The sequence below is a fragment of the Pleurodeles waltl genome, chromosome 7, assembly GCF_031143425.1.
Source record: "Pleurodeles waltl isolate 20211129_DDA chromosome 7, aPleWal1.hap1.20221129, whole genome shotgun sequence".
NCBI classification, from domain to species: domain Eukaryota; kingdom Metazoa; phylum Chordata; class Amphibia; order Caudata; family Salamandridae; genus Pleurodeles; species Pleurodeles waltl.
The window spans coordinates 1,056,599,559-1,056,855,693 of NC_090446.1; the positions used below are offsets into that span (position 1 = coordinate 1,056,599,559).

At 45.2% G+C, this 256,135-nt stretch overlaps 1 protein-coding gene across 1 annotated transcript; it reads left to right on the forward strand.

The window, feature by feature from the left end:
- Positions 1–61,307: 61,307 nt before the first annotated feature.
- Positions 61,308–242,491, forward strand: C7H17orf75 (chromosome 7 C17orf75 homolog). The gene is made up of 10 exons (XM_069199950.1): positions 61,308–61,553; positions 85,256–85,336; positions 135,808–135,933; positions 158,107–158,247; positions 188,702–188,759; positions 212,018–212,137; positions 222,782–222,846; positions 223,486–223,622; positions 226,557–226,660; positions 236,071–242,491. Exons 1-10 carry the CDS (start codon positions 61,405–61,407, stop codon positions 236,290–236,292), a joined length of 1,203 nt encoding a protein of 400 aa, XP_069056051.1. The 5' UTR covers positions 61,308–61,404; the 3' UTR covers positions 236,293–242,491.
- Positions 242,492–256,135: the final 13,644 nt, after the last annotated feature.

The window sequence follows — 256,135 nt, forward strand, 5'->3', positions numbered from 1 at the left end:
ATACTCAAACAAATACAGAAGCTTCACGTTTCCTTCCCACCCTTTCCTGCCCCCAAGTTGCCATGCTCATTTGTCTGGTATACTGTTACATCCTGTCCATACTTTGTCAAATTCCTTAGGGCATCCTCTGTTGGTATAGATCACTTTCTCTTGTGTGCAGCATATGTATATCTCTTGTTCCAGGTGCTCCCCATTTTCATGCTATCTCTCGTTTCTCCAATAAGAATCTTACGTTTATAAGTATACGCTGCTCCAAGGTGGCTTCTGTGCTCGGCCAAAACTCCTAGTGGTGTTCTTTTCAAAATTATGTCTAGTGTAATGCATGTAACCCCTTCCAATTTGTGGTGGACTTTAACCTAAAATCTCATCACTTGAGGACAGCCTCACAGTGTATGGTACAGTGTTCCGTCTTGTACTATACTGTATAAAGGGGGAGAGAGGGCCCCCCACGTAACCTATCCACCCAAGAGGACAGGACACCGTATCAAACTGATTTAACAGTATAACCCCCTGGGAGAAACGTCATTATATACACCACACGTATCTCTTATCTTGCACTCATCCACTCCAATGATCAATCTTAATAAAGTAATAACAAAAATAGTATTTAATAAATAATCCCAAATAAAACTTAGATATGAAAAGGACACTAAAAAAAAGATCCAGCAGGCCCCACAAAGGACCTCCATGCAAATTCCAGCCTGACAAAAAATGGGAGACAATACACAAGACACCCCACTGGTCTATCGTCACTTGCTGTCCCAACTTAGGTATCCAATTGCCAATTGATAAGTGCATCACATTTCTCATCTATTCTTGGCCAGTTCCAGTAGGTCCAGCTATTCAGTTTGCGTTGACACATTTTGGTGGTCTCTCACAGTTCTTTCACCAGCTTCCTCAGGACGATTTTATAGTCTCCTGACACATTATTTCATGTCTATACAAGAATAAAAGAATGACCAGATAAAATACACACATTCCAAAGTACTACAACCTCCGTAACTGAAAAGCCTCTATAAAATCATAAAACTGTCACCTGTATCCCCCAAATATCAAATGGAGCTTCAGTTGGAACAAAATGCAGTTGCCCCCTCAAATTGCCTCCCTCATTCCTTTATTAAAACATTACATTGAAAATACCCTGTACAGTCAATCAATCAGTCAGTGCCAGCTCTCTCAAAAAGGACCAAACAATCATTCTAATCATCTTCATTCACCCACAACACTCACCTGCATCCATAGTCATACAAGCATCTAGATCCAATAGTAATCAAGTCGTATCCACATCCAGAGAATGTTTTTTACTTCTCTAGTGTCCAATATAAGGTCTCTTCTATTGGGCAGAATTAATAAATAATTAAAATCAATTTCCTGCTGGTCCTTAGTGACTTTTTCCACCAGTGGTTCACCAGCCACATGCAGGACCCACTTTTCAACCCCAGACAGCAATGTCACTGAGTGAATTTGCTAACATATGGTACTCAGGGGGAACCATCTAACGCCAAACCATCACCAGCTATTCTCCCCATCTGGAGGAAGCTGGCCTGGTGTGTGGTGGGTACTTAAGGTACTTAACCCTTATACCAGGTATCCCCTATTAGCGTAGTGTAGGCAGTGTCTAGAAGGCAGGCTCTCTAGAGGTAGCTGTGGATGAGCAGCCAAGGGTTATCTAGAAGACATGCAAAGCTCATGCAATACCACTGTAGTCACAAAGCACTTACACACATGAAAGAAAACACTCAGGTGGCCATTATGAACATGGCAGGAAAGACCGCACTGCCGGCGTTGGTGGTAACTACCGCCAACAGGCTGGCGGTCTGGACCGCCAAATAATGAAGCACATGAAAAACAGACAGCATAAATACCACTCACTACTTGCAGAGGAGTGCCAACATTGATGGAAGAGGCCGCCCACAAGCCGATGGAAAGGCCCCACCCGCCCAAAAAATAATGAATCCCAAGACCGCCATCAGTTCCGGGGCGGGAACCACCACCACGCAAAGCCTGGTGGAAACAAACTAAATAAAAGGAAACACTCGCTGGAGGCACACACAACATGCTGAAGCAGACAAGGAGAGAGAATTGGAAACCATGCCAGTGCTGCTCCTTGCCATATACCTTCACGACCGTGACCACAGACGAAGACGACGACAGTAAGTACCGCAACCTACTAAACAAGTAAAGAAAGGGCACAGTTACACTCCCACCCACCACACCCACCCTGCAACGCACCCCCTAACCCTCACACCATCATAAGCCATACACACCAGAACAAGAGGTACTTACCCGACACAAGGCCAATACAACCTGCCCAAAGCACACACATGTGCACACCACTCACTCACAATGAAACGGTGAACCACGTCTCCAGAGTGTTCCAACAGCAATACTGGGCACCCAAAATGTAATAAATCTTGAAAATTCAATGTTCAAATAAGGCCATTGGCCAGTCCAACATAAAAAGGCTGAAGGGCCCAAATAGGCCGAACTTTACTCCCACTTGTGCACATGGTACTCCCCCATAAAGGGACATCAATGGGTCAGCCAGGCACCTTAGGGAACAGGGGCAGTGGGGGGTGGGGTGGGGACTCATGTCTGGGATGGGGGGGCTTGGGCTTACGTTTGGGAGGTGGTGGGGGTTTGGGTTTAGCCTTGGAAGGTGGGGGAGCGGGCTTGGTCTGGGTGGTGACAAATAGACCAGGGCCAGCACAGGGCTTCTTGCTCACTGGGGAAGGGGCACAGGAAAGGGAAGGACAGACTGGGGCGGACTTAGATGTGGAAGGAGTGGCCAGGGAAAGGAGATGGACACGTTTAAGGACAAGACGGGATGGGCCAGTGGGTTCGAAAAGGTCAACACGGGACAGGAAAACATTTTTAGGGGCTGTTGGGGTGGACATGGAGGAAGGTGTGGGAGTGGAGGTAGAGGGAGTGTTTGTAACAGGTGTAGGTGTACTGGACATGGATGCTGGTGCCTGTACAGTATGCAGAGGTGTGGTGGATGGGTTTGGGTGGGTGTCTGGGAACATTTGAACGTTTTGGGAGGAGGGGAGGTGGACAGAGTGGGACAAAATAGGCTGACAGTGTACATGAATGTTGTCTGGGTGTCTGCAGGTCTGGTGAGTGTGCTGCATGTGTCAGTCAATGTCACTGTGGTGAGTGCAGGTGTGGTGTCTGGGGTGCATTATTGGATGTCTGATATTGTGGTGACTGCAAGAGTGGGGTCAGCAACAGTGAATGATGGTGCAGTGCTTGTGGGTGTGCATGTAGAGGTGACAGACAGGGAGGCGGGAGAGGTGGACACACTGGGGGAAGTGTATGCTGTTGTGTGTGCCTTTGTATGTTGGCTGTGTGTATGCCTGTGGTGGGAAGTGTGGTGCTTGTGTTTGTGTATGTTTTTTGTGTGCTTAGGTGTGTGCATGGCTGTCTGAACGTGTACTTGGGATGGGATAAGGGAGTGGGGTGCTGGAAGGGGTAGAGGTGGTCGGAGGGGAGATGGAAAGGCCAAGGACACTGGCTGCCGTCAAAGAGGAGGCCAGAGCCTGATAAGATCTCTGTAAGCCTGACATGGCACCATGAATGCCTTCCAGGTATGCATTGCACTGCTGCATCTGGGATGCTAGCCCCTGGACGGCATTCACAATGGTTGTCTGCCCTACAGAGATGGTCTTTAGGAGGTCAATAGCCTCCTCAGTGAGAGCAGCAGGGCCTATTGGGGCAGGGTATGAGGTGCCTGGGGTGAAGGAGACACCCACCCTTCTGGGTGAGCAGGCACAGGCAACTGGGTGGGGAGCAAATGGGAGGGCATGGATGGTATGGGGGTGGCGGAAGATGACACAGAATGGGTGGGCCCACTAACGTCCACCACCACCAGGGAGCTCCCATCAGAGGAGGTTTCAGAGTCACTTCCGCAGTGGTAGTATCCTCCCCTGTGGTACTCTCCTCGCCTTCCAACCCACTGGTCCCCTTGGCGTCGGTAAACTCTGCCTCCTTGGAACCGTGGGCCGCTGCATCCCCACTCGCCAGTGCCACTACTCCCTCGCCAGATGATGCTGATGTACACAGACAACACAAGAGTACAGGGGTGGTGAGACAAAACATGACAGATATATGTAAATACCTGAATGGATGTACACATGTGGTTCACTCATACTCCCACCCAGCTTATACACCAACACGCAGCACCTACAGCTATAGTAATGCCTATGCCCCTGACTAGTGACCACAACCCTCACATACAACTCTTCTCCCACATGACACAAGGACCCGATGAACTGCAGACCTGCCCCTAAACATCTCCGTGCCCATAGGGCCCGGATTGCTGTAAGACACCTGTCAGAGTACCTGGCACTAGACAGCATACATCCGACAGCACCATCAGACATCCATCAAAGAGGCATGATATGGTGTTGGTACTCACCCCCTTGTGGCTGCTGTGCAGCCAACAAGGACCCATCCAAGTCTGGATATGACACCGTCAGAATGCGGCGCATTAGAGGGGTCAGGGCCCGACAGGCACTCCTTCCTCGTTGGGAGGACTTCCCTAGCTGGGCCTCGCAGGTCTTCCCGGCCCAGTGCTGCAGGTCCTCGCACCGCTTCCTGCAGTGGGTTTTCTGCCAGTTGTAGACCCCCAGGGTCCGCACCTCCCTGGCATGGCCTGCCAAAGTGCCCTCTTCTGATGGGTGCTGACCTGTTGGGGACACACAGAAAAGAAACACAGAGTTCAGAAAATGGCCATGTGACTCCGCTGACTATACCTCCGCTACAGGACGGACACTTCACAACATCATTTCACCACCTCACTCACGGTACTTGCCACACATTCTACGCCTGTGCAGGTACATACCGACCACACATGCTTACTGGCATCCACCACCATCACACACATCCATGCATGTCAACCTCCTACTCACCTGCACCTCTGGTCGTCCATATAACTTGGTAGTACCCCGCCCCCTGTGACTTGTGCCATTTGAGTAACCAGAGTCAGGACAAAGCAGCACACTCAGTGGAGTACTTCCATGCACAGGATCCTGGAGTCAAGTGAACCTGGGGTACATGGCGTTCGCTCCGCGGCGGTGTACACTGTCACGCCAGCGGCGATCATGATAGGCCCAGATTCCCCATTGACAACCATGTTAACCAATGAATGGGTGCACTGCGGTGAACACTGCCTTACGCCATAACAACCACCACCAGCGGAATGAGGTCACTTACACAGCTACATATCTGGATGGCAGGGGGCTGCCATTTTGCTAGCACAACGCAGATATTTTATTGTCATGGGCCCTATGCAGGCCATAAGGACCCCATTCCTTAGTCGCATGCACACAACAGTCCAGAGGTAGCACCTCATACATGTCCCTACAGTTGTACATCATACATCGCCTGTGTGTAACCTACATATTGTACAGCAGTTATTCATACACAACATGTTGTGCATATGCATGTGTGTCCCTCACATGTGTTCTTTACTTCCCCTAGGCACAGACCCATGTGGTGAGGGCGGGCCCCATCTGCGTACAGACCTTTTGTTGATTTGGAAACCATGGTGGAACATCACATCATTATCAACTACAGACTCAATCGTGCTACAATCCATGAGCTATGTGCATTACTGGATCCAGTACTGAGACCTCCTAAATGGAATCAGCATGCCATCCCTACTGAAGTGCAAAGCTCTCTGTACTCCATTTTCTGGCCACAGGCTCATTTCAGGTGATAATGGGCATGGATGCAGGGTTCTCACAGACAATGGTTAGCCTTACCCTGTCCAAATTCCTGGATGCATTTGTACTACACCTGCAGACATCTGTGAACTTTCCCCAAATAGCTGATCTCCCTGCCATCAAGTCTGAATTTTATGCCTTTGCTAACATTCCCCATGTGATAGGTGCCATAGATGGCACCGACAAAGCTCTCATCCCCCCAAGAGTAAATGAACAGGTGTACATGAACAGGAAGAACTTCCACTCAATGAACATACAATTGGTGTGTACTACACACCAGTACATATCATGTGAATGCCATGTTTCCAGGATCAGTCCATGATTCATTTGTCCTGAGGAGCAGCAGTGTACTACACATGATGTATCAACTACAAGGGGACAGAGGATGGCTCATAGATGAGTGTGTATGACACTGGTTCTGTACATAGCTGACAGCCTGGCTGTCTGCACGTAATGGCAGTCTGTTACAGTCCTGTTTCAAAACACTTTTGCAGGTGATTCAGGCTATCCCAACAAGCACTGGCTCCTGACACCTGTGAGACATCCTAGGACAGATGCAGAGAGAAATTACAATGAGGCCCATGGACGTACTAGGAGGGTGACAGAGCACACTTCAGGGCTCCTGCAGGCTAGATTCCGTTGCCTCCATCTCTCTGGGGGTTCCCTGTGCTATGGCCCTGAGAAGGTGCGTAGAATAGTGGTGGCCTGCTGCATGCTGCACAACGTGGCTGTGAGGAATGCTATCCCCCTAATGGAGGAGGAGGGTGCTGTATATCCAGACCTGCATCATCTCAGAGGGGATGAGAATAATGGTGAGGATGAAGAGAGGGAAGATGTCCACTCCAGGAACCAGCTGATCCAACTATACTTCCAGTGATCATGAGGTACTGTACATTGATGATGTTGTCTGCAATGCACAATAACTGTCTGACCTATTCACTATTGGGATGTGTGGTCTGTAGTCATTGACAGTGTTACATGAATATAGAGGTGGCATGTGCCATCGAGACAAACATGCTGTACATTTCTGTTTTCTCCACACAATGTTGTGCGTGGGGTACCATTCCTACAACAAAAGTCTGATTATGGAACTGACTGGAAAATGCATTCACATTGACAATTGATTCCTCAATATGACAGGGGACATACGATTAGGTTTACATATGTTTTATTTGATATCCTTAATGCATTGGTGCGCTTTACAGAGGTAGGGAGTGGGCTAGTGGTGGAGGTCCATTATAGGTACATTGGCCGGGCGATTGGTGACAGAGGGCATAGGTCCATCTGTCCCTTGCAAGTTGTTATGTTGCTATTGGCAGGTGAGGAGGGTGGCACAGTGGCACACTTGGGAGACAGTCCATGTCCGAGTCACTTCTTGGTGGGGGGTCTTGGTCTTGGCAAGTGTTCCTGTGCCATATCTGGGTCTGAGGGACCATTTGCGGGTCTGGTGCTGGGCTGCACAGGTAGGGGTGCTGGTCTCCTATGTGTCCTTTGCCAGTGCCACCAGTCCAGTTGCTGCTGATGAAGTAGATGGCTGGTCTGTGTCCTGGTCGGTGGTAGGGACTTCCTGGTTTGTGGGGGTCTCGGGCTGGGTTAGGTGGTGGAGCTGCAGCACCCCTGCTGTGGTGGCCATAGTGGCATTCAGTTGTTTCCACTGCTCCGTGGTCTCTTGATGTTGGGCTATCTGAAACCTTTGACTCTATTCCAGATTGGCCAGGATCTGGCCCATCCTGACCTGGGTATGCTCCCAGGACCTCAGAGATCACCTCTTGGGCTGCAGCATCTATCCTTTGGCCTCCCCACTGGGCCACTGATGCCCTCCCACTGGGCCTAGCCCCCTGTGCCTGTGTCCCCTGCACAGGTCTGGCAATACCATTTGTACTGGGGCCATCGTCATCCTGCCTGTTAGTAGGTTGAGACTCTGGCCTCTGTACTTGTGTTCCAACAGTCGGTGACCTGGATACACTGGTGTGGGGTCGTTTGGCCAGAGCTGATGTTGGTGGCTGAGTGGTAGGGGTGTCAGTGGTGTTTTGGGTGAGGCTGCTGGAGGGTGATAGTCCAGGACTGTGTGATGGGCCAGGGTATTTCTCACTGTCCACACTTCCATCTCCAGTTTCCTGAGTGGGGCCTCTGTCTCCATGTGGGGCCCTGACACTCTTTGGCCTTTCCATCAGGGTGGCATGGGTGGTGGTGCCTGTGGGGGGGAATGGACATGTATGTTACATTTCCCTTAATCAGATGAGGATGCACAGCTCTGCCCTATTTTGTGCAGTTTATTCCCCTGTTGGGCCATGCAGGGCCCTTTTGTAGGGTTGCCATTAAATTTTGAATGAGATGTGGCGGTGCATTGTGGGTGGTGTTGTGCCACTGTGATTCCTTGCAGGGGTGGGTGACTATGCACAGGGGGAGGGATGTGGGCCTGTTAGTGGGTTTGTGGGCATGCAGGGTGACTGGATGTAGTGTTTGCGGCCTGGGTGGGCTAGTGGTCCTGGTAATAGTTGGAGTGGTGCATGCATTACAGGTGTGGTGGATATGGGGTAATTGTAGATTACTTACCCGAGTCCATTCCTCCAGTGAGGCCCTCAGGGTTCAGGAAGACCTGTACCTTTTCCTCCCAGTCGGTGTAGTCGGGTGTGTAGGTGGGGGTCCTCCCCCAGTCTTCTGTATCGCAATGTTGTACCTGGATGCCATGAACCTCACCTTCCCGTGCAGGTCGTTCTATCTCTTGCGGATGTCGTCCCTCGTGCATGGATGGTTTCCCACTGCATTGACCTTGTTCACTAATGTCTGCCATAAATCCATCTTCCTGGGGGAGGGTGTGTGCTAGACCTGTGCCCGGAAGATTTGTGGCTCGACTTTCAGTATTTTGTCTACCATTGTTCTTAGCTCCCTATCTGTGAAGGTTGGGGGCTTAGGGGGTGCCATGGTATGTGTTGTGGGTGGTGTATTGTGTGGATATTGGTGAGGGTGCTGTTGTGTGGTTCGGTGTGTGACTTGTGTGATGTTGCGTTCTGTGTATGCGTGTTGTCAGTCTCAGTTGTCCTATTGGCAATGCAAAGGATTGTGGGGTTTGACTGGGAGTGTTTTATAGTGTTGTGGATGTGTGTCAGGTGTGTGGGTTTCAAACTTGCCAATGTGTGCATTTCTTGCTGTTGTGTCTCACTGCTGGCCGTGGCGGTCTGTACTGCCAATGGTCGTTCGACATCCAGTATCCGCCGTGGTGATTTGTGCATCATTATTTGGAGTGCAGGGGATTTGTCTGCTTGGCTGTGGCGGGGTGTGCAGCCTTTCCGCCGACAAGGGCCCTGGCGGTGGCTGGAGGTAGCAGAATATTTGGCGGTTTCTGCTTTTGGCATCATTATATGGCGGGCTTCTGTTCACCGCCAATGTACATAATGAGGGCCTTAGTGTTACAAAAATAAAGGTACTTTATTTTAGAGACACAATACCAAAAACTACAAGATAGGCAATCCTCCAATAGAAGGTAAGTAACACACCAAATATATACACTAGTTACCAGAAATAGGCATAAAAAGTGAAAGAAAACAGTGCCAATGCCGTTAGACAATAGTGGCCCTAGGGGGAGCCCAAAACATATTCTAAAAAAATGGAATGCAAACACAGGACCCCCACCTAGGTAGGTGGAATGTGTAGAGGGGAGCTGGGGGTACTAGGAAACCCCAAAGGTAAGTACCACAGTGCCCCCTAGGGAGCAGGAGAAAAGGAATACGTTAGTGGATTTCCCCAAACCACCTAAAAGGAGGAAAATGAAGAAAATGCAACATCCAGACAAGACTGCAAGAAACCAGCTGTGGATTTCTGAAGAAAAGGACCTGAGGAAGAAGGGGACCAAGTGCAAAAGTCACAGAGGAATCCAGGAGTAGGAGCTACTACCCACCCAGCTGTGCATGCAGGTGTTAGTCGTCAGTGATGTAAAGTCGGTGAAGAGTCTCACGCTGGGAGAAGAATTGCAGTTGGGTGTTGGTGCAGGAAATCCACCAACAAGCCTTGGCAAAGGCAAACGTCGCAGCTGGCGAACAGTGGAGCTGCTGGGGACCAGCAAGGCCCAGGAGGACTCACCCCAAGAGCAGGAGTCAGAGGGGACCCTCAGTGACACAGAGAACCCACAGGAGCAAAGGTAGCACCCACAGGAGTCCCACAGGATGGAGACACAGAAGTTTCAGAAGAGACCAAGCAGCACAAGTGAAGAAGGGTCTCATGCCGCAGGAGAACCACGCAGAGAACTGTGCGTCGCAGGAAGGAGTGCTGGGGGCTGGAGTTACATGTAGCCTGAACATCCCTTGAAGGAGATGCAAACAAGCCTTAGCAGCTGCAAGAGAGGCGGTGCGCGGGGGTACTGTCCTGCGTTGGAAGGCAAGGGCTTACCTCCACCAAAATGGGACAGCTGGTAGAGAGGACCAAGAGGACTACTCGGACCATCACCCATGATGCAGGATCCACGCAGCTCAGGATGAGAGGAGATTCACACAGCCAGTCGTCGTTGCAGTAGGTGCCTGCACGTGCAGGGGAGTGGCTCCTTCACTCCAAGGGAGATTCCTTCTGCCTTTTCGTGCAAGCTGAATACTTGCCACCCTCAGAGGATGCACAGCCTAGGAAATATTGCAGAAGCTGTAAGGAGCTCCCTATCTGTGAAGGTTGGGGGCTTAGGGGGTGCCATGGTATGTGTTGTGGGTGGTGTATTGTGTGGATATTGGTGAGGGTGCTGTTGTGTGGTTCGGTGTGTGACTTGTGTGATGTTGCGTTCTGTGTATGCGTGTTGTCAGTCTCAGTTGTCCTATTGGCAATGCAAAGGATTGTGGGGTTTGACTGGGAGTGTTTTATAGTGTTGTGGATGTGTGTCAGGTGTGTGGGTTTCAAACTTGCCAATGTGTGCATTTCTTGCTGTTGTGTCTCACTGCTGGCCGTGGCGGTCTGTACTGCCAATGGTCGTTCGACATCCAGTATCCGCCGTGGTGATTTGTGCATCATTATTTGGAGTGCGGGGGATTTGTCTGCTTGGCTGTGGCGGGGTGTGCAGCCTTTCCGCCGACAAGGGCCCTGGCGGTGGCTGGAGGTAGCAGAATATTTGGCGGTTTCTGCTTTTGGCATCATTATATGGCGGGCTTCTGTTCACCGCCAATGTACATAATGAGGGCCTTAGTGTTACAAAAATAAAGGTACTTTATTTTAGTGACACAATACCAAAAACTACAAGATAGGCAATCCTCCAATAGAAGGTAAGTAACACACCAAATATATACACTAGTTACCAGAAATAGGCATAAAAAGTGAAAGAAAACAGTGCCAATGCCGTTAGACAATAGTGGCCCTAGGGGGAGCCCAAAACATATTCTAAAAAAATGGAATGCAAACACAGGACCCCCACCTAGGTAGGTGGAATGTGTAGAGGGGAGCTGGGGGTACTAGGAAACCCCAAAGGTAAGTACCACAGTGCCCCCTAGGGAGCAGGAGAAAAGGAATACGTTAGTGGATTTCCCCAAACCACCTAAAAGGAGGAAAATGAAGAAAATGCAACATCCAGACAAGACTGCAAGAAACCAGCGGTGGATTTCTGAAGAAAAGGACCTGAGGAAGAAGGGGACCAAGTGCAAAAGTCACAGAGGAATCCAGGAGTAGGAGCTACTACCCACCCAGCTGTGCATGCAGGTGTTAGTCGTCAGTGATGTAAAGTCGGTGAAGAGTCTCACGCTGGGAGAAGAATTGCAGTTGGGTGTTGGTGCAGGAAATCCACCAACAAGCCTTGGCAAAGGCAAACGTCGCAGCTGGCGAACAGTGGAGCTGCTGGGGACCAGCAAGGCCCAGGAGGACTCACCCCAAGAGCAGGAGTCAGAGGGGACCCTCAGTGACACAGAGAACCCACAGGAGCAAAGGTAGCACCCACAGGAGTCCCACAGGATGGAGACACAGAAGTTTCAGAAGAGACCAAGCAGCACAAGTGAAGAAGGGTCTCATGCCGCAGGAGAACCACGCAGAGAACTGTGCGTCGCAGGAAGGAGTGCTGGGGGCTGGAGTTACATGTAGCCTGAACATCCCTTGAAGGAGATGCAAACAAGCCTTAGCAGCTGCAAGAGAGGCGGTGCGCGGGGGTACTGTCCTGCGTTGGAAGGCAAGGGCTTACCTCCACCAAAATGGGACAGCTGGCAGAGAGGACCAAGAGGACTACTCGGACCATCACCCATGATGCAGGATCCACGCAGCTCAGGATGAGAGGAGATTCACACAGCCAGTCGTCGTTGCAGTAGGTGCCTGCACATGCAGGGGAGTGGCTCCTTCACTCCAAGGGAGATTCCTTCTGCCTTTTCGTGCAAGCTGAATACTTGCCACCCTCAGAGGATGCACAGCCTAGGAAGTATTGCAGAAGCTGTAAGGAGCCATGGAAACAATGTTGCAAGAAGAGTCTTCTTCATGGATGCAGATTGTCGGTTCCTGGAGGGTCCAGTTGCGGTTCCAGCGGCTACAAGTGAAAGTAAGGTTGCAGAGGAGTCCTGCTGGAATCGGAGGACCCACCCAAGAGAGAGACACTAAATAGCCCTGAAAGGGGGATTGGTCACCTAGCCAGGTGAGCACCTATCAGGAGGGGGCTCCGAATTCACCTGCCTGGCCTGGCCACGCATTTGCTCCCAGAGGTCCCTGCCACCCTTGGACTCAAGATGGCAGAACCCAGGGACCCTATGGAGGAGCTCTGAGCACCACCCTTGGGGTGGTAATGGACAAGGGAGTGGTCACTCCCCTTTCCATTGTACAGTTTTGTGCCAGAGTAGGGACTAGGGGTCCATGAACTGGTGTAGACTGGTTTATGCATGGAGGGAACCAAATGTGTTCGTCAAAGCATACCAGTAACTTGCAGAGGGTACCCCTCCAAAGCAATGTAACATCTATTTCCAAAGTGAGAGGGTATTACCCCACTCTCCCAAAGGAAATACTTTGTTCTGCCTTCCTGGGCTTGAGCGGTTCAATCAGCAGGAGGGCAGAAACCTGCCTGAGGGGTGGCAGCAACTTGCTGTGCCTGGAAAACTGTGGAAGACTGGTAGGAGCAATGCTGTGGGTCCTCTAGGGAGCCCTCTAAGAAGCCCCCAGAGTGCATGGAATCATACTTCCAATGCTGGCAACAGTATTGGGGACTGATTCCAACATGTTTGATATCAAACATGCCTAGGTTCGGAGTTACCATTACATAGCTGGATATAGGGAGTGACCTAAGTCCAGTACACGCATAAACTGGCGTCCCTGAAATCAAGAAGTCCAGGAAAATGGAACTGGAGAGCATAATCACTGGGGTCCTGGTTAGTAGGATCCCAGTGAAGACACTCAAACACACTGACAACAGGCAGAAAATGTAGGTAACCATGCCAAGAAAGAGGGTACTTTCCTACACCAAATCGTACCGTTTGTTCAGTTATATCCTCAAATTCATAGGAGTGTTAACCATGAGTACTGTGCCGCCGATTTGGCTCCCAGTCTCAAATCTATAGGCAAAAGATGAAATGAGACATATTTCTCTATCCTTGAAGACTACATTACTTTCAAGGTGTCCTTATCAGGAAATCTGTGTTCCTTTAATCAATATGGCTGACACCTTCTGGTTCCCAAACAGGGCTCAATTATCCCCTATACAGTCTACTCAATGCTTCAGCTCATTTAGCTTAGGACCCAAAATGTGAGTTTTACAGTGAAGCCACCACCTGAGTACCGAGTGCGTAAAGCACCTGTCATCTTAGATTTCCTTTATCAATCATGAAACCGGGTTACTGCCCTAGAGCCACCAAAAAGTCACAAACCTGATAAGGCTCATTCCTGTCCTCATAATAATTTTAAAAAAACAACACGTGAGTGTGCAAAGCACAACCTAAACTTTCTGCTTCCTGTATCCTGCAGACCGGACAGACTTCACATCCAAATTTTCCCACTAAAAATTTCTCCTTACCGCTTCAAAGGAGCAACGTTCCTGTCCTTTCCTTCTATAACAATCAATCAAGCCAGCTACACCTGGCTTACTTCCTTATATTCAAGACAGACGTTATTACGGCGGTAAAATCAGCCAATCCGTATTGTTCTAATCCTCACCTGGACCGTCCTCCTTACGTTATCACATTTCCTGAACTCCGTGTTCTCACGTCCTGTGTTGCTGAGACTGAGGTTTGTGCTCGGCTAACTCACACATTTAAGATCCTTCTTTGGGCACCATATTAAATTTTCCTCTTTTCCTAAAACCACTTCTCTAAACAAACCCATAAAGACTCAGGTTTCTGAATATTTACCTGCCCTGACGTCAATACCAATACACATCGTATATAGTACCCCAGACAAATGGACACCTTGGATACAATGGATCAATAAAGTCCTCCTCTATACCACCTTCCAAACCTAGTTCATTGATAATTTGAAATCCTTTCTTGGACGCCATCTTGGACTCCCCTCATTTTTAAGGAGACAATTTCTTAGAAAACGGTCACAAACCCAGGTTAAAAACACTTACCTCCCCTATATCGAACCCACTAAATTCATATATAATAGGACACTGAAATGATACTATCATGTCCCAGAGCATCGAAAATCCTACTCTATATATAGTTAGACATCCCAAAAGAGGTCTTGGGTACCTTGAAACAACAAAGTCCTCCTCTGTGCATCTTTTGAACCTAATTTATTTTGGAATTCCCTTCTTTTTAAGGACACCTTTTATTTGGTAAACCGACACGGAGCCAGATTGCACAGCACTATCCTACCCTATGTCAGACCTACTAGAATCATATATAATAGGCCACTGAAATAAATGACTCTTTATCCAAGAGCATCGGAAATCCTACTCTGTTTCACCACCAGCACTCTGTAAATCAATTATCTAAGAGACAATCCCCTTTCCCAGTTTTCCTTGCTATTTAGCCCTTTGCTTCACAGTCTCAAGTTTGATGATGTACCAAAGGTCTTTCCTCTTCCTTAGCATATCCCCATTACCACCTCTCTTCTTTGAGAGGATCTTCTACCCTATCCTGATGCCACTGAATTGACTCACAAATACTATCTTGTCCATATCCTTTTTCCTAGCCATAGTTTCAAACATACAGTGTTCCATCTTGGCTACACTGTTGCAGACAGAGCATGTTAGGGAGTCTCCTTATGACATTTAGTTGTGTTCTAGTGTAGTAGACTATATATAGTATTTTGAACTGTATCATTCTGTTCCTAGCTTTAATCGCAGCCTTTTTGGGGAATTGTAGTGCCTCTGCCCATTCATCATCTTCTATGTCGCCCAGGTCTTTCTGCCATCTATGCCTCAGTGCATCCAGGTCTTTCAGAATATTTCTCCCGAGTGTTTGATATGTTTCCGAGACCAGTTTCTCAGTGAGGGGGGCCTCAAACAGCCTATATTCTAACGGAGTGGACTCCATGGTTTCTTCCTCTGCTGTTGTCTGAACTTTTAACGCAAGTCTCAGTTAGAGGTATCTGTAGTAGTGTTAGGGGTGCATAGCTTATTCCGTTTGGGCGTGTGTTAATGGGGTCATTCCATTTGCATCCCAGACATCTGCTAGTGTGCTGAGTCCTATTAGGTCCCATTGTCTGAATCCCTCCAGTGCTATCACGCCTGGTAGTCTAATTCTCACCCATAAAGGGGGTGTGGCATCAGGCGACCCTTTCATCCCATTTCCATATGTAACCGGTGCCACAGGTCCACTGTTAACCTTGTGGCTGGAAGGGCATCCTTCCCTAATTTTCTCCCACATAGAACATATAGATAGCCTTTCAGCTCTGTCATCTCCCTATCCATTTGGAGCCCAGGGTGTGTCTGTGAGGTAAAGACCCATTCATTAATTATCAATAAGTGTGCAGCCTCATAATATCTACGTATATCAGGCAGTGCAATACCTGCCTCATATACTGAACGTTAGAGGTGGGGGAGTGCTATTCTCGGCTCCCCACTCTGCCATATTAATGTTCATAGCAGCGTGTCTACTTCTTTGGGGAAAAAAAACTGTTAGGAAGCCTATATGGTGTGTTCTGCAATACATAAAGGAACTTGGGGAGTGTTATCATTTTAAACAGTGCTGCTTTCCCCAATAATGATAGTGGCAGGTTCCCCCAATGTCTGACATCCTCTTTCAAGCCCCTGACTAGTGGTGTAATGCTGTCCTCCATGTGTAAGGCCGGTGAGTTAGACACCCACAATCCCAGGTATTTATAATGTATTCTTTCCACTCTAAGCAGCATGGGAAGCTCTGAATATGCCTTTCAATTACCCACTGGAAATATCAGGGATTTGTCCCAGTTTATTTGTAGTCCTGAATATTAGCCATGTATCGCAAATATTTCCCTAATGAGTTTCAGATAGTTATACGGTTCTGCCCACATGTGGGTCCTATGCTCACTGCACCACTGGATTCAAGCTAGCCTGGCTGATGAGGGGTGATGCCCCAAAGCCAGTCCCAGGATGCTTGTTTCGGGTCCAGGGAGGACCTGGCCTGGCTGTTCGGGTTGGACTGTTCCCATGGGGAAGAGGGACAAGACTGTTTTGCATGAGGCTGGATCTAAATTGGGATGGCATGGTGGCTAATAAAACAATGTTAAGCATTCTGTCGATCATCTGTCCTTTTTTTTGCCTTTCTCACCCTGAATGTGAAGGGCATGCCGCAATGTGGGTCCAATGCTGACTGCGCCACTGGATTCAAGCTAGCCTGGTTTATGAGTGGTGATACTTCAAAACTGGTTCCAGAATGCTTGCTTCCGGTCCATGGAGGACCTGGTCTGGCAGTTCATGCTGGACTGCTCCCATGGGAAATAGGGTCAAGACTGATTTGCATGTGGCTGTATCCAAACTGGGGTGGTATGGTGGGCAAAAAAAACAATGGATTAAGTTCAGACCTCTGTGACCGGGGGTGATGTTTTCATTGTTCAGCATTCCCTCCATCACAATTTTTTTTTTGCCTTTGTCGTACTAAGTTGAAAGGGTATGCCAGGGCCTGGGTCCCGTGCTCCCTGCCCCACTGGATTCAAGCTAGCCTGGCTGATGAGGGCTGATACCCTGAGACCAGTCCCAGGATGCTTGTTTTGGATCCAGGGGGGACCTCGTCTGGCAGTTCGGGCTGAACTGTTCTCATGCGGAAGAGGATCAAGACTTATTTGCATGTGGGTAGGTCCAAACTCGGATGGCATGGTGGGCAAAAGAACCCAGATCTCTGTGAAGAGGAGAGGAATGTTTGCATTGTTCGGCATTCCGTCCATCATCTGTTCTTTTTTCCTTTGCCGCCCTAAGTTAGAAGGGTATGCCCAGACATGGGTCCTGTGCTCTATGCATCACTGAATTCAAGCTAACCTGGCTGATGAGGGGGATACCCCGAAACCCGTCCCTGGATGCTTATTTCCGTGCCATGGAGGACCTGGCCTGGCAGTTCGGGCTGGACTGTTCGAATAGGGAACAGGGTCATAACTGATTTGGATGTGCCTGGGTCCAAACTGGGGGGGCCATAGTGGGCAAAAAAATAATAAATTAAAACAGGATCTCTGTGACTGGAGGTGAATGTTTGATTTGTCCAGAATTCTGTCCTTCTTCTGCTCTTTTTTGCCTTTGTCGCCCTAAATGGAAAGGGTATGCCCAGAAATGGGTCCCGTGCTCACTGTGGCACTGGATTCAAGCTAGCCTGGGCGATGAGGGGTGATACCTCAAAACAGGTCCCAGGATGCTTGTTTCTGGCCCAGGGAGGACCTGGCCGGGGAGCGAGGCCTGGACTGTTCCCATGGGGAACAGGGTCAAGACTGATTTTAATGTGGCTGGGTCCAAACTAGGGTGGCATGGTGGGCAAAGAAACGATGGTTTAAACCCAGAACTCTGTTACTAGTGGTGAATGATTGCATTGTTCAGCATTCCATTAATCATTTGTTCTTTTTTGCCTTCGTTTCCCTAAGTGGGAAGGGTATGCCCAAATGTTAGTCTCATGCTCAATGAGCCATGGATTCAAGCTAGCCTGGCTGCTAAGGCAGGATACCCTGAAACCTGCCCCAGGCTGCCTTTTCACAGTCCAGGAAGGGCCTGGTCTGGCAGTTCATGCTCAACTATTACCATGGAAAACAGGGTCAAGACTGATTTACATGTGGCTGGGTCCAAACTGGGGTGGCATAGTGGGCAAAAAACGATGGATTAAACCCAGATCTCTGTGACTGGGGGTGAATGTTTGCATTGTTCAGCATTACATTCATCGTGTGTTCTTTTTTGCCTTTGTCGCCCTAAGTGGGAAGGGGTTGCCCAGACATGGGTCCCGTACTCACTGCTCCCTCTGATTCAAGCTAGCCTGGCTGATGAGGTGGGATACCCCGAAACCAATCACAGGATGCTTGTTTCAGCTCTAGAAAGGACCTTGCTTGGCAGTTCAGGCTCAACTGGTCCCCTGGGGAACAGGGTCAAGACTGAGTTGCATGTGGCTGGGTCTACATTAGGGTGGCATGGTGGGAAAAAACAATGGATGAAACCCAGATCTCTGTGGGGGTGAATATTTGCATTGTTCAGTATTCCATCCATCATCTGTCCTTTTTTTGCCGTTGCCACCCTAAGTGGGAAGGGGATGCCGAGACGTGGATCCAGTGCTCACTGTGCCACTGGATTCAAGCTAGCCTGACTGATAAGGGGTGATTACCCGAAACTGGTCCCAGGATGCTTGTTCTGGTCCAGGGAGGACCTAGCGTGCCAGTTCGGGCTGGATTGTTCCCTGGGGGAACAGGGTCAAGACTGATTTGTATGTGGTGGGGTCCAAACTGGGGTGGCATTGTGGGCAAAAAAATAATGGATTCAACCTAGATCGTTGTGAAGGAGGTGAATGTTTGCATTGTTCAGCAATCCGTCAATTATCTGTTCCTTTTTGCCTTTGTCGCTCTAAGTGGGAAGGGTATTGTAGGAGGCTGGACTGGCTTGTAGTGAGTACCAAGGGGTACTTGCACCTTGCACCAGACCCAGTTATCCCTTATTAGTGTATAGGGTGTCTAGCAGCTTAGGCTGATAGATAATGGTAGCTTAGCAGAGCAGCTTAGGCTGAACTAGGAGACGTGTGAAGCTACTACAGTACCACTTAGTGTCATATGCACAATATCATAAGAAAACACAATACACAGTTATACTAAAAATAAAGGTACTTTATTTTTATGACAATATGCCAAAGTATCTTAGAGTGTACCCTCAGTGAGAGGATAGGAAATATACACAAGCTATATATACACAATAGCAAAAATATGCAGTATAGTCTTAGAAAACAGTGCAAACAATGTATAGTTACAATAGGATGCAATGAGGAAACATAGGGATAGGGGCAACACAAACCATATACTCCAAAAGTGGAATGCGAACCACGAATGGACCCCAAACCTATGTGACCTTGTAGAGGGTCACTGGGACTATTAGAAAATAGTGAGAGTTAGAAAAATAACCCTCCCCAAGACCCTGAAAAGTGAGTGCAAAGTGCACTAAAGTTCCCCTAAGGACAAAATAGTCGTGTTAGAGGAATAATGCAGGAAAGACACAAACCAGCAATGCAACAACTGTGGATTTCCAATCTAGGGTACCTGTGGAACAAGGGGACCAAGTCCAAAAGTCACAAGCAAGTCGGAGATGGGCAGATGCCCAGGAAATGCCAGCTGCGGGTGCAAAGAAGCTTCGACTGGACAGAAGAAGCTGAGGTTTCTGCAGGAACGAAAAGGGCTAGAAACTTCCCCTTTGGTGGACGGATCCCTCTCGCCTTGGAGAGTCGTGCAGAAGTGTTTTCCCGCCGGAAGGACGCCAACAAGCCTTGCTAGACGCAAAGCGTGCGTTTGGCGTTTTTGGACGCTGCTGGGGCCCAGGAGGGACCAGGAGGTCGCAAATTGGACCTGAAGAGAGAGGGGACGTCAAGCAAGACAAAGAGCTCTCACTAAAGCAGGTAGCACCCGGAGAAGTGCCAGAAACAGGCACTATGAGGATGCGTGAAACGGTGCTCGCCGAAGTTGCATAAAGGAGTCCCACGTCGCCGGAGACCAACTTAGAAAGTCGTGCAATGCAGGTTAGAGTGCCGTGGACCCAGGCTTGGCTGTGCACGAAGGATTTCCGCCGGAAGTGCACAGGGGCCGGAGTAGCTGCAAAGTCGCGGTTCCCAGCAATGCAGCCCAGCGAGGTGAGGCAAGGACTTACCTCCACCAAACTTGGGCTGAAGAGTCACTGGACTGTGGGGGTCACTTCGACAGAGTCGCTGGATTCGAGGGACCTCGCTCGTCGTGCTGAGAGGAGACCCAAGGGACCGGTGATGCAGCTTTTTGGTGCCTGCGGTTGCAGGGGGAAGATTCCGTCGACCCACGGGAGATTTCTTCGGAGCTTCTGGTGCAGAGAGGAGGCAGGCTACCCCCACAGCATGCACAAGCAGGAAAACAGTCGAGAAGGCGGCAGGATCAGCGTTACAGAGTTGCAGTAGTCGTCTTTGCTACTATGTTGCAGGTTTGCAGGCTTCCAGCGCGGTCAGCGGTCAGCGGTCGTTTCCTTATCAGAAGGTGAAGAGAGAGATGCAGAGGAACTCGGCTGAGCTCATGCATTCGTTATCTAAAGTTTACCCAGAGACAGAGACCCTAAATAGCCAGAAAAGAGGGTTTGGCTACCTAGGAGAGAGGATAGGCTACTAACACCTGAAGGAGCCTATCAGCAGGAGTCTCTGACGTCACCTGGTGGCACTGGCCACTCAGAGCAGTCCAGTGTGCCAGCAGCACCTCTGTTTCCAAGATGGCAGAGGTCTGGAGCACACTGGAGGAGCTCTGGACACCTCCCAGGGGAGGTGCAGGTCAGGGGAGTGGTCACTCCCCTTTCCTTTGTCCAGTTTCACACCAGAGCAGGGGCTAAGGGGTCCCTGAACCGGTGTAGACTGGCTTATGCAGAATTGGGCACATCTGTGCCCAAGAAAGCATTTCCAGAGGCTGGGGGAGGCTACTCCTCCCCTGCCTTCACACCATTTTCCAAAGGGAGAGGGTGTCACACCCTCTCTCAGAGGAAGTTCTTTGTTCTGCCATCCTGGGCCAGGCCTGGCTGGACCCCAGGAGGGCAGATGCCTGTCTGAGGGGTTGGCAGCAGCAGCAGCTGCAGTGAAACCCCAGGAAGGGCAGTTTGGCAGTACCAGGGTCTGTGCTACAGACCACTGGGATCATGGGATTGTGCCAACAATGCCAGGATGGCATAGAGGGGGCAATTCCATGATCATAGACATGTTACATGGCCATATTCGGAGTTACCATTGTGAAGCTACACATAGGTAGTGACCTATATGTAGTGCACCCGTGTAATGGTGTCCCCGCACTCACAAAGTTCAGGGAATTGGCTCTGAACAATGTGGGGGCACCTTGGCTAGTGCCAGGGTGCCCTCACACTAAGTAACTTTGCACCTAACCTTTACCAGGTAAAGGTTAGACATATAGGTGACTTATAAGTTACTTAAGTGCAGTGTAAAATGGCTGTGAAATAACGTGGACGTTATTTCACTCAGGCTGCAGTGGCAGGCCTGTGTAAGAATTGTCAGAGCTCCCTATGGGTGGCAAAAGAAATGCTGCAGCCCATAGGGATCTCCTGGAACCCCAATACCCTGGGTACCTCAGTACCATATACTAGGGAATTATAAGGGTGTTCCAGTAAGCCAATGTAAATTGGTAAAATTGGTCACTAGCCTGTTAGTGACAATTTGAAAGTAATGAGAGAGCATAACCACTGAGGTTCTGGTTAGCAGAGCCTCAGTGAGACAGTTAGGCACCACACAGGGAACATATACATGCACACCTATGAGCACTGGGGCCCTGTGTGACAGGGTCCCAGTGACACATACATATAGGCCACAAACCTATGAGCACTGGGGTCCTGACCAGCAGGATCCCAGTGACACATAACAACCATACTGAAAAATAGTGTTTTCACTATGAGCACTGAGGCCTGGCTATCAGGATCCCAGTGAGACAGTGAAAACAGTGACAAACACCCTGACATACACTCACAAACAGGCCAAAAGTGGGGGTAACAAGGCTAGAAAGAGGCTACCTTCTCACACAACCCCCCCCCCCCCAAACGAAGGACAATAAGGCTAACCTTGGCCAGTTGAGACTTTATTGTCTAAGTGGTGATAAGTAGAGAGTAGCGCTGCAATAGACTGGTTACTCCCTTTATCATCCACTATATGGTTACTTCCCTGTGGGGATGTAAACCACCCTGTTTGAAGTTTTTTAGCTAAGCAACAATGTGAAGATGTATTTTCAGAGTTTCTATCAGTAAGTTTTAGTTTAGAGCAGTGGGAATTGTCCACTGAACCTATTTGTAGTGATGGAAATGCCAGACAGGGATGCTGTCTCAGAAAAGCCATAGCTGGGCAAAAACCTTGTCCATCTGGCTGGAAGAGAGAACAGGGATGCTGTTTCTCTTGAGTTGGAGCAGGGCAGGGATGCTGTCCTATGAGCTCCACACTAGGGCAGGGATGCTGTCCTAAGTGTTGTGAGGTAGTGCAGGGTTTCTGCACTAAAGTTTCTCTGGGAGGGTTGGAGGGATGCTCCATGTTAACTAAAATGGTGCTGTTTTTCTCACCAATGTTAGTTATCCCACAGAGAGGTACTTCCACCTCAGGGAGTCCAGCTTTGCCAGCTGATGATTCCCTTGGAACAGGTGCCACCCCAGGAGAGGTTTCTCCCACCATAGGAATAGTATCCTGAATGGTAGGGTGGTTAGGGGATACTGTGATACCCTTTTTACCTGTTGATGGAGAGGGATCCTGAGTTTTCAGGTCTTCTCTCCTTTGCTTTTTCATTTCACTTGAAATGAGAGGGAACAATTCCTCGGGGATGCCCAGCATGGCTGCATGGGCATAAAACTCTACATCAGCCCAACCTGATGCCTCTAGGTCATTACCTAAGAGACAGTCTACAGGTAAGCTAGGTGATACCACCACCTGCTTAGGGCCAGTAACTCCACCCCAACTAAACTGAATTATAGCTAAGGGAAGAAACTTAGTGGAGTTATGGACATCAATAATTTTATACTGTTGTCCAATGATGTGTTGTTCAGGAGGCACTAGGTTTACAGTCACCAAAGTGAAACTGGCACCTGTGTCCCTGTAGGCCAAGGCCTCAACACCATTTATTGAAACTGTCTGCCTGTACTTATCCATTGTAAGGGGACAAGCAGCCAGTGTGGCAAGGCCAGTGCCACTAGGTGTGACAGAAACTGTCTTGGGAGTGACTACCCCAGTTTCTACTATGGACCCAAAAGTGAACCCAACTACACCCTTTGCTTGACTGTTGCCAGCAGTCCCACCACTAGTACCACTACTGCTAGGGGCACTAGAGCTTGATGTATTAGTGGTGGTAGGCTCAGGGGGTTTACCTGGACAGGACTTATCCCCTGGCCTATGGCCTCTATTTTTACACACAAAGCACCAAGGCTTTTTAATGTGTGCAGGTTGGGAAGAAGAATTTGTTTTATCCCCACCCTCTGAAGAGTGTTTAAGATTTGAAGTGGGATCTTTGGTTTTACCCTTATCCCCATGCTTATCTTGAGATTTTTCACCATCTTTCTTCTTATTGCCATCTTTGTCACCCCCTGTATGAACTTTTCTGTTCACCCTTGTTCTGACCCATTTGTCTGCCTTCTTTCCCAATTCTTGGGGAGAGGTCAGATCAGAGTCTACCAGGTACTGGTGCAACAAATCAGACACACAATTATTAAGTATATGCTCTCTCAGGATTGTGTTATACAGGCTTTCATAATCAGTAACTTTACTGCCATGTAACCACCCCTCCAAGGCCTTCACTGAATGGTCAATGAAATCAACCCAGTCTTGTGAAGACTCCTTTTTGGTCTCTCTGAACTTTATCCTGTACTGTTCAGTGGTTAAGCCATAACCATCCAGGAGTGCATTCTTAAGAACTTGGAAATTATTAGCATCATTTTCTTTCACAGTAAGGAGCCTATCCCTACCTTTTCCACTAAATGATAGCCATAGGATAGCAGCCCACTGCCTTTGAGGGACATCCTGTACAACACAGGCCCTCTCAAGTGCAGCAAACCACTTGTTAATGTCATCCCCCTCCTTATAAGGGGGGAACTATCTTGTGCAGATTCCTGGAATCATGCTCTTTTGCAGGATGACTATGGGGAATACTGCTGCTGCCACCATGGGTATCTAAACCCAACTTCTGTCTTTCCTTCTCTAATTCAAAAGACTGTCTATCCAAATCCAGCTGTTGCTTTTTAAGCTTCAGTCTGGTTTGTTCCACCCTCAACTTATTGAGTTCCCTCTCTAACATTCTGTCATCAGGGTTGGTGGGAGGGACATTTCTAGAAACAGAGCTATGATGGGAATGAACAGAAGGAGACCTGTCCCTTACAGAAGGCACCCTAACAGCTTGGTTTACAGAAACATTACTACCAGTATGGTGAGAATAAATGCTTTTGCTATGATGTGAGACAACACTATTTATTTGGTGTGGCTCATCATCATTACCATCTATGCTAGATTGTCTAGTAATGGGCAGGCTAGGAAGTTTCTTCCCTGAATCTTTTCCTGGGGGAGTCCCTGAATCAGATTGGGAACTATTAGGTACTTTTTCAACAGATGGGGCACCTATGGCCTTATCCTGTTCTCTAAGCATGTTAAGTAACAGTTCCAAGGAAGGATTCTTCCCTACACTCAAACCTCTCTCTATACAGAGACTCCTTGCTCTTTTCCAGCTAAGGTTGTCATATGCAAGTTTGGACAGATCAACACTTTGGCCTGTGCCAGACATTTTTTAGAGAGAGTTAAAGTGATTGAAAAAGAGAAAAAAGTTTTCAGAACTTTTTGGAAAGACAGAAAAAACTTTTAAAACTTTTAAGAACTTTTTGAAAGTTTAGAAGTACTTTTCAGCACTTAGAAAAGAGTAAAAAGAGGAAATGCAAAACTTTTTGGCTATGTGTATATACACTGACCTTGTTTTGTATATTTTTCTCTTATGAAAAGTACAATGACAAGAGTGGTAAGTAGTCTCAAGCACTTATCCCACCACTGCACAACCAATGTAGGAGGCTGGACTGGCTTGTAGTGAGTACCAAGGGGTACTTGCACCTTGCACCAGACCCAGTTATCCCTTATTAGTGTATAGGGTGTCTAGCAGCTTAGGCTGATAGATAATGGTAGCTTAGCAGAGCAGCTTAGGCTGAACTAGGAGACGTGTGAAGCTACTACAGTACCACTTAGTGTCATATGCACAATATCATAAGAAAACACAATACACAGTTATACTAAAAATAAAGGTACTTTATTTTTATGACAATATGCCAAAGTATCTTAGAGTGTACCCTCAGTGAGAGGATAGGAAATATACACAAGCTATATATACACAATAGCAAAAATATGCAGTATAGTCTTAGAAAACAGTGCAAACAATGTATAGTTACAATAGGATGCAATGGGGAAACATAGGGATAGGGGCAACACAAACCATATACTCCAAAAGTGGAATGCGAACCACGAATGGACCCCAAACCTATGTGACCTTGTAGAGGGTCGCTGGGACTATTAGAAAATAGTGAGAGTTAGAAAAATAACCCTCCCCAAGACCCTGAAAAGTGAGTGCAAAGTGCACTAAAGTTCCCCTAAGGACAAAATAGTCGTGTTAGAGGAATAATGCAGGAAAGACACAAACCAGCAATGCAACAACTGTGGATTTCCAATCTAGGGTACCTGTGGAACAAGGGGACCAAGTCCAAAAGTCACAAGCAAGTCGGAGATGGGCAGATGCCCAGGAAATGCCAGCTGCGGGTGCAAAGAAGCTTCAACTGGACAGAAGAAGCTGAGGTTTCTGCAGGAACGAAAAGGGCTAGAGACTTTCCCTTTGGTGGACGGATCCCTCTCGCCTTGGAGAGTCGTGCAGAAGTGTTTTCCTGCCGGAAGGATGCCAACAAGCCTTGCTAGATGCAAGGCGTGCGTTTGGCGTTTTTGGACGCTGCTGGGGCCCAGGAGGGACCAGGAGGTCGCAAATTGGACCTGAAGAGAGAGGGGACGTCGAGCAAGACAAAGAGCCCTCACTGAAGCAGGTAGCACCCGGAGAAGTGCCAGAAACAGGCACTACAAGGATGCGTGAAATGGTGCTCGCCGAAGTTGCACAAAGGAGTCCCATGTCGCCGGAGACCAACTTAGAAAGTCGTGCAATGCAGGTTAGAGTGCCGTGGACCCAGGCTTGGCTGTGCACGAAGGATTCCTGCCGGAAGTGCACAGGGGCCGGAGTAGCTGCAAAGTCGCGGTTCCCAGCAATGCAGCCCAGCGAGGTGAGGCAAGGACTTACCTCCACCAAACTTGGGCTGAAGAGTCACTGGACTGTGGGGGTCACTTGGACAGAGTCGCTGGATTCGAGGGACCTCGCTCGTCGTGCTGAGAGGAGACCCAAGGGACCGGTGATGCAGCTTTTTGGTGCCTGCGGTTGCAGGGGGAAGATTCCGTCGACCCACGGGAGATTTCTTCGGAGCTTCTGGTGCAGAGAGGAGGCAGGCTACCCCCACAGCATGCACAAGCAGGAAAACAATCGAGAAGGCGGCAGGATCAGCGTTACAGAGTTGCAGTAGTCGTCTTTGCTACTATGTTGCAGGTTTGCAGGCTTCCAGCGCGGTCAGCGGTCGTTTCCTTATCAGAAGGTGAAGAGAGAGATGCAGAGGAACTCGGCTGAGCTCATGCATTCGTTATCTAAAGTTTCCCCAGAGACAGAGACCCTAAATAGCCAGAAAAGAGGGTTTGGCTACCTAGGAGAGAGGATAGGCTACTAACACCTGAAGGAGCCTATCAGCAGGAGTCTCTGACGTCACCTGGTGGCACTGGCCACTCAGAGCAGTCCAGTGTGCCAGCAGCACCTCTGTTTCCAAGATGGCAGAGGTCTGGAGCACACTGGAGGAGCTCTGGACACCTCCCAGGGGAGGTGCAGGTCAGGGGAGTGGTCACTCCCCTTTCCTTTGTCCAGTTTCGCGCCAGAGCAGGGGCTAAGGGGTCCCTGAACCGGTGTAGACTGGCTTATGCAGAATTGGGCACATCTGTGCCCAAGAAAGCATTTCCAGAGGCTGGGGGAGGCTACTCCTCCCCTGCCTTCACACCATTTTCCAAAGGGAGAGGGTGTCACACCCTCTCTCAGAGGAAGTTCTTTGTTCTGCCATCCTGGGCCAGGCCTGGCTGGACCCCAGGAGGGCAGATGCCTGTCTGAGGGGTTGGCAGCAGCAGCAGCTGCAGTGAAACCCCAGGAAGGGCAGTTTGGCAGTACCAGGGTCTGTGCTACAGACCACTGGGATCATGGGATTGTGCCACCTATGCCAGGATGGCATAGTGGGGGCAATTCCATGATCATAGACATGTTACATGGCCATATTCGGAGTTACCATTGTGAAGCTACACATAGGTAGTGACCTATATGTAGTGCACGCGTGTAATGGTGTCCCCGCACTCACAAAGTTCAGGGAATTGGCTCTGAACAATGTGGGGGCACCTTGGCTAGTGCCAGGGTGCCCTCACACTAAGTAACTTTGCACCTAACCTTTACCAGGTAAAGGTTAGACATATAGGTGACTTATAAGTTACTTAAGTGCAGTGTAAAATGGCTGTGAAATAACGTGGACGTTATTTCACTCAGGCTGCAGTGGCAGGCCTGTGTAAGAATTGTCAGAGCTCCCTATGGGTGGCAAAAGAAATGCTGCAGCCCATAGGGATCTCCTGGAACCCCAATACCCTGGGTACCTCAGTACCATATACTAGGGAATTATAAGGGTGTTCCAGTAAGCCAATGTAAATTGGTAAAATTGGTCACTAGCCTGTTAGTGACAATTTGAAAGTAATGAGAGAGCATAACCACTGAGGTTCTGGTTAGCAGAGCCTCAGTGAGACAGTTAGGCACCACACAGGGAACATATACATGCACACCTATGAGCACTGGGGCCCTGTGTGACAGGGTCCCAGTGACACATACATATAGGCCACAAACCTATGAGCACTGGGGTCCTGACCAGCAGGATCCCAGTGACACATAACAACCATACTGAAAACATAGTGTTTTCACTATGAGCACTGAGGCCTGGCTATCAGGATCCCAGTGAGACAGTGAAAACAGTGACAAACACCCTGACATACACTCACAAACAGGCCAAAAGTGGGGGTAACAAGGCTAGAAAGAGGCTACCTTCTCACAGGTATGCCCAGATTTGTCTTGCAAGCTCACTGCATCACTGGATTCAAGCTAGTCTGGTGGATGAGGAGTGATACCCCGAAACCAGTCCCCGGATGCTTGCTTCCGGTCCAGGGATGACCTGGCTTGGCAGTTGGGGCTGGACTGTTCCTATGTGGAACAGGGTCAAGACTGATTTGCATGTGGCTTGGCCTAAACTTGGGTGGCATGGTGGCCAAAAAACTATGGATTAAACCCAAATCTTTGTGACTGGAGGTAAATGTTTGCATTGTTGAGCATTCCGTCCATCATCTGTCCTTTTTTGCCTTTGTCAAGTTAAGCAGACGTGGGTCCCGTGGTCACTGCACCTCTGGACTCAAGCTAGTCTGGCTGATGAGGGGGGATACCCCGAAACTGGTCCCAGCATGCTTATTTCTGGTCCATGTAGGATCTGGCCTGGCAGTTCGGGCTGGACTGTTCCCATGGGGAACAGGGTCAAGACTTATTTGCATGTGGCACGTTCCAAACTGTAGGGCCATGGTGGGCAAGAAAATGATGGATTAAAACAGAATCTCTGTGATTGGAGGTAAATGTTAGCATTTTTCAGCATTCTGTCCTTCATCTGCTCTTTTTTTTGCCTTTGTCGCCCTGAGTGGGAAGTTTATGCCCAGACATAGGTCGCATGCTCACTGTGGCATTGGATTCAAGGTAGCCATGGTGATGAGGGGTGATATTGCTAAACAGGTCCAAGGATGCTTGTTTCCAGGCCAGGGAGGACCTGGCCTGGCAGCAAGGGCTGGACTGGTTCCATGGGGAACTGGGTCAAAACTCATTTGGTTGTGGATGGGTCTAAACTGGGGTGGCATGGTGAGCAAACAAATGACAGATTAAACCCAGAACTCTGTGACTAGAGTTGAGTGATTGCATTGTTCAGCATTCCGTTCATGATCTGTTCTTTTTTGCCGTTGTCGCTCTACATGGGAAGCATATGCCAAGACATCAGTCTCGTGATCAATGCGCCACTGGATTCAAGCTAGGCTGGCTGATGAGGGGAGATACCTCGAAACTGGTCCCAGGCTGTCTGTTTCCGGTCCATGGAGGACCTGGCTTGGCAGTTCAGCTCGACTGCTCCCATGGGAAACAGGGTCAAGACTGATTTGCATATGGCTGGGTCCAAACTGGGATGGCATAGTGGGCAAAAATGACAATGGATTAAACCCAGATCTCTGTGAATGGGGGTGAATGTTTGCATTGCTCAGGATTTCGTCTATCACTTGTTCTTTTTTGCCTTTGTTGCCCTAAGTGGGAACGGCATGCCCAGATGTCGGTCAAGTGGTCACTCCTCCACTGGATTCAAGCTCGCCTGGTTGATGAGAGGGATACCCCGACACTGGTCCTAGCATGCTTGTTTCCGGTCCATGGAGGTCCTGGTCTGGCAGTTTGGCCTGGACTGTTCCCAAGGGGAACATGGTCAAGTCTTATTTGCATTTGACTGAGTGCAAACTAGCGGTCCATGGTGGGCCAAAAAATGATGGATTAAACCCAGATCTCTGTGACTGGGGGTGAATGTTTGCATTGTTCATTATTCCATCCATCATCTGTCCTTTTTTGCCGTTGTCACCCTAAGTAGGAAGGGGATGCCGAGACGTGGATCCAGTGCTCACTGCGCCACTAGATTCAAGCTAGCCTGACTGATAAGGGGTGATTACCCAAAACTTGTCCCAGGATGCTTGTTTCTGGTCCAGGGAGGACCTAGCGTGCCAGTTCAGGCTGGATTGTTCCCTGGGGGAACAGGGTCAAGACTGATTTGTATGTGGTGGGGTCCAAACTATGGTGGCATTGTGGGCAAAAAAATGATGGATTCAACCTAGATCTCTGTGAAGGAGGTGAATGTTTGCATTGTTCAGCAATCCGTCCATTATCTGTTCTTTTTTGCCTTCAACGCTCTAAGTGGGAAGGGTATGCCCAGATGTGTCTCGCATGCTCACTGCCTCACTGGATTCAAGCTAGTCTGGCGGATGAGGAGTGATACCCCAAAACCAGTCCCAGGATGCTTCCTTCCGGTCCAGGGATGACCTGGCTTGGCAGTTGGGGCTGGACTGTTCCTATGTAGAACAGAGTCAAGACTGATTTGCATGTGGCTTGGACTAAACTGGGATGGCATGGTGGCCAAAAAACGATGGATTAAACCCAAATCTTTGTGACTGAGGGTGAATGTTTGCATTGTTGAGCATTCCGTCCATCATCTGTGCTTTTTTGCCTTTGTCAAGTTAAGTCAGAAGGGCATACCCAGACGTGGGTCCCGTGGTCACTGTGCCTCTGGATTCAAGCAAGTCTGGCTGATGAGGAGGGATACCCCGAAACTGGTCCCAGCATGTTTATTTCTGGTCCATGTAGGATCTGGCCTGGCAGTTCGGGCTGGACTGTTCCCATGGGGAACATGGTCGAGACTTATTTGCATGTGGCAGGTTCCAAACTGGAGGGCCATGGTGGGCAAGTAAATGATGGATTAAAACAGAATCTCTGTGATTGGAGGTGAATGTTAGCATTTTTCAGCATTCTGTCCTTCATCTGCTCTTTTTTTGCCTTTGTCGCCCTGAGTGGGAAGGGTATGCCCAGACATAGGTCGCATGCTCACTGTGGCATTGGATTCAAGGTAGCCATGGTGATGAGGTGTGATATCTCTAAACAGGTCCCAAGATGCTTGTTTCCAGGCCAGGGAGGACCTGGCCTGGCAGCAAGGGCTGGACTGGTTCCATGGGGAACAGGGTCAAAACTGATTTGGTTGTGGATGGGTCTAAACTGGGGTGGCATGGTGAGCAAACAAATGACAGATTAAACCCAGAACCCTGTGACTAGAGGTGAATGATCGCAGTGTTCAGCATTCCGTTGATCATCTGTTCTTTTTTGCCGTTGTCGCCCTACATGGGAAGCATATGCCAAAACATCAGTCTTGTGATCAATGCGCAACTGGATTCAAGCTAGGCCGGCTGATGAGGGGAGATACCTCGAAACTGGTCCCAGGCTGCCTGTTTCCGGATAATGGAGGACCTGGCCTGGCAGTTCAGCTCGACTGCTCCCAAGGGAAACAGGGTGAAGACTGCTGTGCATGTGGCTTGGTCCTAACTGGGGTGGCATGGTGGGCAAAAAAACAATGGATTAAACCCTGATGTCTTTGACTGGGGGTGAATGTTTGCATTGTTCAGTATTCCGTGTATCATCTGTTCTTTTTTGCCTTTGTCACCCTAAGTGGGACGGGTATGCCCAGACGTGGGTCCCGTACTCACTGCACCACTAAATTCAGGCTAGCCTGGTTGATGAGGTGGTATACGCCGACACCGATCCCAGGATGCTTGTTTCAGCTATAGAAAGGACCTGGCTTGGCAGTTCCGGCTTGATTGTTCCCCTGGGGAACAGGGTCAAGACTGATTTGCATGTGGCTGGGTCTAAATTAGGGAGGCATGGTGGGGAAAAAACTATTGCTAAAACCCATATCTCCATGGGGGTGAATATTTGCATTGTTCAGTATTCCATCCATCATCTGTCCTTTTTTTGCCTTTGTCACCCTAAGTGGGAAGGGGATACCGAGATGTGGATCCAGTGCTCACTGCGCTACTGGATTCAAGCTAGCCTGACTGATAAGAGGGTGATTACCTGGAACTGGCCCCAGGATGCTTGTTTCTGGTCCAGGGAGGAGCTGGCATCCCAGTTCGGGCAGGATTCTTCCCATGGGGAACAGGGTAAAGACTGATTTGTATGTGGTGGAGTCCAAACTGGGGTGGAATTGTGGGCAAAAAAACAACGGATGCAACCTAGATCTCTGTGAAGGGGGGAATGTTTGCATTGCTCAGCAATCTGTCCATTATATGTTCTTTTGTGCCTTTGTTGCCCTAAGTGGGAAGGGTATGCCCAGATGTGGGTCGCATGCTCAGTGCGTCACTGGAATAAAGCTAGTCTGGTTGATGAAGGGTGATACCCCGAAACTGGTCCCAGGATGCTTGCTTCCGGTTCTGGGATGACCTGGCTTGGCAGTTGGGGCTGGACTGTTCCCATGGGGAACAGGGTCAAGACTGATTTGCATGTGGCGTGGTCCAAACTGGGGTGGCATGGTGGCCAACAAACTATGGATTGGACCCAGATCTCTTCGGCTGGGTGTGAATGTTTGCATTCTTAAGCATCCCATCCATCATCCGTTCTTTTTCTCCTTTGTCACCCTAAGTGGGAAGGGTATGGCAAGACGTGGGTCCCATGCTCACTGCACCACTGGATTCAAACTAGCCTGGCTGATGAGTGGTGATACCTCGAAACTGGTCCCAGCATGGTTGTTTCTGGTTCAGGGAGGACATTGCCTGATGGTTCAGGCTGGACTGTTTTCTTGGGGAACACGGTCAAGGCTGATCTGCATGTGTCTGGGTCCTAACTGGGCAAAACAAACTATGGATTAAACCCAAATCTCCATGACTGATAGTGAATGTTTGCATTGTTCAACATTCTGTTCATCATCTGCTCTTTTATGCCTTTGTTGCCCTAAGAGGAAAGGGTATGCCCAGATGTGGGTCCCATGGTCACTGCACCACTGGAGTCAAGCTAGCCGGGTTGGTGAGGGGTGAAACCCCCAAGACCGGTCATAGTATGCTTGGTTCCGGTCCATGGAGGATCTCATCTGGCAGTTTGGTCTGGACTGTTCCAAATGGGAACAGGGTGAAGACTGATGTGCATGTGGCTGGGTCAAAACTGGGGGCCATGGTGGGTAAAAAACGATGGATTAAATACAAATCTTTGTGACTGGGGGTGAATGTTTGCATTGTTGAGCATTCCGTCCATCATTTGTCCTTTTGTGCCTTTGTCACCTTAAGTGGGAAGGGCATGCCCAGACGTGGGTCCCATGCTCACTGCGCCACTGGACTCAAACTAGCATAGCTGATGAGGGGTGATACCCCGAAACAGATCCCAGGATGCTTGTTTCCGGTCCAGGAAGGACCTGGCCTTGCAGTTTGGGCTAGTGTGTTCTCATGGGGAATAGAGTGAAGACTGATTTGCATGTGGCTGGGTCCAAACTGGGGTGGGAGGTTGGTCAAAAAAAAGATAGATTAAACTCAGATCTCTGTGACTGGTGGTGAATGTCTGCACTGTTGAGCCTTTCTGTTAATCATCTGTTCTTTTTTGTCTTTGTCACCCTAAGTGGGAAGGGTATGCCCAGACGAGTGTCCCATGCTCACAGCGCCACTGGATTCAATCAAGCCTGTTTGGTGACGTTGGGATACCACGAAACCTGTCACAGGCTGCTTGTTTACAGCCCAAGGAGGACCTGGCATGGCAGTCCAGGATAGACTGTTCCCAAGGGGAACAGGTTGAAGAATGATTTGCAGTGGCTGGGCCCAGTCTGCTTTGGCGTGACGGGGAAAAAAACAATGGATTAAACCCAGATCTGTATGAAGAGGAGGTGAAGTGTGCATTATTCAGCATTCTGTCCATCTGTTTTTTTTCACCTTTGTATGGGCCCCGTGCTACTGGATTTAAGCTAGCCAGGTTGATGTGGGGGGATAGCCCGAAATTGGTCCCAGGATGCTTGTTTCTAGACCAAGGAGGACCTGGCCTGGCAGTTCTGGCAGTACTGTTCCCATGGGCAACAGGGTCAAGACTGATGCGCATGTGGCTGGGTCCAAACTGGGGTGGCACGGTGGGCAAAAAACGATGGATTAAACCCAGATCTCTGTGACTGGTGGTGAATGTTTGCACTGTTCAGCATTCCCTTTATCATCTGTTGTTTTTTGCCTATGTCATCCTAAGTGGGTAGAGTATGCCGAGATGTGGATCCATTGCTCACTGCGTCACTAGATTCGCCACTTGATCTTTTAGAGTTCCATAGGCATGAAGCATGTCGACCTACACATATGGATAGAAGATATTTTTTCTTTCCCCTTTTCTCTTTTCTGTTACAATGAGTGCAGGGACATTACTTCCTTTGACCCTCCTATTCCTGTTTTTAACCTTGACATAGACCCTCTAGGTACTCTAGGTATCTAATGAACACATAGGTTTGAGGGCCTATAGCCAATTTTAACATTCGCTCTTCAGTCCTTCACTCCCTTCACCCACAGGGCTAGTACAGCCGGGCACTCAATCAACAACATTGACCAAAACATCTCTGGCAAAGAGATGTTGGATATTGCAGCTCTGGTCCAAAGAGAAGCAGACCCAATGATGAAGCATGACACCCAATTGGGTGTGTGAGTGCCCTTGCTACTAATCATAGAAGTGCCTAGATTGACCTGTGTCCCATAGAGGGGTCTTAGTGGAACCTCCTTTCTCCGGAACTGTGTGCCTTGATGTATTGTGCATATTAGTTGGGGGACCGTACACTGGACAGGTGATTTGCACTGTCCCCCTCATTATTTGAAGTAAAAGACATTGACAACACCAGTAGCTCTCGGATTGCCGAGACCTATTGCCTGTCCTTGGGGTCCCTGCTAACTCGACAAAAGGCCTCTGTACAGTAAGAATTTCTATGATCATCCGCATTGTGTATTTAACCCCTAGTTTGTTGTGGACGTAACAGTTACGTCTTGGGCAGCACCACTCAGGTGCGAAGGACGTAACCGTTACGTCCAAATGGGGGCCCACGGCGCTCCCCCTGTGGGAAGGGGATACTGAGATGTGGATCCAGTGCTCACTGCGCTACTGGATTCAATCTAGCCTGACTGATAAGGGGGTGATTACCTGGAACTGGGCCCACGGGGCCAGACGGGGGCCCACGGCGCTCCCCCTGGGGGCCTGGCACCTCCCTCCCCTCTCCTGGACAGGGGTGGAAGGGGAATCACTTCCCCTGCCACCAGTGCCCTCCCCCTGACCCCCCAATGGCATCTGATGACGTCATCAGAGGCTGCCCCCACCGTGCTGGAAGCTCAGCTTCCAGCGGCGATCGGAGGAGAAATGCAAAAGCATTTCTCCCCCGATCACGTGGCGGGGCGAGAGAGAGGCCTTTCCTCTCCTTTCATGTCTCAGCATTTCTGCTGCCCGATCGCGATGCAATCGGGCAGCAGAAATGCCACTAGACACCATGGATGTTTTTTTGTTTATGGCATAGGGGGAGTGGCCCCTTGGGCAAGGGCCGCTCCCCAGGGGGGCAATTTATTTTTAGGCCATTTCTGCCCCCCGGGGGCAGATCGGCCTATAATAATTAAATCAATCGAAAGGGCTAGACAACAGGGATCATTTTTATTTTGTTTTATGTATGTGGGGAGCGACCCCTTAGGCAAGGGTCACTCCCCTGGGGAGCAAATTGTACTTATCCCATTTGTGCCCCCCTTGGGGGCAGATTGGCCTAGTTTTGTTAGGCCAGAAACCACTAGACACCAGGGATTTTATTTTTTTGTGTGAATTTCACGCAAGGGGGGGAGACCCCTTAGGCAAGGGTCGTTCACCTGGGGGGCAAATTTATTTTAGGCCAGCGGCCTATTTGTATTAGGCAGAAATGCCCGCAAGGAGGGCAGAAACCTCTAGACACCAGGGAGTTTTGTTTTTTATTTATGTTTATACATAAGGGGAGTGGCCCGATGGGCAAAGGCCGCTCCCCAGGGGGGCAAAATATTTTTAGGCCTTTTCTCCCCCCCCCCGAGGGCAGATCGGCCTATTATAATTAGGCCGATCTGCCCCCGGGGGGGCAGAAACCCCTAGACACCAGGGATATATATTTCTTTCTGTTTACTTTTTTTACTATATGGGGAGCGACCCCTTAGGCAAGGGTCGTTCCCCTGGGGGGGGGGAATTTATTTTAGACCATTTCTGCTCCCCTTGGGGGCAGATCGGCCTATTTCTATTAGGCCAATCTACCCCCGCAGGGGGCAGTAACCACTTAGGCATCAAGGATTAGTGTGTGTGTATGTGTGTGTTTTGTTGGGGGGGGCAGCCCCTTTGGCAAGGGTCACTCCCCATGGGGGGCACATTACTGTTGGCCATATCTTCCCCCACTGGGGGCAGATCAGCCTATTTTCGGAAGGCCCATCTGCCCCCAAGGGGGGAAGATAGCCCAGCAGAGACCAGGGAAGATTTTTTTTCCAAATAAGAGGGTGGAGGCAATTATCACAGACAACTCCCGGGGGCGGGGCGAGGAGTGTCAGAAAGCATACTAGATGCCCCTACCCCAACTAAAGGGGGTATCAGTCTTTCAGCTCTCCCTCCACACACTAAAACATCTTAACCCACGGCAAGCAAGAGGACATTTGATTATTTTGAGTTTTGGTTTTACATTTGGGTCATGGGAGCTGGGCTAACTCTCAAAATCATACCACTTGGAATGGTGAGGGCTGCACTTTCTGGACTTTGGGACACTGCCATGTAGAAAAATCCACAAGACCTAGACACATCTGAAAACTAAACATCTGGGTGATTCCAGGGTGGTGTGCTTCACATGCACCCCGTGCCATTTTCTTACCCACAATGCCCTTCAAACCTCCAACTTTGCTGGAAATCACAATTTTTTTCCACATTTTTGTGATGAAACCGACACTTTTCAACGTCTACATGGCACTGCTCGCCAAAATGGTCCGATCTCACAACCTCAACATCGTCTCTTATGCCGACAACACCCAGCTGATGCTCTCCCTCACCAAGGACCCTGCCACAGTCAAAACCAACTTCCACGAGGGAATGAAGGCCGTTGCCAACTTGATGAAGAACAGTCGACTAAAACTTAACTCAGATAAGACAGAGGTCCTCATCATCGGCCCCACCCTCTCTGCTTGGGACACCTACTGGTGGCCGCCCTCACTAGGAGCCACACCAACGCCCACCAATCATGCCTGCAACCTGGGTTTCATCCTTGACTCATTGCTCTCCATGACCCAACAAGTCAACGCTGCCTCGTCCTCCTGCTTCAACACCCTTTGCATGCTCTGCAAAATCTACAGATGGATCCCCACTGAAACCAGAAGAACAGCTATCCAGGCCCTCGTCAGCAGCAGACTGGACTACTGCAACGCTCTCTACACGGGAACCACGCAACTCTCCAGAAAAGACTGCAACGGATACAGAACGCCTCCGCACGTCTCATCCTCAACATCCTCCGCCACATCACAGCCCACCTGAGAAACCTACACTGGCTTCCCGTCAACAAAAGGGTCACATTCAAACTCCACGCACACTAAGCAGTCCACAACGCCGGACCAACATACCTCAACAATCGTCTCACCTTCTACACCGTCAGCTCTGCTCCGCCGAGCATGCCCTCGCCACCATCCCACACATCCACAGGACAACATCCGGCGGCAGATCCTTCTCCTACCTCGCGGCCAAAACCTGGACCACCCTCCCCATCCACCTACAGCAGACCAAGGACCTACCGACCTTCAGGAGACTCCTCAAGACCTGGCTGTTCGAGCAGTAGCGGCTCCCCCCCTCAAAGCGCCTTGAGACCCTCACAGGTGAGTAGCGCGCTCTACAAATACATTGATTGATTGATTCCGGAATCTGCAGGAATCCACAAAGTTCCTACCACCCAGCATTGTCTCATCTATACTGATATCTGCTGCACATGTCAGTCTAAAAATATGTTTTTTCCAAACTGCCCTTTTGGACCCGCTTTGGTTCCCCTCAATTTCAAAGCTTTTGGCTCTTCTCTGTTACAGGCACTTGGCCCACCTACACAAGTGAGGTATCATTTTTACCGGCAGACTGAGGGGAACGTTGGGTGGTAGGAAATTTGTCCCGGTGAGGTGACCCCCCACAGAAATGTGGGGAAAATTTGATTTTTTAGCTAAATTTGAGGTTGGCTGAGGATTCTGGGTGAGAAAACATTGGGAGATCCACGCAAGTCACAACTCCCTGGACTCCCTCGGGTGTCTAGTGTTCATAAATGCCTGGGTTTGGTAGGTTTCCCTAGATGGCTGCTGAGCCCAGGACCAAAGAACAGGTGCCTCCCACCTACCCCTGCAAAAACAGGTATTTGATAATTTTGATGTGTCAAGATAGTGTTTTGGGGCATTTCCTTTCGCAGGCACCAGGCCTACCCACACAAGTGAAGTACTATTTTTATCGGTAGACTTGGGGGAACGCTGGGTGGAAGGAAATGTGTGACGGCGCTCAGATTCTAGAACTTTGTGTCACTGAAATGTGAGGAAAAAGTGTTTTTTTTGCCAAATTTTGAGGTTTGCAAAGAATTGATGAGAGCCCCACAACTCACCCCATCTTGGATTCCCCTAGGTGTCTAGTTTTCAAATATGTGCAGGTTTGGTAGGTTTCCCTAGGTGCCGGCTAAGCTAGAGGCCAAAATCTACAGCTATGCACTTTGCAAAAAACAGGTCTGTTTTCTTTGGGAGAATGTGATGTGTCCACGTTGTGTTTTGGTGGCATTTCCTTTCGCGGGTGCTAGGCCTACCCACACAAGTGGGGTAACATTTTTAACGGGAGACTTGGTGGAACGCTGGGTGGAAGGAAATTTGTGGCTCTTCTCAGATTCCAGAACTATGTGTCACCAAAATGTGAGGAAAAAGTGTTTTTGAGGTTTGCAAAGGATTCTGGGTAACAGAACCTGGTGAGAGCCCCACAAGTCACCCCATCTTAGATTCCCCAAGGTGTCTACTTTTCAAAAATGCGCAGGTTTTGTAGGTTTTCCTAGGTGCCGGCTGAGCTAGAGGCCAAAATCTACAGCTAGGCACGTTGCAAAAAACACATCAGATTTCAATATAAAAATGTGATGTGTCCATGTTGTGTTTCCTGTCGCGAGCATTAGGCCTACTCACGCAAGCGAGGCACCATTTTTATTGGGAGACTTGGGGGAACACAGAATAGCAAAACAAGTGTTATTGCCCCTTGTCTTTCTCTACATTTTTTTCCTTTCAGAAGTAAGACATTGTATAAAAAGTATATTCAAGGAATGCCCTGTAATTCACATGCTAGTATGGGCACCCCGGAATTCAGAGATGTGCAAATAACCACTGCTTCTCAACACCTTATCTTGTGCCTATTTTGGAAATACAAAGGTTTTCTTGATACCTATTTTTCACTCTTTATATTTCAGCAAATTAATTGCTTTATAGCCGGTATAGAATGAAAACCCATTGCAAGGTACAGCTCATTTATTGGGTCTCGGTACCTAGGGTTCTTGGTGAACCTACAAGCCCTATATATCCCCGCAACCAGAAGAGCCCAGCAGACATAACAGTATATTGCTTTCAAAATTCTGACATTGCAGGAAAAAATTATAGAGTAAAACATTGAGAAAAAGGGCTGTGATCCAGCATAGGTTTCACACCCATGCCTGTCACTAACTGGAAGGAGGCTGAATGCACACAAAAATAGTAAAAATGGGGTATGCCCCATTAAAATGCCAAAATTGTGTTCAAAATTGGGTTTTCTGATTCAAGACCACCTGCTCCTGAAAGCTGGGAAGCTGGTGAATTTAGCACTGTAAACCCTTTGTTGATGTCATTTACAGGGGAAAAACCACAAGCCTTCTTCTGCAGCCCTTGTTTTCCTTTTTTTGTTTTTATCAAAATGTTCACTGTATTTTGGCTAATTTCTTGGTCTCCTTCAGGGGAACCCACAAAGTCTGGGTACCTATAGAATCCCTAGAATGGTGGAAAAAAAGGACACAAATTTTGTGTGGGTAGCTTATGTGGACCAATATTTATGAGTGCCTAAGCGCGAACTGCCCCAAATAGGTCAATAGGCCTGTGACCTGAGGGGAAAAGGCCTGGCAGCGAAGGGGTTAAGAGAAGAGGAGACTGATTTATATGTTGGTGGAGAGGGAACTCCATCGCAATTCCCTCCCCACCAACTCAGTGGTCCACCCACATGATTTATATGCGGGTAACCATAGGTTTGGCTAGGGAGGTGACCACTCTGTCACTGCTGTAGCCAAACTTCTCCACTGACCTGATGGAGTAAAGGCCGTTGGAGAATTAGCTACATGTCCGTCCACCCTGTTAGGACAGGTGGGCATATAGCCAGTTTTCACTGTCTGTCTGTCACTGGAAGGCAAACCCTGGCGGTAAAAGAAAGTAAAAACAAAAACCACAGGAGATGACTTTCATGGTGAGGGGGTATTATTTTTTTTATTTAAAAAAATCCAGCTTCAGTATTTTCTTTTTTTAAATAAAAAAGAAACCAGTTTGGTATAAGGCTCTGTAGTGTTCATGGAGCCCTGCACCGAACTGTGAAAAGCATTGACTAGAACCATCATGACAGCAGTTCCTGCCAATGCTTTAATAGTGACTGCCAGCTTGGAGAGGTCATTTATAAAGCAGGTGGGCGGCATCTCCGTCAGAACGACTGTGTCATTTTACTCCATTGCCCTGGTGGAGAAACAGGTCATCCGTCTACAACTGAATTGTGGCCAAAGATGTGTATTGTAGGCAAAATAGATATAGTACTCAGGGGTATTGTGCCATGTAGGGGGGCCCAAGTTAGGCTCCCCTATGGCGCTTTGCAAAAAAAAAAAAATACTTACCTGGGATGGGTCCCCCTATACTTAGGTGTCCTCCAGGTGTGGGTGCGGGTGGGTGGGGGTGTCCCTGGGGGCAGGAAATGGCCCATCGTGGAAAAGGGCCCACAGGTACCCTAACGCCTGCCCTGACCCAGGTGTTAAATAATGGTGCTAAGCAGGCTTAGCGCCGTTATTTAAGGCCCTCCTCCTCCCGTGAGTGATTTTTGTGCAGGAGGATAAAAAAGGGGCTAGTGTCACCCCGCGGTGGCCGCGGCGCGGCATTTAATGAATGCCGCAAGTCTGGTCAGGGGTCGCGGCACTCGCCGCGCCCCCTTCTTTCGTTTCTGCCGCAAGGGCAGACGCGGCAGGAATTGAGACCCCGAGTGGGTCTCAGACCTGCCGCGCATAGCGCATTTAGTGCGCTTTACATTCATACAAATTACATAACTTTCTGCTTCACCACTTACCAGTATTGACAGGCAAAAGCCGAATACCTGCACATGGTGGTGTTTTTATGCATGCCTTTTCCCTTTCCCAGCATATTGCCCACTTCCTCTCTTCCCAGCATGCATTGTTTCTCTCTGTTTGGACGCATGTTCTTTATTAAGTGTCATGCTCTCTTCCCCAATCCAAGATGGTGGTGTTTCCACTTCCTGTTTCCTACTTCCTGTATAGGGGTATATAAGGGGAATTCAGTGGCCTACTCATTGCGTTGCAACACTCCTTTGGTGGTAGTCACGCTCCGGCCGGTTTCCTCTTGTGGATCCAGTGATTCCTGACCTGTCTTCGTCTCCAGTTGTCCTGTACTCTCGGATCTTCAGTTCTAACGTCCTGGTGTTCTCCTTCTGTTTCAGGGAGTTCCTGTTGGAGATTTTTTACCCTTTTGGGGTTTTTCCTCTGGGACTCCTTCTGGCGGGCACGGACTGTAGTGGCTTGCTATTGTCAAACAGCACCGTGGCTACCGGAGGGGGTCGCCCCTACCTCGGCCAGAGCAGAACCTGCCGGAACCGGGGTCGTTCCCCAACCCTCATCAACTTCGACGGTAAGCCCAGTGAAAACCGTGACAGATTGCAACGCCCAAAAATCCAGTTGCAGTCCGGAACCATGGATAATCCAGTGGCAAATACGGAACCCACCAGCCAGACCCTGCTCATGACGATACAACAACAGGCTCAAGAACTCCAACAGCTACGTACTGAAAATACCGTCTATCGACAAGCCTTTGCATCCAGGACCACTGATGTCCCCTCAGTATCTGCCACTATACCTCGTTTCTCCGGGGATCCTAACAAATTGAGAGAATGCCTGGATGCCTTGACGGTTTACTTTGCCTTTCGCCCCTCGCAATTTGTGTAAGACAAGACCAAGGTAGGGTATTTGATTAGCGCCTTATCGGGGCCAGCCTTGGTTTGGGCCAAACCTTTAGTGACAAGAAATGATCCCTGCCTGTCTAATTATTCCACCTTTGTCACTACCTTTAAACAGATGTTTGAGCGCCCTGGACTCGAGGCTTCAGCAGAAGAAGCTCTTTGCGATATCCAACAAGGGAATCAAGATATATTACAATACATCACCCGTTTCAGACAATTAGCAGCAGAAACATCCTGGGTGGAACGTACCTTGATGACACTGTTCCGCAGAGGTCTCAGAGAGGACATAAAGGACGAATTGGTGCCCTCTGCTAGAATAGAGAACCTTAAAGGATTGATGGATCAGACTCTGACGATAGAATATTGGTTGAATGAACGAAGAATGGAGAAAAAGAAGAGTCGTTTGCCATCACACTCAGGGACATCTCGCACCTTCTCTCATCGTACCGAGGAAGTCCGTCCTGAACCTAGGGGGCTACCGAGGAAGAGCCAATGCAAATTGATACGGCTCGAGGACCTTTATCAGCTAGTGAAAGAGAACACAGACGAAGGAAGGGACTTTGTCTATATTGCGGTGCAGCTGGTCATCTAATTCGCACCTGCCCCATTCGTCCAACCAAGCCTTTGGGAAACGCCAACTCCCATCCTCAGTGAGAAGGGTGAGGACGGGATATCGTGAAATACCTTCGATTTGTTCTTCCAGGGAGGAAGGAACTGCTCTTTTTCTTTTACCAGTTATCCTTCACTTAACTGATGGCTGGGAAGAAAGAACCCTGGCTTTATTGGACTGCGGAGCCAGTGGCATCTATTTAGATGAAGCATGGGCCAAAGAACGACAGATAGCACAAATACCTAAGGAAGTACCAGAACAAGTACACACGGTGGATGGATCATTCTTGGCCTCAGGACCCGTACAATATACCACTCCTACTTTCTATCTACAGTTTGGGAAACACCAAGAAAACCTTTCGTTTGATTTAATTTCATCACCACACCACGTCATGATCCTGGGAATTCCATGGCTCACACAGCACAACCCTTACATCAGCTGGGAAACAAGAACTATTTCTTTATCCTCTCACTTTTGCCAGCACCACTGCTACCTAGCAGAGGATTATTGGTCCCCAAAAGGTCTTGTAGCCGCACCGCCTAAGGTGGGATGCTCTATTAACGTCCTACAGGGAGTTCCCAGGCAATATCAGGAATATGCTGACGTATTCCAGAAGCCAGAAAGACCTGAACTGCCACCCCATAGAGAATACGATTGCACCATTCCTTTAGAACCAAATACAGTGGTTCCTTTCGGGTGAATGTACTCTCTCACAGAACCTGAGAAGCAGATTCTTAAGAAATATCTTGATGAGAACCTACAGAGCGGGTTGATCGCTCCCTCCTCTTCACCTGCAGGGGCTCCTCTCTTCTTTGTTCCTAAAAAGACTAAAGATTTGCGTCCCTGCATTGATTTCAGAGGATTAAACAAGATCACTATTAAGGATCAGTACCCGTTACCCCTCATTAAGGACATCCTAGAAGCAGTCAGAGGGGCAAAAAGATTCACCAAGCTGGATCTCAGAGGAGCCTACCATCTTTTAAGAATTAAAGAAGGTGATGAGTTGAAGACCGCTTTTAGAACACCTTTTGGTCACTACGAATATCGAGTAATGCCGTTCGGACTCACCAATGCCCCTTCCATTTTTCAAAGGTTCATGGATTCTATCTTTTCCGATCTTTTTCAACAAACAGTAGTGGTTTATCTTGACAATATTTTAATCTTTTCTGTTCACCCAGAGGAACACTCTAAGCATGTTCGCCAAGTTCTAGAGCGACTCCGACAACACCATTTATTCTGCAAACCTGAAAAGTGTGAGTTTGACCAGACGGAAGTAAAATACTTGGGGTATTGCATTAATCAAACTGGAGTTGCCATGGATTCAGACAAGGTGCAAGCTATATTGAATTGGCCATCTCCTTCTTCCATCAAGGAGACTCAGGTGGTCATTCTGACCCTGGCGGTCTTTGACCGCCAGGGCGGAGGACCGCGGGAGCACCGCCGACAGGCCGGCGGTGCTACAATGGGGATTCCGACCGCGGCGGTAAAGCCGCGGTCGGACCGGCACCACTGGCGGGGTCCCGCCAGTGTACCGCGGCCCCATTGAATCCTCCGCGGCGGCGCAGCTTGCTGCACCGCCGCGGGGATTCCGACCCCCCCTACCGCCATCCAGATCCCGGCGGTCGGACCGCCGAGATCCGGATGGCGGTAGGGGGGGTCGCGGGGCCCCTGGGGGCCCCTGCAGTGCCCATGCCACTGGCATGGGCATTGCAGGGGCCCCCGTAAGAGGGCCCCTACATGTATTTCACTGTCTGCTGCGCAGACAGTGAAATACGCGACGGGTGCAACTGCACCCGCCCCACAGCTTCCACTCCGCCGGCTCGATTCCAAGCCGGCTTCATCGTGGAAGCCTCTTTCCCGCTGGGCTGGCTGGCGGTCTGAAGGCGACCGCCCGCCAGCCCAGCGGGAAAGTCAGAATTACCGCCGCGGTCTTTCGACCGCGGAACGGTAACCTGACGGCGGGACTTTGGCGGGCGGCCTCCGCCGCCCGCCAAGGTCAGAATGAGGCCCTCAGTGTTTTTTGGGATTAGCCAACTTCTATCGACAATTTATAGCAGACTTTGCCCAGAGAACCAGCTATATTACTCAAACCCTTAAAAAAGACCATCTAAAAAAGGGCTTTTGTTGGACACAAGACGCAGAGTTAGCCTTTCAAGACTTAAAGAAAGCATTTAGTCAAGCCCCCATTCTACGACACCCAGACACCAGCAAACAATTCATTGTGGTCGCAGACGCATCCGAAAGAGCCACTGGGGCTGCCTTACTGCAAAGACAAGACGATGATGATTTAGAGCACCCGGTATTCTACCTTTCCCACATTTTATCCGACTCAGAACGGAACTATTCCGTGCTAGAACGTGAAATACTCACCTTAAAGACCGCATGTACAGAATGGAGACACTTTCTGATGGGCTCGAAAGAACCCTTTGAAGCCCGGACAGACCACAGAAATCTACAGTGCTTAAGAAACTTTCAGTGTCAGAATAGCCGGCAGGCTCGATGGGCTTTCTTTTTCAGCCAATATGACTTTTATATCACATACATCCCTGGTTCTCAGAACATCCTGGCGGATGCCTTGTCCCGACGTTACCCTGAGTGCAGTGATTCTCCTGTTCAGAACCTATTGGACAACAACAAGATCATTGGTTTAGTACAGACTTTTTTAGACCAAGTCAGGTCCGAATATGCCCGCCTAGAAGACACAGAGCTGAATAAATTGCGTCCGCAACTTCATATAGATCAAGGGTATTACTATCATGATAAGGCCCTGTTCTTACCCACTAAACTAGTACAGACTGAAGCCTTACGTATGTGCCATGATTCCTCCATCGCAGGTCATCGAGGAAGGAAAGCTACTCAAGAACTTCTGCTTCGCTCCTTCTGGTGGCCAACCCTCAAGACAGATACGGAAGAATATGTATCATCCAGTCCTATATGTGCTCAAGCCAAGACACCCCGTACTAAACCAGTAGGATTACTTCGCCCACTACCAGTTCCCCCAGGTCCATGGCACACCGTCTCCACAGATTTCATGTGCTCATTACCCTCTTCAATGGGAAATCACGTAATAATGGTAACCGTGGACTCCTTCACTAAGATGGCTCACTTCACGGCCTTAAGAAAGTTGCCAACGGCAAAAGAATTAGGTCAAATCTTTACACAAGAAATCTTTCGACTTCATGGATTACCTCAGGTCATTATATCAGATAGGGGTCCTCAATATATCTCCCGATTCTGGAAACAATTCTGTAAGACCTTGGGAATCGAAGTGGCCTTATCATCAGGGTTCCATCCTCAAACTAACAGACAGACGGAACGACTCAATCAAGGCCCCGAACAATATTTACGTAGCTTCTGCAATGCTACGCAGAGTAATTGGGCTACCTATTTACCACTTGCAGAATTCTCCTACAACAACTGCATACACAGCGCCTCGAAGGTCTCCCCTTTCTGTGGCTCCTACGGTTTCCATCCTAAGGCCTTTCCAACTCCCCTGAAAGATACTTCCAATCTTCCTGCCATCTCCTACTATGTTCGACAACTAAGGGGTGTCCAACGTGTTCTCCATTCCAACCTTGTGGCCACTAAGTCTTGCATGAAAAAGATAGCTGATAAGAGACGTTGTGCGGCTCCTCACTATCAGGTCCATGATAAAGTTTGTCTCTCCTCTAGATTCCTACCTCTCCGACTTACTCAGAACAAATTCAAACCCTGTTTTTATAGTCCCTTCCTGATTCTCAAAAGGATTAACCCAGTGTCTGTGCGCCTTCGCCTGCCCCGGACTTGGAAGATACACCCTATATTCCATGTCTCTCAACTTAAACCTTACCTTCCTGATCCTTTTCACAGACAATTCTCCTGTCCTCCCCCTCTGTTGGTTGATAATGTGCCTGAGTACGAGGTCCAGGAAATCTGTGACTCTCGGTTTTTCCATGGACGCCTCCAATATCTTATTCATTGGAAAGGTTACCCTATGAGTGAGTGTTCCTGGGAGGATGCCCCTTCAGTTCATGCCCCTCTTTTGGTCCGTCGCTTTTTTCGACTCTTCCCTCACAAACCTGGGGCCTCGGGGGGGGGGACCTACTGTCATGCCGCAGCGGCCGCGGCGCGGCATTTAATGAAAGCCGCGTCATGCGTGCAAGCCGCGGGAGAAGCCGCGGCTTGCAGGCAGGCCGCAGGAGAAGCCGCGAGTCTGGTCAGGGGTCGCGGCACTCGCCGCGCCCCCTTCTTTCGTTTCTGCCACAAGGGCAGACGCGGCAGGAATTCAGACCCCGAGTGGGTCTCAGACCTGCCGCGCATAGCGCATTTAGTGCGCTTTACATTCATACAAATTACAGAACTTTCTGCTTCACCACTTACCAGTATTAACAGACAAAAGCCGAATACCTGCACATGGTGGTGTTTTTATGCATGCCTTTTCCCTTTCCCAGCATGCTGCCCACTTCCTCTCTTCCCAGCATGCATTGTTTCTCTCTGTTTGGACGCATGTTCTTTATTCACTGTCATGCTCTCTTCCCTAATCCAAGATGGTGGTGTTTCCACTTCCTGTTTCCTACTTCCTGTATAGGGGTATATAAGGGGAATTCAGTGGCCTACTCATTGCGTTGCAACACTCCTTTGGTGGTAGTCGCGCTCCGGCCGGTTTCCTCTTGTGGATCCAGTGATTCCTGACCTGTCTTCGTCTCCAGTTGTCCTGTACTCTCGGATCTTCAGTTCTAACGTCCTGGTGTCCTCCTTCTGTTTCAGGGAGTTCCTGTTGGAGTTTTTTTTACCCTTTTGAGGTTTTTCCTCTGGGACTCCTTCTGGAGGGCACGGACTGTAGTGGCTTGCTATTGTCAAACAGCACCGTGGCTACTGGAAGGGGTCGCCCCTACCTCGGCCAGAGCAGAACCTGCCGGAACCGGGGTCGTTCCCCAACCCTCATCAACTTCGATGGTAAGCCCAGTGAAAACCGTGACAGCTAGGGCCTTTGAGTCATTTTTGCCCAGGAACGCCTACCTTGCATCTCATAGACGCAAGGTAGTTTTCCGCAGGCAAAAAATGACTTTAACTCCAATATTTTGGCGCTAGACATGTCTAACGTCAAAATATAAATATGGAGTTAAGTTTGCGCCGGATTTGCGTAAAAACAAATTACGCAAATCTGGCGTAAACAGAGTATAAATATGCCCCTTGGTCCCTAGAGCCTCTAGCACTTCCGGCATATTTGGGTTTTAGTAAACTGGAAGTCAAAACTCATGTGCTGGGTTGACCTGCCGGGGGTCTTGCCATCTATGTAGCAGCAGAACTCAACACAAAAATAGAAATGATCAACATCGACCATCCTAACTTGCAAGCTGTAAAACTCTTGGAAAGCTTGCCCATGTATGCCCCTCCCCTGTTGAATATAAACGTTTACATCCACCCCCGCCTGCCAAGATACAAGAAACAATTCACATCCTATTGGCCTTCTTTACAACTCAAACTACTACAAACCCAACTCAGCTTATCTTAATGACTGGTGAGTTTACTATGAACTTACTCCAGTTCAGAACATGATATCATCTAGTAGAAATACATAATCAGCTCTGGCACATACTGTCAGTTCATCCAGTGCTGCAGAGAAAGGATGCCCGAGGGTGACTTTTTGTAAATAATGTGCAGCACTTGGGTCTGAGAGCATTGAACGGCTACGTTAATCCAGACATTCTGGCTCAGCCAACTCATCACTCTGTAAACTTTAATTCAATTATTGATTATAGTTTTGGTTCCCTTGCTCTATTTCATCTGGTTACTTACTGTGGCCTGTGAAGCAGACTGGAAAGTGACCATCAACCACAAATAATTTAATTAGACTTACATTGTTCAGTGCACACCCAGGCCCAGCCAGAACCAGGCACAGTTTCCACCACTAATTACAGAAGACAATACTGGCCAATGGGATCTATCGAGAAGGTGGAACGTACAACCAGGCACAATTGGGAGTTGGCATGTGAAACAATCTGCAATCCAGTGGACCAGTGGGCTCAGTTCTCAGTGCTACTTCTTGAAAATCAAGCTCACACAATGAAAGCTCTAGCTCCAGCACAAGCCCGGCCAGGGAGGGCTTCAGCCTGAATCATCATGGCTAAGAAGAAGCTGAACCACGCCTTGTAGCTACTTCAAAATAGCCCAAACCTGTCCTTACAGAGCGTTATTCTCCCCAAGCTGAGATCACTATACAAAAAAGCCACATGGGAGCCAGCAAAATCCGAGGCAGACCTGTACTGGTGCACAATACTATCGGCCTCAAAAAGAAATGATGCCAGAGAGTTCAGTCGATTGCTGAACCATACTACAGGCCTGGCGTTGCCCCCTCAACCTTCAATATCTTGTAAGCTGCCTGGAAGTTTTACCTCCAGAAAATGTATGGGGGGCCCAACGCCTCTACAGGGGTACCATGAAATAGGGCCTTTAAGCGGTATGTCCTGTGTGTCCTCTAAGTACTATCACTGCAGGAGAGGTGGAGAAAACAATCACTGCTGGCTGACATGACAGTGGCCCAGGCTCTAAAGGATTACCGCAAGCAATTTGTAAACAGAATTGCCGCTACTGGGCTAAACACCTATCCATCTTGTACTACTATGTTCTCTCCAACCAGGTTATCCCAGACAGGGATCCTGGCACAGATCTACAAAGCAGGAAAAAAAATGCTACCCTTGAACTACCAGTTGATTGCCATCCAGGATGGGAAGGCAAAATATTTTGCAAAACTCCTGCTTGCCAAACTGACAGTGTGGGCAGAAGCAAGTTCTTTAATTGCGGTGAACCAAACTAAGGTTAATAAGAAAACATGAGCAACCACAAACATCCTAATGCTTGCTCTGCTAATCGATCAAGCCGGGCACCACTCCTCAAGTCTCCAACTGTGTTACATGGACTTCCAGTCTGCTTTTGACACGGCACAGTGTAACATCTTGTGGTCTAAGTTGCAAAACTGGGGAATCCCTCCTCTTCGCCTAAGGGCCATTCAACTGTTGTACACCAACACATGGACAAGGGTAAGGCTTGGGCACAGGTGCTTCTATCTCGAAGAAAATGCCAACGAGTAATCGCGTAAAATAAGGATGTGTCTTAGCTCCGTTTCTCTTCAATCTGGATTTAGATGAGCTGTCAGCTGTCTGCAATAGCGTTAACTCACACTCGCCCATGATGTCTTGGTTTAGTGCTCTCACAAGCTGTATGCTGACAATGTTGTTTTGATTAGTTACATCAAGGTCGGCCTTCAGCGATTAATTAATTCAGCTGCCCAGTATGCTGCAAATCATGGGCTACAAGTCAATCTTAACAAGACAAAAAACTATGTTGGTGACAACAAAAAGATGCCTGCCACCAATTTTTCCCCTAGAAGGCTCAGCCCTGGAACCTGTGTCAGAGTATAAATATTATGGCATAATCTTTGACTCAATAGGTGCCTTCACCAAACAGTGCTGTGCGATATAAAGGAGAAATAACACTTTGACCTATGCCTTTTGCTGTTTACAAAACTCTTAAAAAGGAATGTCCTTCCAGCCTCTCCTTCAAGTTGGCTGCTAAGCATGTTCCATCTCTAACGTATGGAGCGGAGGCCTTGAGAGGAAGAGCTGACAAAATAATTGATAAAGCTATAAGAGGAGCATATTAAAGTGTGTTCAAACTCCCCTGCCATGCCTCTCTAGCTCAAATTCGACTTGAGTTTGTCTTAGGGAAACAGAACTTAAGCAGTATGGGAGAGTTCCTGAAATTTTATTACAAGATAAAAAGTGAATGGTGTTCCTCCTTAAATAGTATCATCTGGAAGGCCCTAAATGGTCCAAGAAACTCCCAGGCCCATGACTACTAAAACCTAGCTCTAACTACTTTTAAGGCAGAGGAGCTCTGGCCCTCAAGCTTCTCTCAGTCCGCCTGTAATAGAGTCATAAATTCAATTGGCACAAATATCTCATCCCTCAATGATAAAACTGTGCTGGATCAAAGATCTGATGCTTAGATGATAACAGCCATGTATGGCCTTTTAAAACCCCAATCATACTTAGGGGAACTGTTTGGGTTAAAAGCCAAGCTCAAACTGCTGAATCTCTGGCTAGGTGATCTATGTACATGCATTAACTCCCCCGTTTGTAAGAGATCCTCCACTGAAGCTACTTGTCGGCTTTACAATTACTCAAAGGAAGATATTCGCCACATTGTCTGTACTTGTCCAGCTTCAATGACAGAACGAAAAGGTCTGCTGAGACAGTTCCTCTTTAGCACCGGTATATGTACATTGACAATCGATTATAGCCTGTCTTCAAGGGAAGGACGGAATGTGCGTTGCAGACTCAAAACTAGCAAAGGTAGTAATATAAATGAACTTTTTTTAGATTATGATCAGGTTTCCTGCAAATTGTTTGAGATTCCAATTTAGAAAGTATGAAAGCTGAATTGATTACTAATAAATTTGCACGGACTAACTGTTAAGAATTTACATGATTTAGGATAACAGAGAAAATCGTGTATCTTGGAGAATGTGCCCACTGATGTGGCCACCATCAGAGGTACGACAATTAATAATGAATTCATATTTGAGGTTTAAATGATCTGCACATGTAGAATACAATGTATTAATGGATCACATTAATATATTGGTAATATGTATTTACTTAAATTATATTAACCATTGATTAATTACAAGGCTTGGGCCTAGCCGACAGGGCCTCTTGTTATGTGACATGGCATAAATAAATGTTCGTAAATGTTTTTTGAAAACAGAGAATTAATATTGTACATTGTTCACACAGTGCTGACCAAGCGATATGTAAAATGTCTTGTACTTTCTCATGAGAACTGCTCGTTAAAAATGTACTGCAATAGAAGTGGATACTTTGTAGATTTGATGCGTGAGAAGAGGCTGTTCGAAGGATTGAACAATGGCCGCACTGACTGCAGCTGGGATTGCAACTAAAACGTTACCTGACGATGGGAACAGGAGAAGAGGAGCCAATCAGGCATGTGAAAGACTGTTTAGTTATATTTTAGATTTATAGTTTAGAGACTATTGGTCCTACTGGGAACGTACGATTTCCTGACCAATGATGGCGTGAGAAGATACTTGATGGACTTTAACTTAGTCCGACTGCACTTAGGAATTATAGCTTACTTTCTGAGTTCATTCGATCTCACTCCCTACCCCCTTAGCAGGCCTGTTCGTGGAGCACAGCAGTTCCAGATGTTCCTTTCCTTATAGTTTTATCCTTAAAGAGAAATTGTGTTAATGCTGATTCTTTAGCTTAATGTCGCTAAGTTGGTACAGTTGACATACACCTTAACTGTCCCATTGCTGATGCTAACCAGACGGATGTCCAACTGATGAACAAATCGCAGCTTGCCGATCTACTGAGGAGAGGTATAACGAAATGCTAATTGTTTCAGTTGTAGATGATGTTCTTTTCTTTTAGGTACCAACCGCTATTTTGATAGAGCCCTAGTTAGATGTTTTCCAAATTAACTTTTGACTAAATTGTTTTGCATGAAGCCCAAACATGCTATTCTAATTGGAGGGTGAGTTAGTATGCCCAAATGTTGACAAATGTTATTAACAAAGAATCGATTTGTTCACTGTTGACTCTAAATGTATGCCATCTCTGTTGTTAAATTATTGATGTTATTAATTTGCACTGTAACTCTGGAATGTTTCATTATCAATGCTTTAGTTAAATTGAGATTCTTTAGACGCTTTGGTCAGCCGATGTTGTTTGTACATGCTTATCATTTGTTTAAGGAAATGCCTCCTTCGCATGGTTACCCCCTGACTTTTTGCCTTTTGTTGATGCCAGCTATGATTGCAAGTGTGCTGGGACCCTGCTAACCAGGCCCCAGCACAGGTGTTCTTTCCCTAAACTGTACCTTTGTTCACACAATTGGCACAACCCTGGCACACAGATAAGTCCCTTGTAAATGGTACCCCTGGTACCAAGGGGCCTGTTGCCAAGGAAGGTCTCTAAGGGCTGCAGCATGTCTTATGCCACCCTGGGGGCCCCTCACTCAGCACATGCACACTGTCTCACAGCTTGTGTGTGCTGGTGGGGATAAAATGACTAAGTCGACATGGCACTCCCCTCAGAGTGCCATGCCCACCTCACACTGCCTGTGGCATAGGTAAGTCACCCCTCTAACAGGCCTTACAGCCCTAAGGCAGGGTGCACTATACCACAGGTGAGGGCATATGTGCATGAGCACTATGCCCCTACAGTGTCTAAGCAAAACCTTAGACATTGTAAGTGCAGGGTAGGCATAAAGAGTATATGGTCTGGGAGTTTGTCAAACACAAACTCCACAGTTCCACAATGGCTACACTGAAATCTGGGAGGTTTGGTATCAAACTTAGCAGCACAATAAATGCACACTGATGCCAGTGTGGGATTTATTGTAAAGTGCACCCAGAGGGCATCTTAGAGATGCCCCTTAATACCAGTCCGACTCCTAGTGCTAGGCTGACCAGTTTCTGTCAGCCTGCCACAACCAGACAAGTTTCTGGCTACATGGGGAGAGTGCCTTTGTCACTCTGTGGCCAGGAACAAAGCCTGTACTGGCTGGAGGTGCTTCTCACCTCCCCCTGCATGAACTTGAACACCTGCGGTGAGCCTCAACGCCTCATGCGTTTTGTTACAGCGCCACAGGGCACCCCAGCTAGTGGAGATGCCCGCCCCTCCAGCCACTGCCCCCACTTTTAGCAGCAAGGTTGGAGGAGATAATGAGAAAAACAAGGAGGAGCCACCCACCACTCAGGACTGCCCCTAAGGTGCCCTGAGCTGAGGTGACCACTGCCTTTAGAAATCCTCCATCTTGAGATTGGAGAATTCCCCCAGTAGGATTAGGGATGTGCCCCCCTCCCCTCAGGGAGGAGGCACAAAGAGGGTGTAGCCACCCTCCAGGACAGTAGCCATTGGCTACTGCCCTCCTGACCTAAACACACCCCTAAAATTAGTATTTAGGGGCTACCCAGAACCCAGGAAATCAGATTCCTGCAACCTACAACAAAGAAGAAGGACTGCTGACCTGACAGCCCAGCACAGATGACGGAAATGACAAATGACTTGGCCCCAGCCCTACCGGCCTGTCTCCAGACTCAAAGAACCTGCACAGCGACGCATCCGACTGGGACCAGCGACGTGTGAGGACTCAGAGGAGTGCCCTGAACCGAAGGACCAAGAAACTCCAGAGAACAGCGGCACTGTTCACCAACAGGAAAAAAAATTGCAACTTTGAAACAACTTTTAAAGGACTCACTCTTCCCGCTGGAGGCGTGAGAATTCACCCTCTGCACCCGACGCCCCCAGCTCGAGCTTCAGAGAACCAACACTGCAGAGAGGACTGCCAGGCGGCTGTGACCTCGTGAGTAACCTGAGATTACCCCCCCTGCACTTTCACAGCGACACCTGCAGAGAGAATCCAGAGGCTCCCCCTAACTGCGACTGCCTGGAACAAAGAATCCGACGCCTGGACCAAGCACTGCACCCACAGCCCCCAGGACAAAAAGGAACCGAACACCAGTGCAGGAGTGACCATCAGGCGACCCTCTGCCTAGCCCAGTCGGTGGCTGGCCCAGGAAGCCCCCCTGTGCCCTGCCTGCATCGCTAGAGTGATCCCTGGGTCCCTTGATTGATTTCCACAGAAAACCTGATGCCTACTAAGCACACTGCACCCGGCTGCCCCTGTGCCGCTGAGGGTGTGTTTTGTGTGCCCGTTTGTGTCCCCCCAGTGCTCTACAAAACCCCCCTAGTCTGCCCTCCGAAGACTTACCTGTTGGCAGACTGGAACTGGTGCACCCCGGTTCTCTATAGGTGCCTATGTGTTATGGGCCCTCCTTTGACCTCTGCACCTGACAGGCCCTGTGTTGCTGGTGCGGTGACTTTGGGGTTGCCTTGAACCCCCAACAGTGGGCAGCCTATGCCCAGAAAACTGAACTTGTAAGTGTTTTACTTACCTCAGAAACGTAACCTTACTTACCTCCCCCAGGAACTGTTGATTTTTCCACAGTGTCCACTTTTAAAATAGCTTATTGCCATTTTAACCTATACTGTGTATGTTTCTGCTCAAAGTTCCTTACTTACCTGTGTGGAGTACCTTGTATTTTATGTATTTACTTCAACTCTTGAATCTTGTGGTTCTAAAATAACTTAAGAAAATATATTATTTTCTATATAAAAACTATTGGCCTGGAGTTAAGTCTTTGAGTGTGTGTTCCTCATTTATTGCCTGTGTGTGTACAACAAATGCTTAACACTACCCTCTGATAAGCCTACTGCTCGACAACACTACCACAAAATAGAGAATTAGAATTATCTAATTTTGCCACTATCAACCTCTAAGGGGAACCCTTGGACTCTGTGCTCACTATCTCTCACTTTGAGATAGCATATACAGAGGCAACTTCCTACAATTTGGTTTTCAGACTAATTTTTTGTGATATTAGCATTGTTAATATAGGGAAATAAAGATTCTAAATTTTACTAAAAGGTGTGGTTATTAATGGCTGAATGGGTCATGGTACGTAAAGATTATTGACTCCAAAAGATTGATGGTGTTTTAGTGATTATGTTGTTATATTGCTGTTGAAGTTATGAGCCATGGTGGAATCACTTTAAGCGTAGTCAAAAGGTCCATCGAACCTCTAACGTGTCCTCTTATAAATAAATTATAAAAGACCAAATAAGGCCAGACGCACTCACATAAGTATTGAAGTATTGTGCCAGGATTGAGCGGTCCTTCTCGGTAACCACCTAATTTATTGGGCACCAATCAGTCTAGGCAAAAGCAGTTTACACTTTTAAGCAAGACACTACGCATTTTCCCCAGAGCTATTACTCCTTTAAAGGTTTTATGGTACGTGCCTCGTTATGGTCATCTTGTGAATCAGTCTTTAAACTGACTGCTGAGGAAACTGACTCTAAATTCCCGTAGGGTGAAATGTAATCCTGTTAAGGCACTAGGCACTTTTTGGGAGTATTTGTAAGACGAAAAGAAAATCAGATCTATACAGTTGGCAGTGGTGCTTAGGACTGCTACAAGTTTATTTAAGTAATGATGGCCAGCAGCACATGGATTTCATCTTACGCTTTTTAAAAACTGTAATTTTATAATTGTAAGTTTCAATTAACTGAATAATAAAGATCATTAATTCATTCTACCTATTCATTCACTAACTTATTCAACCATACACGCACGCACTCGTCCACCCACTCATTCCTGCAGCCTCTCAATCATTCCATTAGCAATACACACAAGCATGACAATTTAAATCAAGAGTTAATTGAAAAATAAGCCAGACCTACTGGTTTTGTCAACGCTTGATGTTATATAACACACGCGAAGAAATGAATCAAGCACTACCCAAGAGGATTGCGTGTAGAAACTCCATGGCGTCAAATTCAGATTTTCCTAGCTTTAGTAAAGGAAAGTCTAGATTTTATTAAAGAAGCGGAGGCGAGTATTATACTTCCTTTTCTTGCTTTATTTTAAACAGCAGCCAAGATAATAAAGCAGAACTACACATCCCATGAAGCATAGCGAATGAAATAAATGATGAGGTCATAAAGAATAACCAATGAAAAACATTCAACCACAATAATTATCTTAACTGCGAACAACAAGCCCTCTTTTCTTGCAGGAGCAGATCAAAGTGGACGGAACAATGGAATAATAATCAAAATAATAGAGAAAGCCATTAATAGCGTGAAAAAGTCTTTGGCAAAGTCCAGGGAAGAAGGAGAAGACGACTTCAGGTGGATATCTCCACATCCGGAAGGCACTGTCCGCTGATCGTGGGAGCTAGCAGAAGAAAGATCTTTCAAAGGAAGGGTCTTTGACACAAAACCAGCATGTTCAAGTCGAAGCGGTTGGTGCAGTAGAAACCGGCACTGGAAAAGAAAAGGGGTGGGTTAATAAAAGAGGTGGGATAATACTCGCCTCCGCTTCTTTAATAAAATCTAGACTTTCCTTTACTAAAGCTAGGAAAATCTGAATTTTATTACAAGAACGGAGGCTCCTATTATGCTTGTTTAAAGCATATTAACAACAGAATCAGCCATTGAAGAAATAGGTTTACAATAAAACGTTTTAAAAGTGGAAACATTAGACCAATCTGCCGATCTAAGAATGTCCTCTAATCGAGCTCCAGCTAAAAGAGCTTTAGAAGCCATAGCACCTCTGGTCGAATGTGCTCCAAAAGAAGTAGTGTCAACACCAGCAAGGGCCATGACCCACCTAACCCAGCGAGCAAGGGTAGGAGAGGAAACAGGTTTATGAGGTTTAGAAAAAGATATTAGCAACTGGGAGAAAGAGGACATTCTTAAATCAGCAGTTCTAGCAATGTAAACTTTTAAACACCTAGCAACACAGAGTTTAGGATGTGAAGGGAAATATGGATAATGAACCACAGAAATGTTAGTCTTAGTTCTTCTATAAATCCTAAATGACACATTAGAAGGAGAAAACTGGACAGAGGAAACGTCCAAAGCTCTAACATCAGAAACACGTTTCAATGAAACTAAGCATAACAACATAGTTAGCTTTGCAGACAGATACTTCAAAGAAAGTAAATCATTATCCAGCCAAGAATTAAATAAATCTAAAACTAAATTCACATCCCATAAATACGTGTATTTAGAAGTCGGAGGATGAGAAAATCTTACTCCCTTCAAAAGTCGGCACACCAAAGGATGTTCCCCAACAGGTTTGCCATCTATTCGGATATGTTCGGCAGAAATGGCAGATCTATAAGTATTTACCGTTCTGTATGCTCTCCCCTGGGAGGCTAGAGAAGCTAAACAGTTAACGATTAGGGTCACATCGGCTGAAAAGGGATCTGAATTCCTGTCCAAACACCAGCCACACCAGACCAACCAGGCAGATCTGTAAACCTTAGATGTTCCTGGGGCCCAAGAATGGCGGATATACTGGGCAGCTTCTTCCGAAATTCCGGGGGTTCTCCAGGCTGACCCGAAATCTTCCAAGCCACAAGAGTTAGAGTTTGGTTGAGAACCATTTCGTGAGGATGACCCTCTGGATCGAGGAGGAGCTCCGGAAACGAAGGAATCAAAACCGGACAATCTATTGATAACTCCAGAACCGAAGGGAACCAAGGCTGTGTCTGCCAAAAGGGAGTCACTAATACCAAGGAGGCTCGTTGACGACGAACCTGGGCAAGGACTCTGGCTATCATCGCAAAAGGGGGAAAAGCATAGTTCAGAGTGGGAGACCAGTCCTGGAGAAAAGCGTCCGTAGCGAGAGCTTGAGGATCCGGTCTCCAACTGTAAAACTTTGGGAGGTGGCAGTTTAACCGAGAAGTGAACAGATCTATCGACATGATACCGAACTTTGAAGAAAGATTGTTGAATACTGAAGGATGAAGTTGCCAATCGCTGGAGTCTTTTAGATAGCGTGAACACCAATCTGCTATTGTGTTCATTTTTCCTGGAAGATATTGAGCCGTGACCGACAATTTCCGAGGGAGGCAAAACTCCCAAAAGCTTTTGGCTAGATCCGCAAGGGGCTTGGATCTCGTTCCTCCCAGATGATTGATATACTTTACTGCGGAAATGTTGTCCATCTTTAAAAGAATAGAGCAACTTACCTTGTCCTTTGCAAACGTTCTCAGAGCAAAGGAGCCTGCAAGCATCTCTAAACAATTTATGTGCAAGACAGACTCCCTCTCTGACCATACGCCTCCAGTCGAGACGTTGCCACATCTTGCGCCCCAACCTGTCCGACTTGCATCGGATTCTAATACTAGATCTGGGGCCGCAGAGAAAATAGCTCTTCCGTTCCAGGCTTCCAAATGATCGAGCCACCACCGTATCTCTGCACGAGAGTCTTGATCCAACGGGACTATATCTGAATACTGAAGACCTTTTTGAAGATGGCGAATCTTTAACCTTTGAAGAGCCCTGTAGTGTAACGGACCTGGAAATATGGCCTGAATGGAAGAGGCTAAAAGACCTACAATTCTTGCCAGAGACCGAAGAGAAACATGGGAGAGACTTAGAATCTGTTGTAATTCGCGTTTTATTCGCGTCACCTTCTGAAGCGGTAGAGATAGAGATGTAGTTTGAGAGTCTATGAGGAAACCTAGAAACTCTACTTGAGTGGAGGGAACTAGAGAAGACTTCTCCATGTTCACCAGAAACCCAAGGGACTGTAACAGGTGAAGGGAGACATGTAAATGTTGCAACAGGGTATCCTTGTTCTGAGCCATTATAAGAAAGTCGTCTAGATAGATGATTAATCTTATGCCCTGTGCCCTTAAAAAGGCTACCACCGGCTTCATTACCTTTGTGAAGCACCAAGGAGCCGAAGCGAGCCCGAATGGGAGAGCTTTGAACTGGAAAATTTAACCTTCCCATTGAAACTGAAGGAATTTCCTGTAAAAGGGATGGATTGGAATCGCAAAATAAGCGTCTTGAAGATCCAGACGTACAAACCAGTCGCCCTCTAACAGAATGTCCCTGAGATGGAGGATTGTCTCCATTTTGAAATGGTTGTAAACTACGTAATTGTTGAACAGTCTTAGATTTATAACTGGACGAAACTTTTTGTTTTTCTTTTGAACCAAAAATATGGTACTGAGAAAACCCGAGGGATGAAAACATGTCCGCTCTATCACATTTTTTGAAACCAAAGTTAAAATTTCCAAATTCATTAGACGGGATTGTTCCTGAGAAAATCTTAAAGGAGGAGGAGGGGGGGAAGTTTGGGAGGGAATCTGATAGAGATCTATGCAATACCCCTGAATAGTTTGAAGAACCCAAGGATCCGCGGTAATTCGAAGCCAATTTGACAGAAAATGGGCTAACCGACCTCCCACCGGAAGATGGCCAAAATTCAAAACTCTTACCTGAGACTTGTCCCCCTCTGTGACGGTAACTTATGGTCCTGAAACCTCTCCCTCTTTGGGGATAGAATTGAGGTTTGAACTCGGGGAAGTAGAAAGAGGAGCCTCTGAAGCTGCCACCACGGTAGGTGAAGCGGCCGGTAAAGCGGCTACTTCCTTCACCGGCCCTGCCAAAAACCCTAGAGTTGAAAATTTTCTTCATCGAGGTTTGGGCTTTATCCAGTGTTGTAAACGTAGAAACATATCTACTAAGTTCTTTGATGAACGAGTCCCCAAAAAGAAGACCGTTAGCCTGCAGTCCCTCTTCTCTGGACGCCAAACTGCCCAATTTAGGTTCAATTTTGAGCAATAGACTATTTCGCCTCTCCTGAGACATGGCAGTGTTCGCATTTCCTAATAAACAAATTGCCCGTTGGGCCCAGTTGGACAAAGCATCAGGATCAACCTGTGTACCCTCCAGCCTGGCATCTTCAGCTAAATCGAGGATTCTGGTTAAAGGACCGACCAAATCTAAAAGCTTGTCCTGACACACGGACCATGCACGATCAACTCCTTTTTTCGGATCTTTTCCAAATTTAGAGAAGAATAGAAGCATATTAGGATCTATCGCAGGAGTAGAAGTTATGCTGTGTGGGAGAGAGGGACGGGGGCATTCTGATTGCAATTTGTTTCTTGTGGTTTTGTCCAAAGATTGTCTTAAATGACACAAAACGTAATCTGCTACATGATCAGAAGGAAACCACTCGGTGGAATTTGGGTGGTGAATCAAAGTGGGATCAAACATTGGTTCTCCCAGAGCGTCGAGAACAGTAAAATCATAAACACGAGAAGAACTCGAATCAAATGGAGAAATTTTCTGCCTTTTCTCCGAAGGCCCTTGCCAGAGATCATCAGGATCCTGAACATCATCAAAATCCCCACCATTATAATCCATATCGTCATCAGTATCCCTCAACTGCGTTATTTCAACAGGGGAGGGATCCGTGTCCACCGTATTAATCTCCTTACAGGGGGAAGGACCAGCAATCTGGGGGAAGTCATTAGCGCTTGATTTCGTCTGTGCTTTTGTAAAAGAGCGTTTTTTGCCCCTGACAGATTCAGAAACGTCAGAATTTTGGGCGGACAATTTTTTAAAAGAGGATTCCAATTTTTTGGACATTTGTAACATAGACGTAGAAACCACCTGTTGGACAGTATCCTGAATAAAAGAATTCAAATCTGCCCGTAAATTATCCAAATCAACTTTACTGGAGCCATCCTCTCCTTTTTTAGCCATAGTTAGCTAAGAAAATAAATAACTAGTTAATAAATAAATAAAGAAGATGCCAGGTAGAAAATGCACAAATTGAAACTAATGCCAAAGAAATGCGGTGAAGAAAGGGTTAAGTTGAATGCCACCAAGAAAAAATGGGCGTGGAGAAGAGGAAACACCCTCAGAGGAAAGAGGCGTGTCCGGACTCGCAACCCGAGACGGAACGGACGTGAAAGACCAATTCCTCCAGGCGAACGAAGGGGAAGAACTCTCCGATAAGCGAGAGCCTCCCGCGAAGTCTTCAGGGCTGCCGAGCTACTCCGAGGTAAGCGCTGAAGAGAAAGACGCTTACCTCAGGAGCGCGAGGCGGGAGAGCCGAACGTTCTCAGAACGTTCGGCTCGACCGCGAAAGCGCGATGCGAGCGCTTAACAAACGACAATAAAACTGAATAAAGGCAACGGAAAGAATAATACATACATAAACAAAGGTATTATAAAAATGAAACGTAATTATTATTAAAAGACAAGAACTAAAATACGAGAATACATAACATGAAAATGTAAAATGAGGTAAAAGAACTTATCTTGACTGCGAGCAGCAAGAAAAGAGGGCTTGTTGATCGCAGTTAAGATAATTATTGTGGTTGAATGTTTTTCATTGGTTATTCTTTATGACCTCATCATTTATTTCATTCGCTATGCTTCATGGGATGTGTAGTTCTGCTTTATTATCTTGGCTGCTGTTTAAAATAAAGCAAGAAAAGGAAGCATAATAAGAGCCTCCGTTCTTGTAATAAAATTGAAATTCCGCTTCAGAAAATTTCTACTCCAAACCGTCTGCTTTTAACCATTAGCCTTCGTCACTGCTCATTGCGAGGCGGAACCTTTGTGCTCCGGAACCTTGCTTCCTCGGCGGCTGTTGAGGCCGGATCCGCAGGCGGCGGACATGTTTGTTTTGCTGTCAGCTGCCAGCTCACTCCATTAGCACACAATGCTGCTTCACACGCAGAGCTCCTTGCAAGAGTCTGTGGACGGGGATGAGAGGGAGCTGGAGAGCGAGGAGGCGACGGCGGAGGAGCGGCGGGCTGAGAAGCAGAGCTCCGCCACCTACTACTGCCTCTACCTATACCAGGCCAGCCGGTGAGAGGAAAGATTACCCAGCTGCACACCCGCTCCCACGCTTTCACTGTCGCCGCAAGCGAGCTCCCTGTGAAAGTGGACTATAAAGCCTAGCGCAATGGGAAAAAACATTCCCGTGCAGCCGGAGTATCCCGGTTGTGAAAAATACGAACAATGTCATTTTACTGATTTTAGTCCAAATTAACATTATTTGTATCTTGTAAAATGGGCAATTTTTAAATCGTTCTCGCTTAACACCTTTCAAGCTTCAGTGCAAGTTACACGGGGAATTGTTTCCCCCCGATTTCTCTACAGTTCCCTTCGTTACCAAATCTTGTCATGTGAAAATAATTGTTCCTTGCTACACACATTTGTTAAAACAGCAACGCGACCGCAGAATCATGGATACTGTTCCCTCGTAGAGGGGTAAAACTCCCATCTAACAGCTGCTAATGAGAGCAGGATTTCCGAACGGTGAGACAAACATTTCCCGTTAAACGACCTTTCAGAAACAGATCCTGCCCCTCCCTCAATGTTGGATTTGGAAATAAGTTACCTCAGAGCCTACAAATTCAGTATAGGGGGCCAGGGTGTGGCAGAAGAAAGGGGGTGGATTTGAAAATAAGAGTCTGAGGGTCTGCGTGTACATTTATTAAAAATATGCTGCAAAGAAATTGGCACCAAGGACATATATGACAGTAAATCTGTATTAGATTACTTAATCGGTCACAAAGAGGGCGTTTTTAAAATATTTTACATGGTTAAGAGTTCTGCTGCAGAGGTCGTTGCGTACCCAGCAATTTCCAGGGGATCATAATTATGGTAAAATAACTAGTGGTTAAAACACTTCTGGAAGGGTTATGTGTTTAGTCCAGCCACAGTTTTGCCTCATAAAGGGTAATGAGCCTGCTACAAAGCATATCGTGTGATATGCACATGCACAGAGTTGTGTTTTATATAGATAGTTAAGTGGATTACTGCTTTTGACTCCAAGATTATTTCATTACTCCCAGTTAATAAATTGCACACCTAATATAGCACAGTGATGTTTACTGGCTTCAAGGAGCTGCATTCTGATTGCAAGTCATGGGTTTAGATCCTTCTTGTTTTGTTCTCAATCTGTTGTTATTCTAACATTGCAAAGAAGGGTTCCTTTGTGAAGTAATACATTCTTAGTATAGACAACCTCTTTCACTGGATTACGTTCTAAATCCCGATTTTGTGTTTCTCCCCATTGTTTACTCTTAACATATAATGTCTACAACTATGGACAGGATGCCATTCCTACACCTTATAACCCTCATTGTCTTAAGTAACATTTCCTATCCATAGGTTTGCAATCTTGTATGATTTATTGTGTCTCTGTGTGTTATGTAAAGTGACCTAACACCCTACACTGGGACAAGTAGAGCTATGAAAGAATTACATTAAAAAAGAGGTTCCGGTGGGATCCTCCTACTTTTCAGCTCTGCCCGTTTCCAACCCAAGAACACATCTACATGGAAATAACGTATTTCTCAGAAGTCTGCCTGAGTATAGCTGTAGGTACGGATCCTTTACGTCTGAACAACGGACCATGAGCTGTTCAATGGAGATTGGGCTCCCTTCCTACTCCTCCACACCTCCTTATTGTGCCTCTCCCATAATATAAGAGAAGGAGAAAAGTATCTATGGCTACCCCACATTTTTACCCATTGCCCAGAACAAACCAATGGCATGTGGTGGAGACTGCAAAAGTGATATTCTGTGAGAGCTCTGATATCCAGAACTGTTGGGATAGATTACTCTGACCTGCTTCTAACAGCTCACTGAGCAGACAAACCTGAACTAGAGAAGCTCCACCTGAATAATAGGAACAAACTGTTTATGTAGTTATGCATATTTATATAGCGTGGTCATTACCCAAAGGTGTCAGTGTGCTTTACAAGAGAAAAAGTTTGTTACATGGACATTACAGATGGTTTAAAATAGACAAAACGGGTATACGCCATTACAAAGGTTGAAAATCCAACAAGGTAGACCATCACATAAAACAGAATGTACAAAGCCGTGAAAAGGTTGAGGTAGTTTACAGAGTCTAATAAGGTATATATGGCTACAGAAAGGTTGAGGAAATATACACCCATAAAAGGATGAGGTAGTATAGAGGTCTGTGCTAAGAGTTGATTAGTGTTTTAGCTAAAGTATTGTTGGAAGAGAAGGGCTTTGGGGTCAGTTTTGAAAGTTGTCAACAAAGTAGTTGTGCACAGATTTGGAGGTAGTGAATTCCAAATTCTGGTTGTTCTTCCCCAGAAGGATTGAGCCATTAATCATCCCCATTTAAAGGATGGTGGTTTAAGTAGCATGGTTTTGGTGTTTTGCAATGGTTTGGACCAGCTGAGTCCACACAGAAGACGTAGTTGATAGCAAGCATTTTTGTCCATGGAGCTGATTTGAGAATTTAGGTTGAGTCTTGTTAGACTTTTCGTCCTTGGCGTGGTCTCCCTTAACTTTTTGCCTCTGTTCCCCAGGTTGTTGATGTGTGCTGGACTCAGATTTTACTGTTTTTGTTACTCTGGGCACTTTACCACTGCTAACCAGTGCTAAAGTGCAAGTGCTCCTTTACAAAATGAAATGTGTATGTAATTGGCTTATCCATGATTGGCATATTTGATTTATTAGTAAGTCCCTAGTAGAGTGCACTAGAGGTGCCCAGGGCCTGTAAATCAAATGCTACTAGTGGGCCTGCAGCACTGGTTGTGCCACCCACAAATGTAGCTCTGTAATCATGTCTCAGACCTGCCACTGCAGTGTCTGTGGGTGCAGTTTTAACTGTAAATTCGACTTGGCAAGTGTACCCACTTGCCAGGCCTAAACCTTCCCCTTTCTTACATGTCACACACCCCTAAGGTAGGCCCTAGGTAGCCCCAAGGGCAGGGTGCAGTGTATGGTTAAGGTAGGACATATAGTAATGTGTTATATATGTCCTGACAGTGAAATATTGCTAAATTCGTTTTTCACTGTTGCAAGGCCTGTCCCTCTCATAGGTTAACATGGGGGCTACCTTTAAATCTGATTAAAGTGTAGATTCCCTTTGGGAGCAGATGGACATGTGGAGTTTGGGGTCTCTGAGCTCACAATTTAAAAATACATCTTTTTAGTAAAGTTGATTTTAAGTTTGTGTGTTTGAAAATGCCACTTTTAGAAAGTGAGCATTTTCTTGCTTATACCATTTCTGTGACTCTGCCTGTTTGTGGATTCCCTGTCTGGGTCAGTTTGACAGCTGGGCTGGTTGCACCTCACACTAGACAGTGACACAAAGGGAGCTGGGGTGTAGCCTGCATATCCTGATGAGCCATCTGTGCTAGGAGGGAGGGGAGGAGTGGTCACTCACACCTGAAAGGGCTGTGCCTGTCCTCACACAATGCAGTCTCCAACCCCCTGGTGAGTGTCTGGGGCCTGGCCTGGGCAAGGCAGGATTTCACATTCCAAAGAGACTTTACTTCGAAGTCGGCCTACTTCAAAGGAGAAATTGAGTATAAAAAGGGCACCCAAAACCACAGACCTGAGAAACACTTCTGGAACCAAGAGGAACCTCTGCCTGGAGAAGAGCTGAATAGATGAGGAAGAAGAGCTGCCCTGCCTGTGACTGTGCTTTGTGGAGCTATCCTGCAGTCGCTGCTTCTGCCAGAGTAAGAGGGATAAGACTGGACTTTGTGTGCCTTCCATCTTGAGAAGAAATCTCCAAGGGCTTGATCCAGAGCTTGCCTCCTGTTTGAAGTCTCAGGGACAGCAAAGACTTCTCTCTGCCAGCACCTGGAGTCTCTGGAGAGACTCCTACTCTGCCCTGTGGTGCCCATCCAGGTCCTGGGACCCTGAAAGGAGAAGCTGGCAGCATAAAGACAAGAAAATCCACGCACAGAGGGCCGTGCGGGGAAAAGATTGACGCAAATCTGATCTGCGGCTGAAAAAACTACGCGCCGCCGGCTCCGCAGCTGAGAAACGACGCTCGCAGGAAACGCGACTGAAGAATCGACACACAGAGCAGGAGAAATGACACGCAGCATCACTAATGGAGGCTGGGAGATCACAACCTGCGCTGCGGGATTTTCAGATCATCGTGCAGCTGGATTTTCGACTCATGTACTGCCGTGCGGAGTTGTTTTTGACGCACACCCGCCCGTGCGGGGTTATTTTTGATGCGCACCAGGTACATTTTCACTCTAGCAGCGCTAGTGTGTATTTAAAACTACTTAAAGACTCTTTTTGATTTTTAATTGATAACTTGACTTGTGTATGGTGGATTTTTTGTCGTTTTGGTCTTGTTTTGTTTAGATAAATATTTCCTATTTTTCTAAACCTGTGTTGTCATTTTGTAGTGTTTTAATAAAGTTACTGTGTGTGTTGGTACAAATACTTTACACCTAGCACTCTGAAGTTAAGCCTACTGCTCTGCCAAGCTACCAAGGGGGTAAGCAGGGATTAGCTGAGGGTGATTCTCTTTTACCCTGACTAGAGTGAGGGTCCTTGCTTGAACAGTGGGTAACCTGACTGTCAACCAAAGACCCCATTTCTAACAAGTCTTTTGTCTAGGATGACTCCCAGAGACTTGGCACTGTCAAAAGTGGTGGGTTTACTGTTGAGGATGTAGTGTGCCTCTGTTCCGGAATGCAGCGTAGGTATTTATTTTGAGGAGGAGATGAAGAAAATTTCAGTTTTAAAAGGGTTTTAGCCTTAGGGAGGATAAGAAGTAATTCATTAGTGAACAGATTTTTAGGGTGGTAACGAGCAGCAAGATATCGTTTGTGAGGAGACACTTGGTTACAGCTATGTGTTATCTACGTATAGGTGATTGAAGATCTCTTAAGGTGGACTCTAAGTGGCATGATGTATAGATTAAATAGAGTTGTGGCAAGGATAAACCCCTGGTGCACCCCTTGGCTCACCACAATCGGTGAAGAGAGATGGCCATCAGTTTTTTGAGTGTGTCAAGGAGCATGTGGTGGTTGACTGTGTGGAAGGCTGGTTATAGGTCGAAAAGAATCAGGAGGCAAGGGATGTCTTTGCCAAGAATTTGAAAAACATTGTCGACCACCTGTAATAGTTGTTTCTCGGCTGAAGACCTGATTGAAACCAGATTGGAATTCATCTAGGAAGTTGTTGCTTTTATGTTGGATTTTTGTGGAAACGCCTGGCCTCGAAAATTCTTCAATTGGGATCAAGACTTCTAGAACATCTCTATTATGCATACTTCCTAGCCATCAGTATTACGGAGTATCCCACTTCATGGATGTGGACTTAATATTGCTTGACGCCCAGGACATATTGTTTGGGGTCAAGAACAACACATTTTTAGGTTATTTTGTGTTTGGGACAAGTAGGCCCAACCCCCTGCAACACAAATCCTTAGGCTGCCAATTTCAGTACCACATTATGGATCAGGGAAAGGAACTGTCTGTAGTTGAGGTAATATTTGTGTCCATATGTTAATGCTGCTGGAACTTACATTCATAGTTCATTAACGTTAAGCCTTTATTATTGGGGTGAGCGCTCTAAATAAATGTTGTAAGCTCACCCTGCACTACTGACAGTGGTTGATTAAAGAAATTTGTCCACACTTTTGCAAAGTTTAGCAATATGAGGCTACGTATAATGCTCCCAGAATACTTTCTGATTAGAAGCAGATATTTGCAGAAGTTTAAAGCAAGATTGATGATTCTTTGCTTACAAAATAAAATGTTCACAAAAAATTTTAACTAGAAAAAAAGTTTTTGCTAAACTACCATTTCTTTAAAGCATCATTTGGTAAGATGTATTAATACATGCTAGTATTTCCAAAACCTGTTCATAATGGAAAGTCAGTGTAACCAGTTTCAACAGGATTATGGGAAGCATGAATATAAACAAGCATTGGCAAAGCCGATAGGTCCGGCATTGATGGTCAGTCTTTTGGTTTTGTCAATTCGCACCTTGTTTTGACATGGCTTTTGTAAAACTTTATTGTTGTGGAAGCTGCTGTGCCCTTACCATTTTAATAAATATTAGCAAAAGTATTTTTTAATCTCAAAAAGCACGCATTGCCACAGTAGTTCCTGGCAGCGAACAAAACTTCTTTATGTGCCGATATGCTCCTTGTGAAAGAGCAGATTGCAATTTTTCACAGTGAAGCAAGCCTAGAGATGAATAGAGGGAGAGAGAGATCATTTTATTAAAAAACAAAAGGTTTTGGTAAATGACTTATTTAGGGGCCCAATTCTTATGGAAAAGCACAACAGTGCACCCATGGTATATGTCTTTGCCTTAGTGCAGATTTACCAATTTCATGATTTTGCAAGAATTTACAGAAGTAGACCAAGAAATAATACCCCTAGAAAATATCTGTGAACGGTATTTTAGCATGAGAAAATGTGCGTGTGTAGATTTTTAAAATAAGGCTATTGCTAGTATTCAAGGCCTACTTAGGGATGTGGAATTCAGATGTGGAGGTCAGACTCCCAACCTACACTTCCAGACCCACTGGAGTTAACTGCGGAGTCCCCCAAGGACCCTCACTGAGTCCCACACTGTTCAATGTATATACATGGCCCCTCTTGCTGCCTTCGTCAGAAGTCACGGTATGAACATCATGTCATATGCTGATGAGACACAACTCATTTCCCTCACTGAAGACCCGGACATGCCCAAAAGGAACTTTCACTTAGGAATGTAAGCCGTCGCCACCTGGATGAGAGAAAGCTGCCTCAAGCTTAACTCCAACAAGACCGAGCTCATCCTCTTCGGAAACGCCACCTCAGCTTAGGACTCCTGGTGGCCCACATCCGTCAGAGCCCCCCCCGCACTGACTGAGCACACCCGTAACTTAGGAATCATCCTCAACTCCTCCCTATCCATGACCCGCAAGGTAAACTCTGCCGCCGCCTCCTGCTTGCACACACTTCGCAAACTATGGAAGATCTTCAGATGGATCCCAGCAGACTGTTGCAGGGCAGTCACCCACGCCTTAGTCACAAGCAAGCTCGACTACAGCAACGCCCTCTATGCCGGCACCTCAACTAGGAACATCAAAAAAACTTAAACTCATCCAGAACGTTGCCTCCAGACAGATTATGGACCTCCCTTGCCAAGAACACATCTCCCAAAACCTGAGGAACCTCCACTGGCTACCGGTCGAGAAGCGAATCACCTTCAAGCTTCTCGCCCACACGTACAAGGCCATACACAATGCAGGACCAGCATACCTGAACCACCGCTTCTCCTTCCACATCCCCTCCAGATCCCTCCATTCCGCCCAGATGGCCCTGGCCACTGCCCCTCGCATCAGCAAAATCACAGCTGGAGGACGATCTTTCACCTACACTGCAGCAAAGAGCTGGAACAACCTCCCCCTGCACCTCAGACAAACCACGTCGCTCACCATCTTCAGGAAGAACTTCAAGATGTGGCTCTTCGGATGAGACCCCTCCTTTCTCCCCCAGCGCCTTTAGACCCTCACGGGTGAGTAGCCGCGTATTACAAATATTGATTGATTGATTGAATTTAATAATATATCTACTTGTTGATGGGATAGGTTGCTTCATAAATCTACTTGTATTGTGTAAAAAAAAAAAAAAATTCTACTTGTCCCTTTGGTGCCATGTAGTGTAGCGATAAATTATGGCAGCAACTTCATTATAGAGGAGCTCTGATAAGAGCCTCTCTGATTATGATGGGGCTAACCCAACTTATTTGACTAAATTACGCTTTGAAGAAATGGTACATAAAATGACACAGCTTAGTAAAACATTTTTTTGTCGTGTTGCATTTTTTTTGTGAACATTTTATTTTGAAAGCAAAGAATCAACAATCTTCTTGTCAACCTTCTGCAAGTATTTACATTTAATCCAAGAGCATTCTGTGAGTGTTTTACGTAGTCATATTGTTAAACTTTGCAAATGGTGTACACATTTTTTTTTACTAGAACCAGTCAGTAGAGCAGTCGGAGCTTACACCGTTTATTTAGAATGCTCACCCTAATAATAAAGGCTTTGCATTACCATATATACAAGTTCGAATAGCATTAACATATGGACACAAATATAGTCTCAACTATAGACCATTCCCTTCTCCATAATATAGTACTGTAATTTGACAGACAAAGAGTTAGGCTTAGGCTTCAGGGGGTTGGGCCTACTTGGGCCTACTTGCCCCAAGGCCAAAAGAAACCTGAAAACTTGTTGTCCTTTACCCCAAGCAATATATGTCCTGGGTGTTGGGCTGTTGGAATTCCACACCCTGCCTACTATAGTATTACCCCTGGCATAATCAGAGGCTATTATCAAAGCTCTTTTATAATGAGATTGCTGTCCTAATGTGTCACTACACTACATGGCACCAAAGGGGCAAGTAGATTTTCTTACAGGACAAGTAGATTTATGAAAATACCTGTTCCATCGACAATTAGACATTTTATTAAATTCCACATCCCTGCATCTCCAAAAAATCAAGAGGTAGAAGTAGTTAGGTTTTGGAATAGCCCAAACAAATGGTCAATGATAATAGGACCTACCAACAACAATTCCTGGTGTTTTTCCTGTCTCATGACAGAGAGAGAGAGAGAGAGAGAGAGAGGTAGGATTGGCCCTTCCTTGGTTTGGACCTCAGACAAGGATCGCATGAGCCCGACTTCTTTGTACAGGTCATAGAGTGATTGAGATGCGTGACGAAGGAATGGAGGATCTGGGGGAAATTGTTTGGACCTTGAAGTATGTCCAAAAATGAAAGCCTGCCTAACTATGCTTGGTTGTTAGTTAGTGGGCAAATAAGGTACGTTTTTATCTCACCTTCTGTTTTGGGAAGGGATGTGTTGAGTGCGGGGGCTGCATTCCTTCTATGGTATGTTGTCATAGGCCTGGCACAGTGAAGGAAACGAGCATTTCACTGTACAGTGGATGTGTGTCTAGTCCTCCGCACATGCCTGTCCACTTCCTGGTTTAGCGCTTCCTTATGTTTTTTTAAGAAGCAGCACTGTAATAGGTGTGTTTTCTGTACCGCTGTCATAGCCAAACACTAGTAAGAGAAAGCAGTATGAGACTTCCAGACCAAATTCCTTGGAATCCTGTTATAGACCTCCCTTTTATCTCAGAAACCAGTCTGGGAGAGACAGTAAAAGTTGCCAAGAGAAGGATTTTAAGGATATAATAAGGTGAATGCTATGGGAGACTTTGACTGGCTTTAAGTCTAAGCATGTTGTCAGAAAGGAGGCTTTTTTCCAACATTCTGCCTTTGTCTGATGGAGAGGAGTCTTTCTTGTGACACATAAGGACAAATACATTGGCAAAGAATGTTTACTTGAGATTCTTTCAGGAATTCATACTAAGATGGGGTTTTAAGTGGAAGAAACTTTTTGTTTGTCAATAACCGGTTCTGCACCAGTTTCTTAGAACCAATGCTCCTGACCTACCTCTGCACCAACATTTTTAGAAGTAATTATTTGCAAATGGAAGGACCCTGATAACATTCTGGTACTGTGCATTATGTCTAAACTCTATCCATTAGAGCAAATGGTTAAGAAGCTCCCAAAATGTGTAGCAGTAGATTATTTAGTGGCAAGTCTAGTGAGAAGAGATTCTCCTCTGTGGAAGAGTACATGTTGAATGACTCTGTAGACAGGAATACAGATTCTGATCTTAAGACAGCCTATGCTTGCTTGAATCTGGCCGTGAGGGCTGGTATTTCTGGGGCTTAGATTAGCCATGGCCTTATATACCACTTTAAATAAATTCTCAAGCCTCAAGTGGATTCTGAATGTACTTCCTTGTTTGTGAATCTATAGAAATAAGTAGAATTTCTATGACATTTCATTTGCTGTTGTTAGATTAGCAGCTTTGTCAGAGGTAGCCATAGTTGTGGCTAAAAGAAACATTTTCCTTAGTGAATGGCTCACTTCATCTCAGAAAAATGCAGTGCTATGTCTACTATTTGAAGGAAAGAAGCTGTTTGGATCAGAGCGGGAAGGAAAAGCTGTATAGAATATGTAAAGAGAAGAAAAATTCCTTCTCCTTTTGGACAATGTCAATCTTCCACATCAGAATTCGTCAAGGTCTTCCTTCAGCTAACCTTCAAGAGAGATATAATTCCTATATGAAGAAGCAAGAAAGAGGAAGCTTCAAGAACTAATCTGAGCAGAAAAATAAACTGTCGTCTCCTGGGAATTTTGAGTGTTCCTGACTATGCCAAGGCTGGTCGGGAGTAACCGTTGGGAGGAAGAATAAATTACTAACTACAGAACTAGGAAAAATCATCTTCAGAGTCTTGGGTTCAAAGAGTTGTGAAGGACAGGTACCTAATAGAGTTCTGTTGGTTTCATGGCTTACACCTGAAGGGCTTTTTAGTTGTCCCCTATTTAGATGACTGGCACAGTGCAGCACTCAAAATTTAATTGTCTCTAGAGGGGTTGATGACATTGGTGAACTGATTAACTAGCCCTGGTGGTCTTCTGAACTTTGCAAAGTGTCATCTTATAACGTCCCAGGATCAACTATCCTTAAATGCATGTTTCACAACAGACATAGGAATGGTTTACCTGCTGGAGAAAAGAGCGGAGAGGCTGAGAAGAACACAGTTTTGTCTCGGAGTCAGATGTCAGCAAGGTTGTGGTTAGGAGTTCACGGAGACACGACCTCTTGTGTTTTTCTTTTAATGTGGGCCAAGCTTCAACTAAGGGTCTGATTACAATATTGGCATACAGGATTACTCTATCACAAACATGACGGATGTCCTGTCCGCTGTATTACGATCCTATTATATCGTATGGCGATTGTAATATGACAGACTGCATATCTGTCACATTTGTGACATAATATTCCATCCAAGATCGTAATCAGGCCGGTAGACCTCTATTGATTCATCTGCTAAAATATTGGAAAATGTCATTTATGAAATTTGAAAAACAAATTCAATTCCAGTGGTTCATCACATTGCTCAACAACTTCAGTGGTGCTTAACAAATGATTCATTAACCCCTTCGCTGCCAGGCCTTTTCCCCCTCCTGTGCCGAGCCTTTTTTTGGCTATTTGGAGCAGTTCACGCTTAGGCCCTCATAACTTTTTGTTCACATAAGCTACCCACGCCAAATTTGCGTCCTTTTTTTCCAACATCCTAGGGATTCTAGAGGTACCCAGACTTTGTGGGTTCCCCAGAAGGAGGCCAAGAAATTAGCCAAAAAAGAGTGAAAATTTCGTTTTTTTCAAAAAAATTGGGAAAATGGGCTGCAGAAGAAGGCTTGTGGTTTTTTCCCTGAAAAGGGCATCAACAAAGGGTTTGCGGTGATAAAATCACCAGCTTCCCAGCTTTCAGGAACAGGCAGCCTTGAATCAGAAAACCCAATTTTTCAACACAATTTTGGCATTTTACTGGGACATACCCCATTTTTACGATTTTTTGTGCTTTCAGCCTCCTTCCAGTCAGTGACAGAAATGGGCATGAAACCAACGCTGGATCCCAGAAACCGCAACATTTTTCAAAAGTAGACAAAAATCTGAATTCAGCAAGGGGTCATTTGTGTAGATCCTACAAGGGTTTCCTACAGAAAATAACAACTGAAAAAGAAAAATATTGAAATTGAGGTGAAAAAAACATCAATTTTTCTCTACGTTTTACTCTGTAACTTTTTCCAGCAATGTCAGATTTTCGAAAGCAATATACCGTTACGTCTGCTGGACTCTTCTGGTTGCAGGGATATATAGGGCTTATAGGTTCATCAAGAACTCTAGCTACCCAGAGCCAATAAATGACCTGCACCCTACAGTGGGTTTTCTATCTATGCCGGGTATACAGCAATTCATTTGCTGAAATATAAAGAGTAAAAAATAGCTATCAAGAAAACCTTTGTATTTCCAAAATGGGCACAAGATAAGGTGTTGAGAAGCAGTGGTTATTTGCACATCTCTGAATTCCGGGGTGCCCATACTAGCATGTGAATTACAGGGCATTTCTCAAATAGACGTGTTTTTTTACACACTGTCTTACATTTGGAAGGAAAAAATGTAGAGAAAGACAAGGGGCAATAACACTTGTTTTGCTATTCTATGTTCCCCCAAGTCTTCTGATAAAAATGATACCTCACTTGTGTGGGTAGGCCTAGCGCCCGCGACAGGATATGCCCCAAAACACAACGTGGACACATCACAGAAAACAGAGGTGTTTTTTGCAAAGTGCCTACCTGTAGATTTTGGCCTGTAGCTCAGCCGCCACCTAGGGAAACCTACCAAACCTGTGCATTTCTGAAAACTAGAGACCTAGGGGAATCCAAGATGGGGTGACTTGTGTGGCTCGGACCAGGTTCTGTTACCCAGAATCCTTTGCAAACCTCAAAATTTGGCTAAAAAAACACATGTTCCTCACATTTCTGTGGCAGAAAGTTCTGGAATCTGAGAGGAGCCACGAATTTCCTTCCACCCAGCGTTCCCCCACGTCTCCCGATTAAAAATGATACCTCACTTGTGTGGGTAGGCCTAGCGCCCGCGACAGGAAACGCCCCAAAGCGCAACGTGGACACAGCCAAATTGGTGAAGGAAAACAGAGGTGTTTTTTGCAAAGTGCCTACCTGTAGATTTTGGCCTGTAGCTCAGCCGCCACCTAGGGAAACCTACCAAACCTGTGCATTTCTGAAAACTAGAGACCTAGGGGAATCCAAGATGGGGTGACTTGTGTGGCTCGGACCAGGTTCTGTTACCCAGAATCCTTTGCAAACCTCAAAATTTGGCTAAAAAAACACATGTTCCTCACATTTCTGTGGCAGAAAGTTCTGGAATCTGAGAGGAGCCACGAATTTCCTTCCACCCAGCGTTCCCCCACGTCTCCCGATAAAAATGATACCTCACTTGTGTGGGTAGGCCTAGCGCCCGCGACAGGAAACGCCCCAAAGCGCAACGTGGACACATCACATTTTTTCATTGAAAACAGTGCCTACCTGTAGATTTTGGCCTCTAGCTCAGCCGGCACCTAGGGTAACCTACCAAACCTGTGCATTTCTGAAAACTAGAGACCTAGGGGAATCCAAGATGGGGTGACTTGTGTGGCTCGGACCAGGTTATGTTACCCAGAATCCTTTGCAAACCTCAAATTCTGTCTAAAAGAACACATTCTCCACACATTTCGGTGACAGAAAGTTCTGGAATCTGAGTGGAGCCACAAATTTCCTTCCACCCAGCGTTCCCCCAAGTCTCCCGATAAAAATGATACCTCACTTGTGTGGGTGGGCCAGGTGCCTGCAACAGAATAAGGCCCAAAACTTGTAGAGATAGAGGGGATAGCACAGCAAGTTTATAAGGACATATTCTTTTATACATCTTTAGACTGACTCTGCTTTGGGGACCCACATAAGTGGGGTGTCATTTTACTTGGGAGGCTGAGTGGAACACTGGGGAGTAGGAATTTTGTGCTGGAGTGGTGATCCTACGAAGAAAAGTCAGGAAAATATGCTTTTTTTAAGCACATTGAGGTTTACAGAGGAGTCTGGGTAAGAAAATGTTGGGGGAACCACGCAAGCCACACCTCCCTGGACTCCTTGGGGTGTCTAGTTTTATAAAATGTCTGGGTTTGGTAGGTTTCCCTAGATGAAGGCCGCACACAGGACCAAAAACATAGGTGCCCTCTCCCCCCCAAACACAGGTAGTTTTGTAATATATCGTTTTGATGTGCCCACATACGTCTGTGATGTGCCAAACACTAAAATTTTGAAAAGAAACACAGTTAGGTTATGTGAAAAAGACCCCTCACCCACCAACAAAGTTGGTGGCATGCTTCATCATCGGGGTCCCACCTGAGGCACCTAGCGTGTCACAGGTGTGCTGCGACGCCTGATTACAGCGGAGCAGGTTTTGTCATTTTTACCACACATACTGGTTGGATTTGGCACGAGGGTGAGTGATGGTTCAGTGGATCAAATTTTACTAACAAGAGCTTTCACAAAAATGAAATGCACTGTTAGTAACTGAAAGGCAAAAAACTGAACCAATGACTCACAGCTCATGAGCTGTAAAGCCGCGACAAGGCACCAACCGCTTTACAGTCCATTCACACAACTTTCATACATGACACACACAAGGCCATTCACACCGCCAGCCACGGGCCCAGCACATTACAACACTCACATCGACAGACAGCGCCACTCAAGGGCCCATCACTTACATACGCCCACGTGCCTGATACAACAATCACACAACAATCACACCAGCTGATGGGAGTGTGTGGACTGGTGTTTGGCTGGCAGTGTGTTGCAGTTTAACAAAGGAACCCCTAACTAAGTAGAAAGAATTACAAAACTACAAACACAAAAGCTCTAACTAAGAACATGACAGAAATGCTAACCATGAAACTAAACACATGAAAATACAAAACAGACATGAGTTTACACTCATGGTTGTTCCCAGAAATTCTTCTGGGTGTGGTAATTCTTAAAACAAGCACCGACACACAGCCCAGGCTTGGAAGGACAATCCGGGCAGTACATTCGAGACTCCCTCCGGATACCTCTTCGAAAACACACTCCACATTTCTTAGCTGGAAAGTCTTTTTTGGGTGTGGGAGGAATGTGCTCAGCAAAGTGGCGATCTTTCAATCTAGCCACATCCTCCACCACTGCTTCTCTAGGAACTCTGGCCTGTTCCACCACAATAAGGCTCTCTATCACTGACTCCTGAAATTTCACAAAAGTCATCTTTGACTCTGGAGACCTATCCCTAAACACAATAAAAGCATTGAAGGTTGCTAAGTGGAAGAGGTGAAGTGCTAACTTCTTATACCAAACGTAAGACTTACGAATAGCAGTATAAGGTTCCAACCCTGGTCAACTCTATCTACACCTCCCATGTGCTTATTATAATCTAAAATGCACACAGGTTTGCGCACTTCAGCAACCTGGCCCCAAACAGTCACAGGGGAAGTACTCTCATCATGGATGGTACTTAGCATGTAGACATCCCTCTTATCTGAAAATTTCAAAGCTAGCAGCTCCTCGTTCCGCAAGGCACAGCACTGTCCTCTCAAGTTTTTTACAGACAAGCTCCCTTGGATAGCCTTTCCGGTTAGAACGGATTGTGCCACAAGCAACTGTGTCCACTCTAAACAATTCCTTGAACAATTGCACACCAGTGTAGAAGTTATCTACATACAAATGGTGACCTTTGTTGAACAGTCGTCTACCAAGATCCCACACAATTTTCTCAGTAACTCCAAAAGTGGGAGGACAACCAGGGGGGTCAATATTGGAATCCCTACCAGTGTACACACGGAAACTATACACATATCCTGTCCTACTTTCAGACAGCATATACAATTTAATTCCATATCGTGCCCTTTTGCTAGGAATGTACTGCCTAAAAACCAAACGACCCTTGAAGAGGACCAAAGACTCGTCCACACTTAACTCTTTGCCTGGAACATAGACCTCCGAAAACCGATCTACAAAATGATCAAGGACAGGCCTAATCTTAAAAAGACGGTCAGAATCTGGGTGATCTCGTGGCAAGGCTAATGCATTGTCAACAAAATGCAGCATCCTAAGAAGAAGCAAATACCGATTACGACTCATGGTCGCTGGAAATATAGCTGTTGCCATCAAGGGACTAGTAGACCAATAAGAAGCCAGTGACAGCTTCCTTATCAACCCCATCAAAAAAGTCAAACCCAAAAACTTTTTTAACTCCTCCAAATTAGTGGGAATCCACTGGGCAGCTCTAGAGTGTGGCCTAAGTCTAGCAGCGTTGTCCCTCAAATGCTGCTCCGCATACAAATTAGTCTGCTCAACAATCTCTTCCAAAAACACATCATCCATGAATAACTCAAAGAAATTGATAGGCATAAAGTTCTCTGTATTGGCGTTACACCCCGGGAGACCAGTAAAGGCAGGGAACTCTGGCTGCTGCATGTTTGGGGCAACCCAGAAATCAGGTCTTATAACGGGAAACCTTTCAGCCCCAGGTTGCTGCACTATTGGCACATCAATGTCCTCCTCTACAACAGGCCCTTCATCTGCACTGAGTGTGGCTTCATCATCAGAAGATTCCCCTCCAAGAGAAACATCACTGCCAGAATCTCTGACTTCCTCCTCTGCCTCAGATGCAGAGTCTGTCTCATAGTCATGATCAGACTGTGACTCAAAAAGCATACCAACCACCTGCTGAGCGGTCATCCTGCGGCTAGCCATGATATCTCCTGCTAAAATTAACTGGACAAATTCACCACCAACAACCAGCACTGTGTAAGACAAGTGACAAAGTGTAGCTTTGTTAGTAAGAGTTGTAAACTCAAAAACTATACCGCTCACTTGCCTGAAAAAGCTTGATTCACCAGCAACTACACAGCAATCACCAATGATATCCCACTAAAAATAAAGAAAGAAAGGCAAATTAGAAATAAGACAAAACAAATATCATTGTGCACAAACCTAAGGACAATTTCACACACAATCCTGCATTTAGTACACCCCCTACAAACATGTCATTCATGCATGGCAATAATACTCCTTTGGAGTAAATTGTTTTTACTTACCTAAAACATGCAACTGTGCAAACTGCAGGTCAACCACCGCCAAAACCGCAAGGAGCCACAGCAAATAAAGCAAAAGTTTTGAACTAGAACAAAAAGGAGGAATTTTTTTTTTATCACAAATGCAAAGACTTCTTCAGTTGACAAACACCCCACCATCAAACATTTAGAAATTGGTGCCTAAGTGGATTCTGCCATGGGGCAGATGGGCCTACTAATAAAATAGACCTGTCTACCCCAAGGAAGCCAGAAAATACCTTTAGTAGTGTGTCCCCATGGAGAGCGACCCTTGCCAAAGGGGACAGCCCTCAAAAAAAAAAAAAAGCAACAAAAAAAAAAAACACACACAACACTATCCCTGGTGCCTAAGTGGCTTCTGCCCCCCTTGGGGGCAGGTGGGCCTAAGCAAATAGGCCCATCTGCCCCCAGGGGGTGTAGAAATGGGCAACAGGTCAATGCCCCCCTTGGGGGGCGCGCCCCGTGACCAAGGGGACGCCCCCCCACAAAAAAAAAACAAATAAAAAAAAAAACCCTGGCGTTCTAGTAGTTTCTGCCCCCCTGGGGGGCAGACCAGCCTAAAAATTATAGGCTGATCTGTCTCCAAGGGGTGCAGAAATGGCCTGGGTACATGTGCCCCCAAAGTGGGGGGCGACCCTTGCCCAAGGCCCCACCCATCCACTAACACACACACACACACTATCCCTGGTGTCTAAGTGGCTTCTGCCCCCCTTGGGGGCAGGTGGGCCTAAGAAAATAGGCCCATCTGCCCCCAGGGGGTGTAGAAATGGGCAACAGGTCAATGCCCCCCTTGGGGGGGCACCCCGTGACCAAGGGGACGCCCCCCCACAAAAATAAACAAATAAAAAAAAAAATCCCTGGCGTTCTAGTAGTTTCTGCCCCCCTTGGGGGCAGACCAGCCTAAAAATAATAGGCTGATCTGTCTCCAAGGGGTGCAGAAATGGCCTGGGTACATGTGCCCCCAAAGTGGGGGGCGACCCTTGCCCAAGGCCCCACCCATCCACTAACACACACACACACACACACTATCCCTGGTGTCTAAGTGGCTTCTGCCCCCCTTGGGGGCAGGTGGGCCTAAGAAAATAGGCCCATCTGCCCCCAGGGGGTGTAGAAATGGGCAACAGGTCAATGCCCCCCTTGGGGGGCGCGCCCCGTGACCAAGGGGACGCCCCCCCACAAAAATAAACAAATAAAAAAAAAAAACCCTGGCGTTCTAGTAGTTTCTGCCCCCCTGGGGGGCAGACCAGCCTAAAAATTATAGGCTGATCTGTCTCCAAGGGGTGCAGAAATGGCCTGGGTACATGTGCCCCCAAAGTGGGGGGCGACCCTTGCCCAAGGCCCCACCCATCCACTAACACACACACACACACTATCCCTGGTGTCTAAGTGGCTTCTGCCCCCCTTGGGGGCAGGTGGGCCTAAGAAAATAGGCCCATCTGCCCCCAGGGGGTGTAGAAATGGGCAACAGGTCAATGCCCCCCTTGGGGGGGCACCCTGTGACCAAGGGGACGCCCCCCCACAAAAATAAACAAATAAAAAAAAAAATCCCTGGCGTTCTAGTAGTTTCTGCCCCCCCTTGGGGGCAGACCAGCCTAAAAATAATAGGCTGATCTGTCTCCAAGGGGTGCAGAAATGGCCTGGGTACATGTGCCCCCAAAGTGGGGGGCAACCCTTGCCCAAGGCCCCACCCATCCACTAACACACACACACACACACACTATCCCTGGTGTCTAAGTGGCTTCTGCCCCCCTTGGGGGCAGGTGGGCCTAAGAAAATAGGCCCATCTGCCCCCAGGGGGTGTAGAAATGGGCAACAGGTCAATGCCCCCCTTGGGGGGGCGCCCCGTGACCAAGGGGACGCCCCCCCACAAAAATAAACAAATAAAAAAAAAATCCCTGGCGTTCTAGTAGTTTCTGCCCCCCTTGGGGGCAGACCAGCCTAAAAATAATAGGCTGATCTGCCCTCAAGGGGGGCAGAAATGGCCCTAAAAGACATGCCCCCCAAAGGGGAGCGACCCTTGCCCAAGGGGGCGCCCCCCCATCCACTACACACACAATCCCTGGTGCCTAAGTGGCTTCTGCCCCCCTTGGGGGCAGATGGACCTAAAAAAAATAGGCCGATTTGCCCCCAAGGGGGGCAGGAAAGGCCAACAGTTCTCTGCCCCCTTGGGGGGGGCGCCCCTTGCCCAAGGGGGCACCCCCCCCCACATAAATACACATAAAAATAAAAAACCCTGGTGATCTAGTGTTTTCTGCCCCCCTTGGGGGCAGATCTGGCTAAAAAGTAGCCATCTGCCCCCAAGGGGGGCAGAAATGGCCGTAGTAATTGCCCCCCTAAAGGGGAGCGACCCTTGCCCAAGGGGCCGCTCCCCGCGTGCCAAAAACCGTAAAAAACAATGAAGAAAACAAATCCCTGGTGTCTAGTGGGCATTCCTGCTGCCCGATCGCAATGCGATCGGGCAGCAGGAATGCTCAAAAAGACACCGGGGAAAAGGAAAAGCCTTTCCTTTTCCCCGGTGCCTCTTTAGCCCCAACCCCCCACCCACCGGGAAGAGGAACTCACCTCTTCTCTCGTCGCCGCACAGGAAGCAAATGGCTTCCTGTGCGGCGAGGAACCCATAATGAAGTCAGCGCGCGATCGCGCGCTGACGTCATGGTGGGGGGGTCGGGGTGGAAGGGGAAGGGCTTCCCCTTCCATCCCCGACTTTGGGGGGTGGGAGGGAAGCACACAGAGGGAGCGAGAGCGCTCCCTCTGGGCTGTGTGCCGAGGACGTAGTGGTTACGTCCTCGGCACAGCAGCACTGTGCCGCGGGACGTAACCACTACGTCCGCGGCACAGAAGGGGTTAACAAGAAAGTTTGCCCTAACATCAGATACTCTGCTCATAGTAACAATGGCTGCCAGTTTTATTGGCTTATTGGATTCAGTAGCCCAAGGGAAATGGCCTGACATGGAACAACAGTGATTCTTGCACTGAGGAAGTTGACTGCAATCTTGAAAGCTTTGACTCATTTCAAGGGCATTCTTAAACATCAAGATGTCCATATCAGAACGGAAACCTAAGTTGCAATGTCATATGTGAACAGAAAAACCGTTGAATTTGGTGGCAATGACGATAGGAACTTTGACGGAACGAAATCTGCTCTCTCTAACTGCCAGATACATAAAGGAGAAGGATAATCTTATGGCAAATTCTCTCAGCAGGAAATTTTTAACATCTTGCTATCTGTGCCTGACCTCTCCAGTGTTCACAGAAATTTGTCACAGATTACATCTAGTAGTAGACCTCTTGCCTCTCATAACCATACCCAGTTGAAAAGATTTTATTTCCCAACTGCGGATGCAGAGGGAGTGGATGCTGTAACTATGGCCCTCATTATGAACATGGCGGTCTGGGCCGCCATGCCGGCGGTGGCAGTAATTACCGGCATGGTGCCCCAGACTGCCATATAATATACGTGGCAGAACCGCCACTGGAGTAACTCTGCCACCGCCAGGTTTCTGCCGCCAGGCAGCCTGGCGATGGCGGAGTTACATATCTGACAGGGCATCACTTTGCCGGATAATGTACCTGATTCCACCAACCTTTCCCTGGCAGTTTACCCTGCCAGGGAAAGGCCAGCATAATGGGTGCCTCGGGAGCCCCCCTGGGGGCCCCTGCACTGCCCATGCACTTGGCACGGGCAGTGCAGGGGTCCCCGTGCATACCCCGTCACACATGTCACAGCCTGATTTACGGGCAATGGCATGCACGACAGGTGCTGCTGCACCCGCCACACTGCTACGTTGCCGCCGGCTGCAATGTACAGGCCCTGCACTCCACTGGGCTGGCTGGCGGAAACACTGTTTCCGCTGGCCCAACTTAGTGTACCTAATGTGGCCGACAGGGTCCTCGCGTGCTAGCGATCTTGTTGACCACCGTCGCCGAACTCGGTGGGTTTTCCCGCTGAGTTCATAATGAAGGCCTATAGCTTTTCCTCTACTTTTCTGTGCCTTTCTTCCATTTTCTATAATTTCTCTTCTGATGTTGAAAATTCAAAGGGAGTCATCAGATGTGGTAGTGGTTGTACCATTCAGGCCCATGTGATTCGGGTTCCATCTTCTGCTCTCCATAGGTCTATTTCCTCCCTGGAAAATTCCACATTCTCCGTCTCCATTTCTGTCACAGGTGTGCCTTCCACTTCGGAATCTAGCTCCACCAGCATGGAAGTTTGAAAGAATTGGACTTTTAAAGAAGGAATTTCCACATCATTTTGCTATCAATTCGACAATCTAGACATCCTTCCACTTTGAAAGCTTACTCTAAGCATTGAAAACATTTTGAGGATTGATGCTCAGTAAGATCTGTGTTGCCTCTGAACTGTGAAATTAACATGGTGTTACAATTTCTTGTCTGATGGATTTTAGAAAGGTTTGGCTGTTTATTCTTTAAGAGCTCATTGAGCAGCAATTAGAACATTTTATTTAGAGAACCGTGAGGGGGAGGATGGTATTGTCCAAAGGACAACCACTAGGATCGAATCCTGACTTTCTCCTTGAGGTACCTTCTATAGTTCATAGAGATCAATAATTTATTTCCACTTTTGTTCCTGATTCCCTCCTCCCAGGATCAGGTGGTGTTACATTTTTTTAAACATCTCTTTATTTGCGTTTATATTTTTGATTACAACCACAGAGTACAGTTGTCTAACCCAAAATATTACGAGGGGAAAGTATTCCCCTTGTAGCAATGTGGGACATCTTCTACTTGTTCTGGGCTGGTGATCCCAGAAGTGTCCATCCCTGATGTTGATACTGGTAAGTAAGAAAAGCACATTGCTAACCGTGTGTTACTGAGCCAATGTAACTGCTGACCCTGTGTCCTTCCCTTGTAAATTGCAGTGCATGCCACGTCAAGTCGCAGCCCTTTGCCACAACTATGCTTATTTCTGCCACCCGCTGTCAGGGGCCACCCACGCTTGACGACCCAACCTGCCTACCTGTACATTTGTTCAGTGCCATCTGGTCTGACCTATCAGGGGATGTGATTTGTAACTAAAGACCATGCGCCCCCCTAACATCCCAAAACCTGAGGGATGGTGTTACATTTTCTTGATGCAAAAAGATCTGTATTGATCTTTATTTGCTTGGAACAAACAGCGTTTTTTTAAGGAACTCTGATCATTTGTTCATTACATTTGGTAGCGTTAATCAGGATACTAAGGTTTCTAAGATCTCTCTCAGTAGATGGATCTGAGAAATTATTACTTCTGCTTTCACAGTTGCTGAGATTCCTTTGCCTGAGAATATTACAGGAAGAACACCTCTTCAAACTTTTCTGAATCACTACATAATTAAGGGATAGAGATAGGTGATGGTCATTTTGGACAGAATGTTTTAAAGCCTGTTTGTAGAAATTAAATGACTTGTTTAATTTTGTTTCTTAAGGATTCTAACTCTATTTCCACCATTAAAGTTTGTTGGCATTTGATGGTGATATCTTTAGTTAATGGTATTGTCGGCCAGCAGAGCTTTGGTGTACCTCACCAATAATGACTAGGATGAGATGTAGGGATAATGCCCTAGTTATGTACCAGTAATCTTAATTATCTTTAGTCCTTAAACATCATTGTCACAGTGATCATGACCTGCTCGCCCTCCCTGTTCTGCTGACCTAACTTGAGGCTTGGTAAGAACAAGAGTCGTTGTGAGTGGTTGGTTCTATCTTTGATGCCTATTAGGGTGGGTGACCTGTACACGATTACAACTACTTCCTGATAGTTTTTTCCCTGTCATGAGGTGGGATCCACCACAATAGTAAGGCTTGTGACCAGGATGTTTAAGGATGAAGGATGATAAAGATTATTGGTAAGCAAGTGGGTCATGTGTTGTATCAACATCAGGACGAACCTCCAGAATGTCTCCATCTGTAGACTGATTGTTTTCTGTTTGAAGCCCCCTTTGGAACCAGAACTAATTTCTTCTAAATAACAGAATCTTGTGGTGGCAGACATCCAAACAAGTCATACTACCATACTAGCCCTGTGTCAGGCTGGAGAACATTAACCCCCAAGAACCGGTTCATGTGAAGACCTAATACTGTTTTCTTCTGAACAGCTTCCCCTGGAAATGAGCACCTTCTTTACTATATTGGCTACAGTCCTAGATTAATTACACTTGAAATGACTCCATTTGGAAACACACATAAAGTAATATACAGTAGAATACATAAAAGAGTAACTTTAAACCTAGAGGTCATAATTTAAGACCCATGGGTCAGCGATGCAAGAGCATTAAAAGGCAATATTTTTTCCCCTGCCAGGATGGAGTTGAGGAAGCAAAATGGTAACAACTGAAAATAACCTGACCTAAGAACAGGAGAGCCAGTCCTAAAGTGGCTTCCTACCTGTCTTACATTTGTGTTACCAGTAGGTCAGTGGCCGTTTTCTCAGCTTGGTTTAGATTTTTTAATTTCATCGAGATCCTATTTGTCTAAAGGTTGTTATAATGTCTTTGAAATAAGAGCAAAGTATGTCTTAACTATTCCTCAATTCGGTTTTTCAAAAGTGGTAGCTCTGTGCCAAGTGGTTGGGGAGCTCTGGGACTGATTGATGTTTTTTTTCACCTTGTATTGTTTGGTCTGTTTGATTTTTGTAAATAATAGTTTATAAGTGACAACTCAAGTTACACCCAAACCACGTTGAAACCAAGGCAATTGACAACTCATTAGATTAGAAACAGAGTACATTTCTCAATACACCAAATATTTGCACAAATGAGTATACACTCAACCACATCATAAGTATAGTGCTTGTATATTGAAAGCACCATTTAGAAGTTAACCATGCAAATCACAAATTTCCCCTCCATGTTTTTCCAAGCAAACATAAATGTATTTAACATGTCTTAAGTATTTGTACCATAATTCATTCTGAGATTTAAATAAAGGATCAGTTATTGCATTTGACACCACCATGGTCGTGGAACTAGCAGGTCATACTGTGTTTTATTTTCAGCAAAAAAAATACTCTTCACCTAATTTCAACAAAACACAGCTCACATAAGTTTCATGATCAAGAGTTTCTGTAGTTTCCATTAATGCCTTATGGGCTAAATGTCACACGTGCAGTGCTATACGCTGACTTTAATTTGAAGATGAATAACATGATTAACTGAAGTAAATTTGTAATAACAGGCCTTTTTCTTTGTTTCTTACCCTAGATTGTCTCAGTCTGGAACAGACAGCGATGATGAAAGCCGGCAAAGTCTGTCATCGGAAACCCTCTCTGTGGAAGACTTCAGGTAATCGGAGCAAGGTGTGAGAGTAAATAATTATGACGGCTCTTTAGCAAGTCAGATACAATAGCACATCTTTTATGGATTAAATCTCTTTATTAAATTTTTAATGCATACAACTGTTCCACCTACAACCACTGGTTGGTGAATAGTGAAAACTATTTTACAAAAGAAAAAGACAGAGCAACAAAACAAATACACCCCCGCACCTACACCACCCTGACCTCATTGCAGAGCCTGCTCGTCAACTCCCTTATGTGGGCCAAGCCATCGTTTCCATGCAGAGTCTGTTGTGTCAGTTGGGCCTTTGCCTGAGCCAGTCAAGCGCAGAACATGTAAGTAGCGCAGACACGTCGGCACCCTAAATTCGTCAGAGAGAGTTATGAAATACAAGGACCACATATTTTATCAAAAAGGGCCAGGGACCCTATAACCACAGCCTCTGCTTCTCCGTCCTGAGTGTATCCCATAACTTACGTAGCCAGTCCGTTAGAGTGGGAATTACCTCTGATTCCTGTCAGGCTAAAAGGAGCTGTTTCGCCGCCCCAATCAAAAAATTAATGGTCTTACCTTTTGGGACTTTGAGAGAATATGTCTGTTGGTTCGGTTCGGTAGCCCTAATAGTATGTAGCTAGGGAAGCATGGTATGGTTGTATCATATATCTCATCTATAGTGTTTACAATACTATCCCATAAGGGGGTTATTCGGGGGCAATTCCACAGAATATGTCAGTGTGCCCTTTCACCAACAGTGATCCATGGTGCCCCTCCGCCACCTGGCAACCCGTGCCAGCGTAAAGTACCAGTAATGTGTTATTTTCAGGAATAATTCTTTAGTGTTCATATTGTGGGCTGTTACTCCCGCACAGTGAAATACGTTTTGCCACTTCCTATCTGTGCAGGGACGACTGCACTCTGCATCACATCTCGATTCGCATGTGTCTGGGGCAAGCGCTGTGGTATAGTCAGGAAGCCGTAGATATCAGAAATAAGCCTCTTATCATTCATACGTGTCAATAACCACTTTTCAGAGGGTTCAAGGGGCCTACTCTCATGAGGCCGAATTGCTGAGGAGGTTACCCAGTGCTGAATTGCCAACTATTGGGAGTATGCTTCCTGCGGAAGGCCATATGCCTCTCGGAGCTGATCAGACTCCATGATACCTTGGCATCGAAGAGGTCTCCAGTTCTTTTACAGTTTGAGTCCTACCAGTTCCTGAACGAGGACCCTAATAGTGCTGGGGGAAATCCGGGTTGCCGATAATTGGGGTCTGCGGAGATATGTGAGAGGACAGGCCCTTACACCTCTGTACCTTGTCCCAAACATCCATCATGGCTTGCAAGACAGGAGAGACCTAAACCCCTGGAGGGCGATGTGCCAGCGGAAGCTGGGCGTCCTTCCAGATATGCTGACCAGCCACAGACTGATCAATGAAGCACCAGTGCTTCTCAGTGCTCACCCGAGACCACTCCACCAGATAGCGCAGCTAGGCAGCCTGATAATAACCAATCAAATGGGGACTCCCAACCCTCCCTTTTACTCTGGGAGGTAAGCCTGCTCCCGTGCCATTCTTGCCTTTTTTCCAGCTCAGTTGAATTTCCATATCATCCTGTGTATATTATCAAGTACCGTAGGTGGGGGTGGGGGTGGTGGTGGAAGGGTTTGCATGATAAAACAGTGCTTTGGGCAAGAGTGTCATCTTCATCTCGGCGATGCGGCCCTGCCAGGAAAGACCATAACCATTCCACTTGACCAAGGCCCCACTGGCCTCGCTCAGCAGGGAGGCATACTTACATTCAGCTATACTGGCTGGGGTAGTGCAGATTTTCAAGCCTAAGTATTGCATGGTATGTCTGACCCATGTAAAAGGTAGGACAGGTCTCAGTGCCTCTACCTCTGTCTCCGGAGGGTTCCATATATAGGGCAAACAACAATGGCAACAGTGGGCTGCTCTGCCTGCTCCCCCGGCAACAGGAAACGACGCCGATAAGCCGCTGTTAATGCACACCCAGCCTGGGGGAGAGTGTAGTTACACCATACCCATTTGCAGAATCGCGGCCTCAAACCGCATTGGAGAAGCACTGTGAGCAAAAAATCCCAGTGGACTCTGTCAAAGGCCTTCTCCGCATCTGTGGAGAGTAACAGCGATGAAATGTGCGCCTGCTGCGCATATCTAAAAGATGACAAAGCCTCCTAGTTTTGTCGGCACAGGCTCTCTCAGGAATAAACCCGGTCTCATCCGGGTCTATCAAACCTTACATCTAGGGTCCCGGTCTATGCACCAAAATGCCGGTAAAGAGCATAGCGTCCACATTCAATAATGTGATAGGCCATTAGGACAAGCAAAGGGTCGAGTCCTTACTGGGTTTTGGAATAACAGTGATCATTCCCATCTGCATCGATGGGGCAAGCAATCCCTTAGAAGCAAAGCCATTAAATAGCCTTGCCAACACCGGGGCCAGAAGGTCCCCAAAAAAGTTATAAAACTCCAACCCCAACCCGGCCTGTCCCGGCACCTATAGCCATTAAGACTGCTGTAGGGGTAATGTCCTTGTCCAGTGCCTTGGCCATCTGCTGTGTGATACGGGGCAAGGGCACTAAGTCCAAGTACCCCTTATTTCTTCTTTTGCCAGTCGCTCCGCAGTGTAGAGGGAGACATAAAACTCCTCAAATTCCTTCAAAATCATCCCCTCATCATTAGTTATAGCGCCATCTCCAACCCGAATAGCATTTATCCGGGAGCAAGGAGCCAATGTGCCTGTAGCCATCCTGCCTTTTACCCGAACCCACATAATATATTTGTTTGGTGCGCAGGAGAGCATGTTCTGCACCATCCATGTCTAAAGCCTTTAATTGTTTACAAAGCACCGTAAGCTTTCGCCGCACTTCATTTGCCCCTGTCTCCCAGTGCTGCCCCTCCAGTTCTTTTATCTTGGCCTCCAATTGTTGGAGCTTCTCCCTCCAAAGTGCATTAGCTCACGCTGCCATCACTGTAAAGTGGCCCTTGACCACTGTCTTCAAAGCCTCCAAAGACCACTACCACCAAGGTCTCTGGTATGTCATTTATGCCCAGGTAGGATCTAACCGGAGTTTAGTATTGAGCCACCATACTCTAGGTTTGCATCTCGAGGCTTGTAGTGTAAGTTGAAATGTGATTGGAGCATGGTCAGAAGGTGCTGCAACCCCAATCTCCGACTGGGTGATTGCCTGTAGAAGGTCGGTAGTGGCCAAAAAAAGATCTAGTCACGCATATGTCTGGTGTGCAGCAGAGAAGAATGTGTAACTTTTAAATGTCAGGTTTTGTGTTTGCCACACATCCACCAGCACACCCTCTATCAGCCAGCATCTAAAGCCTGAAGAGTAAGCTCCCGCCTGCCCATACCGCTGCGCTCATCTGTCCACGAGTGTGTCAGGAAGCAAGTTAAAGTCACCGTCTATAAGAATGTCTGTGTCTGAAGTTACCAGCACCTGCCCAATGGCCTCTCTAAGAAACTCCTCCTGATGCTCATTTGGGCCATAAATGCAAGCTACGTGAATTTATATCCATGTATGTCTGTGTGCATGGAAATAATCCTCCCATCCATCTCCACCTTCCTGGGAAAATGTGTTGCTAATAATATCGCCACTGCTGCACGTTTCCAAGGTCCTGAGGAATGGTATTGCCTGTCAAACCAGTACGACCTCAACCTCTTCCAATTCAGCTGCGTCAGGTGCGATTCTTGTATTGGGCGTAAGTCACTTTTAGATTCCCTGAGCATCGATAGCAGGGCTTGCCTCTTCACAGCCGCATTCAGGCCTCTGACTTTGAGACTAAGGACTTTAATCAACATGCTTGCATATTAAGTTAGAATGTGTGTGCCCACTGGAGTCCAGTCTGCATCTAATCGAGTCAGCTGTCAGTGATGCCTGTGTGGACACCAACAATTAGTGTGCGGCTGGCGCAGTCAACCTAAAAACAAATAGAACCATTAAATAACTGTAAACAAAACTTGTTCCCCCCCCCCCCCCGGGAACCACACAAAGTCAATTGGGGTACATCTGAGTGTACCAGATCGAGCTTCCTCCTGACGCTGTCCTCCCTGTTGAGAGCTCTGCCGTCGCTCCTGCCCGTTCTCCTGCTCCCAGCTGCTGTCCCCGCTCATCGCTGTTTAGTATCTCAATCTCAGGAGGTTCTGTATGAGGGGAGGAGGGTGTGACCTCCACGATTGAATTCCCAACCCCCCCCCCCCCAATTCCTCCTATTTCCACTAGGCATTAAGGGGGTCATTCCGACCCCGGCGGGCGCCGCCCACCGGGCGGAAACCTCCCAAACACCGCACCGCGGTCAAATGACCGCGGCAGTGATCACAACTTTCCCGCTGGGCCGGCGGGCGATCTCAAGCAGATCGCCCGCTGGCCCAGCGGGAAAGCCCCAGCAAAGATGAAGCCGGCTCTGAATGGAGCCGGCGGATTTGCTGGGGTGCGACGGGTGCAGTGGCACCCGTCGTGATTTTCAGTGTCTGCTTTGCAGACACTGAAAATCTTAATGGGGCCCTGTTAGGGGGCCCCTGCAGTGCCCATGCCAGTGTCATGGGCACTGCAGGGGCCCCCAGGGGCCCCACGACACCCGTTCCCGCCAGCCTCTTCCTGGGGGTGAAACGCACCCGAGGATTTTCAAACCCCCTCCCCGGTGTCGGCCACTGGTCGTGACCCACACTAAAGGGGTTAATTAACATAAAGACAGCGCAGAGCCCGGTTTATTTTTTATTGTCTTCATCTTACATTCCTCATCTTAAAATGTAACACAAGCATGATGGAAAGAACGTGGTTACAGTACACATTTCGGAAGGTGTTTTCTTTCAGTGCATTTTCATTTATTTTGCTTGTCTATATGTACAGATCTAATGTAATTATCAGAACTGAAGACCTGTTCGGGTTGTCTAGGATTTAGTGTCTTTCAGACACAGCTAGTGTTTTGAATGCTCATTCCACTGTCTGTGGCTGCCCCTAGTGTCTTGGTTTCCTTCTCTTTCTAATATTCTGATGGCAGCTGCTAACCTCTGCTGCTTGGAGTCACTATTTCAAAATTTTCCCATAAAACTATCCCCTTTTTTTTATTGGGGTATTAGCAAGACAAGTCTGGCTGATCCTTTCAGTAATACCTGAAGTGTCATACCAGCCAAACTCCAGTTAGAGTCAGCGAAGGTGCTGCGTTTACACTGACAGAGACTCAGCTGGTTCCTCTGGCATATACCCATGACCTGGCTGACCATCTGCCACTGGGCTCCCAGGTCAAAGTGATGCTTCCCCATTTAAGAGCAGGGTGACTCATTTTCACTGCCCAGTCCCATGCAGTGGAAACCCACAACAAACCCCTCACGCAGGGAGACAGTGCCCTTTGTACCAGGGCTTTTGTTTATTTGGTTTCTAAAAACAAATTCTTCCATTGGAGATTCATATTTAGAAATCAAAACATTGTGCAGAGGTGCATCTAACATGGCACCTGCTCAACAATCTGTGCATTCAATGAAGCTGCCAAGTGGTTGGCGAGATATTTGGATTCTGGGAACAGAAATGGACTGTTACTGCATTGTGAATAGTGTACGTCTTCTTATAGCGGTGCATATTCACTTGTTTCTTAAATTGGCGTAGGTTCCGGGCTGCCCTCTTAGATACAAAGATGTTGTTACTAATCCTGATAGCATAGATGGAGAAGGTCTATTGTTTTGTTTTTTGCACTTCTTTACCTCAAATCTTTTGGTGTCCTTGCTGTGAGTATGCAGAAAGCCACTGGAGATGGTGAGCTTGTCAGTCATGTAGGTGGGGTTCTTATCAGCTTTGTGAATGATGCAGCTGGTGGAGAAGATGATGTGATGGTTTCATACATCTGGCAAGTGAATTGATGTTAAAGTTGGTCTCCTAACCTGTCATGGCCTATGTCGTAGAGCCAGGTTTGGACAGTTGTTGCATTTTGTTCTCGGCCTGCAACAGAATTCTGTGTTGGTAGAATTGAGCTGTAGGTAAGTGCTATACATCCAGGTGCAGGCGAGATGTCTGGGGTGGGGGGGGGGGGGGAGTCCTCCAAGTAGAGGTGTGGGTCATCGGCATATTGATGGATTGTTCCATGTACAGGATGAAGATGAGGGCAAATAAATTGGGATCCTTAAAGGCTGTGCTAGTGATATCTTCTTGGACATGCTGGGGTCATTTGAATGAATTGGCATTGGTTGCATGAGTAAGAGGAGAACCAGAGAATCCTATTCAAGACTTGTGGATGTGGATGGGGGTGGGGTGGTTGTTAGCGCCGAAGGCAGCTGAGACGTCCAGTCATTCTAGAAGGCAGGGTTCATTTTGATCTCTGTCCCAGGAGGCCACCATCTACAATGTGTTAAGATGCTCTGTGTGTCCTGCTGTGTAATCAAGCCACATTTGTAGTTGTGCAGGTGATGATTGGTGTGATGTAATCTTGCAGTTGAGCAGCAGGTGACTAATGGGCTGGTAATTTGCAAGGTTGTTGGAAATGGCCCTTTTTTGCAGGGTTATCCCCAAACATTTTGCCGCCTTCCTATTTTTTTCTAACCTGTTTTTGTTGGTTTTGGGACTCTGGGCACTTTACCACTGCTATCCAGTGCTAAAGTGCAAGAGCTCTCTATCTAAATTAGATTGGTAATGGGGATATCTATGATTGCCATATTTGATTTGCTAGCAGTCCATTGTAAAGTGCACCAGAGGGTTTTTTGCTTACACTTCTGTGTTTTAGTTGGAGTGTAGGTATTTACATTTTCTTCAGAAAATGGTTGAAAAAGTTTTACAAGGTTTTTGTGTCTGATGCAGAGTTGGCAGAGAGAAAGTAAGTCTGAGCTTTACGTTGTCAGTGGAAGAGTCTTTAAAGGATCTGAAGCTTTGTTGTTCTCTATTGGGTTGTAGGTTGGATGTGGAGCAGGGCGAAGAGGATGGCGGGGAGTAGGTTCCCTCCAAGGTCATGGGAGGTTTTAATTGGATGCTTGGTGATGTCAAGAAGATGAGGGCAAGCATGAGGCCTTTTAAATGTGTTGATTGTGTGGCATACTATACTACTTTCAGTGTGCTGGAGGTTCCGATGGATTAACTTTTTTTTTTTTTTTTTTTTTTTGTACAAGCTTAGTCTGGAATGTTGAAGTCACCTAGCAGGGTGACTTCAGCCTCATGAACAACAGTGGTGTGATCATATCAGATGGACAAAGTGGTTAGGAGGTCTGGGCATTCATCAGTAAAGTCCTTACTCAGACTTGGATGTTCGTAGTTGGGGAGAGTGAAAGGTGGCATAGGAGGAGCTCTTTGAAGTTGAGTTAGGTTGCTTGCGCAGGGTGCAGGGCCAGGTAGACTTATGGGTGATGGTGAAACCTTCTGCTTTCTTAGTTGTTCAGACCACATTCTGACTACTGGTGTCTGTGGGAACAAGCATATGTAGGAAGTGCAAGCCATGTTTCTGTGCTGAAGAGCATTTCAAGCTTGTAATAGGTAGGTTGGTGCTTTGTGCAGTACTACAGAGTGAGGGTTAATGAGCATGAGTTGGATTGTCCATCTGGTAGTAAAGCTGCATGGTGGTTAGTGGGCTTTTCATTAGGTTGTGTATATAGGCTAGATTTAGAGTTAAGTGGATAAGTACTCTCACAGAAACACTACACGTATTCTAAATAAAACGGGTAGTAAGGGTGAAGATTAGCCGCACTTAAAGGGGAATGTACAGTAATGTAGAATATTTGAGGAACAGAGTATGGTGCAAGTGATCAAAGTGCCCTACTACCCATGGACACAGACACTGTGTAAAACTTTAAACAAATAATAGTAAACAAAAACAGATCACAGCACACAATGTGCAATGCGCAATAGTAAAACAGAGGAGTCATAACATTTCGTAATGTTAGGTTAAGTAAAGGTAGATGAAGAAACCAGGCACTTCTTGTGAAGTGAGTTCCTTTATTGTGGGTGAAGTTGTATTCAGTAAGCAAAGAGCATCATTCCAAACACAGCCAACACGTGTTTCATCACACTGGTGACTTTTTCAAGGCTAATCTGACGTATTGGTAACAACAAGGTAAGTCTAAAAGATCTCAGGAGTAGTAGTTCAACCGATGAAAACGCTACAATTCTTGGGCTGACGGCTTTGGACTGCTAGGCGAATTTTACACATGGACTTACCATGGTCCTTTTGATTGGCTATCCCTCACTTAATTTGGACGCCTTTTTCCAGTATTGCACATTAATACCGGCATTAATCAGTTACAGACAATTTAGATGTTTGGACTGTACTACTACTCCTGAGATCTTTTAGACTTACCTTGTTGTTACCAATACGTCAGATTAGCCTTGAAAAAGTCACCAGTGTGACGAAACACGTGTTGGCTGTGTTTGGAATGATGCTCTTTGCTTATTGAATACAACTTCGCCCACAATAAAGGAACTCACTTCACAAGACAAGATTCGAATACTGATGTGCCTGGTTTCTTCATCTACCTTTACTTAACCTAACATTACGAAATGTTATGACTCCTCTGTTTTACTATTGTGCATTGTGTGCTGTGATCTGTTTTTGTTTACTACAGGTATTCTATCAGCCTTATTAGAAGTGCATTATATGATATATAAGGCGGGCAAGATATTGCTCACATTTGTGACAGTCCCCATCTGCCAAACTCTAAATCAGATCCTGTGTGCAACGAGAATGTGGTTTCAGTGGGTGTGATTTTAGAGATGGGTAGTATGGGGTGCTGGGCTATTTTGTCTTCTAGATTGGGGTGTGGACTTTATTAAAATATACACTTGTCAGTGGGACAGGTTGCTTTACAAATCTGCTCATCCTGTTAAAAAAAAAAAAAAAATCTACTTGTCCCCTTGGTGCCATTTAGTGCAGCGACAAGTTACCTTGGTACGCTGTGTGATAGGGAAAGGGCAGGAATGAGTCGTATTTAACATTTGTACTGTGCATTCCCGCCTTTCTCCTGTGCTGGCGCACAATGTTCTGTTTTGCGTAAATGCAGACACCCTTATACCACGGTGCCTGTGTTGTAAGTAGTATTGTTTTTGTGCTGGAAGGAGCACCTTCCTACACAAAAAACAATCCTGAGAGGCATTTTCCTCTGTGTGCTGCAGAATGCCTTACCTGGAGAGGCCTAGGATTTTGATGCATTCCCAGGTCTATCAATAATGGTAAATCTGGGAATGCACCAAAATTCATGGGTGGATGCATGGGAATACCCACGTTCCATTTATGGAAAACCTTCCCGGGGCAGAGTAACACAAAGCCGAGATTTGAGTTGCATTACTCTAGACCAGTGGTTCCCAACCTGTGGGCCGGGGACCCCTGGGGGTCCGCGAAGCCTCCTCAGGGGGTCCACGAATGCTTAAAAAATTTAATAATATTAGGTCCCAGCTATCAGTAATGACTGAGTGGGGGTCCCTGGGTTCCAATAATGATTGAGTGGGGGGTCCCCGGGCCCCAGTATTGATAAAATGGGGGTCCACAGAAGTCAAAAGGTTGGGAACCACTGCTCTAGACTTATCAAGCCAGGCAATGCCACACAAGGTGGCCTTGCGTGGCTTGATCAATGTAACTTACTAGTTGTGTCTCTCTTGCTCCCTGTTGCCCCTTTTTTTGCCACATTTCTGCAGATCAGCATACTGGGGCAGGGAGTAGTGGTAAACAATAATTCCGTGGTTGTAATGCCATTTTGAGTCTATGCAAACCTACTAATTTGCATGTTTTAGGGGTTTTCAATGATTTTTCTCTAATCTTTTCCCATACCTACAAAGGTTGGAAATTTACTCCTGAAAAGGAGAGAAGTAAAACTTCCTCCAGGGTGAGAGGAAAAAGTGGTTGGAGGGATAGTGAACTTGTAAAGTCTCAACAGATTTTCACCTGAGCAAATTTACACAAGCATATTTGCTTGTGCTAAAATGCAATTCACAGATATTTTTTAGGAGAACGATTTCCTGGCCTACTTCCGTAAATTCTTATGAAACCATGAAAAACCTAAATCTGCACTAATGCAAGGACATATACCACACGTGCCCTTTTGTGACTTTCTTGAAGAATTGGGTCCCTAATTAAGTCTGGCGTGAACCAAGACCTTTTGATTTTTTTAAATTCTGTCTCTCTTTGTCGTCTGGCTTCACTGTGAGTGGCAGCTTTCTGCTCTTTCACAAGGAGCATATCAGCACACACAATCAAGGTAGTTTTTGTTTAGTGCCAATGGCAATGTGTCCTTTTTGAGACCCAAAAATCATTTTTCTTTTGCTGATCTTTGTTATAATGGTGAATGCTTCACAGCTCCTACAACAATAAAGTTTTACAAAACCCATATCAAAACAAGGCATGCATTGACCAAACCAAATATTAGACCTATTGGCTTTACCAATGCTTAATTATTTTTGTGTTTCCCATAATCTTGTTGAAACTGGATACAAGGATTTTACATTATGAATATCTTCAGGAAATATTAACATGCGTGAACACATTTTACTAGAAATACTATCTAAAATTTAACAGGAGTTTGTTTAGGAAATCTTATTTTTCTAGTTGCTTTTGTTTTGTGAACATTTTATTTTGAAACCAAATTCTTGTTTTCTTCTGCAAATATTTGCATGTTATTAGAGATTCTGGAAGTATTATACGTAGCCTCATAGTAATAAACTTTGCAAATGTGCATACACATTTTTATGCTGGTACCTCTGTCAGTACTGCAGTTCGTGCTTACATTTCCTTAGTGAGCTCACCCTAATAATAAATGCTTTGTGTTATTGAACCAGAAATATCGTTTCGAACAGCATTAACACATGGGCACAAATATTACCTCAACTGCAGACAATGCCCTTCCCTGATCCCTAATGTGGTACTGTAAACTGGCAGACAAAGGGTTTGTGTTGCAGGGGTTGGGCCCAAGGATAAAATAAACGTGAAAACCTGTTGTCCTTGACCCCAACAGTATGTCCTGGGCATCTGGCTATAGGAATTCCACACCCCTGTAGATGCTTGCTGTGGTGGCAGTAGTGCAGGGAGTCTAACTCTAGACCCTGCTTGGTCTTAACAGCCTCAAATAGGTAATGCCCTTGTTGGGATGGAAAAGTCCTCTACATCGTTGAAGACGTGTACCCCTACACTGAGTGCCCAACTGTACGGTTGTCCGGCTTTCTAGTGCTGATTTTTATGCCAAGCAAACAATAATTACATGTTTGCTCAATGACATAGGCCTGACTCATAGGTTGCAGTCTTGAGGGGCGTCCAAAGCGCTACCCCGTAGTGGTGGAAGGATACTGCCTTAACCATGAGTTAAGTAACATGAGCACTATGGTGGCAACATACCATGTAGAGATCAGTAGTAGTGAACAAGACCTTTTTACCCTGTGGCACTCGATTTGAGGCCTACAGGCTCACACACCTTTTTGAAAAGTTCAGATGCTGTGTACTTAACTCACCACTTGGCCTCCATCAAGTAGATATGGAGTGCTGCACAGTACAGGAGTAGTGACAAGGGTATAGTACGGGGATAGAGCAGTACTGTGCAGTGTGTGTGCGTTTAGCACATGTACTGGGGGTATGTATGCCTGTAAGGAATACATGACATGAATGATGTAGTGCGTGCGCACTGAAAGCATGTGCTGGATGTATGTGTTCTTGGGTGAACATATAAGTGTGTGTGCTGGCAGAGAGTATGTCGATAGCTCACCATGTTTAGATATAGAAAAGCTATGGTGCTGAACAGTGCTTGCAGACTGAGTGTTGTAGGAGGCTGGACTGGCTTGTAGTGAGTACCAAGGGGTACTTGCACCTTGCACCAGGCCCAGTTATCCCTTATTAGTGTATAGGGTGTCTAGCAGCTTAGGCTGATAGATAATGGTAGCTTAGCAGAGCAGCTTAGGCTGAACTAGGAGACGTGTGAAGCTACTACAGTACCACCTAGTGTCATATGCACAATATCATAAGAAAACACAATACACAGTTATACTAAAAATAAAGGTACTTTATTTTTATGACAATATGCCAAAGTATCTTAGAGTGTACCCTCAGTGAGAGGATAGGAAATATACACAAGATATATATACACAATAGCAAAAATATGCAGTATAGTCTTAGAAAACAGTGCAAACAATGTATAGTTACAATAGGATGCAATGGGGAAACATAGGGATAGGGGCAACACAAACCATATACTCCAAAAGTGGAATGCGAACCACGAATGGACCCCAAACCTATGTGACCTTGTAGAGGGTCGCTGGGACTATTAGAAAATAGTGAGAGTTAGAAAAATAACCCTCCCCAAGACCCTGAAAAGTGAGTGCAAAGTGCACTAAAGTTCCCCTAAGGACAAAGAAGTTGTGTTAGAGGAATAATGCAGGAAAGACAAAAACCAACAATGCAACAACTGTGGATTTCCAATCTAGGGTACCTGTGGAACAAGGGGACCAAGTCCAAAAGTCACAAGCAAGTCGGAGATGGGCAAAAGCCCAGGAAATGCCAGCTGCGGGTGCAAAGAAGCTTCTACTGGTCAGAAGAAGCTGAGGTTTCTGCAGGAACGAAAAGGGCTAGAGACTTCCCCTTTGGTGGACGGATCCCTCTCGCCGTGGAGAGTCGTGCATAAGTGTTTTCCCGCCGAAAGAACGCCAACAAGCCTTGCTAGCTGCAAATCGTGTGGTTAGCGTTTTTGGACGCTGCTGAGGCCCAGGAGGGACCAGGAGGTCGCAAATTGGACCAGCAGAGAGAGGGGACATCGAGCAAGACAAGGAGCCCTCTCTGAAGCCGGTAGCACCCGGAGAAGTGCCAGAAACAGGCACTACGAGGATGCGTGAAACGGTGCTCGCCGAAGTTGCACAAAGGAGTCCCACGTCGCCGGAGACCAACTTAGAAAGTCGTGCAATGCAGGTTAGAGTGCCGTGGACCCAGGCTTGGCTGTGCACAAAGGATTTCCGCCGGAAGTGCACAGGGGCCGGAGTAGCTGCAAAAGTCGCGGTTCCCAGCAATGCAGCCCAGCGAGGTGAGGCAAGGACTTACCTCCACCAAACTTGGACTGAAGAGTCACTGGACTGTGGGGGTCACTTGGACAGAGTCGCTGGATTCGAGGGACCTCGCTCGCCGTGCTGAGAGGAGACCCAAGGGACCGGTAATGCAGCTTTTTGGTGCCTGCGGTTGCAGGGGGAAGATTCCGTCGACCCACGGGAGATTTCTTCGGAGCTTCTGGTGCAGAGAGGAGGCAGACTACCCCCACAGCATGCACAAGCAGGAAAACAGTCGAGAAGGCGGCAGGATCAGCGTTACAGAGTTGCAGTAGTCGTCTTTGCTACTATGTTGCAGGTTTGCAGGCTTCCAGCGCGGTCAGCAGTCGATTCCTTGGCAGAAGGTGAAGAGAGAGATGCAGAGGAACTCGGATGAGCTCTTGCATTCGTTATCTAAAGTTTCCCCAGAGACAGAGACCCTAAATAGCCAGAAAAGAGGGTTTGGCTACCTAGGAGAGAGGATAGGCTAGCAACACCTGAAGGAGCCTATCCCAAGGAGTCTCTGACGTCACCTGGTGGCACTGGCCACTCAGAGCAGTCCAATGTGCCAGCAGCACCTCTGTTTCCAAGATGGCAGAGGTCTGGAGCACACTGGAGGAGCTCTGGACACTTCCCAGGGGAGGTGCAGGTCAGGGGAGTGGTCACTCCCCTTTCCTTTGTCCAGTTTCACGCCAGAGCAGGGCTAAGGGGTCCCCTGAACCGGTGTAGACTGGCTTATGCAGAATTGGGCACCTCTGTGCCCAACAAAGCATTTCCAGAGGCTGGGGGAGGCTACTCCTCCCCTGCCTTCACACTATTTTCCAAAGGGAGAGGGTGTCACACCCTCTCTCAGAGGAAGTTCTTTGTTCTGCCATCCTGGGCCAGGCCTGGCTGGACCCCAGGAGGGCAGATGCCTGTCTGAGGGGTTGGCAGCAGCAGCAGCTGCAGTGAAACCCCAGGAAGGGCAGTTTGGCAGTACCAGGGTCTGTGCTACAGACCACTGGGATCATGGGATTGTGCCAACTATGCCAGGATGGCATAGAGGGGGCAATTCCATGATCATAGACATGTTACATGGCCATATTCGGAGTTACCATTGTGAAGCTACATATAGGTAGTGACCTATATGTAGTGCACGCGTGTAATGGTGTCCCCGCACTCACAAAGTTCAGGGAATTGGCTCTGAACAATGTGGGGGCACCTTGGCTAGTGCCAGGGTGCCCTCACACTAAGTAACTTTGCACCTAACCTTTACCAGGTAAAGGTTAGACAGATAGGTGACTTATAAGTTACTTAAGTGCAGTGTAAAATGGCTGTGAAATAACCTGGACGTTATTTCACTCAGGCTGCAGTGGCAGGCCTGTGTAAGAATTGTCGGAGCTCCCTATGGGTGGCAAAAGAAATGCTGCAGCCCATAGGGATCTCCTGGAACCCCAATACCCTGGGTACCTCAGTACCATATACTAGGGAATTATAAGGGTGTTCCAGTAAGCCAATGTAAATTGGTAAAAATGGTCACTAGCCTGTTAGTGACAATTTGGAAAGAAATGAGAGAGCATAACCACTGAGGTTCTGATTAGCAGAGCCTCAGTGAGACAGTTAGTCACTACACAGATAACACATTCAGGCACACTTATGAGCACTGGGGCCCTGGGTTACCAGGGTCCCAGTGACACATACAACTAAAACAACATATATACAGTGAAAAATGGGGGTAACATGCCAGGCAAGATGGTACTTTCCTACACAACCCCCCCCCCCCCCCCAAACGAAGGACAATAAGACTAGCCATGACCTGATGAGTCTTCATTGTCTAAGTGGAAATATCTGGAGAGTCCATCTGCATTGGAGTGGCTACTCCCAGGTCTATGTTCCACTTTATAGTCCATTCCCTGTAGGGATATGGACCACCTCAACAATTTAGGATTTTCACCTTTCATTTGTTTTAGCCAAAGTAGAGGTTTGTGGTCTGTCTGAACAATGAAGTGAGTGCCAAACAGGTATGGCCTCAACTTCTTCAGTGCCCAGACCACAGCAAAGGCCTCCCTCTCAATGGCAGACCAACGCTTTTCTCTAGGGGTCAACCTCCTACTAATAAAAGCAACAGGTTGATCCTGGCCCTCAGAATTAAGTTGTGATAGGACTGCCCCTACTCCTAATTCAGATGAATCAGTTTGGACATATAATTTTTTTAAAGTAACAAGGGCTTTTCAGGACAGGTGCAGAGCACATGGCCTGCTTCAGCTCCTCAAAAGCTTTCTGACAGTTTGCTGTCCATAATACCTTTTTAGGCATTTTCTTGGATGTGAGGTCATTAAGAGGGGCTGCAATGGAGCCATAGTTCTTAATGAACCTCCTGTAATACCCAGTGAGGCCTAGGAAGGCTCTCACCTGAGTCTGAGTGGTAGGGGGAACCCAATCAATAATTGTTTGGATTTTCTCCTGAAGTGGTGCAATCTGTTCCCCACCAACAAGGTGTCCCAGATAAACCACCTTACCCTGCCCTATCTGGCACTTTGAAGCCTTGATTTGCAGGGCCTCCAAAACTTTCCATAGGTGGACCAGGTGATCATCCCAGCTGGAGCTAAAGACAGCTATATCGTCCAAATATGCTGCACTGAAAGCTTCCAGCCCTTGCAGGACTGTGTTCACCAACCTCTGAAAAGTGGCAGGTGCATTTTTCAAACCAAAAGGCATTACAGTAAACTGGTAATGTCCTCCAATGGTAGAAAATGCAGTCTTAGGTTTAGCATCTTCTGACAATTTGATCTGCCAATACCCTGCAGTCAAATCAAAAGTGCTTAGATACTTGGCAGATGCCAGTGTATCTATGAGCTCATCTGCCCTGGGTATAGGGTGAGCATCAGTTTTGGTTACCAAGTTGAGACCTCTATAGTCTACACAAAACCGCATTTCCTTCTTTCCATCTTTGGAATGGGGTTTTGGTACCAGTACCACAGGAGAAGCCCATGGACTGTCAGTGCTCAACCACTCCTAGTTCTAACATTTTCTGGACCTCTTGCTTTATGCAGTCCCTGACATGGTCAGGCTGCCTATAGATTTTACTTTTGACAGGTAAACTGTCTCCCGTATCTATAGTGTGCTCACACCAAGAAGTGGTACCTGGCACAGTAGAGAAGAGTTCAGAGAATTGATCTAGGAGATTTATGCAATTATCTTTCTGCTCAGCAGTAAGACAATCAGCCAAAACTACCCCTTCCACAAGAGCATCTTGTTCTGTGGAAGAGAAGAGATCAGGTAGAGGATCACTGTCTTCTTCCTGTCCCTCATCAGTTGCCATGAGCAGGGTGAGATCAGCCCTGTCATAGTAGGGTTTCAGGCGGTTGACATGGAGCACCCTAAGGGGACTCCTGGCAGTGCCTAAGTCAACTAAATAGGTGACTTCTCCCTTCTTTTCAACAATTGTGTGGGGTCCACTCCATTTATCTTGGAGTGCTCTTGGGGCCACAGGCTCCAAGACCCACACTTTCTGCCCTGGTTGGTACTGAACCAAAACAGCCTTCTGATCATGCCATTGCTTCTGGAGCTCTTGGCTGGCCTGAAGGTTTTTACTGGCCTTTTTCATGTACTCAGCCATCCTTGATCTGAGGCCAAGTACATAATCCACAATATCCTGCTTAGGAGCTTTTAAAGGTTGTTCCCAACCCTCCTTTACAAGTGTGAGTGGACCCCTAACAGGGTGTCCAAAAAGAAGTTCAAAGGGGCTGAAGCCCACTCCTTTCTGGGGTACCTCCCTGTAGGCAAAAAGGAGGCATGGTAGAAGGATATCCCATCTCCTGCGGAGTTTTTCAGGGAGACCCATAATCATGCCTTTGAGAGTTTTATTAAATCTCTCCACCAGTCCATTTGTTTGTGGATGATAGGGTGTTGTGAACTTGTACGTTACACCACACTCCTTCCACATGGCCTTTAAGTATGCAGACATGAAATTGCTTCCTCTGTCTGATACTACTTCCTTTGGGAAGCCCACCCTGGAAAATATTCCCAGGAGGGCCTTTGCCACTGCAGGTGCTGTAGTGGTCCTTAAAGGAATAGCTTCAGGATATCTTGTGGCATGGTCCACTACCACCAAGATAAATCTATTGCCTGAAGCAGTAGGAGGGTCAAGGGGGCCAACTATGTCAACCCCTACCCTTTCAAAGGGAACCCCAACCACAGGCAGTGGAATAAGGGGTGCCTTTGGGGTGCCACCTGTCTTGCCACTGGCTTGACAGGTTTCACAGGACTTACAAAATTCCTTTGTGTCCTCAGACATCCTAGGCCAATGAAACAATGGAACCAGTCTGTCCCAAGTTTTCATTTGACCCAGGTGCCCAGCTAGGGGAATGTCATGTGCCAGGGTTAGGAGGAACTTTCTGTACTCCTGAGGAATCACTAATCTCCTGGCAGCTCCAGGTTTAGGATCCCTATGCTCAGTGTACAAGAGGTTGTCCTCCCAGTAAACTCTGTGAGAGTCACTGACATCCCCATTAGCCTGTTTGACAGCTTGCTGTCTGAGACCCTCTAATGTGGGACAGGTTTGCTGTGCCACATTCAGCTCCTCTCTGGCAGGCCCCCCTTCACCCAAAAGCTCAGCAGTGTCTGCTTCCAGCTCCTCTGGTGTAGGTTCTGCACATGGAGGGAATTCTTCTTCCTCAGAAGTTGAATCCACTGTAGAGGGAGGGATAGTAGGAAGTGGTTTGCTTCTACTAGCCCTAGCTTTAGGGAGCACTTGGTCCATTGTTCCAGGATCCAAGCTTCCCTGTCCTTTTTGCTTTTTGGCCTGAGCCCTTGTCAAAGCAAAAATATGCCCTGGGATGCCCAGCATTGCTGCATGGGCCTCCAACTCCACATCTGACCAAGCTGATGTCTCCAAATCATTTCCTAGTAGACAGTCTACAGGTAAATCTGTGGCTACCACAACTTTCTTTGGACCAGTAACCCCCCCCCCCCAGTTGAGATTAACAACAGCCATGGGGTGGCTAAGTGTGTTGTTGTGAGCATCGGTTACTTGGTACTGGTGACCAAGTAGGTGTTGTTCAGGGTGGACCAGTTTCTCTATGACCATAGTCACACTGGCTCCAGTGTCCCTGTAGGCCTGAACCTCAACACCATTTATTAGGGGTAGCTGCTTGTACTTATCCGTATTAAGGGGACAAGCAACTAAGGTGGCTAAATCAATAGCCCCCTCAGAGACTAACACAGCCTCTGTGGCCTCCCTAACACGGCCAACCCCAACTAAGTTACCAATAGTGAGCCCAGCTACTCCCTTGGATTGGCTATTAGTAGGTTTGCTCCCACCACCACTGCTATTAGTAGGGACACTAGGTGTAGCAGTAGGGGTTGTAGTGGTAGGAGGCTTGGTGCCTTTCTTTGGACAACTGGGATCTGTTGTCCAATGGCCTTTTATTTTACATAAATAGCACCATGGTTTCTTTTCCTTGTTCTGATTAAAAGAGGATTTGGGCCCACCACCCCCACCAGAGTGTTTTTGTGGGCCTGATGAAGACTCATTTTTAGATTTGTCCCCACCCTTGTCAGAAGACTTACCATCCTTCTTTTTGTTGCCATCTTTGTCACCCCCTGTATGAACTTTTCTGTTCACCCTTGTTCTGACCCATTTGTCTGCCTTCTTTCCCAATTCTTGGGGGGAGGTCAGATCAGAGTCCACCAAGTACTGGTGCAACAAATCAGACACACAATTATTAAGAATATGCTCTCTCAGGATCAAGTTATACAGGCTGTCATAATCAGTAACTTTACTGCCATGTAACCACCCCTCCAAGGCCTTCACTGAATGGTCAATGAAATCAACCCAGTCTTGTGAAGACTCCTTTTTGGTCTCTCTGAACTTTATCCTGTATTGTTCAGTGGTTAAGCCATAACCATCCAGGAGTGCATTCTTAAGAACTTGGAAATTATTAGCATCATTTTCTTTCACAGTAAGGAGCCTATCCCTACCTTTTCCACTAAATGATAGCCATAGGATAGCAGCCCACTGCCTTTGAGGGACATCCTGTACAACACAGGCCCTCTCAAGTGCAGCAAACCACTTGTTAATGTCATCCCCCTCCTTGTAAGGGGGAACTATCTTGTGCAGATTCCTGGAATCATGCTCTTTTACAGGATGACTATGGGGAATACTGCTGCTGCCACCATGGGTTTCTAAACCCAGTTTCTGTCTCTCCTTCTCTACTTCTAAAGTCTGTCTATCCAAATCCAGCTGTTGCTTCTTGAGCTTCAGTCTGGTTTGTTCCACTCTCAATCTATTGAGCTCCCTTTCTAACAATCTGTCATCAGGGTGGGTGGGAGGGACATGCTTTGAAACAGAAGTATGGTGAGAATGGACAGAAGGAGACCTGTCCCTTACAGAAGCCACCCTAACAGCTTGGCTAACAGAAACATCACTACCAGTATGGTGAGAATAAATGCTTTTGCTATGATGTGAGACAACACTATTTATATGGTGTGGCTCATCATCATTACCAACTATGCTAGACTGTCTAGTAATGGGCAGGCTAGGAAGTTTCTTTCCTGAATCTTTTCCTGGGGGAGTCCCTGGATCAGATTGAGAACCATTAGCTACTTTTTCAACAGATTGGGCACTTATGGCCTTATCCTGTACTCTAAGCATGTTAATTAACAGTTCTAAGGAAGGATTCTTCCCTACACTCAAACCTCTCTCTATGCAGAGACTCCTTGCTCCTTTCCAGCTAAGGTGATCATATGCAAGTTTGGACAGATCAACATTTTGGCCTGTGCCAGACATTTTTAGAGAGAGTTAAAGTGATAGTAAAAGATAAAAAGTTTGTCAGAGCTTTTAGAAAGACAGAGAAAAAAACTTTTTAAACTTTTTAGAACTTTTTAGAAAGTTAGAAGTACTTTTCAGCACTTAGAAAAGAGTGAAAAGAGGAAATGCAAAACTTTTTGGCTATGTGTATATACACTGAACTTGTTTTGTATATTTTTCTCTTATGAAAAGTACAATGACAAGAGTGGTAAGTAGTCTCAAAGCACTTATCCCACCGCTGCACAACCAATGTAGGAGGCTGGACTGGCTTGTAGTGAGTACCAAGGGGTACTTGCACCTTGCACCAGGCCCAGTTATCCCTTATTAGTGTATAGGGTGTCTAGCAGCTTAGGCTGATAGATAATGGTAGCTTAGCAGAGCAGCTTAGGCTGAACTAGGAGACGTGTGAAGCTACTACAGTACCACCTAGTGTCATATGCACAATATCATAAGAAAACACAATACACAGTTATACTAAAAATAAAGGTACTTTATTTTTATGACAATATGCCAAAGTATCTTAGAGTGTACCCTCAGTGAGAGGATAGGAAATATACACAAGATATATATACACAATAGCAAAAATATGCAGTATAGTCTTAGAAAACAGTGCAAACAATGTATAGTTACAATAGGATGCAATGGGGAAACATAGGGATAGGGGCAACACAAACCATATACTCCAAAAGTGGAATGCGAACCACGAATGGACCCCAAACCTATGTGACCTTGTAGAGGGTCGCTGGGACTATTAGAAAATAGTGAGAGTTAGAAAAATAACCCTCCCCAAGACCCTGAAAAGTGAGTGCAAAGTGCACTAAAGTTCCCCTAAGGACAAAAGTCGTGTTAGAGGAATAATGCAGGAAAGACACAAACCAACAATGCAACAACTGTGGATTTCCAATCTAGGGTACCTGTGGAACAAGGGGACCAAGTCCAAAAGTCACAAGCAAGTCGGAGATGGGCAAATGCCGAGGAAATGCCAGCTGCGGGTGCAAAGAAGCTTCTACTGGTCAGAAGAAGCTGAGGTTTCTGCAGGAACGAAAAGGGCTAGAGACTTCCCCTTTGGTGGACGGATCCCTCTCGCCGTGGAGAGTCGTGCAGAAGTGTTTTCCTGCCGAAAGAACGCCAACAAGCCTTGCTAGCTGCAAATCGTGCGGTTAGCGTTTTTGGACGCTGCTGAGGCCCAGGAGGGACCAGGAGGTCGCAAATTGGACCAGCAGAGAGAGGGGACGTCGAGCAAGACAAGGAGCCCTCTCTGAAGCCGGTAGCACCCGGAGAAGTGCCAGAAACAGGCACTACGAGGATGCGTGAAACGGTGCTCGCCGAAGTTGCACAAAGGAGTCCCACGTCACCGGAGACCAACTTAGAAAGTCGTGCAATGCAGGTTAGAGTGCCGTGGACCCAGGCTTGGCTGTGCACAAAGGATTTCCGCCGGAAGTGCACAGGGGCCGGAGTAGCTGCAAAAGTCGCGGTTCCCAGCAATGCAACCCAGCGAGGTGAGGCAAGGACTTACCTCCACCAAACTTGGACTGAAGAGTCACTGGACTGTGGGGGTCACTTGGACAGAGTCGCTGGATTCGAGGGACCTCGCTCGTCGTGCTGAGAGGAGACCCAAGGGACCGGTAATGCAGCTTTTTGGTGCCTGCGGTTGCAGGGGGAAGATTCCGTCGACCCACAGGAGATTTCTTCGGAGCTTCTGGTGCAGAGAGGAGGCAGACTACCCCCACAGCATGCACAAGCAGGAAAACAGTCGAGAAGGCGGCAAGATCAGTGTTACAAAGTTGCAGTAGTCGTCTTTGCTACTATGTTGCAGGTTTGCAGGCTTCCAGCGCGGTCAGCAGTCGATTCCTTGGCAGAAGGTGAAGAGAGAGATGCAGAGGAACTCGGATGAGCTCTTGCATTCGTTATCTAAAGTTTCCCCAGAGACAGAGACCCTAAATAGCCAGAAAAGAGGGTTTGGCTACCTAGGAGAGAGGATAGGCTAGCAACACCTGAAGGAGCCTATCCCAAGGAGTCTCTGACGTCACCTGGTGGCACTGGCCACTCAGAGCAGTCCAGTGTGCCAGCAGCACCTCTGTTTCCAAGATGGCAGAGGTCTGGAGCACACTGGAGGAGCTCTGGACACCTCCCAGGGGAGGTGCAGGTCAGGGGAGTGGTCACTCCCCTTTCCTTTGTCCAGTTTCGCGCCAGAGCAGGGCTAAGGGGTCCCCTGAACCGGTGTAGACTGGCTTATGCAGAATTGGGCACCTCTGTGCCCAACAAAGCATTTCCAGAGGCTGGGGGAGGCTACTCCTCCCCTGCCTTCACACCATTTTCCAAAGGGAGAGGGTGTCACACCCTCTCTCAGAGGAAGTTCTTTGTTCTGCCATCCTGGGCCAGGCCTGGCTGGACCCCAGGAGGGCAGATGCCTGTCTGAGGGGTTGGCAGCAGCAGCAGCTGCAGTGAAACCCCAGGAAGGGCAGTTTGGCAGTACCAGGGTCTGTGCTACAGACCACTGGGATCATGGGATTGTGCCAACTATGCCAGGATGGCATAGAGGGGGCAATTCCATGATCATAGACATGTTACATGGCCATATTCGGAGTTACCATTGTGAAGCTACATATAGGTAGTGACCTATATGTAGTGCACGCGTGTAATGGTGTCCCCGCACTCACAAAGTTCAGGGAATTGGCTCTGAACAATGTGGGGGCACCTTGGCTAGTGCCAGGGTGCCCTCACACTAAGTAACTTTGCACCTAACCTTTACCAGGTAAAGGTTAGACATATAGGTTACTTATAAGTTACTTAAGTGCAGTGTAAAATGGCTGTGAAATAACGTGGACGTTATTTCACTCAGGCTGCAGTGGCAGGCCTGTGTAAGAATTGTCAGAGCTCCCTATGGGTGGCAAAAGAAATGCTGCAGCCCATAGGGATCTCCTGGAACCCCAATACCCTGGGTACCTCAGTACCATATACTAGGGAATTATAAGGGTGTTCCAGTAAGCCAATGTAAATTGGTAAAAATGGTCACTAGCCTGTCAGTGACAATTTGTAAAGAAATGAGAGAGCATAACCCCTGAGGTTCTGATTAGGAGAGCCTCAGTGAGACAGTTAGTCACTACACAGATAACACATTCAGGCACACTTATGAGCACTGGGGCCCTGGGTTACCAGGGTCCCAGTGACGCATACAACTAAAACAACATATATACAGTGAAAAATGGGGGTAACATGCCAGGCAAGATGGTACTTTCCTACAAGTGTGCGTGCTGAGTGCATGTCTACATGTAAGGGTACAATGCATGGAGGTGACAGTGCTGGACAGTAAAGGCACTGTGAAGGTAGACTGAGTAAGTGTGCCTGCAATGGTACATTGCATGGAGGACCTTGGGTTCCATTTTGGGAAGCCCAGGCTTGCCTGGTGAAGACATGAGGAGAGGAATCTCCCATACATACTTGTTTATTGGTACATTCTTGTGAGCTGGGAAAAAGGAGAATCCTTAAGAACACAAAAGGGATGATGGACGGAGTGCAGAACAATGCAAACACTCACCCCCAGTCACCGATCTGGGTTTAATCCATTGTTCTTTTGCTCACCATGCCACCCCAGTTTGGACCCACCCATATGCAAATCAGTCTTGACCCTGTTCCTCATGGGAACAGTCTAGCCCGAACTGCCATGCCAGGTCCTCCCTGGTCTGGAAACAAGCATCTTGGGACTGGTTTCAGGGTATCAACCTTCATCAGCCAGGCTAGCTTGAATCCAGTGGCACAGTGAGCATGGGAGCCACGTCTGGGCACACCCTTCCCACTTAGGGCAACTTTAACAACACAAAAGGATGATGGACGGGGTGCTTAACAATGCAAACACTCACCCCCCAGTCACAGATCTGGGTTTAATCCATCGTTCTTTTGCTCACCATGCCACCCCAGTTTGGACCCAGCCATATCCAAATTAGTCTTGACCCTGTTCCTCATGGGAATCCCCAACCTCTGTCCATTGATGGTCACCCACTGTCTATACCTCTTGGTGTTTTCAGGCACAAGGGTTCTCTGGACCACCTCACTTTCCCCTAGTGAGACAAGGGTCATCTCAGCTGGCTCCCACCCACCTGGAACCGACTCCTCCCCAAGCACTACACTGGCCAAACCCTGTGACAGAGCACCAGTGGGTGCCGGTGTCCACTTGGGACATTTAGGGGTCCCCCCCTCACATGACCCACCTGGTCACATGCAAAACATTTGTGGGAATCCCCCTCTGCAGGTTTCCCTTTGGAAAAGGCTTCTTTTCAACTGGGGGCTGGTGATCCTTACCCTGGGAACTAGGTTGGGGCACTTTAGAGAACAAAACTCCCCCTGTTTACCCTCGCCCCCCCTTATTCTTCTGAGAGGGATGCTTCCCACCATTGGTGTGGTCTCCCCTAAACCTCCTCTGGACCCTGGTGCTCTCCCAACGGTCTGCTTCCTGTGCAAGCTTCCTGGGGTCAGTCAGCTTGCTGTCAATCAGCTGCTGGCACAGCTCTGGAAAACAAAGACTATACAAATGCTTCCAAGAAATCAAATTGTACAGCCCCTCAAAAGTTGTTACCTTACTGCTCTTCACCTAACCGTCCAGTGACCTGCAAAAAGAGTCAACACATTCCAGCCATGTTTGGGATTCCTTCTTTTTGTAGGACCTAAACTTGACCTTTTACTGCTCAGGGATGAGACCTTGTGAGTAGGGCATCCTTCATAATAGAGTCCCTGAGGATCCCCCAAGGATGTTAGAGTATCCCTCACCTCTACCTCAAAGTGCTTCCACAGACCCTCCCCCTAATGAGATTCAGGCACCAGATCCATATGGAGAGCAGACGCATACCCCTTAAACCACAAGCATATGTCATCCTCCCTCTTGTAATCCTTATGCACCCTCCTCTTAGACTGTACTGTGGTATTGCTGCCACCATCTCTACTTGACTGGCTTCTCTGATCTAATTCCCTCAAATTATGCTCATGAGCCAGGATCATCATCATCTTATTTTCTGTGGCCACCCTCCTCTCTGTTTTCATCCTAAGCTTCTCTAAATCCAGCTGGTGAACTCTCTCTGCCTGTCTGTCCTGCAACTCTTCAGGAGTCCGACCCTTGGAAGACACACTGCTACCTGCCCTGGAGACCCTCCCCCCAGGCACAACAGGTACATGCACTACACTGTTGTGAACACTCTGCCCCTCCTCATCCTCCTCCTCCTGCTCTGTGTGCCCCCAGCCTCCTTGGCTGTCACTCAGGCCTTCGGTGCCTTTTGAAGCTCCTCCTTCCTGGTGGAACTCTTAATGGGACAGGCAAGATCCTTACGGAACTGTTTCAGTTGAGCAACTGTGTAACTTTCCAGTTTTGCTTCAGCTGGTGCATCTAGATTGAGACATGATGGCAAGTCAAAACTGCAAAGTTCCAAGCCAAAAAAAAGAGTTCCCAATGAGAAGTTCAAGAATCGACAAAAAGATCATCAAAAATATGGAAGCAGGAAAAAGTCCAAAAAGCAAAAACAAGTAGTATGCAGGCACGTCTGCACTGAAAACAGTAGTGTACACTTAATCACTGTATATCAAGTACAAATACAAGTCCAGTCCTCACCGCTGATCTCTGGTTGGCAGTCAGTTTGCACTCTGTCCAAGCAGGAACCCTCAATCTAGTCAGAGCAATAGAGAAACACACTTGGAAAACCCCTGCTTAGCCCCTTGGTAGCTTGGCACAAGCAGTCAGGCTTATCTCAGAAGCATTGTGTAAAGTCTTTGTACCAACACACAGTAATACAGTGAAAACACTAGGAAATGTACAACACACCAGGTAATATTTATCTAAATCAAACAAGACCAAACAACAAAAATCCAACATACACAAGTCAAAATATGAATTTTCAAAAGAATAAGAGTCTTACTTTATAGAAAATAATGGGAACGTTGAATTTACACAAAGTACCTGGTTTGCGTCAAAAAATAAAGCTGCATGGGCGAGCGTGCATCGGAAAAGTCAGCAATGCGTCAATTCCTTACTCACAAGTGAGACTGTGCATCGTTTCTTCTCCAGTTGGGTAGGCAATGCGTTGTTTTTCTCCCTTGCAGGAGAACGATGCGTTGATTTCCGGATGGGGCACCTCTGATCCGCACAGGTTTACAATGACTTTGATGCCCAGGGACGATGCGTGAGAAATCCAGTTGCACTGTGTAAGAAAACCAAGCTGTGTGGGGTTTGCGACGTTTCTCCAGCTGCGTTGCTTCGATCTCCCAGCCGCGTTGCAGATGGTGCGTCAAAAATTTCCCCGCATTGCGTTCTGTGTGTGGATTTCAGCTCTTGTTCTGCCAACTTCACCCTTCCTTCAATGGTCCAGGAACTGGATAGGGCACCACTTGGCAGGGCAGGAGTCTCAGCAGAGAGTGAGTCCAGGTGCTGGCAGGGGAAGTCTTTGATGGCCCTGGGACTTCAAAACAGGAGGCAAGCTTAGTTCAAGCCCTTGGATATTCTTCTTCTAGCAAGAATGAACAACCAAGTTCAGTCTTTGTCCATTTTCACAGGCAGAAGCAGCAACTGCAGGATAGACCAGCAAAGCACAGTCACAGGCAGGGGCAGCACTTCAGCTCTTCTCCTTGGCAGAGGTTCCTCTTGTTTCCAGAAATGATCTAAAGTCTGGGGTTTTGGGGTCACTACTTATCCCCCTTTCTGCCTTTTAAGTAGGCAAACTTCAAAGGAAAGTCTCTGTTGTTCACAAGATCCTGCCTTGCCCAGGCCAGGCCCCAGACACACACCAGGTGGTTGGAGACTGCATTGTGTGAGGGCAGGCACAGCCCATTCAGGTGTGAGTGACCACTCCTCCCTCCACTCTAGCTCAGGATATGCAGGCTACACCCCAGCTACCTTTTGTGTCACTGTCTAGAGGGGATTCACAAACAGCCCAACTTTCAGTCTGACCCAGACAGGGAATCCACAAACAGAGTCACGGAATGGTTAAACCAAGAAAATGCCTACTTTCTAAAAGTGGCATTTTCAAACTAACAATCTAAAAAAACAACTTTACCAAAAGATGTATTTTTTAATTGTGAGTTCAGAGAAACCAAACCCTATATTTCTATCTGCTATCAAAGGAAATCTTCACTTTAAAAATATTTCAAGGCAGCCCCCATGATAATCTAGGAGAGAGGTAAGCCTTCCAACAGTGAGAACCAAATTTTGCAGTATTTCACTGTTAGGACATGTAAAACACATCAGTACATGTCCCACCTTTAACATACACTGTACCCTGCCCATGGGGCTACTTAGGGCCTACCTTGGGGCCGCCTTACATGTATAAAAAGGGAAGGTTTAGGCCTGGCAAGTGGGTATCCTTGCCAAGTCGAATTGGCAGGTTAAAACTGCACACGCACAGACACAGCAGTGGCAAGTCTGAGTCATGTTTACAGGGCTGCTAATGTGGGTGGCACAGCCACTGCTGCAGGCCCACTAGTAGCATTTGATTTACAGGCCCTGGGCACTTCTAGTGCACTTTACTAGGGACTTACTAGGAAATCAAATATGCCAATCATGGAAAAGCCAATTACACATATACTTTACAAAGGAGCACTTGCACTTTAGAACTAGTCAGCAGTGGTAAAGTGCCCAGAGTACCACAAACAGCAAAAACAGAGTCCAGCACACTGTCAAAACATGGGAAGCAGAGGTGAAAAAGACCGGGGAGACCACACCAAGGATTTGAGGTCTAACACTTTATTTGCCAAGCAGCCAAATGGGCTGTGTGAGAAGCGGAAGCTGTGCAGGACTGGCTCTGCCAGAGACTGAACCATAAATGAAGCGTTGTGGGGGAGTGACAAATCTGTACTGCCACGCTGCTGTGACCCCGTATGCTAGAGGGGGTTACTGGTAAGGTTATTACTTCCAGAATTGTCGAGATTCATAACTGTCTTGCATGGGTGGCTGCACCAATGTACTCTGAACCCGTGTTGTCAAGTACTGTGGCAACCCCATATGCCAGGAGAGGCTGCTGGTACCAGCGTTGCTGAAGGATTCTGGTCACTGTCTGAAGGAGAGACTGAGGCTTTGGCGGCTTGGTCCTGCACTGAGAGGGAATTGCTCTGCCTGACCATTGAGGACTACCGAGGATGCCATGGTCTGCGTCACACCCTTGTTGGGCTCTAGTCTCAAGACTGCCTATGCCGCCGGGAGCTGCTGTGTCGGCCACGAGCAGCCTGTTTTTTTCTGAGCGTGGTTGCTTGTGCTGAGGGCACATGCTGCATCGCTGATCACTTCTGGGCTGAGAGAGCAGGTAAAATGTGTACTGGGCCAGTTGGACCGCAGGGGATTCACTGTCAACAGTGCTCCAGCACTATAGACACCATATAGTCCATCCTAATAGTGAGCATTTTCTGGATGCAGCAACTAGTGAATGTGGAATAACCCCAAACACTTTGCACAAAGGAGGGTGGGGACTGGGATTTGCCTGACCACTACTAGAGCCCTGATCACAAGGGGGATTTTCTTTTTGCTTCTGAATGTTGTTTAACTTTGCATATGTAGAGTTAGAAATAAAATACTTACTTTTCGTATAAAAGCATGTATTTGACTGGACATTGATTTATTGTTTGTAATTTTTGCACTTTGAGTTATCAGTCCTCTTCACTGGCCTGTATTTATATCCCTCCCCTCAACCCCAAGGATACTTAATTTCTCAACCACCGAGAGTCAAGTGCAGAAGCATTACTTGGCCCATCTCCTTTGGATCCATCGTAGGTTGGACCCTGGGACATCAGGAGTAAAAGGCCTTAACCACTGCGGTTGGGTCCAGGAACTCCAGCATGCCCCGTGGTTCTCTGAAAGAGGTTCTGACAGCCCCTGTCTGTTTTTATCTTTAGTTGGAGATTCCCAGGTGGGGGGAGACCCTGTGGAGTTGATGGTCATGATGGATGTAAGAAATTTCAGGTTGGAAGTGCAGTGATTTCACTTCCTGTACAGGTGGATGCAGGGAAATGAGGTCAGTGTTTCTGGCTTCTTTTAAGGATGGTTTTGGCAGCAAAACAGCATTGTTCGTTCCTCAAGAGGTGGATGAAGGGAGGTGGAGAGATGGATGCTTGGAAGTCAGTGGTAATGCAGACATAAGATAGATAGATTAATTTCCAAGTCCGCCCATCTTCCAGAAAAGATCCTGACAGGTAGCTGCAATTCTGCCATGCTATCCCATGTCATGTGTGATAACTTCAGCAAGTCTGGATATTTTAGCCATCCGCATCCTGTTATGTAATAGTACCTCGGTGATTTTGGCTAATGTAGAGTTGAGTTTGTCCCTGCACAGACACCTGCGAGATCTTTGGAAGGATGCGCAGCCATGCAATGCTGCATGTTTTCACAGGAATGAAACGCCTGACAGGAGGTTATTCATACATGGTCTCCACAGTGACTGTGATGAGAAATAAGAAAAATTAAATGTGACTATTTGCACCAAAATGCATTGGCATGGTCAAGTTAACTTTTAAGGGAAATCTTTGCTGTTTGAGAAATGACCTAACAAGGCTTTTAGTGGCTATGTTTAACCATCTGTGTTTTTATCTGAGCCAGGTTATGCTTTTTTTAAGCTTCCAGTTGTATCTTGCTTTGTGGAAGGATTACCGAATACCTTTCCACTGACACCGTTGGCACCCTTCGTGCCATTGTTTGGTTGATCCTATCCTAGCACATAAATTGCTGCTTTGGGCTCCATATGAGACATTTCGTTCTGATCCGATGATATTATTGACATTGAAAAAAGTGTTCTTATGGTTATTACATTAGTAACAAAGATAGGTGAGCTTCTGGCATTCCCAATCAGACTTGCTGTATGCTGTTTTAATGGACAAGTTGATATTCAGGGCTTGTCCTTATTCTTACCTATTGCAAAATGTTTCAGTATGTGTATTTTTCCACCTTCATAAGCTTTGTAAGTGAAAAAATGCCTAGATTGGCTGAACCCATGGCATTTATATAGATCTATCATATATTGTACTAAGCACTTGTCGATTGGTTTCTCTGTGGGAAAGATATATATATATATATATATATATATATATATATATATATATATATATATATAATATTTTAGTCTTTTCTAATGTGTCATTATTCTGGCTTTCCCCTTTATCTTTAATACCAACAAGGAGAAATCTAGCTAACTCTTTTAGAAAAATGAACAGCATATGCTGTGTAAACCATAACCACCGCCCCCCTACACACATCCCAAGCAGTCTAACCTCTTGTATTACTCCCAGACCCTCCTATAGAGCATGCAGTGTTATTAATGTGTTCCTCAGATTTAGATTTCCCCAGTGTGTTGTGTCAGTGCTGGAATCCCTTCATTATTCCTACTTCAGGCCCTCCCACCCCAAAGATTCATTATCCCTTGCAGTTGCCTGACTCATTTCGTGTCGGTCCCCAGGGTGCTGAACCACACCTCTAACCTTTGTACGTGAGCAGGTTCTCTTCTGGCAGTAGTCCCTTCTTATTAAAGAACTCATCTCGGGCATTGTATCCCTCTCTTCATTATCTCCTGCTCATGGTGGATTTCTATCAGATTGTGTTTTTAGGGCCTGCACGACCCCATCCCATAAATCATATTTGAGTCTTTGCCCATTTGTTTTCAGAAGGAGTGTACCACTGCAGTATCTGCGTGTACTCCCTTCTTGCGATCCCTAAACCACATATTAATCCCTGGTGCACAATTTGTTTTCCAGCCCATGGCAAGATTACATTTTGCCAGGACCAGGGCTAATGGGTATCCGACAGTGCTAATTCATTGCTTTGGTACGCATCATTTGCCCCAACAGACAATGCCCTGGGTTGAGTGCCACCACTTTTTTCAAAACCTCATCAACAAGTGCTACAATTTAATAGAAAATGTGTCTCATTTGAGAGCATTCCATTGTCATATAATAAAAAATCCGCACCTGTCTGTTGCCACCTGGGGCATGAATCATTTGGCCCGAGGTATATTTCTGCTATACATGCCAGCGATAGGTACATTTGGGCCAAACAGTTCAGTTGTGTAAATTGGAATATGAAACTTCTAATGACTGATTTTATATAATCCAGACTGTTTTTCCACTGGCCATCTGTTGTGGGGTCTTTCTCAGGTGAGGAATCTGATGAATAATGTATCTTGCCACAGATTCATTATTGCTGTCCCAGCTCCTTTCTTCTGAGGATGTTTGATTTTTTTTTATTAGAGCAGTTTTATATCCCCTTTGTCAGTAGAATTGGGAAATTGGGTGGCACTGCTGTCATCAGCCCGGCAGGTTCTTTATAAACTCACTGCATTACCTCCAGCAGCGAAGTAGCTGATGCCACTCTAGGATTCTGTAGTGAGTGATATTTTCGGAATATATGTTATTGAGTCTCCCATGGTGCGAGTGACTGGAGCAAAAAAACTAAAATTAACTTGCAAGATGTGAATAAAAATGTGCATACCTTAATCTGGATTTGACATTGCTGCATCCATAGCCATACATCATGCAGGAGAAGTATGAAGGATGTTGCGTTATAAGGCACGATAAGACATTTAGATGCTAATTTCCTTAAAACTTTAAATGTATTAGTGCATGTGACTGTTTACACAAATCCTACAGCTGGCGTAAAATTAGTGTATGGGAAGTTTGGAAGTGGCTAATTCCTAATCCTAATGAGGTGTCAATTGTACATTCCATTCTTTAAATGTGTTGTTTTACTCACCAGAACAGTTATGAAGGATTATGGGTTGATGAAATGTGTGTTGTCTGGGTTGTTGTCTGCGCAGTATGTGTGTTGTAGATCAGCAGTGGAAACTGGGTATTCTCATTACCAAACCCAGAAAATCATAGTATAAAATATATAAATTTCCTCTAAATGTAAATATTGATGTTTTTAGGTATCCTTACTCCTACACGTTTATTACTTTTTTCTTGTAGCTTGTAGTCCCATCATTTACATACTAAAATTTGAAAGCATCAAAGCAGATACTTGCCTAACCACAATTTGCAGGGCCATAAAGGGTTACATCCTAGAAAGCCATGTTTTTGCTTTCTGACACTAGAAAACGTAGTTCAGGAAACGAAGATACATGGTGGCCGTTCCACAATGTGTGCTGCATTAATAAAAAAAAAAAAAGAAAAAGGCACACCCAAATAAGAGCCAGAGTGCAAGGAATAAAGATGTAGGAATGGAATACACCTGATGGAAACTGTGAGGAAGTGTCTACATTGCTCAACCTGTAACCCTCAGGGTTTTAAGAGAACTATCTGATTGCAGACAACCAGTGTAGACTGTATGCAAAGGTGAGACCCAGTCAGATTTCGATGCTCCACTAAATAGATTGGCAGTGGCATCCTGAATCCGGTTCAGGTGCCTTATCAAAAAGAGACACTGAACTAAAGGCAATTTTCAAGATGAGTATCAAGCCAATAATGAAAAATAGCTGCAGTTTGGTAGCTGGTAGTGAGATCGTTAAGGTTTTTTTTTTTTTTTTTTTTTTTTAGTAAATTTTGATAAGACTATGGTGACCAGGACAGAGAATGAGAGATCTGCATCAGTTTTGAAGCCCAGGCTAATTTGCTTCTTCACCTGAGACTTTGCGTTGCCTACAACATGAAAATGGTGTTAATGGTACAATATTTTTGCTCTTATTTGTGTTAAATTCCAGCTAATGGCTACTGTTTGGATGGAAGTCCTCAGTAAGCTTTAGAAAGGGCATGCAAACGTACTCTGTATGTTTTCTCCAATAACCCAGTTGCCCCAACTTTTCACTTTTCTTTGTTCTTCATCAGAAATGTGGTCTGAAGATTGGTGGACTTCCCAAATGTGCCCTCTTTCTTAGCTAGGGTGACTCCTGCTCCCTCAATCCAGGCTGTGTTGTGACTGGTGGTAGTGTTAGTGGCAACAAGTGGGAGACAACATGCACTTGCAAACTGCAGGCATTTTCACTCCATTCTGTAGACCACAGTATTTTGAGCTGTCATTTGTGATACCCTGGAAGTGCTGGCATTTATATGGAGGCCAGGGTCGTCATCATTGTTAGCTTTATTTTGGTAAAAACAAATACCATAAAAGCACATCACAAATTCACGATTTTACAAAAAACAGGCTATGTATAAAAGTCCTCGAATATAAAACATTAGACTGTATATAAAAGTCCTCGAATATAAAACATTCTCCCTATAAAAATTTGTGCCATATTATAGAATTGTGCAAGAATGCTACGTTTTTCGTAATAAATATCATAGATCAAATATATTCCTAACTAAAAACAATGAATAAGATAAAAGTAGAAAACGTTCCAATTTAAAACATATAAAAGACATGGAATATTCATTGAACAATAGAGAGTTGGTGTATGCATACATTATAATTCGCAAGTAAGTTCGTCTATGACCACTCCCATCATCTGTTGTTGGATTTTTTTCCTGTTTTTTTAACATATTCAGTCTGCAATGCCAAATAGATTCCAAAAGTTTTGCCAAACAGCAAGCCACTAAAACAGATGGATCAGACTTAAAAACTCTCAGAGCCAATAGGCAATTCCTAAAACCCATTTTTTTGCATTATGGAATAATCCAGGAAGCCCTCTGTTTGTGATATGCAAAACATTGGAAGAGGACATGGGTTATGGATTCTTCCCTTGCGCAACCCATTAGGCACATCTTTGAGCTACAGCTTGTATTGGACCATTTGTAAATTAGAGTGCGCAAAGGAAGAGAGCCTATCCTAAATCTGATATACAGTGCATGTGGGGAAAGTAATGTATCCATGTATCGCTCAGGTTCATAATGGCATTTGCTTTGTAAAAAAAACTGCCAGTCATGGATGATGGTGAGACTGCAGTCAATTGTGAGAATTGAGCATTAAGCCAGAATGCATCCTTCAGAATCTGAGTTGCATTTTTAGGAATAGATAACGGATCCTTCCAGTATGTCCCCAAGCCAAGTGATACAAAGGCCCATTACACCACTTACTTTTTGAGCTGATGTTGGTATCCATCAGGTTAATTAGCCCGCATCTATAGGGAATAAGAGAATCTAGTGACCATAGGCGAATCCAGAACAACAGAGGCCTAAGGGCGGCAATCTGGTTAGTTGGAGGCAAATTTAGGTCCATTCGAATAGGAAGTGTTGGGGTACTGGAGGGAACTCTTAGCAGCATCTTTAGGAAAGAGTTTTCCGCCCTTGCCAAATCATCTAAGTTGCAATGACCCCACAATTCAGCTCCATATAGAACTCCCCCCCCTTGCTTGCGATTTATATATTTCTATAGCGGGCGTCATCGCAAAACTGGGGGATCTAGCTGCAAATGCCACTCGCCCGTTGTTTCAAGCGCAGGGTTGCTTTCTGGAGGTGGTAGTGCCATTTATGTGTGTCTTCTAATTTCAGACCTAAATAGTCGAAATCACCGACTCTTTCCAGTGTGGCACCCTCTAAGTAGATGGGTCTCCTCATCCTGCCTTTTTTGTCCCCAAACACCAAGCATTTAGTTTTTGATCGGTTGATTTCCAGGCCATGATCGTTACAAAAGTCCATAAACCTCGAAAGCAGGGTTGAAAGGCCTGTGGCTGTTTGGGATATCAACAAAGTGTCATCAGCAAATAGGAGGCAAGGAATCTTATGCCCTCCTATTTTAGGGGCGTCATTGGAACACTCCATGAGATAGGGGATACATGCATTGATGAATAGAAGGAATAATGTGGGGGCGAGTACACAACCTTGTCTCACGCCGCGGGCAGTGGGAAACTCTTCAGTTAGTTCACCTTGCGGACCCCATCTAATTCTGGCATAATTGCCAGTATAAAGGTCTCTGGTAATATTTAGGATAGAACAAGGAACTCCCAGTTTGTTCAAGACCTCAATTTGTAGCGGGGTACTAAATCAAAAGCTGATTTCAAATCGACAAATGCCACAAATAGGTGGCCTAAATCCACGTCAACAATTTTCCATTTGATGGAAATAAAACGGAAAATCTGATCTATTGTGCTGACTTTTTCTCTAAAACCTGCTTGGAGGTGGCTTAAGATTTGATTTTCCACTATCCATTTCCTCAGCCTGCTCAACAGTTGGTGGCAAAATATTTTTTTAAGATTATCAAGGAGACTGATAGGTCTGTAATTTCCTGGGGAATTTCTCTCTCCTTTCTTGTATATGGGCACAATAATTGCCACCTTCCATGAGTCCGGATAGGATCTAGTGGTCAGAATAGCATTGGAGAGCCTATTAACGTACAGACTTCAGTTGTTCTGATCTGCTTTAAACATGTCTGAGGGGATCCCACCCGACCCTGGGGCTTTCCCTGCTTTTTGGGCAGTGATGGGCAATGCAGTTTCTTTTCTTTTAGTGTGAAGGGAGGCAAGGGAGTCACAGGCGAGTGAGATACTGTCATCTCTCCAGGACTTGGTGCATCGCAATCCAGTGAGGAGCCATACAGTTCCTTGAAATGGGAGAGCCAGACATCAGGGGTAATATGAGACTCTGGGTTGGATGCTCGATTCTGATCGCTACGAGAAACCAGAATCGTTTGGAGTCGTGGACCTTAGCTGCCTCAGCTAGTTCGCTCCAGAGCCCCTCTTCATACTCCAGTTTGCTCGTTTTGCATGTTAGTACGTAATGGCGCCTTGCATTGGTAATTCCTAATCTATCCTTTGTCCTTAGCACCTTTATCAGGATGTTTTTAGCCTCTCTACACCTCTTGTTAAACCATTTACTGCTGAGTTGGACACAAGAGTTGGTCGGTGGCCTAACACATTTGAGAACAATTCTTTCTAGATTGCGAAAAGGTCCAAATGGAGAGACGTGACTTCAAGTGGGGCAAATGTGAAGTGGTCATTGAATAACTGGTGGGTAGAAGTTAATGCACGCAGTTTATCTCGAAGCTTATTAGATCTCTGGAAGGAGTCCCATCTTACTGTATGCCTATTACTAGACAACTTCATGCCACCAGAAGGAGCGGAAGAGGATGCAGCTCCTGCTAAAAGAGTTCTCTCGTACATGATCTGAAGAGGGGCATGATCACTAGTAAACGGATTACCCACTTCCACGTCTATTATGTGATGCCAAACTCTTAAATCAAGGAAAATATAGTCCAGTGTGCTACTGTATGAGCCCCTAAAAAAAAGTTGGTCTAGCGGGGGTGTCGGCTGGAAAGCGACTGTTGCCAAGACGGAGACCATGGAGTATCATGAGATCTATTATCTGCGTGGCCCTAATGCAAGCTTTATATAAAGTTTGCTGTATAGGATAAGAGGGGATAGTCCATATGTTGTCTTCAAGCTGCATAACCTCTGTGAGGTCTGCGTTGAGTTCAAGATGGGCATTAAAGTCCCCCGCTATTATGATGTAATATTTTAAATGGAGGTCCTGGATTAAGGTATTCAAAAGCTCGATAGTAGCTGAACGATGGTTGGAAGGACCCGGCCTACTATAGATGTTTATACATAGGACAGGGGAGCCTAAGTTTGGTTGAATGGCTATGGCCAAAATGTCAGGGGAATCTACATATATCTCCTTGATTCCTCCCACCTCGGTCGATTTTACCCAGGTACATAAGCCCCCTGCTGCCCTACCTGCTAAAGATGGCTTAGCTGGTTTAAAGAAGGAGCAAAACCCCTGTCTATACGTACAATGTGTCGCCTAGGTTTCCTGGAACATACAGATATTGAAATTCTCGACAGATGCCCCCCATTCAGTGTCAGCAAGTTTACTATTGATACCAGCCACGTTCCAGGACAAGAATTTTGCTATCGCTTGGGCAGTGAAGCAGTTTGGATTGCGAAGAGTATCGTCTAAGGCATGGCTATTAGTATGCTCCACAGAAGGTAGATTTATAGGATTATTAATAGTAACAGATTGTAATTTCCGTGGCTATACAACACCTGGACTAGATGGATTAGGTGAAAAGCCTGTAGCCTGTAGATCAGGGCTAGTATTGGAAGTGCAGGAGTTGAAAGAAACATAGTCAGTCAATGTCTGAGGGTCATCTGCCTGCATTTTTAGGTATGTATAACAGTTAAAATGAGCAGCTAGAAAGAAAACTAGAAGTTACTGGTGCTTTCTATGTCAGAAGTACAACTCCAGGCCTGTGAAGTGAGACTGTACTTAGGTTGACTCTGGGATTTTTAGAACTCTTTGGGCTTCTAGTCCTTAGTGAATGCTTTACTCCACAAGGGATTTTAACTCTTCCAAAGAATACATATTTGGGGATGAGGACCAAATTATCATAATCGTCCAAACATGGGTATCACCCTGGACATCTCGGTGCAATGAATCCTCAGCCGCTAAGTTTCCAGTACCAAAGGGAAAAAGAGGTCACTGCTGTAGACATGGGACAAGGAAGAGGAAACCAAAGTGTCAAAAAAGAAGGCGGCACAAATCAGCAGGACATCAACATAAAAACAGTCAGGACACAAAACTGACATTAAGAGAGGAACAGACAACACCCTGGGAGGAAGCGGAAACGAGAAGTAAGCTTAGGATGGATGAGAGAGGAATCAAGAGGAAAAACAGAAGAGGGGAGCTTATGACCAGAGGAGCGAGTAACAGACCAGCTTTCCTGAGACTAACAGGTAGGTGAAGCGTGCCCACCTCTTTGAACCCTGGACCCGACATGGCTCCGAGCAGGGTTGTGACTTTCCATATGGGGGACAAAGCTGTAACAGAACAAAATACAGTAACTTCATTTTGTTTTTAGTAGCTTTAAGCTACCTGCATTGTGAATTAAGGGGAAGGGAAAGAAAGAAGCAATAATAGATCTAGAGATGAAACCCAAACTCAGAACCTCTAAAAGTGTGAAATAAACCAGAGCGGGCCTAAAGCAGTAACTTTGGTTTAGTTGAACCCAGTAACGAGGACCACACCAAAAAAGGGCAGCAAAGGAGTAATAAAAAAGAAGAAAAAGACGTGAGGATGGGATAAAACATTTCAGAATTTTTCCAACAGTAGACATGGAGGAAATGACCAGCTAGAACAAGAAAGGAAATGAAAGACACAAGAAACAAAGGGCCTGATTTAGAGATTGTCCGAGGGGTTACTCTGTCACAAACATGACCGATATCCCTTCCGCCATATTACAGGTTCCATAGGCCTTAATGGAATTGTAATACAGTGGATGGGATATCTGTCATGTGTGTTCTCCACTCTAAATCAGGCCCAAAGTCTGAAGAGAAGGATGATCAAAAAGAAATGTTTAGGAGAAACAACACTTTAAAAAAAAATGCTATAATTTGTTTACATTTCAATAGCACTGATACCCGCTGTTTGATCTCTCGATGGTTCACAATGAGGTGCTTCAGCTGAGGTCCAGAGTCGGGATACCTGGAGTAAGAAATTTTGACATGGAGAAACCTGTGTTCCAGAGAAAGCCTGAATATGAAGATGCTTAATAGTATTGTCTTAACAAGAAATTAAAAGACTTACCTTTATTGGAAAAACAACCACATAAAGAAAATAAGAACTTTACAACAGTGCAGCCCTTCTTCCTGTTTGGAAATTAACTACCTACCACCTGTCGCCTAGTGTTCCAGAAAAATAACCTATGCTGAGGTGTGGAATTTCATAAAATATCTACTTGTCCATGAGACAGTATGCTTCTTAAATCTACTTGTCCTGTTAAAAAAAAAAAAATCTACTTGTCCTTTTGGTGCCATGTAGTGTGGTGACAAATTATGGCAGCAATCTCATTATGTAAGAGCTCTGATAATACTCCTCTGATTATGCCAGGGCGTCTTTCAGCAATTTTCTTATTTTGCCACCTTTCTGCAGATGTACATACTGGGGCTGGAGGAAGCAGAAACAATAGTTCCATGGTTGAAATGCGTTTGAGTCTGCAAACCTACTAACTTGCATGTTTCAAGGATTTTCACCAGCTCTTCTCTAATCTTTTCCTATAATGAGAAAGATTAGAAATTTACTCCTGACAATGGGAGAAGTAGATGTTCTTCCAGGGTTGGGGAAAAAAGTGGTTGGAGGGAAAGTGAACTTAAAAACGCTCAGTAGATTTTCACATGAGCAAATCTACACATGCATATTTGCTTGTGCTAAAATACAGTTCACATATATTTTCTAGGAGTACAATTTTCTGGTCTCCTTCTGTAAGTAATTCTGACTTCATGAAAGCCACTAATTCAAAGACATATACCATGGGTGCACTTTTGTGACTTTCTTTAAGAATTGGGTCCCTAATTAGGTCTGGCACTAACAGACACATTTTGTTTTTTACTAAACTTCTATTTCTCTCTCTATCTATTGACTGGCTGTACTGTGATTGATTGCATTCTGCTCTTCCGCAAGGAGCATATTGACACACAAAGTAGTTTTGTTCTGTCCCAGGAACTACTGTGGCAATTAGTGGCACAACGAAACTGGAGGGGACACCCCTGCAAAGAACATGGTGCTCCCTCCTCCCCCAAGGCTCACTCAGGGCAGGTGCTGTGCTGAGGGGGCTCATGGAGGGGGGCTACAGGGCCTTTGTTACACCACTAGTGGCAATGGGTGCTTTTTGAGACCAAAAACCTTTCTTTCTTTTTGCCAGTGTTTGTTACAGTGGTGAGGGCCTGGCATCGCCCACAACTATAAAGTGTAACAAAAGCCATGTCAAAACAAGACACGCATTGACAAAACCGGAAGACTCATAAAAAAATGTTGAATTGGTTGGCTTTGCCAGTGCTTCCCATAATCTTGTTGAAAATGGGTACACTGATTTTCCATTAGGAATATTTTTTGGAAATACTCGCATGCATCGATACATTTTACTAAATGATGCTTCAAAAAATGTCGTAGTAGTGAAATTTTTTTTTTCCTGAACATTTTAATTTGAAAGCAAAGCATCACCACTTATGTTCGCAAAAGCTGTAAGCAAATGCATCTAATCAGAGAGCTTTCTGGGAGTATTTTACTTATCCTCAAGGTGTTAAGCTTTTCATACATGTAGGTACACTTTTTTTAATTTTATTTTTTACTGTCAGTAGTGAAGTGTGACCTTAAAACGTTTTTTTACAGCACTCATCCTAATAATGAAGGCTTTTCATTAATGGACCATAAATACAAGTTCAAGCAGTATGAACATATGGACACACATTACCTCAACTGCAGCCAGTTCCCTTCTCTGTAAACTTGCAGCCAAAGGGTTTGTGCTGCAGGGGGTTGGGCCTACTTGTCCCAAGGACAGAGTAAACATAAAAACTTGTTGCCCTTGACCCAAAACAATATGCCCTGGACTTCGGGCGATACAAATTCAGCATCCCTGCTATGCTATGCTATGCTTTGCTATGCCATGCCTGTGAATCCACCATCCAAACAACAAAGACCCCAACCCATTTGGACACTAGTGTTGTTTCAAAGATCTGGTGCTAAAGTCAATGACTAGCATGGGGTCTGGTCAACCGTGTTTTGTTTAAGACACAGTTAAAATTCCCTTGAGTCCGACAACCTGTTAAGTTCCCAAACAGTTGCTATTTCTTTGAGTGGGATGGATGTAGTATTGGATCAGTTCCTTCTTTAGAGTCTCTAGTATAGTTAAACATCAGGGGCCTGGATTTCAAGAGGACCTGGTTGCAGTCCAGATTTTCTGGTGAACCAGGGGCATCCATTGCAGTCACTTGCTTTCCTAATTCCTACTGGGAACTGAACTTCAGAAAGTGCATGGTGTGGATTTTATTTCCTATATTTGTGTTCAGACCTCCTTTGTGTCCAGGTGATCTTCCAAGTAATAGTCAAAGGAAAAGGCAGGAAAATAGAGCCAAGTTCAGAGTCTGCTTTATTATTATTATTTTTAAAGAGCTTTGTAAAGCATTCAGCTACCCACTTGGTTTTCTTCCAGTGCTTAAGGGGAAAGGTGGGGTCTATCCAAGTCTCTCTGACTTTCAAACAACCAGGTCTTCAGCAGTCTTCGAAAGGTTATATGCAAAGGACAGCTTTTCAATGGTTCTTGGAGAATGCTCCACAACTTTGGGCCTAGATATGCAAAAGACTGACCTCCCGTGCATATGTGTTTAATTCTAGGAACATCACTCAAGGAAAGTTCACCGGTGCGAACAGGACAATTTAGATGATGAGGTCTATCAAATTGTAAAGTGAATCTGCTTCTCTATTGTAAGCCAATGGAGCTCCCAAAGGAGACGAGAGACTGAGGCACTTTTCTGGAGTCTGTAAAGCATCCTTGCTGATTAATTCTGGACCACTTTCAACCGCTTGATAGAGGCTTTATCCACCCCCATATAAAGCACATTGCTGTAATCCAGTCTTAACATAATGATCACCTTGATGATTGTCCTTTCAGCTGGAAAAGGGAAGAGCCAAATTATTTTCTGTTGCCATTTCAGGACGGCGAAACAGGTAGTGGCCACCTTCACCACCTGGGGCTTCATGGTCACCTTGTTGTCCAACAGGATTCCCAAATTCTTGACCTTGGGAGCTTGCTCTGGCAGAGGACACAGGATAACCGGCCAACATTGAGGACCCCAAAGAGATGGGTTCTTACCTATTGCCAGCACTTCGGTGTTGTCTCCGTTGAGTTTAAGAGAATGGCTGTTCATATGCGCTGCAACCAAGCCAAACTGAGGTTCAAGGCCTCAGATTTATGATTCATAGCAGATGGCAAAGAAAATTTAATTTGCATGTCATCAGTGTATAAAAAAATAGGATAGGGCCATAATTTTCCACCAAATCAGCCAGTGTGCGCACATAGATGTTAAATAGTGTCAAACTCATGGCTGACCCTTGGGGAACTCTTGAAGTAAGGGCGTGTCTTCAGAAGAGGAGCTGGCTGAGAACACCTGGAAGGATCAACTTTTAAGAAGGATGTCATCCAAGAGCGGGCTGTCTCCTGGAGACATAAATTGAACAGCCTCTCTAAGAGAATGACAAGAGACAGAGTATCAAAGGCTGCAGTGAAATCAAGTAGAATCTGTGTGGTCATCTTGCCTTCATCCAAGAGCCGTCTGAGGTGCTCAGTGACTCCTAGAAGGGTGGATTTGGTGTTGGGTCCCATCCTGAACCCAGATTAAGAGAAGTGTAGAAAGTCCTGGGACTCATTGAAATTTGAGAGGTTTTTTTTATTTTTATTGACTTGTTTCTCCATGATTTTGGCCGTGATGGGAATCCATAGAAATTGATTTAGACCAGTTGGCAGGGTCCAAATTCGTTTTTTCAGGATTGGCAAAACCATGGCATGTTTCCATGCCTCTGGAATATCTCCCTCCCTTAGGGTCAAATTGAGAAGTTCCACCATAAACTGCAGAATGACTTGGCCTAGTGCACCGAGGTTGGCACGGGGAAGAGGATCTCCCATAGAGTCAGACCGAATGGATAGTAACAATGACAGAAACACAGACAGATCCAAAGTGTGTGTAAAATTCAGTTTCTGACATCCTTTCTCACACTGGGGCTGGGACAATACCAGTTCAGATTTGAAACTGTCTCCAATCCTGCAGGAGTGCATTTCTTTCCTTTGTGTTGTGAATTTGTGGGCTCAGAAGCCACAAGTCACAGATCAGGAACCTTTGGGCTGGGCAAGGTGATTTGTGGGTTGAGACTTGTGCAGAGCTCCATATCTAGGTTCATACCATTATTTTGGGAAATGATGATGACCTTCCAATAAGTGATCACTCAATACTGCCCTCTTGTGGTGCCACATACTGAATCCCTATGCTCATGATCACTATATACAGAGCATTTTGTTGGTCTGATCATGCTTGGTCACCGTCTTAATGATAATAACTTGCGTTTTGTGTACACTTGACACCATAGCTTTGCTACTATTAACAGGAGTATAAAACAGCATTACTATTACATTAATAGCACTTAGTTTTGCGACCAGGCATTTATAAAAGGCTGAGGAGTTGACCCTGCTCTAAGTCCTACTTGTGATATGTAGATAGTTGTCAACAGTGAGTGTTAACACACCGAGCCATCTTGTTGACATTTTCATCAAAACTGCTCACAGGAAGAAACTGGACCAAAATTCACCCTCACTCCCAAATGTAATCTCAGTCAGTCATTGCGGATCCACTGTTGTCCTCCACTAAAATTCTAGCAGCTTAAGTATAGAGCAAGGACACATACATCCATGATTGCTTTTTCCCATTTTGAAATGCAACATCGGGAAGACTGGTTCCCTGAAAACTTTTGCCTCTGAAACTAAAGGTTGGAGCCATTGAAAGATCCAAGTCTAAATACCAGGCTTTTTCTGACCACACTACATGCTGTGTTACTCCACTGGCTGTGTCAGCATACACCAGTATGATAGTCACATTATTGATCTTAAATAGCAGATCTGGCCTACTGAACCACAGAAATGTGCCACATTCACAAGGAATTGGCAGCTCCCGTTTAGTGTCATTTTTATACTTTTTCAGCTGGTTTCTGCAACAAGACCATGTTTTTCTAAGTCAATTGACTCAATCAAGGCAAACATCTTGCCAGTAGCCAGACTGCTCATTCATTCCCGGCTATAAATCAAAAGTGACCTGCAATACTACTTGAGTTAATGCTCAGGATACTGACATAACCCAATTTTCCTTTATTTATTTTTTAGCAAAAATAGCCCCTTCTACCACTAGCCTCAGTACCGCTTTACTTCCCACCTGACGTGTTGCCACAGAATTTAAACATGCAACAACAATGTTACTAAAGAAACCATATTCGAAATCTATCATCATGGTCTGATAAGGACCAATTTTCAATCTCCCTTGCATTGCGGAAGTCACTGGAAACCACAATATGAGCCCTATGGCCTACTTTTCTACAGATCCTGAATCTATTTAGTGACTTTCATTATGGGTTCCATCCTGAACAAGGAATAGAAATTGGCCTCCTTAACATCAGAAAATAGCTTGTTGAAACGTTTTGAAGATAGACAAATACGTGCTTGAGCACCAATGAATCTCTCTGAAGCTTTGAATTCCATCGATAATGAAGTACTGCTCATCCACCCGGTTACAGTCACCAGTGTGGGAGGAACTGCTGTAACCTATTTCACCTCCTTACTAGTCAGCCGGATATAAAGGTTATGCTGAGCCCTACCTCTCCAAAGCCACTCCCATAAAATGTGGAGTCCCACAAGTTTTGCACCCCTTGCGAAACCTGAAACTCCACATCATCGGAGAACATAAGTATGCAGATGACATCTATTTGGGTAAGTTCTACTACAAGATGTGGCTGAAGGACATCTAAGTCTGTATGAAGAAAAACTGGTTCTGCCTGTGCAGTTGGAAAACCAAAATCCCCATGATCATGGGACTTCTGGATGTCTCACTTCTCCTGTTATCATAGTCTAGGTTAGTGGAAACATCAATGAAGCCGCACTGGAAACCATGTAACTTGTGTGTTCTTTTTGACAGCGACCTTTTCTTCTCTAATCGTGTGCATGCCATCTCCAAGAGTACTATCTGCAACAGGGTTCTCCAAACCCTTCTGTAATAAGAGCAACTTATGTTCAGTGAAAATCATCCTGACCTACTAACATTATTAATGTTGTAATAGTGACCACATCAGATAAGATTACATTCGTGGCCACCATGCACAAGATTAGGAGCAGTGATCACCTCAGTTCATTAGGCGGGATTCCCAGAATTAAGGTAAAAAAGGCTTTATTAATGTGTAGTACCTCTATGTGGGCAATAAATAACAGGCGTAGCACCAAGGTAATATTATTAGTTTTAAGTCTTCCCAATGCTGCTTGATTTAACATCCCTTAAATAGCAGCTTTAAATATATTTTGCAAATTCAACCATTTTTCTCCAAACATCAGCTTTTGAGTTCTGAAAATACACATTTTCTCCTCAAATACACGTCTATCAATTTTGGTACGCTGAATATTTCAACCAAGGAAAAACCTCTTATTTAGAAAGCTGGACTGCACATAGAAGGAGCTATAGGTGGCTGGAACGCTACCAGTAGCTCCTGAGCTACTCGTTGTAGAAGATTTAACTACAACAACCAAAAGCGCATTCCACCACCTAGAACAACTTCAAAAATCACTGTTCAACCTTCTTTCTAGCTCTTACAAAATTGTAATAGGCCTCTCCATTATCTTGTCATGATCGGACTTTTGAAATATGTTTCACATACGGCTGTTAAAAACAAAAAAAAAAACTCTCCAGGTTTCAAAGAGTCTACAATCACACACTCAGCCTTATCTTCAGCTTGCAAATGGCAACAGCACATCCTGGGAACTCTAAAATCATTACAAGTTTCCCAGCAAAATTAACTGCTTGTGTCCTACACGTGATAGGATGCTGTTCCTGGTTTTTCTACACTTAAGCTTGGGAAAAACCGGTTTCCTTGACTCCTGTACATCCTTTATCCTTTTGGTGATGCACATAAGCCTTGTATCAGATCCTGTCATGCAGCTGGCTACACTATACCTATGCATCAAGATTACATGTAAACGCTGTTAATTTGCTCATGCACCCTTTGGTTCCCCTCTTTGGTTCCCCTCTGAGTGCATTGAGTGGGTTCTGCAGCCTTTAATTGCATTTCCAAAAACTGAAATAGGATAAATAAATTAAATTAATAGCATAGGTTAGCTAAAAGCAATGGTATATGACCAGAAATATTACCGGTGGTTGCGACTGATTAAAATATTTCTATTAATAGCATATTTACATTAAGTAATGCTTCCATCAGAAAAAGAATTGTTTAAAAAAAAAAACGAACACTGCACCACCCTTTTGTTTGTTGTATAATGCCATCAACCTTTTCTTCAGTGAAGAAATACACAAGATCTGACAATACATCAACAACATTAAGCCTGCTACTCCTCTCAGACCCAACCTATCTCGTATCACTCCACAATAGCCATCCTTCAAAAATCTTTCTCATGTAGATCTCACTAACATTCTCAACTTCCTCAAAGCCACCTCATATGAAGATGATGTGTTTCATAAAAGCTCCCTTCTGAGAAGCTGTCTTGCTACTACTCACCATTGTCAGCGCCTCTCAATCAAAGCATCTTCCCAACATTTCACAAGAGGCCAGATCCACCCGCTCTTGAAAAAACCCAGAATAGACCTTGATGACATCACCAAGGGCAGGATGAACAAATAATTTTTCCATTGGGCTGTTTACCACTAGAAAAATGGTTTTTCCAATGTACCAAAGACAAAAATGTGATTTGGTAACTTGGTATTTATTACTATTTTGCAACCATACTCTAGTTGCAACAGTCGAACAGTAGCACTTTACCACCAGTTTCAAACTGGTGGTGACCCATTCACAAAGGACAATGGGCTATATTTAAAAAAAAAAAAAAATTGCTTTATTAAAAGGCAATCCCAGACATAGTGGTCTGCTGAGCCCAGCAGGCCACCATGCCTGTGATGACTGTGATTCTTAATGGGTCGCAAATTCCATTCTACCTCATTAGTATGCATTAGGTAGGTTTATTTGTGACCCACTAGTAATCACTAATGAAACTCAAAGGAGTTTCATACATTAGGAATATTGATTTCTTAATTTAAATCCGAAGAGAATCACAATTAGTAAATCGGTATTTCTAATGTTAGTACATCTGGCCCCAAATCCCTACCAATTGCCCAACCACTCTTGAACTTAAAGATCAGTGAAAAAACAGCCTATGTACATCTCCAAGACTGCATTAGCGCCAACCATCTACAGGACTAACAATTTGGCTTCATATTACAGTGCAGCACAGAGACCGCTACTTTACATGTCATAATTTAGGTCCTCCTGACAAGGGATGAAAATAACTCCTGCCTCTAATATTGCTGAACCACTTTTCCACATTTGATACCATTGACTATCTATCCTCATCCACACCCCAGGTCTCAAATGGAATTCACCGCCAGTATTCACTGATTCTACTCCTCCCTATGCAGCCAACACCAGTTTGTTTACATAGACCACTCCAGGTCCCAGAAAGTCCCTGTCACTTGCGAAGTTCCCCAAGGTTCCATCTTGTCCCCTATCATCCACAACCTCTACTTAAAGGTCCTTGGAGCTCTACTTAATGATACTGCCATCAATAGTCACCTATTTGCAAGTTATATACACCCCTGCTTGAAAGTCTCCTTATCTTAAGACATCCAATGCCTTAAATACTGCCTCTACCTCATCCTGAGCTGGGGTGCAGTATCTACCTGAAGGTCAGCCCCCACCAAGATAGTGTTCCTGTTATTTGTCAAGAAGAGCAAACAATAACTATATCAACAACATGAACCTTGATGGCTTCGAACCCCAAGTTTAACCTAACTTAGATTGACCCTTGACAGAAACTTCACCCTCAAAAAACACATTGCAAGGAAAACAATGAAGACCTCTCTCTACTAAAGAAAATGAAACTGGTCCACCATGAAGACAACTTCTGAACCAGTGATCAAGCCCCCAAACACTTGCACTTCTGCTCCATGGCCCTGTGCATGCCATACTAACCACCTATTTTATATCGAGTGAATTATGGGTAAGGACTCTGAAACAATTAAGCAAGTTTTTTGTTTTTACAAATGCAGGATTTTTTTTCATTTATGTAACTATATAGACTTGTAGAGTGCCATATTTTTCTTATGCATTTTATGAATTACATGGAATGTACAAAATAGTACCAGTTAACTCCTCAGAAGATCCTCGTTTTTATTTTCCCCTTATTCATTATTGTCCTTTTGTGCAATAACCCACACAGTACCACAATTATTACTATGTCAAGTTCAACTGCTGTCTCTACCAGATGGTATATTCCAGCAAGTCCAAGACACAGCACAGTCCAGACGTGGTATTAATCAATCAAGGGATTTGTAGAGTGTAACAAATTACCCATAAGGGTTTCAGGGCACTGGAGTTGCTAGCTGCTTCGTTGTGGCTGTTCATTCGAACAGCCAGGTCTTAAGTCCTTATCTGAACTGCTGGAGCTAGATGTTTTATTTTCTGGAGGGGCCTCAATCCAGCATGTTTCCATGAGGTTTCCTGAGGTGATGGAGGTGTTCAAGACTTTCGTGAGCTCACTGCCAGTCGTCTTGCTCCCAAGGTTGAAGATGCGGTAGGGGCAGGGGTCCGTGGGTGCATCGGAGTGTGCGGAGTTCATGATGGGGATTGTGGCATGCATCCTGAGGGGTCCCAGTTGGTGAGCAATGTTATGGGTTTGTGGGTGTGAGCAGGCCAATGCTCTCTGCCGTGGAGGGTTGGAGTTTGAAGTTCTTGTGGATGGCTAAGACCTTGTAGTGGAAAACGTCCGCAAGGGTGTCTCTCAGTTTTTGGGATGGGGTGATGTTGTTTCCGGTGGCAGTGGGGTGAAGAATTCCTTACTGCACTCCTGAGTTGGCTTCTAACCGGTCTGTTAGGGTGTTCTTCTTTGTTAATTTCAGGATGTGGTAGTAATGGTTGAGTGCTGTCTTGAAGGTGGAGTGACTTTTTGTTGGTGCACCACTTCCTTTATAGTTGCTGGCAGTTACATCTTGTGGATTTCAACTCTGCGGTGTGGCTCTCCTGGCAGATGCATTGGACTTGGTTGGCTTGATGGTGGCAACTTTGATGGCAAACTCTGTGATCAATTGGGAATGGTTAGAAGCGGCCTGATCTGGGGTGAATGTTGCTTCTGGGAGGTGGGAGTTTAAAGCATTGTTCCATTAGTGTTCTGATAACTTTTTCCAGTTTCTGTGCTTGGAGAAAGGGGGCGTGGTGCTGGGGTTGGTCCATCCTGAGATGAAATGTACACAGTAGTGGTCAGCCCAAGTAAGATGTGAGACATGGGTGTACTTGACTTTGTCCCTGGATGTGAAAATGGGGTCAAGTGTGTGTCCTGCAATGTGGATAATGTTGGTGACAAGTTGCTTGAAGCTGGTGTTGCCTATGTTTTCCTGGAGGTCTTTTGTGTTAGTGTCGCTGAGGTCATCCAGGTGGAAGTTGAGATCCTCTAGGAAGATGTAGTCTTTGGAGTCAGTAGCGATTGGGGCGATAAGGTCTCGGATGGGGTTGCAGAAGTTTGGGCCTGGTCCTGGTAGTCGGTATGCAGGGGTTCCCCTAATGGTGCATTTTCCGTCTGCGTGGAGTTGGAAATAGAGATGCTCCATTATTGGGGGTGATTCATCCATGGAGTTAGCGCAGCGGAGGGTGTCCTTTTAGATGATGGCAGTTCCACCTCCGTGAATGTTCGTTCGGTATTAGTGAGTTATCTTGTAGCCCTTGATGGTGGCAATGGGGATATCTGGCGCAGAGGCGTGGTTTATCCAGGTCTCGGTGAGGAAGATAGCGTCCGGAGTGAGGGATGAGATTGTGTCCCAGATTTCCATGGCGTGTTTACCAAGTGATCATGCACTGACTGGGATGCACTGGAGTTTTATGCTATGGTGGCCTTGGTTGGTGGTGTTCTGTTTGTGGTGTTTCTGACTTGATGGTTGCTTTAGTGTTGCAGGTGAAGCAGCAGTGCTGGCAGGGGAACCGTCCTCTGGTGGTGAATGGAGATGTCTGGCAGCAGTTGTTTTAGTCGATGTGCTCAGGATTCAGATCTTGGAGGTCTGCAGAGGTGTAGCTGTGTGGGGCGCGGGCAGGCTTGCCCTTGGTGCGCCTTAAGCGCATCTGCTCCATGCCCGCGCTACGGCCTCCATTAAGTATGTCCTGGCAGGGGTGGTGGGAGATGGCAGAAAGCAGCGAGTGGCGGGAAAAACTGGTGGCAAGGGGGCACAGAGAAGAGAACAGATTGTAAAGAAGCGGACGAAACAAGAATGTACAGACCAAATGCACAAAAGCAGACACAAGAACAGGAGACCAGATTGAAAAAGCGGACAAGCGGACAGAACGGATAGAAAAAAGCGGACAGAACGGATAGGTAAAAGCAGACAAAATAGCTAGGGAAAAAAGCGTACAAAACAAAGGATCACAGCAATGCCCAAAGCAGAAACTAAGCCTAAAAAACTTACCGAATGACAGTGTACAGAAGAAGGATCACTAAAAATGCACAAAGCAGAACGACCACAAAAGGAGAAAGAAAAAAAATAATAAACCGCCTATGAAGGTCTCTTCCCTTCCCGCCCGGCCAGTTATATTATGGCTGTAAATCAGTGGTTACAGAAACAGGTCAGAATTTGCATTTTCTTGGGTACGCCAGATCCTCTACATAATGTAACGCAGAGCTTGTCATGCACAAACTTTTAAAACTATTACAATTGTCAGTTGTGATTTGCTCTCCATCTAGAACGGTAAGTCGTCGGGTTTAGATCCTGTGGCTCTGAGGACTGGCTCCCAGTCTAACACATGTTTGAGGGTGGACATGCCTACCATCAGGTGTGAGTATGCAGCCACTTCCGTCTTGGCTTACTTAAACAAGTCTGCCTTCCATCGTTCCATGTGAGGCACTGCCAGCGACCTAGGTACTTATTTTTATATTTAAAGCCTTTAGTTGTTAACATAAATAAAAAACAATCCCAATTTGTTTTATTGAATTTATTTTAATGATGTTTTTCATTATATTTTTTCAATCTGAATCATTACTCTTCCCGCTCATTTGCTTTCATTAGAATCACCATTTTCTGATGTACAAGTTGAGAGAATCTAACATTGAAATAAAGAATGTAATGCCATAAAGAATGCGTTATGATCCATATTGGAACAGCAGAAGGCACTAACCATTTTGAGTTTTTCATCTCAGATTAAAATGTATGTATGTATGCGTGCACGTGTTTGAATCTACATCGCTCTAACAAGATCCAAGATATTGTAATATTTCCAAAATGTGTAATTAAAAAAAAAAAATTGTTTCTTTCTAAAGTCTTTCGTTGCTGGACACTAATGTACCTGCAGAAGCCGAGCCGGGACTGCGTGGCTTTGTTGCAAAGCGTCTCTGTAAAGGAACACTTTTTGAAGGCATGGGCAACACTACCTCCGTGGAACTGAGGTAAAATTAATTTGTAATGACCGCTGACAAACCTTTTGTTATAGTCTACAGCAGTGACAACAGGACCATGTTTTCCTACATGCTACCCATGTTTTCATACGGAATCTAAATACACCAGTAATACTTCACTGTGATGGAAGTATTGCTGCAAAGCATTGCTGTTGATTTTTACTGCCCCAGTTAACAGATCTAGTAGCCTAGTGCCTTTAGTCTGCAGATGCTGCAATATTTTTATATCTAGGTTTTGATAATCAGCTGTGTAACAAACCTATGTTTTACCACATACATAGTCTATCCATTTCAACCAGTGATTTTCTATGACCAGCCTCTTATAACCAATGGCATGGGACTTTGTCACTTACTTCTTAGCTTAGCCCAGTAGAGTATTCATCTCTCATTTGATTCGGTTGGCTGTCTGAGTGTGTCCTTCCAGCTCCAATGGAGTGTTTACACTGAACTTCAGGAGGGACTATTTACAAGTAAAACCCTCTGTTAGCATATAAAACCAAAACCTATTGACTTTGCTAAATGCTTGTCTTTATCATGGCAAAAGTACTGACGTTTTCTATATACACACTGGGCTTTGAAATCCTGCAAAGTGCCACACTTAATATTTAGTTACAGAATCTGCTTAACTTGGCTAAATAAAATGTATTCTATTGTGTAAGGCTGCACCTTTTCTGGATGTAGGTTGAGATCGAAGCTCCTCGTCTCACATAAATGACATGAAGCAGATGAGCAGCAATGCTCACTTTTTCAGTAGCTGGTGATGCAGATGAAGGATAGCAGGCAGCTGCTGGCTATTGCAGCTTTCTACTCTTCGGGACTTTCTGAGCCAGATGCCTGCAGCAGTGAGTTGATTAACCCTTTTTGGCAGAAAGACCTCCTTTGTGACTGGGAAGTGGGCTGTAGTGAAACGCTGTGGTTTCATTGTGATTTGGTGGAGTAGGTGGGACTGTGCTAGTGAGATCATGCTGTGCTAGTGAAACAGCATGCAGGTGTACTGAGAAACGTTTTTTTGAGTTAGCTGAGTGGTATTAGTGTGTGACCAGGCAGATGGGATAAATGGTCTAGGAACGATCAAAAATTCTATTTAAGTTCCTATAGAAAATCATCAACTCCCAGCTTCAGTCTCTAGACAATGATCTACTGGATTGTTTTTCCAGTTGGGGGTTTTGTCTTAATGATATGACTGTATCAGGTTTATTGGTTGATTTGCTGATGAATGCAATGCATCCTGTGGTAAGGTGAATTATTTATGTAGTATGCTGAATCTTCTGGCCAACATGAAGAGGAGTAGTTATCCTCAAAGAAATGTAACACAGCAGATGTTGATCTCCAGTTAAGATTTGTTCTAGAAGAGAAGAAACTCCAGCCACAGCTCTCACCAGGTTCCCCCTAGTAACTGCCACCCTATTTGTTTAAATAATCAAGAATAAGCATTCTATATGGAACATTACAGCAAGGGGAGGGCAGGGCACAATGCAAGGAAGAATGCCGGAAAGAAAATCATTGTAAGTTAACATACTGCAGAAATAATTTACCTTACCACGCACCTCACTTCTGCAACCAAAGAAGGGAGACGAAAAAATGGTGAGATCACAAAACAAATTACAAACTTGAAGAATGATTCTCAATTACAATTCTTTTGAAATTGCAAATATGCCCATCCTCCATTTTAGCAGCCCTTGGAATACCTTTGTAACCCTGAACATTTTACTTTGATAAGGTACACCACTTATTCTTTCTGGTAATTTTATCTTTATCAGATCTCCAACACACAGACAAAAGCTGAACAGCTTTACGAACAGCAACTCTTTCTTTCCCAAATTCCTTTATACTTTCAGCGCTCACCGAATCTTTACTGCACACATCCAACCAAGAAGGCTTCATAACAGTGTAATGTGTACATTTTGTAAACTTCATAAACTGACTCACCCCTGTGTTAAAGTGAGGAGTAAATCTATATTCTTCCACCCTTCTCTTTACTGCCTGAATCAGATTACCTCCACCACCTTCAGCAATCTCAATCGTTTCCTTGAGAGTCTGGTTAAACTTCTCCAACATTCCGTTGGTCTTGGGATGATAGAGGGAACATTTGTGATTAATGCCCCTGTACCCAAGAAATGTCTCCATCTCTTTAGATGTGAATTGCAACCAATTGTCAGTAAGGATGGTTTTGGGATTTGCCTCCCTAGTAAAACTTCAAACACAAATTTAATAACATCTGAGGCTTTAATTTAATCCGTAACGCCAGCCTCCGGCCACCTGGATAACCTGTCCATAGCCGCAACAAGTATTTGCTGGATGGACCTGTATTAATGGGCCCAACAATGTCTTATGTCTATAACCTCCAAGATATCTGCTGGTGTTTTTCTACAAACCATAGGCTCAGTACTTATCTTCATTCTCTTGTCTGACATCCTGTACTCGCTGCACCCTCTTTCCAATCGTTCCACCATGGTATTAATCCCATGCTACCAGTAAACACATCGGAGTCTCTTCTTGGTCTTGCTAATTCCCTGATGCCCCCCCATGGACAAGTTGTAGGAAATTATTTTTTAAACCTGGGGGAGGAGCGAAACTGCTCCCTCTTAGTAAAACTTCCTTGAGCACAGACAGTTCATGAAAGACCTTGACAAAACCTACAAACCTACTATCCTTCTTCCAGGCATCTTGCCATTCCAAAGTAAACTGGTGAACAAGATTTAAAACCTCATCCTTCGCCACCTCACTCAACCATTCCTCTTCAGTCACGCATCGAACGTTACACTGCACACTTTAACATCATCGTCTCTCCACCAAACACCATTATCATCAACATTGTCTTCAGAATTACCCGTCAACCTGTACAGACAATCTGCCACCTTGTTGTTAATTCCTCACAAATAGGAGACCTCAAACTGAAAATCTTTCAAATACGGGATGAAATGCAATCCAGACCTTCCTACCAAAAACCTCTTGCAAAGGTTTGTGATCTATTTGTACAAAAAATGTGACTCCCCACACAAATTGTCAAAATGTCAGAATTGCGCAATAAGCAGCTAGGGCCTCTTTCTCAATAGTAGAGTTGTGCTGTTCTGCCCCTCTTAACATTCACAAGGCAAATACAATGGTAGCCTCCTCACCTTCATGCTTCTGCCTAAGTACAGCACCAAGTCCACTCTCACTAGCATTTGTTGCAACAACATGCGTATGTCCAGGCACAAAACATTTCAAAGACTGTGCTGCCGCTAAAGCAGTGTAAATTTCCTCAAATTCCTTCTGAGAGGACATAGCACACTCAAATTGTGCCCCTTTCTCAAGAAGATTTCTAATGGCAATAGTGCAGCTGGTAAAATTTAGGACAAATCTCAAATAGTACTCAGTCATGCCTAGAAAAGACTGCACCTTTTCCTTTTTTGAGATGATGAAAGATTTAAAACTGTTCTGATCAATTCCTCCTTGGGTCTTATTCCCTCTCCTGATATTCCATTATCTATAGAAGTGATCTCAGGTTGACAAAATCTACATTCGCTGATTTTGAGCATCACTCCATTTTGTTCAGAAATTCTCAAAGCTTCTCTGATTTGTTTCGAGGTGGTCATGCACATACGTACTGAAAATCACTGCATCATCTTTAAAACACTTGCCCCAAAAAACACCTTTCAGAAGATTTACATAAGTCTCTGGAAAACGGACGCCGCTGCACACAGTCTAAAATGCATGCAATTGATGCGAATGACTCCAAAGGGAGTAATTAATGCTGTCAAATCTTTGATCCCTCACTAAGACCCAGCTGCTGATGAGCAGATATTCAATCCAGAGTGGTAAAAACCTTGGCATTGCTCACCACAGATCATCACTGTAATATTTTGTAGGAGGAAGCTATCTTCTACCCTTCCTTGTTTAGGTGCCTGAGATCTACTCACAAACATATATCCCTAGAAGCTTTGGTGGCCACAACAATTGGTGCCTCTGCTCCATGTAAGCTCAAAGGAACACTCCTTAACAAGCAACCGGTATGGCTCCCTCTTATAGCCTAATGTGTTGGACCTATCCCTTGACACACCCCACATTATCAGTAAACACTTGGGAAAGTTCACAGAGAAACTGATCTGACAAAGTTTCAACCTTGTGTACTTGCACTTGAGGACTTTGATTTGGGTCAAGGTAAATACCAGGAATTGTTTGGTGAGGCCAACTTTATATGGTGTCACCCTTCACTTATACATACGTTTTGCCTTGAGCTCTGTTTCCTTGAAACTTTAAATCAGCATTGAAGTAGCCAACTGATTCTATTGGTTTACCCCCATAACTTTATGGTATCACATCAAGGCCCCCCAAACATACTTTATCATCAAAAAAGGATCTACTCTTCATCAGAAACTAATGATAGATGTGCCATGGAATCCATCATTATGGATACCTCTATACTGTTGAGTTTAGCCAAGTCTGAAGGATATGACATCTGTCTCATCTGCCGATACTTCACTTATCTTTTCCTTGGTTGAAGCTGATTTATAGCATTTGGCAAAGTGCCCGGTTTTGCCACACAGTCTACATGTTACTCAGACAACAGGGCAATCTTTATAATTTACCAAATGACTAGAGTTGCCACAACAGAAACATACATTTTTACCTTTGAAAGTGTTTTGTTGTTTTTTCGAAAAGATGTTGCAGCTTGAATAGGAGTTAAACCATCTTCAGACTTCTGTCATGTGAACATTGCACAAAGTGTTCAATTTATTTAGTAATTGTTTAAAACTTCTGAAAGGCAAAGATCATTTTTTGACCATAAATCTTCACGCACTTTGTTAGAAATAGGGTGTCTAATTGGCAGTCAGTTTTCATTCTGTCCAAGCAGGAACCCTCACTTTAGTCATGGCACTGGAGATACACACTTAAGATAACCCCTGCTCTCCGCCCTTGGTAGCTTGGCGCAAGCAGTCCGGCTTATCGCAAAGGAAATGTGTAAAGTATTTGTATTAACACACAGAGTAATACAGTTAAAACACTACAAAATGGACACCACACTTGTTTAGAAAAATAGCCAACATTTATCTAAATCAAACAAGACCAAAACGACAAAAATCCAACATATACAAGTGAAGTTATGAATTTTTAAATTAAAGAGTCTTACTCCATGGAAAACAATGGATGCGTTGATGTTACGCAAAGTACCTGATTTGCGTAAAAAAATAAAGCAGAGCGTGCATTGGAACGTCAGCGATGTGTCGATTCTTTACTGCCAAGTGAGGGTGTGTATCATTTCTTCTCCGATCGGGTTAGCGATGTGTCATTTTTCTCTCCCTCAAGAGAATGATGTGTCTAATTTCAGACGGGAAACCTCAGGTCCGTGCAGGTTTACGTTAATTGTAATGCGCAGCGAGCATGCGAAATCGGGCCACACGGTGATGAGGAACTGCACTGCGTGGGAGTTGCGTTGATTTCAGCAGCTGCAAGTGGTTGTTGCGTCATTTCTCCAGCCGCGATGCAGGTGATGCAGCGATTTCCCAGCCGCAGTGCAGATGATGCATCGATTTCTGAGCCACAATGCTGGTAGTGCATCGTTTTTACAGCTGTGTTGCAGGTGGTGCATCAAATCTTTTCCCCACACTGCTCCTGTGCTTTGATTTCCGCCTTGGTTCCACCAGCGTCACCCTTCAAGTGCCCAGGGACTGGTGTGGGCACCACTGGGCAGGGGGTAGGAGTCTCAGCAGAGAGTCCAGGTGCTGGCAGAGGAAGTCTTTGATGGCCCTGAGATTTCAAAACGGGAGGCAAGCTCAATCCAAGCCAATGGAGAAACTTCACAAGCAGGAATATACCACAAAGTCTAGTCTTTGTCTTCTTTCAGGCAGAAGCAGCAACTGCAGGCCAACCCAGCAAAGCAGTTGCAGTCAAAGGGGCAGTACTTCTCCTCCAGCTCTTAAGCTCTTCTCCTTAGCAGAGGTTCCTCTTGAGTCCAGAAGTAATCCAAAAATCTGGGGTTTTTGGTCCACTACTTATAACACTTTCTGCCTTTGAAGTAGGCAAACTTCAGAGGAAATTCTCTGTTTACAAGATCCTGCATTTTCCGGGCCTAGCCCCAGACACATACCAGGGGGGTCGGAGACTGCATTGTGTGAGGACAGGCACATCCCTTTAAAGTGAAGGTATGAACTTCTCCTTCCCCATTCTAGCCCAGGAGACTCCTCTGTATAGGCAGGCTACACCCCAGCTCCCTTTGTGTCACTGTCTAGAGGGAATTCACAACATCCCAACTGTCAGTCTGACTCAGACATGGATTCCACAGGCAGGCAGGCAGGCAGGCAGGCAGGCAGAGGCACAGAACAGTTAAGCAAGAAAATGCCCAGTTTCTAAAAGTGGCATTTTCAAACTGACAATCTAAAAGCCAACTTTACCAAAAAATGTATTTTCAAATTGTGAGTTCAGAGACCCCAAACTCCGGTCTCTATCTGCCCCCAATGGGAAACTGTACTTAAAAAGATAATTAAACGCAGCCCTGTGTTAACCTACGAGAGAGATCGACCTTGCCATAGTGAAAACTGCATTTGGCAGTATTTCACTATCAGGACATGTAAAGCACACCAGTACATGTCCTACCATTTTAATGCATGGGGGTACCTAGGGCCTAGCTTAGGGGTGCCTTACATATACACAAAAGGAAGGTTTCGGCCTGGCAAGTGGGTACACTTGGCAGGTTGAATTGACAGTTTAAAAAGTGGCAGGTCTGAGCCATGTTTACAGGGCTACTCATGGGGGCGGCACAATCCGTACTGCAGGCCCACTAGTAGTATTTGATTTACAGCCCTGGGCACCTCTAATGCACTTTTCTAGGGACTTGCAAGTAAATCGGAGATGCCAATAATGGATAAACCAATCACCAATACAATTTAGACATAGAGCATATGCACTTTAGTACTGGTTAGCAGTGGTAAAGTGCTCAGAGTCCTAAAGCCAACAAAAACTGGTCAGAAAAAATAGGAAGAAGGAGGTAAAAAGTTTGGGGATGACCAAGCAAAAAGGGCCAGGTCCAACACAACCCCCCACCAATCTAAAGCCAGAGGAGACCAATCAATACCTTGATGGGCTTCTTTGATTGGGGCAATAGAACATGGACCGTGGCCCGCAACAGCAGGGGCATCTTCCAGTTCTATGCCTTACTGAACCCAGTTGGTTTATTTTGTCCATACTCTCCGGGCCCACTGACCTAACTCACAGGGGACCCCTCTCTCTACCTGCAGATACCATCTGTGCAGCACCTAACCTTACTTTGCTCACAGATGTATCCCAGTGGGCAGACAGTACCACCATGGCCAACACAGTGGTGAGGCCTACTCCACCGCCCAGGTGTGACTCCTGTCCCCCAAGGAGCAACTTTGTCCACTAGGACAGCAAGTCAGGGTGGCCACTGACAGCTGTCTGGGACGAGAGCCAGGCCTAAGGCCTTTAAAGGCTCTCTAACCACTGTGACTTTGGGTAATGGGGGATGGTATCCCCAGGTGCCTGGCACCTTTGTCCACTCTTCCTTCTACTAGGTCAGGGATGACAACCTGACATTGGTCCTCACCTCTGGGGGTCTGTACCCTCCCCCTAGGAATGGGCACCCCCAGAGTCCAGAATTGTCAGGGCGCTTGTGGAAGCAGTCCTGCACAATTCTCCCTCCAGTGCAGGGATGTTAACCTGTAACTGGCCTCCTAGCCCAGGGTGTGTACTCTTAGACTGCGCAGGAGTCAAAGGCGAGGCAGCCCTCTCCATTCACCTCCTTCTGGGGCTCTGCACCTTCCCGCCCGGAGTGGTACCCCAGGAAGACAGCATGATAGGGGCACTGTTAGCAGTTACCCCCCTCCACGTCAGGAGAGGCACTCTGAACCTGGCTCTCCAACCTAGGGTCGGTACCCTTGGATCGGACCAAGGTCAGATGTGAGATTCTCCCTCCCCTGCCCCCCCCCCCCCTTCCAGAGTTCTGCGTCCCTCCCCCCCCCCCCCCCCCCAAATCACGCCAGAGTTTATCCCCTGCACCTGACCATCCAGCCTAGGGTCTTTACCCTCGAACCGGACCACTGCCTGGCAACCCAGGACTTCCTGGGGAGTGTTCATACCCCTCCCCCCCCATCCCCCTCCACCAAGGGAAACACGTTCTTCAGATGTTGCACTAGAGTCTGTCTTGTTCTGTCGCCCGACCCCTGCCCACCTGGCAGGACATGGAGCCCCCCTCCCCAGACCAGAAGTGGTAGCACCAGGGACATTCCTGGGGAGCTCTGACCTCAGAGCTGACCCCTGACCCTCCAGGTTCTCCACTGGGGATTGTCTCTCCCCCCCACCTACTCCTTTCTCTGAACTTATGAACCCTCTTCCACCCCCCCCACCCCACTGGGAGCGGTACTGACAGACACCAGAACTGGTGGGATGCTGGAGACAGCTGCCCCATAAACCCTCCTCACACAAAGGGGTCCTCCTCAGCAGATGGTCATACAGTACGGGGTAGGCTCCCCCCGGCATTCCCTCATGGAACCTCCAAGCTCTGGGACTGGATCGCAGGAGCCCACTCCCTCTCCTCTGAGACAGGACAAGGGACCCCTCACCTATTCCACTACACTGGGACCTACCTGGGTCACTGCAAACCTCCCCCCACCTGCCTTGGTTGGGGAAAACCTGAGCCAATCCTCTCAGGAGGACCCCCCCCCCCACCCAAATGCCTCTTCAGACTCTTTGCTACTCAACCAGAGGTCTGCCTCCAATGCAAGTTCCCTGGGGTCAGAGAACTCACACACTCCACCTGGTGTTAGCGTAGCTCTGGAAAACAAGGACTGAACATATGCTCTCCAGCAATCACATCACGCAGCCCCTCACATGTGTTAACCAAACTACCGTCCACCTCACCATCCAGTGCCTTGAAAAAGTTCCCCTAATCATCCTCCTGAGACTGGTGATACAGTTTCTGACTGTCCCTGATACTCAACCCACACTCTTCTGGGGTGTCTCCATACTTCACAACCAGGACTTCTACCTGGGGGGAACCCCGCTCTCTGTCACTCTCACCTATAGCCAGTAGAGTGTCCCTCCCACCACGAGGAATAGGACTCCACATTTCAGCTCCCCTTTTGACCTCAGGGACCCTGTGCACCACTGGAGCTACCTCATAAACCCGAAACTCCTGGTGTATGTCATCCCCCTCCTTGAAGTTGAGCACCAAGTCTCTGGGCATGTGCACATCTTCCACAGTACTGGATGTAACATTTTTGCTGCCACCATCTGAACTGGACTCAGCCCTCCTGGCTTCCAGCTTCAGCTTTCCAAAGCTCAGTTCATGAGCTACAAACGTTTCTTTTTCCTTGGCCAAGGCTTTCTCAGGCTCAGCTCTCTCAAGCTCTTCATCTAGCTCTCTCAGCCTCCGCTCGCAAGCTAGACACAATTTCTTGTGCTCTGTTTTCCCCTCAGAGCCGCTGCTCTCCTCATCGGAGTAGCCCTCCTCCTCAGAATCATCTGGTATGGTTGCTTCCCAGAATTTCATCTCATAATGAAACAGGGCTGTCTCAAGAACCCACCTTTGGGAACTTCTCTTCACAGCTAGCCCCCTTTCCTTGCAGAAAACTTGTAGCTCCCTCATTATATAGCTCTTCAGGTGCCAGAGGTTGACTTCCATTCTGCAAAAGCCTCACAGGTGCAACCACAAAAGTCCTAAATATCAATATTACATCCAGGAGGACACCATAGAACCAAAAGAGGAAAAAACCTTAATGTGATCATGTAATGGGTTGCTCTGAAAACAGCAGTGTGCAGCAATCACTGTATGTTAAGTACAAATGCAAGTTCTGTACCAACCGCTGATCACCCAGGTTAGAAATTGAGTCTCTGCTTTAGCAGTCAGTTTGCACTCTATCTAAGCTGAAATCCTCAATCTAATCATGGCACTGGAGATACACACTTTAACCACTGCTCACCCCCTTGGTAGCTTGGCAAAAGCAGTCATGCTTACCTCAAAGGTATTGTGTAAAGTATTTCTAACTACACACAAAGTAATACAATGAAAACACTACAGTATGAATTGGTCACAGATTCGCTCTTTTGTGTTCTCGCCGAAATTGTATGTGAAGGCTAACTTTGTGAGAGCAGTGACACAATTCTCTACTGATTCATACTTCTTTTGTTTTCTCTTACCAAATAACAGCATTGTAAAAGTATGGCGACTTTGGGCAGGAAGTGCACTTCCAGTTTCTTAACCACTGAATCAAACTCATTAGTGTAGTGCCATCACCATCCGATCCCACATCAGGGAAGTTTACCAAAATCTTGTGGCCCTTTCCACCCAGATGCACTCACAGGGATGTTTTTTGGGCGATAGGTTAGTTCCACAAACTCCGAGATAATTATTAATCGTTTCTTCCATTTAATTAGATCAAGGTAAGGCAGGGTCACCAGGAGAAATGAGAAGAAATGGAGGAGGAGATACATGTTTGGAGAAGACAAAAGTACAGAAATAAGAAAATAATGGGAGAAAATGAGAAAAAAAATGAGTGGGGAAAATCAAGAAGATGAAACTAGAATGAGGAAAATGTATAGAAACAAGAAAATCCACGACTAATTAAGAAATTGAAAATGAGAAATAGAAATGAAACGAAATAGGAAGAAACGAGAAGACACAAGTAAACAGCAATCCACGATCCAGGTCGTATCTGGGGAGCACATGCAAAGAAAATAGTGTTGTGCGCGCGTGGCCAGCATGCGTGCCGAGTAAGACTCATATCAAAGGAGCTCCGATCTTTGGGGGGCAATAACTCGGCGCCGTAGCCTCCATCTTGCCTGGCTGGACTGCGGGCGGCTTCAGGCGGGTTGCGGGGCTTATGCCTGGGTGCCGGAGCCGGTGTGCCTCGGGCAAGTGGATCCTGATGGTTGGCGACCGGGGCGGGGAAAGGGGCGGGGGGGGGTCTTCATAGGCCAGCATAGTGTAGTAAATGCCCACTGCCTGTGGGGACCCATTTTTGTCCGCCGCCCCTCCTATGCAGCGATTGGCAGCCAGCAGGGCCTTTGCGTGGGCTGGGCCGTCCTGTGGTTTGCCGCACTCGGCCTTGGCATGGAAACTGCAGCTTCTGTGGCCCCAGACGGTGAACTCATGCGGCGAGGAACAACACTAATAAGTGCCAGGGACGGCCCTCCCTGGATACCAACAATATTGGCGTGGGGGCCCACTGCGGCCTGGACAGTGGCTTTAAGGGTGAAGACCCGGACGGCAGTGCATGCGGTGGCCCTCAAGGTTAGCAGGGCGTGGTCAGGGGCTGCGAGAGCGGACCCTGCAGAGAACTGTTGGACCAATATCGCGTGAATCATTGGAGCAGGGGATTCCTCGGTGGCTTCCATAGCGGGATGGGCCGATGGGTGGCCTAGCATGGGTGTGGCCCGCAGTAATTGGTAGAGGAGTGGCTCCTGTCGCGTGGATCGGGTGTGACAACGAGGCTGTGGTCTGATCAGTGGGAGGACCACCCTTCGCTGGTGCCCGTGCTGCTGCAGTTACCTTTGTGAGAGCCCCCCTCCTCTCCTGGCCTACTCATCTGGAGCGCGCCCTGTAGGAAGGAGTGGCGTGCCCCGAAGGGGCCCTCATGGCCAGCTTGAGAATAGGAGGAGGATGTGTTTTGCTGACGTGCTGCCGCCTCCTACCCCGCCTGCTGGACTGTTGTCTGCTTCTTCCCTGCGGCCCCCGGTGGCCTGAGTTTTGCCTACAACCGAGAATTACCACAGGGTGCGAAATGCGACCCAGTCAACAGTGAATGCCACCCAGTTGTGAAATACCCTAGCAGATCTCAGGATACAGCATAATGTGCCCCCGGCGAGCTCACCCTCATCCTGGGACAGTGAGGGAGCGCACGCCCCTGGAGCCTTCTCTCCTCTCGTGCCCGGACTGGGGGCTATCGGGCGGGCAGAGCTGGTCTGCGCTTGTTGGGGGTGCCCATGTGCCATTGCCCTGGGGAGAGAGTAAAGAAACAAACTGCCACCGTTCTGCTGTGCCCAGTCCTGGAATTGTCTAGAGAGAAATCTCGTAGATCACATGCACCATGCCCCGCACTAAGACTCCCAAGGAACCCCTCCAATCCCCCCCCCCCCCCACACACACACTCCCCCGTTACCTCGTTGTGGACCAATCCCCTGGGTGCCATCATGGAACCGAAGACCACACTGCAGTGGGTGCTGGAGGTGGCAGGCCCCTCTACCCTCATCACGCAGGACTATATGAACCGCTTCCTGCAAGAGATATGGACGGAAATTACATCCCTCAAAGCAGACCTCAAATCTTGCGCCCGAGAAGTGCAGAAGGAGGTGACTGAGATTGTAGAGAAAGTGGACAACCTTCCTTGGTGCGCAAGCAAAATAACAAGAGATGCTTTGGAGGCACATGGCGACACTGGAAGAGCAGCACACTGATCTCCAACTTCAGCAGGAAGATTTAGTAAAAAGAAGCATCCGAAACAATGTCTGTATATGGGGAGTACCCAAGGGGAGAGGAAGGCACGGACATTATCGCCTACACTGCAGCCTAGCTGCATCCCTTTGTGGGGGGGACACTTTGTGGCCAGTGCCGTCTCGCAACAAGATGCTCCGGGTGGCTGCTGCCCTAATGCCACCCTGGACATCTTGGCTTGTGTACATTCTTTCACTGAGAAAGAGGCCATTATCCAGGCAGCGCAACTTAAACCTAGCCTAGAATACCAGGTACACAAAATTGAAATATACCAAGATCTATCCATCACCACTTTAAGGAGACGTAAGGACGTCAAGGCAGTAAGTGGAAAAATTACAAACAGTAAATGTCAAATATCAATGGGGGCCATCCATTTGCCTTAATCTTTTGAATTTGAGGGTAAGAGGTGTGTCCTCTGCTCACTTGTAGAGGTGAAACGATTGCTGGGGCTCCCTGCATCAGGTGAGCCCTTGACCTCCTAGAAGGGGTCCTTCTAGTGTCATCCTGTAACCCACCTGGACCATGGTGGGGCATGGTCGTCCCGACAGGTGCTGGGCGGTGACGTCCTTACAGGAAACGAAGAGGGACGTCATACAGCGCCTATGAAAGATGGACAATACACCCTCTCCCCGCGCGATGGGCTCCACTGGTGATGATTGACACTCTGATGCTTAGCGGTCTGCCGCTCCTGGACCAGGCCACTCACTGCTTGGAGCCTATCCTAATGGCAGCGCCAGTCCCTGGTAGGCGTCTGGAGCTTCCCCCGAATCTCTGAATGAATGGGAAAACGACTGACTGCAGTATTGCTGATTTGTCTCCGGTACTTCGCCCTGCTGGAGGGTGACTCCTACAAGGAGAAGCTGGTGGCCCTACACAACTCTCTAACAAGGGCGGGTACACAATTTGGCATCTTTAGGCTAGGACTGTTTGTGAATGTATTTCTTTTTTGTTACTCCTCAGATATGCATTAGGAATTTGGGAAAAGAGGGGAGACAGTCATACTAGATGCACTGGATAGGACTACATTGGGGTGGGAAGGGCCCCTCAATACAATATGTTGGAGCCCAAGCCTTAGCTGTTTCCCACCCCTGTCTGTTTTCAGATGAGCCACTGGGGGGGGAAGGGGGAGGGGGGTGGTTCTGGAACTACTCTCTCTAAATGTCCGGGGCCTGAACTCTCTGAACAAGTGAAAAAAGATCTGGAGTTATATTCTTCAACACAACCCCAACATTGTATTCCTTCAAGAGACACATTTACGCAGGATAGACAGACAAAGAATGGCTCATCCAAAATACCCTGTAAGACACTGAGCATACACTGACAACAAGACACTGAGGGTGGCCATATTTTGTAAAACACATACACCTACAAAAAAGGAGAGATCGCCTTACCATCCTTAACATATATGCGCCTAAGACTGCCTAGAATGCCTCTATACGTTGTGTGCTGAAAGCTCAACTGGCGGGACTTGGTGGGGATGCTATAATGGGGGGGGAGCTGAATTTGGTTTTGGAACCCGCCCTAGACAGGCATACTAATACACATCATGCTATGGGAGCCATGTCAGCGCAACTCAAACGGGACATGCTCAACCTCTGCCTCATAGATGCCTAGCTCTACCAGGACTCAGACACAGGTGATTACACCTTTTATTCTGGTGTCCACACACGTACTCTCGCATGGATTACTTTTTTCCCCTCACACAAGCTTCAGCACACTCTGGACACCATAGTGATTTCAGATATATCCATCTCTGATCATGCCTGTATTGAGGCGGTATGGCTCCCCACAACAGGGCCCATGGGGAATCCCCTTGGTGGCAGCAAGACTGATAATGGTCCCGCTAGATATAGCGGAGATCCGAAAGGGCATCACCGAATACTTCACTCAAAATCCGGACCAAGCAATCTCCCTGCACACCCAATGGGGCTGCTTTAAAGTCTCAATTCGGGGAGTTATCACCACAATAGCCACTGCATGCTGCCGGGAGGAACATGTAGTAGAGTACAACTTGACCTCTGACATAATGGCACTGGAACAACAAGACAATGTGTGTCCCACTCACCAGAATAAACGACAGTGGCTACTCTGAGGAGCCAGCTGCGAGCTCATAGAACAAACAAAACGGAGAGATCACTTTTATCGCTCAAACAACGCTACAATGAAGGGGGAGACAAGATGGTTGCATTACTGCCATGCAGGCTGCGGCAACAGCAAAATACGGAGCATATAATTGAGCTCCTGGAATCCATTGTATCCTGGGCAACCACAGAAAGGGACAAACGGAACAAACTGTGCCTACTACCTACCAAACCCTTTATAGTAGTGAAGCAATGTCACAGGAACAGATTGACGTGTACCTGAGTGCTTGTGACTGGACCCCGTTGGAGTCCATACATAGAGAGGCCTTGGAATCTTCTATCTCTGCGCTCTTCCCATAGGAAAATCACTGGGACCAGATGGATTGCCAGTGAGCTTTTACCGGCTGTTCCTTCCCAACCTGGAGGCCCATTTGTTTAAACTAAACAACTCCTTCACTGAGGTCACAGGGCTCACTCCTACAATGGCAGATGCAGACAATTTCCAAGCCAGAGAAGGACCCTACTCAATGTGCCTCTTATCGCCCCATTGCCCTGCTTCATACCCACACCACAATCTAGAAGAAGATACTGGCAGCTAGACTTGAAAGATTCATGCCTAGCCTTATAGATCCCAACCAGGTAGGCTTCATTCAGTACTGGCAGGGAGCGGACAACATCTGTAGGTTAGCAAACCTGATTGAGAAAGCCCACTGGCATGCAATCCCTGCATAACTTCTCTCGCTTAACGTGAAGAAGTCATTTGATAGGGTCGATTGGCAATTTCTTCGCTTGGTTCTGGTGAGGATGGGGCTAGGTCCTAATTATGATCTCTAAAATAATGGCTTCATACGTGTCCACGACCTCTACTATCCGGGTGAACGGAAGACTCACAGATCCCATAAATGTTAGATGTGGCAACCGGCAGGGATGCCCTCTGTCACTGCTCTTATTTGCCTTAACAGTAGAGCCTTTGGCCATTGCGATACGTGGTGACAGGCGGATTGAGGAGATACCATTCGGAGGACATTAGCATAAAATTAATCTATTCGCAGATGACTTTCTCTTAACATGAACCCAGCTGGATGCCTCTACTCCAGCAGTGGTAGCCTGTCTAGCAGAGTTTGCGGCCATCTCACGGTTCAAAGTGAACCTCTCCAAATTGAATGTCCTAAATATCAGCATCCCAAAATCAGACATCTCAGCGCTCCAGGGTCTGGCCCTGCTCCGTTGGGCGGCAGACAAGATTGTATATCTGGGGATCTACCTCATCTCCATGTTGGAAACGTGGACAAGTGTGAATTAGCCTTACTCAGGTGGGTGCTCCTCGAGGACCTCCGATGATGAAAGCCTCTCAACATATGTTGGGACACATTAACCTGGTCAAGATGAATGTACTCCCATGGGTGCTGTGTTTCAATCTCTCCCTATGTCTATCCCCCAAGATGACATACCTTTCCAACACTCTTTTAATGCAGCCCCGGGATAGGGCAGGCTTGGGCTGCCCTAACCTCCAAGACTGCTGTTCAGCAGTGCACTTGATATATATATATATATATATAACACTGACAACTGAGACTGACTCCACATGGACAAGGAAGTGGCATGCTTCCCCTTGTGAGACTTGGCTTCTCCGACACGCTCGATCTCGTAGTGCATTTCTTGCAACTCCAACCAGGACGGTTCTGAGTGTGTGGTACAGTCTGGTGGAGTTGAGTGGCCTGACCACCTTCCCATCATCGAATACACCGTTGGCGTGTATTCCGACTGTCCCCCCCGGCCCTCGTTCCCTACACCTTTTGGTACCTGGACAGGTGCTGAATGTACAACCCTGTGAGACTTTTTTCCAGGGCGATACCATAAAAACGTTCAACCAGTGCAGAAAGGGCTATCGGCTGCCAGACGCGGTGGGCTTGCAATACATCCAGCTTCGCCACTGGGCTCTTCAACCTTCAGTCTATCCTGGTATAGTACACTCCTTTGGAATCACTCTTTCAGGACCTATGATAGATCCTGAGGGCTAATCTCCAAAACGTATTGAGTCCTGAAACACTCCACACCTCTGCAATCTTACCCCTACCAGCGCCAGTGGGTTATAGCCCCTACCTATGATATCTGTCCCAAGCAATGGGAAAGACTGTGGTGGGACATTCCTAAATTATACTGCACTCTCTCCCTCAGATAAGCATATGTTCCAATGGTACTAAACCCCCATATGGATGGCTTCCATGTACCCTGTTACCTTTGACTCCTAGAGATGCGGCTCGAAACAGGGTGACTTCTCTCACATATGGTGGACGTGCGTGCAGATCGCTATCTTCTGGAAGGAAGCCCTGAGAAATATATTAAAGACGTAGTGGGGTTCCCCCTGCCAGCCACATATTACACAGTAGTCTTGGGACTCAGGCCCACCCACCTGGCAGCCTTGACTAATACACTGGGCTCATACAGCCAGGCAGCTAATAGCAATAGCAATAGCATGGAAGCAGAAAACACCTAGCTCAGTGGCTCACCTGCCTCTGTCACGTCATGGCTGTTGAGCGAATTTCTCATAGCCTGTCCCTTACTAATGACAAATTCCAGGCTATTTGGCAGCCCTTGATACGCTATGTTTCTTGCATAGATTTTACTTGCTTTAGCCCGCTCCACCTCAGAGCGTTACAACTCTTCCTGGGATACCTACCTAGCCCTAGGCTTGACACTACATTGGCTAGGCCTGCCAACCGCAATATATAGACACATCGTGCCTATACGCTCACGATATCACCCCTACATTATAAGACCTGAGCAATGTATTGTTACTGTTTGATGTTTTTATGGAAAATTATTCAATTTTCCCCTTAACTCTTTGTAGGCTCAGGCAGCCTGGAGAAAGGGTTGGCGATATATGTGATGCTTATACCCATATATGAGACAATGCTAACTGACGTTCAAAATGCTTATATATTGCTTGCCTAAATTGAAGTGCTGACAGTCCTCAGTGCAAAACTTTGTAACTGTTAAACTTAAAAAAGAGATCCTAAATTAAACTAGTGTTAAACAGCCATAAAAATAGAAAAAACAAAGTCCTCTCTCTATTTCAATGAAAAGGAGGTTAGGTAGAAGTCGTTTAGTTGCAGGCGAAATTAAGAAAAAAAAATATAGTCCTTCCCTTGTTGCGGTTTTATATCAGGACTGACGTTCAGTGAAGTTCAGTGCCAGCGAAGTACAGAGAAAGGTTCAGAGAAGCGACAAGTACAATTGGAGCCAGACGGCACTGGATCAGACGTTGTAGGTAGTAAATGACACAGAGGCATGGAGCAACATTAAGCGAGGAGCACCATGAAATGAGGAGCTAGCGTATCTCTTGAGGACATGAGAAGATTGAGCAATAGAGGGCACGAGTAAGTAGAAGCAATGCTCACTAGAGTATGCTTCAGCATACACAGCAAGGAGACATGCACAAAGTAGTTTGAAATGTGCAGGGCCCACGAGAGTAGTTTGAAATGTGCAGGGCCATGTATCACTTATAAATTAATGTACCTGTACAGTGAGTAGGCTGAGTTTCGGAGTGCCTTCGGAGTTATTGTTGCCGTAAATGGGGAACTTGAGAGTCTGCAGATGTTAGACAAAATTGTAAGAACTGGCCAGAAAAAGAACAATAATGTTTATAAATATAGCAAATGACTCAAAGGGCCCACTAACCAAGATTAGCTTAAGGGTAGGAATAGTATCCTTAGAAAGGAAAATGTGTTTGGAACTACTTCTTTTTTCAAAATGGCGCATCATTCAATCCTGCTGCACAACTAAGTGATGGAACCTGAAGTCCTTCAACCATCCTTGCAGTGCTTTTTACCTTTTTAGGGTCGAGCCTGCGTTGCATGCGCTCGCGCATGCGTATCGCAGCAAGACTCTTTTGTATTTAGAAAAGGGCTCGGAGCCCTGTCAACTTCACGTCAGTGTTTTTTTATTGGTTCGTGGGCTTCCCTAATAAAATCTGCTTGCTTTCATTAGTCGAAGGCACGCATATGTCTTGTCTTTTCCGGTGGCTAGCCCTCCTCGAGCGCAGCGACCAAGTACAGAAAACATGCGAGGCTCGCTGTTTTCCATCGGGCTCGGACTTTTTTTTTCTCTAATTTACGAGCGCGATCTCGCTTGGCAGAAGTCGAGCGCTTTACATACTTGATTTCACTTTTTCGGGTTATGTACATAAATGCACTTTTGCCCGATAGGTGAAAAGTCGGGTTAAGAGTTTACAACGCGATCAGCTCTAACATGAGCAAACGCGAGACCCGTTGCATTGTAAATGCTTGTTAACTGTTACGAGTCCAAATGGGAAAACGAGCATCCCTCTTGTACAAGTCCTGCTTTGTGTCCACTTCACTTGATATTGGTATTAACTCTCTTTGTGTTTTTAAGTACCCCTAGCCACACTGCCATTTTTATGCTGACGACCTGCAGCTTTGCATTTTGCGACAACTCTGAATCTGCCCTCAAGTATTGGTTTTTATTGTATGCTTCTTTTCCCTGGTGAGAGTCCGAACCATCACTTCCAAAACATTATTGCCAAAAACGTCTGTACCCATGGAGGCATATGTTTTATTTTACAAATCTTGTGAAGCCAACCTGCTCAAGATTGTTTTTCCTCGGTGTTGAAGGACCTGATTGGCAGTAAACACCTGAACAAAGAACATATTTCTCAAGGTGACTGAGAGTAAAACTGACATTCTCTTTATAAACCCATTTTACCAACATTACTGTATATGTCCACATGCTGGGCTTTTTGAAGCAAGATTACAATTGCTATAATTATAAAGTACTTTTCCAGTTTAGTTAACTTTCAGTTCTTAAACTGATGCCATGGGAGCATTCTCTTTTTTCAATCCAAGTGCCTAAGGGAAACTCTACCATTGACTATCCCAAAACTGACTCCATTTTGGTATGACCCATGAAAAAATGGAGGCTCGATTAGGTACATTGATTATATGCTGGATTGCCAGTGTGCCTGATCCCTTGACTGCAGCTGATTGCTGTATTCCCTTTAAAACTGTAATCTTCCTTTGCATTTTGGACAATGACAAATCTGAGACTTTAGCAATTCACTGCTCTTAAGTAAATAACCATCAAACATTTAAATAATATTATATAAATGCTACTTTAAGACCAAAATAAACAGTGCTTAACAAGACCACAAAGGTAATAATGCATTGAAAAAAAACCAAATAGTATTCATGGACCACCAGCAAGGAAACACATACTTTAATTAAACTCTTATTATAAATTAAAACAGACTCAGAGCAAAATAACCATACACTTCATTTAATACCAACCTCAACTATAGAAGCACACAGGAGTTAATTTCATAGCAACGTATTTGTATGAGGAGCAACAATAAAGAGGAGGAATTCTGGAAAGTTGATGGGCTGGCACTGTGACAGTTCCTGATGTTATCTTTGGTTTCAGTCTAAAGAATAGTCAATGATGTGATGCAGATGATACATCTCCTGGTCTGGATATTGAATTGAGCTTGCTCACGACTTTTCCTTCAGTCACATTTCTCACCATCAAAACACGTTCAACTTCTTTCAGGGAGGACCAGGTATTCAGCTTGGTGGTTCCCTAGAATCTTTACGCTTATAGCTATGTGTAGCTACATAGGCCATCGTTATGACTGCAGCGGTCTTTTCCCAAGACCGCTGCTGCCACCGGAAGACTGCCGTATTATAACTGCCACTGGATATCCACACCACCAGCGATCAGATATCTGGCGGCAGTCACTACGGCAGTCGGCGGCGCTTAGGCGGTTCCACTGCTGACACCGCCATGCCAGAAAAAGACTGCCCACAGAATTATAACCAGTAATTCTGTGTGGCGGTCGCCTTCTGGGTGTGAATGGGTGTGTCTGTATGTGTGTCATGAATGTGGGGTGGAAGTGGGGGTGTGATCGTGCGTGTGTGTCTGTGTGTAAATGTGTTGATGCGTGTGGGTATGCATGTGGACGGGGAGGGTGGGGGTGTGATTGTGTGAAGATGTGTGGGGGGTGGGGTTGTGTATGTACGTAGTTGAAGGGAGGGGGCAGGGGATGGTGAGTGTATGATTGCCTGAGATGTATGGGTGTGTATGCGTGCCTATGGGGGTGAATGTTGTTGGGTAAAGACTGCCACAGTCATAATGAGGGCCTTTGTGGTGATACGACCGCCAGGAAAATGCTGGCAGTGTGTCTATTCGGAATAACCTCAGCGGTCTGTCTCGTTAGGCAGAGGATTAGAGTGCTCCAAATTCAAGCTTATGTGCCCTAGACAGAAACTGTTTTGGTTTACATGCCAATTTGTTAGGACATACGTACTGTAGCAATATTTTGGGTATTTTACGCTCTCTGTAAATGCAGAGTTGAAAATGATGTTCTGTCCTGGATCGTAGAATAGATTCCATGGCTCTATCAGTCAGATTGCATTATACTATTATGTGGATGATACCAAATTTATTGTCTCCTTGTCAGTGAAATCGCGGGAGGGCACTGTCCACTTTCAGAACTGTATGCTCGCCATTGCAGAGTAGATGCTCTATAATTGTTTGAAGTTGCATGCTAATAAAACATAAATTCTTCTGCTGGGGAAGCAATCTCAGGTTTGGGGAGATCATTGGTGGCTGACGGTATTAGTGTCTCCTCCCAAGCCAAAATCTGCTGTAAAGAATCTGGGTGTCTGGCTTCATGACACACTCGTTTGAGCCACAAGTCATGGCACTAGCGGGCATGTGTTTTGGTACTCTCAGAAGCTTGAAATCGATTATTGACTTTTTCTATCCCCAGGTCTGGCAAATTATTGTACAGTCTTTAATCATCTCGTGTTTCGGCTACTATAATATTCTTTATCTGGGTGCCAATAGATCAGTAATAAACAGGCTGAAGCTTGGCCAGAACGCGGTTACTAGACTACTTTTCCATCTGTGGAAATTCTGCTCTGCTGACTTCACTGGCTTCTTATTAAGAAATACACTAAAATCAAAGCTTTGTGCATAACGCACTGGATTATGAGCAAGCAGGGAGCACCTAATTTGACGTCTTTGCGCTGTACAGCCATACATCCCAGCAAGGGCCCTCTTCTCCACCGGCTTGAATTTGGCGCTTGTTCCACACACCAAAAGAGTGAGACTAGGAGGTTGCTCCTTTCGAGCAATGGCCTCGGTTTTATGGACTAACCTGCCTGTATAACTATGGAAAATGCTAAATCATCTGTGTTTTAGAAAGCAGACGAAGACCTGGCTGTTTGCTGCATAGGTCTCCTTTCTGTGTTGTTCTTTGTTGTGCTCATGTGGTAGTAGCAGAGTGCTGGGAAGTCTGGTTTTGGAGCAGCTATGTGCCATAGAAATCTCTATAGCATAACATTAATTCAAAATTATTTTACCCTCGGCAAACTCTGGAACATGCAGCTGGTAATCTGAAATGTCTGTGTACTAGTTCTATGTACTTGCAACATTGAACCACTCTCAACGGGCAGATGTTCTTAGCAACTAGTAACTGTGTCAATCAGTTTAGCTCATTTTGTTAGTATCATTCAATGAAAATCGAGGTATTTTTTGTGCTTGCTTGGTACAGTGGCTAAGACGTCGAGATTGTATAAAGGTGCTGATTGAGTGAAAATAGTGATTTTTACATTTATACTTTTTCTTTTCTTACAGCATACCCGAAAGTGCCTTTGGCTGCTATTACTGTCTTCTTCAACAACCAAAACCACTTCAGAAGGAAATGATGGATGCAAGCATCAACTTTCCTGAATATGTTATCTGTTTCCTGGGAGGTTCAGAGAAAGGACTTGAACTATATCCTTTACAAGAACATTTAGAGGGAATAAACTATAAAAACCCTAAATTAGTCCACAATGGTATGCTGTTTCTTAGCCCTCGCTGTCGTCAATATCAGCTTATCTAGTTCCCAATTGCAAGAAACTGTAGTGAGCCTGACGGACATTTGTGTAAGGTATGGTGAAAGAATCTCAGGTGGTCTACAAATAGCCTAGATCACTGGTAAGGGTCCGGACTCCCTTGTAGAACCCTGACCCTTACTAGCTGACAAATATTGAAGCACCAGATTTAGGAGCTCTGTCTAAATTGAAATCAGAAGGTGCTTTGTGGCAATGAACGTGACAAATTCTCATTTGACATGTTCTGGAACTGGTGCCATGAAATTCCAACTTTATAGTAAGCATAGTGTTTGGAGACATATTTTCCCCCGGAGTCAAAACTCAATGCCAGTATTCACAGATTCAAAATGACTGGTTGTTATAATTTTTTGGTATCTGCCCACTAATACTGAGCTTAGTTTAGAGTTTAAAATTGATTGTTACACAGACTTTAATCTTCATTTAAAATACTAGAGACAGCCTTTTTTTAATTTCTTGAAGACTGTTGATCAGAAGTTAAACAATTCAAAATATATATGTATATCTGGCATCATCCTGCCTTCCTGGTATTGTCAAGAAAATGCAAGCTGATTGCATCCCGCACAAAGGAGATGTGAATCTTACTGTTAGATTGGATCAGAGCATCTACAAGGCACTCTAGATGAGGGTAGGCCCGCTGCCCTGATTTTGCTTGACTTAAGTGCCATGTTAGACATGGTGTCACTTAAAATCTTATTTCAGCGATTAAAGGGGATTGGCATAGGAGGATCTGCTGTGGTCTGGTTTGCTTTGTTACTTGCTGAGCTGTACTTTCATGTCATTGTTCCCCTGTATAGTTCTGAAATGTATACTCTGCGCCATGGTGTGCCTCAGGGATCTCCACTAAGCCCGACTTTGTTCAACATGTGTATTCAACTTCTGGCACAGGTGGTGAAAGCCTTGGGTCTCAGGCTGGTGTCTTATGCTGATGAAACCGAGCTTGCACTTTCTTTCTCCGACAATTCTGAGTCTGACCTGGCCTTATTTTGTGGAGGTATGATTGCAGTGGCAGAGTGGATGGACGCCATCTGCCTATGTCTAAATGCAAACAAAACAAAAATCATGGGATCAGGAATAGATCCCCTTCTTTGGGACAACCACTGGTGGCCCCCTTCCTTTGGGTCTCCCCCATTACCCAAGACTACAGTCAAAAACCTTGGGGGTAAGGGTGGGCAGTAACCTAACCTTTGAAGCATAGGCAAAAGCAGTGGCAGGTATGTACTTTGGACTCTTGCGAAGTCTTTAACCCATTCTTGGATTTTTTTTTTATCCTGGTGTCCGTCTGGACTATTGTAACATCTTATACCTAAGAGCTAGTAAATCAGTAATCTGTAGACTCCAGCATGTCCAAAGTTCTGCAGCCAGGCTGCTGTTTTCTCTTCCAAAGTTTTGTTCAGCTTCTGGCTTGCTTCATAAATTGCATTGATTACTGGTGGAGAAGCATACGCAGTTTAAAGCCTTGTGCACTACTCATAAAATCGTATTCTGCCGGGGGTGCCTATCTTGACTGGTATGCTGACCCTATACCAACCTTCCCGACCTTTGCAGTCAGGCAATTTTAAGTTGGCTATTGTTTCCTGGTATAAGAGGGTACGAACAGGTGGTTGCTCGTTCTGTGTTAAAGCTCCATGTCTTTGAAATTATCTTCCCCTTGCTACTAGGAACATCCAAAATCATATGTCCTTCAGGATAGCATTGACGATCAGGCAGTTTTCTTCCTGAATGCTCCAAGGGTTTCTTTGCACCTTGCCCTTTTTGCAGTTGCTCTCCTGGGTTGCTTAATTTTGGGATTAGCGCAGGGAAGCCCTATTCTCAGGGCAGCTGTGCATTTTACAAAACTAATACCGTAACATATAAAACTAATAACATCTTCAGCACATTTAGGCTATCACAGGCACGCAACAATGCAGGATCCATATAGTTTTAAGTGCTGGCATTATGCATCATAGATAAACAAAGGTGTGGCATCCTGGAAGTAGGCTTTGGGAGCTTTATAAATGAAAGGTGTGACCCTTAGAAGAGGCAATTGTTGCTTTGCTTGCAGAAAGGTGGTGTATTTAGACCAATGTATATTAGCTGATGGAATTACTCCTAAGACAATCATATCGAGGCTATTCGGGATGCTCTAGCGCCTCTAACCAGAGAACAGCTAGCCTTTTTTCTTGAATTAACTGAACTATTTGAAGTTTGTAGAGAACTATGCTTGTAAAATGGCTCAGTTAAGAAAACTTTGAACTGGGTATGATCAAGAGAAAGCTTTTGCTTTACTTAAGAATGATGTAGGCAGTGTACCATGCTTGAAGCCTTTCATAGTAGTGAAATAGTGCATAATCTGTGGTTGCAAGTGATGTAGGGATTAGTGAAGTCCTTATGCATGAGGATGGGAAGAAAGAATGGGTGATTTGCTTTTGGGTCCAAAACCTTGATGAACGCTGAACTTAATTACTCAGTTATTGAGGAGTTGCTAGTTTGTACTTGGGCTTTAGAACATTATAGAATGTTTGTTTGGGGGATGACTTTTACCATTAGGACAAATCACAAACCATTGCTAAACATATTATACCCTGGTGGGGATAAGAATTTAACTTCAGTACTTGCCAGAATGGCCAACAAATTATGGGGTTCCTGTTTTATAATTGAATATGTGTCAGGATCAAGGAATGTGCTTGCAGACTGCATGTTAAGGATACCTGTAGGGTCCCGGATGCTCTGCTGTGTATGAGGCCAATGTGAGGTAGCTTTTTACCATTGATGATACCAGAGGACTGGAATTTGGTATAATCAAAGTGATATTCAAGAGTGTTTGGGTGTAAACAATGTCTTCTGCTTTAAGTCATAAGAAGGTACTAGATGTTTGCAAATTGGGATGGTTAGTAAACAGAAGTTGAATGTAGATTTGATGTGTTGCACAAAGTAAAGGATGAATTGTGTGTCATGAATGGAATTGTGATGCAGGGCGATAAGATTGTTCCCTCGATTAATTTGGGGAAGGGAATTATTGCCCTATACCATGATGGGAATCTAGGCATGTCAGCTACTAAAAGGTGTGCTAGGGAATTGTACTGGTGGCCATCTATGGATGATCATTGATGGATGGGCTTGCTGTTGTTGTCCATGTATGAACAGTGATAAATTCACAAACGCATGTAGAATGGATTTGTCATCTGTTTCTGTTTCAAAATACCCTTGGAGGAAGTAGGCATTGATATAATTGGTCCTTATGCAGTCTTTCCTCAAAAAGAGGCTTTTGGAATTGTTTTCATTAAATATTTTTCCAAATGGCCTGATGACCGGATAGTGCAGCTCTATTATTGAATTTTTGGTTGATGTTTTCTCTCAAGAAGGTATTCCTGAGCGTTTGGTATCAGATAATGTGCCTCAGTTCTTTATTGTTTGATTTAAAGATTATCTAAATCATGTTGATTTTGCACATAAGAGAATTTTGATCTGTCTGCCAGAGGCCAGCGGTCAAGAAGTTTAACAGGGTAATTGAAGAGACCCTGCAATTGGCATGCTATTGTGAGTTGAAAGAAGAACTTACAATCCATGCTTTTAAAATATCGCACTACGGTTCACTCCTCCGCTAATTGTACTTCTTACTAACTTTTGGGTGAATGTGTGCCAGGTTCAAGATTATTTCTGTGGTGGTTGAGGAAACCTAGTGGTATGAAAGGAGTGATAGACCTCACAGAGGCTCATGCACACATGCAGGATGTGAAATAAAGGATGAAACGTAATATAGATAGGTCTAGAACTTTTCCTACTAAGGGACAAATCTACGTTGGTCAGATAGTAAGCATTACAAAAGCTAGCAACAGTAGCAAGGGATCCTTAGAATGATCTGTTCCTCCAACTGTGCAGGTTTTCAAGAGAGCAGTGGTAGTGGAAGGTGTTAAAATGTAGACCATGAACAAGGTGTCTGTCTGCAGACAGAACAAGAACAATATAATTGCTCAGAAAGAGGGTGTAAGAGAGGCATAAGTTGAAGATTGCTCAGGTAGTAGCAATGTGTATTTCAATGTTGAATCTACTTCATTCCTTAGTGATTCTGTTATTGTTCTCAATTGTGCTGAGTTAGGCTTTAGTAGTCATGTAAGTAAGGAAAATTTGGGAGTGAGGCTGAGTGCACGTAAAAAATGTCTTCCCTGAAAGATTACAGGAATTTGCCATGTGATCTGGATAAGTTGTCCTGCAGTAGGTTTCACTTCTATTATGAATAGTTGATGTATAGTTGACCTGTTTTTTAGGTCTTGCCTGCAACAGCACATATGCTACATGCAGTCTAGTTTGTGAAGGGTATGTTTACAATAAGAGGATTGAAGCCGGCCCTCTGCTTACCTTTTGTTGGCTTCATTGTCATTCTTCTTTGCTGCCTCCAAGTGACCAGCCGCGTGCTGGGCATCACATCCGTTTCTTTCTGTGGAACATGCACAAAGCATAGATTGATTCTGCTTAATTGGTGTTCATCCGCTGATCACACTGTGACTTAGGTACGCATTTGAAGAGGCTTCCTCTATTTCCAGTTTTCTTGCTGCTTTCTCCATTCATTCTGTTTTCAGGTGCATTTTTCCAATTGTTTATCTGCACCTGCATCTTTTGGCTTTGTCATACAAATAAAAACAATTACATTTTATATAGGTTTGGTTAAGTCATTATACTGTATAAATGCCACACGTAAAACAAATTTACACCTTCATGATGCTTGCTGCTATATGCTTTTCTTGCCTTCATCCATTCATCCTCTTTATGCCTCATACCTTTGCTTGATTTTCAGTTTGATTCCTTGTTTGTTAAACCCACAATAGTAGTATTCTACACCAATCCACTCTATGCCACACCACTGTACTGTACTCTACTCTGTGGTATTCCACTCTATACCACTCTACACTATGCCACTCCATTTCACTCTGTGCCACTGTACTCCATGCCACTCCACTCTACTCTAAGCCACTCTGCTCTGTGGCACTCCACTCTTCCCCGCTCCACACCACTCTGTCACGTCACACTGTCATGCCAGCCTATGCCACTCTTCTCAACTTTATGCTTCTCTGCTATGTGCCACTCTGCCAGGCCACTCTGCCAGGCCACTCTGCCAGGCCACTCTGCCAGGCCACTCTGCCAGGCCACTCTGCCAGGCCACTCTGCCAGGCCACTCTACTCTACTCTACTCTACTCTACTCTACTCTACGCCACTCTACTCTACTCTACGCCACTCTACTCAACGCCACTCTACTTTGACACTCGATTCCACGCCATGCCACTCCACTCTGCGCCACACTGCTTTACTCTACGTGCTTCACTTTTGCAACTCCTCTTTACTCTATGCCACTGCACTTTACTCTATGCCACTCCACTCTGTGTCGCTTTACTCTGCCATTCTACTCCACCCCACTATATGCTGCTCCATTCTACTCTAGGCCACTCTACACCTCGCAGTGCCACTCCACTGTACTCTACTCCATGCCACTCCATTGTACAGCACTCTACTCTTTGACTCTCCACTGTAACCACTTCATGCACTTCACTTTACTCTTCTTTATCCCACTCTAATCTATGCCACTGTGTGTGACTCCATTGTCGTAGTTTGGACTCTTGCTCTAGGCAAGACTGCTGGTTCGAGGATGACAGTACTTTTGTTTGTAGGCGACTATGCCTATCCTGCAACAAGTCGCAACTGTTGTCCCAACCTTACCGGCTCACTAGCAGCACCTCACCAGAAACACAATAGTAAAAGGTGATTTGTGGCAGCCTTTACGCATGGACTCGAGAATAAGACATCTCAGAGAGTGTTGTGGTTAAACGGAGATTACCCCTTTCTCACAGATATATCATGTCTCATACAAACACAGGCAATGTCAAAGATGCAGTAAAGGTTCTATAGTTTTTATTTAACCCAACTGCAATTTGCGATATATTGCATGGGCTGCAATGATTAGGATAATGAATAGTGCAAGAAAAAGAATTGTGAAGACGAGAGTCATTATTACAAGGACCCCCACCATCTTGCAATGCATGTAAAAGACATAAGAGGTGTAATATGCCCTAATACCCTAAAGGAGAGCTGAATTTGCTAAACCTAATCTGCCAATGCCATGTCCATGAGAGGAGCCCCCAACCCTCGTTACCTTGGAATGAGGTCTCTATCTCAGACTCCACAGGGACACGAAGACTGGGTCAGCGTCAAGACGACGTGCAGCATCGATGGTGGCGATGCCCTCTGGTGGGAATCCCTCTGATTATCTGTCTAAAGTGCTATGTATTTATACAGATCTACCAGGACCCCTGACGTAGGTGTGTTCCCAAACAATAGATAACAGACATGCTTGGGACGGCAATTATTATAAACAAATCCCTCGAAAGTATAGAGAGGGAAAATCCCTAAGTGTGAACACCTACTGTTTGTCTTTGTCGCTTGATCTTGACGCCTTTGTGCGGTGGCACTGATGATGCAAAGCATAACAAGTAGCCTAACTATAAACAAGACAGCCATCTTAGATGAATTAACTAATTAAATGGGCTAAGACAGAGCAAGCTAAGTAGGTTAAAAGTCACTAGGTGACGGGGGCACGAGTCTGCAAGCCAGAGGCTAAGCTAACTCCTGTTAACCCATTAAAACAAACTAGGATTCACTACACCATGCCACTCTAAGCCACTCCACGCCTCTCCACTCTATGCCACTCTACACTGCTCTGCTCTACAACACTCCACTTTATGGCACTCTATGGCATGCACTCTACTCTACGGTTATCCACTCTGCGCCACTCCACTTTACACCACTCTACCCTGTGCCACTCTATTCCACTCTAGGCCACTGTACTCCATGCTACTCTACACCACTCTGTGTTAATCAGAGCCATTCTTTGCCACTCCATGCCACAATATGCCATGCCATGCCACTCAACTTCATACCACTCTATGCCACTCTTCACGGCTATATGCCACTCCACTCTACAACCTGCCACTCAACCCCACTGCAGTCTAGTCCACACCACTTTACACAACTCCACTCTACTCTTGCACTTCATTCTACACCACTCCATCCACTCTGCTCCGCACCACTCTGCTATAATCCAATCCATGCTACTCCACTCTGCTCTACTTTGTCACTCTACTCTACGTGACTCCATGTTACTCTATGCCACTCCACTCTGTGCCACACTACTCTACTCCACTGTACTCTACGCCACTCTATGCCACGCCACTAATCTTGGGCCATGGTAAAAAGCAGCCATGATGCTGTACAAAATGGCTAAAAGACATTGGCAAAGCCAGTAGCTCTTACATAGGCAAGAGGTATTGGCTTTGCCAATGCTTGTCTTTAAGAGTAGCTATGTTAGAAGTTGCAGGCAGAGTAGCGCTGTTTAGTTTGTTTTCAAGGGTCATTTTGCTTATTGGGGTTTTACTGCTTATTGTTATCATTTTATTTTAAGGAGGAAGATGTGTGGCATCGAGAAAGTAGGTTGTTAGCTCATGAGAGAATGTTTTCCGCTCCTCCCCCAGCGTTTGTGCTGACGTGTTTGTACTGAAGCATTTCAGCTGAGTGCCTGCCTGCAGAGACCTCCGGAGTGTGCTTGTGCGCCACTGGTTTCTTGCTGTCTCTTCTCCTGCCAGACTGGCAGAAGTGCCCACTGCCTGTACAGAACTTTGTGTCCTTACAACATTTCTCCTCGCAGCCTACCATAATGCTGCCAGTGAAAGCTTAGCAGTGAGGGTGGCGGAGGGCCCAGCATGGCGGGTGGGGTGCAAGAAGGGACAGGATGAATAGAGGGGGTTTTGACTAAGAGTATCTTTTCCAGTGAGAATGCAGCCTACAGTGCGGTTTGTGGCCTCCTGGGTGGAGTGTATTTGAGTGGGAGTCAGTCAAAGTTTTGAGGGGCATGTATACCAGTGAAGAATCCGGAGGGCTCGGAAGCCGTGAACCGTTGTTTACCTGACTGCTTTGTTTATAGTCCCCCCAGAACTGCAGTCTATGGACATTATATCCGTGGACACTATGGGGGTAATTTCGACCTCGGCGGTCTTTTCACAAGACCGCCGAGGGACCGCCATGCTGAAGACCGCCAGTGGTGGCGGTTTTCCGCTCGGCGTATTATGACTGCTGGCAGCCCTCCGTCCTTTTCCGGATGGAGAGTCGCCAGCAGCCATACTGGCGGGTGGCAGGGAAGTGGGGGTTGCTCCACCTCCACCGCCACGTCAACAGAACACCGCTCACCCAATCACGTTCTGTGATTCGGCGTGGCGGTGTTCTGTTGATGGTGTGCTGGTGGTGGAGCAGCCCCCATGGATCCCGTCCCCTCCCGGAAGATCAACGGACAAGGTAAGTTGATCGTCCGTTAGGGAGGGGGGTGGGGGGGTGATGTGTGATGTGTGGGTGCGTGGGGGTGTGCGTGTGAGTATGTAGAGGGGGTGTGTGAGTGCGTGTATGCATGCGGGGGTGTAGTGTGAATGGAAATGTGTGCGTGTCTGCCTGTATGTATGTCTGTATGGATGTGTGCGTGTATGTCTGAATGAGGGTGTGTGTTTATGACTGTGTGTGTCTGTTGGCATGTTTGTTCGTGTGTGTGCGGGAATGTGTGTTGGTGTGTCTGTGTTGTGATGTCGGGGGTAGGGGTGGGGAGGGGGGTCCTGCCACCTTTGCGGGGTGGCAGGGGGTTGGGGGTGTTGGGGACGGACTTGGGGTTGGGGGGGTGGCGGAGACCCCTATCAGTGCCAGGGAATGAATTTCCTGGCACTGATCGTGCTCACTGCCATGGATTTCATGGCGGTTCCAAACCCCATGAAATCCATGGCGGTAAGATGGGTCATGATACCGCCGGCGGTCTTGGGATGGCCGCCGGGCTGGAGACCCAAGTCTCCAGCCCAGCGGTCGTCTCCGCCATGGCGGTCTGATCGGAGAAGTGGCAGATGACCATGGCGGTAACCGCCATGGTCATAATTCCAAAATTTTTACCGCCAGCCTGTTGGCGGTAATACCGCCACTTCTCCGTCAACCGCCAGGGTCGTAATGACCCCTATATGTGTTTGATTAGAGCAATTATAATTTTTCTCTATTTTAACACCAGAAAGGCTATGAGGTAGCGTTAATTATGTTGCCTACTACGAGGAGGACTATAAACCTGTTTTTCTCTCCTTTGTAAAATTTTAAGTGTATTATAAAAACAACTAAGTACCAAGATGACTGTTAGAAAACCTTATACCAGTAATATAGTGCTTTGACCAACTCTAGCCTCAATCATCCCTAAAAGTTCGTATTTGGCCCTAAGCATGTTATTGCACATTGGTGCCCTACACAACCTACTGCAGATTCCTTCTTTTTTTCCACTTCTTGGAGGTGGAAAGCAGTTAACAACAACTTCTGAGGAGACAACCCCCATAGAGAATAATCTTCAGTAGCAGAGTCCCTCAATAAGTCATTGGGAATCAACAGCAGTTTTCATCTCTTCTTTCTCTAAATTCTTGAAGGAGGATAGTGAGGCTATAATAAGATGAGTGTGCAAGAAAACTGTGGATGTCGCGCACTTGAATCAAATGGTACTCAAATACACCCCACCCCGATATTGATATGGACTTCAATCACAAGTTCCTAGAGGGAAGGAAGTTCAGGAGGTACCGAAGGCCCTGGAAAACACTCTGATGCCCAGAAAGACATTGGCCAGACTTGCTCTGAAACTGGAGCATTTATCCGCCAGGAGACTTTCACCGAAGCTCTTCATGCTGTTTAGGGCATTCTGGCATCTATTTTGAAATTATTGGTGAAAATGACAATTAATTCAGACCATGTACTGGAATTCCCATCTGCTATTCTTATTGCCATAACAAATGATGATGTTCAGGTGGGTCAGTTTAAGGGGCTCCTTTCTAACTCTCTAAGATCTTCAAGGAGCTCTCTACCTTCGACTGTGATGGAGAACAGGAAAGGGTAGAGAAATGTAGCAGTCCAAGCTGGAGAACCACTATTGAGAAAGTGTGCTAAAAAGAAGAAACCGCACAACAATGACATTTATTCTCTTCAGAACCTACTATTTCCATAATATTCTGTCACAGTTGTTCACAGAGATGTACTAGTTTATTCCATGTTCATCTCCCACACCCCAAATCCCTCTTTCTCTATTTGTGTCTAAGCAAAAGGGCCTTTAAATGCAGGAGAGGGAGACAGATCAAGTTTATTCCTGAAGAATATGATAGTTTTTCTGAAAACATTAATACATTTTTTGTTAGTGAGGCTTTTTACCCTGAAGGACCTAGCATGTCTTCTGTGATAGAAGGGCTGGTGGTGCCAGCAGTTTCTGCAAGAACAAACCCTACAAAAGACCACACTGGTGGTACTTTGAATCCGTTATCTATAATTTTTATATATGTTTGAGGATATGAAGATCTGTCAGCTGTGATGTTTTTCAAGGTTGTATGGCTTCATCATTTAGGCCCTGTACCAAGTCCTATAAATAATACGGATGACTCTTCTCTTATTATCGAGTTTCGTTCTTTGTTCCCAGGAGCAATGGGACCTTTGACTAGAGCCAATATTTTGAAATTGTTACATATATTTAATTCATTTAAAATGCCTTACGTCAAAGGAAATTCATAGAGTGCTCTTCCCTGTTAAAATGATTCATCTTATAGTAGAGTGCTTATTTCTTCAGAAAAATGGTTATGATGTATTTCCAGTAAAAGGCTTTTAAAAAATCCCCATGCAAGGGAAAGAGTTAATGAAAATTGTTGATTTGGCTGTGGATGTTCCTAATCAGTGAAAGGAAATTTCTTGCAACAGTCCATAGGTTCTCCCAGCGTTAGCACATTCATTAGTGGTGGAAGTTTGTGCATCTAACAGAACGATAAAATCGCTTGATCAAAAGATAGTGCCTCTGCAATTGAAGCTCACCATTTTTGGTAATGGTATCCTGGGGGATTAAATGTTGATAAATGTCGAAATCAGGAGCTCTATTCTATTTAATAACAAAGTAACTCTATTCTCTTGGAACATGGCCAGGCTGTATAATATAAAATAACATTTCTTGAGTTCTCAAAATCCTTCAATAATCGGTCTCCATGAAACCTGGGCTATTACTGACTTTGTGGTGACCTTGTGTTATGTATTCCACTGCCCAGCCTCTCATGCCAGTTGCAATCGTGCTTAAGGGACATTGACATTCTCCTGTCTACAGACCTTTAATTGGACTAGTCATATAATCCCTTGTCATCAAAGCTATCATTTATGTCTGAGGTTTAATGTATTTTTAGTAGGAAAATCTAGGGGCTATTCTCTACTTTTATTTAATATTTATATCCCTCCAGTTTCACAATTTGATGACATCCTTGTAAATACATTTGAGTTTATACATTCAAACATGGTTATAGGGAAGACGTTTTGGGCCACAATAACTGGGGACATAAATGTTCAGGTTTCTAACAAAGCCATACAAGATTATGGAAATCCCCAATTGGAAGAACGTTGGGATATTCCTGAGCCCCAGTTCCCAGTAATTGTGGGGCAGACAAACGGGGCTGTTTCCTTTTGGGCAAAATGAAGTCAATAGGTGCAATAATTCTTAGTGGAAGGAAGTCTCCCAGCCATGGCTACTCTCTATGGTCCAACAAGTTCCTTGATTATTGATTATGTGATAACTACTTACTTAGTTTTTGACCGTGTCTTAGAAATTATTAAGATTATCAGTGTGACCCATAGTGATCATGCCCTCTTGCAGACAATAATCGCCCTTCCCACAAAAAATACAAATGACTGGTCGTTGGAAACTGATAATGGTATAATTGATATTCATACAAAGAATAGGAGACTTTGCTGGACTCTTCAAAACGCCATGTGTTTTATTAATTTAGTCTCTTCTTTTGCTGTTTCTTCATCTGATCTATCATCTCATGATGCAGTTTTGTAACTTCAATCACTGGCATTAGATTTGGTGCAACATATGAAAGTTAGTCAAATGAAAACTCCTGTTTTTAATACATCTCAAAAGGAAGTGGAAGTCCATCTGGTAAAGGAAATAAGTAAACTGATTCACAGTTTCTTGTATTTTTATCAGTTTGTCTGCAAACAATTAGATATTTAAGGAGAAAACACAATATGAAACAACCCGCTCAGAGGAAAAGAGTGGGATATGAACTGGTACCAATTTTTCAGTGCTGCCCAGGAAAACAACAGTAGATAATTTTGGCATATAGTAGCTTGAAATTGCAGTTTAAGTGGAATACTTGGAAATCCAATTCCAGCACAAGTATAGATGGACTATATTTCAAACCTTTACAATGCAAAATTGTGTTTTTGTCCTTTAAAGGTTAATTCTGCACCAAGCTTTGAGATTAGTCTTCCTAATTATGACCAAGTATTGGGTTATATAAGAAAAGCAAGACCATATGCTGTTGTGGGTCCCGATAAGATCCTGATTACTGTTCCAAAGCATATCTCTAATACATGGGTGAAACTCTTGAGGCTTCTGTTTGCAAAGTGTTAAGTTACTGGCCAAATTCCAAAGTTTTGGCAAGGCAGTATTATTGCTGCTCTTTATGAAAAAGGAAACCAAACAGTGCCAGGGAACTATAGACAAATTGCCTTCCTTGATGTCATAGCGAAGGTTTTCATATTTGAAGTATTGGACTATTTGGAATTGTGGGAAAAGAGGCACGTATCATCACAATAGAACCGCTTTGTAATGGACAATATTGTGGTGTTGTGGGTGTATATGTTATGAATAGACATCAAGTGGTATACACCACATTTATTGACTTTCACTGATGTTTGACCTAGTTCACAGACCTATATGGTGGTCTAAATTGTCAACTTTGGGTATACCCTTCAATTTGCTTAGATTAACTATTGCACTTCATTCCTTCACCTAGTGCATAGTTTTATTAGGGCAATGTAAGAAGAACAGGAAATGGGCGGAATGCTGAACAATGTCAAACATTCACCCCCAGTCACAGATCTGGGCATAAATCCATTGTTTTTTGCCTGCCATGTCATTCCAGTTTGGACCTAGCAAATATGCAAATCAGTCTTGACCCTGCTTCCCATGGGAACAGTCCAGCCCGAACGGCCAGGCCAGGCCAGGTCCTCCCTGAAACGGAAACAAGCATAATGGGACCAGTTTCAGGGTATCATCCCTCATCAGCCAGGCTAGCTTGAAACCGGTAGCATAGTGAACAAGGCACCCACATCTGGGCATATCCTTCCCACTTATGGTGACAAGTGCAAAAAGATCAAATGTTGAACGGAATACTGAACAATGTCAAACATTCAAACATGTTCTGGAATGAAGCATTGTGGTGAATAAAAACCCAGGACTGGCTGAAGGTGTCACACGATTCTCAGTGCAGCACCATACCCCAAAGCCTCAGCCTAGTCTCTCTCCTCATGCCATCCCACATCATCAGTCCTCCCTCCCCTCTTGCAACAGACCGGCTGTTGCAGATGGAATTAAGTAGGCATCTAGGACTACATAAAGAGCAGGTATTCTGTGGGTGGCTTTGTAGAAATATGTGTATATTCATGAGTTGTGTAATTTTTGTATATGTCTAGTGTAATAGGTGTGCGCGTGTAAGTGCTGTATGATGGTAAATGGCGTGAGTGAGTACAGTGTAATTGTAATAGTATTTACACGAGGCGTCGAAGCACTTTTCGGCAAGTAGCACACTACTCTAGAACCCAAGAGGAATTAGTGATGGATTAGTATAGGGAAATATGAGTACAGTATTGTTAATATTATGAGTTAACTTGAGCAGAGGATATGTGAATTTGTTAGTTGGACTGACTAGAGTAATGCAGGGATAGAGGAAGGAATAATCCAAAAATGTTAATTAGGAGTTTATAGTAATAGGATGAGGCTTGGGATGAGTAAAGGAGAGATGGAGGAGGGAAGAGTCTGTGGAAAGGGTTAGGGAGATCGTAGTAGCAGGAGGGGATTTCAATGAGTCAAAGGTAAGATTAATGAGGGAGAATTTAGTTGGGTTGTTTGGGAGATCATGGGAGTAAACTGAGGTTTGGGGTGAGCTATATGCGGAAGAGGAGGGAAGAGTTTAGGCAGGGTTATTTTGGAGATCAAAGTAGTAGAATGGGTTTGGGATGAGACATGGTGGGGATGGAGGATAGATTGATAGAGACAGGACGTTGGGTGATGGGTAGACAAAGTAAAGCTTACAGGAGAGTAAGTTTAAATTATTTTTATTATTATTATATATTAATATAGCATGATATATATATATATATACTTTATCATTATTTTTATTATAATTTTTCTTTTATATATTTATCCATTATTATTTTTTTTACTTTATAATTTTGAATTTTATAGATTTTAACTATTTTTAATTGTTCTCTAGTACAGTAGGACTAGACGTGGTTCCCAACCTGTCCTGGGGGTCCGCGAAGCCTCCTCGGGGTCTGCGACTGCTTAGTAAATGAAATATTATAAAAAAATTAGGTCTCAAGCTTTCAGAAATGACTCAGTGCGGGCGGGGCGGATTCCAATAATGATTCAGTGGGGGGGTCCCCACGTTCATGAATGCTAAAGTGGGGGTCCACATAAGTCAAAAGATTGAGAACCACTGGACTAGAGTAATAAATAGATAAGTAAATACATAGTAAGGGAATATATGTTCAAGGAATATAATAATGGGTATAATAATATGAGAAGAAAACTAGTATTGTATAAACACAGACTTTAAAGATTTGTAATACTTGAAGTTAATTAATAAGTGTAGTTTTCTAACATTTATCTTTCCTCAATTTTTGAATAGTGAAATGCTTATGATAATAAAACATGTGATCAGTGTGATATACAAACAAGAACAGGGATTCATAAGTATCTAATATAAAAACTTATGTAGGAGCTATGCAATGACCTATGAACATGTTAAGCACAGAATAACATACACATATATACATACACACACAAAACCATGAGTAAATATACATTTGTTAAACAGGTTTAAAGAGTATGTGTATAATTTATTGTTATGACATAGTAGCGATACATATTTCCTAAAGAACTAGACATCTAGAATACACACATAATCAGATTAAAAATATTTATCAACACAGGCATATGCAGTCTGCAACTCTTGAGTAGTCTTCTAAAGACAAGATAGTTATACGTGGATCTTATATTTGGGGGTAATGAATTCCATAGTTTGGCTGCTTGAACGGGGAAGGATATACCACCTATTGTGTTCTTCTTGTATGGTGGTATTCTAAGGCGGGGTGCCAATCTTGAGCGGAGGTTTCTTTGTTGAAAGTATTTGGTTATTTTGTTTCTGATAAAAAGCGGTCCTGTTCCATTTATAGCTTTGTGGGTGATACAGAGAAGCTTGAAGGTGGATCTTCTGTCAACGGGTAACCAGTGTAATACTCTCAAGGCAGGGGAGATGTGGGCTTGTGGCTTTACATGTAATAGTAGCCTGGCAGCAGAGTTCTGAATACATTGTAGTTTTTTCATAATAGCTGGAGATGATCCATGGTAGAGGCCATTGGCATAATCCATTTTGGATAGTACAAGAGAGACAGTAGCCTGCACCTTGTGTGGAAATCTGAGGCAGAGGAAGATGCGTCACAGAGTCTTCAAGGTGATGAAGCTTGTTTGTGCTAATTTGTCCACTTGGGCATTCATTGTTAACTTGGAGTCCATGGTAATTCCAAGGTTTTTAACTTCCTTGGATACTTGAGGATATGGTCAGAGATCGTCAGGCCAGGCGCACAGTGGATCATCATTTTTCCAGTCATCACATGTGAGTATTTCCCTTTTGGAAGCATTTAGTTTGAGATGGCTCCAAGCCATCCAGTGATCAACGGCTCTGAGGCAACTGAAGAATTGAACATTTCAATGGGTTTGGGGCATTCCAGTTTAAGTGGTATTTGTGTCATCTGCATAGTTGTAGCATGTGAGTTGAAAATCATTGATCAATTCTTTTAATGATATCATGTAGATGTTGAATAGCAAAGGTGAGATGTTCCAGTGCGAGTGCAGAGCAAATAATGTGCTAATGTGAGTGTAGCGTGAGCTGCATGAATGCAGTGTGAGAGAAGGGCCCTTGTGAGTTTCGGGTGAAAGGAGTGTGTGCAGAGTGAGAGAAGTGAGTTCAGGGTGCTGTGAGCAGTGTAAATAGAGTGAGTGGTGTGCCTGTGTCTGAGTGCAAAGTGAGTGGCAAGAGTGAAGGGTGGGCCGTGAGAGTGACTGGTGAGTGCATGGTGAGCAGATTATTCTGCCTATGTGCAGGCAGGGTGAACAGAATGCCTGTGTGAGTGTAGCTCAAGAAGTGTGTCTGTGTGCATGCGGATGAGAAGAAGTAGGTCAGGATGAGTAGTGTGACTCCAGGGTAAGTGATGCGCCTGTTTGCGTGGTGTAAGTGCAGGATGAGGGGCGTGCCCATGTGAGTAAAGGACGAGCTGTGTAAGTGATGGACATGCCTATCTGAGAGCATGGTGAGCGATGTGAGAGTAGGGTTAGAGGAGTGACTCCAGGGTCAGTAATGTGCCATATAAATTAGGGTGTGGGTGAAAGTGCAGAGTGGGAAAATTGAAAGGATGGTGAGTTATGTGCTTGTTTGATTGAGCTTGCCGGGTGAGCAGTGAGAGTGACCAGTGATTGAAGTGTCACATAATTGCAGGGTCAGCAGTGTGCTCGTGTGACTGCAGAGTGAGTGCAGGGTGAACAGCGTGAGTGCATTTTGAGAGGTGTGAGTGCACTGTGATCGCTGTGAGTGCAGGGTGAGAAGTGTGCTTGTGTGAGCGCAGGGTAAGAGAAGGATAAACAGTCTGAGTGCAGGGTAACAGCAGCAGTGCTTGGTGAACAATGTGAGTGCAGAGTGATCACTGTGAGTGCGGGGTGAGTCTGTTAGTGAAGGGTGAGCGGTGATAATGAGGAGTAAGTAGTTTGAATGCAGGATTTATTCCCAGACACTTGGCGAGGTCAACATGTTATTGACGGTTAGTAAGTAGGGCTTCTGATACAGGTTAAACTATTTCATCCTGCAAAAACCTTTGAGTCTTGTAATTGAGTTGTTATCTGACCCGATTTTTCAAGGCACCACAGGTATGTCCTGACCGGTACAAAAATAAGCAAAATCAATAAAGCCAGTATTTTTAGCCTTTATCTGTAAATACTTCAAACAACACATATAAATTGAAAGCATGCTTAAGTGTGTTCTAGTGTAGTATTAGTGGTCCATGATTAATAATTAAAGTAAATAGTGACAGAAAACTCATGTGAGAAATGAATGCATACGATTATGTTTACAGCCCTATGTAGCATCGGAGCCAGACCTTTGCAGACTCTTTAAACAACAATAAATGACTCATATTTTTCTTTTAGAAAAGTAGCAACCCTACTTGTGATGTGCGTTTTCACCAAATGTATTCTCCCTCTGTGGCAGTAAACATTTAAACCACAAGGTTTGAGGGGGTTGCTAAAGCAATTTTAGCCCTAAGGGTGCTGCATGCCTGACAGCTACTGACCCAAAAGAAACATTCTGTGATTCTGGGCAAATCACTTGATCTCCACATTCCTGAAAAAAAAAAAAAAAAAAAATATGTGCTCCTGTGTAATGTAACTGGTGCTCGGAAAATCGCTCTAATATCTTCGGGTCGAGTTTGCTCTATATAAAGCTGCACAATTAATAAAAAAAAGATATAAGAACAAAAAAGGAATGCTGGGGAAAAACAAATGCACAGCAACTCGACACTGAGTGCACAGGAAGTGTTATTAATTATAATTGGGAAGAGGGGTTTGGCTCCACTTCAGCTGCAACAGAAGAAGCAGCTGTTAAACTAAATAAAAGACTAAATCTACGATTTTTGGGATAATCATGCGGGCATGCTCGAGGATTAGATGAAGGGGAGAGAAATCTGTGTGTTGTCCTCTAAATGTAGACTTAATCTTCAGGTCTCCTGTTCTATGCCCCCTCTCTGCAGCAAACAAGTCATGAGGTGCTACACATGTTGGTTTACTGCAGCAAAGAGATCGTGAGGCACTGAGCTGGGACGTGGACACACAAATGAAAGAGCAGTAACAGCAGAGTGTAAATATTAAACATGTATGATATCCACTTCCCATGAGCACACAATGTACAATGTGGGCCCATAGTGTGTTTCTCGCCACTGGCCTTCTGAACCAAGAGCTGAGAATCGATCACACTTCACAGAGCATGGTTTGTATGCACACACCAAATGGCATCCAGTACCACTCGCTGTGATGTAAACACACAGGAGCGCACTGCTGTGTTGCACACCCACAGGTGCACCTTCCCCAACACATGTGGCACTGCACGCAGATCAGATGTGATCAAGCAGAAATCTCGGCTATATTTTAGTTACAATAAACTAGAAAGCAGCTTTCATACAGAAGGTCCATGAACCGAAACAGATCTGCTTTAAAGAAAACGTCAGAAGCATCAAATCAAATATCAAACAATATTATACACATCATTATAAAGTCAGTGAAAACCGCACACCATGGTCAATGTGACCATGAATAACCACACCAGTTTATTAAGAAGTTAAATCTTTAGTTCCCTATATTAACAAACCTAAAGTCACAAAACTTAATCTCAAACTCAATTGATACATAAAAAGAAACAGTGAAGGCATATTTAGACGGCGTATGAATCTAAACTTAATCAGCGCAATAAGAATTATTATTTCAATATAAAATACATCAATCAATACCAATAGAATCTGAGCAAGAGATTTGTACTCTGACGTGTGTGAATAGCGAAGTCGGCGAACTTCACATGTCTGTGGCACTTATTCAAAAATTGTCCACGTTGTTGTTGGTATATGGACAGGGTAGATCTAAGACTCCGGAGTATATTAAAAGTGTATGGAGACACTTGGTTTTTGTTGTTATCTGTCTGTTTAGAAGGCCAATCGAGTGTGGTTGGCAAGTCGAGTTTGTGAGTCGAGTGTAAGTTCTTTTCGACAGAGATTTTGGCAAGTCCTTTGTATGCCAGGACAGTATCCATTGATCAGTTAAGAGTAAAATTTGTGGGTCGAGTTTTGCTTGTGATTCTGAGGAACTGAAAAAGATTGAATAGCTGCAAGAGTGAAAGCCGTCTGTGGAAAAATCCGCAAGGTTCCTGAAGCGGTTGTGATTTCCCCTACCTGTGGCAAACAGACACATTTGTTTATTATTGGTTTTGATGAAGTGCTCGCAAATAATTTTGCATTCGTTGTGCATGTTTTTGAGTTTAGGAGGCCAAGCCGAAAGACTTTATCAGCCGCTGTGTGTGTGTGCCGTCATTTTTGTGCCGCACTGGTATAGGTTGGTTAGTGAGAAGGGTCACTGGTGGATAACCGTGCAGCGCAGATGGTTGAGAAGGTAGACAAAGATCATTGTGGGATTACAGTCACTCCCTAATTATTGATTTTTGAAATAAATTTGTGAAAATGAAGTTTATTAAAGCTTTAAAAAAATGCTCTTAGAGGAGATGAGTATATTCTGGCTAGGCAAGGAGAAATTTTTCTGCCTGAAGGTACTCCGGCATGCATTGTAATAGAGGTGAAAGGCACCAGAGCATGTCTTTGGCTAAAACATGTGATTAAAATCACAGAGAAAGAAAGGTTTTGGAATTTCCTGAAAATTGAACATTTGATTTGAGAATTTTGGAGAATTTGATACAGGTGATATATGGTCTAAGACCTCCACCAAGACCAGCTCAGTTTGAAGCATGAGCGATTTGGGAGCTAGTAGCTAGACAACAACAGGCATTGAAATTTGAGCAGAAAATTAGAAAAGCAGAGAGGCCACTAGCAGAAGATACATTCATGAACAAAAATAGTGGAGATTAGATAACTTATAAGGTATTCAGTTGTTTCCTGCAATGTCTAAAGACAGTGAGACAGATGCAAAGAAAGCTTCAAAGAAGTCTAAAAAGAGTTCTTCTTCATCAGATGAAGAGCAGACATCAAAAGAATCTGAAAGGTCTTAGACTAATAATGTGGAATCGGATGATTAAGAGTCTAGTATACAAATATTGAGAAATCGTCCGCCACCTTATGTTGCTCAAGAAGGGCCGAGTACAAGTGGTACAAACCCTACTGTACCAATACCAGCTGCAGTGATACAGAGCCCAATACTGAATTTAGTGCAGAGTCCTACACAAAATAACATGACTAAAAGTTCTGTGCATGAACCAGAATTCAGTACAGACTAGTTCTCCTACACAAATATCGATGCAGAGCAGTCTCAATCTGCTGAATGCAGGAAATACAGTTGCAGGTTCACTAGAGTTTCACAACAATAGACAGCGGCCACAATTTAGTGTTCCTAGGATTTATCCAGATGTACCGATTGTGAACACAGCTACTAATCTAGTAGTATCCTCAGGACAGATTTTACAAGAACCAATGTTGATTCAGACAGAACCGACTCCATTATTGTTGCCACAAACACAGACACAGGAAATTCCAAAGTTTGCTCCCTTAGTGAGTACACAGGCTGAAATATATGTATTAATGAATCAGAATACTGGTGTTATACAAACACAAAACGTAGGGACAAGATTAAGTCCAGATGCAGTGACAGTTCCAATCACAATTGGTCCACCTGTGCCTTTATATGCTCAGGGCAATAATGGTGCCGATGATCAAAGAGTTTGAATGCAGAATGGAAGCACTAGATTAATTACACCTGGAAGACAGACTTTAAATAGATCGAAATCACAAATCGATTTAACCCTATTAGGAATTCGGATTTGACAAGATTACAAAACTGTTCTGAGCAGCTGAAATTGTCAACTCCTCAAATTATTAGTTCGAACCAACATCAGTTACAGAGTATGCAACCTGGTAATATTTCATTGCAGGGTTTGACAGCACAACAATTAAAAGTGTGGTGTAAGGAATTGAGTACCTTCAGATAATTGATCCAAAGAAAAAGAATGTATAAATCGTACAAGATTGTCTATGGAAGCATGTGAGCTTCTTGAAGGGACAATGGGAGTAAATGAGCTTGAATATTACGCCGAAGTTGAGCTGAGATATTTGTGTCCATTAATTCCAGAGGGAACAGCTGAGGTACATCAACAATTTCAAGAGTTAGCAGATGAATATGAAATAGATAGCCTAAGAAGAAGTTATAGATTACATTTTGAAGCTGACAATTTTGAACACAGGAGGTCTGCAGGGATGAAAACACATCTTAAATAATTACTTGTGAAAGTACAAATTTGGAAAGCATTAGAAAAATGGGAAGGCAGATGGATCAAGGAAAAAGAAAAGCTGTGGAAGGATTCAGGTTCTCCTCCTGTAGATGTTTCACAAATTAAAGAGCCGGCAAAAGTCTTACCAATGAGAGAAGTTGCTGGAGGGAATTTTGAACATGTCCTTTGGAGCAGGAGTGACATCATGTCATTTACAAATGACTATCCCAGATTGAGGGAGAAAACAATGGAATGATATCAACAGACAGATAGGTTTGTGAAACTTGCAAAATGCCTGTGGGAAGATTTAGACATACTTTTGGAGATAGTTGTTCCAGCTGACTTGTGGGTCGATTGTAAAAGGAGTGTAGACTGGCCAACAAGTGAGCTGCAAAGACATCCAGCAATAGGTGCACCATCTCCTGAAGTAATGAAATATTACTTTAAGGTAATTGAGTTCCTAAAAATGAGAATTTCGCCTAAAAACATTGATTGGCAGCGCATAGATAGAACAGCTCAGGAAGCAAAGGAATCAATTCATGCGTATTATGAGAGATTGTTAAAAGCATTTAAACATTACAGTGGAACTGAAACAATTGAGCTGAAAGACATGATTCATTTTGTGTTCAGGTTTGTTGAATTACTTAGACCAGAAATTAGTCAAATGATCAAGAACCATTCGATTTGCTGGCAGTGCAAAGTCGATTGATGAGGTGTTGCAGTATGCAAAATATTGTAGTGATGAGATTGAGAAACAGAAAAAGTTTAAGGAAAAGGCAATGGTAATGCAGATTAAGGCAGCACAAACAGGGATTCAGGGAGGATTTCCAATGCAGCAGCAGGGAAGTGGTATGTTTCAGAATCAAGGCAGGGGTAAAAGACGTGGAGGAATGTTGATGGTAAGTGTCAGTCGAGGTGTCGATTTGAATTCTGTCATGATACAGGGAGAGTCTCGGGGAAATAAATTGATTCCTTGTCACAATTGCGGAGGTATCTGTCATTAGAAAAGGCAGTGTCCAATGTTAAATCGAGAGGTGTTGTACAACAGATGAATGATGTTTAATGCTTTTCAGAATATGAGAGGACCAAGAATGAGAAGTCAAATTCCAGATTTCCAGAAGAACATAAATCTGATGCAGGGTTTCTAACCCTTACAACCCATGCAACCTATACAAAATGTACAGCCGCAGGTACAACAAGTACAATTACCCCAAGTGCAACAGATGCAGCCACAAGCGCAGATGGTGCCTGCACAACAAATTCAAATGCCTAGACAATTACAGGTACCGCAATTTCCAATGGATCAGCAACAGGTGATGCTTTCTCAGGTAGTCACAGGTCAGAGACTAAATCAGAGTAATAATGCAGTACACCAATTTTCTTTACACAGCAGGAATGAAATAAACAATGTCTGGTTGCCGGATAGTTCTGATGAGGAAGAATGTATGATGGCTGCTTCTTTAGATGTGGATCAGAAAGGTACTTATGTTAAGGGAAAGGTGCATGGTCACAAAGTCTCTTTTCTGGTTGATACTGGAGCTACACACTGCAGAGGTTCCAGATCTGCCCTTGTCAGGGAAGACAGTTCAGATTGTGGGGGTTGGTAATCAATATTTGACAAATCCAATTACAGAACCAGTCTTGGTTAAAACTGGCAATTTTAAGGGTTTGCACAAGTTTGTGGTTTGTGATTCAAGTCCTGTGTCCTTACTAGGAAGAGATTTATTGTGCAAAACAAGATGCTTAATTACTTGTACAGATGAGGGAATTGAAATTCAAACAAATAGTGATGATGAGGAGGATTCAGCAATGAGTCAGTGTCTGAAGAATTTCCTTTGATCAGTTTTGATCAAACACAATACATAGATTCATACAATTACCTAATCTAAGGAAAACAGCAACTAGACTATAACTTCATCAGGAGGACAACAGCATCAGCAGCAAGACAGGAACAGGGGAAGGGGGATGGTTTAGAATTTGGACTATAAGATTACTAAACCATCAGAGCATTAGTTGAGTTTTGAACAGGCATAATAAACACCAGAATGTCATTAGACTAGAACTGTCAAAGTGACAAATCACATCAAGTATATGAAGTGAAGTCTCTGGAAACCAGGGAAGTAAGACCTAAACACAGACTATGACTGACCATTAAATTCAACTTACTGAACAATTTTCATTGGTTGAAGCTACCATGCAAAGATAGAACATCCAATTACGAAGACTTTGTATATCACAAATATACTAAAGAGGATACAACATTTATTGGTAAACCACTGATTGACTTCTGTTCCATTGACGAAATTTGAACATATACTAAATGTAATGTGCACACTTCCTTCTCCGGTTGCGATCTGTGGATCCATTGTTTTTGCACCTTCCGAATGCACTGTTGCTTGTGAGTAGTTACAAAGATATGGAAACATTTTCTCCACACCATTTCCCATGAGAAAAACACATGGGTTAGAAACATAACTACAGACAACCATGCAAATTCAATGAGTGAAGTCTGTTAAAGGACATGAGAATATATAAATGTTTCAATAATAGGAACACCAAGTGTTAGATAACTACGCACTGTGGCCTTGTCTGCTTGAGGCCCAGCAGCAACCAAGAAATACTCTTATTATTTCAGCATTTACTTTTACAGAGAACATGTTTTTAAAGAGACAGAATACTTTTCATTACAACGTTAGTTCAATGTGCAGGCCTTTCCCTTGATGGCAGCCACTCAGTAAAGCGCAATTTTTGTGTTAACGTTAATTTTATGGTTACATTATTTCACACATTAGTTTCAGCTCTCACATATGCGGTGCATAAAGATGCGCTATTGATTGAAATGATAGAAGCATTATTTTGATTTGTCTGGACACGAGGGCTGAGACAACGGACTGACAAAGACTGGGAACAGTGGGGTCATGGAGGAGCCGGGGCACTGTCATAGGATCAAAGAAGCTGCTGGGAGAGAAAAGGGAATGGGAGGAGGACGGGCATGGAGTGCACAACAGGCACACAGTCTGGAAGCTGCAGGGAGAGAGCTCTGCAACGGGTGGGACGGAGCTTGTAAAAACATGAGCAGTCATTTGAAGTGCTCAAACAGAAAGAAAAAAGTAGCTCCTAAAATGGTTGTAATGGATGGACACTCGTACTTGGTCCCTGCTTTGGGTGAGTGCTAAACTCAAGATGAGGTATGACTTATGCATGCCATAGACAATTGTGGGGCTAAGCATATGAGGGCGACAGTGGGGCAAGCAAATGGTAAGCCTATGAGCATGCTGAAGCCCACAGATTGTGCTGTCTAGGCCAGACCTATAAAAAGAGAATTAAAACAGGTTGATTTTATTTATCCATGTGTGGCTTATAATGATTTATATGAAGAACAATCATAGCCTTGTTAATATAAAACTTCTTTGGGATTCAGTAGACTCTTGCTTAGTGCACACCGTGATTCTTATCACCTGTGTATGCTGGTAAGCATCTTTTCAGTAACTAAACCCAGTAAATCCTGGACATTGGTAGCCCCTTGCTGCGGTAAAAGGCTGAACTAATTCCCACAGGATTAGAGCATACAAGAATATCTGATTTCACCCAGATCTCCACAGCAGGTGCAGCAGTAGCCTAGGAAACCATCATTCAAATAAACTGAGCCACTACAAGTGACCTGTGCAGTACCACTTAATCTTTCTTACTGGGGGGCCTTTATAAAAATGAGAAGTAAAGAAGGAGAAAAAAGAACGGAGACGAGAATCCGAGAGAAAGCAAAGAGAGGAAGTGAGGAAAAAAGAGGAAGAACTCCTACTGTTCATTTATGGGACCTCCCATTTGTAGTTCACTCACCCCGTCAAGTCCAACTTCTTGTCTGCATGCAGCAAATACACAGCCTTTACAGGAAAGTAACAGGGAGGCATGTGTACACCTTACATTTCATGAAACGGATGGCCAGATCATGAAATGCAGCACAAAAAGCGAATTTCGACTTTCATTTAGAAATGGTGGACTGCATGGCGGCAGCAATGGGGAACAGACTGGCAACAGGGTAAATAAACCAATGTAGCAGAGAGCTGATACAGGACAGTTAACCTCTCTATTGAGCGGGATCCTTTCGTAAGGCCTTTCTTATTTTCATAGCTTGTTCTGTTTCCCGTATTTATAGTAACAGAACGTACACCGTAACTGGTTATTTTTCACTGCCCAGTCTTGGATGATGAACAGCTGCCTCACAGAGCTTGGAGTGAACCAAGCTGTACTGTTCAAGAATATGGCATAGATAAATGGCAATTCTACTGGCATAAAGAAGGAATGCACGTTGAAGGAGCAGGGATGAGTATACAAACACTTGAGCAGCTTAAAAAAAGAGAGAGGAAGAAGTCCACAGGCATCAGATAGTTTGACTGGTACTTTCCCTACTAGACTTAAAATATAATGGGAATCTTTGAATGTCCCATGTTTAAGTGGGCATCCCGATTAATGCATCTGCCTCCATGGAAGGAAAGGGACCCTGTTGTTCATTGTACATTCCTTTGCTTAGCTTATTAGCGATTCCCTCCATGAATGCCATAGTTGCCCTGTTTCCCTTTTTGTACCTCTGATTTCCCATTCCTCCCTCTACCCTTGTTTCAGTCGCTAATGCTTTCCAGTCTGCACTTCTCTCAGTCGATCAATCAATTGTATTTGTTAAGCGCAACTACTCACCCGTGAGGGTCTCAAGGTGCTGAGGGGGAGGGGTTGTGGAGCGTCCATCTGTGCAGTGGTTCTTCAGATAGCCATGTCTTCGAATAGCAATGTCTTCAGCTCTTTCGTACAGTTGAGGGGGGTGTAGTCTCTCTGTGGTGGAGCGGTAGGGCGTTCCAGGCTGTGGTGGCGAGGTAGGAGAATGAGCGTTTGGTGTCGTCAGCGTAGGAGACTATGTTGAGTCTGTAGTTTCTGACCATGTCGGCTAGGGGGGCCATGTAGATGTTAAACAGCGTGGGGCTGAGGGAGGATCCCTGGGGGAACTCCGCAGGTGGTAGGTGTGTGGCCCGAGAGGAAGGGGAGAAGTCTTACTCGTTGAGTTCTGCCGGAGGGGAAAGATCGGATCCAGTCGAGGGCCTTGTCTCTGATGGCGGCCTCGTGAAGTCTGCGTATCAGGGTGTGGTGGGAGTCTGTGTCGAAGGCCACCGAGAGGTCGAGCAGGATGAGAGCCGCAGTCTCTCCCTTGTCCAGCAGGGAGCGGATGGTATCCGTTGAAGCTAGGAGAGCTGTTTTGGTGCTGTGATTTTTTTCTGAAGCCAGATTGGGAGGCGTTGATGATGTTGTGGTCTTCGATGAAAGTGGCGAGTTGGCTGTTGATGGCTTTCTCAATGACTATTGCTGGAAAAGGGAGAAGGGAGATGGGCCTTTAGTTCCTGAGGTTGGTGGGGTCTGCTGAGGGTTTCTTGAGGAGAGGGTTGATCTTGGTGTGTTTCCAGTCATCGGGGAAGGAGGTGTCTGTAGGGAGCGGTTGATGGTGAGGCAGAGCTTGGGGGCGATGGTTTCAGCAGCTCTGTTGAAGATTTGGTGGGGGCATGGGTCCGTGGGGGCCCTGGAGTGTATGGTCCTCATTGTCTTCAGTGTATCTTTGGTGGTGAGGGAGTTCAGTTGGTGATCGTTGTTTTTTTGGTGTCTGGTTCCTGTGGAGGATGTTCTGCATGTAGGTTGTCCTCGCCAAAGTTGTCGTAGATGGTCTTGATTTTGTGGTGGAAGTATGTTGTTTGTTGCAGAGGTCCTGTAAGGGTGGGATGTCTGTTGCCTCGGTGTTGGGTTGGGCAAACTCATTGATGATGCTGAGGAGTTCCTTGCTGTTGTGTGCGTGTGAGGAGATTCTTTCTTGTATTGCTTTCTTTCTGGTGCTTTTGATGAGATGGTGGTGTGCGGTGGTGACGGCTCTGAGGTTGATTTGGGCTTCTGTAAATTTGGTGTTTCTCCAGATTTTCTTCAGGCGTCGACATGTGCATCTGGATTTGAGTTCTGCGGTGAACCAGTTGGGTGGGTACTGTTCTTTTTGAGGGGGGCTATGGTGCTGGTGCAGTCGGCGATCCATTTTTTAAAGGTGCGGGCAGCAATGTTTGGGTCGTCGTGTGTGCTGGGGGGGCGGAGTTGGCGGGGATGGCGGTGAGCCGGTCATCTGATTCTTGCCCAGCTTCTACAAGATGGTTGGTGTTTGGGTTTGAGGATGGTGGGAGTGTTGAAGGTGAAATGGAAGCAGCAATGGACTGTCCATGGAAGTGCAGAGGTGTGACTGAAGGTGACTGAGGTTCCTGTTGTGAAGATGGGGTCGAGGGTGTGTCCTGCTGAATGCGTTGGTTCCGTCATGATCTGTCCGGAGCCCTATGTTGTGGAGGTTGTCCAGGAGGGATGCAGTGTTGGGGTCTTGTAGGTTGTCGAGGTGGAAGTTGAGGTCTCCCAGCAGGGTGTAGGTGGAGGCTGCGATGACTTGCGCGGTGATACTGTCTGTGATGGAGTCGGAGAAAGGTGTGCGGGTCCGAGTGGGCGGTAGATGAGGGTGGACGTTGAATTTGTTTGAAGTGAAGGTGTTCATCAGGCTTGTGGAGTCTTCAGAGTGTGTACTCAGTCGGATGTTAGACTTGTAGACTATGGCGATTTCACTCCCCCCCCCCCCCCACCACCACCCCCCCCCCCCACCACCACCCTGGGTGGCTGGGGCAGTCTTTCTTGCGTGATCTTGTATCCTTGAGGAATGGCGATGGCAATGTCCGGGCCAGAGGTGGTGTTGGTCCAGGTTTCAGTGAGGAATGGGATGCCTGGGGTGGTGCTGTTAAGGAGGTCCAAAATTTCAGTAGCGTGTTTGTGGAGGGAGTGGATGTTGATGAGGATGCATTTCAGGATCTTCGGTGTGGATATGATGTTGCGGGTGGGTTGTGCCGGGTCGAAGGTCTTGGTGGTGGTGTATGATTGGCGGCAGTGGAGGCAGCTGAAGGGTCCGTGGGTGTCGGCTGGAGATTAGGGCTTGCAGTTGTGTGCGTGGAGTGCTGCTAGTGTGTAGAGGTGGCGGGTGGAAGGTCCAGGGGTCCTGGCACTGGTCACGTTCGGGTTGCGGATAGGTGCAGGTGGGCTTGCCTTTGGCGTGGCCGTGCATTAAGTAGGGAGAGGGGGGAGGAGAGGACAGCTGGGAGGCGGGAGCGGGAGAAACGGCAAGAAAAAGGGGTTGTGGCCACGGGGTCAGCAGCGGCAGGGAGAGGGAAGGATGAAAGTTGGGAAAAAGCGTGAATGTGCGAAATGAGAGAGAATGCGAGAAAAATAGGAAAATTAGAGTAAAAAGTACAGAAAAAGAAGAATAAGATAGAAAAAAGCACAGAAAGTGCAAGGGCACAATACAGCAAGCAGAAAAGCACGAAAGGGAGAAGACAGAGGAAAAAAAGGCAGAGGGCAGTCTATCAGAGGAGCAACGCTCTCCCACTAGACATCAGGGATGAGGCGCAGGCAGGAGCCTGTGGGTGGAGGAGGGCTTCGAACTTCTGACCGAGGGGTCCGAGTTTCAAACGACACGGGCTGCACTTACTGGAGGAGCTGCACGGAGGCGGAGCAGTTCACTGACCAGGTCTGGGGTTCTACCCTTGTTTCAGTCACTAATGCTTTCCAATCTGCACTTCTCTCAGTCCACCTTTGGATGGGGCAGTCGCATGCCTCTTACTTTGTGAGGAAGCTACATGCCATATTTGTGAGGCCATCGAGGCATTTTACAGCTAAATAACTACCTCCAAAGGCATTCAGTGAGCTGAGTGTAACATCAGAGGAAAAAAACATGTATTAATAGCTGTGACAACTACTGGATAGCATCATAATCACTTTCCTTTTAGTGCAGGGGCTGTCAGTTTACAATGCTTAGGAACACCGATATTCATTTATAGTAAAAGGTGCTAAAGGTAAACAGAAAAACAAATGTGACCTTCAGACCTATGATGTGCTTCTGATGTTGTGCCTTAGGCATTCTCTGCAGGTCTCACCTCTCTCCACAACAGCAAACGATTTGGACAGATCTTGCTGCACTAAAGCTGTTGGCTGGAATGAAGGGTAATGAATGAATGAAAAGAGCTCAGGAATAAAATCATATAAGTAAAGGTAATCTTTTGTCAAGGACAAGGTCCCTTCATTCCGGATGGGTTTTAGTAGAAATCAAGATTTATATGAGTGCAACAGTATTGACAGAATGTTCAGGTAAGTATGTTGTGCTTTATTACTTGTCCACACTTGTACCTGATGCAGTGCCTTTCTGGAATGGCATGTCGGAACTAGATACAGGGTGTTATATTATACTATTGAACTCATCAGCGGTCCTTTGCTTGTTCCTCAAATTGACTCTAAGCCTGTTAGTTTCCCTCCCGCCATAGCATTTTACTTACTCCTGGGCGGATGATCGGCGTCATACCTTCTACCACAGGAAGTAATTTGACACATTTGTTAATGAGGATAAATCAAAAATATGAGGCACCCGTATTGTGCCTTTAAATAGAAGTAGTAAAGTACAGTTAGCAAGGTAAGAAGGAGATTTTGGGCAAAAGGTGAAGAACATCGTGGCAAATCTGATGCACAAGTACTGGTGAAGCGAGGGGACATCAGAGCGTCATGACGGGGCAATTCCAGAGATGAAGAGGTCGTCGTCGGGGTGTTGGGAAACCGAACAGACATTTAAGACAGAACACTTTGAGAACGCGGGTGAGGGCCATGGAAGATCTACCACGAAGTGCATAGTGAAAGGTTACATGCTCAGGAGGCAGAGAAGGAGGGTATAGCGGGTGCGACATGGGGAGATAGCTGCACGCTGAGACAAAGGAGTAAGATTAAATGGACCTTGCGGAAGAAGGGGGAAGACGGAGGAAATTAGGCTCTAAGTGAGAAACAGCAGCTGGATCATGCAGAGATGGACATTTGATAAATAAATCAAGGGATAATATAGCGGATGGGTACGTTTGTGCATGGTAGACTTGGCCAGGTTGGGGTTGATCTTGGTAAGACCATTTTAAGGTGCCATAAAACAAAGTTTTCAAAGAAATCCTTAGAGATAATCTTATTTACAAACATCATGGAATACCTTTGAAGATGGAAACTACTTTATGCATGTTTATTGTTAGGATTACATTTTTCAAGTCAATTTGTTGACGTGAAAGCCGAAACATTTGTAATAAATAAACTGTTGATGTCCTTAAAGAAAACACTTTCAGACTCGAGCTGGACAAATACCTCGAAGGCCTGAAAAGCAACTTAGAACCTGAGGTAAGGGAGTCCCAGTTATTGATGTAGACTGTTGATGTTTAATGAAGGAGTTAATTCTGTATGAACCACTGTTTATAGCCCAGGCACTTGAGCCTTTGACACTTTAGTCTGGTTTCACACAGTTAGTGACAATGTAATTAGTGTTCTGAGAAATTTTGTGACATTTATATAGAGCAAATGAAGCATTTGATTTTCTTTGGAGCTAGTTTATCAGCCATAAATAAGTGATGGGCCCTTCCCTTTCAGCTCCGTAAGTGGCCAAGCCAACAACCATGCCATTTTTAAGACCGTATTGCAATCTGTACATATTGGATAATATCATCTAGTTAATTTTCTTTGTGCATACGTTTGTTATTACTGTTATATTACACATTTTTATAGTGCAGTGTTCAGCATTTTTATGGCCCTGTGGCCTGGTTGTATGGTTTGTTGTGCAGATTGTACATATCCCGTTTGTGGATAGTCATGGTGCAAAGGTCATTCTGGAGAGTCTCGTCTCATGACATTCCACCAAATTTGTGCATAAGCCTTGTAGCCTTCGTTTACATTGCCAGTATCTCCTGGTCCCATAGTGTTGTCACTGTGTCAGCCATGTTTATTCTCTGCCAGTATATTCTGCATGCAAGTGTTGTTGTGTTCCCATAACTCTGCCTGTGAAGTCTACAGAAACAGCCATTCTTCATCCCTGTGTCTTTTGGATGAAGTTACCCACAGAATTTAAGTTAGAGAAAGAGAGTTGAAGGGCGAGATGAAAAATCAACCTCCTGGTGTATGCAAGTGCCGATTAACATCTACCACGATCTTTACATATGTGCGTGTGCTGTAGAGCCAGTCCCACATTTGTGCAGTTATCGCAGATTCATCTTTGTTTTTGTGTACTACAAAACAACCCTGATCTATAAACAAGCTTCAGGCCCAAACATGCCAAGCAGGCGTGCTGTAGGCAGTTTCAGTTCTTTGTATGTAACCCAGGTCTGTACACATGCTGGAGAAACAAACCACTGACTGATGAACATGCAGTAGAACCAAACTACTGACTTGTGCATTCGCTGTAGATGCAACACCTAATCTGCGATTGTGCTTCAGAACAAGCCCCAGACATGCTGCAGAATAAAGCCGTTGACTGGTGTATATGTGGTAGATTGTCATATTACCTATCCATGCATTGCAGAGCCAGATCTATGATTTGTAGATGTGACCTGCATGCCCAACCCCATGACCAGTATATAAATTTCACAACTAAACCACTGACCTGTTCACTTCCTACAGAGACAACCTTGGAGGTATTCTGTCATAATATTGCAGTCAAAATGTCGACCTGCACATGAATCAACAGCATATTATGGACTCCAACAGCGCATTATGGACTCCAAAATATTGTCACGTCTAACTTAATAATCTACTTTTACATTAACAATATTTTTGGAGTCAACATTGATAGTCCTTAAATATATGCAAGAATATATTGTGACTGCACTATTGTGATATAAAATTGTCCCAGATCTGTGCACATCCTGCAGAACCAGCCATCAGACCCAAACACATGCTGCAGAACTAACTTCCGTCACTGTGCTCGTGCTGTAGATACAACCTGAAATCTGTGCTTCTGTTGTAGATTCATGCTCCTTCCCTATTCATGTGCTGCAGGAACAACCCCCTGTTTGTTGGGCGTGAGCTGCAGGCCTAACCACCTGTCCTTTGGATAGGCCACATATCTAACCTCTGGACAAGTTCTTGTTCTGAAGAGCCAACTGCAGATCTGAGTATGTACTGCAAATACAATTGTGCGATTTGTACACATGTAAATCCTCAATAACCATCTGTCAGACATGCATATGTTGCATATTCCATCCCTTAGCTACACTTGTGCTGCAGAACAGTATCTAAGGACATGATCTGCAGAACATTTTCTCACACCTGTGGAATGTAGTGCCAATCAGTGTGTGTTTTGAAGGACTGCCCATCTGACTTTAGACACGATGCCTAAGCAATGGCATGCGCCTTGATTGTTAGGTTTTATCTATATTGCAGCAAGTGCCTTTTCCATTGCTACTTTGTTCTGTGCTGTCTGTTTGCAAAATAGGGTGTCCAGTGTGAGTTTGTCCCTCTCAAGGAGTAAAGCCTTCTCACACTTGCTCTCCTTGTATTCTTCCACAAGTCCTCCTTTCTGTAAACAGGCCTGTAAATTTTGTTCTTATCTTGTCACATTTGCTGTGCATTCAGAGACAAAGGTCAAATGTCAGGCTCTGTCTTCCAGAGGAGCTTGGTGTTTACTTTTGATTTCCGACTTCAAAGTGGGAACATTTGTATGGCAATCCTGCTCTATACTGTGGATAGAGAAGGGTCTTTTTTTTTTTTTTTTTTTTTTTTTACTAGCACACATCATTTAAAGAAACTAAGGGCCTGATTCTAACTTTGGAGGACGGTGTTAAACCGTCCCAAAAGTGGCGGATATACCACCTACCGTATTACGAGTTCCATAGGATATAATGGACTCGTAATACGGTAGGTGGTATATCCGCCACTTTTGGGACGGTTTAACACCGTCCTCCAAAGTTAGAATCAGGCCCTAAGTGTTTCAGAATATTGCAGATTAAGGAAAGTACAGATAAAGCAACTTTTTATTAATTCTGTTAAGTGTGTTAGAAACAAATACTTTAATATTAAACAAATCAATACACTAGGTGATGACATTTCTGCTCATTATCGCTGTTTAGTGTTATTAGTAAAACTGTATGTCTGTGCAATTGGAAATTGTTGTTTGTAGTGGCTCTGTGCTACCACACTATGCACCCTCTACTCTACACCACTCCATGCCACTGCACCCTACTCTGCACTACTCCACTTCATACCACTCCATGCCGCTGTACTCTACAACGCTGCACGCCATTTCACTCTACACTCTTTACTATTAACTACTCTACTCTGTACCAGTGCACTCTATGCCAATGCAATCTACACTACTATACACCACTACACTCTTCTCCACTGCACTCTACACCACTCCAGTCTAGGCCAATCCACTTTGCACAACTCCACTCTGACACTCCACTCTACGCCACTAAGCAACACTGTATTCTATGCCAATACACTCTACGCCAATTCACTGTACTCTGTACCACTCCACTCTGCACCCCTACACTCTACGCCAATCCACAGTGGACATTACACTCTGCATCATTCTACTCTACGCCACTGCACTTTACCCTGCACCTTGCCACTCTATGCCACTTCATTCTCCTCTGAAACAGTCTACTCCACACCACTTCACTCTACGCCACTCTACTACATTATGTGCCACTCCATTCTTTGCCATTGCAATCAATGCCACTTCACTCTATGCCACTCCACTCTGCCCTACTCTATACTACTGTACACTGCCACTTCACTCTATGCCACTTCACTCTATGCCACTTCACTCTATGCCACTCTACTCTGCAACACTCCACTGCACCCTGATCTGTCACTGCATTTTACAGCGCTTCATTGTACGTCACTGCACACTACTCCACTATACTCTGACACTTTAAGCCAATCCACTCTACTGTTCTGCACCACTCTACTCTGTCTTTGCACTATACTCTGCAACACCCTGCTGTATGACAGTACTCTGCAACACTGCACTCTACACCACTGTACTTTGCACTACTGCATTTTGTGGCAGTGCACTCTACGCCATTCTACTCTGCATCACTCAAATCTATTCCAGTCTATTCTACGACACTGCACTCTGCAGTGCTCCACTCTACGCAACTGCACTTTACGGCACTACTCTACCCTGCACCACTCTGTGCCACTCTACTCTGTACCACTCAGGGACGCTGCACTCTGTCACTCTACTCTGCACCACTGCACTCTGTGCCACTACACTCGGCACCACTAAACTCTGCACCACTCCCCACCACTGAACTCTATTCCACTTCACTTTACAATGTAACACTCTAATCTATGCCACTGTATTCTACGACGCGCATTGTACGCCTCTGATTCTGTGCCTCTGCACTCTATGCCACTGTACTGTGCAACGCTCTATGCCAGTGCACTCTGCACCAGTTCTTTCTACTCTACACCACTCCACTGTATGCCATTCTACTGTACGTTACTCTACGCAACTCCACTATATGCCACTCCAATACACGACACTCTATGCCACTCCACTTTGCTCCACACTGTCATTTCACACCACTCTTCTCTATCCCACTAACTTTTAGCCATACTGAAAAGCAGCCACAATGGTGTACAAGGCTAAAACACATTGGCAAAGCCAATAGCTCTTGCATAGGCGAGGCCTATTGGCTTTGCCAACGTTTGTTCCAGTGTGCAAGATGTGTGTATTATCTCTCTTTACTGTTAACCTCTTTCCTTTCTAGGTTTTAATAGGATCACAAAATTCTGCCGCAGAAGGCTAGATGAAAGAGCTTTCCTGTGCCCACAGTTTACCCTGTATGTTTAGCATCTAAGCCCACAGTTTGAGTGAGAGCTGTGGGACTTTGTTGCCCATCCCCTCACTCATTAGCTCAAAAGCTTTAGGTTGTGGGGGGCATTGACAGGAATTCAAGGAGGAAGCCCTGCCCAGGTTGCTGAGGGACATATTGTGGGTTCCAAGAAAGGCCTCTCGTAAACTGCCTGATGTTTGCTGTGGTGGAGCCTTGGTAATCTAGGACGGACCAAAGTTGTGGCCTGAGTTGGAAACCGGTTAGCGAGGCTTTACGGTAGTGTTTCCATTGTAATTTTGATGAGGGCCTGATTCACAATAGGCTACCACGCAGTGCTGAACTGGGAACCAAAAGCAGCTTCCTATCAAATATATTTAAACCAGTCACTTTTTCCATTTCTGTATCTCCTCCCTTTCTTTTCTCTCTCCTTTCTCTCTCGGTTCTCTCCCTTCCCTCTCGTCTTCTTCCCTCTGTCTCCTCGCCCCTGCTGTTCCGGATGGAACACGCCCTTGGAAACTAGAGAATGACAGAGGAAGCGTCCGCCTCCGACGCCTTCAGCCCTCTCCAAGAAGGCTCCAGATGGAAAAAGCTCTGTAGATAAATAGCCAATTCGGCTCCGATTTTAGGATTCGTATATTCAATAATTAGATGTAATTAACTTAAATTTAAATCATTTTAGTGGGCAGTTATCTTGATCATGTCTCATTGAGCGCGCCCTGTCGGACCTATTCTGGACACTTGTTGTAGATCAAGGGTCTCCAACACTTTCTGTAATAAGAGCTATTTATATTCAGTGAAAATCAGCACAAAGTTGCTAATACCCCGCGCCGCCCCGCCCGCTCCTGTATCTAGGTGCATGTATTCAGTTAAAACTGGAATACAGGTTAAAATTATATGGCAGACCATTATATGTCTAGAAACTGATGCATTTTCTTAAAAAAAAACGCGTTAAACACATTTAATGTGTTCACTCCCATTTGCTGTTGCTGAGGCATCCTCTGTCAGTGCTGGCAGGGAACAAAGTAGTGGACACCTACAATGTTTTTTTCGGTGAAGTGCGCACTGTTACCTCTCTGCGAGATGCGCTATGCCAGCTCTCATTCCTAGAGACGAAAGGAAGCCACTGAGCAGTAAATGAAGACGCTGTGGTAGAGCAGCTTGTGAGCTCTGCCAACATCTGTGCATTACATTAGTTATTGCACATGAAAACATTCTCGTTGCCTTTTGACTTCAATGCCTGTTTTTTCCGTTGTGTGTTGGAAGACCTGGTGCCACTTCATTCTGTTATTTTTATCTGTTATTTTTTTTTTTTTTAAAGAGCCATTTGCTGCTTTTACTAATTGGCTGTTACTTTAATAATTTCTTACTTTATGTTGGTTTACATCATACTTTTCTTGTAACTTTTTTAAAACTTTTTTTTTTCCCGGTACTCTGTGGGTTCCCGGGTGAGCCTGGACTCGATAGTTGGAGTTGTTGAACTAAGGTTCAAACTCACTGGAACAGCATGAGGAGGGTTGTGGGAAAACGTGGCAACACCCTCCTTTCCGGGTCGATGAAGGCCTGTTTCTGGACGTGTTGTGTGTGTGAGCGCGCATGCTGAAGTTGTGCCAAAGGTCCATCTGCGCCCATCTGTGTTCCGGGTGCACACAGCGCCAGCCATTCTACATCTCTTGTGCCTTGAGTATCACCTACTCTCGAGGTAAACTACTTGTAGGCAGTGGTCGAAGTGCATTAAAAAAAAGTATGGTAACTGTGAAGCTGTATGCAAGGGGGTGGGGCAGTGAGTGTGGGGGTGGGGGTCAAAGGTGTAGGTGTGGCTGAAAAAACAAAATATTCTGTACTTTTTTTTGGTATTTCAGTCGGGTTACTACATATGAAATAATGTGCAGATTAAATGGACAAGAAATAAAACAATAAAAAAAGGCTTTTCTCAGTGGAAAATGCACTGTAGTACATAATGAGACCTTTATTAGTTAATGTGATGCAGAGGTCTGTGTGTAGCCAAAGATTGAAATCATGGTTGGTGCAATGGATTATAATGACTTGTGTTTTCTTAGTGCTACAAGGTCACCGAAAGCACTGTAAATATGTAAGCCATTATTTTATGTAGAATGAAAAATTTCCTAGCTATCGTAACGGAAAGTTTCAATTCTATTAAGGACTCGGAGGCGAGGATTATGCCTTGCTTTCTCCACTTTATTGAACCAGCAGCCAAGAAACAAAACACAACTCCCGTGAACACTTGGGAAAAAGGAGTACAGTCTCAACGAATGACCAACAGGCATTTTGTCCAATCAGAAATAGGCAGTCCATAACATAGTCCTTCCTTTGTGTGTGTGTGTGTATATATATATATATATGTTCGATGGCATGTGTAGCTGCAGATACACATGCTTTGCACATCCCGCCATCTAGTGTTGGGCTCGGAGTGTTACAAGTTGTTTTTCTTCGAAGAAGTCTTTCGAGTCACGAGATCGAGGGACTCCTCCCCTTTCGGCTCCATTGCGCATGGGCGTCGACTCCATCTTAGATATTTTTTTTTCCCGCCATCGGGTTCGGACGTGTTCCTTTTCGCTCCGTGTTTCGGTTCGGAAAGTTAGTTAGAATCTCGGAAAAATCGACGGTATTGTTTGTGTTCGGTATCGGGTTAGTTACTACAGATCGACACCGATTTTTGAAGAGCTCCGGTGGCCCTTCGGGGTTTTTTCGATTCCCCGTAGGGGCCTGGTCGGCCCAGCCACGTGTCTCTTCAAGGCTAATGGAACGGACCCCATTCCGCTTCTGCCCAAAATGTCATAACAAGTATCCGTATGCAAATCAGCACCTGGTCTGTAAATTGTGTTTGTCTCCAGAACACAAAGTAGATACTTGTGAAGCCTGTCGAGCGTTTCGGTCGAGGAAGACATTAAGAGACCGAAGAGCGAGAAGACTGCAAATGGTGTCGGTGCCGACAGGACAAAGGCATTTGGAGGAGGAAGAGGAAACCTTCTCCATCCAAGAATCGGACTCGGACGAGCTCGAAGCCGAAGAAACACCTAAAACCGTGAGTAAGACGTCGAAACATAAAACTCACGAGAAGACCACAAAAGCCCAGGGGACGCCACCGCCAACAGGCCATGGCTTAACCCGTAAAATAGGTGACCGATCATCGGCACCGAAAAAGGGCACGCTTGTGTCGAAGTCATCTGAGTCCGGTCGAGATACCGGCACACAGCAATCTCGAGCCCGAGACAGCGGCTCCGAGCAAGTTCGGCACCGAGACAGCGGCACCGAAATGGGTCGGCACCGAGAGACCACGACGCCGAAAATAAAGAAAGTGTCGTCTGAGCCGAAAAAGGCTACCGAAAAGGTTTCCATTCTGAAACATCCAGCCTCGGAACCGAAATCAGGTTCCTACACAGAGGAACAGGGATTGTCCTCCCAAATGCAAGGACATAAGTTCGGACAAGAACTAGAATCAATGGAGCCAGACTACACTCAAAGGAGGCTCCACATTCAAAAGGACACAGGGAAGATGAGCACTCTTCCACCAATTAAAATGAAAAGGAGACTTGCCTTTCAAGAAAAGGACAAGCAGCCACAGGCAAAGATGGCAAGACAGACAACTCCGCCAACATCTCCACCACCATCAATGCACACATCACCGGTAGTCACTCAACCACTGATGCAATCCCCAACGCATACTGCAATGAGTCAGGACGATCCCGACGCATGGGACCTTTATGATGCACCAGTATCGGATAACAGCCCAGACTGTTACCCAGCGAGACCGTCCCCACTTGAGGACAGTACATCCTACACGCAGGTGGTCTCAAGGGCAGCGGCATTTCATAATGTCACCTTGCATGCAGAACCAATTGAGGATGACTTCTTGTTTAATATACTATCCTCCACTCATAGCCAATACCAGAGCTTACCTATGCTACCTGGAATGCTAAAACACTCCAAACAGGTGTTTCAGCAGCCTGTGAAGGGCAGGGCCATAACTCCAAGGGTGGAGAAAAAGTACAAGCCACCGCCTACAGACCCTGTGTATATCACGCAGCAATTAACACCAGACTCTGTGGTAGTAGGGGCAGCTCGCAAGAGAGCGAACCCTCACACCTCGGGAGACGCACCACCTCCAGACAAGGAGAGTCGCAAATTTGACGCTGCAGAAAAAAGGGTTGCAGCACAAGCAGCAAACCAATGGCGCATTGCCAACTCACAAGCACTTCTGGCAAGATATGATAGGGCTCATTGGGACAAAATGCAGCACTTCATAGAACACTTACCCAAAGAGTTCCAGAAAAGGGCACAACAAGTGGTGGAGGAAGGACAAAGTATCTCAAATAATCAGATACGGTCAGCAATAGATGCAGCAGATACAGCTGCAAGGACAGTAAATACTGCAGTAACAATAGGAGACACGCGTGGTTGCGTACGTCAGGATTCAAGCCGGAAATACAACAAGCCGTGCTGAATATGCCTTTTAATGGACAGCAGTTGTTTGGGCCGGAGGTGGACACTGCTATAGAAAAACTTAGACACTGATACGGCCAAAGCCATGGGCGCACTCTACTCTCCACAGAGCAGAGGCACATTTCGCAAAACACAGTTTAGAGGGGGGTTTCGGGGACAAGCAACAGAACCCACAACCTCACAAACAAGGCCTCGTTTCAATGGTGGAACAATATAAATTTAAACCAAGGGCAGCGTTTTCAAGAGCCAGTGCCTCAATATGTAATAACTACAGATGCCTCCATGATAGGGTGGGGAGCACACCTCAATCAACACAGCATTCAGGGACAATGGGACTCTCGGCAAAAACAGCTTCACATAAATCACTTAGAACTATTGGCAGTATTTCTAGCGGTAAAAGCATTTCAACCACTAAAAAGCCACAAAAACATTCTTGTCAAAACAGACAACATGACAACAATGTATTACCTAAACAAACAGGGAGGAACACACTCAACACAGTTGTGTCTCCTGACACAGAAAATATGGCATTGGGCGATACACAACCACATTCGCCTAATAGCACAGTTCATTCCAGGGATTCAGAATCAATTAGCAGACAATCTCTCTCGGGATCACCAACAAATACACGAATGGGAGATTCACCCCCAAATACTACACACTTACTTCCAAAATTGGGGAACACCTCAAATAGACCTGTTTGCAACAAAAGAAAACGCAAAATGCCGAAACTTCGCATCCAGGTACCCACAAAATCAGTCTCTGGGCAATGCGTTATGGATGAGTTGGTCAGGGATATTTGCATACGCTTTTCCCCCTCTCCCACTCCTTCCATATCTAGTAAACAAGTTTAGTCAAAACAAACTCAAACTCATACTAATAGCACCAACTTGGGCAAGACAACCTTGGTACACAACACTACTAGACCTCTCAGTAGTGCCTCATATCCAACTACCAAACAGACCAGATCTGTTAACTGAACACAATCAACAGATCAGACACCCCAATCCAGCATCGCTGAATTTAGCAATTTGGCTCCTGAAGTCTTAGAGTTCGGACACTTAGACCTTACACAGGAATGTATGGAAGTCATAAAACAAGCTAGAAAACCAACCACTAGACATTGCTATGCAAATAAGTGGAAAAGGTTTGTTTATTATTACCATAATAATCAAAAACAACCCTTACACGCATCTGCTAAAGACATCGTAAGCTACTTGCTACATTTGCAAAAGTCAAAACTAGCTTTTTCATCCATTAAGATACATCTTGCCACAATTTCAGCTTACCTGCAAATTACCCACTCAACTTCACTGTTTAGGATACCAGTTATAAAAGCCTTTATGGAAGGCCTAAAAAGAATTCTACCACCAAGAACACCACCAGTTTCTTCATGGAACCTCAACATTGTCTTAACACGACTCATGGGACCACCTTTTGAGCCCATGCACTCATGTGAAATGCAATATGGAAAGTTGCGTTTCTAATTGCCATCACATCTCTAAGAAGAGTTAGTGAAATCCAAGCATTTACCATACAAGAACCATTTATTCAAATATACAAGCATAAAGTAGTTCTACGGACAAATCCAAAAATTTTACCAAAAGTCATATCACCGTTCCACTTGAATCAAACAGTAGAACTACCAGTGTTCTTCCCACAGCCAGATTCTGTAGCTGAAAGAGCACTACATACATTAGACATCAAAAGAGCGTTAATGTACTACATTGACAGAACAAAACAAATTCGGAAAACAAAACAATTATTTGTTGCTTTCCAAAAACCTCATACAGGAAATCCAATTTCCAAACAAGGCATTGCTAGATGGATAGTTAAATGCATTCAAACCTGTTATCTCAAAGCAAAAAGAGACCTGCCTATTACACCGAATGCACACTCAACTAGAAAGAAAGGTGCTACCATGGCCTTTCTAGGAAACATTCCAATGACTGAAATATGTAAGGCAGCCACATGGTCTACGCCTCATACGTTTACCAAACAATACTGCGTGGATGTGTTAACAGCACAACAAGCCACAGTAGGACAAGCAGTACTACGAACTTTGTTTCAAACAACTTCAACTCCTACAGGCTGAACCACCGCTTTTGGGGAGATAACTGCTTACTAGTCTATGCAAAGCATGTGTATCTGCAGCTACACATGCCATCGAACGGAAAATGTCACTTACCCAGTGTACATCTGTTCGTGGCATGGGACGCTGCAGATTCACATGCGCCCACCCGCCTACCCGGGAGCCTGTAGCCGTTTCGAAGTTGATCTTGAACAGTTGTAAATTTGTAAATATATCACTTTAAACTACATTAGGTACATACATGTTTACTCCATTGCATGGGCACTATTACTATAATACACAACTCCTACCTCACCCTCTGCGGGGAAAACAATCTAAGATGGAGTCGCCGCCCATGCGCAATGGAGCCGAAAGGGGAGGAGTCCCTCGATCTCATGACTCGAAAGACTTCTTCGAAGTAAAACAACTTGTAACACTCCGAGCCCAACACTAGATGGCGGGATGTGCAAAGCATGTGAATCTGCAGCGTCCCATGCCACGAACAGATGTACACTGGGTAAGTGACATTTTCCATATATAGCTGGGTGTCCGCTGATAGACTGAAGAGTGTTATACACTCAAATAAGAGAGGCTAAAGCCAGGGACAACAACACCCCAGTGCACAGAGAAATCTAGAGGGGTAAATAGCAATATTTATTGCTTGCCTGGGAGTATGTCCCATAAAAAGGCAATATTATAACCGAAAGGGTTAAGTATTGTTACATTGAATACATAAATACAGACCCCGAAGAAGCAAAAGGGGGCGTCGGAGCCTTTTTTTAATTTTTATTTTATTTTTTGTGTGTAAAAATTATATAAATGCAGACCCTAGCATGCAGAGCGTCTCTCTCCAAGAAGGGGAACTTTCAAAATACAAGCGAAAAAACAAACGCGCTGAGAAGAAAACTTGCTCCGTTCTGAGGAGATTAAAAAAAAAAAAAAAAAAGGGAAGCGCACGTTTACTTCAGCGCGTCCGTTGCTAGGGGAAACCTTCCCGACAAGCGCCCTCTGATGGTCGTAGGGAAGTTCCTCACAGTGCACAAAGTAAAAACGCTCGCGAACTGGCGGAAAACGCTCCCGCGAGTCAACAAATCAATATAATCACAATGAAGCTGAATAACAGTACAAATATTACACAATGGCACACAATTATCGAGAGCAAGAATAAAAGATGACTTAACTCAGCTGCGAGTAGCGAAGACAGAGGAGGATGAGATACAAAGGAAGGACTATGTTATGGACTGCCTATTGCTGATTGGACAAAATGCCTGTTGTTCATTCATTGAGACTGTACTCCTTTTTCCCAAGTGTTCATGGGAGTTGTAGTTATTGTTTTGTTTCTTGGCTGCTGGTTCAATAAAGTGGAGAAAGCAAGGCATAATCCTCGCCTCCGGTCCTGACATAAAATCTCTTTATTAAGTTTTAACAGATAAAGAAAAAAACTCAGTTGTGCACTGAGGACAATCAGCGCTTCACATTAAGCAATCAGTGTATACACATGTAGAACCTTGGGTGATGTATTATCCTGTACTGAAAAGCAAATCGTTGCACAGCATGTTAGGTACCCTCCAAATTGCTTGTTCCTACAAAGGGACATATTGGAGAGGAAGTAGTGTTCAACATAGAAAACCAACAGGAAATAACAATACAGTATTCAGGTCATGTACAGAAGGGGTGTTGTCACATGCTTTTAGGCAAGTAGTGTATTTCCCATTTGATATCTATGGGTCCTGCTAGGCATGCCTATTCTATGTGACGTCAGATGGGAAAACAGCAAAGTGTCACTAGAAGAGTTGTAGTACTCTAAGTCGGTGCGGATTAAAGCAAGAGTCCTCTGTACATGTAAGATATCTTATCAAGGGCTGCCAGATAGCCTGGAATTTGTCATCCGTAAGGGACAGACTGTGAGATGCGCTCCAAAGCCATGACTTGCCATAGTCTAGTAAACCACTGAGCCAGAGAGGGTGATGTTGTTTGCTTCCATGCTATAGCTATTAGTTGCCTGGCTGTGTGCATCATGTATCTAGCAATGGCCCAGTCTGCAATGGACTTGGCTGTTAGCTGGGCGGGCCTTTGTCCCAAAATCACAGTATGAACTGTGGCCGGCATGGGGAACCCCACCACGTCCTTTATACGGCTTAGGACTTATTTCCAGAAAATGGTAATTGGCGTGCACTTCGACCATATGTGAAAGAAGTCACCCCGCTCTAAGCCACATCTCCAGCAGGTGTCTGTGGTGCCTGGGTATACGAGTGCCAGTCGTGCAGGGGTGTAGTCCAATTGGTGCATGAGCTTGTAGGCAGTTTCTCTGAGGGAGAGACAGCAGTATGTTTTAGGGCTGTCCTTCCGTAATCTGTCCCATTGTTTGGGAGGGATATCATCAGTTAGGGCTACAATCCACTGGCGCTGATAGTGATAGGTTTGCTGGGGGTGTAGTGTTGCAGAACCCGATAGGTGTTGGAGATTAGTCCCCGGTATCCGTTATATGTCCTGACAAGTGTTTCAAAGGAAGTGTATAGGCGGGTTATATCAGGATGTACTGAGGAATGTAGAGCCCAATATCTAAGCTGCAGATATTGCAAACGCGCCCCCTCAGGTAGCCGATAATTCTTTTGACATTGTTGGGACGTTTTTTTTATGGTATTGCCCTGAAAGAGGTCACATAGGGTTCTACATTCTGTGTCTGTTCAGTCCCCAAAGGTGCGTGGAACAAGTGCTGGGGGGAAAGTGGGATTGCGTGCCAGAGGCGTGTTGGATGATGGTAAAGTGGTCAGGCCCCTCAAATCCGTCAACCTATCCCAGGACCGTCGAGCAGGGGTTGCTAAATACACACTGCGAGGACGAGCATGTCGGGGAAGCCATGCCAGTCCCACAACGGGCGGCATTCTACTGCCCTGTCCATATAGAACCAATGGCTCTCGCTCTCCTTCGCGTCAGTTCCGAGACGTAGTTGTAGGTGCGCTGCTGCATAATAGTCCAGTTGATTTGGGCAACCCAGGCCACACCTATCCCGGGGCTGCATTAGGAGAGAGTTGGAGAGGCGGAGAGCCCTCCCGCCCCAAATAAAGGCTTGCAGGTCTCGCTGGAGCCTCAGTATGTCACTCGGAGGTTCGTCTTGGGGAGAGATTGAAACAGGTATTGCACCCGTGGGAGCACATTCATTTTCACTACGTTTATGCATCCCAACCATGATATGTAGAGTGGTTTCCATCGTCTGAGGTCCTCAATGATTGCCTGCCTAACTATCGGCCAGTTTGTGCTCAACCATGTTTCCAACGTGGGGGTGAGGTAGATCGCCAGATATTTTATCTTACCCGGGGCTCAGCGAAAGGATGCCAGATCTTGCAGCTCCTGAACATCTGACTTGGGGATGGTGATGTTCAGGATCTGCGATTTGGAGAGGTTCACTTTGAATTCAGAAACCTCAGCAAATTCTGCTAGGCAGGCTACCACCGCCAGTATTGAAGTGTCCGGCTGGGTTAACGTTAAGAGAATGTCATCAGCGAACAAGTTGATCTTACGCTCTTGCCCCCCAAATCTTCCTGCTGCCCCGTATCACAATGGCCAGAGGCTCCACTGCTAGGGCAAATAAAAGTGGAGAAAGGGGGCACCCCTGCCGGGTGCCACGTCTAGTATTGATGGGATCTGTGAGTTTTTTGTTCACTCATATATTAACCATTGGGGGCACGTAGGATGCCATAAACTTGGAGACCATACCCAGACCCAACCCCACCCTCGCTAAAACAGAGAGGAGAAACCTCCAGTCAACCCTATCAAATGCCTTCTCCGCATCCAGCAAGAGACTGTATGCAGGGATTGTGTGCCGATTGACCTCAATCAGTTGTGCCACCCTGCGAATGTTGTCCGCTTCCTGCCAGCACTGAATGAAGCCCACCTGGTCAGGGTCTATGAGGCCAGGCATATATTTCTCAAGTCTAGTCGCTAGTATCTTTGTGTAGATTTTAGCATCAGTGTTGAGCAGTGCAATGGGGTGGTAGGAGGCACTCTGGGTAGGATCCTTATCCGGCTTGGGGATGAGCTCGATCACTGCCTGCCATTGTGGGGGTGAGTCCCGTATCCTCGGCAAAGGAATTGTATAGCTCAAGCAGATGAGTCTCTATGTCAGGAAGAAACAGCCGGTAGAAGGTTACTGGGAGGCCATCATGCTCCGGTGCCTTACCTATGGTAAGTGCTCGTAGCGCCTCTCAAATCTCTTCTGCTGAGATAGGGGATTCCAAGGCCTCACTATGCACAGGCTCCAATAGGGCCCAATCGCAGGTGCCCAGATACGTGCCAATCTGCTCCTGCGATGTTGTGTCCCTACCATAAAGGGTCTGGTAGAAGGTGTGGAGTTCGTTCCGTTTGTCACTTTCTCTAACCACCCAAGATCCATCCAATTTTAGAAGTTTAGCTATATGTGCTTTACGGTGCTGTTGTCGCAACCTGTGTGCCAGTAGTGTTCCCACCTTGTTACCCACTTCATAATAACGTTGTTTGAGCGCCAAAAGAGATCTCTCAGCCTTATTCGTTCTGTGTGCACGTAGTTGGCCCCCCAGAATGGCCACCTGTTCCGGTGTGTAGGGCGGACCTTATCTTGTTGTTCCAACACTTTTAGCTCAGAAGTTAGCTTTTGCTCTACTACGCGCTTCTCTCTGCTGCGTGCAATGGCGACTGTCAATATCTCTCCCCGAATAGTAGCCTCTGGTCTGTGTTGTGAGTGAAGTAGTCATTAATGCCATTTCGGATCTCAGCTAGGTTTAGTGTGTCCCTCAACAACCTTGCCGGGAGCCGCTACCTAGGGGGTCCTCTCTGGTCATGTGTGCATGATCAGAAATGAATATGTCTGAGATTGCAATGGTGTCAAGTGCTTGTAAGAGCTTATGCGAGAGGAAGAGGTAGTCTGTGCAGGAGTATGTGGTGTGGACGTGGGAGTAAAAGGTGTAGTCTTGTGTGTCTGTGTGCTGATAGTGCCAGGCGTCTGTAAGACCCAGATCTAGTATCTCTCGCTTTATCTGTGTGGACATGGCTCCTGTCACCTGCTGTGTATTAGTGTGTCTGTACAGTTCAGGGTCCCACACCATATTCAAGTCCCCCGCCACTATGTCTCCCCCAAGTCCCTCAAGTTGGGACTTCAGTATGCAGCGCAGGTAGGCATCCTGAGCTATGTTTGGCGCATATATGTTTAGCAAAGTGAGGTGTTCTGCACCTTTCTGTAGTTGTATGGTCAGATACCGTCCTTCCCTGTCCCTGATAACTTTTGTGATGTGCAGGCTAAGGTGGGCTTTGCAGAATATGGCCAACCCAATGTCTTGGTATCTGTATATGCCCAAAGTTGCCCAGGATATTTTGGGTGGGCCATCCAATGCCTGTCTATCCCGGGTATATGCATCTCCTGAAGGAAAATTACATCTGGATCATTTTGAAGAATATATCGCCACAGCTGGTTGCGCTTGTTCGGAGAGTTGAGCCCCTAAGATTTAGCAACAATAGTTTCATGCCCCCGCAATTACTCATCTGGAAGTGGGTGGGTGTTTGCTGTGCCTACTTCTGGAGTTTCGGCTCGTCCGTTTGGGGGCCGCAGCCCCTCCTCCCCACCATCCACTGCCCTACGTATCTGGTAGAACCATGTGTCTCCCCCCACATCCCAACGACCTAGTGTAGACCTGAAAAGTAACAGATGGAAACAACATTCAAAAACAATTCTAGGCCAATGGGGCCCAACTGATGTATCCATCCTTGTTAGGGACTGTGTAGAGTCACAAGCTTCTCCATGGATGTGTCACCCCCCAGTAGGTACCTGGGGCAAGGCAAAAGCACTACATAGAGCTGTGGTGATATTCATTTAAGAGTATGGAGGATGCTCTGGGGGGTGCCCAGGGGCTGCGCCGCCAGGCAGGTAAGTATCAACCAGCAAATAGCCCAGTCCAGGAGCGGACCACCACTAGGCATCGGAGCGATGGTCACGCCGGACCGCGTGGGCGAAGGTGGATTGTTCATGCTCCGCAGGTGCTGTATAATGTGCCTCTTCATGTCCTGTGAGGACGTTGCCTCCCACCTACTGTCTGGGTGACTCCTCCCCACTGTGGTCCAGGTGGGCTTCAGCGGATCACTGGTGGAGTTATCCCTCTAGGAGAAGGTCCCGGCTTCCTCTGATATAGGAGGACCCAGCAGCCGTTTCGCCTCAACAAGCAAGCGGAGGGCACGTCTCTTACCCTCCCATTTAAAGATGAGGGCAAAGGGATGACTCTATTGATATTTGACATTTAATGTTCGTAGCTGGTCTGTTACAGCCTTGAGGTACTTGCGTCTCCTTAAAGTGGTGATGGTGAGGTCTTGATATATTTGAATACTGTGCCCCTGGTACTCTAGGCCAGTGCTCTGTCGTGCAGTTTGGATGATGGCCCCTTTTTCTGTGTAGTAGTGTACTTGAGCCAGGATGTCCTGTGCGGCATTAGTGGACAGGATCTCCCTGACTGCACACAAGAGGGCCACTGTGTAGGTCATGATGACTGTTCCTTCCTCACCCCTGGGCACCCCCTGTATTAGGACATTATTTTGGCGGCTTCTGTTCTCTAAATCTTCTTGCCTGAGTTGGAGCTCAATGTGCTGCTCTTCCAATGTCTCCATGCGCCCCTAAAGCGGTTCTTGATCTTCTGCTCGCGCATCCACAGTGCGCACCAGGTCGTCCACCCTCTCACCAACCTCAGTCACCTCTTTCTGTACTTCTCAGATGCAGGATTTGAGGTTGTCTTTAAGGGATATAATTTCTGTCCTTATTTCTTAGAGAAAGAGGTTCATATAGTGCTGCGTTATAGGCATGGGAGGGGCGCCACCCCTGACCCCCACTGGGGCATGCTTTTCGCTTCCGTGGTGGTTCCAGGGAGCGTGGTCCACATGGTGGTAACAGCGATCTCCTTGGTAGCCTTAGTGCGTGGCATGTTGCAGGTGATCTCCAGGTAATCCCCCTCGACTGTGTTGAGGTTAGCTTCTCCCTGCCGGTGCACATTTGTCTCTGTCCTTACTGCACCCCAGCACTGCAGGCCGCACTCCTAACAGGAAGACCGGGCAGAGAAGGGGGGGTACCCTTCAAATATGGGTACATCCTCCCAGCTCCTCACCTTGGCAGTCCCCTCGCTGTTCCATCTGCCCCTTCCCTCCCTCCTCCCCCAGGTGCTGTTGGGAAACCCCACTGTCCAGCCACCTGCAAGCCCACCTTGCTATTGGATCCTCCAGGGGTGCCCAGAATCAGTCCAAGCTTCAGTGGACTCACAGTCCTCCATTGGGGCCCCTTCTGAGCCTACTCCACGCTCGGCTCACCTTTGGGCCCTCAGGTTGTGTCTCCAGCTGGTCCCTCCTTTGTGTTGCAGCTCCAGCCGGTGCCCGTCTCTGTCGCTGCTGCGTAGTAGGCCCCGGGCCCAACTGGTCCCAGCGCAGGCTGCCGATTGCCGCGTGGGGAGGCAGCAGACCCACACAGGTTGGGCCTCCACTGCCCAGCAAGCCTCTTCCACCGGCCACCCAGGGCCCGCTCACTCGGGGTCCACGGCTCCAGCTCCCAGCCCCGCGGCCCACTGCTCAGGCGCCCGCCAGTCCGGCCACCAAGATGGCAGCTCCAGCTAGGCCGGGTCACGGCATTTTCTCTCGGTCCGCCGGCTTCTCGGGTGCTCCCCTCGCCAGCAGCAGGCCCACCTTGTTTAACCTAGCTCCTTTCCGCTGGGCAAATGCCACTCCCTGGTCCGGTACTGCAGAGGACCCCATTTTATTGGAACCGGGGCCCTGAGCTCCTCCGTTGCACTTCTAACTAGGTGCGCATGCTGAACACGCCCCAATAACTCATTATTTTAAAACTTAAACCATTTTGCGCATTTTTTAGAAGGCTGTCTTATATTGTGTGTAGTGTAAGATAAAATGATGATTCCAATATATAGATTATAGTATTTCCCAGAACGCGCACAATGCTTTTTTTTGTTTTTACATAATTGCCCCTTCAGCTTCTTATCAGGGCTAGTAAGCGCTATATAAATACAATTACAATTAAGAGCACTTATTCACAGCTCAGTTGTTAACTCTTCGCACTACCACTCAAAAAGAATTAATCTTAATGTCATCACACAGCTTCCAGTGATTCGATCAATTAAAGCCAGTACCAGCTCTCCCAGGCGTCCTTTGTATTTGCAGATAAACTTGTTGTGCACATTTGCATTTCTTTCAGGCATGCAGGCTCCTCGGTAGGGAGGCCTAATTAGCTGTCTGTCGGGCTTTGATTTAACAACACAGGAAACTCACTGAATTACACCTAAGCTGAAGCATTTAAACTATCAGAATTAACCGTCCCGGGACGGTTGTCTTTACAAAAAGTAGGACCTGTTTCTCATACATCAAAAAGTACGGGCACGTCATGCCCCTCCTATCCCTACCAGTTTGACCTCTGCTTGTAGGTAAAATTCACTGAGTTCTGGCATTTTTAAAATTCCTTCTGCCAGTACTCCTAAACAAACCCACTGATTCAGAAACTCGCATGCATGCAACCCGGGTGTATGTTAGCTAACCCTAGGTCAATCAGTAAACACAACTAATGAGGCGTCTCTGCCAGACTTGTGCTTAGCATCTCCTCAGGGTTCCAAAACAATGCTCTCCCCACCCTTTAGGAACAAGTATTGGCAAAGCCAGCTATTCGCCTACAAAAGCTATCTGCTTTATCAATGCTTTTAGCCATGGTGCACAGCAGCAGGGCTGTTGTAGAGTATGGTTAAAAGTTGTGGAGAAAGCTATATGATACTGCCAGCACTAGCCCTGTCATACTGTTTTTTTTTGTTTTTGTTTTTTGTTATGGCAAGTGCGGACAGATAAAGCAACATGAACAAATGGTTGGTCGGGTGGAGATAAAGCAACATGAACAGGATTGTGGGGGTGAATAAAGCAACACGGCCAAGGGGGGTACGGGGGATAAAGCAACACTAACAGTGGGGGAAATGAGGTAAAGCAACCTGGCCAACAGAAATAGTAATTAAATCACAGTGAGAGAAGCAGAAAAACACAAATCAAGCTACGTCAGTGCTTGGTCCATGCTCCAAACTAGGGATAAGGAACTGATATCAGCAAGCACTGGCCAATTTAGGAGGCAACAAATATCCGTGACAATGAAACCGACGAATGGTAAGCAATGGGTCTGCTCTAAGCCACTTCTAGTAAAAGACGCTCCTCGCGGCGACAGCAAATGCACTGTTTGCAGGTGAGACCTACAAAATATTGGGGACTAGCAGTCCTGTTTAAAGAGGGTATGGCACACACTTGCTTCTATATAGATCCCTTCTCAGATTTTCTGTTACTTTGTGCTAAAATCGCTATGTCCTTACTATAGTCTTGGTCTGTAGGCCACCTGGGCAGACACTAGTTTTGATAATAGATTTGCAAAATAGTTCACACTCATTGCAGTTAGCTCCACTAACTGCATGCGCTTCAGTGGCTTCAGTGTGTGCGCTGCCTACCCACCTCTAGCCCTACAATGTGATGGAATCTTGTGTAGCATTAGTAGTGTTACTTATTCACGGAACCTACTTAAAGAGCTGGTAAAACACTTGACCTTCTCTTTGCACAGCTGGAAATGAACACGCTTTTTTCTTGATAAGGTTTAACCATGCAGCAGTATTTTTCACTTAGTCTAGTGTGTCCTGGACACCACCAGCCTGCCTTACAGTGCCCTGACATCCTTGGTGGAGTGTTTCATCTACTAATGTCACCTGAGCCCTTTGAATTGCAGCAGAATACATATCCAGCATGTGAGGATACAGAGACAAGCTTGTACGTTTACAGTGTGAAAAGAGGACAATAAGTCTGTACCAATACGTAAGGGATCAGAAATGTGCATCAGAGTGGGTCAAAGGGGGGGATACACTCTAGGATTCTTGGAAGTTTGGCTGCTTTTGAGACTTCACCTGAATTACGCAAAGGTGCAAGTTAGTGGTATTAGGAAGGGTAGTTCCACAGTCCCTCCTTGTGTGCAGAGAAAGACTTTTGGTGTCGTGTTCGTTCTTTGTGAATCTCATGGATCTCCAGTAAGTCAGGGTGCCTTCAGGCACTCTCCGTTTAGCAGTGATGTAGCCTGGTGTACTCAAGTGGAGAGGCTTATAAATCATGCACCATACTTAGAAGACTGTTTTGGCAGTTAGAGGGTGCCAGGTCTTGCTAGCTTGGTAGAGGAGATGGGATCGATCTCTTTGATTGGTGATTACGTGAGCTACTGCATGATAAATTGCTTTGATTGTTCTAAATGTTAGTGTTGCACAACTCAGTGGTCCTAGTTTGTTTTATTTTTAACTAAAAAGTCAAAAAGCTGTGTCTACCTGCTTAGAGTTAAACCTGCTATTTTATGATGAGCACAAATTTCTGCAGCAGGTACATTAATCCTCTGAGGTCTCAGAAATGTTAAAACAGTATTTTGTGCAAATAAGCATTGCCAGGCATGTCTGGCCTACTAATTTCTCTGGCTAGAGGCCATGCCTAATTACCAGTACTACGTTTGCTCAGTGCTATTGGTCCCAGAATGTATATTTTAGAAGTTTTTAATTAATTTCCTATTCTTGCAACAATGCCCGGAACCAAGTGTTCTGGCACGTTTGACTCACTTAGCACATGTTATGAAAAATGCATTAGCTATTGACCGTTGGCTTCTTTTACCTATTTCAGGGCTGACCTTCCCCTGAAAGGATCCCTTTTGTACGTATTATTCCTTGTCATATTCACCGTTGTTGCCTCCCCCCATGCTCAACGGCAAGAGACCCGTGGCGTGGGTGCTAAGCAAATGCTGTTAATCAATTAATCAAAAAGGTTTACGTAGTTTCACAGGACTCTGGAGGTAAACAGTTCAGAATTGTGTTAGCCAGTCCTGTGAGTGATCTCAAGCTGTCTTTTTAGACAGAATACTTGCAGTAAGACCTTATTATAGATCTGTAAACTTATAACACACAATCTAAGTTACTTTGTACCAAACCCTAACTCTAGAAGGACTCTGAACCAAAAGTCAACCCACTTGTAAAATATAGAACTACAGGCACAACCCTAATCCTAAACATAACCTGAAATAATTGTTCCTAATCACTCTCCTCACAAAACACCCAATCAGACCTTAACCTTAAACCTGGACTTTAATGCAGTCCTAATAGAATACTTCAGGTACCTATAACCCTAACCGTATCCCTACACCAATCACCACCACGGAATCATTAGCAATGACAAATGCATATTTCCAATGTTTAATGGAGTTTCTTCTTTATTATTCGAAATTACAAAATCAGTTTCCCGTATTAATGTATTTTCATTATAATGGGTTTCTCTATAATTGTTTATCGGCCCACTGTTAAGATTAATTTGCTTGCTTGAATGGAGGACTGAGCGGTCTCCTGGCCATTTGTAGAACTTGATTCAACCACAATTTAAATGGGCTGTTTTTATTGGAACTAATAGATAGTAATGGTATCATTCCTGCATCATCACAGAATAACATCATGGCAAAGCACAGTAAACTCTTCACTTCAACCCACGACCTCTGTAAACTCTCCTGACGCCGGGAGCATTCTTTTAATTATTTGTGCTGTGCTGCTGCCCTCTAGTGGACACTGAACAAAATAATGTTAATTTATTTTAATTTTGCTATAGGTCTTGTCTGAGTGCTTAGTAAATGATTTGGGAGCTATTATCCCGAAAACTCTTTATTCGGTGGTCTTTGGACATTTTGCTACAATTTAACCTGTTTGTAGCCAAACAACTTAAAGGATCCATATCCCTCGAGATACTGACCACTTCGCTTTTCACCTTCATGCATATATTCTTTATCTGACTGCATTTTGTTGTTAAACCACATAATCTCTCTGTGTTCTGTTATGGTCACCTTTAGCTGCGAAGACCAACCTACCAAAAAAAAGTAAATCATTTAAAAGTGGTTTACTCTCTTGGGTCTCTCTACTCAGGCAGTTCAGTGCTGAGACTCCACTGCTCTGCCCCATTCCCTTCATAGCCTGTCAAGTAGGTAAAATTCCTTCAATTACTAATGTATTGACTTTTCTTACTGGTCTCAGCATTAGACCTTTGTTTCACCTGCACATAGCGCATCTGCCAGCTCTTGTGCTTTGGGGCTTAACCAATAATAGTCTGTTGTTCCTGTGAGTGGCGCAATGAGACGTCGAAACATTGTTTTTTTCAGTACACGTTACTGTGTGCACACTCTGGGCTCTCTCACCATCCCCGTCTTAATCTGAACACTGTTGTTTTTTTACCCCTCTTTTCATTTGGAACAGATGAATAACCTGGAGACTTGCATAAGGCCGTACTTGAGTAGCTGGTTTGAAGATGCTGTTTTGCCCATAACGAGAGTTGTTCAACTCTTCCAAGAGGATCTGGCCTTCTTGTTACATGCTGTGAGTATGCCTTCTCAAACACAGACTCTATGGGATATACTGTGCTGGGGAGTAGGCCCTACCCCTCTTCTAGACGTGGTACCCTCCCCGCGGGTGAAGCGCGTTTTCTTAGTTGTTGCAAATGAGCTGTTTTCTGCCTGTGACATGATATCCGCGTGCTGTTTATAGCACATCTCAGACCTGCGTGGAGAGTGCCATGTTCCGCAGCTCTTTTGTGTTGCTGCACCGTGTGGCTGTTTGTGCATTCACTGTTGTGTATCTCTGGAGCACACGCACAGGTATCTTCAGTACATGCCTCTATTTACACAAATCACAATATCAGGTAGTTGAATGGAGGCTGCACGTAAAAATGATGAATGAATCTACCTTTTGTGCGTCTTCCCAATTATGATAAGAGGGTGGTTGTTCATAAATATGCTTATTACAAAATATAAATATCCACTTGACGATTTGGTTCATAAATATGTTTATTACAAACCATACAAATCCACTTGATACATCGTAGTGCACATTGCTGTTATTTTACTCGGTGCCATTTTCAGTGTCACGGCTGTGCCACCAGCATACCAGCCGTGGAAAACCCCGTGGAAAGCCACTGGCCCTTACGTGGTGTCAGCCGGCCTGTTTCTCGCTCCCTTCTGAAATATCGTGTGTGCTTTTGGGCTTTTGACAAACCTTCGCAGTCTTTGCGTTGAGGTGCAGGGCCTTTTTTGTAAGCAGTGCGGATTGAAGATAGCGGTGGCCCATCTCTGATTCCTGCTCTTCCCACGAGAAGCTAGTATGAAGCCATTTACATCCAGGCCAGGAGAACGCACAAGGACCCCACCTTCCTATCTCTTCTTGGTGAAGAGACTAGGGATTGTTGGGAATTTTCCCCTCGTCAGTTGATCTTGTACGCGGGCCCTAGAGTGGAATAAATTTGCAGCCTCATGAAACTAGTTCTTCAGTTTTTCTTGGTTTGTGCTGTTAACGATCATTACCGAAGGTGTACTGATTGGATTCAGTTCCTTCCGACTAAACGTTGATCGCTTTGGCACCTCGTTTACCATTCGCCCTCGGCCTTGTATCAGCCAGACATGTTGGATGCTGTGGCAGATCAGCACTTTCCTGTATTTGGCTGCCTGTGCGCCACCCCTGTGAGTGTCGCATAGCTCCACGTGTCTGCCTTCTGCTGCATCATTGTATAACAATGGAAGCATCTCAGAAGTCGGGGGCTGCAGTTAATGATGTGTTCAGTTATACAAGGATCATTTAGACTCTGGCAGCCACACCCCCTCTTAGTTCTTTACTGGCCTTTGCTGTGCTTGCAGTTCGTGGAAATACCATATTCGTGCGTTATTCTTCATAATTTGCACATACATGCAGTGGCTTAAAAAGGGCCACGCAGCCCCTGCGGTGCAGGGGGTCAGCCCCACTCTCCTCCCGGTGCAGTATCCTGCCATGGGAGCTTCTGAGTGAGTCCTGAGGGGGTACCCCTCCATATACTTTGCAGGGGGCAAGTATAAGTTTCGTTAACCAGTGTATACATTAGGATATCGAACAAAATGCAGGCGGCGGTTCTTCAAATGGAATTTGAGGCAATATGTGTTTGTACAAGAGGAGTTTCTTCTGACCCATAAGTGCTGCTTACTGCTTCCTAACCATGCGTGTCCCCCACTGCAGTAGTTATGGAAATCCTTGGAAGTGATCTGTTATGGGTAGCCTCCTCCCCTATCTCCATTTAGAACTGCGTCTTGAGTAAGGGAGGTGGGTGGAACCTTTCAAAAACTTTCCTCCGCTGCCCTTATTATATAAGGCGGTGTTTTCTTGCCAGAAAGGGAAGATTCTTGCCAGCACACCCAATCGCTTGATCGTTAAATGCATGGAGAAGATTGAATGCAGTTTTTGGCGTGTCTGCCAGTGGTCACACAGTATCGGTCCCTACAGTATTTGCAGTGTCTACCCTCCTCCTGGCTTTTAAGACCCGGCACCACTTCAGACACCCAGACTGATATGTGCTTGTTTGTTCTTCTTCAATAAACTTTATGAAACGCTATTTTGTTCCTGTGGATTCTATTTTTATTTATTTTCTTATTCATTTACTTCATTGATAATCTTCCCTCCTGTGTTTCCATTGTAATACACACTTCCCAATGCATTTCGAGCCGAAGGCTCCTTGTCAAGTGGCAAATACGTTTTTCTGCTCTTGTATAAATAATGTTTTTATTTTTTTTATTACAGATATGATGTGTTTTCTTATTTGCCCCTGACAAAGAAAAAATTCCAAAATTAGACTGTTTTATTTGGTATACTCGGTACAGTTGGGTTGAAGTGTATTCACAGCATGTGCTGACTGTAGATACATATGCTTAGCATACTCCTGCCCTTTAGTGTTAAGCTTGGACATATGCACCTTATTTTTCTTCGAAGAAGTTCTTGGAGTCATAAGGTATAGCGATTCCTCCTATGGTCTGTGTTGCTCATGTTCATCGACTTGTTTCTTAGATTGTTTTTATCCCCCATCAGGTTCTGATGGTGCTCTCGGAGCTCCAGGACTAAAGCTTGATTCCTACCTTGTCCGCCCAATTCTTTTTCAACCATCGACAGGGCCGCGACAATCACTACACCAAGTGGTGTTACCTCAAATTTTCGATCCTCCCACCTGAACTCAGGCCAGGTTTCGACACCTCATTGTACTTTCAGACACCAACTCCAGTGATAACAAACTCCATATACTCAACGACAACAGGGGTGGGAAAGACACCCTTTAGCTTCTGTCCTAAGTGTCAGGCCAGATATTCCGGGCAAGACCAGCACAAGGTGTGGAATCTGTTTGTCCACGGAACACGACCAAGTATCATGTGAGGTGTGTCTGACTTTTCACTTGAAGAAGACGCTTTGTCAGCAAAGAGTACCACCATGCAGAAGCATAACAAAAATATGCCTGATATTTTTGGGGTGCAGTCGACAGAGCCGGAACAAGAACGGCGGACACCAAGGCACAGGCTGTGCTGATGGACACCCCTTTACTGCTGGCTAGCAGTGTTGAAAACTCTAACTCCAACTCTGATCCTTCCACACAAGGGCACATGAATACACCTGCAAAAGTCTCTCATATGCCAGAAAAAACAGCAAAAGCAGCTTCCGAAAACCCACTGCTCTCAAGCCATGTTGGTCTCCGAAAAGAGGCTCAGGAGCAGGCCCAAGTCCCTCCACCTGTAAAAACACTCAACAAATATCAAAAAGTTTAAAGCTCTGAATGTCTACTTGTTGCCGGTACCGAAGAAACCAGACTTGTCACCTTCAAAGCACCACAAGATGTTGGAACCGAAACAGCCACCATTGGATCTGAAACCACTTTAGGCACCGAAACACCCAAAGACGCCCTCGGCACTCAAACATCACCAGGGTCAAAAATTGTGTTGGTGCCTAAAATACCTTTGACGTCGAAACACACGAAGACAGGGTTGGAGCCCAAACAACTGCCTGTTAAACCAATTCTTGAGAAACTTCTAGATGAACTTGACAAAGGACAACAAACTTTTGTTATTCATCCATACACTGGGAAAGTAGGGGCAAAGCGCCCCCAACTATACCCAACACACTTACAATGGGGAAAAAAAAGTTTGAAGGGGAAATCATGAGACCAGATCTGCCAGAGGCTTCCAAAAAGGAAAAAAAAAAAAAGAACAGGAGCACTAACTCTATTCTTTTTCCTCCTGCTTCTCCTCCCCACCTCCTTTTAAGTCTCTGTCTCCTCCTTCTCCACCTACATTGCCAATATTACAACCACTGGCAATATCACCAGTACACACACAGTCACCAGAGCACCTACCTTCAGAACAGCCACATGCATCACCCGCACAGTCATCAATAGGTGACATTGATACAGGGGAGAGTTTACCATATGACACACCATATTTTCCAAATCCCCAAGGGGGCCCTCACAATATACAACATCCATGGGATCTATATGATGCAGATCTGGTGCATGAAACCGGTCCAAACCTATACTCCTCAAAACCCTCGCCCCCAGGATGATGTGACATCATATCATGAAGTAATCAGTAGGGCAGCACACTGCCATAAAATGGATCTTCACACTTTAGAGGCTGAGGATGATTTGTTTTAGTGGAGACACTAAATAGGTCACAAAGAACGGTGCAATATTTTCCTACATTAAACGGCATGCTTAAATCCACACAGGAAATCTTTAAGCAGCTGGTAAAGTCCAGGGTCATAACTCCTAGGGTGGAAAAAAAATACAAAGTGTGTCCATCAGACCCAGCATATATCAGGGGACGAATTCCCCCTTACTCATTAGTGGTACACACTGCTAGAAAAAGCGCTAACTCACTGGACACTGGAGATGCCCCACCCACAGATAAGGAAAGCAAAAAATACGAAGCGGCAGGGAAAGTTGTTGCTGCACAAGCAACTTATCACCAGTGCATCGCCAATTCTGTGGGATTACTTTCCCAATGGAATGAGATGCAGGAGCTTCTGCAGCACATCCCAGAACAATACATTCCAGAATAATATCGTCAAAAGGGGACTCAGTTGGTAGAGGAAGGTAAAATCATATCAAATGCCACTATAAAATGTGCACTGGAATCTGCTGATACCACTGCAAAGGTAATAAACACTAGTATCCTCATTAGGCGTAATATGTGGCTTAGGGTCTCGGCCTTTAAGGCTGATGTGCAACAATGTCTTTTAAACCTACCCTTGGATGACATGCTAGAAAAAATAAAAAAAGATACTGCTAAAGCCATAGGTGCCCTGCAAACCTTCCAACATAGATGTTCCTTCAGAGGGAGCAGTACAAGAGGGCATCAACCGATTGAGGTAATGCACAAAAACAACAAGGCTCCTATCAGGCACAATACTCTAGAGGAACGTACTATAGGTCACACTATGAAATCAATTGTGGAAGAGGTTGTGGTTCCACCTCAAACTCTGCCACACCTACTACACAGTGACTATCTAAGACTCCCCTCTTAGTATATAACACCGGTAGGGGGATGGCTACAGTACCACCAACAATGGACACAAATTACCAACGACCAGTGGATTCTAATTATCATCAAAGACTGGTATCGCTTAGAGATCCCAAATACACCACCTTCAATACCACGACGGACAGAAAATATGTCACCAGACCATCTTACACTCCTCCAAGAGGAAGTTCAAGCTCCCCTTCAAAAAGGAGCTACATAAGTAGTCCCAAAGCAACACCCGGGATAACAAAGTACACACACTATACTTGATCATTCCCAAGAAGGATGGGACATTGAGACCTATTCTAGACCTCAGGCTACTCAACAGTTACATCTCCTCAGAACACTTTCAAGTGATCACACTACAAGCCTTCATACCATTGCTACAGCCAGGAGATTTCATGACATCCTTAAACCTCAAAGACTCATATTTCCATATCTCCATACATCCAGCACACTGTCAACATCTCGGTTTTGAGATCAAAGGATGGCACTACCAGTTCAAGGTGTTACCATTCGGAGTAACTACAGCTCCAACAGTATTCACCAAATGCCTTGCAGTGGTTGCAGGTCATCTCAGCAGGGGGGCATATGCTTTCTCCTATCTAGACGTTTGGCTCATCAAAAGTCCTATCAAACACAAATGTCTGCAGGACATACAGCAGACCTTCTACACAAATTAGGATTTGCACTGACATAGCAAAGCCTCACTCCAACCTTTGCAAATACAACCATTCCTATGCGCAACAATAAACATATGCACAGCCAAAGCCTGTCTCAGTCCCAAAAGTGAAAAGAGTTCCAGCTAGCATTACCTCTCTTTCTACCACACCTTCAAGTTAAATTAAAAATAGTCATGAGCTTTCTAAAAATGATGGCATCATGCATATCCATAGTACCAAACAGTTGACTACATGTGTGTCCCCTTCAATGCACTGTTCAATCACAATGGCCTCAAGCTGGAGGGGCATCTTCAAGGTCCAGTGTTGATAGGGCAAGCAACCCATCGTTGTGGTGGAACAGCAACAATCTTTTGCAGGGTTGGCCCTTCACAGCCTCAATTCCGCAAGTCACTATTACCACAGATACATCCTGCTTGGGGAGCACATATGCAGAACTTCACAGTAGATGGTCTATGTTCAACATTTCAGAAACACTTCCACATCAATCATCTGAAGCTTCTAGCAATTCAACTAGCTCTAAAAGCCTTTCACAATCATCTGCACAAGAAAAATAGTACCAGTACATACGGACAACATGACCGGAATGCATTATACTAAAAAACAGAGGGGTGGGGGTGGGGAGGCAGACTCCTTGCAGCTCTCCCTCCTAGCAGAGCGCATATGGCATTGGGCCATAAATCACAGAATCCACCTTCTAGCAGAATACCTACCAGGGGCTGACCACAACTTTGCAGACATGCTCAGCAGAACACATCAATAGGTGCACAAGGGGGGGATTTTCAGAACACTTATAAACTGATACTTCAAACGGTGGGGAACCCCGGAGATAGACCTATTTGCGACACAGCACAAAATGCCAAAACTTCACCTTCAGGTCTCCTCACCCCCAATCTAAAGGCAATGCCCTATGGATCAGTTGGTCAGGGATATTTGCTTACGCTTTCCCCTCCTCCCACTCATTCCATACACGATGCAAAAGCTAACACAAACACTAAGTAAGTAAGGGCCAGATGTAGCAAAGGTTTTTACCCATTCTGTGTCTATGGGAAAAAGTGTTCGTACATATGGCCATATGGCCCTAAGATACAGGAGATGGAAGGAACCCAAGCAGACTCTCACCACTTTTAGTAGAAATTGGGACTGCATTGAAAGTGAGTTCTAGAGAGCTAGTAGGGAGGCTTGAGGGAAGACCAGGATCGTGAGTGACAGCTTTTGACTCTTGGATCAGGGAAGCAATCAAAGTACTGGCCCCTTTGAGGGAATTCAAACCTAAGTCTGGGAAAAAAGTTTCGGCCCCATGGTATACGGAAGAGCTTAAGGTACTCCAGAGGTCATGTGGAAGACAGAAAAGAAAATGGAAACTTGACTGTGGACCCCATAGAAAAAACAAAACTCGAGGAACTACAGGTAACATATAAAAGTGCTATTAAACGTGCCAAGTCACGCTATTATTCACAGAAAATAAGACGGGCAGGTAATGCCCCAAAAGAATTGTTTAAAGTAGTGAAGGCCCTAGCCGCCCCTATTTCTAATCAGGAGTTAGAAAACATTCATATTTTCTGTGATAGTGTAGCGGATTTCTTCAAAGAAAAGATATTGAAGATGTATGCTGGGATCCCCAAATGACCCCTGCCCTCCCACAATACAGCAAATAGTCAGCAAATCCATTGCAGTGCCATTAGAGAGGATCTATGCAGAAGTATTAGAATCAGGAAAGTTTCCTGCCTCTTGGAAAGTGACTGTTGTTAGGCCCATTAAAAAAAAAAAAGCCAGGTGGAGATCCAGGAGACCTTAAACATTTATGTCCAATTGCTCTCCTGCCTATGTTGGCTAAAATTATAGAAAAGCACATCAGTCAAGAACTCGCCACCTTCCTGATTGCACATGATCGATTGGATGTCTCCCAACATGAATTCCGGAAACATCGTAGTACGGAGTCCGCCGTACTTGCTACCACAGATATAAGAAAACAGGTGGATTTGGGAGGGGGCGATATTCTAATCCTACTGGATCTGTCAGCTGCATTTGACACTATTTCGGCCCAGATATTGACACACCGCTTTTGTCAGGCAGCTTTGAGGGGCTCGGCTCTGAGCATTTTGGAGACTTTCCCTCAAGAGAGTACATTGTCAGTCAATTAGGGGACTTTAGCTCAGCCCCTTTCCAGCTCCCCTTCAGTGTTCCCTAGGGGTCATCTTTAAGCCAGACCCTTTTTAATTTGTATGTTGCCCCTCCGGCTAAACTGGTTTGATCTTTTGACTTCCAGGTGTCCTCATGTGCTGATGACACCCAAATAATTACCACCTTTCAAGACAAGGTGTCCATTACAGCTGACAGGTTTCAAACCTGCGTGAGAGAAGTCAATAAGTGGATGTACCAAAATTGGCTAAAAATGAATGGGGACATTATTTTGGGTGAGAATAGCTCTATTTGGAATCGAAACTGGTGGCCCGAGACATGTGGGACCCTACCTACACCCGCAGTTAGGAATCACTGGGTTATTTGTGATTAAGCTTTAACTTTTGATGCTCAGGTAAATAAAGTTACTAACACCGGTTTATGGCTGCTTAAATTCTAAAGAAAGTCCTGCCATTTATTCCACAGGAACTTAGAGCGATGGTAACCCTGGCCCTTGTTGTGTCCAGACTGGACTACTGTAATGCCCTATACTTTAATAATAATCAACTATCCCTGAACAAGCTTCAACTTGTTCAGAATTCAGCCACCCGACTGGTGCTCGGGTTATCCATGTTTTCTTCCTCTAAGGAGGGTTGTGGGAGCTGCACTGGCTTCCAATTAAGAAATGAATTATCTTCAAGATTCTGTGCTTGCCGCATAAGGCTCTTCACTCTCAGGGCTCAGGATATGTACAAACTGCGATCAATTGGTATACTCCTAGTCCGTCATTAAGATCATCAGATCTCAAGAAGGCACAGACCAAGTGGAGCAAAGAAGTAAAATGGGGAGACAGGGCTTTCTCAATAGCAGCTGCTAAGTCATGGAACTCTCTCCCAGTTAAAATTAGAGGTATCTTATCCCTGCTTCCATTCCGTAAGCAACTCAAGACTTTTATTCTCTCTATAGATCTTTGAATAGCTCTGGCCTCTTCTTACCTGCTTAGTGCTTCAATACCACTGGTCTGAATGCGCTCTATAAGAAACACAAAATACAAATAATCCTAATAGCTCCAACATGGACACGACAAGCATGAGTCACAACCCTACTACAGCTATCAGTAGTGCCACACAAGAAGTTACCTCTGTGGGCACATCTTCTAACTCAAGACCAAAGGAGGGTAATACACCCAAATCTCAGACAGCAAAATCTAGCGATCTGGCTACTGAAATCTTAAAAATTGGACACCTATTCTACAGAAAGAATGAATGGATATTCTCAAATAAGCACATAGACCAACTACGTGAGCACGTAATGCAACAAAATGGAAACAATGTGTACATTACTGTTTATTTAAACAAATCCAACTCCTATCACCAACAGTGCAATACCCCATTGGTTATCTCTTCCACCTACAGCAAGCAGGACCTGCTTATACATCAGCTTACCAGCAAAATAGACATCATATGTCACTTTTTAAAGTTCTAACGATTAAAGCATTTATAGAAGGACTAAAAAGAGTCATTCCACCCCACCAGCACCAGTTTGAACTGTAATATTGTTTTCACTCTACTCATGGGACCACCCTTTGAGGCACTTCATTCCTGTGACCTTCAATTAATCACAGGGAAGGTGACTTTCTTATTATCTATCACTTCTCTTAGTAGAATACGTGAAATTCAAGCCTTTACATAGGAAGAGCCAGTCTTCTACATTTTTCCAATACAATTGGTACTTCATACTAACCCTAAATTCCAACCAAAAGTAGTGTCTGCTTTTCATACAAACCAAACAATAGAGCTTAACCGTTTTCTTCCCTAAACCAGACTCAGTAGCAGAAAGAGCTCTACACATTTTAGATGTTAAAAGGGCATTAATGTATTACATAGAACTAAATCTTTTCGTGAAACGCAACAACTCTTCATTCCATTTGCAAAGCTGCATGAAGGTTCTCCAATATCCAAAGCAGGAATAACCATATGGATATTCAGATGGATTCGGACTTGCTACAGCAGAGCAAAAAATAGTAGTAAATGTAACACCAAGAGCTCATTCCCCACACAAAAAGGAGCTTCAATGGCCTTTTTAGGAAACAACCCAATAGCGGATATTTATAAAGCAGCTACATGGAATAATCCATATACATTCACAAAACATTATTGTGTTGATGTCTTAGCTAATAAACAAGCTAGAATGAGTCAAGCTGTTTTGAGAAATTTTTTTCAAACATGTACATCAACCACTAGCTAACCACCACTTTTAGAGCACTGCTTTACATTCAATGCTAGGTATATAAATCTGCGGCCAACACATGCTATGAATAGAATATGTTACTTACCCTGTAGGGCATCTATTCATAGAGTGTAGTGCACCCTCCCACTCCCTGGCAGCTATTGGTTGAGGTATGTTCTTACCTATTAACATTTCTCGCATGCTCATCTTTTCTGTCACTATATTGCTGCTATCCAAAAGCTCACCCGATGAACTAAAAACAATCTACCAAAGAAGCCGGTGAACATGCACAACACAGACTATAGGAGAAGTCACTATACCATGTGACTCTGACTCGAAGAACTTCTTAGAAGAAAAACAAGCTGCACACATCCCAGCCCAAGACTAAATAGCAGGAGTATGCTTAGCAAATTAATTTACTTCAATACATGCTACAAACAGATTCTTACAGGGTAAGTTACATATTCCTTACAGCAGCGATTAGGAAAAATAAAGTTACCAGCAGGGAGCTCTCTCATGCTCAATACATACTTCAGCATCAAGTAAAAATCCTTTAAAATGTGGTCTTGTTTCGTAGAAAAGCAGAATTAAGAAATTGATCAACTTCTGGTGTGAATTTTTTCTTTTTGTACCAGGCTTTGAGTTCAACTCCATTTGAAGTGAAGGAATCAAATGATCAAACAAAGAATGACATTGCCAGGTATAGAATATTATTCCTTTTTTGGTTCTAAATTACAGTAGTTTCTTATTTAAATAAACCTTCATTAACTGATCCACTTATGTGCACAGACCTTTGGAACTTTGGTTCTAATCTCAGGTCCAGCACTTGACAGGAAACTTTAAGATTCTGGACAAATCACCTAGAGCCTGATTTACAGTTTGTCAAACGGGTTACTTTGTCACTAGCGTGACAGATATTCCGTCCGCCGTATTACGATGTCTATAGGCTATAATGCGATTGTAATAACGTCGGGTGGGATATCAGTCACGTTTGTGACGGAGTAACCCCCTCCGCCAAACTCTAAATAAGGTCCTTAATCTCCCTGTACATCAGGTGTATAAGTACATGAAATAATACAATTATAAAAATGTGAAAGGTGATGACATTGTGTAATTCAGGATGTGCTATTCCCTCTTGACGTTTATGATTTGTTATTGTCTCCCAACTCCTCCCTCCTTTAATCTGTAGTGCTCGGTTGCTGTCCAGCAAGGTTCACTCTATAGCAGTACCAATACTTATATACTTCCTTTACTCAGTGAACACACATTGACACTGTCTTCTTTTATCTAAGTCAGGCTCAAAATATGATTACTCTGTAATATATTTTTTTCTTACTAGGTTTCTAAGTGCTGCCAGTCTCGAAGGCCTGGTTCAGGAAGGCACAATGGCATCACTGTGCATAGCTATGACCGAAGAGCCACAAAAATCCCTTGTAATTGTCTGCAGCGGCCCACGCCCTTGTTTCCACAATGCAGGTAAAGATGTCCTTGGATAAAAGTTAAAATAATGTAAATAATAAGTAAAATAAGAAATTAAGATAATGTAAAACCTCAGAGAGATATCTTCCTTTCCCAGTTGCAGGTTTGGGATAGCTGATGCCACAAACTAGAATAGAAACTGCTTCATGGAAGCATAAAACAAATCTGAAAGGGACATGTGATGCTTCCTTTCTAGGCTTGCCAGACAAGAGTCACTGATTAACACTGAGCCCCTCTCTACCACTCATTTTGTAAAGTTGAAACCTTTGACATGGATTTATTAGAGATAACAGTAAAGTTGTGGGGGAGGCTGGAGGTTGTTTTTTTCAATTCAAGCACTTTCTTTTTAACTGTTGTTGCTTAATGTTTGTCACTCATGCTGACTTCAATGATGGTTGAGTTTGTAGCAGACTGCACTGTGTAGGTAATCCCAGCAAGCACACCCCATGTTGAACAGTATCAGGTTATAAGCAAACCACGTAAAGTCTTCAGAGGAATAATGTCGTTAGGCTGTCTATACTATTTTTTTTATTCTATTGCTCTCACTCTGTTGATCATAATGCATTCCTTATGTGTCACCAACACTGTTTTTATGATGTGAACTAGTTACTCACTGGCACCATTTGTGTAAACCAACCTTTTCTGTCTGCATGCTGGTGTAAAGCCTGCATAAATAAAATCCTGCTATGAGCTTATTCCTATACACAGCTGAGATGTTGCCACCTTTATGGATTTTTTTAGGATCCCGGGGTAGTCTGAGGTAACTGGGCATTAGCTAAAAATAATTATGTTATAAATTTATTGTGTCCAGTGGCCAAAGTACAGTGGCACTCCAGCTGGGAGGGCAAGTAGCTTATGTCATGGTTACGTACTGTATTTTAGGACAGTAGTGGATTTGAGCAATCAAAGGAGTTGCTGTAGGGCTAGGCTCTCAAAAACAGTGTCCCCAGAAATTACAGTCAATAATGTTAATGTCCAAGTATTTCTTTAGTTTTTAAAAGAAAACAACTTAATTACACCTAGAATAGTAAATAAAAATGTAACTAGGAACACTAGTGAAAGCCAAAAGTGTCTAACCCATTCTGAGCCACAGAACCAATTCCAAATAAATTTAGCCCCCACCACTCCCAGCGTTTAGCTCTTGAAATGAGTTCCACATTGGCCACCATTCTCATATGCGTGAGATTCTCAGCTCTTCCCTGGCACTGAAACACAGTAGCTCCTTTCATTGATTTTAAAGATACACTTCAAAGGCTAACGTAAGAGTTTTGATGGTTTCCGTATGCGCATGTAAAGCATTGTATCCGGTCACTGGGGCACAGACACTGCAGCCCAGAGTCCGGTAGTCACTTGGCTCTAGGTTGGAAATAGTGAGCAGTAAGGGTGCCAGGTCACCTGAGAGCCTCTTAGGTAGTGAAGATTTGTAGGGTGGTCCCTATTTTATGGCTCATCAGTCGCAGTCAAGATATTCCAGCGGCCTGGCACCACTCTGGATTGTGTTGGACTATGAAGGTGATGTAAAATAATTGAACTCAAGTATCACAGAATATTTGCTATCTGCAAAATATGTTAATATGAACCTGTGAATTATGTCATGATGGAAAAAATATGTTTTCATGAAGAATCCTGCTGTTAAGCCTGCTCCTGGAGGCACTGTAAGCCTGGAGATCTACCAGTCTGAATCAGCACCAGTTTTGCTATAGACTCAGTCAGTCAGTAGACCTCGAGATCAGATTTAAGGTGAATGCAGCTTGTGGCCCAAATTTGAATTTATTTTCTGAAAAGGACTACCAGCGTCCTGTCGCATCACTCCACTTTTGTGCTATGGGGTTTTTGTCCCATGAACGTTCATCTTGTTAAGCTGTCTTTCTGTAGGGGTAAAGACATCAAGGCAGAACACGCCCCATACACACGCCTACCCCATCAATGCATCCCATGGTGCTAGGAGAGTATACCTTCTTGACACTTTATTGAAACTATAAGAGCAGTCACAGTGGAAGCAGTGAGGATGAATGGGTCTCAATTGTCAGAAACACCACTGGAACATTTAGCACACTTATCAGATTGGAAATAGTGGTGGAGACCATGTGAATGGTTTTAGGATGGAAGGCTCTGTGTCCTCCTCTGAGGCGTAAAGGACTCACAAATGTTAAATTGATGGAGTAGCTTGGTTCTGGGTCAGAACTCAACACTGCGATGCTTTGGTGACTTTATAGAAGCAGCTCCATCACCCCATATCTTTACTGCAGGGCTGGGAGAGTGAAGTCTCAGGCGACTGACATCGAGAAAAATGGGTAATGCTGGCAACCTTGTGTTATTTGATAAATGAATCGTTTGTGATATTAATAACTGCAAGTCTGGTTGCATGATCTATTACAGAAGACAAGAGAAACTGCGAAGTTGCAGGAAGTCAACTATCTTTTCCCCAGAGCTTCCTGCATATTCCATAGAAAGCATTACAGTCTAATTCCATGTGCTACCAGTCATTAGATGTTGTGTTTTGGATAATAAATCAATATACTAGAACTGAACGATTAGATTGGGATATTGGAAAAATAATCTACCTTTTAGAAGGCTTGAAAGCCTGCAAATTAAACCTGCTATAGATTAGACCTCACCTTTTAGAATAAAAAACAAAATTCACCCCATCCATATAGCACCATGGTGTTCCTGTTATTTCATGAATTGCCCCTTCCAAATAGCACTGTGGTACTCCTTATCTAATTCTCTTCTTGAATACTTACTATGAAGAAGCTTTTTTGGTTATGTATTAATTTTTTTTGCGTGGTTTGTCTTATATGTATATGGTGTGTTTTTATTTGTACATACACTATATTGGACGTCTGTTCTGATAAAAAGTTGTTTTTACATTTTCCAAATTAAAATTCATTTAAAGCCTCATTTTGCCCTTTTCGATTGTTGTTATTATAGAAAGCAACAAGTTCTGTGAGGACTGGGCGCAGGCATTTTTAAACCATGCTGAAGGTGGAAATCCATTTCTTTTTCGACAAAAACTTGAAAATTTCAAATTAAAGGTAAATGTTCACATATTTTTACATTATTGTAAATAAAATCAATAGTAATATGCACCCAGTACTGTTTCCGCACCCTTTGGGCACTTTGGTATTATAGAAGGGGCTGCAGACAATTGTGCGCACCATTGTATAGTACAGATTGGGCCAGCACACTTAGCTCCAGGACAGTCTGAAAAGGGTGTTCCCTCATTTACATGTAGACGTGGCCCCAGGGACACTTTGTGCCTATGCTGCATTACTGATATGGATTCAAAGGCAAAGGAGCAGTTAGAAGATGCACTGACTATGCACAAGACCGAGGTGGTGCACAGTCAGTGCATCCCCTGTGGACACTCCTTAAACCGCATGGACCTTCTCAGACGTCTCCCTGCAGGCAGGTGATGGCTCTCACTGCACCCACCTAAAGAGCCATCTCGGTCCTCCGAAGAAAGGCAAGCCATGTTGTGGCCTGCAAAGTGAAAAATGGTCTGGCTCCTTGAAACAGTTGGTCCTCATTTAACTAATACGTTGCCTACACTGAAGATACGGCTGCCCTTGAGGCAGCATGTTACCTGTAATAGGGTGAATTAACTAAGTCTGCACCCAGTTAAATGTGGCCTCTAGCACAGATCAGGGCAGTGTGCCATATACAAATAGGGTTCCTGAACTAAAACCAGAGCTGCTTGAATGACCATTCCTTGTCTGTTGACTGTGGGTAAACTGAACTGTTGAATTATAAGTACGAGGTGAGTCAAACAATCCCTTATGCTGGTCTGTCAAATGTAAAGTGGTGGAAGGGGGGCCATTTGATGAGTGATAAGTGTTCCTTTAAGGTGCAGAGACTGAATGGAGAGGTTTTGTATAAACATAACTCGTAAGAAAAAGCCAATGTTTAGTGGTTCAAGGGCTGGCGGGGTCTCTCAGGAAATTATTTTATTCAAACTTGTGGCATGATATTTGGATATTGATGTGACCAAATATGTATACCGCAACACTACATGTGCAAGCTGCTTAATGGACACATTATCAATTGTGAGCAGCTCATAGATTATTGGCAAAAAAAGAATGGAGGAGGACATCCACCTCACTAATGAATGATAGTTGCTCTTCTTTCTGTAGGTCCAGGCTCACCAGGTTAGGTGGGTTTAGGTGGCATTTCTAGAGGATGTTGCCTCTGGAAACAGTCAAAAATTGGAACACACGCATTTAAGGTAGCAGTAGTATTTAGACAGTCTTGGTCATGTTTTGCCACCATCTGGTGTCCTGCCTGATTACATCTAGATCTAAGGTTCTTCACTTGCACTAGAACAGCAACATTGTAATGATCCAAATAAACAACTATGCTGTCTGAACAAATAAAATGGGGTGAGATCAAGGGCCATCACATTGGAGTCTTAAGACAATGGCAGTCGCCTAAAGCTAGAATTGTCTACCAGAAAGCAGTATGTGTACCAGTTATCCAGAATCAACAAGCGGGCACAGAAGATCAGGAATGGTTTCTCAGTTAGAAAGTATTATCTCAGGGGGCATATTTACAAGCCCCTTGTACAACTGGTGTGTCACTCTTTTTTGACCCTTCGGTGGCGCAGAGTGCAGACCATATCAACAAGGCCACGCAAAGCCACTTTGCATGGTTTTTCATGGTCTCGTTCATGTGGTGTGAGGGAATGCAGCGCAATTTGCTGTGTTGCCTTACACTGCGCCAGGGGGTGTCGCATGGGTGTTGCTGTGGGTTTTCCCACACAACACCCATGGCTTTTGACATATTCCCAAATTTACAACAATGTGTAAACCTGGGAATGCATCAAAACCATACACCGCCCCGAGGGAGATGTAAGAAGAAGAAATATCTTTATTTCTCCTCGTTTTGTTCCTCTTTCTATACGTGCGCCATTCTGCAGCACACATTGAAAGAGGAAAAAGCCTCCATGGATTGTTTCTGTGCAGGAAGTGTCCCTTCCTGTACCAAAACAATCCTGCCAACAACAGAGACGCCCTTGTGCCATCGTGCAAGGGTGCCTGTGTTGGGGATAGGCACCAAATTGTGCGCCGGCTGAAAGGACAGGAATGCTCTGATTCTCGTAAATACGGTACATTCCTTCCCTTTCAAATTGGCATAGGTCAGCACAGCAAAAAGACTTGTGGCGCTGCCCTATGCTACTTTTTTATAAATATGCCCTTCAGTCTATACCAATGAATACATTCACAACTGGGCTTATTTGCTACATTGTCTCAAGGATCGGAATGTTTATCCACTTTTGTCAACAATATCTTGATTTGAGTAGACACAATCTCGCTTTTGGTACTGTTGCCTAGTTTGGATGTTGACAAGGCATTTTTGTGGGCAATAGCCCAGAATTATCTATTTTCTTTTCTTTTCTTAGTCCAGATATGCTGGTGCAACTTAGTTGTCGCTTTTAGAATGTAACATGACCGTGAGAATTTTATTAGCCACACCCTTCTAACAAAGGTACGATACAGGTCAGAAAGATGGACAGGTTACTCCTCCTCATTGAAATGCATCCATTTTTCTTAATGTTTACTGTATTCCTTTGTGTTATTTTATTGACTATTAAATGGAAAGAGGGTGCTGTTTTACACTTTGCATTGCAATCCCTGACACCTTCCATGCTCAGAGTTGAACTTTGTCCATTTTCAATTAAAGTACATAGACCAGTGTCTCCCAACCTTTTGACTTCTGTGGACTCCCACGTTATCATTACTGGAATCCGGGGATCCCCACTGAATTATTGTTGGATTCTGGGGACCCCCCCCAGTGAGTCATTACTGAAAGCTGTGGACCTAATCTGTTAATATTATTTAATTTTCCAAGCAGCCGCGGACCCCCTGAGGAGGCTTTGCGGACCTCCAGCGGTCCCCGGACCACAGGTTGGGAACCACTGATATAGACTAAACAATCTCATTAAAATAGCTAATTCTAGGTCTTGCTCCCTATGCTATCGCTTGTTTAATGGGGTATTTGGGAGGTATTCTACCATAGTTGAAAGTGGTTTTCCATTACCATAGAATCTGCCTTCATTCTTTTGTCCCATTCCATACTATTCGAATTTTTGAGGTTCGTTTAGCAATGCAAGCTCCCCATCCTTTCATAGGCAGTTTTCCACTATTCCTGCTAGAAGGTGTTTCCTGGGAGGGGGGGTGTAGAGAGGTGTAGGGGAAATTGTTTGTCTGACACACTTGAAGCCATCATGTGACAGATAAATAGGTGCTCTTAGTGATTTGACTTTGTCTGTTACATATATGCATACATTCTCCAGGATATCACCTACCATCTACACCGGGTTAAAACCTTTGACGAATGTAGAAATTTTATGTTCGGTGGCATGTGTAGCTGCAGATACACATGTTGTGCATAGTCCACCGTCTGGTGTTGGGTCGGAGTGTTACAAGTTGTTTTTCTTCGAAGAAGTCTTTTCGAGTCACGAGACCGAGGGACTCCTCCTCCTTTGTTCCATTGCGCATGGGCGTCGACTCCATGTTAGATTGTTTTTTTTCCGCCATCGGGTTCGAATGTGTTCCTTTTCGCTCCGGGTTTCGGGACGGAAAGATAGTCATAACTTCGGAAAACTACGTCGGTATTGTTTAGTTCGGTATCGGGTTAGAATAGAATCGACACCGAATCGTGAAGAGCTCCGGTAGCCCTTCGGGGTAATTTCGATCCCCCGTCGGGGTCTGGTCGGCCCGACCGCGTGTAACATCGACACTGATGGAACGGACACCGTTCCGATTCTGTCCTAAATGCCACAATAAATATCCATATACAGACCAACATTTGGTCTGTAACTTGTGCCTGTCGCCCGAGCACAGGGAAGAGACGTGTGAGGCCTGTCGTGCGTTTTGGTCCCGAAAAACGCTCCGTGACCGGCGAGCCAGAAGATTGCAGATGGCCGGCACGCCGACAGGACAACGAGGGTTCGAGGAACAAGGAGAAGAAGAGGAAGCCTTCTCCATTCATGAATCGGACTCGGAAGAATTCGACGTCGAAGAAACTGTGAGTAAGACGTCGAAGCAAGCACCACACAAGAAAACAGACAAGGCCCAGGGGACGCCACTGCCAACAGGCCATGGCTCAACCCATAAAGTAGGTGACCGTCCATCGGCACCGAAAAAGGCCGAACCGGTGCCGAGATCGTCCGACTCGGGTCGAGACACAGGCACGCAGCAATCTCGGGACCGAGACAGTGCTGCCGAAAAAGATCGACGCCGAGACAGCGGAACCGAAGCTGCTCGACGCAGATACTGCGGCACCGAGGATGATCGACGCCGAGAAGGCTCGACTCCGAAAAAGAGGACATTCTCCTCGGAGCCGAAAACAAGCAAAGACACAGTTTCGGTGCCAAAACGACCGGCAACCGAACCGACTGCCAGCTCGTATTCAGAGGAACAATCACTGTCCTCTCAAATGCGCAAACACAGATTTGAGGAAGAGTTGCAGACCACTGACGTGGACCACACACAAAAGCGGATCTTCATACAAAGTGGGACAGGGAAAATCAGCACCCTTCCCCCAATCAGGAGAAAAAGGAGACTCGAGTTCCAAACACAGGAACAAACACCACAAACAAAAGTGGTTAAAAAGGTAACCCCGCCACCCTCTCCTCCACCTGTAACTCATATATCACCGGCACAGACTCCGTCACATTCACCGGCTCATACCACCATGAGCCAAGATGACCAAGACGCTTGGGACCTATACGACGCCCCAGTATCAGACAATAGTCCTGAGTCGTACCCTACCAAGCCCTCACCACCTGAGGACAGCACAGCGTATGCACAGGTGGTAGCTAGGGCAGCAGAGTTCCATAACGTGTCGTTACACGCAGAACCTGTCGAGGATGACTTCCTTTTCAAAACCCTCTCTACCACCCATAGCACCTACCAAAGCCTGCCTATGCTTCCAGGAATGCTAAGGCACGCAAAGCAGATCTTCAAAGAACCTGTCAAGAGTAGAGCTATAACTGCAAGGGTGGAGAAAAAATATAAAGCACCGCCCACGGACCCTACTTTTATCACCTCACAGCTGCCACCAGATTCAGTCGTGGTAGGGGCAGCTCGCAAGAGAGCCAACTCGCACACATCAGGCGAGGCACCACCTCCGGATAAGGAGAGCCGCAAGTTTGACGCAGCTGGGAAAAGGTTTGCAGTACAAGCTGCAAACCAGTGGCGCATCGCCAACTCTCAGGCGCTCCTAGCGCGATATGATAGAGCCCATTGGGACGAGATGCAGCATCTCATCGAGCATCTACCCAAGAAATTTCAAAAACGGGCAAAACAAGTGGTTGAGGAGGGACAAAACACCTCCAATAACCAAATACGCTCCTCTATGGACGCAGCGGACACAGCTGCAAGAACAATAAATACTGCAGTAACCATAAGAAGGCACGCATGGTTGCGCACATCTGGCTTTAAACCAGAAATACAGCAAGCGGTGCTCAATATGCCGTTCAATGAACAACAATTGTTTGGACCCGAAGTCGACACGGCAATTGAGAAATTGAAAAAGGACACTGACACAGCCAAGGCCATGGGCGCACTCTATTCCCCGCAGGGCAGAGGCACTTTCGGCACCTTCCGCAAAACAACCTTCAGAGGGTGGTTTCGGGGTCAAGCCACACAAGCCAGCACCTCACAATCAACACCGTCTACATACCAGGGACAGTACCAAAGGGGAGGCTTTCGGGGCCAGTACAGAGGAGGACAATTCCCTAGAAACCGGGGAAAATTTCAAAGTCCAAAAACCCCCTCCAACCAAACAGTGACTCACAAGTCACTCAACCCCTTCACACAACACCAGTGGGGGGAAGACTAAGTCAGTTTTACAAATCTTGGGAGGAGATAACAACAGACACTTGGGTCTTAGCAATTATCCGACATGGTTATTGCATAGAATTTCTCCAACTCCCTCCAGATGTCCCACCAAAAACAAAGAATATGTCAAAACAACATCTAGACCTTCTAGAACTGGAAGTTCAAGCATTACTGCAAAAGGACGCAATAGAATTGGTACCATGTACACAAAAAAAACACGGGAGTTTACTCACTGTACTTTCTAATACCAAAAAAGGACAAAACACTGAGACCAATCCTAGATCTCAGAACACTAAACACCTACATCAAATCAGACCACTTTCACATGGTCACGCTACAAGACGTGTTACCACTGCTAAAGCAACAAGACTACATGACAACCTTAGATCTAAAGGACGCGTATTTCCACATACCGATACATCCCTCGCACAGGAAATACCTAAGGTTCGTATTCAAAGGAATACATTACCAATTCAAAGTGTTGCCGTTCGGTATAACAACCGCACCAAGAGTATTTACAAAATGCCTGGCAGTAGTAGCTGCACACATCAGAAGGCAGCAAATACACGTATTCCCGTACCTAGACGATTGGCTAATCAAGACCAACTCCCTAACAAAGTGTTCACACCACACGGATTATGTCATACAAACCCTCTACAAACTCGGTTTCTCCATCATCTATACAAAATATCACATTCTGCCGTGCAAAACACAGCAATACTTAGGAGCAACAATCAACACAACAAAGGGAATAGCCACTCCAAGTCCACAAAGGGTTCAAAATTTTCACAAGGTTATACAAGCCATGTATCCAACACAAAAGATACAGGCAAAGATGGTATTAAAACTCCTAGGCATGATGTCCTCATGCATAGCCATTGTCCCAAACGCAAGATTGCACATGAGGCCCTTACAACAGTGCCTAGCATCACAATGGTCACATGCACAGGGTCACCTTCTAGATCTGGTGTTGATAGACCGCCAAACATACATCTCGCTTCTATGGTGGAACAGTATAAATTTAAACAAAGGGCGGCCTTTCCAAGACCCAGTGCCACAATACGTGATAACAACAGATGCTTCCATGACAGGGTGGGGAGCACACCTCAGTCAACACACCATCCAAGGACAATGGGACGTACATCAAACAAAGCTGCATATAAATCACCTCGAATTGTTAGCAGTATTCCTAGCGTTGAAAGCATTTCAACCCATCATAACCCACAAATACATTCTTGTCAAAACAGACAACATGACAACAATGTATTATCTAAACAAACAAGGGGGAACACACTCGACACAGCTGTGCCTCCTGGCACAAAAGATATGGCAATGGGCAATTCACAACCACATTCGCCTAATAGCACAATTTATTCCAGGGATCCAAAATCAACTAGCAGACAATCTCTCTCGAGATCACCAACAGGTCCACGAATGGGAGGTTCACCCCCAAATTCTAAACACTTACTTCAAGATTTGGGGAACACCTCAAATAGACCTATTTGCAACAAAAGAGAACGCAAAATGCCAAAACTTCTCATCCAGGTACCCACACAGGCAGTCTCAAGGCAATGCTCTATGGATGAACTGGTCAGGGATATTTGCGTACGCTTTTCCCCCTCTCCCTCTCCTTCCATATCTAGTAAACAAATTGAGTCAAAACAAACTCAAACTCATACTAATAGCACCAACATGGGCAAGACAACCTTGGTACACAACACTACTAGACCTGTCAGTAGTACCCCATGTCAAGTTACCCAACAGGCCAGATCTGTTAACACAACACAAACAACAGATCAGGCATCCAAACCCAGCATCGCTGAATCTAGCAATCTGGCTGCTGAGATCCTAGAATTCGGACATTTAAACCTCACCCAAGAATGTATGGAAGTCATAAAACAAGCTAGAAGACCATCCACTAGACACTGCTACGCAAGCAAATGGAAAAGATTTGTTTGCTACTGCCATAATAAGCAAGTTCAACCATTACATGCATCTCCAAAGGATGTAGTGGGATACTTACTACATTTACAGAAATCAAATCTAGCCTTCTCTTCCATAAAAATACACCTCGCAGCAATATCTGCATACCTGCAGATTACCCATTCAACTTCACTATTTAGGATACCTGTCATTAAAGCGTTTATGGAAGGCCTAAAAAGAATTATACCACCAAGGAACCTCAACATCGTCTTAACAAGACTCATGGGCCCACCTTTTGAACCCATGCACTCTTGCGAAATGCAATTCTTAACGTGGAAGGTTGCATTTCTCATTGCCATCACATCGCTAAGAAGAGTAAGTGAAATTCAGGCGTTTACTATACAAGAACCTTTTATTCAAATACACAAAAATAAGGTAGTCCTAAGAACCAATCCTAAATTTTTACCAAAAGTTATTTCACCGTTCCACTTAAATCAAACGGTAGAACTACCAGTGTTCTTCCCACAGCCAGACTCAGTAGCTGAATGGGCACTACATACATTAGACATCAGAAGAGCATTAATGTACTACATTGACAGAACAAAAGAAATTAGGAAAACAAAACAACTGTTTATTGCATTTCAAAAACCTCATACAGGAAACCCAATATCAAAACAGGGTATAGCCAGATGGATAGTTAAGTGCATCCAAACCTGCTACCTCAAAGCAAAGAGAGAGCTGCCCATTACACCAAGGGCACATTCAACCAGAAAGAAAGGCGCTACCATGGCCTTCCTAGGAAACATTCCAATGAACGAGATATGTAAGGCAGCCACATGGTCTACGCCTCACACATTTACTAAGCACTACTGTGTAGACGTGCTATCCGCACAACAAGCCACAGTAGATCAAGCCGTACTAAGAACTTTATTTCAGACTACTTCCACTCCTACAGGCTGAGCCACCGCTTTTGGGGAGATAACTGCTTACTAGTCTATGCACAACATGTGTATCTGCAGCTACACATGCCACCGAACGGAAAATGTCACTTACCCAGTGTACATCTGTTCGTGGCATTAGTCGCTGCAGATTCACATGTGCCTCCCCGGGAGCCTGTAGCCGTTTGGAAGTTATCTTCAACATTTGTACATTTGTAATTATATTACATACTTATTCATTCCATTGCATGGGCACTATTACTAACATACACAACTCCTACCTCACCCTCTGCGGGGAAAACAATCTAACATGGAGTCGACGCCCATGCGCAATGGAACAAAGGAGGAGGAGTACCTCGGTCTCGTGACTCGAAAAGACTTCTTCGAAGAAAAACAACTTGTAACACTCCGACCCAACACCAGACGGCGGACTATGCACAACATGTGAATCTGCAGCGACTAATGCCACGAACAGATGTACACTGGGTAAGTGACATTTTCCTTATATTAAATTGCTAACATCTGTGTGGAGCACTACCATTTTCTGTTCTTACTGAAATACTTTCCATATACTTGCAGAGCATTCACCAAATTCCTCTTTTGATGCTTTAACATTTTTGTACTAGTTAATGCTAGATATTTGACTTATTTTGTACTTGCATAGTATTAACCAAATTCCTTTTTTGATGCTTTTATCACTTATGTGCTAGTTAATGCTTGAATAATTGACTTCTTTTGTAGGCCATTCAAGACATGAACAACCTAAAGCGATTCATTCGTCAGGCGGAAACGAGCCACTATTCACTGTTCAAGTGTTACATGTTTCTGAAAAACTGTGGCAATGGAGACGTGCTTCTGAAGAATGTAAAAGTTGAGCATGAAGGCATGCCAGAGGCCAGAAATGTTGTGACTGTTCTTGAGGAGTTTATGTATGAAGTGGCAGCCTTGACTCCAGTTACCTAAGCAAGTGTTTTTATGGCAAATAACAGTGCATGAGAATATTTTCTCATTGTGAAAGTAACAAAAACTGATCGGTATATGAAGATATTTGTGGTAGGCATGCCACCATGTATGGACATTTATTTACCTTTAACGTTGCACAGGTTTGAAAGGATTCGGGTGACTCGTTTGTTGACTTTATATGAAAAAAGCCATTGTTATTAAGCACTTAAACATCGATATCACTTCTTTTTCTGTTCTCTCCCAAAACAAAGGTTTGCATAAGTTAATGATATGATGGGGCACACTTTCTGTACATGTAGGAGAACTACTAGAGATCAATTACTTTGCAGTTTAAATTGACTAAAACATGAATGTATATTTTGTTTCATTTATCTTATACTGCTAAATTGAAACAATAGTTGGGAGGGTTCCTAAACAGAATATACTTGTTTTTCTTACTTTTATTTTATTATTCACCCGTTCCCGAAACTACTACGAGAGTGTGGAGTTCTAAGCCTCCTTTACGATCTGCTTCTTAAGCTAAGGCATGCTCAACTTTTGGTAGAGAGAGCTAGGCTTTCATCAAAATATGTTTTTGACCACTTTTTGTTCTGCACCTGTAAGAAACTATCATCTTAATGATGCACCACAAATCTTGTTTTTTGGTGTTTTACTTGCATATGTATGTGATTAGCAGGTAAATTGTTGACCTATAGTGTCATTGTTTGCAAATTTGAGGCAGAACCATAAATCTTAACCCGCCCTTGATGGTGGGTGTTTTTATGTCTTGTAAATTGTCCTGAGGTCTTTAGTAGTTGAGGGAAGAAGATATGTGATCCAATAGTAATTGCCTAGAGACGTGGACTCCTAAAACGCTAGCTTTGCAGTAGTAGCTGGGATCATGCAATCAATATTTCTTGGAGACCAGTTATCTCACCTGTATCCTTCTTCTGGAAACAAATACCTTCCGAGCTAATATGTTCTTCCATACTTTTTTCATAGTTATACACACATAACTTACAAAGTCTCACAAGTAGACAAGGCTTTTTCAAATTAGAATTGGAAGTGGTCTAACCACATGGCTGCCCAGAACTTACAAGTGGTATCGTAATGAGTTGAAATATTGACCAATTTAGATTTCAAAATCATATTTGTTTAAAGCTGTAAGCTACTTTGTCAGGTTCTCAAACCTCAGTAAAGAAATGCAACATTTTCAACTTGCCTTTTCTTTTTAGGGCATCATAACTTATGGTAGGTTGATCACTGCAAACAAGTTAGCCCGGGCAGTAATACATTACAAAAGAAAGCATGAGGGCATCACCTTCTGAAAACGATATATCTTCCAAGGAAAAATATCCATAGTAGTATAATATTTAATTGGTTTGGTTACTTTTGCTCTTCAAGACAAACCCTAATGTTGGCGATCAAACCTTGTTCTTTTTTTCAGGTTCCATATTAAGGTGCGTTTAATATGCTTTTTTGCAATGGCATCTGACATCCTTAGCAAACACTGCCATAATGTTTCATTTCTTTGAGGTTATAAGTTTTCTCTTGTTACTGTGCTTAGAGACATAAAGCATTATTTACAGTATATTTCTTCCTGTCAAGAAAGGGGAAATGAGAAATATGATTTTTCAGAAAGCAGTTTCCTTTTTCTTAAATCAGACTTTCATTTTCCTAGTTACTGCCTTGTTTTCGGAAGTCAACTGCACTGGGACAAGTGAATTTGAGAGTGCGGGTAATGCCAGTTTAGTCTTTGTCCAAGAAATATATACTGACATGAATAAGCCACATATGTAATTTGATGTTGATATAATATTCTTCAGGATTTGAAAAAAGAGTTTACGAACTTCTGCAAATGGGGATTCAAAACTGCTTTAAGACGGTGAGGTTTAAAGCCCATATTTCACCTTTTATTTCTGTTGTTGCTACAGTGAGCACCAGTATTTGAGTGTTTACATTAGATATGTTTGCGCAGTGTGTGATACCCTGCCACAAACTATTTCTCAAATTAAAGGCATGAGTAAAGGGTGCCATTTGCACCCTTACGGTGAGACACTAATCTTCTGATCTGGTGTGTTGCCTGAACCCCTCAATCTTTGCCTGTGAAGTTTATCTTCACCGGTTTCTGAAAGCGAGCTATTTTTAAATATTATATTGGCTGTTGGCATGCACATATTAGCTGCAGATAACCTATAAGGAAAAATGATTTTTATAGATTAATTAACCATGTTAATGTAGTAAGCTTTTACAAGCAGTTCCATATGAACTAATCTCTACATCTTGAGTGCAAAGTATAAGTGAATATAGACGGAAATGGGGGAAAACAGGGAAACATTAGAGAGATGACAGAGGAGGAAGTTCTAGTTAAAGAGCTGATATTCCCAAGTAGATGGTGGTGTCTAAATAGTATTAAGTTCAGTTAAATTGCATATCAAGAAATTATAACCAGGTACTCTAATATTAAGGTATCAAGCCCCTTCTTTTATATAGACTTTTAGTTGAAGCTGACTGGGAATCCATTCGAAGGATCCAGTCACAAAATTAGCAAACATTTATAAAATAAGTATAAGATTTTCACCATGAATGTCTTATTTTTACTAGAATCCATTCGCTATCCTATGGATATCAGACTTCCATTTCCTGCTCGGTGTTAGAAAAGCAAGTGCTGTTATGGAGTCTGATCATGGCAACCGGTTGGAAAGGTTAAGGCAGGCTTGATGGAGCAGCTAGGTTGTGTAGCTTTCAGTTCAGTAAGGCCACAGCTATTCTTTCCTTCAGTTTTTGTGTGGTGTCTGGACCAGTTCTATTAAACTTATCTTTTAACATGGAGTGGATCTTTCCTTTATCTGACATCTTTCAGAGCGTCCAACTTCTCCATCCTAATAGGCTGTACTTATCTTTGGCCTGTATATGGAAGTTGAAACTGCTTGCTTTGCGTTTTAGAATTAATTAATGAGTGGAATTTACAGGGCGCAGTGGCTCAGAAACAGATTGCATGTATTAGTTTAGGACCAGCTTGAGCATAATCAGTTCTATGCTGTCAGATGTTTTCCAGTGTTCAGAAACAGTACAGAAAAACAACACCTATAACTCATTTTCAGCAACAACATACCAGATGTCTGAAACGCTGTTAAAAAAACACGAGGGGCAGTAGTAGTGTTCCAAAGCTTGATTGTAGAACAGAAACAATCCAGGAACCCAGTTGCTCAATAACAGCCTGCTTCCATTACCATCCCAGCCAGAAAGGAACCCTCCAAACATGAAATCACAGAACATCCCCTTGAAACAAAACAGATTACAGAACATTCCCTAAATGGTAGACTATTGCACCCTGTGTAAATGTTCTAGACAGGTTGCTTTTAGAATATGTATCCACAGTGGGCTACTTTTCCCACGGACTTTTTTCAAGCCCATGTATTTCCTGCCTTCCTATTTAGTTATGAGTTTGGTGGAGCAGCTATCAATTGTATATGCATATCTGGATATGATCATTTGGCCACTTGACTTTACTTTTCTCTCTTTAAAATAACAATGTGCGGGTTTTGTTATTGAATTTTACATCGTTAAAGTGAAGGCAGTAAAATGGTTCATAAGAGTAATTTGAATGGGTTTTTGATGGCAAATTCATATCTTGTTTGCTTTGTTTCATTTAACATCACAATAGCTGTGCTATTTTGTGCTTTGAGTGGGGAAATTCAATTTTGCTTTATCTAGGAAAATTGTTATGATGTGTGGGATCAAAATCATGACATGCGAACGTTATTTAATGACTTACGTAATTTGAAAACTCTATGGTTTGTTTTGAAGTTGCCCTTTATTGTTTAGTGTCAGTTCACTTTTCTGGCTCAATAAACAATTTCCCAGTTGATAATATGTGGTGGCACATTCATGGCACATAGACTGGTAATTTCATGGGATGTTTGTTTGCAGTTTTGGGTCTTATGTGGGACAACCTAGTTACGTCAGTATATTTTGAGTTTTGATGCAATTTTATTGGTCATGACGTGTGAGTGACATTTGGTGCTCTAACTGAATGCAATTAATGAATTTTGCAGTGTCCATATGTGCGTAATGCGTATACGTCCATGTGTGTCCTTCATTAGGGATGTATTCTGGCCTTTATGCCACAATCGTGTTATTCAATTCCATCCCACATGTGTTAACTAATTCAGGCTTGTGAATTTCGTACCATTTCTTGGCTTCAATTTCAACCAACCTAGAATATTCTTATCGTTCAGTTATTCCTGTGATGGTATTAGTTGAACGAGGCCATTTTATTCTTTGAATAATGGAGCTTATTGACTTGCATGGATTTTTTGTAGAATGTATTCATGGTTATGAGAGGTGGTTCCTTTTCACAAGGTAATGATTCGTACCGAAGTAGTTTCATGGCTCCAATGGAAGAAATAATGACTTGTGAAATGGCTTATGTTCGGCTTTTCTCTGTTCTATGTTGGTAGGTTAGTGACCATTTTTTTTATTTATAAATAATGGCTTTTAGGATACTTTTATGCCTTGTGTTAGTGCAGTTTTGAGGCTAGTGTGGGGTATGTTTGATGCCTCGTATTACTGGAATGCGTTTGTTTTTGCCTTGATTTTGGGAGAATTCGGTGCAAATTATGGGAGCAATTTCATGTGTAATGTCAGGGTCACTTTGAACTGACATAATCTTTTTAAAGAGTTTCTTGAGGTATTTGCAGTTCAGTGGCATGCATGGTGTTAGCTTTGTGGCCATTGGGAGAATACTTGTTTGCTAATAAAAAAGCATATTAATACTCTAAGGGAAGCATCACTGCTGTGGATATAATGTATGTATTTAGTATTTATGTATATGATGGTAATTGTATAGCGCAAACATAGCTGGATGGCAATAAAGCACAAGCAATGTCTAATTTGTTTTCCCACAGACGGGGAAAAAATGCTGTAAAATGTGATATTTTGCTCCTTTACACTAAAACACCCTTTGCATTTTCCATGGTTGCCAGCTAGTTATTTACCTAAAGAACATCCTCATTCTGCTCATTATATTAAGCTTTCAGTTTGGGGATTATGAGCCTGATTTATGGTTTAACAAACAGAAGTTTTGGTTTTGCTGAAGCAAACCTCCAAAGTGGGAATTTGTTTCAGAAAAACAAAAAACTAATGCCTCTCTCCCTCCCCCCCCAAGGAGTTTTCTCTCAGGGTATGCAGACCATTATTTGTTATTTTTTAGACCCTCATCGGGACCAAGAGGCTTTCCTGGCAGTCACGGAGAGGAAGAAAAACATTACACCATCCAACCTAAATAGAGCAGGTGGTGTAATATCGTCTTGATGGCTCCTACTCCGTTGGAGGAAATTTTCTGTTGACGGTGCTAAAGGGGACCCAGTCTTACGAGAACCTAAAGTCCGCCCTTCTGTGGAGGGTGGACCCACAATTTGGGGGACAGGCTACTCCATCACGCTTGCAATGAAGTACCCTGCCCCCCAAAGTCAGGCCCTATGATGGTAGCATTTCCCATGCTTGTAAATCCAACCAATCCCATTTTCTCATGTTTATTTGAGATTTACTTGAACCAGATGATCCAGCATTTCATCTAGGAATAAGGCTTAAAATGCCTGTGTTTTTGGGACCATTTCAAAACCAGTGGTAGCCCCTTAAAAGTGCGGTACACCACGTGGGACTATGTAATGTACAATACAATTTGCTTTTAAATCTGTTTTAAAGAGTGACATTTACTTTGAAAGATTATTGAAACAACATACCTTTAGTTTGTTTGCGTTGCTTTTTATGTGCACTGTTCAGTGTATTTTAAAAAACATTTTCATATTTTCTTTTAAGTGTAGATTAAACTTTTGCACAACAAGCTGTATTTTAAACTGCGTGAACGTAAATGTGCTCAGAACTTCATGTACAATTGAGTGTTACTATGCTGCTGTGTTTTCCTAATGCAAATGTGTTTTTTGAAGTGTGTGCGAATAAAAGTGTAATATGTACTGTGCGTCTTGCTATCTCTATGGGCTTCTGCTACATGTTTTCTGTTTGATTATTAATTCATGTCTCGTTGTGCAAATAATGTATATTTGTTCTCCTAAACTTGTTGTGGTGGTGAAAACTATTCCTCTCACTCTCCATCTAAGCATGTCAATTGAACATTTGTGTTGTTGTGGCTTCTGCCGCACGCAGGGTTGCATTCAAAATAGATAAATAAATTTTTTTTAAAAAAATAACTTAAAAAGGGACTCTGTGCATTGATTTATCCTAGTAGATCGTGTAAACGCTTAGCAACAATTTATTATTTTTGGGGAACCTGTGCAGCAGTTCGGTTCTTGAATTTACTGCAATATTATTGAATGTTGCTGATCCGCAGGTTTTTATTTTTTATTTTTATAAAGCAAACTCATATCTTCAGTATCGTAACAATCAATATCCCCAAAATACATATTCTGTAGAAAAATTCCTCAGTATGGTTGAGGTAAAACGGAAAGAATTTAGCAGATCCCTTAGCAATTCTGTTCTATTAACAAGGTACTTGTGTTGGGATCTTACAAATACTTTATACACATGGCCATACTATGCAATATATCTCACATTTTCTTGAGTAACAGGACTTTTCTTGCCACATAAATTGGTCAACCCTGTCTCATAATTTTATCTTTTCCTGCCATTTTTTGGTGGTTACTGGTGGCTACTGACATCAGAAATCACAAGCCCTTGAGGAGAGACGAGAAGATTACTGCACTACCTCATGTTGTGTAAACGCCTGAACAGAAATTGGAAAATGAGGCTGGAAAATGTTAACAGAATGAAAAACCTTGCAAGCATTCTTGCCTCGATTTCAATGAGCAGAGCAGCCCAAGAAGATTATAGCCCCAATAAGCAATGCTCTGAGTGTGAGGCTAAGCAAACTTCACATCATGACTTCTAGGTTTAGCTACTTCCCACCAGAAAGGGCATATTTTGGCTTTCCTGAGCAATGAGCTACATGACTGGATGTTTCTTTTGTAAAATAAGCTTATTTTAGGAGCCAGAGGTTAACGAGGACAGCACTGGAATAAAGCCAAAACAAATGTCGGCGACATGGGAGGAACAGAATGCTGCAATAAAATGCAGGCACCTACCAGCCTAAAACATCCACAGTGACAGGGGAGCACGAAAGAAATAACAAAAATAGTCCGTCACTGCAACAGAAAAAAAACAAAGTGGAATAATACAGTAGTTGGTCACTGCTCTGAAACAGAAAAAGGGGGAGAAAAAGGCAGAACTGACCACTAGCGAGCAAGAATTTTTAAAGGACTATGCAACCAACAAATGAATTTGCTTTAAGCCATAAGAAATATACTATACTTGCGCGACCTAATGAAGTGTTACTTTGTGTCTGTTTCAAATTATGTATCACACTGTCTTCATTTTGACCACTTTTAAACATGCGATTAAAGAAAGGAGTTAAACAAATGGATTTCCCTCTGCAGTAGTGTTAGGTTTTGTCCTGGAAGGACCATTTTTATTTCGCACTGATTCCAAATTGGCTGCAGCCATATCCTCAAGAGTGATACCTGTCGCCCATTGATAGCTGACCTAATGTTCCTACACCCAGAATACCAGGCACATGAATACAGAGGCACATTGTACTTGGTGCAGGGAATCACCCGGCAAAATCGCATGTAGGTCATTGGCGGAGGTACAGTTTGGTCCCTACTGGACACTTGCAACTCCATGGGGGAAGTGTAGAACGCTCCCAACAAAACCTGTACCAGACTTTGCTAGCCCAAGAGATCTCTCCCAACGTGCTGCACTCTTTCTGTAATGATTCCCACTCCCATTTTCAACCTGCTGATTGCAGGTGGTAAAAGGGAAAAACGTATAGATAGCAAGAGCTGTCATTGGGCTTAAAATAGATTATAGTGATGCTTTTCAAAAGGGATTCTGTAAATTTCAGGGGACGTAGTGTATAATCTGGGGGTGCAACAGACATACGTGCCGGTTTTTTGCACCCCAATTGCACTATAGTTTTACAGGAGGGCCTGCAGACTGTTGTGCGCCCCTCTCTGTTTTTTAAAACATGTTTTTATTAGCATTTTCAAATATCAATCACACAACTTGTTCTGAAAGTCATATCTATTACAGAGGTGCATACGCAATAAGGGTAACTTGCCAGAGTGACAAGTATAGGACAGCATCTGATAGTGGGAAATAAAATATGCACATTATCTCAGATATGATCATAAGGACTATAGTTTTAAAAGCTTAAGGTGTCTCAAACTATATTTCCATTTGCATAAGAACAAAACGTTGTTTTAAAAACCGGAAAACCCATCTCCCACTCCGTGAGAAACTCACCCAATGTCCTCCACCCACTGAGGAATTCACCCAGGCAACAACATATTGAAGACACCAGGGCCCATATTTATGAGCTTTTGGTGCAGGGCAGCACAGCAAGTCACCTTTCTGCACTGCCTGTGTCAAAGGGAAATTACAGGAACACACCATATCTATGGCATATGGCACATTCCTGTCCTTTCCCACCAGTGCTGGTGCCCTTTTGGCAGCCTAGCACCAACGCAGGCACCCTTGCACCATGGTGCAGGCCTGTCTGCGTTATAGCCAGGATTGTTTTTGTGCAGGAAAGGGCACCCTCCTGCGCAAAAACAATCCTGGGATGCACACACAGAAGGAGGAAAAAACTAGGAGGGCTGTATGCCTGGGGAGGCGTAAAGGTCTTGTAAATGTGGGGATGTGTCAAAATCCATGGGTGTTGCATGGGACCACCCACCGCAACATCCATGGAACGCTTCCCTTGCACAGAATAAGGCAACGCAGCGATTTTCGCTGACTTGCCTTACTCAATATCTATGAGGTCATTCAAAGCTATGCAAAGTGGGTTTTCTTAGCCTCATAGATAGGATTTCATGGTTACTGCCGTTGCCTCACAAAACGTCATGCAGCGCCCGTGGAAGGTGCTCATAAATATGTCCCTAAGGCGATAAGCAGGCCACTGAGAGTTGCATCTAATTCAGCAAGCAAGATCTCCCCTAGGAACCCCGATCAAGCAGTGGGGCCCATTGATGCCCCATACCAGGTTTTCAGAGTGACTGGGCATTCTCCTCAGCATGGCCCCGTTCTGTACTACAGATAGTCCAGGAATGTTTCCTCATTAGCATCGGGTATTGGTGCTGTTCAAATTAGAAAAACTCTTCGCATCTGTGCCAGCAGGACATGGATGGCTAAGCACAAAATAAACAAGGAACACATAAAAGACATTCTACTGACTAGTATCTGAAGAGTGGCGCAATCTGTCTTCATGTCTTTTGGGTGTTTTTTTCCTCACAGTTGTGATCTGCAAATAGTTTGGGCGTTTCTTGAACTCTGAAGGTGTATAGTGAGATCAAACTGCAAGAACTACATTAGAACATTATGGCTCAAAATTTTAAAAAGGGCACGGAATGCAACGCAGCAGCCAAAAGTGCTGCACTGCGTTGCGTGACTGGGAGGGAGCAGGAGAGCGACATCTATTTCTACCTAATGTTGGTGCTGATCTTAGCTGCAGTGTGCCACACACACACCTTTGCTTCAAGGTTCAAAACCCTGTCTATTATTGTTAGTAGATAGAGTTTTGCGTCCGAAGGAATGGGTGGTTGCATGGGAACGCCTATGCTCCACCCATGTTAAGCCCCCATGGTGCTAAGTAACGCAAAACAGTGCTTTTGCGCTGCTCTGAGTTATGTTTAGGTTACTTTCCATGACGAAACAAGTTTTGCACAGGAACGTAAATTAGGAAAACACATTTTGTCCTGGTTATTGCCACTTTTGTGACTCTAACCCAGTGCAAAATGTTTGTAAATCTACCCCTGAGTGTTAATAAACAAGTATAGAAGGATCATATGAGGATGAAAACTGCAGGTTAAAACTGTGATCTTACCCAGGTAGCCAAGGGAGCAGCTCATGCATTTTTGCGCCAGTAAGGCTGTGTAAAGTAGTGCAAAAAAATTAGAAATGACTTTTCCTTGTTCAGGGGCAGTAGGAAAAATCCAGATGTAAAATGTGAAAATGGCATAATTTCATTCCTGCCTTATTTCACATCTGCCTACCAGTCATCTGACTGCCTTTAAGGGCAGACAAGGACAAGGGCAACTCATGTCTGGCCCTGTTCAATCAAGGAATGGGGTAATGACATCCATATGTTGCACCACACATAGTGTACTCCTGCCCCTATTTTCACTTTAAGACCCAAAACACATATGGGACTTCCACAAATCAAACACCAAGGTCCTCATCCACATTTCACTAATTAGCTGACACAAATCGTCAACAGTACAAACCTTCCTTGATCTTCAAGACACACTCTGCAATCATCCACACCCGTGAAGTAGCAGACTTCATCACAAAAGACAGCGTAGATGCACTCTTAATCACAGAAACATGGCTCACACTGACAGCCACATACATCCTTGACATCCTCATCTTTGCTGGCTACAATGTATCACATCAGTATGAATGCATACACTGCTCACACAAATTTGTTGGAGAACTTGCCCGTCAACCAAAATTCTACTTGGACCTGCATCCTAAGTGACTCAGCAGTACACCTTTTATTCAGGCTCCTCACCGGTCACTTCCCTGTCTCAGCATCTTGGACAGACACCTTTAGTTTTAATTAGAACTCTTTATTCCTAGAATAACTTCTCCAAAGAAAGCTCTGATCTCATCATTTCTGCTTCCATTCACCACAACACTCCCACTTTTCTTATGGACTTAAACATTCTGGTAGACTCAACCACTAAGACAACGAAGGAATTCCTGTACGTGCTCCTCTATGCTCTGGGTATCAAATAGCATATCACCAACCTAATCTGCTCCAAAGACAACACCATTAAGAGCCTCACTCTTAAAACTCGAATACGCTAGACTAGACCACTTTGCCATCCCCTTAATCCTTCAGACCAGACTGATGTCACTGAATTTTTTTTTAGCAAACCACTCCTTCAAGGACTTTATCCGAGTAGCAGTCATCAACTGCTCAAATTCCCACTCGCCCAGCTCAGATGTTAACACGCTCCTCCACATATATAGTACACCCCTGAAAACCATTTGGCACTCAGCACATCTCTGAAAACACTATCCTGCAAGTCAGAGCCCTCAGCATCAAGACTACGCAGGAACTCTGAGAACAAGTGTGCTAAATGGAGGCAAGAAAAATGGAGACAAGCTAGTGCTTTCTGTTTGCACGGAGATTCCTCAAAATCACCTTACCGAAGACTACAGTCAGTGAAGTGAAAAATAGAACCAAGATATTCTTCGAATTTATCAGGTACTGCATCATTCCACTTCCAAACCCATCAATCCCACAATCAAATGACAAGTGCAGCACAATCAACTTGTTTCTTCATCAAAAAGAAAATCAGATTCAACACCAGAAAAGCAGAACAGACTTTCATCTTGACTCAAATCGCCCTCTGCCTCCCACCCCCAGTGACCACCATTTGTTCCCTTTTCTCACAAAGATCTTTCCTAACATCCTCAAGGCCACGTCCTTTGACAATATTCTACCTTCATCTATCATAAAAGCTCTTCTGGGAGATACCTACCATTAGCCAAAGAAAATTGCTGTAGAATCCAAATATAGGACAGGTCCTTCCCTTCCATGTAAACCTACCAATGACAAATGATCTGGCTAACTACTGCTCTATCACCCATCTACCATTAAGAAAAATCATTGGAAAAGCTGCCTTCGCTCAACTACATGATCAGATTAACTAGAATAATCTTTTGCTAGGCTTTTTTAGGTCTGCATGGAGCCTGCTAGTCTTCAAGTGTTGATAATGTCCTCCTCATCAACGACAAAAATAAGCTCTGCCTCCTGAACCTGCTCAACTTCCCGGTAGCTTTTGACACACTTAACCACCAAGTAATAATCCACACCTCGAGTCCACATGTTTTGTACATAGTCCTACACGATACTGCTTTTACCTCACCAGTCAGTTATGTTCACCCATATTGTCACAGAAGGTCTCTGTACACGTAGGCGTTCCTTTTCTGTCTATGCAGGACAATTCCACAGGAACTCACCTCTAGAGTGTTGACTGTCCTAATGAAGTGGGACAGCTGCACGTCTGCTGCGCCCCGGATTTGATGAGCACCCATAGTATTGCTCTGGTGTTCTCTCAACGGCACCTTCAGTGATTTTTGGGGTTTCTGGTCAGTTCCTGCGCAATGTGTCACTGTAATTGTTATCACCTTTAGTACCTCACCTTTGCCGCTTGGTAACTGGCTGCTTTTCCTGAGACAATAGGCCACATTTATTTGTAATCCCCGTCACAAATCAGTAACCGATCTGCTAAAAAAAAAAATACAGCTGCATTTATGTGGATAATCCTTGTGTGGCATTAGACACAAATTATCCCATGCATATCGCCTCTTTTGCATGTTCTCTGGATTAGATGATTCTCTCCAGCCACATAAAGTCAGCATTTTTTAAACTGGGGCTGGGTGGGAGTAGTTTTGATATTCTTTTCAGGCACTCGCTTGTTTTTGTTAGGGTCTTATAGTGGGGCTTATACTTTGAGGGTTGAAGGGGCATTCAGTCCATATCTTATTTTTTGTAAAAACTCACCATTCCAATTGTTCATTGTGGTCCTTTTCTGGCACCAATAATCCTTAAAATACCAAGAAATTATACACTTGAAAATGTATTTTATATAGCCTCGTATCGCACCATAGCGGGCTATGCTGACCATTAAAGGCTCGCTCCCTCATTATAAACCATTGAAGCCCACTATAGCCCATTGTGGCAGGCTATAAGGCTATCCTAACATTCCACACTGCAAGCCCCTCCACCCCCAAAGCTTCAGAGTCTTTCACAGCTCTTGCTGTGTGTGCGCCTGACAGTTGCTTGCTTACCCACACAACAGGAAGTGGGCAGCTGTCCCCCAGATTTTCTCTGGGCTCTGCCAAACTGTTTTTCTTTGTTGGGCAGAGACAGGAGCTGAGCAGTGTTCCACCCTCTCTTCTTCTGGGGCTCCAGTGACACTGAAAGAAACACAAGAGTGTAAGAGGGACTCGATGTGTGCTTTTTGGGTATCTCATTCCTCTGCACAATCTATATAGACTTTGGAAAGGCATGGGAGACGGACTATTAAAGGGTGTAGATTGGGACATTGGAAAATAGACAGCAGTGGGCCCATACTACTGTTTATAGCCTGCTGCTGCTCCTCGCCATTTCAATCTAATATAGTATTATAGCCAGTTGCAGAGGGCTACATTGTTTGTTAATGGCCCTGCCCAAGACTAAAGGCCGGAGCCACAGGTGAGGGCCTATATTGAGGTGGAGCTCGAGTCAGAATGGCCATAATGGTTTTATTAAATTCCACCAATGTTGGTAGAATGTTCTAAGAGAGTTAGTAGGACAGGCATTGGAATGTTGGAGCAGAAAACCTGTACAGGCCATTTGTGGCCCTCTCCCACTCTGTTTTCTTCAATGGTGTGCTCAATATTTGAATGTTCCAATGTGACTCGTTGCTCTGTAGACATGGGGCAGATGGCATAAGTTCCAGGCCAAAGCAAGTCTCTTTTTGGGCGTGGCCTGTGTCACATATTCATCCCAGACACAGCAAGATAAATTTATCTTAATCATCCTGAGACCACATATGATATCTGGACAGTTTTCATTCCTGCACGTGGTCCACCATAAAACGCATTCTAGCATATTATAGCAAATTAAAGACCATTCCATCAAACACCACAACTATAGCTCCCTCTAGCCAACATACCACTAATACACTCTGACCTGTCCGATTAGATTGTAACTTCCCAGCATGATATGTGGTGTCCTAATGTGTACACAAACGGGTGGACTTGGACAAATCTCCTGGTTTTCTATCCGATAGTAGTATGGTTAAATCCTGTGCCACCCATTAAAAGGGGATTTATCTGGATCTCACTTGTTCTTTTTGAAGGAATTTGCATTTTTGCACCCATCTGAGCATTTCTCTCTGGTTTTCAGAGCATTTTACAAAAGATCTCCTCCACATAGCACACAGTGGTCTTTAGATATCATGATTGTGTTTGTGCCAAATTCAAATGGAAGTTTATAATTTGTGCTAAAGTGTTCTCTTGCTTTCCTCTAGCAACAGTGTTCTTACTGTGCAGGTTGATGCTCAGGCTGACCTCACATTTGTAGATTGCAAGTTTCTGGAAATGCTGATAGCTCATCGGACTGATAGCACAGAAGAGGTGAGATCTCGCTTGGTTTATGCCTTTCCTGCTCCATGCTCTGTCCATAGATTCCCCGTACCTCTTCGCCTCTTAAAGCTGTAATGAGGGCCATCTGACATCGAAATGTCAGTCAATTGTGTGCCTTACATCCAACAGCATTGGACAAAATAAATATTGTAGAGAAGCGCAAGAGGATACTGATTAGTTTGTTGTAAAAAAAAATAAAAAAAAATGGGTAAAATGAGAGATTGACCATCCAAGTGACAGTTTCTTTGGAACTATGGGCCTCATTTACAAGGCGCTTGCATTGCTGCTCCGTCATTTTGTTTGATGCAGCGGCGGCACTAAAACAACGCCAAATTTACAAAGTGATGCTAGAGGCCTCTAACATCACTTTTCACCCCTGGGCTTCATTTTTCCTTAGCGTCAGATCTGGCTGCGTCAGATACTGACAATGAAATGCAAGGTCGGCGTTCCTCCGTAAAAATTCACACAGAACTGACGTAGCCATAATTACAAGCTTTTTGGAAAATCGTGCACCCTTTGCAGAAGTCGCGCTGAATCTTGATAGTGTCCAAAAAATAACGCCTGATCAGATCAGGCATAAAAATGATGCATTGACACAGGTACATAAGGAGAACATATAAAAATCACCCTGGCAATCTCTAGGACAACATGGACTTACTCCTGCTCCAGGTTTGAGCACCAAGAAGATGAGGACAACCACCACCACTAGCGCCCCCATTACCACCCCATCATCCACAGAGGCTGCGCAGGAGAAGGGAGCGAATATTGGCTGCGGACCTCACTCATTGGCACCAGGGAGGAAGAGATAATCACATAGAAGGGAGTCCATCATACAGCTGCTTCATCTCATTGCGCCAAGACTACAAGCAACAGTTGATAGGGACACCAACATCCCACCACAGAACAAGCTCCTGGCTGTGCTACACACGCTGGCCTCTGGGTCCTTCCAGACAACTGCAGCACGAGTGGCTGGAATCTCACAGCTATCATTCTCAGCAGTCTTAACCTAAGTCCTAAAAGCCATCATCTGGCTCACTCTCTGCCACATCCTCTTCCCCAACACGCAGCACCTGCAACAGCAGATAAAACAGGGCTTCTATGCCAATGCACGCATGTGCAACTCGTCCCTCCTGCTGCAACAGCCCATCTATACAGGAACCCCAAACACTCACTTCATTAACGCCCAGGCCATTATTGACCATCGGGGTTGGTTCACAAATGTGCTGGTTAAATACCCTGGCAGCGTGCATGATGCCTTCATATTCCGGCACTCCATCATCCGCCAACAGTCCCAGGATGGACAACATGGCAGTGGCCTACTTGTAGGTAAGCAATGAGCAACTATTTAGCAGACACAATAAAATAGATATGGGGGGGACAATACACAGCTCACTCCCTGCCTACACAGATAGAAACTCCAGTATGAGGGCTGTTCCACATACATGCAACATGCATCAGTCCGTAAGTCCAATGAATACATGTGAATACATCTCAAGCCAGTTTTGCAGATGTTGCATGATGTAAAGGCACATAGCCAGGCGTGGGAGGCAGGACATCTGGCGAACATCACTCTGTTCAAGAGAGGTGTACAAGGTCCAGTGGGGGGTGTTCCCACACAACACACATGGGCCATCATCTGTGTCATGGCTCACACGCCACAAACTAGGTGCAAGCTTACAAAGCATGGCTCTTGGGCAGGTGTCATGTAACTGTACAAATGTGTAATAATCACTAACATCACACACATCTCACATGTGTAATGTTACACACATTCATCAATCACCTTGCCTCTGAAGCAGGAGCCTTGGCTGGAAGCTACACCTGCGCTCAAATACAATCCTGCAAGCCAAGAAGAACCCCTGACGCAAATGTGACTGTGTTCTTGCTAGGCAACTTGTGTGCAAGTCTAGTTCCAATGAACCACAGGGACGGGGGGGGTGCACAAATATTGTGTAGCAGTTTCCCTTCACAGAGATGTTGTACAGTGCTGGAGGTTTTGTAGATGGACTGCTGAAGACCACTCACAAATCTACCTGATCCATGTGTTGTGCCCACAATTTGGGCACAATGACGTCACAGATGTACATGATGTTCCCCCACCCTGATATGCAACCATGGATGGGGAAATAGCGGTTGTGACACCATGTCACTCAGTTGGTATGTTGGAGTGCATACTGTGTAGATGGCATCATGTCAACTGTCCTGGACAATATTGGTCAGTCAAACGCCTGGGCCAATGTAATGTAGTCCAACACCGAAATCTGGGTATGGCCATGGACTTATGCATGTATCTGTATCAGCCATGCCCAGTATGTTAACACCTACATAGTCAGGTCCTACAAAAGTGATTAGACATCCACATTCTGTCTCTCCAAACATGTAGTATGCGCACACATCATTGAGGGGACTAGAGCAATGGGAAATGGCCTCCACCAAAATAGTTTTATGAAAATTGGCAGTGTGGATTGTATGATGTACCTGCTCATGCACTGCATTTGACATCACATAGATTGATTGAACAGGCCCCTGTAAACGTCATGACACGTGCATGATTCACACATCATGTGATCATAACTGTGAGAAGTGCATGACAATACCACTATACAGACACACATGGGCAGGAGTTTAGCAAATACATATAGCATAAAGTCTGACACTGTCTCTATTCTTCCATTTCATTTCTGGTCATAGGTGATGACCCCATATGCCAACCCACAGATTGAGCCAGAAAAGGCCTACAGCCAGGACTAGGCACACATTTGCAGGCGTAATGTTGTGGAGCGGACCTTCAGCCTTCTCAAGGCCTGGTTTCGCTGTTTGGATGTTTCTGGGGTTATACTGTTGTATAACCCCCATCTCCTGCCTAACCCCATCCCGATTTGTAGAATTATTTTGGTATGTGCCATACTGTTTGATATATGTGTGTGCACTAATGTTGCCTAGGATGAACAACTGGAGGACGCAAGGGAGGAGGGGGATGCGCCAGCACATGATGGTAAAATACAGAACACAGCTGCTGGTGCAGGTAGATGCACACACATTGTGCAGAATTTCTTTACATAAGTAAATATCAGCAGTGAATGTATGATAGTGCATCAACATGTAAATAAAAGATTTAATGCTAAATATGTTTTGGAGTTTATGTCACAGTCCAAGTCAAAAACAACTCTCCCACATCCAGGAAAACATAAGTAGACCAGAACAGTTGGCAATCAAGTGTGAACACTGTTATGATCCCCAGAGTACTAGACACAATGCACTAATCAATGAAATGTGAGGTATGTAAAGTTGGCATTGTCTGTTGAACAAACATGTAGAACAGAAAACACACATATCAGCAAAATACATGTTGGTAAAAAATAAAAACAGACAAATCGGAACTCCATGTAATGAATTCCGTCCAATCATGATGCTGAGGTAGTAAAATAGTAGCCATAACCTCCATCAATAGATCAGGGTGAGATATGTGACAAGTCAATGGCCGAATTACAAATCCACATGTGACAACTCACCACATCCACCTCAGTTGCACAATAGTAAGTGTAGGAATTTGGCTCTGTGTATATACTATCTCAACGTGAGAGATAGTGTGCACAGAGTACAAGGGTTCCCCTTAGAGGTAAGATAGTGGCAAAATTAGATAATACTAATGCTCTATATTGTGTTAGTGTGGTCGAGCAGTAGGCTTATCAGAGGGTAGTGTTAAGCATTTGTTGTACACACACACAGGCAATAAATGAGGAACACACACTCAAAGACGTAACTCCAGGCCAATAGATTTTATATAGAAAATATATGTTCTTAATTTATTTTAGAACCACAAGATTCATGATTTGAGGTCAGTACATAAAATGCAAGGTACTTCACACAGGTAAGTAGAGAACTTTGATTTAAAACAGTAGTACACACAGTTTAGGTTAAAATGGCAATAAGCTATTTTAAAAGTGGACACAGTGCAAAAATAAACAGTTCCTGATGGGGGAGGTAAGTTTGGTTAAGTTTCTCAGGTAAGTAAAGCACTTACACAGTCAGTCTCCTGGGCATAGGCAGGCCACCGTTTGGGGTTCAAGGTAACCACAAAGTCACTGCACCAGCAACACAGGGCCGGTCAGGTGCAGAGGTCAAAGGAGGGCCCAAACACATAGTCGCCTATGGAGAACGGGGGTGCTCCGGTTCTGGTCAGCTGGCAGGTAAGTACCTGCGTCCTCGGGGAGCAGACCAGGTGGGTTTTGTATAGCACTGGGGGGTGGGGGGGCACAAACAGGCACACAAAACACACCCTCAGCGGCACAGGGACGGCCGGGTGCAATGTGCAAAGTAGGTGTTGGGATTGCTATAGGAAGCAATGGAAAGACCCGGGGGTCACTTAGGCGATGTTGTTGCTGTTGTTGAACAGTGCCGCTGTTCTCTGGAGTTTCTTGTTCCTTCGGGTTCAGGGCAGTCCTCTGAGTCCTCAGAGGTCGCTGGTCCCTGTCGGATGTGTCACTGTGCAGGTTCTTTGAGTCTGGAGACAGGGCGGTAGGGCTGGGGCCAAGTCAGTTGGTGTCTCCATCGTCTATGCAGGACTTTCAGGTCAGCAGTCCTCCCTTCTTCAGGTTGCAGGAATCTGATTTCCTGGGTTCAGGGACACCCCTAAATACCGAATTTAGGGGTGTGTTTAAGTCTGGGGGGCAGTAGCCAGTGGCTACACCCTCTTTCTGCCTCCTCCCTGAGGGGATGGTGGGGCACATCCCTATTCCTGTTGGGTGAATCCTCCAAAACCAAGATAGAGGATTTCTAAAGGCAGGAGTCACCTCAACTCAGGGCACCTTAGGGGCTCTCGTGACTGGTAGGTGACTCCTCCTTGTTTTTCTCATTATCTCCTCTGAACTTGCTGCCAAAAGTGGGGGTTGTGTCCAGAGGGGCGGGCATTGTAACACGAAGCCTGAGCCTTTGAGGCTCACTGCTAGGTGTTACAGTTCCTGCAGGGGGGAGGTATTGGGCACCTCCACCCAGTGCCGGCTTTTTTTCTGGACTCGGAGAGCACAAAGGCTTTCACCCAAGGAGGGTCAGAAACCCGTCTCAGTGGCAGGCTGGCACAGACCAGTCATTCCTGCACTGAAGGATTGGGTAAAATACAGGGGGCATCTTTAAGATGCCTTATGTGTGCATTTTGTAATAAATCCAACACTGGGTGTGTGTTTATTTTTCTAAGAAGTTTGGTACCCAACTTCCAAGTATTCAGTGGAGCTGTGGAGTTCGTTTTGACAGACTTCCAGACCATATACTTAATATGGCCACACTGTACTTACAATGGCTAAGAATAGACTTAGACACATTAGGGGCATATTGCTCATGCAGCTATACCCTCACCTGTGGTATAGTGCACTCTGCCTTAGGGCTCTAAGGCCTGCTAGAGGGGTGACTTACCTATGCCACAGGCAGTATTTTGTGTGCATGGCATCCTGAGGGGGGTGCCATGTCGGCTTTGCCTTTTTCTCCCCACCAACACACACAATCTGCAATGGCAGAGTGCATGTGTTAGGTGAGAAGTCCCTTAGGGTGGCACAACACATGCTGCAGCCCTTAGGGACCTTCTCTGGTCACAGGGCCCTTGGTACCACTGGTACCTTTTACAAGGGACTTATCTGTGTGCCAGGGATGT

What these genes read in the sequence shown, in the direction of transcription:
- C7H17orf75 (XM_069199950.1), top strand. Translation starts at nt 61,405, where the DNA reads ATGCTGCTTCACACGCAGAGCTCCTTGCAAGAGTCTGTGGACGGGGAT. An exon ending in ACTACCTCCGTGGAACTGAG is followed by an intron (nt 135,934 to 158,106) that starts GTAAAATTAATT and finishes CTTTTCTTACAG; the next exon opens with CATACCCGAAAGTGCCTTTG. An exon ending in TTGAAAATTTCAAATTAAAG is followed by an intron (nt 226,661 to 236,070) that starts GTAAATGTTCAC and finishes CTTCTTTTGTAG; the next exon opens with GCCATTCAAGACATGAACAA.